General features: G+C 47.1%; 7 protein-coding genes and 1 long non-coding RNA gene across 11 annotated transcripts in view; 5 read left to right on the top strand and 3 right to left on the bottom strand.

Moving 5' to 3' along the window:
• Nucleotides 1-7187: 7187 nt before the first annotated feature.
• On the bottom strand, nt 7188-11931 carry LOC117042006 (zinc finger protein 883-like). Its single transcript, XM_033141443.1, has 2 exons — nt 11850-11931; nt 7188-10391 (listed from the first exon to the last, which is right to left on the bottom strand). Exon 2 carries the CDS (start codon nt 10371-10373, stop codon nt 9351-9353), a length of 1023 nt encoding a protein of 340 aa, XP_032997334.1. The 5' UTR covers nt 10374-10391; nt 11850-11931; the 3' UTR covers nt 7188-9350.
• A 9207-nt stretch (nt 11932-21138) lies between these two features.
• LOC117042005 (zinc finger protein 3 homolog) lies at nt 21139-22215 on the bottom strand. The gene has a single exon (XM_033141442.1). The coding sequence runs from the start codon at nt 22162-22164 to the stop codon at nt 21211-21213; it is 954 nt and encodes a 317-aa protein (XP_032997333.1). The 5' UTR covers nt 22165-22215; the 3' UTR covers nt 21139-21210.
• Nucleotides 22216-27504: 5289 nt separating this feature from the next.
• LOC117042004 lies at nt 27505-31205 on the bottom strand. Its single transcript, XR_004426040.1, has 4 exons — nt 31058-31205; nt 30122-30177; nt 29679-29766; nt 27505-27695 (listed from the first exon to the last, which is right to left on the bottom strand). It is a non-coding gene; the product is annotated as an uncharacterized LOC117042004 (long non-coding RNA).
• Nucleotides 31206-31632: 427 nt separating this feature from the next.
• On the top strand, nt 31633-47675 carry CCDC51 (coiled-coil domain containing 51). Its single transcript, XM_033141441.1, has 4 exons — nt 31633-31737; nt 33248-33600; nt 36063-36227; nt 46779-47675. Exons 2-4 carry the CDS (start codon nt 33331-33333, stop codon nt 47547-47549), a joined length of 1206 nt encoding a protein of 401 aa, XP_032997332.1. The 5' UTR covers nt 31633-31737; nt 33248-33330; the 3' UTR covers nt 47550-47675.
• Nucleotides 47676-88474: 40799 nt separating this feature from the next.
• Nucleotides 88475-220131, top strand: PLXNB1 (plexin B1). The gene is made up of 39 exons (XM_033141439.1): nt 88475-88635; nt 114801-114850; nt 116078-116202; nt 146425-147550; nt 159916-160098; nt 163717-163845; nt 167316-167416; nt 171009-171141; nt 171949-172105; nt 172995-173103; nt 173192-173300; nt 175271-176131; nt 176727-176852; nt 178507-178629; nt 179929-180022; nt 180832-180998; nt 183170-183321; nt 186256-186361; nt 188355-188491; nt 190017-190193; nt 191811-191979; nt 193542-193784; nt 196133-196309; nt 200209-200357; nt 201968-202068; nt 203697-203914; nt 205662-205840; nt 207296-207362; nt 208746-208892; nt 209544-209721; nt 210379-210482; nt 210899-210983; nt 212622-212788; nt 213582-213742; nt 214936-215083; nt 215923-215987; nt 216077-216152; nt 218933-219007; nt 219836-220131. Exons 4-39 carry the CDS (start codon nt 146426-146428, stop codon nt 219938-219940), a joined length of 6603 nt encoding a protein of 2200 aa, XP_032997330.1. The 5' UTR covers nt 88475-88635; nt 114801-114850; nt 116078-116202; nt 146425; the 3' UTR covers nt 219941-220131.
• Nucleotides 220132-228813: 8682 nt separating this feature from the next.
• LOC117042001 (poly [ADP-ribose] polymerase tankyrase-1-like) lies at nt 228814-243366 on the top strand. Of its 2 annotated transcripts, none has more exons than XM_033141438.1 (5): nt 228814-228913; nt 230774-230998; nt 232206-232399; nt 233562-233690; nt 243099-243365. In XM_033141438.1, the coding sequence occupies exons 2-5, from the start codon at nt 230788-230790 to the stop codon at nt 243318-243320; spliced, it is 756 nt and encodes a 251-aa protein (XP_032997329.1). In that variant the 5' UTR covers nt 228814-228913; nt 230774-230787; the 3' UTR covers nt 243321-243365. The 2 variants fall into 2 exon arrangements, with proteins under 2 accessions (XP_032997329.1, XP_032997328.1); XM_033141437.1 differs by lacking the exon at nt 228814-228913 and adding an exon at nt 229233-229269 and having other exon boundaries at nt 243099-243366.
• Nucleotides 243367-249704: 6338 nt separating this feature from the next.
• Nucleotides 249705-266329, top strand: LOC117041999 (SRSF protein kinase 3-like). 2 transcript variants are annotated; one of them, XM_033141435.1, is made up of 12 exons: nt 249705-250141; nt 252442-252548; nt 254389-254497; nt 254787-254874; nt 255477-255564; nt 257067-257173; nt 259298-259460; nt 260516-260601; nt 263236-263343; nt 264511-264580; nt 264681-264773; nt 266104-266329. In XM_033141435.1, the coding sequence occupies exons 2-12, from the start codon at nt 252503-252505 to the stop codon at nt 266286-266288; spliced, it is 1143 nt and encodes a 380-aa protein (XP_032997326.1). In that variant the 5' UTR covers nt 249705-250141; nt 252442-252502; the 3' UTR covers nt 266289-266329. The 2 variants fall into 2 exon arrangements, with proteins under 2 accessions (XP_032997326.1, XP_032997325.1); XM_033141434.1 differs by having other exon boundaries at nt 263236-263346; nt 264514-264580.
• Nucleotides 266330-282525: 16196 nt separating this feature from the next.
• LOC117041998 (probable peptidyl-tRNA hydrolase 2) overlaps nt 282526-285837 on the top strand; it is a 7878-nt gene continuing 4566 nt past the window's right edge. The window contains exons 1-3 of one of the 2 annotated variants that reach the window (XM_033141432.1): nt 282526-282673; nt 282836-282910; nt 285375-285455. In XM_033141432.1, the coding sequence (XP_032997323.1) occupies nt 282578-282673; nt 282836-282910; nt 285375-285455 (252 nt within the window). In that variant the 5' untranslated portion in view covers nt 282526-282577. The remainder of the gene's footprint in view (nt 282674-282835; nt 282911-285374; nt 285456-285837) is intronic. The other variant, XM_033141433.1, reaches the window with a different exon arrangement.

Here is a 285837-nt window from a genome sequence, read left to right as displayed (position 1 = left end):
CAGCGATAGCCAAGGCCCTCTGGTGGCAAATGAGGAATTATTCTCTCCCCTCCCTTTTTTGCGACCACCTCCCCAAAAGTAAATTCAACCTGGGGGGAAACAACAGAAATCTCGGCTGAGCTCTGGATGGAGCCAGGAAACGCTAGAGATTTGTGGCAGAGGCAAGAAGCTACAGCAGCTTAACAGGCCCAAACCAAGAGACAAGGCCCAAATGAGGCCTGGTTTACAACACACGACATCAAGCATGGCCTCTCTGTGTGTTTTTTAAGGCACCTCTTCTGGGATGTACATGCTTCGTATCACATTTAAGCAGGGTCACTGGTTTTCTGTTTGGACAGTATTAGCATGCAGGGGCCTGAATGCTGAGAATACCTTATGCTGGAGCTGCAGCCATATGCGCCGATGAGAACGCAAGGAAGACTTTTTAAAATTTCATTTATTTATTTAAATAAAAAATTAAAAAAAACCATGCCGGAGGTTGCATTGAAAGCAGACCTGAGCTGTGAACTGTAAGGAGCTGCCCTGTTATACAAACTCAGGCTGCGTACATGCCATACATTTAAAGCATGTCACCCCACCCCAAAAATATTCATGGGGACTATGGTTTGTTTAAGGGTCCTGGGAATTGTAGCTCCGTGAGGCGCGAACTACCACTCCCAGGTTTCATGAGGTGGCTGTGCGCTTTAAATACATGGGGTGGGTACACACAACCACTGTCTGGCTCAAAATAAATACCATCCACCTCATTTTTGTTTCCTTCAGAGGCACCTAGACTCCATCCTCAGACTCTGGCCCTCTCCTCTAGTCCTGTTTACTTTCCTGGCCCTCCTAAGATTAGCAGAGGTAACATTAACAGATTAAGTGGATGTTTATGTGTTCCACAGAAGCCTTGGATTGGCCACTGTGAGATACAGGATTCTGGCTGAGGTGAACCTTTGGCCTGATCCGGCAATGATCTCCTTTAGTCCTTAAGATATTCTGACTAGACCAAAACTTTAATAAGGAATGGGGAAAATTTATAGTTTATCTTAAAAACCATTGTAAACAGTTAAACTTGTTAGTGGGGTTGGAATAACACTTGTAGTGTAACGATGAACTTTGGACACAATGGAGATATAAAAAAGCTGGATTATAATAAAAGATGCAGAAGGAAAGGATTAACAATAAGACCCCACAAAGGGGAAGAGGGAAGTCCAAGAGATTCTTTGGAATCTCGCTTTTATATATATTACTGGGTATGTTGTTATGTGAATGTAAATTCTAATCTGGAAAATCAAATTTGTTTATTAAAATAAAATAAAATAGATATTCTGATAAAATGGGGGGGGGGGCCTTAAATCCTTGCGTTGATAGGACATGTTAGCTAGATACCACCCAAACGTAGCAACATTTTCACTTCATTAGAAATGTGCTTGATTTGAAAATCATCTCAAAACATGTGAAAAATCCCATACGTCACAGTTCTTAGATAAGCTATAGTTTTGTTGACACACTTGAGCTCTGTAGGGAACCTGTGGCCTTCCATACATTGCTGGACTTTAACCCCCCCCCCCATCACCACTGACCATTGGCCGTGCTGGGTTGGGCTGATGGGATTTGAAGTCCCAACATCTGGAAGGCCACAGGTTCCCCCCCTGGCTCTATAGTACATGGCCAAACCTGACAGATTCTGGCTCACCTAACTCAGGCAGCTGGAGTGCCAGACCTCTTTGCTCAAGACTGAAACAGCAACCCTTGAGAAAGCTTGCAAAACTTACTATGACCCACACAGCCTGCCAGCCAGCTCCCCAAGCACTCGGCAGGCCACACTACACAGCTGGTGACATGCAAGACACAAGCTGCTCCCATCTGCCTTGGAGGGAACAGGAACTTGTTCCAGCCAAAGACTAGCCACCTCTTGTAAAGGGTTGCATACACAAAGGCCAACCCGTTTGCTGTTGCAGGGGAGCCAAGATTATTATTTTTTTACTGCATATGAGCTGCACAACACACAGGAAGGAGCCATTGTACAGATGCAGACGTGTGCACAAACCATTATGTCTTTGTGATGTCGGTCCTTCTGACAACAGAGGCATTGGGTGCTGAAGCCTATCTTGTTAAGGATCTTGGCAGGAAAGGGATTGGTATACTGTACCTCAGGGGTCAGCAACCTTTTTTCAGCCGTGAGCCGGTCCACTGCTCCTCAGACCATGTAGGGGGCTGGACTATATATTTGGGGGGGGGGGGAATGAACGAATTCCTATGCCCTACAAATAACCCAGAGATGCATTTTAAATAAAAACACATATTCTACTCATGTAAAAACACCAGGCAGGCCCCACAAATAACCCAGATGCATTTTAAATAAAGGGACACATTCTACTCATGTAAAAACATGCCAATTCCCAGACCATCCGAGGGCCATATTGAGGTGATTGTGCCACATTCGGCCCATGGGCCTTAGGTTCTCTACCCCTGGTATACCCGAAGGAGTGTCTCCACCCCCACCATTCAGCCCAGACACTGAGGTCCAGCTCTGAGGGCCTTCTGGCGTTTCCCTCACTGTGAGAAGCAAAGTTACAGGGAACCAGGCAGAGGGCCTTCTCGGTGGCGGCAACCGCCCTGTTGGAACGCCCTCCAATCAGATGTCAAGGAAATAAACAACTGTCTGACTTTCAGAAGACATCTGAAGGCAGCCCTGTTTAGGGAAGTTTTTAATGTTTGATGTTCTATCGTGATTTTAATATTCTGCTGGGAGCCATCCAGAGTGGCTGGGGAAACCCAGCCAGATGGGCAGGGTATAAATAACGCTGTTGTTGTTGTTGTTGTTGTTGTTGTTCAGGCTATGTACACATAACTCTTATTTCCATTTAGCTTCTATTATCATGGATGGGCACCCTCACGGACAAAGGCAAACAATTAAGAGATGCTCCTGCAAAAAGTTATTCAGATGTGTTTCTACTTTATATTCTTCAGCATACGCTTCGTTTACAGGAGAAGCGTCACCTCACATGTTATATGAAAACATAACCCCAAACGCTCATGCAAAAAAGGATCCTTTCTCATCATCACGGTGGAAAGAGATACCTACCTAGGCAGAACTGGTGGCTTGCAAGTGTACAGGCGTTGCTATAAAATGCAGGTGTGTGGAAGCTCTGGCCCTACACAGCTGAATGACAAGCGCTGTCAGCCTCAGCAAGCATGGGATGATGGGAGTTGTAGTCCAGCAACATCTGGAGAGCCACAGGTTCCCCACACCAGATGTAGCAGATGAGGCCACCAGAACACCCTGTTTTCTTGCTTCGTCCTGCTCCTATAGCCATCAGGGCTTCCACCATGCCCCAAAGCAGACATGGAAAGGGAGCAAACAGGAGGACCTAGCAAGAACAGAGGCAGGGAGGCCAATCTCCGATCTGCCGCTGCAGCAAAATTAAATGTAAGGCTAAACAAAACAAAAACAGCCCTCCAGGGAGAAGAAAAAGTGACACCTACATACTCAGGCGAGAAGTGGGATTTCACCGTTCCTCTTTAGGAGACTCGATACTTCCTATTTCAACCATGTTTAAAATAAATGGAGAAGTGAGCCATTAACAACACGACCGACTGAGGGATTCACACACACACACACCAATTACAAAACGGGTACAAAAAAGGCAGATTGCACAATAGCAAACCTTAGTTTATTTTTTAATTAAAAATTCATTCACCAGGGAAATGCTTAGATACTATGTCGATTAAGTTATTAGAATTCTCCACTCACTTCCAACAGCGAGGCTTGCTTTAAAATCATTACACCACATCACCTTTTTTTTAAAAGGGGGGGGGGTTGTGAATTACATCTACACATTGCTGTGCTCTAAAAATAAACTGCTGTAACAGGATGGGTGTGGGGGGTGAGATTTCTCTCTCACACACCCTAATTCAGAGCCCCAGATCCTCCACAAAGCATACTTGTGAGATCCTGTCTGAGCAACATCCCAATTCATTGAGGTGGCGGGTGGGTGGGGGGAGCTTTTTGGTGTGTTGAGCTGTGCCTATCATCAAAAAATGGTGAAATCCTTGCATTTAGAAACAGGGCAGAAGGTGCCCTGTCTATTGGTAAATATACTCTTGATGAAGGTGGGGAGGAGCAGACAGGCAAAGAATAGCAACAAAACATAACGGGAGCCTGGGCAACATATTTCGCCCATATCTGTCACTTAAAAGCTTTGAAAGACCAGGTCTGCACTTTGTGGGAATCCCGGGGAAGCAAATAGTCCACCATCCTCACTTGGCTGAACACAAGAGCATAAAGCAGGCTTCCTCAGCCTTGGCCCTCCAGATGTTTTGGAACTACAATTCCCATGATCCCTAGCTAGCAGGACCATTGGTCAGGGATGATGGGAATTGTAGTCTCAAAACATCTGGAGGGCCGAGGTTGAGGAAGCCCGGCATAAAGGATTGCCTTGTTGGTTTACAGACGGAAAAGCTCATCTAATCCAACACTCCTCTGCCATCATGCCCTCCCAGAGGTCCCCTTTAAGTTCATTATCATAGAATTGTAGAACTGGAAGGGACACCAAGGGTCATCTAGTCCAACCGCCCCTGCGATGCAGGAATCACAACTATAGCATCCAATAGGCGGCCATGGTGGGCGATGGCCATCCTTCAGCTTGTTTGGTGCTCCAAGGTATACAGAACCTCAGTATATGGAAGTTAGTGGCTAATAGCCCTTGACAGAGCTATCCTTCATTAATTTATCTAAACCCCTTAAAAACAAAACAAAACAGAAAGCCATCTACACTTAGTGGCCATGATCAGCCTGAAGAAGTGACTGAATCAGGACTCTTGCACAATCACTGAACTTTTGGGTGAACGCAAGATCAAAACCTTGATAGATGGATTACTGTGGCCCGATTCTGAAATGTGTCATGTACTAACACTGCATGGATTATTTTCGAGAAATACTTTCAATAGGGGAGTTGTGAAACGGCTGGTTATAACCATACAGCCGGGAAAACTGGTGGACAGTATTGTTAAAAGATAAAACTGCCAAGCATATATAGGACAAGTCTTGCTGAAGCACAAGCAGCATGGCTTCTGCAAGGGTAAGCCCTGCCACACGGACTTACATGAATATGCATTGGGGTGATCTAGATGACATTTTACACTTAAGGCTTTGGAAAAGCTTTTGACAAAGCACAGTACCTCACCAAAGACTCCTGGCACCAAGTGAGCTTAGCAGTCATGGGAAAGTGGACGACGACCCCTGGTGAGATCAGTAACAGGTTGGAAAACAGGAAGCGGAGAGCTGGAATAAATGCGAGTTCTCCCAGTGAAAGATGTGTGTTTCCGAGCACAATTAAAAGTGTTGGTGCTGACTTTTAAAGCCCTAAATGGGCCCAGTATACCTGAAGGAGCATCTCCACCCCCATCGTTCTGCCCAGACACTGAGGTCCTCCTCCGAGGGCCTTCTGGCGGTTCCCCCATTGCAAGAAGTGAAGTTACAGGGAACCAGGCAGAGGGCCTTCTTGGTAGTGGCGCCCACCCTGTGCAACGTCCTCCCATCAGATGTCAGATAAATGACTATCTGACTTTTAGAAGACATCTGAAGGCAGCCCTGTACAGGTAAGTGTTTCTTTAACTGTGTTTTCGATATTTTGTTGGGAGCCACCCAGAGTGGCCGGGGCAACCCAGTCAGATGGGTAGCCTATAAATAATAATTAAAAAATTAGAAAAAATTATGCAGAAAGTGAAGTCTCCCAAGGATTGGTACTGGGACCTGTGCTTTTTAACTTGTTGATAGCTTAGTTAGGGATGTGGTAGTTAGGGATGTGGTAGCCAAGCCGGACAGATCTTGAAGTTGAGGCTCCAGTACTTTGGCCACCTCATGAGAAGAGAAGACTCCCTAGAAAAGACCCTGATGTTGGGAAAGATGGAGGGCACAAGGAGAAGGGGACGACAGAGGATGAGATGGTTGGACAGTGTTCTCGAAGCTACTAACATGAGTTTGGTCAAACTGCAGGAGGCAGTGGAGGATAGGGGTGCCTGGCGTGCTCTGGTCCATGGGGTCACGAAGAGTCGGACACGACTGAACGACTGAACAACAACAACAGCCAAGCCGGCTGATAGCATCAGATTCATGGTGAAGAGCTCAGAAAAGATCTCTCCAAGCTGAGTGAGTGGGCAGCAAAATGACAAATGCAATTTGATGTAAACAAGTGATATACATTGGGGCAGCAAGTCTAAATTAAACATAAATCCTCATGGGATCTGAACTGCCAGTGACCGACCAAGACTGAGACTTTGGGGTCGTAGTGGAAAGTTCAATCCAGTGTGTGACAGCTGTGAAAAACGTGAATTCCATGCTAGGGATCACTGCAAAAAGAAAACTGCCGCTATGATGTCATGATATGACTATTCCATCGCACTCAGAATACTGTGTGCAGTTCTGGGCGCCTCGCCTCAAAAAGGATATTGTAGCGTTGGAAAAGGCTCAGAAAACGGAAACCCAAACGATCAAGAGGATGGAGGAAAACTTAACAAAACCTAAGCCTGTTTTAGAGACGAGTAAGAGGAACCATGATAGAAGGCTGTTAAGATTATGCACGGTGCAGAGAAAGTGGGTGGAGAACAGAGTTTCTTTTTTTCTCTCGTGATGCCAGAACTCACGGACATTAAATGAAGCTGATATTGGCAGATTCAGGACAGATGAAAGACACAGCACAGAGTTAACTGATGGACAAATTCATTGCTAAGGCTACTAGCCACTGGCTCCTACCTTTTTCTCCCTGCTCTGTCAGAGGGAGTAAGCTGGGAATCTCAGGTGGTGAAGAGTGAAATTATGCACAGGCCCTGATTCTCATAGGCTACTCATAGACGTCTGGGTTGGCCAATCTGAGATCAGGATGCTGGACTAGAGGAGCCATTGGCCTGATTCAGCAGGGCTCTTCTTATGAATGGACATACACACACACACCCCGCAAAAAAAAAACCCCTACAAATAATAGTGGAAATTTTCTAAATGCCTCTATATTAACCAAGAGTTTTCCCTCTGGAATACCAAAACTCATACAGCAGAAACAAATAATGGATTCAGACAGAATGCAGCACTTACGGGTGATTGAGAAATGCTGACTTTTTTTTTGTTTTTCCCTGTATTTGAGGACACATCGACAACTGTCCCTTCTCCATCTCATTCAGGGTGGCCCCCCCCCCAAAAAAGCGCCAATTGTACAAAGTGTTTAATTAACCTGTAGAATCAACTGCTACAATAGGTCAAAGGTTAGAGGTTTCCTATCAGACACTCGATTAAATAACAAACATTTTCATAAAGGTTCACCTACAGAAAGGATAAAAGCTAACCACAAAAAATTACTTGGATATAGCAAACAGTCTTCTATGGACAGCTAATTCCAAACTTCCCCCTTTGTGTTACTTTTACAGTTTCGTATCAGGCTACCTCCGTCAGATCTAGATTTGACAGCCCCTCCTTCTCTGTAAAGCGCAGGCCGGATCGCGACATTTGCCTTTCTCCTTTGATAGTTAACCGCCGCGACTACCCAGTTTAAGGAGCTTCCCTAAATTCACAAGTTTTGCGTGTTTCATTTTTTCTTTCCTTTTAAAACAGAGGAGGAGCAGAGGTCTCTGCCCACTTGGTCCATGGATGAGCTGAGATTCAAATAACTTCTTCTCCCACCTGGGTAGGGCAAGGGGGGGGACCACTGGCTAGATCTGAACAGGCGGGAACACCGTTCGGGACATGACAAAATGGGGACATACAGGGAGATCAATTCAATGGGGCGACCACTGCAGCCGTCCTGGACCCCTCCATCTCTGTCCGTCGGGCTGCGATACACTAAAACCGAACAGGAGCTGGAATCCGTCAACGAACCTGATTTGAGATTTCTCAGGGCTTGACTAAGGATTACAAGTGGCTAGCTCTCTAAGGAAGCAAGACGGCCTTCCCTTTCATTCGGTGTTGCGCTCATACCTTTCAGTGGTCCACTAATCCGAGCACGTTGAGCTACTTTCAGTCCTCTCCTTGTTTAATTTGGCTTTTCAACTTGTGTGTGCATGTACATGTGTACCTATATAAAATATATAAATATAATATATACATACACACGCACAAAAACACACACAGATAAACACACCGCCTCCACCATTTCCAGCCCACTGTGTGAACCTCCGGTGGTGTCTGCTGCTTAGTAGTAGCAGGCCACAACAAACCACTTAAGTCTCTTAAAGTGCCACAGCACAAATTTGTCTTCCTGTCGCTATAGGGAAAACGTGGCTCTTCTGCCGCCAGATGTCCATTTGTCGCAGCCGCACCGTGGAGAATGAGCAGCAAAGGGCAGGGGGGAAACCCCGAGGCCTGGGGGAAATGTGCCTTGTTACAGAGGCCTCAAGAGAACTTAAAACCCATTTGAGCTTACCAAAGAGTCAACTGTAAAACCGATCCTCTGTAGAAACCTATGCGATTCCTACCTATGCGATTTGGGACATCCTGACTTAGCGGACAAAAATTAGAGTGTGATCCCGTGGCCGGGAGCTACTACCCGAGAAAGTGAAGCCCTGAAGCAAAAGGCTACTGAGGTTAATTTGCGACCAGCATTACCTTCCTAAGGGCAGATTCTCCATCACTCAAAAGAGTCTTTGCATAGAGACTAGGAGTCTTCTCTTCAAAAGGACCTGCGGCCTGGTTTGTGTAGGTAGTTAGAAGAGCCGCAGAAACGAAAGGTTCCGGCCCAGTGAGCCAAAGTAACAAAACCACCTGAAGGTTCACTCGCAGTTACTGGATATCAAATAAATAGTCCTATAGTGCCTTTAATAAAACTAAAGCGCTGGCGTGTCGCCCTCCAGATGTTTTCGGACAGCTTCCAGGCGAGTCTCTCAAAACATCTTGAAGGCACATTAGCAAGGGCTGCAGGAGAGTCACATACAATATTCCTAAGAACTCACAATATTCCTGTTTGTTGATACTGAACAACGTTGACGACCCAATACATTTTCCGACAGCCCGCTAATGCCGACAGTCACATAAATCTGCCTGCTTCTCAACGGTTTATATCCCCAAAGCGGGGATGTTTTCAGAAAAGCACAAAATTTATCTGGGATTATCGACGTCCGCACCGGAGCCAACCAGATTTTAAGCGTTCACTGTAGCCTAAAATCATACGGATCTTACTGAAGATCCTATAGACTATTGATATCCAGTACCTGCCATGAGTGGCAAACCTTGCGGTGGTGTTTGAAGTCAGACTGGCGAAATCTTTTTAAGACGGCTCCTGCGCTGTTCCTTTAAACGACAACAAAAAAAACCCGCTAGTTAAGCTCCCCGAGGCACAGAGTTCCCTATCTACCCGCTCCAGCTGCCAAGAGCAACCCTGTTAAAACAGCGGGATGGGGTAGGCGAACAAGGGGTTCTCTCTGTTGTGGATCTTCTCGTGTCTCTTGTGGTGGGAGCTGTGGCTGAAGCACTTGCCGCAGAAGCGGCAGGCGTAAGGCTTCTCCCCGGTGTGGATGCGGTGGTGCTGCACCAGGGTGGATTTGTCGGTGAAGCAATTCCCGCACTCGGAGCACACGTAGGGCTTCTCGCCCGTGTGGATCCGCTGGTGCCGGAAGAGGTTGGAGCTGACATTGAAGCTCTTCTCGCAGATGTTGCACTTGTAGGGCTTCTCCCCGGTGTGGATGCGCATGTGCTTGATGAGGTCGGCGTTGTGGTTGAAGCTGCGCAGGCACTCGGTGCAGGTGTTCAGTACCTCGGGCTTCTGCTTCGCCTTGGGCTTCTCGCAGGCTGAGTCCGCTCCGTCCGCCTGCGGGGCGCACGGCTCCTCCTCCTGCTGCTGCTGCTCCTCGGCCGAGTCCCGCAAGTGCTTCTTCTTGTGGGAGCTGCGGCTGTAGCTCTTGCCGCAGTCGATGCACTCGTAGGGCTTCTCGCCGGTGTGGATCCTCTGGTGCTGCGTCAGGTTGGACTTGTCGTTGAACCGCTTGCCGCAGTCGAGGCAGATGTAGGGCTTCTCCCCCGTGTGGATCCTCTGGTGCCGGTTCAGGCTGGAGCGGACGGCGAAGCTCTTCCCGCATTCGGAGCACTTGTGGGGTTTGTCGTCGGGCTGGACCGGCCAGGGGTCGATGAGGCTCGAATTCTGGATGAAGACCTTCCCGCACTCGATGCAGATGTCGGGGATCTCCTCGGTCTGGGTGCCCCGGTGCACCAGGAAGACCTTGCGCTTCTTGATCGCATGCACCGGTTTCACCGGCCACGTCATCGAAGGGATTTTCTTCTCCCGCACTTCCGTTCCGCACACTTGGCTGCGCCCGGGACTTAAACTCAGCATTTTAAGGAGCTTACGCTTCGTCACCAGCTGCGACCGAGCCTCCTCGGGGCTGAAGTTCTCCTCCATGTGGCTCATAGCGTCACTTCCTCTCACCTAGCAGAAAACCAAACGGGTTGCTCTTTTAAGGACGGGAGGCAAAGCACCAACCCTTTTGATCCCACCCCCAGTAATCCAAATGTAAACCCAGAGCAGGGGGTTCCAGTATACGTTATACGTATCGTTTGCATTAAGGCCTGTTTCCTCCATCGATTCTTAAAATATGCCATAATCAAAGAGTAATGCAGCAACTGACTCTCAACTGCAGATGGGCAAAAACCTACTTTGGCCAATTGCTGGCGACTTCACGGGGGAAGGCAGACCAGGAATTTAGCAAAGCAGATATGCAACTATAGGACCCCAAAACGGGTTCTGAAGATCATCGCATGCCAACTCCTTGTGTACAGCTGCAGGACACCTGCGTGCCACGATTACACAGAAGTTTGGGAAAGCTGCAGAATTCCTTTGGAATTCTGAATTCCTTTCGAAAGCAGATTTCTAGTCCTTAGGGCCAGGAAGGAGAGGCACGCTAAATTGGAACACTTCCGCCTCCAACCCCCAAGTCATTTGTGCCATTGAAAAGACTCCTGGAAATGGCACACAAATTGGGGTGCTGTGCAAACCAAAACCATTGCATGCCAGCATCACTCAGCATCACTTCTGACCCAGCTGCCTAGCCCAGTGGCAGCACTCCATGCAGTGGAGTTGACTGCAATGGCACAAAGGACTCGGGGCGCATTTCAGTGCTGCACACTCTGCCTTGCTGATCTCTGGACAGAGAGGGGGAGGACAGCGGGCAGAAGCAGCAGACACTGGAGGCAGCTTGGGGAAAGAGGCAGGACACAGCTCCCAGGCTGCCAGCTTCTGAATTCGTCTTTAAGCTAGGCGCCACACTTCCAGAGCCAGCCTTATTTGTGACATTTTTATTTTGGAATCTTGGATAGCCCTTAAAGGGCTTAGCCTGCACTTAGCTCCACAGAGTGATCTTCCACTACCAACCATCATTTGCATTATTTCTCAACCTTTCCCCCCAAGCAGTTAATGTCTCAGGAGATGCCGGCAGCCTTCTCCAAGCCCTCTAATCCCAAACACAGGAAAGAGAGAGAGAGAGGATGGATTTCTCAGGGCCCCTCCATATGCTGCCATCTGTTCTCGGGGAAGAGACCCCTCAGCACAAAATAAACGCAAACAGCATCATTGTTTGTTAAAGTTAAAGCCCTTTATAAACACACACGCTGCCCCTCGCACGTGCATCATGTCATCTTCCAAACTCAAGCCGCAGGCAGGCCTGCCACCCGCAACAATTCCACCGTTTGCCTGTATTTTGCGCGCGGCGGAGCAGGAACCGCCGGTGTCCCTGGGAACACGACGAGCAATGCGTGGCGGAAGCGCACTCTGCACATGCTCAGGCCTACTCTCGCCCCTCGACTCCCCGCTACCACCACCGCCACCCCAGAGATCAGCCGCCCCCACCCCATGCGAATTCGAGCTGCAGCTCATCGGGGATGCGCTCACCGTCCGTGCGCTGGTAGCCAGGCCGGAGGCGGCTGCAGGAGAGCGGGCAGTGGGGGGCTGGTTTCTAGCCCAGCGGTCCGGATCAACCGCTCTGTCCTGCCCGCAGCGGCTGCCGCTCGAGGAAGCGCGAGGCGAGAAGCAGACCCGAGCGACCCGGGAGGGGGCCCTATACACACCGCGCCACCCTACTTTAATTTCTGGGGTTGGGTGGCGGGGTTTGCTCATCCCTACCTTGCGATCAAGGAAGCCAGAGCTCATGCTGGCGGCGGTGGGGGATCGGCAAAGGTGGCGGCGGCGGCGGCGGGACCCCCCCCCCCCCCCCCCCCTGTCCCACGTCGGCCAGAAACGGAGAGGGCGCCTTTTGTGCGGCCAGTTCAATGGGCTCGGGGCGCGATGGCTGAGAGGTCTGCTCCAGATCCTGCCCGCGCCGGGTGCGCCTCGCCTCTCCCCGCTTCGCCTAAGGCGCCTGCAGGAGCATCGCGAACGGGGGTCCCACCCGCGCGCCCCCCAGGAGCGGCTGCAGCCGAGCGCGGGCTCCGCGTCCACAATGGAAGAGCCGGAGGAGGCGGAGAGGAGGAGGCGCGGGAGGGAGCAGGAGCAGGAGGAGGCCGCTTCCAGCAGCAGCAGCAGCAGCAGCACCGCCAGCAGCTACCTCTGACCCAGGAAACTCAATGCTGAAAGGCTGACCCGACCAGACAAAGAAAGGAGCCTGGCGCCGGCGATGCCAGAGCCCCCTAGTGGGCGCAGCCTTGGCAGCGATGGTCCGTGGCGCCTTGGTTTGCTTTTTCCTCGTAGGGGACGCGGCGGCTGTTGCGCAACACGCTCGTTCCCCCCTGCCTCTTTGCTCCCTGCAGACATTCTCCCGCGTGAGCGCCCTGCTGCTTTCGGAGAGGTGAATGCAAGCCTCTCTTTGCGCTCAACTGGCATCGCGTGGCCTGAGGAAGAGAGCCAAAGGCTGACTGGGATGTGAGCATCCTGAAATTCCGGCGTCTGTGTAAGAAGAACATAACGAACAGCCCGGCCGAACCAGGCCAGTGGTCCATCTATAGTCCGGCATCTTGACCTCACAAACCAGATGCCAGAAGGAAACCAAGGAGCTGAACGTGAGCTCAAGGGCGCGGGGGTCCCTCCCGTGGATTCCAGCAACTGGTCTTCAGATGCATGGCAGGGTGCGTTGTTGTTGTTGTTCAGTCGTTCAGTCGTGTCCGACTCTTCGTGACCCCATGGACCAGAGCACGCCAGGCACGCCTATCCTTCACTGCCTCTCGCAGTTTGGCCAAACTCATGTTAGTAGCTTCGAGAACACTGTCCAACCATCTCATCCTCTGTCGTCCCCTTCTCTTTGTGCCCTCCATCTTTCCCAACATCAGGGTCTTTTCCAGGGAGTCTTCCCTTCTTATGAGGTGGCCAAAGTACTGGAGCCTCAACTTCAGGATCTGTCCTTCTAGTGAGCACTCAGGGCTGATTTCTTTAAGAATGGATAGGTTTGATCTTCTTGCAGTCCATGGGACTCTCAAGAGTCTCCTCCAGCACCATAATTCAAAAGCATCAATTCTTCAGCGATCTGCCTTCTTGATGGTCCAGCTCTCACTTCCGTACATTACTACTGGGAAAACCATAGCTTTAACTATACGGACCTTTGTCGGCAAGGTGATGTCTCTGCGTCTTTTAATTTTGTGACTGCTGTCACCATCTGCAGTGATCATGGAGCCAAAGAAAGTAAAATCTCTCACTGCCTCCATTTCTTCCCCTTCTATTTGCCAGGAGGTGATGGGACCAGTGGCCATGATCTTAGTTTTTTTGATGCTGAGCTTCAGACCGTATTTTGCGCTCTCCTCTTTCAGTCAGGGTGCGTGCACAGATGCAAAAGGCAGCAGGACTCCAACACAACTATTAAAAGGTGCAGGCGCCCTGCTGCCTTCTTTTTCACCTAGTCTGCTTTGCACCAGCGATCTCCTTACAGCGCCTTGCATTCCTCCTCTCCTCCTTCCCACCTTCCGTTCAAGACGCCAGAGGCCTCCGGCTCTGGCTGCTTTCATCACTCGTGATGCTGCTATCTGCTCACACATGATAGAAGCTTATAAGATTACACGCGTGGCATGGGGAAACTGGAGAGAGAAATGTTTCTCTCCCTCTCTCATCACACTGGAACTCTTGAACGTCCAGTGGCAGGATAGCTCAGCTGGTTAGTGCATGGTGCTAATAATTCCTTGCAGGTTCGATCCCGTAAGGGACAGCTGGGGGCTGCACTAAGATGATCCTCAGGATCCCTTCCAAGTCTACAAGTCTGTGATTCTAGGTGAGGGGGGCATGCAAAATTGGCTAAAAAAATATGTCTGTAAATAAAAATGATGTTGTTGTTTAATCGCTTAGTCATGTCATGTCTTCGTGACCCTGGAACGTGTCTAGAGGAGGGCAACCAAAATGGTCAAAGGCCTGGAAATAATGCCTTATGAGGAACGGCTTAGGGAGCTGGGTATGTTTAGCCTGGAGAAGAGAAGGTTAAGGGGTGATATGATAGCCATGTTCAAATATATCAAAGGATGTCATATAGAGGAGGGAGAAAGGTTGTTTTCTGCAGCTCCGGAGAAGCGGACACGGGGCAATGGATTCAAACTACAAGAAAGAAGATTCCACCTAAACATTAGGAAGAACTTCCTGACAGTAAGAGCTGTTCCACGGTGGAATTTGCTACCAAGGAGTGTGGTGGAGTCTCCTTCTTTGGAGGTCTTTAAGCGGAGGCTTGACAGCCATCTGTCAGGAATGCTTTGATGGTGTTTCCTGCTTGGCAGGGGGTTGGACTGGATGGCCCTCGTGGTCTCTTCCAACTCTATGATTCTATGACCCCATGGACCAGAGCACGCCAGGCACTCCTGTCTTCCACTTCCTCCCACAGTTTGGTTATTGCCTCATAAAAAAGGTTTTAAATAGAGGGTGAATTTAATGGGTGGAGGGGGGTGCTGCTGCTATGGATGCTGGTCTGTTAGGGCCCTGCCCCACCAACCTCGATCTGCCCTTAGCCAGCCCCCTACTTCCCTGCCTTCTTACTTAACAACCAGCCCAGGGAGAGAGTCTTCATCCTTAGTCTCATCTAGAATCAGTTGACTTTGCCTGTCTTTGGCTCTGGCTCCATCCATCGTTGGCTCTAGCTCCACCTGCTGTTGGCCTCCCACCCTGCATTTCATTCTACTGGTCCCAACAGACTGCAGCTTCCACTGTAGGTTCGGAGTTCTTCACAGGCCGATAATTTCACAAGACATGTAGTTGCAGGTACCTTTTACGTAAAGCTTCTTTTAAAAATCAAACTCATAATGGCTTCCCCCCACACACTCAAAATCATGCTCTCTCATTCCCCTGTGGGGAGAAAAGCAGCTGGATGTGGTTTTGAGTGTAAAACCCTTAACAGCAAATTACAATTTCTAGGTTTATCCAGAAACTTTCTGCTTTCCCTGGGCCAGGAAAAATCCACTCTTGTTTGTTAGATTAAGGACATTGATATGCAGTATCAGAAGGTCAACATAATTGTCAACATAATTATTCAAGTGAGAGATTTTACTTTCTTGGGTTCCATGATCACTGCAGATGGTGACAGCAGTCACGAAATTAGAAGACGCCTGCTTCTTGGGAGAAAAACAATGACAAACCTAGACAGCATCTTAAAAAGCAAAGACATCACCTTGCCGACAAAGGTCCGTATCGTTAAAGCTATGGTTTTCCCAGTAGTAATGTACGGAAGTGAGAGCTGGACCATCAAGAAGGCTGATCGCCGAAGAATTGGTGCTTTTGAATTATGATGCTGGAGGAGACTCTTGAGAGTCCCATGGACTGCAAGAAGATCAAACCTATCCATTCTCAAAGAAATCAGCCCTGAGTGCTCACTAGAAGGACAGATCCTGAAGTTGAGGCTCCAGTACTTTGGCCAACAGATGAGAAGAGAATTCCTGGAAAAGACCCTGATGTTGGGAAAGATGGAGGGCACAAGGAGAAGGGGACGACAGAGGATGAGATGGTTGGACAGTGTTCTCGAAGCTACTAACATGAGTTTGGCCAAACTACGGGAGGCAGTGAAGGATAGGCATGCCTGGCGTGCTCTGGTCCATGGGGTCACAAAGAGTCGGACACGACTGAACGACTGAACAACAACAACAACAACAATCAGAAGATTTGTCCCCCCACTCTGTCCCCAGTAAGCCATGTTAGATACTTGGGAGAATTTAACTATCCCCATAGTTTTCCCCTCACAGAACTACAATTCCCAGCCTTCTTAACAAACTATCAATCCCAGGAACCTTTGGAGGCAAGAATGTGCTTTAAATGTATGGGGAAGAATTCAATATGTAATAATAATAATAATAATAATAATAATAATAATAATAATAATAATAATAATAATAAATTTATACCCCGCCCATCTGGCTGGGTTTCCCCAGCCACTCTGAGCGGCTTCCAATAAAGATTAAAAATACATTAAAACATCAGTCATTAAAAACTTCACTAAACATTCTGATTTATCTTTTTGCCTGTGCATTTCTGCTTGCCTGAGAGGGGCACTCCTCATCTCCTTCATACTGGTCTAATGGTTATCCTGTGTGTCCGCCCCCCCCCCCACAGCATATTTGGTGGAGGTGCAGAGATGCATGGGGGGGGGGGAAGCCCCATTGTCTAATCATTTGCCCATGCATCAGCTTCAACTGGCACACCAAGCTAGCTGAATCCAGGCCATGGTGTGTACGCCAGCCTAGGCCTCATAACTTTGTCAACATAATTATTCAGTCAGTTATTTCAGCAACTGCAACAGGGGTTCCCTGGCACCATGCCTCCTATCAGGAAGTAGCAATACACACAACTTTGCCGGGTTCCTTTCTATTGTCCCCCCCACCCCTCGAGTGGTCCCAGCCTTGTCCTCTGGCAAAACAACAAGGCACAAGTCTTCTCCATCTTCTGCATATACCACCCCCTTCAGATATTTAAAGACAACTGTCAGGTCTCCCCTCAATCTTCTCTTCTCCAAGCTGCACATTCGCAGTTCTTTTGACCCTTCATCTTAGGGCTTGGTCTCCAGACCTCTCTCCTAATTCTAGTCAACCTCTTCTGGACCACACTCTAGCTTGTCAATATCCAGAGCGAAAGATGAATGGAGTTCAACAAGTCGCAAAAAGTATGACAATGACATTCTCCAAGGATCAAAAGATTGTTTATTTTTTTTAAATACCTATTCGATTTATGATGAAACCTAAAGCTCCTTACCTTAGTTTCTTAGAAATCTGAGCTAGATTGGAAAATAAACCAGCTCCATTTTTAGTTGTTTTTGGTTTTTTTGAAGTTTCCACCTTCTAATAAATAAGCACACTCATGGAAAAAACAGCTCAGAGGAAAATTTGTCCGACGCACAGTGTTGGTTACTGAAAGTAAGGGCCCATTTGCAGTATACATTTAAAGCAGTCGTCATAACATCTGCAACAGTCATGGTTTCCCCTAAAGTTCCTGGGAGTGCTAGTTTGTTCCGGGTGCTGAGACCCCCCCCACCCCCTCACAGCGCTACAATTCCCAGAGGTTTACAGGCCAATCCCCCTTCCTAGGGAGCTTTGGAAACTGCAGCTCTGTGAGGGGAATGAGGGGGGGTCTCCTTTTAAAAAAAACAGTTTAATACTTCCTTCAATTTTAGAGAAATTATTTCATTGTGTCGAACGGCTGATTCATAGCAGTCTCTTAATCTAAAATGTACTGCTAAATTTAAAAACGCCAAAGGTTGGCAGGGGGGTGTTGGTCTTCTTGTTGATTTTCTGACAGCTGGTCTAAAACCCAATATGTATCGGGCCATTTTTATTTTTTAATGCTATGTGGAGAATGCCAGCTGCTTGGTTGCTACATATGGGCACAAGGCATGAACCAAAAAAAGGTCAAAGGTAATTTATTGGAAATTTTATGCCACAGAAGGGTCTCTTCTTATAGAAATTCCTATATGAATGCCTGAGTATAACATATAAGCACTGGCTAATTATGGAGGGAGGATAAATGGTTTAAAAAACAAACAAACCATTTATCAGGCCCAGTGGAACAAACCCAAATACATACATGCCTGCCATAGAGTTTACCACGAGCGGCAACTCCATGGAGGCGGCAAAACAACAGAACTGTAGTTTCCCACACAAAAATGGTCAAGCCTCCCTCCACAGCGCCACCTTGTGGTCTCTAGGAGTATACCACTAACACCATCCACTGTTCGTTCACAGCCCTTGTACTTGATGGCAGTGTTTGCACACAAGTGTCTATACTCCAGTACATTAAAACACAAGGTAGGATACAAGTCTTAAGCAACAAAGTAGATTTGTTGACAGGGCAGTAGAATAGTGTTTTTTTTTTTAATTCTTCAAGTTTAAAGCCTATAGACAACATTACTTACTGGCCACTTGTCCTCTGGGGATGCTGAATTGCAAAGCATGGCTGTAGGGACTCTGCTTGCAAGAATCCGGCTTGCTGCAATACTTCCAGCAGGGGTGAGGAAGATGTGGCCGCCCAGATGTTGCTGGGCATCACCTCCCATCACCCCTGACACTTCGCCATGTTGGCTGGGGCTGATGGGAGTCTAACAATAATGGGTGTCAAAACAAAATATATATATATATATATAAATCCTTCCAGTAGCACCTTAGAGACCAAGTAAGTTTGTTCTTGGTATGAGCTTTCATGTGAAGGATTTTTTATTTTTTATTTTGTTTTGACTATGGCAGACCAACACGGCTACCTACCTGTAACTAATACTGGGTGTGTCATCCATGACTCCTGCAGCTTCAGTCAGGCTAAAACAGGGGAAATAATCTGCCATGCATTTTTGCTATTTTCTCACTTTTCACCAAGGCTCACTGTTTCCAGGCTCAGTTCAAAATGCTGGTTTCGACCTCTAAAGCCCATGTCCCCTATATCTTAAGGACCTCCTTCTTTCGATGAGACTGCCCATACCCTGAGATCATAATCTGAGGTCATTTCCACACATCATTTCCAAGGGAGGTCCAGAGGGTGGCTACCTCGGTGCCAACCTTGCCATCGTTCCAGCAGCAGGTAAGAGCATTTTTGTTTCCCCGAACATTTTGGGCAAGCCGATGGTACCACGATGCTCTACTGTTAAATCTGCTTCTAATTACATTTTATCATGCGATCTTATCGCGGCACTTTTTACTTGGTTGTAAATCACTTCGGGACTTTTCATAAGAGGACAGCAACACATAAAACTTAATAAACCTAACGCTAAACCAAGTGGCAATGTAAAAACTGAGACCGCCGCTAACTAATGATTGTCTGCAAAGAATCTCGGAGGCCCGACACCGGAAACTTAATCGGCAGCACAAGGGAAGAAGTGCAATGTCCAGCTAAACCTATTAACGAGCATCCTCTGCTTGTTGTTTTTATGCACGTTATGTTAATTGCATGCAAATTAAATACGCAGAGAGACAAAGTTCCTCCAGCCCTATAATACCCTGCTGGAATGTTCACTGGAGCTGAAAAAACTGTCCAACTACGCTTTTGAAGAAAGGGGTTGGCGAAATAACTGAGGTATGGTAAGTACTTAATGAGTAGAGAGTATTGGTGGAACGGACACTAAAGGGAACCAGAAGACAAGATACTACTAGCCCGTACACTGCAGCGCTCTTTTCTGTGGAGAGCAAAAGGGTCAGCTTCATCACACCTGATAACCTTTGAATGACAAACATTTATAAAACATGACTTACAGAAAGGGGTAAATGCAGAGCACACAATTTCCTGATATAACTAACGATATTCTCCAAAGAACAGGTAGATCAAAACCTTGCCTTTTCAGGGAAGCTTTCCAGAGTACGGTTTCAGGGTCAAAGGGCCCTCTCCCTACTTTGAAAACTACGCTGGAAAAAGTGGCAAGAAAAAATGAGCGCAGCCGTTTCAAAGTCTGAAAAGCAGAATCACGGTCTCTGCAGCGTCACTCTAAGAAGAGTTGTTCTTTTTAATGTATATATAGCAGGGAGCTTTTGAGCTTAGCCAAACGCAGCAAAAGCTTCAGCAGAGATGCTCACTGTAAGAGCTCTGTTTTTTAAGCGAGGCTGTTTCACCGCCAGAACCGGTTCTGGAGGAAAACGTCAAGAGACTCTGCGCTGAGACCAAGTGTTGATCTATGTCCGGCAAACTCATGCCAAACAGTTCTTCACAGACTGGACCACTTCAGACTGCAGGTGGGGGGTGGGTGTCACATTTTTGCATTCCTTTGAAACCCTTCCGTTTGCACATCAGAGGAGAAGGATGTCGCTGATCCTCTTTGGCTACTAGCCAAAATGCCCAGGCTCTACCCCCAGCCTCTGAATACTAGGGGCTGGGGAACCCAGGGTTGGGAGAATGGCTGTTACACTCAAGTCCAGCTTGCTCACAGGCACCTGGGCTGGCCACAGTGAGAACAGGATGCTGGACTAGATGGGCCATTGGCCAGATCCAGGAACCTCGCCTTGTGTTCCTAATGTGCTTTTTTTAATAATAAAAAATGAGCAAGGCATTTGATAAATGTGGAGGTCTTTAAAATATGCAAACCCACTCCCCCTTGCAGTCTGGAGCAGAGCCGTCGAGAAAAACGCTTTTGCCATTTAGGCCAGAATGCCCCCTTTGGGATGGAAGGCTAGACACATCTAGATCTCAAGAAGCGGAATTGATCCAAAAATCGCCAGCTGATGTGCCAGTGAGCTGGCAATCGGTGAGATGTCCAGCGGGCTCCCCTCCCCTCCCGTCCCATTCCCACCCCACCAGGCTTTTTTTGCGCACTAGCTTCCAAAGGGGCTTGTGTGCTTCTGAAAAAAGACTTCCCAGCAGAGAACACCCTTTCCCCCCCTACGACAGAGTTTTCCAAACTTTTCACGTTGGTGACACACTATCCAGACAGGTGTCATTTTGTGACACGGTAATTCAGTTTTACTAGCAAACTGGAGGTTAAACAGACCTGATTTCCATCCCCAGTAGAAGAAGAAGAGTTTGGATCTGATATCCCGCTTTATCACTACCCGAAGGAGTCTCAAAGCGGCTAACGTTCTCCTTTCCCTTCCTCCCCCACAACAAACACTCTGTGAGGTGAGTGGGGCTGAGAGACTTCAAAGAAGTGTGACTAGCCCAAGGTCACCCAGAAGCTGCATATGGAGGAGCGGGGAATCGAACCTGGTTCACCAGATGACGAGACTACCGCTCTTAACCATTACACCACACTGGCTCTCCTACACCACACTGGCTCTTAACCACTACACCACTGGGAGGAGCGTGGGAAGCGTTCGTGGCGACATGCCTGCACACCGTGGCCGACACACTTAACGTGCCGCGACACACGGTTTGGAAAGCTCTGCCCTACAGCAACCTGCTAGCTCAGCGGGGCGGAGTAGGCCAGTATCGGGTAATCCGCCTTGTGGATCTTCTCGTGTCTCTTGTGGTGGGAGCTGTGGCTGAAGCTCTTGCCGCAAAACCGGCAGGCGTAGGGCTTCTCCCCGGTGTGGATCCTCTGGTGCTGCACCAGGGTGGACTTGTCGGTGAACCTCTTCCCACAGCTGGAGCACACGTAGGGCTTCTCGCCCGTGTGGATCCGCTGGTGCCGGAAGAGGTTGGAGCTGACGCTGAAGCTCTTCTCGCAGACGCTGCACTGGTAGGGCTTCTCCCCGGTGTGGATACGCATGTGCTTGATGAGGTCGGCGTTCTGGCTGAAGCTCTGCCAGCACTCGGTGCAGGTGTTCAGCACCTCCACCTTCCTCCTGGGCTTGGGCTTGGCGCTGGCCGCGCAGGCGCCGTCCGCCTGCGGGGCGCCCCCCTTGCCCAGCTTCTTCCCCGGCGGGTGGCGCAGGTGGTGCTTCTTGTGGGAGCTGCGGCTGAAGCTCTTGCCGCAGTCGATGCATTTGTAGGGCTTCTCGCCCGTGTGGATGCGCCGGTGCTGCGTCAGGTTGGACTTGTCGTTGAACCGCTTGCCGCACTCGCCGCACTTGTAGGGCTTCTCCCCCGTGTGGATCCTCTGGTGCCGGTTGAGGCTGGAGCTCACCCCGAAGCTTTTGCCGCAGTCGGGGCATTTGTACGGCTTCTCGTCGGAGTGCGTGCGCCGGTGGTTGACCAGGCTCGAGTTCTGGCTGAAGGTCTTCCCGCACTCGATGCAGATGTTGGGCTTCTCCTCCACCTGAGCGCCCTGCTGGCACACCACGAAGTCCTTGCGTTTGCGGATGCCTTGGGCGGCTTTCGCAGCAGGCCGGATGCGAGGCATCCCCTCTTCCCCCCCTCTAGTCTTGCTGTTGCTCTCGCGGGGCTGGCTGCACTCGGGGCTGGGCGTCAGCATCTCGTGGGGCTTTCAGGGGAATGGGCTTTGTAAGCCACCTTCCATGGCACTGAATCCTCCTCTTCGTAGCTCCCTATACCTGCAGAAGCATCATAATAAAATATCAGTCAGAGTCATTTACGGTGAATGCCCATGTTACGCATATTGACACAGGTTAGAGACCCTCTCTACTCACGCCCAGATCGGTCTGGGGGCTGCTCCACCGAGATGTGATCCCACGCCTCTGCAATGCAGTTACAGGTGGGTAGCCATGTTGGTCTGCCATAGTTGAAACAAAATAGAAAATTCTTTCCAGTAGCACCTTAGAGACCAACTGAGTTTGTTCTTGGTATGAGCTTTCGTGTGTTCGTATCTGAAGAAGTGTGCATGCACACGAAAGCTCATACCAAGAACAAACTCAGTTGGTCTCTAAGGTGCTACTGGAAAGAATTTTTTATGTTGTCTCTGCAATGCAGGAAGAGTCAAACTGGGTGGGGTGGGTTTTCCCACCTGATAATGATTATTATTAATTAAATAAATTTATATACTGCCCTTCACATGAAAGATCTCAAGGTGGTACACAAGATAAAAAATACAAGATAAAAGGATAAAATAAAGACAAAACAGTAAAAAAAAAAACCTCCCAAAAACACATTCGTTCATTTAAAAAAAAAAAAAAAACATTTAAAAGGCTACAGAATATGAATCACCCAAAGGCCTGGTTGAAGAGGAATGTTTCCACCAGGTACCTAAATATCTAAATATGAAGGCATCAGCCGAACCTCCCAGAGAAGAGCATTCCACAAACAGGAAGTCGCTGCAAAAAAGGCTCCTTCTCATGTTGCAACCATCTGGACCTCATGTGGAGGAGGCACATAAAGAAGGTCATCAGATGATGATCACAGAGTCCGGATCGGTTTATATCACAAAATTGGCCTTGGCCTGGTGGTTGCTTTTATCAGCCATATGCTCCCATGGCAGGACATAGCACCACAAGGACACATTCCCCACACTGTGACGCATCTATAACACCAAGGACCAAGTAGGGTTGCGTATACACTATACCTTTAAATTACTGTACGAATGACATTTCCCCTACCGATGAATTCTGGGCACTGTAGTCTGTTAAGGGTCGCTGAGCATTGTAACTCTGGAAGGGGAAAACTACCGCACCCAGAATTCATTGAGGGAAATAATATTCCTTACAAGTAGCGTGTGTGTGTGTGTGTGTGTGTGTGTGTGTGTGTGTACGCAGCTTCATTTCCAAGCAAATGGCACATGTTTTTAGCTTATTGTTAATTTCAGTTTTTAAAAATGTTTCCAATTGTTTGTTTCTAACTGTTTCATACGGGCAATTTTATCGTTTTGTTCTTTGTGCAAACCACGTTGAAGTTTTATTACATTCAGGCGGCGGATAAATAAATGCTCCAATAATAAAACTAAACATACCCAGACTTGCAGCATGAAATGCATACACAAGTTCACTCATATGAAGCCAGATGCACAGCACTTTTCTATTCCTGGTTAACTAAGACAGAATGACTACTGCTCCCTAGTCCTATTCCAGGAGTTAGGCTCACAAATAAGTCCAAGACACAAGCAGCGTGCAGGAGATACTCTGAGTAGCCCAAGTTCTGACACCATGCATGCTGTTTAACCCCAGCATCCATGCACACAGCGCAACATCTGCAGGGCTTTGCCACATGCAGATGTTTGCATACTGCGAATACCAGAAGGTGATGCACACAGCGTCCACGGCAAGGGGGCTATTCTTGTACCTACTTGTGAGTATAATGCCTGAACACGGCTCCAGATTCATTTACCAATTTTTCTATCCTTCCTTTCTCATCCAGTAACAATCCCAGGGTGAGCTGCGTATAAAACCACCGAACAATACAATTCACGAAACAATCAGAGCAAGCGGAAATATCAGTAGAGACACAAACGTGCCACTCACGGTTCCAGAACCGTCTTGAAAGAAACCTGCAGGCAGTACTGTATCACAATTTAACAATTCAGCTTATTGTTTCAGGAAGCTCCCTAATGTTCTCACGTGGGACCAAAATGCAAAGTCAGCCTAATCAGTACCTGGGAGGGGCGGACCTACAAATAAATGGAGGGGGGGCACTCCTCCAGGGAAGGCCACTTGATGCATCTCCTCCCATAATGGGACTAGAGGACTACCCCTGAAGAGGGAGCGAAGAGGGAGGCTGGGATAGGGAGAGTTGCTTCTTCAAGTACTGAACATCAGGAAGAACTTTCTGACAGTGGAACAGTCTCCCTCACGGCCTCTCCTTCCTTGGAGGATTTTAAGCAGAGGTTGGAGGGTCATCCGTCATGGGTGCTTTAGCAGAGTTTCCTGGATGGCAGGGGGGTGCATTAGATGACCCTCGGGGTCCCTTCCAACTTTACAATTCTATGAAACCATCTCGACAGCATGCCCCAAGGGGACACTAGGCTTATCTGCGCCACATCTGCCAAGCCTGTGCAGACAAGCAGAGAACCGCGCTCAAGCAGCTACACCCCATGCACGCTGACCTGGCCGTCGAGTCTCTTCTTTTTAACAGACGACGTGCACAAATTTGCACTGCGACGTTAAAAGCAAGCGTTTACCTGGGCCCTCGGCCCTCGGACGGAGACTGACTTCGGAGTGGACTCCGGCTTTCCGCCCTCGCTGCATCTACTTGCGGCAGTGAGCATCTCCGGCCGCGTTTGTCCCCCTCCTTCTCCCGCCACCGAACCCCCTTTTAACCCACCCGCGCACCCACTGCCGTGGCCGCTAACCTGCCAGTGGGAGATGCTCCCTCCTCCTTGGGTGCCCAAGTTAAAGGGGGTCCAGAGTGGCAGCAACAAAACCGCGTCGCCTTCGGGGGTCACACGCGCGGGAGCCCCCTCGGAGGGAGGCTCCCCGGCTTGCCTCCACCGCACGAACGGGGGTCACCCCCAGCACCCACCAGGCGCGGCTCGGGGGGGGCCCCCCGTGTGGCTTCTCCGAAGCGCCGCGCGCGCAAAAGGCGCCTTCCCTCTCCAAGCGGCGCACCGACTTGCTTCTCCGCTCGCAATGGAGGAAGCAGCTGCAGACCCTGACCTAGGAAGCGCAACCCCAAGCCTGAGCCGACGAGGAGAGCCGCCGCTGCTGTCACCGAGCAGCCTCCGCAAGAGCCCTCTGGCGGCCGCAGATCAAGCAGCCACCTCCGCCCGTTTGTGCGTCCCCGTCGAGCCGCCACCGCCTCCGCTCCGCCCGTTCCTGGTTTCATTTCTAAAATTAGAGGCCTGGAGCTCGGGCTTTCGTAATCCCAGAGGAGAGGGCGCCTAAGGCGGGAAAGGCGCTCTTGGCATGCTCAGGGGAAACGTTTTGCAGGCCCTCCAAGTGTCCCTGTTTTCCAGGGACAGTTCCGTATTTACAGAAGCCATCCTGCTTTCTGATTTGATTCTGGAATGTCCCACTTTTCCTCTGGACGTCCCTATTTTCATCAGAGAAATGTTGGAGGGTACGCGCTTGTTACGCTGCTGCGGGCTCCTGGCTGGAGGAAAAAGCAGGAGCTGCCACTCAGCCCAGAATCTCATGATAGTCTGGCCTTTGAAGAAAATGACAGAAAATTCTCTTCCCATGACATACTTTCACAGATACATTCCCGTCTTCCAATATGCTCTGTCTTGTGTACTCTCTCCCCATCATGCTGGAGAAACAGGGAGGATATCCCGTCCCTTCACCTTTGTCCTTTCTCAGTTTTCGCAAAACATTTTTTTTAAAAAAAAATCTTTATTGTTCATTTATAGTAGTAAATGTTGGTATCGGAACCAAAAACGGATAAATGTTTTTGAAAGCCCTGCTTTGAAACGCTTGCACCTGAGAATACAACCATATTCTGGAAAACAAAACAATATTTTACAAAACAAAGGACAGATCACAAAAAACTGTAGCTGAGAAACTGCAGCATTTCAAGCAGCAAGTTGCTGGGGGGGGGCAGTAAAAAAACAAAAAACCAATTTGGAATAACCAGATTTCCAAAGTTTTTCCCCCTTCACCTCTGCTGAATGCTTCTCTTAAAATGCTGAGCTAAATCGAAATAAGGTGGCATCAATAGAATCTAATGCCCTCTTAAAGGCAGGCGGAAGGGCAAAGGGAGTTGCATTGCTCCAAATATAACCTCATCCACCCACTGCAGCTATCTCTGGCTCAATTTGGAATGTGCATTTTTAGCAAGAACATCACTCCTGCCTCTGCTCACCTAACTATAAACACAGCATACAAATCAGTTGCACACAAATTTTACCCAGTACTGGGGAGCAAGGAAGAACAGAAGAGAAAAAATGAGGCAAATAACAAGAGCACAAATGAATTGATGTTATCTTACGGGAAAGTGTGCATCTACTTGTGTACGTTTCTAGTTATGAACGGACCTCCGGAACGGATTATTGTTGTAAGTAGAGGTTCCACTGTAGTTATAACTATGGAATCGCTTTTGCATGTTTTACAGCGCTGCTATAAATTGTGCCTGCAGACAAGAACAGGGTTCACCGCACAACTCCCCTCCTCCTCCAAGACCCCAAGGAACTTACAGGGCGCGTAGATTGTTAGGGGGTCATCTTGAAGAGGTGGATTGTGTTGAACCAAAGGTGGACTGCTCCGGAAGCTCTGCTTACGCCATGTCGATAGTCAAGATGACCCCATCCCTAATTGGTAGAAGCTGTAGCATTGAGCTCATACACTGCTTGCTTTGAGATCCACCGATTGGCCTGCTTGGGGTGATACCCTTATCTGTGGGTCTGGGAGGTTGGGTGCAGAACCCAGAAAGGGGAAACATCGGTATTTGCCACCTGTGTTCCCATGTGACGTATGCCGTTCTATTGTACTAAGAATATTGTTTCCAGCAGCCTTTGTCCAGTTTTCAGACACATGGCTGCACGTGGCACACAATTTGGCAGCCCCAGGATTTTGCACAGATGCATTCCAACCATTGGTTAACTGCACCAATCCATAATGGAGTGCCGTACAGGAGTTTTGGGGCTACTTTGGCATTAAAGACCTTTAGTCTGAAAGCAGCCCTGTTTAGGGAAGCTTTTAATGTTTAATAGATTATTGTATTTTAACATTCTGTTGGAAGCTGCCCAGAGTGGCTGGGGAAACCCAGACTTGACAGCTCACTCACTTCTAACAAACAGTTAAGGACCTTAATAGATCCTCTCTTTTTCTGTTTTGTGTGCCCCTTTATTCTGCTGCTGAACATAAATACTCTGCACGGTCTCTGAAGCAGAATGATGAGAGCTGTAGTCTATTAATATAATCTGGAGGACTTCTGCTTTATCTCCTGATCATCCACCACAGGAACCAAAGGACACAAGTAAAGAAACTCAGCGGACATTAACAAAAAAAAGCCATTTATTTTGTTTGAACGAAATGTACAAAGGTGCTCAAATTAATGTTTCCCACAACATCAGCCTGGAAATCCATCCTAGTGCCAAGCATCCAGTGAGAGTGAATGCTTTTCTTGCCATGTAGTCTCATCAAATCTGCTACTTTTTACCAGATTTCTTAATCCCACCTCCAGCTGCAAAAGGAAATACATTACTATCAGGCTTAGGAAAGAAAGAGAGTTAAACATGTGGTAATGGAAGCAAAATCCAGAAGTCCCTCTCTCATCCTGGACTTACTAAGGGCCACATCCTCATCCAATGCATATACATAGAAAGAAATTGTTATAAGGCAGTCTAAACTCTGAAAGATCAGGTAGCTGTCCCAGTATGCATGAACTCCCAGAAAAGATTCTAGGAGCTCTGCAAGGCACTTGTCTCATTTACATTTAATTGAAACCCTATCTGTCTAATCAGGACTTGCCAACTACTCTTCATGTCTTGGAACCACAAGGCTAGACCTCCTCAAGAAGTTCGGAGGGTGGCAACACAAAAATGGGCCTTCTCTGCAGTGGCTTCCCATCTGTGGAATGCTCTCCCCAAGGAAGTTCCCTTTTAAACCAGGCCTTTGGTTGATTTGATTGACATCCTGTGCCCTTTTAAAATGTGGGGTTTTTTGGGGGGGGGGAGGTATTGGGTTGTTTTTATTTTGATTATATATTTTGTGGTTTTATATTTTGATTTTGTTCTGGGAACTGCCCCGAGACCTCCAGGTATAGGGCAGTATATAAATTCAACAAATGCCAATAATATTAATAATAATAATAATAGACTACCCCAACACACAGTATATTGAGCAGCCCTTGATGTCTCTCTGGACACTTCAGTGGCCTGCCTCCATATGCTGGGATGGGTCACTGAGTGTGTTTCAATTAATGCTCCAGCGTCTGCAATTTATTTTAAACTGTTTTTAACACTGTGTTTAAATTACACGACAGTGATGACTACTAACATAGTTATTGCGAAGGGAAAGGTATTCTATGGTGGAGGGGTGTGTGTGAGAGAGCAGCAGCTGCGTTTCACCAAGGCTACGATAAATCCACACATTTATTCAGCATCAGCAGGATACAAACTATTAGGCACAAGGTGGTGAATGGCAGCGAGACAGAGTGTATATGCACGTGGTCTTGTCCTTCTGTTTGAACACTGCCACAAAAAGTGTGTTAAAAACATGAGAGGAGCCTGCCGGATGAGGCCAATGGTCTATCTAGCCCAGCATCCTGTCTTCACAGTAGCCAATCAGTTGCCTCTCGAGGCCAAAAAGCAGGACCTGAGCTCAACAGCACTCTCCCAGCCTGCGGTTTCCAACAACTGGTATTCAGAAGCATTCCTGCCTCCGGTCGTGGAGACAGAGTATAACCAACATTGCTAGCATCCATTTACCTCCATGAATTTGTCTAATCTTATTTTAAAGCTGTCCAATCTGGCAGTCATCACTGGACTGAAACCAGTGCTAGCCCTACTGAATACAGACCTATTGAAATTAATGGATTTGAATAAGTTGTGTCCATTAATTTCAATGGTTCTACTCTAAGCAGGACTAGCATTAGATGAAACCCGTTGTTAACTGATACCCCCAAGACTCGAGTTATGAGGCAACCTACATGTTATGCTATTTACTATCAACGACACCTTCAGGCATTTTGGTGTGGAGGGCACGGAAGAGAATGAAATTAAATAGGAAACACTGCCGGTTCCCCAGGCCAGTGTGGTGTAGTGAATAAGAGCGGTAGACTCGTAATCTGGTGAACCGGGTTCGCGTCTCCACTCCTCCACATGCAGCTGCTGGGTGACCTTGGGCTAGTCACACTTCTTTGAAGTCTCTCAGCCCCACTCACCTCACAGAGTGTTTGTTGTGGGGGAGGAAGGGAAAGGAGAATGTTAGCCGCTTTGAGACTCCTTCGGGTAGTGATAAAGCGGGATATCAAATCCAAACTCTTCTTCTTCTAAGCACAAGTTTCTAAAAGTAGTGAACGACCTACCATGTTAGATCTGTTAGACTTGGCACATTATCCCTATTTCCCTAACCTTGAGCTCCTCCCAGTGTCTATGTCTGCCCAGCAGTCAGATCGCTCAAGATAATTCTTCATTTGCAAACAGTTTTAGAGAAAGCCACTTACTAAGTGGGCCCTTGCCAGCCGCTTTCGCCTTCAACTCATCCAGTTTCTTCTGCTCCTCCTTCTGTTTTTGCTTGAACGCTTTGTCTTCCTGTTGGGATATTTGTTAGTAACAGCGTGAAACAGCAACAAACCGGAATTATAAATCCACAATGACAACTGAACGATGTCAAAATGAACTCTGCCTTCTTTCCTTCCGAAAGGGGAGAAGGGCACTCCTTTCAAAAAGCAGCTGTTGGCACAAAACACAGAGTTGCCTAGCCGGCTCATTCCTGAGTGACCACGGATAATGCTATTAGGGATTGGAAGAGCAGTTGTGTGGAGCCCACAATACTCAGTAAGATGCTGCCTCACCAACAATTTCCCCTCTCTGTATTCCCAAATCACAGTTTCTCCACAGCACCACCACCCCTCCATCACTCTACACCCCCTTACATGTTTCTCACCTCATCCATTTCCTTTGCTTGCTTCTTGGGCTGTTTCAAAGGTTTTTTCTTGCCACCTGCGGGAGAAGGGAATGAGAGAGAGAGGAGGTGATAAAGAGACAGACTGTAGGGCAGTGGCAGGCGATTAGAAGAGAGTCTTGTGGCATCTTAAGAAATCAACCTGTTTCATAACCTATGCCATGCTCCCACTGTTCCTTGCTTGGGGCAAGGGGGTCGTGGGGTTTTGGATATTAGTATTTCATATATTGCAGATGCCATTGTGGGGTCTCGGGAAAAGCCACAGAGGCCTGTTCTTGTCCTGTTTTGTTTTTGGTTTTTTTGTTAGCCTAACTGATGTCATTCTGCTTCTGTAAAAAAACTGCCTGCTTTGGATTTAAGGAGGGTGAGCCACAAATATGTTAAGACCTGATAACATTGCTAGGCAATTTTCAGGAAAACCTCCCTCTGCCAGGCAACTCTCCCCTTCAAGACCTGCAGGCAGTTTCGATCAGCACAAGGAACCTCGAAAGAGGGAAAGGGAGAGGGCATGCCTATAAAAAGTACGAACAAAGGCTATTTGGGGAGGCTTCACCATCACAGTGGTGAGTGTGGCTCGCCCGCTCTGTTTTACTCAGCTGAATAAACGAGTGATTATGGCATTTATTGGCTTTTCAGTGACCAAGGCAGCTTGGGCCCGATTAGCGGACCCCCAACACCATCCCCTTGCGGTGTGTGTGTGTCCCTCTGCTGCCAGGAGATGTGGCTGCTGTTATTTATGGCTGGGTTGTTTAAGAAGGCGCGCAGTTGGCAGCGGGACCAGAAGCCACGGTCCCTCCCAACTAGACCTTTTCCCTGCTTAACCCAGCAACCTATGAGGCGCCCCCTCCCACTGCCTTCCCTGCCAACTGCCGCCCGGAGCCTTCCCGCCATCACTGCCCGTTCACCGAGATTCATTACCGTCGCGTCCCGACATGATGCTGCCTCCTCGGTTGCTGCCTTGCTTCTCCCCGACCCTCCGCTCGTTCCGACACCCGAAGGCCCTGACGCCGGGGAGGAAAGGAAAAGGGGCAGCACCAATCAGTCGCCGGTATGACGCAGATAATCACTTCCGCCCGGCCCGGAACCACCACTTCTGCCATAGAGGCTAGAAAGGGCTAGAGAGACCATGGAGATAGAAGGGGAAAGGACGGGGGAAAGTGTAGAGGGACGCCTAAAAAAAATCATACGGCCCGTTCGGAGAGTTGAGCGTCAATAACTGGTTCAGTTTGAAAGATGGAATTCCCCACCGAGAACACCTCTAAAAGATATAGGCCTATCACACGATCCAGTTGCCTGCTTTTCCACACCTTTAACTCTCACCATAGAGATATCGAGGTATAGAATGGCACCGCTCTGCGTCCTTTAGCGAATCACGGCCTATGACGACTTCTTTCGGCCCGCGTGTCACTCTATATTTTTCCTATCTCTACAGACGCAGATCTTCTACGTCTATTTCCAGCGACCCCACCATACATTACATCCGCCAGGACTTGGTCATAGTCTTCTAGCTTCTCTTTGCCCGGGCATTTGCAAGTCCTATGGTAGACTGTGAGTTGGAGTTGGAGGAAGAAGAGGGAAGGAAAGAGAGAGAGTGAGAGGTGCGGGGGGTTGGGGAGCGGGAGCAAAATCCTGCACTGCTGCTGTTGCCATGCAGCAAAAGTGGGGCGAGAATGGAGGGAGGGAGGGGGGAGAGGAGGGGAGCAGCGCCCTCAAGGAAAAGGCGGGGCAGGAGCAGAGCCCTGACCTGCTGGGGGTGCCGAGTGTGCTGGGAATCCGACCATCACCCAAAGGTCCCCTCGCTACTCAAAAGTGGGAACAGGGACGGCCACTTTTTAAAATGCTTGCATTAAATTTCAGGTTTCCAATGTGGCTTACAGCAGTAGTTGTTGGCATGATGTGCCTCGAGAGACAATGGAGTGCGCCTCCAGGGTGAAGTCAGACCGCTGACTTAGAAGCACCAAAGTGACATCCCCCGGGGTACAAGCGGAGGCTTGACAGCCATCTGTCAGGAATGCTTTGATGGTGTTTCCTGCTTGGCAGGGGGTTGGACTGGATGGCCCTTGTGGTCTCTTCCAACTCTATGATTCTATGATTCTAAGCCTGGGCAGTGTGTCTGATGCCCAGGTCCTGGGCTGCCCAGATGACAAAACCACTTGGCCCTACTGATGTGGTCCAAAGGAAAGCAGGGCAATATGTTGGGCAGCAGCTTGGCTGCAGGAGTGGCCAGTAGGGCAGGGCCATGTCAGGGCCATTTCGACGTCGCAATCTGGTGATACATTGCAACGTTGAAAGGGAGGAACAAAACAAGCTGCCTCGTCCCTGGCCCACAAGGTGTCAGAGACAAGGCTGCTTGTTCCTGCCACAGACTCCATTCACAGGGCTCTTCACAGGCGGGGGTGGGTTCACCTCTTTCTCCAAAGGGGAAGAGGTAAAGTGCAAGCAGCTCCTTTAAACCACTGCGCTAAGGGCCACATGGTTGCCTGTACCTTACCGAAGCAGTTTAATGAACCGCCCCCCTCTAAACTGAACATATAAATAAGATCAAAAATAAAGATACAAAAAATTAATATCAATACCAGCAACAAACCCCTCCCCAACAAAACCCTCTAAACTATACCCCGGCCCAATTTATTCAGCATTATTTGCCATTATTAACCAGGAATTGAAGTTTAAATCTTTAGGGCAGGGATGGGGAACCTATCGCTTTCCAGCTGTTGCTGGACTACAATCTGGTCGTTCCTGATCATTGACCTGGATGGCTGGGACTGATATGTGTTGGAGTCCAGTAAACATCTGGAAAACAGCAGGTTCTCCATCCCTTGTTTAGGTGATCATTTGGACAATTGCAAAAGAAAAAATTATGATGCAAGACTCTCTTCGCATTGGTACCTTCAAAGCATGCTGCGGATCCATGTAATTCTCTGTATTCAAGGAAAACATTTGCTCATCCTGGAAGTGAAAGTGACAATTAAATATTGCAAAGTCAATTTAAATAGTTACCTAGATGGGCATTCTGCATCGAAGGGACATTGTTTTAAGAGGTTTGTTTATGGCTCTGAGTGATTGTTTTTCTTCTTCTTCTTCTTCTTTGCACCTGTATCCTTGCAGATATTTTCCCACCATGACTAGAATCTACGGTCAGTTTTGATGACGTGTGTTATGGTGTCTGTTGCCACCCATGAGCCAACAATATGCAACATCACCATTTGATAGCACTGAGGAATCACAAAATGCGCCTACATATAGTGAGAACCTACTGCTCTCCGGCTTCCAAGAGGCCTGAAGCCAACACAGCTGTGGAAGTGGCTACAAATGTTCTTTATCGCTTATCAGAAGCTGGGAAAGTTTTGGGAAGAAACGCCATTCAGAGAATCTCTGCAACCTCCCAGAGCTGGTGGGACAAGTACGAGGAATTTGTTGGACTTAATGAAGTCCGAGAGGCCCAGGGAAACGTGACGGAGGTAATGACAACGTCGTTGGTACATATTGGATAAAATGTATCTGAAGGTCTCCTTTCTGCTGTGCAGACTTGCCTGCTTATTTAGATTCAGCATGTCCTCTGAAATACATCTGGCTGGGACTAAGGAGAGGCCCTTCTCATTACCTGTCCACCCTGCTTTTGCATTCCTTTTTCTAGAATAGTCATCTTGCTACCCACTTAATGGCCTTCTCCCTTCCTTTTTTAGGCTTCTGGTTAAGTTTTTAAATACTTCTAGAAGCTATTTCGGTTGTTTTATTGGGTACCTTTTGATTCCAGTGTTAACCCTGCGCTCTTATTTTTTTTTCTAGCTTTTTATAAATTGCATTTTTATTCTTATTCTGTTGCTTTGATTCAGGAATGGGGAACCTGTAGTCCTTGCAGATGTTGTCGGACCACAGCTCCCACTGACCTCAGCCAGCATGACCAGTGCTCAAGAATGATGGGAGTTGTAGTCCAGCAATATCTGAGAGGTTCCCCCATCCCTGCTTTCGTTGATTGCTTTTTGTTGACTTGACGTATTTAGTGAATACCTCTTTTTACTGCTGTTTAAGCTTACTGCTCTTAATGGTTAAAGTGTTAGCAGACTTTCTGAGAAAAGGTGAGAAGAAAAATGTTTTGTTTTGGGTTTTTTGAAATTATTTTTTTGTTGATTTTACAAATGTAGAATTATACAACTCCAAATACATATTCATATATAGAGATTATTCTGAATCACACAACTTCCCCCAACCCCCTCCATGGGTCTTATTATCAACATTAAGAACTGCATATTATTCCATAATCTATATTTTGTATCAATCCATATTATCCATGGTATTTGTTACGTTACAAGTGGGATTAAAATCCTGCCAATGTTTCCATCAGTTTGCAGTGGTCTCCTAAATAAATTATAAATTTTCCCATTCTTTTTAAAGGTTTTTGTCCTCTTGGTTCCTGAGCTTTCCAATCAGCTTTGCCATTTTGGCATCGTCTATCAGCTTAGCTTGCCATTCCTCTCTGGTAGGGACTTTGTCTTCTTTCCACCTCTGGGCTATTAGCAGGGTGGATTTGATTTAAATCAAATCAGTTTAAATCATGATTTAAATCACTAGTCTGTAAGACTTGATTTAAATCACTAGTCAGCAAGGCTTGATTTAAATCATTTTTTTACAGAAAGGTTCAGCCTTGCTGGCATCCTCTTAATATTTACACCCAGGGGAGGGTTTCATTTTTGGAATAATAAATTTTCAGAGTAGTTTTTACAGTTACATAAAAAATGACTGATTTGGTGATACTATCAGAAATACATAGGCAGATAATTATGAAATTATTGTTTATATTTGGACAACTTTTCTTTCTGTACTTTATTGGAAGGAGAAAAATAATCATTTCCTTAATAACAATTTAAACAATTTTTTTAAACTAAAACAATAACATTATAGCATATGTATCCATGTTTGTCAACCTATGTGGTTAAACAATTTTTTTATTTTAAAAATCTGATTTAAATAAATAAAAATCCGATTAAAATTTTTAAAAAAATCTTTTTTAATTAATTAATTAATTTTTTCAAAATTGATTTTATCCACCCTGGCTAATAGCATCCAAGCAGTAGTTTTCCCGTACATAAAAAGTCTTTTCTGATCTTTTGGGGTGTTGGTACATATAATTCCTAATAAAGATTTAAATAAATAAATTTTATAGCAGTACATACAAAAAGGGCATCAGGACAAGAAGATAAACCCAGAGGTGGGGTTTTTATGTTTTATGTACACAACATAAAATATAAAATCATTTTTAAAAAGACTACTACAGTGGTGCCCCGCTAGACGAATGCCTCGCTAGACGAACGCATTCGTCTAGCAGAAGGCTGCCCCGCAAGACGAATTTGTCTATGGGGCTGCCTCGCAAGACAAAAAAGTTTCCGATTTTTTTTCGTCTAGCGAAAACCGCGGTTTGCATTGCCGCTTCGCTAGACGAAAAAAACGCTAGACGAAAATATTCGCAGAACGAATTATTTTCGTCTAGTGGGGCACCACTGTATAAGGGTACCAACAACTAATCCTAGTTGGACAGCAAAAAAAAAAGAAGGGGGGGAAAAGTCCAAAGGGCACAAGGAAGAGGGAAAAGGCCAAATAAATTGAGTAATCAGATTTGGCTGGAATGAGGCAGTCCATTGTATGAGTGTATAAAGTTTTTTTTAAAAAACGGCCACCATGTGGCCAGAAAAAAATTGTGTTTCATCAGAGACCTCGGAGACTTTAAATAAAGACATTTTAATTAAATAAGAAAGCACGTCCTTCTTTTACCTCATCGACTCCCCTCCTTTTATGACTTTCTCTTACACTCTGGCGCAGAGTGGGTAACGATTGTTTAATGCAAGCACTCCGGCTTCAGTGAGTTAGGCTGCCAAACTTGTAAATGGCAAGCTCATCTTTCTCTTGCCCACCCATCCTATTCTAGGCTGAAAAAAGGTTCATGGTAGCTCGCGGGATTGTACGAGAATCCCGGGAAACCTGGGAGGCCCAGCAGCTCAAACTGAAGGAAATCCGGGACCGTTTAGACAGAGTCTCGCGTGACGACATTCAGTACCTGGAACTGGCAACTCTGGAGCACAAATTACTGCAGGTAAGAGTGTCTCAGAGTCGAAGGTACTTTTTGCCCTTCCTTTTGGAACCCCCTCAACGCAACTTACAGTAAAATGTAAAAGCACTAATGGTTGCTAAAACAGCAGGTGCGACTACTTTTTTTGGTTTTTAAAATAAGGGCGCTGGGCCAAAATCATTTTCTGATGGTGCTGTTTTTTGGAAAGCCTTCCAGAGTTTGGGTGATCCGCAAACCGCCATGGGCATATTAAAACTCTGCATGCAGAATGACAGGAATCTTAACAATAGGATTTTAGAAATATGTCCCGGTGGCGTTATTTTCTTTTTATCTGTTCATTTGCAAGGAAGCATGTTTCAGTTGAACATTGGGTGGAACGTCCCCAGAGCTGTTTGGCAGGGATGCAGGCAGACTCTCCTTCGCTGGAGGCATTTAAGTAGAGGCTAGATGGTGTCATATGTCAGGAATACTGTAGCTACATCCTGCAAAGCAGAGCCTACACTGAGCAGGGGGTTAGAGTAGGCAACCTTTGTTGCTGTTGTTGTTTAGTCGTTCAGTCGTGTCCGACTCTTCGTGACCCCAGGGACCAGAGCACGCCAGGCACTCCTGTCTTCCACTGCCTCCTGCAGTTTGGTCAGACTCATGTTGGTAGCTTCGAGAACACTGTCCAACCATCTCATCCTCTGTTGTCCCCTTCTCCTTGTGCCCTCCATCTTTCCCAACATCAGGGTCTTTTCCAGGGAGTCTTCTCTTCTCATGAGGTGGCCAAAATATTGGAGCCTCAGCTTCAGGATCTGTCCTTCCAGTGAGCACTGAGGCCTGATTTCCTTAAGAATGGACAGGTTTAATAATAATAATAATAATAATAATAATAATAATAATAATACATTAAAAGCTTCCCTGGGCTGCCTTCAGATGTCTTCTAAAAGTCTGGTAGTTGTTCTCTTTTGATATCTGGTGGGAGGGCATTCCATGGGACTTGAGGACCCCCCATTATAGGGGGGCCTTGGACCCCCTACTCTTGAAAATTTTGATAACTATGGTAGTTACCTATGGTTTTTTTTTTCATGGGAGGCAGAGGATGCAACACTCTGTGGCCCTTATTTCCCTGGCCAGTGGTTGAGGCCAAAGCATGCTTCTCTTTTAATTCAGCTCTGCAGCCCCTGGACAGTGAGCCCCTTCGGTTCGCAGGGCACGGAATATTTTGGCAAGGATTGGCATAATTGTTTCATGTTATTATATATGTAGCACCAGCCGTCTGCTTTACAAAGTAGAAGAGGACATCCTTACCGGTACTGGGCCAAAGAACAAAGAATGGCTTTGACCACCAGGAGAGCAGAAGCGTTAACCGTGCAGATCCTAGGCAACCTATTTGACCCATTGGAGGACAATGCACTTCTTTAGAGGAGAGGCCGTGAATGTTAAGAGTGTGGAGGCTCCCTCCAGCTATTTAATGCAGAAACTAGACTGGGATAACTCTGTAACCAGGAAAACCATTTTGTCGGGATTCTGAAAGCCTATTGTGGCTTGCTGGTGTTTCATCTCATTTCATTGGTGAAATGGCAATCCTGAAAACCCCAGCATTCGGTTTCCAGTATGTTTCTAATCTTTAAACCAAGGGTGGGGAACCTGAGGCCAAGGGGCTAAAAGTGACCCTCCATATCTCTCCATCTGACCCATGGGGCTCTCCCCAGACCCCACCCTTCACCAGCACTCCTTTGCACCCTCCATGAGTGTCTTTTTGCCCTGTCCTTGGACTCTGCTATTGCTTCTTTCTTGCCTGGATGGGCAGCAGATAGAGGAATGGACAAATGTGTGAAGAAACGAGCCTCTTGTGCAAAGGTAGCACTTTGTTTGTCTCTGACTCCACTCACCCTTCTTCTTTAAAACTTGCATTATGTCGAGCACTTTCCAGTCCTGGAGGAAGCTGGTTTTAGGGGACTAGCTGCACATTTTTTTTCTCAGGCAATGGGCCCATTTCACACATTTCTGTTAAGAATCCTTGAGCGTATGCCATCACATGCAGCAGAATGTTAATTTGTACCTTGCCAATTTGCCCTAGTACTTCATGTCTTGTCACTTCCATTTGACTTAGTCACTCAGGCTGGGCTGGTGGGGCTGGGCTTCAGGGGGACGAGTATCTTTTCAGCATATTGCACAGCGACTGCTGAAGCAAACGATCAAGCTTCTTCCTTTAGTACAGGCATGGGGGAGCTTTTTGCAGTCCTCCAGGCAGACTCTAGCTCCCTTTAGACCCAGCCAGCCTGGCCATTGGTCAAGGATGATGGGACTTGCAGTCCAGCAACAGCGGCAGGGTCCCTCACCCCTGCTTCAGCAAACCTTTTGCCATCTAATGATCTGCCTGCTTCCTTGACTGGTTTCCTGCTCTGGACATATTTACTGTATATTCTGGTGTATAAGACTACCGTATATACCCAAGTATAAGCCGACCCGAATATAAACCGAGGCACCGAATTTTCCTACAAAACCTGGGAAAGCTTATTGACTCAAGTATAAGCCGGTTCACCTTTGCCGCTGTGGAGGAGGAGGAGGAACGAGCAGCCCGAAAGCAGCCCTTTGGGCTGCTCCTTCCTCTTCCTCCTTTGCCAAGTTTGCATTTATGCGAGCAGTTCAGGAATGGAACAAGCTGCCTGGGGAGAGTAAAGAACCGCCGTTCTTGTACGCTTCTTAAGTAATGGTTGACTGGGGAGAGTGGGTGGCGGCACGAGCGGAGAGAAAGGGCTTCTTTCTTGCCACCCCCACCGCCCGCCTCGCTCGAGTATAAGCCGAGGGCAGCTTTTTCAGCACAAAAAATGTGCTGAAAAACTAGGCTTATACTCAAGTAAATAAGTACTTTTTAATCCAGGAAAATCTTCTCAAAAGTCGGGGGTCGTCTTATACGCCAGGTGGAGAATCTGCGGTCGAGTATATCTCAAACTCTATATTTTAACTGGAAAAGTTGGGGTCGTCTTATACGCCCAGTCGTCTTATACGCCGGAAAATAAGGTAAAATGATTTGTTGCTGGCTTGTCTTAAAAAGCATATTGCTAAAAAACGTGGGTTCCCCCTCTCCCCTGATTCCTGTGCCTTGCCTTCCTGCCATCTCGCCAGCCTTCTGCAACAAAACTCTTCTTCTTTTTTGGAAGAAACGTTTTCAGTGGGCCTGACATTCCATCCCTTCCCGGAGTCTGTTTGTTTTAGCTCTGTTGATGTGCAGGCAGAGGGATAGTTTGAACAAGATCTTTTCATCCCTTTGTGCCCTGCAGCAAGGCAAAAAGAATGCAATACTGTTAAAAAATTCCCTTTCTTCTTTTTTGTGCTCGCATAATTCCAGAATGAGCCTCTCTTTACATCATAGTTGAAGGCTGGCCAGGACTTGCTACACAGGTTGGGTTACATAACCCTTTTCACTATAAATACACACATGCCATAATAACGATTAGGAAATTTAATCTCTCCCTTCTGAAAGAGGATAAACAGCGTGTCTCGGTTTTCTGAAATAAAGCCCTGCTGGATCAGACTAAGGGCTCCGTTGAGACCAGAATCCTGTTTCTTGCCATGTCCGGCTGGGTACTTCCAGGACAAGTAAGACATGAAGGCACCAGAACTCTCCCAGTTTTACCTCTGCCTGCCCCCCACCCCACCCCAGCGACATGGCAATTCCGCTTGGCCATCCTGGCGAACCCTAACCAGCACGAATTGGTCATCGTTCTGAGGCTGCAATCTTCAGTAGGTGTTGAGTCCCTTTGCAGACTGGTCACAGCAAACCCATTGAAATTAATGGGTTACGTAACTTAGTTACGTTAATGAATTCCATTGTGGGTCTCCTCCGAATGCCACCCAGTGTAACTTAACTTCTAGGGAGGAATGGCCTGCCAAGTCATAACTCTTGGTCCATCTAAGCTCAGCCCTGTGTCCACTGACTAGCAGTGGCTCTCCAGGATTTGGGGCAAATGTCTCTCCCAGCCCTGCCTGGGAATGCTAGAGTTCGAACCTGTGCCCTTTAAAGCATATCCAGTAACACTTAACTGGTGCCCCTCCCTAATAAACGTGACCTGGATCTCACAGTTAAAGCTGCCTATAAGCCCACTGGTCATTACCACATCATGTGGCCGTGAGTTCCACAAGCTGGTTCAGAAGAAGGGTTTCTGGAATGGGAAAGGAAAAACGTTTTCCCCAGGAGCAGCTTTTCTCCTTATTGTTTGCAGCATTCACCTCCTTGGCGATGTGGCTGTCCTAGCCTGAGCCAGCGAGCCACCAGGCTATGGGTTTCAGTAAATGGTTTCCTCGTGTCGTGATGTTGCCAGGGGAAACTACAGAGGAAACTGCAAGAGGGCATGGACCACTGGTCTGTCCAGCATTGCAGCCTGCCTTGCTTCTGTGTCGTTTATGTTTGTGGTGGAGCCGTTCCAACCTTTCCTTCGCTTCCATCTGTGCGTTGAGGTTGTTCTTTAAAAAGCCCAGGGCTGTGCTATGCTCCCTGGGGAGAAGAGTGGTCATGAGAAAAGAGGGAAGAGCTAGGATCCCGATAGTCTAGTTGACATTTCTTTCTAGTCAAGCAGATGCGAGTTCCTCCCCAGCTGCGCAGATCTATTTTTTTGCAGGCATTCTGGATTAGTCCCAAATGCAGGGTCTGAAAGTACCAACATGAAGCTGGTTTGTGAAACAGTCGTTGCTCTAACGGGCTGAACTCGGGGTTGGGGGGGGCGGGGAGTGGATGCACCCATTGTTTGGTAATAATTTGTAGCAGAAAAACAGGTTCCTGGGACCCGTCTCTTGCTCACTCTTATGTGTGACCAAGGCATGGGACTACAGGGTAGGGGCTGTGCAGGTAGGGGCAGGTTTCATTGTTGGTGGCTCCCTTTGAACTCTATGGGGCAATGGAACCATTGGGACCTAGTAAGAGGGAGGGCATGACAAAGCCCCCCCCCCCTTCCTGGTTTTGATACGTTTGGGGGGGAAGAGAAGACGATCCCCCAGGCATAACCCAGGAACATTTTCAGCCTGTCTTCCCTCAGGCAGTTCCGAAGCAGTGGCCCCAACGTTTAATGACCCGTGCCTTAGCCTAGACACTAGGCACATTATCCGATACCTTGCAGAGTCAAATAAAAGCGGAATGAGGCAGAGATATGTGCTACTAGCTGTGACGGAATAATGCCTGCTGATGATTCAGGTTCATCATGGGCTAACCTATCACTCCCATTTTAGGTAGGTGTTCCCTGGGAGGCGGAGCTAGTTGGCATTCTAAAAGGAGGGGGAACAACCGTTAAAAGGCAGTTGGGGGTTGGCAGTTGGGGGTGGAGGGTTAGAGAGAGAAAAGGAGAGGTTAGGCTTTGGGGAATGGGAGGAAAGGTCATTACCATTGCTAAAGGGATGCAGGAAATATAACAAAGCTGAATTACATGAGAAGAAGATTTGTACCAGTAATAACCCGAGACATCCATGTTTCCAAGTTACCTAATAAAGTTAAATGTGCTTAAACGTTCGTTGACTCTGGCAGTGTGTCAGTACCTTAAGAGGTGTGACTAAGAGGAGAGAACAAAGCTTTCCTGGGGAAGAGGAAACTGTTTGCTTATTCTCCTGTCATACTGAGGGCTGGACAGTGAAGCCAAGTGCGCCACTTATTTGCCTAAAGGGAAGGCAAACTGCAGTAGTTGGGAACCCTGGTAGGGAGATCCCATAGGTGGCAAAAGGGTTTTCAAACGTAGAGCCCTGAGGTACCCCAGAGACAACTCCCATATGAACACTGAAGGATTCATCCTAGTTGTCAGTGAAACCCAGGGAGTGTCTTTGTTGGGGGAAGTATTGAAGGGGGGGGAATAGGATCCCTCACACTAGCTACTTTTATTACTAACTAAAAAGACAAGAGTAAAGAAAACATGTCTCCTCTCTGTGAGAGAAGTCCGAAGAAGAAAGCACAACAGGAAACAGTTACAGCAACATCTCGTTCCCCGAGATTCCAACAATCTGTGTGGCATGTATAAACACAGTGAGAGGCTATAGAAACCTAACACCTGGTACTATTACAAGGAGTCCCTGAAATCTAGGCAGGTCCTTCCTCTGCCCTTGCCATCACCTCTGCCTTTCATAATAGCCACTTATAATACACAGAGCAGTTTTAGGGTGTTTTTCTCAGCTCCGTGCCCTTCCTCCTTCCCTGCCTGAGCTTGCCCTCCGTGTCTTCATCAAGTTGGGGACAGTCTGCGCGTTCTCTCTCATTTTTTCCATAACCGTTGAGATTATTATCAGGTAGGGGGGAATCCGGTTTGAGAACTGAAGACCAAGCTCTCCGAAATCAACAGCACAACGATTTAACAACTTGGAACTGGTTACAGGTGGGTAGCCGCCGTGTTGGTCTGCCATAGTCGAAACAAAATAGAAAATTGTCGAAACAAACATAGTCGAAACAAAATAGAAAATTGGTCTCTAAGGTGCTACTGGAAAGAATTTTCTATTTTGTTTCAACTTGGAACTGGACAGTTTTATAATTTTTAAGGCTGCCTTGTGCGCTAGTATCGCAAGTCGGAACAGTCGTTTGGCAGGCTGGAAGAAGCGCGGTTGCAATGAGGAGGAAGGCATTCAGGAATGACACTCTGTGCCTTTCCATCACAGCCAAGGGTGTGTGTGTGTGTGAGAGAGAGAGAGAGAGAGAGAGAGAGAGAGAGCACGGCAGAAAGAGACAGAGCAAGGAAAAAACGGCTTTGCCACTCTTGACCACCCACACACCACCACTTCAGGTTGTGTTTTCTACAGATCAGTTACCATTTGGTTTGAGACATTGGTGTTATATGCAGTATAGGGTTGGGAAGAAAAGGGGGGGGGGCGGAAGAGAGGGGGTGGTGGTAAAGCTTTTTTTCCCAAATCATTTTTATTAGCTTTTCCAATCATAAAAATCACATCATATATTTATAAATATCAATTAATCCATATAACCCAATTAATCCAAATAAGTCCAAATAAGTTGCCGAATTATTAGATTTTTCTTTTAAGACTTCCCTTGCTTCAGACAATCAGGATCTTGATCATCCTCTTAATTCGGTAAAGCTTTTGTTCTTTTACTTAGTGTATGTGTGGGGTCTTTGTGTCAGCGGCACTTAGCTAGGTTCTCTTTCTGTTTGCTTGTTGTGTCTCCTTGGTGGTGAGAGAGGTTCTTGGGAGAACCTAGCTAAGTGCCTGGTTCTTGGGAGAAAAGCAATGACAAACCTAGACAGCATCTTAAAAAGCAAAGACATCACTTTACCAACAAAGGTCCGTATAGTTAAAGCTATGGTTTTCCCAGTAGTGATGTAAGGAAGTGAGAGCTGGACCATAAAGAAGGCTGATCGCCGAAGAATTGATTCTTTTGAATTGTGGTGCTGGAGGAGACTCTTGAGAGTCCCGTGGACTGCAAGAAGATCAAACCTGTCCATTCTGAAGGAAATCAGCCCCGAGGGCTCACTGGAAGGACAGATCCTGAAGCTGAGGCTCCAATACTTTGGCCACCTCATGAGAAGAGAAGACTCCCTGGAAAAGACCCTGATGTTGGGAAAGATGGAGGGCACAAGGAGAAGGGGACGACAGAGGACGAGATGGTTGGACAGTGTTCTCGAAGCTACCAACATGAGTCTGACCAAACTGCGGGAGGCAGTGGAAGACAGGAGTGCCTGGCGTGCTCTGGTCCATGGGGTCATGAAGAGTTGGACACGACTAAACAACAACAACAGGGTTGACTTTGGTTGGCTGAAGTGGGGTTTGTTTGTGCGTGGGGTTGTTGTGTTAAGTTAGCCATATTGAATCGTATGCTGCTGGTGGGTTCATGTTGCTGTCTGTGTATGTGGTAAAGGGGAGCCATACCGGAGTAAAGGCATCGTCTTCTATTTCTCCCCATGTCAGTTTCAGTCTATTGGTTAGCTTTTCTAGTAAGGCAGTTTCACATATTACTTGATACCCGTGTTGCATGTTTATTCCTGACAGGTGCCTCCAGTGTCTGGCTATGATGTTTCTGGCCTCTGAGAGTAGGTGGGTTATGAGCACTTTACAGTGTGAGTGGGCATTGTTATCTTGGAAGATGTTCAGTAGGGCCAGTTCTGGGGTGACTTCTAGTACCTGTTTAGCTATTTTGCTTATTTCTTGTATGACTGTTGTCCAGAAGTGTTGGGTTTTGGGGCATTCCCACCACATGTGGAGGTATGTGTCTGTGGAAGTGCAGCCTCTCCAGCATTTTGGTGAGGTTTCTGGGCGTATTAGCGCCAGTTTCCATGGTGTTAGGTACCATCTGTAGGTAAATTTCACAGTGAGTTCCCTTCTTTTGGCTGATATTGACTTAAAGGGAGGTTTAGACCACATTCTAGTCCATTGGGTGGGTTTAATTTCGTAGCCCATGTCGTCCTCCCATTGTTTATTGATTGTGTCAGGCGGGTTTGTGGGGCTTTGGAGCAGTATTTTGTATATTGTGAATCCCACATTCTTTTAATAATAGAACACTGTTTTGCTCTTCCGTTCGCTTATTTCTTCATTTTGGAGCTTCACTGAAATAAAGGGAAGAAGACTCTCCTCTTCACCCTGTTTTTGCTAACATCACGCAGTCTAGCCTAGCCTTATCTTGAGAACATTCCCTTCGAGAATGAAACGGGTGATGCTGAGCCATGTTAATGCTTGTGCAAACAGAGCTCGTGGACTTGAGGATAAAGAGGCAGGGTACAAATGGTGCATTTCATATTGCTACTGCCTGGGATGGTGAAGATGTCATATTCCCTTGTAATCCCCCAGTATTCACTAGAGGAGGATCTTGCTAGCCCCTTTTCTGCCAGAGAGTAAAAAAAAAAAGACTTAAGCCAGCTATTTCCTGTACATGCACATGCAGTTGACCTCCTGTAGCCACAGCTTTGACAGCAGTCTTGATTGGGAGAAAATGACAGGGGAAGCAGTTTGTGGCGTGAAACCAAGAACGCTAAAGGCGCAGAAGCAGGGATTATGCCACATGTGGTCTTCCTTCCTTTTCTTTCTTTTTCTTTTTTCTTTTTTTTGCTTCCATTTAATTTTATTGTCGGTATAAACATCCATCCTTTTACAATCATTTACATAGTTTTGCATATTTTACATATTCTCCATATCATATATTATATAAACAATATAATGAAAGAGAAATTCAAAATATATAACTAAATAGATGAGTAAATTTGTAAATAAATAAAAAGAAAGATTAACATAAACCTAGGTTATATATATAACCTAAACCTAAATTTAATACTTAAATCACTAACAAGTAGACTTCCTATCTTTCCTGATAAGCGTTCCTTTTCTACTTGTGAAAGTACTTAACATTTTTCTTTTATCCTTTATTTATATCCCAAACCTTCTACAATTCCAAACACAGCTTCATTTTCTAACATTCAATGTTTTTCTCCAGGCTCATTCAAAGGCCGCCACAGACTTTATACCATTATTAATGCCTTGCAGGTATTTTCTATATCTCTCCCATTTTTTCACAAATGCCTGTCTATTGTTTCCTCTCAGGCTACTAGTTAACTGAGCCATCTCAACATACTCTTGGAATTTATTTTGCTAGTCTTCTACTTTTGGGGCGGTCTCCCCTTTCCAATTTGATGCTATCAACATTCGGGCAGCAGCTGTTCCATATAAGAAAATATCTTTTAACCTCTCTGGGATATCATTCCCGACAATACTTAGAAGGAAGGCCTCTGGTTTTTTGAGGGTCTTCCTTTATTCATTCATTCATTCATTCATTTAGACAAAGTAATAATCATAAATAAATAAGAATAAAAATGTGCACCCCACCACCGAGACCATTCCATTGTAACTATCCAACCTCCTGAAATTTCAACACCTCTTGCAATGGTTTGACCCCTTTCCATTTTAAACAGTACAAATTCTACAGACAACTTCCATATCTCCTCAAAATCATTTCTCCTGCATATTCCCCATCTTGCTTTAATGGCATGTGTTAATTTATCATTAACAGCTATATCCCACACCTCTTTATACCATTCTTCCATTTTATATTCTGCTTGCCCCTTCCACTTCCTAGCTATTTTAATTCGTGCAGCTGTCAAGAAATTTGTGAGCGATTCCTTCATAGCTTGCAAACCTTCCACCCCGTCATAAATTGATAATAATGCTACCTCTGGACTTTCGGTCGGCTTTAACCTGATGATTTCTGTTATCTCCTTAAACACCCTTTGCAAAAAATAAATAAATTTGTACATATTTACACCTCCACCACATGTGAACATAATTCTCTGTTTCCTGGCATCCCCTCCAGCATAACACTGAATATTCCTTGCTTATTTGATTTACCATAATCTGACTGGTGTTAAATACCATCTCCAAATTAATTTATAATAATTTTCTTTTATTCTCATAGACAACATTTTCAACGTACCTTTCTCCCATATCCCCCCCTCAGCTTTGACTATCTATTTGCCCTGTTGTCTCCTTTTCCCACACCCCTTTTAATTGATCTTCTGGATCCTCCCGTTTCTAATAATATTTTATAAATTTCGCCGGTTTTCCAAGGTGGTTCTGTCACGTAACATGCTGTTCTTTTAACAAGGTGTGTGTGTGTTTTCCTTGCAGGAGGAGAAGAGGTACCGGAGCACCTATCAAACTGCGGAGGAGTCTGAGCGGGAAGCCTTCTCCCTCTTCTCCGCTGCCGTGAGGGAAAGCCACGAGAAGGAGCGGACGAGAGCGGAGAAAACCAAGAACTGGTCTATCATTGGTTCAGTGCTGGGGGCCATTATTGGGGTCCTGGGCTCTACTTACGTCAACCGAGTTAGGCTGCAGGAGCTGAAAGCCTTAGTTTTTGAGGCACAAAAGGGACCTATAAATCTCCAGGAAGCGATCAGGGAGCAGGCCTCCTCCTATAACTCCCAACAAAGGGATCTGAGCGACCTCATCGCCAACCTGAAGGACATCCTACAAGCGGTGGCCGTGACATCGCAGGAAGCGGCTGGGGATTCCTCGCCCAAAAGCGCGCCTCTGAAAACAGACCCTCTCTTAGTTTCCGTCAAGGAGCAGCTGAGCTACTCCAAACAGATGAGCTCCTTCCTCGAGGGTTTGCAGCGGCAGCTTGGCAGCCTGGAAAAAAGTTTAGGGCAAATGGCCGCCGAGGCACAGAACGTGAAAAGGGTACCTCAGCCCGCACCTGGGAGGGAAGCGCTGCTTGGTCCTTCAACGGAGGGGAGCAGCCAGACCTTCGAGGCGGAAGACGTGGTTCTGGAACTGTGCAACACGGAAAGGAGACTGGAAGCACAAATGAAGAGGAACTCGATCTACAGCACGGCCTTCACATGTACTGTCTTTGCTATCACATTCCCCATGCTCTACGTCCTGCTCAAGGGGAATTAACATGCGGCCCAGCAAAGAATAATTTGTTGGAGTAATAAAGAGTAATTCCCCTTCAGTCTTGACAGTTTTGTTCTTGATAATGTGTTGGTTGTTTTTGAAGGCAACTTTCTGAAATTGTACCTCTGACTAGAGCTGCGTGCAAATGTATTGTGGTAAAACAGACAATCTGCGTCTCTTTCTCGTGTGCGTTTCCGGACGGCTTATGAAGTTTGCAGGTTCCTTTTTGTGGGGAGGCGGATGCAGGGTATCACAGCTTCCATATCGTGTTATCCTAATGGGAGAAGCCTTTTTAACGGCTGCTAGCAAAACCTTACTTGATGTACTTTTAAAGAACAAATTAACAAGGATTTGGGTTTTGCAATTACCCAGATTCTGCCTTGCAGTATCTTCTGAAATTTTAACGTGGGTATCTTCTAAAATGAAATGTGCCAGCTGGTTAGTCAGATGTTTTGGGTTTTGCTAGGTGTATGATGCCTCTTTTATTTCTAATCTTCTCTGCAGACATCTTCTGTAACTTGCCTACACATGCTTCCTAGCTGTGCCAGCTGTGCTGTAAAATACTTTTGCACACCACCCCAATCTCCAAGCGGTGCAAGATTCCAGGGGTTGGTTGCAAGCATTTACCCAGGATTCATGTTTCCTTTTGGAAGTGAGGGACAGCGGAAACTGTGGTGTCTTTATGATATATGGTTTATTTACACACATATAGACAGCCTGAGCCTATGATGGAGAAGTTCACAGCATTAACACCCCAAAAGGGTATTGATTATCCCATAGCCGCAGTCCTGGATTCAAACAAAAATCAAACATTGTTCTCAAACATTGCCCTGACTCATTCTCTCTCCAGCTTGCTGCTGTACTTCCTAGGTCGTTGTTGTTGTTCAGTCGTTCAGTCGTGTCCAACTCTTCGTGACCCCATGGACCAGAGCACGCCAGGCACCCCTATCCTCCACTGCCCCCCGCAGTTTGGCCAAACTCATGCTAGTCGCTTCGAGAACACTGTCCAACCATCTCATCCTCTGTTGTCCCCTTCTCCTTATGCCCTCAATCTTTCCCAACATCAGGGTCTTTTCTAGGGAGTCTCATCGCTGCAACTCTCAACTCAAACTTTGTCCTTCTTTCTCTGAGTTGAGGGAGGCATTACAACCTTGGTGGCTCATGCACCTTTCAAAAAAAGAAGTTTCCTCCTCCCCTCCCTTCACAGCAGGCACACAAGCATGATTTTCCAGGTGATTTTCCTGACATGGGAATGCAAGAGATGGAGAAAACCTCACCTGTGGAATATTTTATCACACATCTTTTGAAACCGGAGAGTCATTTGTCATCTTGCACAAAGCCCTCTTAATGGCCCATTCTTTTCTTCTTTGGCAATCACACATAGCCGAGTAAGATTGTCTTCCATGAACACGGTTTTAGCAGTGAGTCCGTAAGTGACTGTGGAGGCCAATTCGGGATCCACACGTCCTTCCACAGTGGGGACATTGGTTTCCGGGCAGGAGCTGATCACAGTGAAGGTTTGCCAAATGTACCTTCCTCTTAGCGCGTTTCTCCCTTTCGTCTTGAGTTCAAGTGTTCTTCAAAGCCCATGATGCCTTTGGTAAAGGCTGTTCTCCAACTGGAGCGCTCACAGGCCAATGTCTCCCAGTTTTCTGTGTTTATACTACATTTTTTAAGATTTGCCGTGAGAGAGTCTTTGAACCTCTTTTGTTGTTACACTTACCATTTTTAAGTTCGGAATAAGAGTACAGTTGTTCATTGGTTGTCAAACGGCTTAGTGTCGAACAAATCGGCTCCCAAACGCCGCAAACCCGGAAGTGAGTGTTCCGGTTTGTGAATGTTTTTCAGAAGCCGAATGTCCGACACAGCTTCCGCTTGAGTGCAGAAAGCTCCTGCAGCCAATCGGAAGCCGCACCTTGGTTTTCGAACAGTTTTGGGAGTCGAACGGATTCCCGGATCGGATTAAGTTCGAGAACCAAGGGTCCACTGTACTTGCTTTGGAAGACGAAATGGCCCATTACCCAGGTGATTGCCTCAAGACAGGAATCTAGCCTAGCTTATATTTTAACACTTGTTGGATTCTGGGGTTAGAAGGATCCAGCATACAGCTTACCTCCCCCCACCCAAACTCATAACAATGCCATTCTGAAGAGTCACCCTGTTGCCTGGGAAAAAGATTTTCAGAGGGCACTAACAAGTACACTCGCGCTAGGCTGTAGTCCTGCCCTAGACACTGCTGTGGGGTTGGGCAACGTTCAGCCCTACAGCTATGAGCTCTTAACCCCCAGGGACTTTCATTTGGCAGCTCAGCCATTTTCTCCCACAATGAGCAGAGGGCTGTGTAACACCCCACTTCCCTTATCCTACCGCAAACAGCTGCAGAAGCTTGGGGTTCCCCCCCCACACACACCTTATAGCAGAGACATAGGGAGACGGGGTTGCTCAGACCATCATCAGCTCTCGCATCTAACCAATTTTTCTTGTGGGTCAACAGAGCTTCATAGCGGGTGTGCTAAGCTCATCCTGTGTCTTTTCCAGGAAATGGGGTTGAGATCGAGGTGCAGAGAGGGCAGGAGGGAGAGAATGAAAGGGCCATTTGCCTGGGTCAGAATGAGCAACTGAGATAATGGAGGCAGGGAAAGCTTGCGCTGTTCGTACCCAGAGATGTGCTGGGATTGAAAGCCCCTTCGCCCATGTCCTGTCTCAGACACAAGTCACCTGGCCTCCCCTTGCTTTTCATAGAATCATAGAGTTGGAAGAGACCACAAGGGCCATCCAGTCCAACCCCCTGCCAAGCAGGAAACACCATCAAAGCATTCCTGACAGGTGGCTGTCAAGCCTCCGCTTAAAGACCTCCAAAGAAGGAGACTCCGCCACACTCCTTGGCAGCAAATTCCACTGTCGAACAGCTCTTACTGTCAGGAAGTTCTTCCTAATGTTTAGGTGGAATCTTCTTTCTTGTAGTTTGAATCCATTGCTCCGTGTCCGCTTCTCTGGAGCAGCAGAAAACAACCTTTCACCCTCCTCTATATGACATCCTTTTGTCCAACTCACACTCGGCTGCTACAGTTCATGGCAGACCAAGGCTTGGCTCTCTGTGTATATGTACAGCTGTGTGCTAAAAGGTTAAACATCTGCACCTGACCTCTGCTGACTTTTGCCGATTTCCTCTCGATAGTCAATAATTGTGCCTCAGGCTTATTTGTCATCCTTCCTCAAGCCCTTGATCCCATCAGCTGCCATTATGCCATTCAGCTCTCTTACCCTGAATGACGGTGTGCATGGATGGGTTCAATTCCCCCACCCCTTTTATTTTCACAACCATTCTGTGGGCTAGGCTAGGTGGAGGGGCCTGGGACCAGCTCTAGCACAGGGAGGCCAGCCCATACACATTTGCAGGGGGATCGTGTGCTGCCGAACCTCCATCCCTGCCTTGCACTCGATCCCCCCACCCCACCTTTTTCACTTCACATGGCACGACCTTTCCTGTGGGGCAGGAGGAGTTGTGCTTGTCTGTACCTGTACAAACCCCTTGCAGGACTCTGTCTGGCTGCATGCAAGTGCAGTGGTGCCTTGGTACTCAAACAACTTGGAACCCAAACATTGCAAACTCAGAAGTACGTGTTCTGGTTTGCAATCCTTTATCGGAAGCCGAACGTGCTCCGTTTTGTGTGCCACGCTTCCGTTTTGAGAGTTACGTTGAGGTCTGCTTGTTTTTTGCTATTTCTTTTACGTTTTTGTTTTTGATGCTTTTTTGTTTTGTTTTCATCGATATGGGGCTATCTGTTTAGCTCCATTCCATTGCGGGTTATGTTTTCCTTTTTTGCTTCAAAGTTCCTTCAGAGGTTTTTTTTAATTCTGTACAAATGTATTTTTTTCTGACTGACGGTCGAATAAAAGAATGTATGTATGTATGTATGTACAGGTGAAACTCGAAAAATTAGAATATCGTAGAAAAGTCCATTTATGTAAGCAGTTGTTTTCATTAGCTACTGGAGTTTAATATACGAGATAGACTCATGACATGCAAAGCGAGATATGTCAAGCCTTTGCTTGTTGTAATTGTGATGATTATGGCGTACAGCTGATGAAAACCCCAAAGTTGAGATTGTTAATTTGGGGTTCTCATCAGCTGTACGCCATAATCACCACAATTATAACAAATAAAGGCTTGATATATCTCGCTTTGCATGTCATGAGTCTATCTCATATATTAGTTTCACCTTTTAAGTTGAATTACTGAAAGAAATGAACCTTTCCACGATATTCTAATTTTTCGAGTTTCACCTGTATGTATTGTTTTAGTGACTGTGTGGAACCCAGTTCAGCTATTGATTGATTGATTGATTGTGTGAATGCAGTACATTGTTTATTGCTTTCATTTTATGGATCCATGGTCTCATTAGATCGAAAAATTCATGTCAAATTGCTGTTTTAGGGGTTGTTTTTAACAGCCTGGAATGGATTACAGTAATCCGTTTTGCATTACTTTCTATGGGAAAGCGCACCTTGGTTTTGGAACGCTTTGGTTTTGGAACGGACTTCCGGAACGGATTAAGTTTGAGAACCAAGTGCTTTGTAATAACTACCGTTTTCCATTTCTGCAACTCAGCAAAATAAATCTATTGTAGCTTAATTGCTTTTTAACTATTATAGTTTACACTTTTTTAGCTTTATCCGTTTTACCTGTACTGCTTTATATGTGTAAGGCGCCTTGAGTCACGATCTGGGGGAGAGGTGGGATAATAATGATAATAATTGTTAATAGTAATAATTACCGTAGGTGTTCTGAGAGGGAATTCCAAGGGAAAACAGGCAGCCTTTTTGCCTCATGGTGGAGCCAGTCCTACACGGGAGTCCCTGTAATGCTCTACAGCAGCAGGAAAAGCTTCGGCCATGTTCTCTCCTGAAAGGCCATCCTCCCTCTTCTCCTAGGATCCAAAGTAAGCAGGATTTTATTCATTCATTCATTCATTCATTCCGCCACTGCAATAGGCAAGAGGGCAAGGTGATTGGAAAGACCAAGGGGAGGAATGGGGCAATAGCCGTAACAGAAGATACAGTACAACAGTTACAGGTAGGTAGCCGTGTTGGTCTGCCATAGTCAAAACAAAATATAAAATCAAAAAATCCTTCCAGTAGCACCTTAGAGACCAACTGCGGCACTTTAGAAGGCTTTAACACATTTATTGCGGCCTAAGCTTCCATGAATTCAGATGCATGAAGTGAAATCTTAGTTGGCAGGCATGCAAAGGAGAAAACTGCAAGGTGGGAGTTGAATGGCAATGAGATGCAAAACATTACAGTTGGTGATCACCGAGGGGAGAGCGGTAGCTCAGTGGCAGAGCATTTGCCTTCCGCACAGAAGGGTCAATCCCCGGTGTCTCCAGGGAGGGCTGAGAAATACTCTCTGCCACAGTCCCTATGGAGCTGCTGCCAGTTAGTGTGGACAGTACCAATCTAGATGGATCAATGCGCCTGACTCTGTATGCGGCAGCTTCCTGTGTTCCTAATCCGAGCTTAAATGTACTTATTTATTTTATTAGATTTCTGTCCATCTACCCTTCCTCTCAAAGGAATGCAGAGCTGCAAAGAATAATCCCATTAAAACACACACACACACACACACACAATATTAAAAGCATTTTAAAACAGCTAAGCATTCTTACAGGTGATCAGTTAATGGTTGCCAGGATCAGTGGGTAGCATCCAGTGTGGCGCCAAGTTAAACTCTCTTAGTGGGATACTTGAAATTTTCTGTGCCAGCTGCAGACCGTTGCTTCACAAGACAGTGCATTAAGCAGGTTGCTAGTAACTTTCATGGAATTGTGGAATGGGAAGGGGCACCAAGGGTCATCTAGACCAACCCCCTGCAATGCAGGAACCACAGCTAAAGAATCCCCGACAGTTGGTCATCCAACTTCTGTTTAAAAACCTCCAATGAAGGTTGTTGGGTTTTTTTTAAAACACATTGATCGTGCAAGGAGTTTATGCTAGCGCAGCTATTGCATCAGATTCCTCTTGGTTGCCCAGCATTAAATCTCAACCACCCATTAACTCAAGAGCCCTTCTGCTAGCAGACAGAGAAAGCTGGATGCAACCCAGTATATTTCGTGTTTTAAAATTCCTCCCGAATGATTCGAGGAAATCATAGGAAGCTGCCTCACACCGTTGGGCCATTGGTCTATCTAGCTTATTATTGTCTACACTGACCAGCAGGAGACTTTCCCCCGCCCCCGCCAGCCCTACTGGGAGGAAGCCAGGGATTGAAGCAGCGACCTTCTGCATGCAAAGCAGGTGCACTGCCTCTGAGCTACGGCTCTTCTATATACTCCATATAGAAGTATATCGCCTTTTGTGGAGCTGGGAGCCATTCAGGAGGAACAGTTACTGATAGCACTGACATCCTGGCTAAGGTGCAGCGTCATAAAAATATTGATTACGTTGTTTACCCTTAATAAATTTTATTACGTGTAGTGCAATAACAATATTTTTAATCTCAGTTTAATTTAAAATTGTTGGCACTGAACTGCTTGGCACAGGACTCTGTGAGGACAGATTCATGCCACCCTGAGCTTTCATATATATCAAACAGAGTTTTGCTTCTGTGCTCACGTTTAATTTCTTTTCCCTCCCTTTTTCCCCTCGTTCCTTTCCTTTCCTTTCCTTTCCTTTTCAGGGTTGATACTATTTTTTCCATCTTAGCAGGGCTCCTGGCAGCTTGAACCGCAATATGACAGGCAGACATCCACAATGATGCTTTCCACCAGCCTTGAATTGACATGCCAGGAAAAGCTGCTCCTGGTGAATTTGCAGCCTGCCATTTACCCTCATCTCTCTCTCTCTCTCTCTCTCTCTCTCTCTCTCTCTCTCTCTCTCTCTCTCTCTCTTTTAAATCCCTTGACTAGCTTGCTGTTCCCTTTTAATTATTTTTTTAATTATTTTTTTGGGGTCACCCACAAACCTTTCAAACTATCTCTCCAAAGGTTGTTTTCGGGAAACCCCTCGGCCATAACCACGGAGAAACTTGGATGACAAAGGACCTATTTAGAAACCCAAGGCCGCTATTACAAAGCAGGCAGGCCCACAAAAGTTTTTTAAGGGTTTGGCTTTTCTAGCGCTCCGTATGCCAATTTCCTGAACGCTTCCTAGAAAGAAATTTTGACATCCCCCTCAAGGGCTCTAATTATTAATTTAATGGTGGCTTTCTTTCGACGCTTGCGAAACTTTGGTCTCGGAAGGAAGCTGGAAACAATCCCCTGTAAAACTCGGCCGGAATTGTGGGGGGGTTTATTTATAAGCTCTTTTTGGAGGGGTTACTGAGCTGTTTCTTTTAGGCTAGCAAAGGTCATAATTGCCTTGTGACTGAGACACCGGCGTTGGCCAAGCCAAAAGAATGCCCTGCTTGTTAGCGCTCGGCTCTGCAATCGGGTCGCACTCTGGCCTCATTCTGGCCTTCCAGCAGAAACCAAAGGCCCGAAAAGAATCCCCCATCGAGCTGTGGGAGAGGGCTGTGGACTCGCCTCTTATTCAGCACAGCAGCGGCTTTGCGGGTGGGGGTGGGGGGGATGGAAGAAACTATAGAAACAATGAAAGCCCTCTCTAGTTCCCAGGTGCCTGTAATGAGGGAACTGACTAATTTCCATGTTTAATTTGGGAGAGGGCAAGCTGGGGGAGGTTTTTTGTGGCTGCTGGAAGGCTGCCTGGAAGATATTCAGTGTATCCTTCTCTTTACCCCCTGATAGAAACCAGTCTTCCCTGGGCTGGCCAAGAGTTCCCGCTACCAGACCACATTCATCTTGCGAACCAGCAGGGGGAAGAACTCTCCAGCACAATAAAACAAGTTCTGAAATGAGGGTACTAATTCCCCTTCCCCCAACCTCACTCCCTGATAGGAGTGATTCTGCAATTCTAATATCTATCTCTTGAGCGAGCAGGTACTGTACTCAACAGGCAAAGCTTTTTCCAAGATCACTTAGCATGGGTTCTAGGCTGTGGGGAGGGGGGCGCAGAACCTCAGATTTGTATTGATTTTTCCTGATTTTTTGGGGGGTGGGACTACCCCCTTCTCCCCCGGCTACACCTATGTTACCTAGGGTTTTGAAATATACTCTGAGTCAAGTGTGGATTTCATGCTCTTTATTCAGCTCATACGTAGTAGTGAGGAATGCAGTTTCCCCAAAACGTTTGCTTTATATACACTATTTATACAATGGGCCCCACGTGATTGGCTAATTCCGGGATACTCCTGTATGCCAATCAGGTTGCGGATTCACTTCCACCTGGAGCTGGATTGGGTGGCTCCTGCGGACCAATCAGACTGCTGCATTCTGAATCCTATTGTTCTAGGACCAATCAGACTGCTGCATTTTGGATCTTATTCAACTCAGTACATAACAGATTTTAAAATATATAATCTGTAACCCAGCTGCTATAGACACAGGAGTCCAGGGGCACATCTCCACCATCCTTTTAAAGCAGTTTTAAGCCCACTTTAAACAGTCAAGGCTTCCCCCCAAGAATTATGGGAGCTGTGGTTTGTTACGGGTGCTGAGAGTTGTTAGGAGACACCGCACCTTCCAATTAACAATATCCAGAGTTGAGCCCTCGTTGTAGCTCAGTGAGTGGGGATAAGTGTCTCCTGACAACTCTTAGCAACCTTTACCAACTACATTTCCCAGGTGCCTTTGAGGGAAACCATGACTGTCGAAAGTGGTGTGTCACGGTCTTTTAAACATATGGTGCGGACATGATCAAAGTGTGTGCGTGCTTTTGTGTTGTGGCGGCAACAATTGCAATCGTAATGGGTACATCATATCTGGAAGTCATGGAAACTGACCTAAAAGGGAGGGGTGGCCCTTTCGCTCTCTGGCAACAGCTTCTCACCTCACAGAGTGTTTGTTGTGGGGAAGGAAGGGAAAGGAGAATGTTAGCCGCTTGGAGACTCCTTCGGGTAGTGATAAAGCGGGATATCAAATCCAAACTCTTCTTCTTCATCATCTCTTGCATTCCCATGTCATAGGGCTGCCATATGAGCATTAGCGGGATTTCAAAGGCGGAATTGACGCCCGATGCTTTGGCAAGTCAATCAAAAAATTGTGGGGTTTGGGGTGTTTTTTTCTTTAAAAAACTCAACAACTTTTGGTGGTTTTTTTTTCTAGGTGGTCTTCCTAAAAAAAGCTCCACAACTTTGGGTGGTTTTAGCAACCCTACCATGTCAGGAAAAGCTGCACCTGGTGAACCCAGGTTGCTACATGCACACAGCCACACGTGGACAGCTTTTAATTTATATTTCTTGTTACATTTACACCCCACCTTTCCTTCATGAGTGCAAAGTAGCTAACCACATCATCATCATCATCATCATCATTTATTATTTATACCCTGCCCATCTGGCTGGTTTTCCCCAGCCACTCTGGGTGGCTTTCAACCAAATATTAAAAGCAATACAGCATCAAGCATTAAGAACTTCCCTAAACAGGGCCGCCTTCAGTTGTCTTTTAAAAGTAAAATAGTTGCTTATTGCCTTGACATCTGCTGGGAGGGCGTTTCACGGGGCAGGCGCCACCACCGAGAAGGCCCTGCCACAGAGGCAGTTTTAGGGTGACTGGACGCTGCGCCGAGGGGGTGCCACAACGATGCTGCAGAACAGTGTGTGAGAGGTGGGGCTGCCGGATTTTAGCGACCCACAGGGCGCCACAGAAACGTGAGAGCCCGGCGTCGGCCGCTGCTCCCCCGCACCTCCATTTTGCCCGCACAACGGCCATGTGAGGTAGGCTCAGGCCTAGTGGGAGCGGCAGGCACCAGACCACCCAGGGAGCTTGAAGGGCCGAGTGCGAATTTGAAGCCGGTCTGAACACGACGCCGCACCGAACCCTTCCCATTCTCCTTTTGGCGGTTCTTCTTCCACACGCGCAAGCAACACCCCATGGCCCATCCTCCATTTTCGGCCTCTCTCTTCTCCTCCACTGCTTTCCCCCACTTCGGCTCCTTTTCTCAGCCTCTCGTGGTCGTCTCCTGAGTTAAGCTGTATTCTGAGCCCGGGGCCTGGCAGGCCGTGAATGGCATTCAGTGTTTGGGAATGAATGCTCTGAGCTGTGACAGACAGGCACTCGCTCTCAGTGAAAGCCCTGTCTTTACGCTGCTCCAAAGACACAGAACATACAAACACAGTTCTCCACTCCAGACTGAGATCGGGACAGGAAGAAAAGACTACTTTTTTCCAACCTTTCCTTTTTAATGTTCTCTCTCTCCCCCCCCCCTTTCCCTGTCCCTCCCTTCCCTTCCCCCCCCCCCCCCGTCCTTTAAATGAAGCTTGCAAGAAAACTCTGTACCCAGCTGAATGGGCTGCAGGCAAGGATTGGCTCCGGAGGAGAGGTACAAAGGGGATTAGTGTTGAAAAGTCATGAATGGATCGTAGCAAGGCAAAAGTGTGTTTTTGGCTCCTGTCTCCTAGTTACCAGTTTGGGATTTGGGTGGGAGAAGGAAGGGGGGAAAGGGGGAAAAAATAAAAAAATAAAAACCCTGCTTGAGTTTTAGAGTGTCTGGGGAGCAGAGAAAATGTTTGCGTGACCGGCGGGCAGGTCCAAAGGCCTTTGCTGTGAGATCAGTATGTGTAACTTGGAACCCTTTGGGCTTATGAGAGGATGGAAAGCAAGCGAAGAAAAAGGGCTTGCCTTTTTCTCCTGCCTTGTTTCGCTGGCATCCCGGGTCGGCCACTTCTGAATTAGCAGCCTCTCTGACACACACACACTGCGAACATGAGATGCGGCCGTATTCAAAATCAAGCCGTGTCTGCTGTGTCTAGGCCACACACACACAAAATACATCTGAAGCAAACCTCTGCCCCAATCCCACCTCCACAAGAATCCTGGGAACCGTAGCTATAACTCCCAGCACCCAAACTACAGTTCCCAGGATTCCCAGGGGTGGGTGGGAATGTGTTGTAAATTTATGGTGTGTATGTGGCAACCATTCTGCAAATGCCTGTTCCGCTCCCATATTTTCAAGGAGGTCAGTCTTAGGCCTGAGGTTTTCAAACCCTCCACCTTCAGGGAACCCTTTTCACACACATTTACTGCTAGTGGCCCCAGGAATCTTTTTCAGCCACAAAAATGGTGCACTGAGGTTACAGGGACCTGCAGGTGTTGCTGGACTACAACTCCCATCACCTCCGACCACTGACCACGTTGGCTGATGGGAACTGTAGCCCAACAATGTCTAGAGGGCCAAAGGGGCCCCACCCCACAAGTTAGGTAATGTTATACGTCCTGACAATGTATTGCTCCCTCCCCCTTTTAGATAATAACATGCATTACCCCTCTTACTTCAAAATGTGGGGTAAGCCAGCCCTACTTATTGTTCTGAGGTGTGGAAACCTGGACTTCTGTACCAACGTCATGCCTTCACACCACCACTGAGCAGCTGCCAGCTGGCAGACATCACTTCACCCAAATCTGCCTCAGAATCTTACTGGGAAGAGGGATTGGGTTTGTTAAACCACTCTGGGAATTATAGTTCCCTTGGCACCCTTAACAAACTACTGTTCCCGAGATTCTTGGGTTTGGGAGCCATGACTGTTCATAGCGCTTCAAGTATGTAATATGGATGTGGTCGGAGTCTGCAAACTGCAGCTTTAGGCAATTGTGTCCCAAAGGAATGAGAAGCATATTCACAGGTTACCTACCAAGCCGACACAAAATCGGCTGCCCCAATGAAATCGGCTGCTGTAATGGCGGGAGTGATTCGACTGCAAAGAGGGGTCATGGTACTTCCTATGCCCTCATTGCACTGCTTATGAACACAGTGTTAAGCACCCAGTTTCTTTAAGATAGGAGCTTTGGCACATAAAGGGGCCGAGAGAAGAATGGAACTCCACGAAATGGGATGTTTTTGCTCTCTTAAAATGCCAGCAATGTGTGTGGGAACAAGTTCCTGGCTCGAGAGACCTTTTATTTTATCCTCACAATGCCACCAGCATTCCTGTGTGTCAGCAGGGCATGGCCAGTCACACCAGACTGTGAGGAAGATGCAGCATTACGTTCCCACATTACGTTTGGCTTGGTCCACGGAAGAAGGAGAGGGAGTAGAGTTGCCTAGCCTTACAAGAAAGGAGATGGCAACTAAAACATCAGGAATAACTTTCCAAGGGTAAGGACTGTCGGACAGTGGAAGGGACTCCCTCTGGAGGTGGTGGACTCTCCTTCCTTGGGAGTTTTTAAGCAGAGGTTGGATGGCCATCTGTCATGGATGCTTTCGTTGAGATTCCTGCATTGCAGGGGGTTGGACTAGATGACCCTTGGGGTCCCATCCAACTCTACAATTCTTTGAAATGTGTATATTTGAGGGGGAAACTGCAGTGAAATGCTGGTGAATTTTTGTGAGGACTTTTTTATTTTTAAGTTACAAATCGATGTGAAAATGTGGAGAACTAAACTTTGGAAAAATGAAAAATAAAAGGGGGAAGGAGCGAAGGAGCACACATTTTTGCAAACCATGGCTTCTAAGGTGCCAAGGCTACATTGTGCACCGGGCCATATTAAAACGATGTCTTTTATTTACCCTTTTTGGTTTTTTTTACCCATATGAAGCATATGGCAGTGGCATTGTACAAATCTCTCTCTCGCGCACCTTGGTGCAAGACTTCTGAGTTTTATTACACGCAGTTACCTGTAATGCCTGGACCAGGAAAGTGTGGCTTCAGTTCTTAACTCCAAGCCCAGGATCAAACTGGTTGCTGCCCCCAAGAGCATGATTATGCCACACAGGAATATTTCTGGATTCTGAAAGACTTTAATATGACAAAGGGGCCAGTTAAAACAAGACAAATTCAAACTGGAAATAGGAGCCCACTGTTTATTAAAGAGGATGAACTTGGACAGTCTGCCAGGAGAGTGATGGATTTTCCAAAGCCTTGCGGCCTTGGAATCAAGGTTGGACATTTTAAGCCAAACACAATGTAATGGGCTTGACAGAGTAAGGAGGAAACAGCAAATGTCTCACATAAGACAGAATGTCAGGCTCAAAGCTCTTATGTTGTTTCATTTTCAAAGAGGTATGAAGTAGGGTAAAAATCATATCTTTTATTGGATCAACTTACAGTAGATAGCGGTTGAGAAGCAGGCATGCAGTTGAGTCCTGTAGGGCTGGTTTCTAGGTAACTCCCATCTACTAAGCTATTAACAAAGAAGCAGCTAATCCTGAAAGCACATCGTTTCAAATAAAAAGATCAGGGGGCCAGATCAGATGAGGCGCATCTGACGCAGTGAGCGCCATTGGCAGCTTTTCTCCCCAATGCAAATAGAAGGAGCAAGTGGGTGGGTGGGAGACAATCCGGATTGGGATCAAGGGGGCAGGGAAAGGTTTAAAGTCCCCTTACCAGTCATGCCAGTAGGGGTTTGTTATTCCCTCTTGGCTTCAGGGAATGCTGGAAACTCTCAGGGTAGAGCCAGGATTTAGACAGTGGCACATAGAATCATAGAATCATAGTGTTGGAAGAGACCACAAGGGCCATCCAGTCCAACCCCCTGCCAAGCAGGAAACACCATCAAAGCATTCCTGACAGATGGCTGTCAAGCCTCTGCTTAAAGACCTCCAAAGAAGGAGACTCCACCACACTCCTTGGTAGCAAATTCCACTGCCGAACAGCTCTCACTGTCAGGAAGTTCTTCCTGATGTTTAGGTGGAATCTTCTTGTAGTTTGAATCCATTGCTCCGTGTCCGCTTCTCTGGAGCAGCAGAAAACAACCTTTCACCCTCCTCTATATGACATCCTTTGATATATTTGAACATGGCTATCATATCACCCCTTAACGTTCTCTTCTCCAGGCTAAACATACCCAGCTCCCTAAGCCATTCCTCATAAGGCATCGTTTCCAGGCCTTTGACCATTTTGGTTGCCCTCCTCTGGACACGTTCCAGCTTGTCAGTATCCTTCTTGAACTGGACCAGAACTGGACACAGTATTCCAGGTGAGGTCTGACCAGGGCGGAATACGGTGGTACTATTACTTCCCTTGATCTAGATGCTATACTCCTATTGATCCAGCCCAGAATTGCATTGTCTTTTTTAGTTGCTGCATCACACTGTTGACTCATGTCAAGTTTATGCTCTACCAAGACTCCTAGATCCTTTTCACATGTACTGCTCTCAAGCCAGGTGTCACCCATCCTGTATTTGTGCCTTTCATTTTTTATTTTTTTTTGCCCAAGTGTAGTACTTTACATTTCTCCCTGTTAAAATTCATTTTGTTTGCTTTGGCCCAGTTCTCTAATCTGTTAAGGTCATTTTGAAGTGTGATCCTGTCCTCTGGGGTATTAGACCCGGACACAATCTGCAATGAAGGTGAATGAAGCAGAATGCGCCACTCTGCAGTGTAGTAGAGGAGCAGGAGCAGGCAGCACTTGGGGATGGCGATGTCATCTCCTGGGGTGCTATTGGCCTCAGTGGCGTTGCAATGGGGGGCAGGGGGGCTGTGCGCCCCAGGTGTCATGTCGGGGGGTGGGTGTTACAAGAAGGTAGCCCACGAGGGGTCATGGCGGCACGAGCAGCCATCGCACTGCCGCATGTGGAGGATTCTCCATTCACGGCTGCAGCCGCGAGCAGAGGATCCCCTCGCCGGTGGCAAACCACTATGTACAGCGCATGTGCGGCGGCGCTATTTTTGGCGCATTCCCTGTATGTAGCGATGCCGCACATGTGCTGTACATAGAGGTTTGCCGCCAGCGCTGCTCGAGCACTGTACGGACGATGGTGGGACCCCTCCATCGCCACTACAGCCGCGAACGGCACCAACCATACGGCGCTCGAGCGGCGGCGGCGGCAAACCGCTATGTACAGTCCTTGAGCGGCGGCGCTACGTACAGGGCATGTGCCGTACGTAGCGAAGCCACACGTGCGCCGTACATAGCGGTTTGCCGCCCCAGGTGTCAAGACGCCTTCGTTCACCCCTGATTGGCCTATCCTCTGCATGCTGTATTTATCTATCCATCTCAGATGGTTAGAGCGTGGTGCTGATGACATTAAGTTTGCAGGTTCGATCCCCATATGGGACAGCTGCATATTCCTTCATTGGGCATTCTCATACCCTACAACATTTTTTTGATGAAAATAGGGATGTCCTATTCTAGCAGCAGCAGCATTTATATCCTGCCCATCTGACTTGGTTGCCTGTGGGGTTAGCCTGCGGATGGGACAGCCGATAATTCTGGAGCCCTGCTCCCACCGCGCCATGAAAAAGGGTCCACTGGCTGGAATCTGAAGGTTAAGCTTGTGAGTTCGTAGTGTTGATGCCTCAGAAGTTTCTGCGAGCGTCTGTGAAAATAAGAATAACTAAACTAAAAGGTGGCCAAAAACTAGACGGCCAAATAAAAGGCTTTAAAGTAAAAACGAAAATGAAATAATACAACGGAGACTGCAATCTGGTGAAGAAGCCTACCGCTACCCTGCGTGGTTGGTTTCAGTTTCTCTTTCTATCTGTGTTTGCCACGCAACGATGTTCTTACTCGGCTTGCCTCGCGCTTTCTCCACACCACAAACAGGGAGTGGCCACTATTTATTAGAAGATCAACCAACGTCATAACAAGCATAACAACCAATTACAGTCCTGTTACCGTGCTAAGTTTAGGCGGGAAGAAGACTAACGACCGTTACCTCATTTAAAGTTGGAGCCTTTTTTTACCCGCGGAGGGATCCATGCAGTGAACTGCCTGTCGGATCCCCTTTTTTACCCTTCCTTCCAAGGCGGAAGGATGTCATCAAGTAAACCTAAACAAGCATAAATAAACATAAATAACCAGGTGCAAGGGCACCTACAAAACACATTCCCACAGTTGCCCCAGCAACTCTGGGTGGCTTCCAACATATGCAAAGACATAATAAAACATTAAACATTCAAACACTTCTAAAGGTTGTATAGTTACATATCTCCTTGGCTCAGAGGGTCACATAACTCCATACCCTCCAACATTTCTCCTATGAAAATAGGGGCATCCTAAGGAAAGATGGAGGGCACAAGGAGAAGGGGACGACAGAGGACGAGATGCTTGGACAGTGTTCTTGAAGCTACTAACATGAATCTGACCAAACTGCGGGAGGCAGTGGAAGACAGGAGTGCCTGCCGTGGTCTGGTCCATGGGGTCACGAAGAGTCGAACACGACTAAACGACTGAACAACAACAAGGAAATGAAGGACATTCCAGGATCAAATCAGAAACCGGGAAGGCTTTCTCTAAATCCAGAACTGTCCCTGGAAAACAGGGATACTTGTGGGGTCTGCAATCTTCCCCAATTGTAGTGCCTTTCAGATTTTTTTAGACTACAACTCCTATCAGCCCCAGTTAGCATGGCCAATGGCCAGGGATGATGGGCGTTGTAGTCCACCAGTGCCTGAAGGCCATCAGATTGGGGAAGGCTGGGTTATGGCTTGAGAACAGATAATCCTTAGCGCTCCCCAAATTTGCGGGAAGCCGCAAAAGGTAAACTCGAGTGCTCATAGTGTAGATGCTATAACATACCTTTCCTTGATAGTGTGGTAAACCAGGAAGAAATAAGGAAACCAATTAGGCTGTGGCAAAGCAATAACATCAATATCCTAGAGAGGCCAGGAGGGGATCCTGAATGGGGTATGGACTGGTATGATTTTTATGCTGTGGACTGGCTGATAAGTGAGGACAGTTACCATGGATACTCTCAGCTGGGACCAGGAGGGGACATGCCTTGCTGCTGCGTCCCTGTGTGACAGCAGCTTGCAAATATGCTCATATAAGACTTAAGTGCCTGAATCATTTGTCGTAATCCCTATGTCTTTGTATGATTTGTCATCTTAATAAAAAAATAAAAGTGTTTGCTTTACGATTATTGCTAGTTATATGGATACTGTGCTGTATTGTACTTGGGTTTTTCTTCTTAAGTTGCTGAGATGGTTTATGTGTTTCTATGTTTTGATGCAAACTGTTTGAGATCTACTGACAGTAAGCCATCTATAAATGCCTTGGGATGCATCCAGACTGTTAGTATTTTGTGGGAGGGATACAGGAACATACCAGAACTTCAGGTTTGTGCCTTTTGTGTGCATTTAAGTGCTTTGTCGCCCCCCAACACAACAAATAATAGAATCATAGAGTTGGAAGGGATCCCAAGGGTCATCTAGTCCAACCCCCTGAAATGCAGGAATCTCAACTTAATCAACTTTTAAAAAAACCCACAAACGACAACACACTGGTTTTTTAATGTGTTGGGGAAATGCTTTGAAAAGTGTAGGTTGAACAAATGATTAACAGATGTGTAAGCAAATAAGGATGAATGCTCATTGTCATCTAGCTATCCTCTAAAACCAGACATGGCCAGACTTGGCCCTCCAGCTGTTTTGGGACTACAACTCCCATCATCCCTAGCTAACAGGACCAGTGGTCAGGGATGGTGGGAATTGTAGTCCCAAAACATCTGGAGGGCCAAGTTTGGCCATGCCTGCTCTAAACGGATCAGAACAAATCCTCAATAAAGGTTGAATAAACTAGTTGTCCAGAGAAATCCCCCCACCATGGCAAATGTGCGTTTGAGCTATAACACATCAGATGACAGATGGGGGCATATGTGACTGAACTTTCCTTTGCGTAAAAAAAAAATATGATCCTTGCCCATGGAAAATTAGCATATCTGGGACATGCCTAGGCATGCCTTGTTCCTGATAGGCTAGCTTTCTGTGTACAGGGAATTCTCTTTTGAGGAGCGCTTAGTCAGTTGTCCTCCCACCCTCCATCTGAAGTGGAATAGATGGGAAATAGAATCACCACCAGGTGGGCTACCTGCAAGAATTAGGCCTAGAATGTATTTGGAACCAATGACAGGTACATCTACATCTGACTATGCTACTCTGGAAGAAGGACTGCCAGCATTTTATTTCAAAGATATTTCCTTTCAGATGGAACAAGGAAGTAGAATGTTGGAGTTAGGGTGGAATAAGGAAGGATCTGGCAAGGAGCGGGAGATACCACAGCAGAGGTCAAGTCAGGTTGAAAGATGGAAGAATGTGTTGCATTGTGGGTAAAAAAAAAAGTTTACTGGCTTTTCAGACCCCAATACAATAGCAGCTCTGGGATTTTATGGGGCTATGGGCAGGGCCTACTAACAGTAGGGTAGCTACCGGTACTTACACATTGCCAAAATTAAGAAAATTCATGACTGGAAAGGAGGGCATACGGAATATTTGCATGATGCTTGCATGTGCTGGTCTATATGCACAGGCAGATGCAAATTTGCAGATATTTACTGTCACCCAAGTGTAGGAAGCTGTGACCAGGTGGCTTGTATGCGCTACCTCAGTGCGCTGTGCCCAGATGTTCCCTGTTGATGGGCAGCATCAAGGCTCTCCCTCCTTTAAACCAGAGTTGGACCGGAGAGGCCTTCGCAGAGAGAGGACTCCTTCAAACACAGGACTGTGTTTTGATGCGGGTCAAAGGAAGTTTCAGAAGTAAGTAGGAGCCGAGGTTTGAGTTTAAAATGTTAGGAGCCAAGAGTGATTATAAGAATATGTTTAAAAAAGATAAGGAGAAAATATATTGAGATTGGGTAAAAATAGATTTGACTAGGATTGGACTATGATTGGAAAACTGGTAAAGAGGATAGACAGTGAATTCAACAGGGGGGGGGGATCTGAGGAGGTCAATATTATACAATGGAATCAAGGAAAGAAATATATCTGGACTATGGAAGGGTCAGACCTAAGCAACGATTATTTGTATGTTTAATAGGTTAAATTTGCAATGTTTAATATTTGCTCCTGTGAGAGAGGCGTTTAGATGACTGCTTTCCTCAGTGGGGGCGGGGGGGGGGGAAGGATGAAAAATTTAACTGACTATGTAATGTGCTTAAAATTGTAAAAACCAATAAAATTTTGGAAAAACAAACACAGGACTGTCCTTTTGTGGCTATCCAATCTTCGAGTGCCTCTCGGGCATTCTCTGCAAAGTGTAGGGCAGTGGTTAGAGTGTCGGTCAAGGACCTGGGAAACCAGGGTTCGAATCCCCCACTCAGCCACAAACCTCGCGGGGTGACCTTGGTCCAGTCACTGCCTCTCAGACTGGCAGGGATTGCTTTGTGTGGATAAAATGTGCTTGTGGTGGCGGCGGCGGCGGCGGGAGGACAGCTACGTATGCCACTATGAGCTCCTTGGAAGAGAGATGGGATAGAAATGTAAAAAATAAAAGCGAAAACGGCAGAATTTATTTGGGTGGTGGGCCCTTTGCCAGTCTTGAAGCCCTGACCTCTCTCCACCACTGTCAGAAAAAAAAGTTTTGTCCTGACCGTTTGGCAGCCCCGACTTGGAACCTTCATCTGATTTCTGACTCTCCGGCAAAGATGCGACGTTCATTTCCTTTCACCTTGAGTTCTAGGCCTGCATTTGCCAAGGCTGGGGGGAGCTGCCTTTGATCTCCATACTCTGAGAGGAGCCAACTTTGCACTTTGACCATATTAAGTAGGGCGAGAACTTCAATACATAACAGACCAGCCGACTGAGAAGGAGCAGAGGGGGTAGGGAACCAGTGCGTCCCCCTCTAAGTCGCATGGGAACAGCTGCTGCTCCCATGCAGCAGCCTCGCAGGGTGGAGGAGATTGTCTGTGGGATAGTCTTAGCGATGCAAAGGAGGGAGGAGAAGAGGGGTTGTTTCCCCATTGAAAAGATTCCACATAAGAAGTGTCAAAATGCATGCGAAGGATTGCAGGGGCTGCTGGGCTTTCCTACCAGGAAGCTGGTGGGGTCTTCTTGGTATGCAGAGGGTGACCATTCCCCTTTTTGTGTGTGATGCCTTCTGGCCACAGCCGCCGGCAGAAACGTTTCCACTGCACACTGGAAGCTGTGATTCCATATTGGTGGCTCGGTTTGGAGGGAGTCTGTGTACTGCCTTCGCCAGTTGCCGGTTGCCTAAGTCCTTGCAAACTCCTTCAGGTATAAGAAGGGAAGAGCTGGCAAGTTTTGGTGGCTGTTCGGTTCAAAGTAATGTGAGGGTGTGCAAGGCACAGTTCCTGGCGGAAGGCAGCCTCTCCGGCTTGTGTGTGTTTCCGTCACCATCTCAGAAAGTCCGTCATACATTTGTCAGCATGAAATGGGGACACACGGATCACACAACCGTAATTATTCACTGCAAGGCTGACAGTAAGCAGTATTGCACGCGTGCCAAGGTCCGGCTGATAGCGGCCGTGTTTCAGTAATTCATTCTAGGACTAAAACTGCATTTCCCAGCTATACAGAAAACACGTATCTGCTGTGCATGATAGGAAAACCTATAATATATTTATTTACTTAGAAAACTTAAACTCTTCTGATAAAAATTCATACAATTCCAGGTGGTGTGCAGATAAAATTATAGGTAAAACATGGCCAAAATCATCAAGCAGTTAAAAGCAGAGGCATGGTAAAAGGTAAAGGGACCCCTGACCGTTAGGTCCAGTCACAAACGACTCTGGGGTTGCGGTGCTCATCTCGCTTTACTGGCCAAGGGAGCCGGCGTTTGTCCGCAGACAGCTTCCAGGTCATGTGGCCAGCATGACTAAGCTGCTTCTGGTGAACCAGAGCAGCGCATGGAAACGCCGTTTACCTTCTCGCCGGAGCGGTACCTATTTACTTGTATCTACTTTCACTATGATGTGCTTTAGAACTGCTAGGTTGGCAAGAGAGCTGGGACCAAGCAACGGGAGCTCACCCCGTCGTGGGGATTCGAACTGCCGACCTTCTGATCGGCAAGCCTTAGGCTCTGTGGTTTAGACCACAGCACCACCCGCAACCTCTCTAGAGTGGGTTGTGATTCAGGCACCACCGTTGCAGTCCTTCTAACACCTAAGTGAAAATGTTTTTGTTCATACAGAGACTATTGCAGTCTGAATCTTTTCTCCTCTCCTCTGTATTGCTGTGAAATCTGAATTGAGATATCTAGGAACAATATGAGTGGCTCTGCCTACATTCATTTACATTAATAACACACTGTGCTATGTCCTTTTTTGGTGTTAGTCTATTATTATTATTATTATTATTATTATTATTATTATTATTACTCCAGGATGGCTGAGGGCTGAGCTTTGGTCCAAATCTGGCGTCTTAAATCGATGAACAACGCAAAAAAATCATGTTCTAGGGCCAGTTTCAATTTCAGGGTTGCTTTTGGACCGCGTTGGGGAGGAAGAATAAAGATAAGCGCAATAAAAACTTAGCAGGGCCTATTCTTAGCAATCAGGCGCAGCCTGTTTTCTGTCTTGGGAGCTGCCAGGCCTCCTCTGGAGATAGCGCATTCATATCTCTGACAGAATCAAGTATGTCATATGCAGGGCAAGAGCCATTTAGATTCTGGCGCCAACTTCCCATGCCTAAGTAGATTTTGTTTCAACAGTCATTAAAATGTGTTCTGGCTTTTTTTGGGGGGGGGTTAACTTGTAAAAATGCAAAATCATCTGTAATCATAAGACAGGGCTAATTTAAAAAGCAAATAAAGCTTGCGATAATGGAATACGTATACCTACTTTGGGCCAATCCAGATTGATGGGTTTTTCTTTGGAGGGGGGGGTGTATTCTACGGAATCGGGTGGCGTTGTTAATATTTTACTTAATGTATGTGTGGGGTCAGAGGAGAGCGCAAAATATGGTCTGAAGCTCAACATCAAAAAAACTAAGATCATGGCCACTGGTCCCATCACCTCCTGGCAAATAGAAGGGGAAGAAATGGAGGCAGTGAGAGATTTCACTTTCTTGGGTTCCATGATCACTGCAGATGGTTCCAGTTACAGGTGGGTAGCCGTGCTGGTCTGCCATAGTTGAAACAAAATAGAAAATTCTTTCCAGTAGCACCTTAGAGACCAACTGAGTTTGTTCTTGGTATGAGCTTTCGTGTGCATGCTTTCTAAGGTGCTACTGGAGCTTTCTAAGGTGCTACTGGAAAGAATTTTCTATTTTGTTTCGACTGCAGATGGTGACAGCACTCACGAAATTAGAAGACACCTGCTTCTTGGAAGAAAAGCAATGACAAACCTAGACAGCATCTTAAAAAGCAAAGACATCACCTTGCCGACAAAGGTCCGTATAGTTAAAGCTATGGTTTTCCCAGTAGTAACGTATGGAAGTGAGAGCTGGACCATCAAGAAGGCTGATCGCTGAAGAATTGATGCTTTTGAATTATGGTGCTGGAGGAGACTCTTGAGAGTCCCATGGACTGCAAGAAGATCAAACCTATCCATTCTCAAAGAAATCAGCCCTGAGTGCTCACTAGAAGGACAGATCCTGAAGTTGAGGCTCCAGTACTTTGGCCACCTCATGAGAAGAGAAGACTCCCTGGAAAAGACCCTGATGTTGGGAAAGATGGAGGGCACAAGGAGAAGGGGACGACAGAGGATGAGATGGTTGGAGAGATTTCTCGAAGCTACTAACATGAGTTTGGCCAAACTGCGAGAGGCAGTGAAGGATAGGCGTGCCTGGCGTGCTCTGGTTCATGGGGTCACGAAGAGTCGGACATGACTGAACGACTGAACAACAACAACAACATGTGTGGGGTTATGTGTCAGCGTCGTTTGTGCCATTCGCTTGTGTTCCTTTGGTGGTGAGAGAAGTTGGGGTTGGCCTAGGGTGGGGTTGCTTGTTTCTGATTGGCTGTGGTGAACTTTGTTTTCGTGTGTGAGTGGGGTGGGTGGGTGTTTTTGAATCAGGTTGGCCATATTGATTCGTATGCTGTTGGTGGATTCTTGTCGTTGTCTGGTTGGGCTGTGTATGTGATAAAGGGGAGCCATACCAGGGTGAAGGTGTCTTCTATTTGTCGCCGTGTCAGTTTCAGTTTATTGGTTAATTTTTTCTAGTAAGGCTGTTTCCCATACTGTTTGGTACCATTGGTCCATGCTTACTCCTGACAGGTCTCTCCAGTGTCTGGTTCTGATGTTTCTGGCTGCTGAGAGTAGGTGGGTTATGAGTTCTTTGTAATGTGACAGTGGGCATTATTGTCTTGGAAGGTGTTTAGTAGGGCCAATTCTGGGGTGATTTCTAATACTTGCTGCCCTATCTCCTTTTTAGCACTGATTCATACCTGAAATAACATCAACATTGGCCAATATTTTTATTTATTTTTTAAAATCCAAACAGCCCTCCCACAGCAGCTGAACCCAGCCTTGCATTTTGGGAGGGATGGAGGAGAGAATGGATTACAATTCACACTCGCCTACCTACCCAAGTGGCACTTTCTGAAACTGGAACACAAGCCAAAATAGAGCCAGCCTTCAAAATCTGCACACCTCAAAACGTTGCGATGCATTTCTCTAGCCAATCCATGTATACAAAAACGTGCAACTAGGATAAATTGCACGTACAAATGCAAACACCAGCAAAAATAACATTAAAAATGTGTCGTATTAGGGGGTGTTACTGTTGCAAAAACATGTCTGTTAAGCAGAATGGTATACAAGTATGTGCATTTGGGGGGAAATTCTCTGAATATTTTTTCCTGAGGGCTTACGCAAAAAAACCCGCAGGCCAGCTCTCCTCTGCTCTTCACACGGAAACCAAACAGGCTGTTAGAAGAGGTGTGAAACCTCCCCCCTTGGCTCCGGCCATAGAAATGCAGTGAGCTGCTTCTGGAGGAGGGCTGAAGCTCTCCATCCTTCCTCTGTCGGCCCCCAGCAGGACTGTAAAAATATTTTGCAGGCCTAGTAACACAACTCCAGCCTCCAAATGCCATCCCCCAACAAAGGATGTTTCAGAGAGATGCTTAGATTCGGGCTTTTGGAAGGAGCACGACATGCCCTAAGTTGTTGCCTGCCCCGAAATGTTTGTCACTTGCGCTAAACTTTGGAATCACAAATAAATAGATCGACAGGAATGACCATTGTCGGCCTATGTAATGGAGTATTGGTGGAAACGTGTGTGTGTGTGTGTGTGTGTGTGTGTGTGTAATAAAGCGTGCTCATTCTACTTCTTTCATAGATCATTGCTACAAAATAATATGCAGTCGCCAGCTCACCTGCCATTTGTAGGGATGAGGGTACAGCAGTGTAGGAAGCTACTTTGATTTTACAACTCCATTCAAATTCATAATCACAAATAATAAAGATAACACAAGATTCTTTCGAATCTCCAGACTTCCCTACTCCCCTCCATGGGTTCTTCTTTTTTTTTAATCTGCATATTATAAGTTCATCTAATTTACAGTCCCCCATTATATACAAAGTCTGTGTATCATTGCAAGTGTTATTTAAAACCTGCCAAAGAGCTCAGGTGTTTAAAATGGTCTTTCAAATACACTGTATAATATAAATTTGTCCCAGTCTTTATTGAAGTTTTGATCCTCCTGGTTTCTGATCTTCGCGATTAGTCTTGCCATCTCTGCATTGTCCAATAGTTTCATCTGGTAAGGGTCTTCTCATTTTTGCAACTCTGGGCAAGAAGCATCCTTATAGCTGTTGTAGTATACAAAAACAGTCTTTTCAGGTCCTTCGGAATCTCTGCACATACAAATCCTAATGAAAAGGCTTCTGTTTTTTTAAACAAAAGTTATTTTACACTTTTTTTTCAATTCATTGTATACCATTTCCCAGAATTCCATAGGAAGCTACCTTGGTCCATCAAGCTCAGTATTAATCTACAGTGGTACAGTACCTTGGTTCCCAAACTTAATCCGTTCCGGAAGTCTATTATTCCAAAACCAAAGCGTTCCAAAACCAAGGCACGCTTACCCATAGGAAGTAATGCAAAATGGATTAATCCATTCCAGACTTTTAAAAACAACCACTAAAACAGCAATTTAACATGAATTTTACTATCAAAGGAGACCATTGATCCATAAAATGAAAGCAATAATCAATGTACTGTACTATAAAATAAATAAGACAGTATTGTAGATGATAAAAATAAATATATTTTTTTCTTACGTGCACTGATAACAGTCATTGTTTGGATGGGAGGCTTCTATCCATTTCCGCAGTCATGCAATCAATCAATCAATCAATCAGTAGTTGAACTGGGTTCCACACAGTCACAAAAACAAGTCACAAAAATGAAGTCACAAGTCACAGTCACAGGAAAAAAACACGAAAAAGCCAAACAAACAAAAATGCAAAAAATATATTTAAAAAATAGCAGAAACAAAAGCGCCAAATATCACCTTTGTGTTGCGTGGGTGCTCGGGACTCAACAGCCAACAGACTCAACAGGAAGCCTCTGATTTGCAGCGGGGGATTCAATTCACAAACAGAACACACTCAACAGGAAGCGGAACAGGTTCAGCTTCCAAGGCAAAGTTCACAAACCGGAACACCTACTTCCGGGTCTGCAGCGTTCTGTTTCCAAGTTGTCCATAAACTAAGCTGTTCTAAAACCGAGGTACCACTGTACTCTGATTGACGGCAGCATTCCAGACAGCGGTCTCTCCCCTCTCTACCTGGAGATGCTAGGTATTGAACCTGCGACTTTCCGGGTGCGAAGCCGATCCTCTACCCCCTTTGCCCTTCCCAGGACATAGCATTCTCCTCCGCTGCCTCTTCTTTGAATGCACTTTCCCCCCACCACCCCAATGTTAATAATTGAAATGCCAGGGCGTTCCAAATGCAACTGAATGATTGATGCGCCTGGCAGGGTCAATACTTCTATACTTTTCCAGTCTGTTCCCCAACTGGCCCACCATATGGCAGATAGTAAAAGGCAATGCTTTTAACGGAAAGAGGGATTGCCCTACCTTGGATCTTGCAGTCAAAAGCCACATGTTTTATGCAGGGAGGGAGGCTGCTGTTCAAGGACTATTCTCTGCGCTCTGGTGTTCCTGCCCGCATTCGGAATGAGCACATCCTGTCATTTTAAAGGCGTGATTTACCGGTGCGAAGTCATGGCAAGGGCACTCCTCCTGAGGCCGTTTGAACAGGTGCTCCTGCTGTCTACTAGCACGACCAGAGATTTGCTTGAAATGCGGGAAGCCGGAGGATGCTTAGCTCACAGTGGAGGGGGGCCGAGATACAGCGCTTGGAGCAGCTCTGCCTTGCCAGGAGGACCCGAGTGCCAGATTGCAGAAGCCTTCTGGGCAAGGACTTCCGTGGTCTGCAATCCATACATTAAACAGGGCTGAGCTGAAAGTGGGTGGATATTTCATGAACACTTTTTTGCTGCATCGAGAAGCACTGGTCAGACCTCACCTGGAATACTGTGTCCAGTTCTGGGCACCACAGTTCAAGAAGGATACTGACAAGCTGGAACGTGTCCAGAAGAGGGCAACCAAAATGGTCAAAGGCCTGGAAACGATGCCTTATGAGGAACGGCTTAGGGAGCTGGGTATGTTTAGCCTGGAGAAGAGAAGGTTAAGGGGTGATATGATAGCCATGTTCAAATATATAAAAGGATGTCATATAGAGGAGGGAGAAAGGTTGTTTTCTGCTGCTCCAGAGAAGCGGACACGGGGCAATGGATTCAAACTACAAGAAAGAAGATTCCACCTAAACATTAGGAAGAACTTCCTGACAGTGAGAGCTGTTCGGCAGTGGAATTTGCTACCAAGGAGTGTGGTGGAGTCTCCTTCTTTGGAGGTCTTTAAGCAGAGGCTTGACAGCCATCTGTCAGGAATGCTTTGATGGTGTTTCCTGCTTGGCAGGGGGTTGGACTGGATGGCCCTTGTGGTCTCTTCCAACTCTATGATTCTATGATTCTAAGCACGCCTCCTTTTAAAGAGAGTTTTGCTCATCCTTTTAACAAGTCATCCGTGACTGGACCTAACGGTCGGGGGTACCTTTACCTTTACCTTTAACAGGTTACTTCCAGGCAACCTGTTAACTGAGCATTCACAAAGTGAGCAAGGACTTTAGACCCCGGCTGTTTATTATTTGTTTGTGGGGAGGTTACATGACATTGTGTCAAGGAAGCGCCACCCCACACTTTCCAGTGCATTTTCCAAGTCCAATTAGGAGGCGGGAGGAGGGTGAGGATGCAGGGAAGTGTATTTGTTGCACACGGGTTCCAAATCGAGTTTGATCATGCAGCCTGAATTTTCCTGGCATGTGATTAAATTCTGCCTGGGAATATCAGCAGTCTGAATTGCCCACGGATAGGAATCCTTTTGATGTCATGGGATTACAACTCCCACCACCCCTCTTGGCATTAGGCAGGTGCTGTCACTACACTTTTCTAGATACCTGCTGAAAACCTTTCAGTTTTCAGGCAGGCCTATCCACTGAGCCTAGGGCTTGCTGATCCGAAGGTCAGTGGTTTGAATCGCTGCGACGTGGTGAGCTCCTGTTGCTCAGTCCCAGCTCCTGTCAACCTAGCAGTTCAAAAGCACATCATAGTGCAAGTAGATAAATAGGTACCCCTCCGGTGGGAAGGTAAACGGCGTTTCCATGCACTGCTCTGGTTCTCCAGGAGCAGCTTAGTCATGCTGGCCACATGACCCGGAAAAACTGTCTGCAGACAAATGCCGGCTCCCCTCAGCCAGTAAAGCGAGATGAGCGCTGCAACCCCAGAGTCGTTCGCAACTGGACTTAACTGTCAGGGTTCCTTTACCTTTACCTTATTTATCCAGACACAAAATCTGGTTATTTCTGTTTTTTTCGAATTTGTTTTAAATGTTTTGTTGTGCTTTAATTGCTTTTAGATGTTTTTAAAATGTTTTCAACATGTTTTTATATTATTTTTGTTTTTGCCTTTTCTAATCACAGAAGTGTTTGCTGCCCTGGGCACTCTTGAGAGGAAGGGTGGGATAAAAATTAAAAATAAATAAATAAATAAATACTTGACCATTGGCCATAGAGATGTAAAATTTCCGGAAATTTTGAAGCTCGGAAAAAAACCCCGTTTTTTTCCGGGACTTCACATCTCTAATTGGCTATGGTGGCTGCTGCTGCTGGAGTCCAACATCTGGAGGGCCACAGGTCCCCAATCTCTGTTTTGAAGTATCCATGTTAAGGGCAGATGTTGGGGAAGAGGGGACAGTAATTTGTCCCCTTTGCCAAAACAAACGGGCTAATGTTATCTTATCTTCCCAAGGACTCTCAGCACCTTGAAGAAGAGTTTGAAGAAGAAGAGTTTGGATTTGATATCCCGCTTTATCACTACCCGAAGGAGTCTCCAAGCGGCTAACATTCTCCTTTCCCTTCCTCCCCCACAACAAACACTCTGTGAGGTGAGTGGGGCTGAGAGACTTCAAAGAAGTGCGACTAGCCCAAGGTCACCCAGCAGCTGCATGTGGAGGAGCGGAGACGCGAACCCGGTGCCCCAGATTACGAGTCTACCGCTCTTAACCACTACACCACACTGGCTCTTGAACAAACTACAATTCCCAGGATCCTTTGGGGGGGGGGAGCCACAATTGTTTGAAGTGGTATAATAGTGTTCTAAACGTACGATGAGATGTGGCCATTGACAACAGGTGTGGCTTGAGAAATTCCGCTTTGGATTTAAACCATGCCAATATTTTCTGTTCTGTACTGGCTACCACCTCATGCTACGTGAGCATGACTGGTGCATGACAGGAGGGGCATAGGACCCTATCAGACAAAATGCTCATCGAAAAATTAAAAAATGAGGGGCTGAGGTATTTCCGTTCTCTGATGTCTGCAGTCAAAAATTCCAATGTGAAAATCTGAGGGCGAATTTCCGCTTGTAGATTTGAGATTCGAAAACCTGCCCCTCCGTTGATTTCAGCATCAACCAGATGTGGAAGAGCTGTTTGTGTCGGCAGACCTGTACCCTGTTACTTGGGAGTAAGCCCTCTTGAACTCAATGGGACTTATTCTGAGCCGACCTATTTAAGGTTGCACCGTAACAATGCAATTCTATATAGCAGGGTTTGGGGGCACCTGTGGACTCCAGGTGCTGCTGCATTGAAATTCCCATTATCCCTGACCATTGGCCATTCTGACTGGGGCTGAAGGAAGCTGGGAAATCCAACCCCCTCTGGAGGGCCACAGGCTCCCCACCTCTACTGCGCACACCTAGACCTGGGAGTGAGTCCCATTAGACACAGTCTAGAATTGCACTTCACGTGCGGTTAGCTCAAAGTCAGAATTTAATTAAAAAGCAGGCTACCTGCTGGGATCATACATGATTCCATTTCCTTTTTCCACAAACATGTGAAGAGAATTAGGTTAATAAAGCAATTGACATAGCAATGACTAATACGATTAAAGGTACTAGAATAATTCTTCTGTGCCTGCCAGCCGGTCAGTGAATTAACTCGTTAGATTCCCACTTTCCCCCATTTCCAGGACGGGTAGCTGTGTTGCAGCAAAGGCGACATAGAGACCTTTAATGACTAAGAAGTTTATTACGGGGCATAAGCTTTTGCAGTCTAAAGTCAGACCATCGGATGCTTGCAGTCTAATCCTTAGTTGCATATCCATTTAATAGGATATAAAAGGGAGCCTACAGTTCTTCCTTCATGACAGACAATTTCCTCCTTGACCCATTTTTATTAGATTCCTGGTTTCGCCTTTCAGGAGGCATATTGATATTTCACAGTGATTCATTTTTAAACACAGCAGATTAGGCATCGTAACTCCTATATCTCTCTCTATTGTCCCTCAATCTTGCATTATGACCATAATAATCTCGATTTATTTATTTTATGGTAGATTTATTTGTGGACAACCAGTGGAAACCGCCGCCCCTCCCCCCAGGTCTGCCCTCTCTTTGCCTTTAGCTCTTATTCTGCTTTGTAACCGGCACTAATTATTAATATTAATATCAATAATATATTTCCTCGGGACAGGACTGCTGAAATGTGACTTACCTCCGAGTAGACTTTCACAGGCTTGGCAGAGAAAGTCTTTTGCGAAGCCGTTTTAATGCTGTGCGATACGTTGCTTAGAGAAAAGTTCAGCCTGGTGTGTGACCTTGGATGGCACAGATGGTTAATAAATTGTTATGTACCGGAGTCTAGCGTTGAAGTTCTGGACCTGTCAGAATTTGACAGATTGCCTCCCCGCCGCCTCCTCCCCGCACCCGCCTGCTTCCCTTCTTCCTTTGGGAAACGCTCGGCCCTGAACTGACATCTACCCTTGATTAATAGGAGAGCATCAAAATGCTAGGAAAAGACACTCATTCAAAGAGGACGGCTCGAGAGGGTGTGCTTTTTTATGCTAAGAAGGAAATCTGTTAATTACCTTGATCAATGCCTAACATGACAGCAATAATAATAAACTATTAACTGGACTGCTGTAAGGGAGCCGGCTTGAAAAAGTCTCCAGAAAACTCAGTTGCTACCCAAAAAGGAGAAAAAGTTGCCACCAGAGTTTTGACTGTGGCTGGAAGAATGAAATATTATTACTACTCGTAGTAGTAGTAGTAGTAGTACTGGAGTACTACTGTATTAGTTACACTGCAGGGGGTTGGACTAGATATCCCTTGGGGGGTCCCTTCCAACAAGTAAATTACAATAATAAAAGCTGTGTTCTTATACATTTGTATTAAAACACTGTATTCTTATCTAATGCTGTATTTATGAACCTCTAACTCATTAACAGTACCAGAGAAATAATGAAAACATCATAAAACCATAAGATACAGAACAAGTGGCTGACATACATGATTTGCAAGGGCTGCCGGTTTGTTTGCAGGACCAAAATTTAAGCCGGTATGGTGCATTTGTTTGGGTGTCAGGCTAGGAGGAGGGAGGCCCGAGTTCAAATCCCCACCTCCCGCAAGTTCATTTAGGCCTGTCACTGTCTCTCAACCTGATCTACCTCTCACAAGGTTGTGAGAATAAGGAGGAGATAAGTGAGGAGAATAAATGAAGAAGAAGAAGAAGAAGAAGAAGAAGAAGAAGAAGAAGAAGAAGAAGAAGAAGAAGAAGAGGAAGAAGAAGAAGAAGAAGTGTTTGGATTTGATATCCCGCTTTATTACTACCCTAAGGAGTCTCCAAGCGGCTAACATTCTCCTTTCCCTTCTTCCCCCATAACAAACACTCTGTGAGGTGAGTGAGGCTGAGAGACTTCAGAGAAGTGTGACTAGCCCAAGGTCACCCAGCAGCTGCATGTGGAGGAGCGGGGAAGCGAACCCGGTTCACCAGATTATGAGTCTACCGCTCTTAACCACTACACCACACTAGCTCCAGGAGGTTCACGTGTGGTGCCTTGTGGTCCTTGGAGGAAGGGTGGAATAAATAAGGAGCAAATACATAAATGAAAATAAGGTGCTGGGCCTGCTCTGAGTCCCTCCACTGGCTGAAATTCTTCAGGTGGCTAGGCAGGGCCTTTTGAATGGTGGCACCTCCAAGGAGGCTCCATCGCTGTTGGCTTTTTATCACTTGGTCAAAACATGGCAGCTTTTGCTAGTGGGTAGTTTCTGTCCTTTTATTTTTAGGCTCCTGTCGTAATTTGTTAGTTTCAGCTAAGGAGGCTGGGTTTGCAGACACTTATTCACCATTGTTAATTTTATTTGTTCTAACAAAGAGTTTCCCTTTTGTTTCTTTCCAGCTCTGTGTTCTGCTGGCACCTCTGGGTTTTGCTGTTGTTATTTGGAAGCAGAGATAGATTTTTTTTTATATAAATTTAAATTAAGCATAAATAAGGAAGGGCTGCTCTGCCCTTTTTGTGGGAAAACGCAGAGAAACATGCAGGGCTGCCTCAGCTCTCCTTAAGGTCTAGAGGTTGTGTGGCTGCTCTGAATTCCAACTGAGCTGACTGCACTTCCTCAAATGGCTGATTGACAGTGATAGATTGACTGCTCTCTCTGTCTCCGCATCCCCACCAGATCCTCCTTTGGCCTCTCTCACTGTGGAAGCTGAAGTGGAGCTATTAATGTGTACATAGATCAAGATTTGCCAGCCGCAGGGAGACAGTGATGCTCTCCCTGGCATAGCTGTTAACTTTCCAGGTCAGCCTTTTTTCCCCTCCCCGGCATGCTCCTGAGAATCTTCCCTCCTTGCAAATAAATAAATAAAAAAAAATCGGTGCGGTGGCAGCAATGGGGAAAGAGATGAAGGAAAGGTTGGATCTCTCTGGGCTTGCATGACTACCAGGCAGCTTAATTGCTTTTGTGTGCGCGCGAAATAAAAAACTCCTTCCTCAAATGGCATGTAAAAGGTCGCCTTTGTCTCTGCCTTAAAAATCGATACCTGGCTAACCCCGGTTTCTAAAAGTGTGCTTGGCTCCCACGAATGTTTTCTAGCATGGCAGGAAAGCTTTGAAACACCTGGAGGAAGGTTTGCCCGTGACCAAGGGGCGTGTGGGAAGGGCAGGTATGCGCTGGTGCTGCTGCAGAGAGAAACTTTCAGAATTCTTATAAGCAAAGCTCTTTTTCCCTCCCCCTTTCCTGCAGAGGACCCCTCCTGCCCATGCCCAGTCGCATCCCAGTCTGCCTCCTGCTCCCCCCCCCCCCGCCGCCCTCCCATTGAGAGAATAGATTGCTGCCAACACGGTTGGGGAAAGAGGCAATCATGCAGTTGTCTCGCGCAGCCGTGCATAAAACTGGGCCGTCTATTTCTCAGGCAAGGGAGCAGATGGGCAGCTGGCAATGCAGAACTTTTCCCTCGCCTTGGACAGGACTCGCCCCCGTTCACTGTGGAGGAAAAGGGAGTGCAGCGAATCTCCATCATTTCTTGGTTTGGGAAGCAAGAAGATCAAAGAGCCACATATCTGCCGCCCTGAATAAGCACCCCCAAAATAGCGGCAGGTTCCCCCCCCCCTGAAAAGTTTCCGTAGAACTGGTTAAAGGAACCCAACAACCTGAAGTAGCACTGATGCCTTGCACAAGATGGTGCACTCTGCACAATAGCAAGCCAGCCAGCGTTTTGACTCGGGAACAAATAATGTTATGGATGGGGTGTGGGTGTGTCATCTTGGATAAAACTCTGGGTCCTCTTCCAGACCTGCGATCCTGTATCTGTGAAGGTAGAATGTAATAGGGGGGAACTTGCCCAGCCGGTTCCTTTGTCAAGGTGATGGCTTTGGCTGCCTAGTAAGCACCACGATTTAGCATATCCAAAGAAGTTGCTCTGTGCCATAGAAGCAAGCAGGGTTGGCCTTGCCTTGCTCCCATGCATGTAGGAGAACAATAGCCAGAGTTGGGTGTATATGAGCTGGAAACGGGAGGTGGAAAGCCGGAAGCTGCAGACATGTCTTGCTCTGTGCTGCTCTTTGGGGTTCCCCTGGAAACCTAATGGAGAGGCAAAATCTGTTGGGGTGTTAATGCCACGAGCCCCTCCACCCTATGCTCGGGTTGTAAATATGTACAGTACAAAGAAAACCATATATACCCTAAAGACACCACAATCTTTGCTGGCCTTCGTTCCAAGGAAACCAAACCTGGATGAGCGCAAGAACTCTGTGAGCCTTTCACTGCTCTGAGATTGGGTTGGGACACTGCAGTATCATAGTGCCCTCTAAGCTGAGTAGAATCATAGAATCATAGAGTTGGAAGAGACCACAAGGGCCATCCAGTCCAACCCCCTGCCAAGCAGGAAACACCATCAAAGCATTCCTGACAGATGGCTATCAAGCCTCTGCTTAAAGACCTCCAAAGAAGGAGACTCCACCACACTCCTTGGCAGCAAATTCCACTGCCGAACAGCTCTTACTGTCAGGAAGTTCTTCCTAATGTTTAGGTGGAATCTTCTTTCTTGTAGTTTGAATCCATTGCTCCGTGTCCGCTTCTCTGGAGCAGCAGAAAACAACCTTTCTCCCTCCTCTATATGACATCCTTTTATATATTTGAACATGGCTATCATATCACCCCTTAACCTTCTCTTCACCAGGCTAAGCATACCCAGCTCCCTAAGCCGTTCCTCATAAGGCATCGTTTCCAGGCCTTTGACTATTTTGGTTGCCCTCTTCTGGACACGTTCCAGCTTGTCAGTATCCTTCTTGAACTGTGGTGCCCAGAACTGGACACAGTATTCCAGGTGAGGTCTGACCAGAGCAGAATATAGCTGGTTAGTGTTTGCAATGGGGATGATTAACCACCAACCTCCTGTGCAGAAGCAAACAGGTCTGCAGTTTAAATGGGAAGCCACGCGCATTTAGGGCTCCTCCAGACATTCATTTTGTTGTGCATTCATGATGGAACCGAGGCCAATTACCCGGTATACACAATCCTGTCTTCAATACAGTTTGCATTTGCAAAAGCTATGGGGCAGCCATACTGCTTCATTTCCAAAATAACATAATAGAGGGGTTGCTGAATCAGGCCAGCGACCCATCTAGTCCAGCAACCTGTTGTCACAGTGGCCAACCAGAAGCCGATCAAATTTTCTGTTCCTTTATTTATTCTTGTTCCACTTTTGGCATCCTATAGTACAAGAGTGTCCCCCTGGGTAGCAATATGTAGCAGCACTGGGGAAGCATCTCGGAACAACTAATACAGTGGCGTGATGTGTGGATGGTCCAGGATAAATCTGCCACCAGTGCGCTATTACTGTGCCAAGAATGTGGTGCAGAACACAGCCGCTAAAAAAAAAAAAAAAGAAGTTGAGGAAAGCGGCATAAACCTCTCCTCTCACCACCCCCAGAGACACAATAAATGTGTGGCATATACCTGTGGTTTCTCCATTTCAGGAGCAAAAAAACACATTTGCAGCTGTCAATAAATGTCCTGAACATAGCAAGAGGTTTTCGAAAAAAAACCGATGACTCCTTGCCTAGGATGTTGTGCAGTCAGCACAGCACCAACCCAGCTTGTGTTCTGACTAAGGAACAAAGTTCAGGAACATCACATATTAATGCAGTTAAGCTGCTCCTTTTCCCACCCCTTGGACACATAGATAAGATGTTTCTCCTTTTTAAAGGAATGGGGAAGCAATGACCACTAACAGTAGGATTCGAACCGTATGAAATAGCACGCGTTGCAGTCGATCGAGGGCAAGCAAGCTGGCATGGCAAAGTCAAAACCCTGCAGCAGGACGGGAAGTTGCCCAGCCAAATAACAACCTTCAGATCTCTGCTTCCACTCCTCCTCCTGACCTCCCTTTTTGAGAAAAGTGGCAGGTTCTTGAAGTGGTTTTTAAGAAGTATGCTTAAGGTAATCAGCGGTTTGGTTCTCAGCAGAGCACAATGTACAATGTGAAAGATTTAAGTTAGTATAAGAAAGATAAAGATTGTTCTTTTTGGGGGGGTGCGGGGGCCAGACAAGACTTGATTCCACCCTTGCAATTAGCAATGGCACAAAAGGCCTTTTTAAGAGCACACTGCAGGAGCAGGGGCGAGTTGACTTGGATCATGGCCATTTTCCTTACATTGATCCGGAGGCCAGAGCTGCCCAGGGTAGGGCATGTTCCCAAGGGGGGGTGGGGCGCGCTCCCAAACGGGGCAGGGCGCGAAGGCTGCCCTCCCAGGTGCGGGATAGCTGCTCGGGTGCCCGGAAGAAGAAGAAGAGTTTGGATTTGATATCCCGCTTTTCACTACCCGAAGGAGTCTCCAAGCGGCTAACATTCTCCTTTCCCTTCCTCCCCCACAACAAACACTCTGTGAGGTGAGTGGGGCTGAGAGACTTCAGAGAAGTGTGACTAGCCCAAGGTCACCCAGCAGCTGCATGTGGAGGAGCGGAGACGCGAACCCGGTTCACCAGATTACGAGTCTACCGCGCTTAACCACTGCACCACACTGGCTCACCGGAGCGGCGCATGTGCCCTGTGGCCGGGGCGGAGCGAGCCACCAATGGCGGACATTCTGCGCACGGCCCACCCACGGCTCCCAAGCCTCCCCCAAGCTGTCAAAATGAAGGGGAAAGGGGGGATGCCGCCGGCAAAGCGGCACAGCTCCCCCCTTCCCCCGACAGCTTGGGGTAGGCTTGGGAGTCATGGGCGTGCCAAATGTCACCCCCCTCAGCGAAGACACCCGGGACAGACCGCCCCCCACCGCCCCCTCTTCCTCCGCCCCTGCCAGAGGCCCCCAATCTGCACCAGTCCCCTTCAATTTTCCCTTAGTGGAATGAATTAGAGCTCTCCCACCCCCAGTGCAAATGGCTGGAGCTGAGACAGCCTGAAGAGGGGTCTCTGCCGGTGGTCCCCCATGACTCAGATGCATGGCTCCTAGATCTTACAAGGAGCCAAGCATTTGGTGGCATGGGCCTAAGCCTGTGCAACTCCCCATGGGCATAGCCAGGATTGATATTGGGGGCGGGGCAGGACCGAGCTACCTGCAATGCAATTGGTCAGTTCATGGAAGCCATGCCTATCGCTCAGTTGCGTTGCCAGCTGCGTCACTAGAATGTGCCACAACATCATCGAAGTGACCTCAGTGAGCATTTCAATTTAAAATATCCTGATTATTTATACTTTTAGTTAAATATTTTTAAGTATTTTTATTTTTAAAGTATTTTTATTTATTTACTTGATTTAAGGGGGCAGTTGCCCCACCCCCATGCCCATACAACTCCCCTCTGCCCCCTGACTTAGACATGTAGACGGGTACTCTCCTTACTGAACTTCAGATGCATGACAAATTTCAGCAAGCATTTTAATGCAATATTTGATTTTATTGCGATTCTTTTTTTTTTTTGGTAAGGTTCATTTATACACACCTACACCACACACCCCCACCCCCCACTTAGACATGTCCATGGTTAAGCAGTATATAAATCCCTTCAAATAATTCCCACCAGCAACACTTCAAACTTTTAGTCTTCCAATATATGATCTTTTATATGCACAAGGATGGAAATAAATACCATTGCCTACAATGGATTACAATGGATACAATGGTTGCTGAAATTACTGCTTAATTAGAGAAACACTGTTGATCTTTATTAATGATGGGAAAATCCTTATGAACCTTTTGCGTGAAAAAGGTATCTGGGTTAGAAGACGAGAAAAATGTTGGTTTATAGAACGTAGAATTGGAGTGAATGATCTGAATATTTTTTTAATATATCGCTGACATAAGAATAATTGTAAGCCCTCCCTTTTCCTCTCTCCTTTACCCTCTTTTTCTTTTCCTCTTTCTTTAATTTTTGTTTATATCCTGATTCCTTTTTTTATCTTTTTGTATTATAAAAATATATTTTGTAGTTGATATTAATCTTTGTATTATCTTCTTTTAAGCTTTGATTAAATCTATTAAAAAAACAAAACCATTTCAAACTTAGGGATAAGGGATGGTTGTGCAAGAAAGTGATGTAGGTGTCTGTTTAGTACAGTAGCTCTTCAGATTACAGGTGTGGGTGGCTCCACATTTGAACACGTGTTGAGGCCATGTGCCAGTTCATGCACTCATCCATCTCCCAAGACTTTAGCATAGCAGAGTAGGCCCATTACTCCCCTGCAACACACACACACACACACAAAGACTTTTGTGGGAAATGTTAGCTGTGTACTTCCCACAGGAAAGCTCACGGTACATTTTCTTTAAATGCCTTGACGTATTAAACCACGCATTGCCTATTTTCCAGCCTCTTCCTTTTTCGAGTCATCTTTCCTTTTATGGAAAATGACAACACCTGTCAACATAATGGTATGCAGGGGCGTCGCTAGGGGGGTGCGGTGGGGGCGGTACGCCCCCGGGCGACAGGGGCCACAAGCGGCGGGTGGGGGCGACAAGCGGCGGGTGGGGGCGACAAGCGGCGCCCCTCCCTCCACTCCCCAGGCAACGCCGGTCACCCCGGGAGCAGCAGCGCTGCACGGATGGGGTGCTCCCTCGGCTGTGCGCTGTTGCTCCCGGGGCGACCGGAGCGAGCGGCGGCGCATGGGGGTGACAAGCGGCAGCCCCTCCCGCCATTCCCAAGCGCTGCCGCTCCCTCCGTCACCCCAGGAGCAACAGCGCACGGCCGAGGGAGCACCCCGTCCGTGCAGCGCTGCTGCTCCCGGGGTGACCGGCAGCGTGGGGAGTGGCAGGAGGGGCCGGCGCTTGTCAGCCCCACGCGCTGCCGCTGGCTCCGTCCCCCCGGGAGCAGCAGCACACGGTGTGTGCGGTGCTGCTGCTCCTGGGGCAACGGAGCGAACGGCGGCACGTGGGGGGACAAGAGACAGCCCCTCCCACCATTCCCACGCGCTGCCGCTCCCTCCGTCACCCTGGGAGCGGCAGCGCACGGCCCGACGACGGAGTGCGCCTGCACGCGCAGGCGCACTCTGTCATCGGATCGCCGCTTCCACAGCCTCCTTTTGAGCCGGAGAGCTTAAAAGCGAGCTCTTCGGCTTAAAAGAGGGCTGCAGAAGCGGTGCCGGCACCCCCGGAAACGCCCTGGGGGCGGAGCGTCATGACGTCACAATGTGATGTCACGACGCCCCGCCCCCGGGGCGTTTCCTTTGCCGCCCCGGGTACCGCGGAGCCTTACTCCGCCACTGATGGTATGGATTTCAGGTGGGGGGGGGCGGTAGCAAAATATATACAGGTGAAACTCGAAAAATTAGAATATCATGGAAAGGTTCATTTCTTTCAGTAATTCAGCTTAAAAGGAAACTAATTTTAACAGGGAGAAATGTAAAGTACTACACTTGGGCAAAAAAAACATGAAAGGCACAAATACAGGATGGGTGACACCTGGCTTGAGAGCAGTACATGTGAAAAGGATCTAGGAGTCTTGGTAGACCATAAACTTGACATGAGTCAACAGTGTGATGCAGCAGCTAAAAAAGCCAATGCAATTCTGGGCTGCATTAATAGGAGCATAGCATCTAGATCAAGGGAAGTAATAGTACCACTGTATTCCGCTCTGGTCAGACCTCACCTGGAATACTGTGTCCAGTTTTGGGCACCACAGTTCAAGAAGGATACTGACAAGCTGGAACATGTCCAGAGGAGGGCAACCAAAATGGTCAAAGGCCTGGAAACGATGCCTTATGAGGAACGGCTTAGGGAGCTGGGTATGTTTAGCCTGGAGAAGAGAAGGTTAAGGGGTGATATGATAGCCATGTTCAAATATATAAAAGGATGTCATATAGAGGAGGGAGAAAGGCTGTTTTCTGCTGCTCCAGAGAAGCGGACACGGGGCAATGGATTCAAACTACAAAAAAGAAGATTCCACCTAAACATTAGGAGGAACTTCCTGACAGTAAGAGCTGTTTGACAGTGGAATTTGCTGCCAAGGAGTATGGTGGAGTCTCCTTCTTTGGAGGTCTTTAAGCAGAGGCTTGACAGCCATCTGTCGGGAATGCTTTGATGGTGTTTCCTGCTTGGCAGGGGGTTGGACTGGATGGCCCTTGTGGTCTCTTCCAACTCTATGATTCTAATATATGAGATAGACTCATGACATGCAAAGCGAGATATGTCAAGCCTTTATTTGTTATAATTGTGATGATTACGGTGTACAGCTGATGAGAACCCCAAATTAACAGTTTCAACTTTGGGGTTTTCATCAGCTGCACGCCATAATCATCACAATTATAACAAGCAAAGGCTTGACATATCTCGCTTTGCATGTCATGAGTCTATCTCATATATTAAACTCCAGTAGCTAATGTAAACAATTGCTTACATAAATGGACTTTTCCACGATATTCTAATTTTTCGAGTTTCACCTGTATATAGAGAGTCTTGCGGCACCTTAAAAGACTAGCCCATTTATTATGGCCCAGACTTTCGTGGACTCAAAGCCCACATCGTCAGATGCATTAAGTGAAATCTTAATTGGCAAGAGTATGAAGGAGAAAATTGTAAAATGCGGGGTGGGATGGCAACGAGATGCAAATAAGTGCAGCCAGTGATCATTAGAGCATTATGCTAAATGGGCACACCTTTTACAATAGCAAATTGGTGATAATTTACTCAGCGTTGCTGAGATGATTGTGGTTAATGATGTTAAGTCTACATATCTATATATTCCATATGCAACATTATGCGTTGTAGAGGTGTTCGTTTCTCCACAGCACCTTGCATAGGAGACTGATATGTACTTAACCTAGTATGAATTCAAGGGCTGAGGGGAGCATGGCACACGGTGGGCACCACCAGGGCAGCTTTTGGGGGGCAAGCATCCAGGTCCCAAGAATGTAGCTGGGCTAGCCTGCTTACCACATTTCAAAGCACGTTTAATAATACACGTTCACATACATAACTTGCAATTTACGCCCATTTGACATACTCACCTTTATATGCCTGGCAATTTTTTTTTAAAGGGGGCGGAGAGGAGCCGTCCATCTGGGGGGAAAATACTCTTGTAACCCCACCCGCCATTGAACCCAATGCGTTTTGGCTATATGCGATGTTGGTGCTTTCCCCAGAACGTAACCCCGTGTAAAACGAGAGTCGCCTGCGCGTCCAGTTAAGCCTGCATCATTTGCATCCGGCACTTGGGGACGGGAGGGGGGCACCTGACCCGATCCTATCCATTGAACGAGGGCCTCATCTTGGGTGGCGACGGGCCCCCTCTTAAACTTACCTACGCGAACAAAACTCATAAACCTGGCTTGGCTGGAGGGCGGGGTGAATGCATGGCTTACCCTTTCTACGGGCCGGGGATTAATAAAGTCCCAGACAGCGCGGCGGTCTCCTGGGTCCGCCTTATGTTGCCAAAGGGATCTCCCCACTTGGGTTCTGCGCTGTGTAACCATTCCAGGCGGGGCGTTGCGGAGTTGTGGGGGTTAGAGAGAAGGAGCAGCTCTGGGGGCTTGGCTTGGCTTTTGTCCGCCCCTCATTCACTCTCTCCTTTTTTTTTTTTTGCAGTAGCCGCTCGCTCTCAGCAGGGGCTCCCTCGCCTCGCCTCCTTGTTTGCTTAGCGGCGGGCCGGCCGCAGAACTACTTTTGCGCACACAGCAGCAGCAGCAACAGCCGCGTCGCCCTCCCGGGTTTTTTGTGCGCGTGTGAGTGTGCGCGCCGCGCTCTCTTCCAAGGAAACCCGACGGATTGATTGGGGCGCCCCGCGGCAGCGTGCCTGGAGGAGCCGTGCCTTTTACGCGCAGCTCGATCGCCCAAGGAAGAGGAGGGATAATAACCGTGGGGGCTTGTTGACACAGGCACGATCCCGGGAGTTGGAATTCCCCCCCGCATACACACACACCACAGAAACACACACACACACAGCGCGAAGGTGACGGGGGACCCTGGCGGCTGCAGCTGGTGCATAAGAGTGCTGTGCGCGGAAGGGGCTCTGCTACTACTTAACTGCTTTAACGTCCCTTATTATTGTCCTGGAGCAAGAAGGGAGAAGACGACTTGATCCAGCACCGCTGCTCTCTTCCGCCTCCTCCCCGGTGCAGTTTCGCCGGAGATGGCATTTTGGGTGAGTTGCTCGCTTGCTTTTCCCACCCACCCCCGCTTAAATTTGCGTTCTCTCTTTTGTTTGCACGCTCCCTCCAAGATCTGGTGCCTTCTGCCCGGGCTGGGAGGAGAAGCAGCAGCAGCAGAAAAGAAGGGAAAGTGGGTTTTTTGTGGTATGTGTGCTTAATATTTTTTGCATTGAGAATGGTGGAAAGGGGGATCGCGCAGAGCCCTCCCCCTCCCCGTCTCCTTTCCCCCCGGTTCTCATTTTCTGCAGCACCTCGCCTTCCCAAGTTTTCCCCATCGGCGCTCATTCATTTCCCCTACCCTCCCTTCCCTTCCCTTTCCCGGCGCAATCGAGGCGGCGCACGCGGCTTTTGAATGGAACTTTTCTACGCCGCGCAAAAGGGCATCGGGTTTGGGCGGCTTATTTGGCCGGGTCCCTAGGAACTTATTTGGGGTGGGGGGGTGGGATGGGGGCCCGGCATCGCCTCCCTCGCCGGGCACTGAGGAGCGCTTGTATACACATCTGTATGTCTGTGTGTGAGTTGGCCGGGCGCTGCGTCCCCGGGAGAGCGAGGTGTGTTTACAAGGAGAGCCTCCGGCCTTCCAGAATGACCCTTTTTATTCTTGCCTGCCCTCTCGCCTCCCCCATTTCGCTTGCAGCCCCACCCCGGCAGCCTAGCAAGAGGGGTGTGTGTATGTGGGAATAAGGGCGCGTTTCTGCCACTTTTAAGCCTTGCCAAGGGAAGATGGGTTTGGCTGGACTTTTCCCTCCAAAGAGACGAGCAGTGTTCCTTGGGAATCTCTCCGTTTCAGCCATCATAGCCCTCTAGAGTGGCCCCCCATCTCCCTGTCCCATTTGTCTGGAGGAGGAAGAGGGGGGGGGAAGGCGAGCCATCCAGCAGTGGGAGCAGCAGCAGCAGCAGCAGCAGCAGAGACCCTTCCCCTCCGAGCACTGGAGGGCTGGACTTGGTCCCACCCCCCTCTGCCTCCTTTGTTCAGATGGAGGTGCTTGTTTGTCCCACTGGGAGCTCAGGAAGAAACATGAAACCTGCTTACCAGAAGGAGGGAGAAGTGGGGTGGATGCGGGGAGAGCCCCATGCTCCTCTCTGAAACCTGCCTATATTATGGGGACTTGGGGGCGTGCAATGGGGGGGGGGGACACACAGAATAGCTGATGTACTTTTTTGCCCATGTGCATGGCTTAGGGGGAGAGGCTGAAGGACAAGTCCTGCTGAAGGGAAGACTGAAGATAGCCCTGCAAAGGTTCCAGCGATTTTTGCTCTTGTGTTTTGAACAGGGAGTGCCCCTCTCTTGTGTAAGTTAGCAACGGAGATTCTCGGAGATGTTCAGTACAAGCAAAGGAGGTCTCAGTTTGCACTCTCATCTCCAACTTTTAGGCTAAGCATGCCCAGATTTGATGGTGTGCAAGAACTTTGTCCACAGAGTTGGCGGTTTCTGAGTAAAAAAACCCAACAATCGTGTGCTTAAAAATCACTTCAATTGTTGGGTATAGTTCCCCATTTGACCATCCTTTTGTGCTCAATCCCAATCAAAGAGGCGAATGGGATGATTCACCCTCTCTCCCCCTCTGGGCATGTTAATGAGGTAGTAAAAAATTTATGTACAGTATCCTGGGCAAACGGTAGTTATTACATGGCAATTAATTCAGAGTCAAGCCTGTGTGTGCTTTGCGAGCATGCTAGAAGTTGTTCATTTAAGACTGATTCATTTAACAAGAGTTTATAATTCACACACAGCAGCTCCCCTTCTGGGTTGATTTTTTGGGTTTTTTTGGTCAGGAATGTGGCTTGGGTTAAACCCCTGTCTTCTGCAGGCTGTGGTCCCAGTCCGGATCAGGTCCCCCAAGAGGCAGATGTTTATGGCTAAAAAAACGGGAAGGACACTTGCAGCGCCAAGCTGAGGGTTAGCATCATGTGTGGTTTGGTCCATGCAAAGCTCAATCCACGAGATCACAAGATGAGCCCAGTTGATTCAGGCCAGTATGGCCCATCTAGTCCAGCATCCTGTTCTCACAGTGGCCGGCCAGATGCCTGTAGGAAACCTCCAAGCAGGACATGAGCACAACAGCACTGCTCACCTGTGATTCCCAGCAACTGGAATTCTGTGTTACGCAAGGCCTTTGTGTTCATTCATCAGATGTCAGAATAAGAATGTGGCTTTATTTTCTTTTTTCGTTTGTTGTTGTAGTATTTGTTAAAGTTTGTTCTCTTTTGTTTATTTGTGATGTTTGTTACACTTGCAGAAAACCCAATAAAAATATTATTATTTTTAAAAAATAAGAAAGTGGCAAAAGCAGACAGGGTCCTACTTTTCCTTCACAACTGAGGCTGCAATCCAAGCACCACTTAACCTGGCAGTAAACCCCATTGGAACATAGGAAGCTGCCTTCTGCTGAGTCAGTCCAGTGGCCAGTTTAGCTCAGTGTTGTCTACAACAAATGGCAGTAGCTCTCCAGCATTTTGGACGCTGGACGGTCCCACTCTGGGGATTGAACCTGTGAGTTCCTGGAGGCTGAACCTGGGACTTTCAGCTGACAGTGCAGATGCCCTGCTACTCAGTAACAGCCCTTCCTCCGATCTGAATCCAGCAGAACTTCTGGGCTAGACGTGGTTGGGATTTCCCAGTAAAGGAGACATTATTACCATCAGCGCACCCAGTGGGCATGTAATCTATCAATACGACATTTCGTTCGAGAATGCTTTCCTTTCAGTTTGGAATAACTGGGCTTGTTTTCAGGGTAGGGGGTTAAGAAAACCAAGTATCCCCTTGCTGGGAGAGTTAGTGAGAACAGCTAGTGGCATTTTGCCTTTCCCACTGGCCCTCTAGCTACTGAATATTACAGAAAACCTGAGATGTGAAACCCTCCCCTCTTTTTTTAAAATAAAAAAACAAACAATTCTTCCCCAAAAGGACCAGTCCTCCCTCCTGTAGCAATGCAGACGTGGGAATCTATCCTGACAATAAATATTACTAGTTGTGGACTCATAGTACAAAAATAATTGCGTTTCTTTGGAAAAGTTGCCAAACTTTGCTGTGGCTGACCTAGGGAGAGGGAATTGGTGCTTTGGGAAGGACAGCATTATTAGCCCAAGTCTGCACTGTGGGTGGGTTGCCAGGAGATTTCCTTTGCAAGTGTGTCAGATGCAAATCAAAAGGGGGGTGGGGGAGCATCAAGACTCTCTTCGCTAACAGCTGTGGCAGACGGCCACTTTCATCACCTTGCGCTGCCTGCAGAGGAGCAAATGTAACACATTGTGGTGTGACCGTTTGCCAGCAGATGTCACCCCCTGCACTGGAGAAAAATGGGAAGAGTCCCTGAAGATTTGGGGAGGAGGGGAGGCTCTCGCTCCCTCTCCTCCGGGCAGAGGCTGGGCTTGGTGCACAGGGCTTTGTTAAGCCACTGCCTTTTCTCATAGGCCAAATCCTACTGTCGCCCCATCGTCTGTTGAGGTCTTTGGGGGCATCTGCGCCCCAAGCCACTTAACTGCATTTCCAATCGAGCTGACAACGCTGCTGGGTCAAAAGTCCAGAAATAATGGACCACTTCCATGGGACGCTGTGCCGGGTTGACTTGGGGGGGAGAGGAAGGGACATTCCTTTAAATGAAGGACATCTGGCAACTCTGCTGCTGGTTGTTGGCTCTTTGATTTACTGGGGTCAAGTGGGTGGTGCCGAGATCTCGTTTCATTCGTTCAGCAGAGGCCAAGTCACCGGGTGCGTGGGTGTGAGAAGAAGAAACAAGGAGCTCCAATATAACCATGTGTACGAATGAATGCTTTGGAACACTATATTTGGTGCTGTGGTCTCCCTGCGTATGTTTGCAGTCGCAGAGGGTTGCCATGTTAGTCTCTTGCAGCAAGAAACAAGGCGTCTGTAAGACTAAGACCAGGTTTTTCTAAGCAAGAGCCTTCATAATCTGATGTGCAACATGGACATTGAAAGTTATGGATGCCCAATGCATCCATCTGTCCAGCTTCTCAACAGTCCTTTGCTAAACCACTGAGCCTCTTGGGCTTGCTGATCAGAAAGTCGGTGGTTCGAATCCCTGCGATGGGCTGAGCTCCCGTTGCTCTGTCCCAGCTCCTGCCAACCTAGCACTTCAAAAGCATGCCAGTGCAAGTAGATAAATAGGTACCGCTGTGGCGGGAAGGTAAACAGCATTTCTGTACACTGGGGGCCTTCTTGGTAGTGGCGCCCGCCCTGTGGAACGGCTTCCCTTCAGATGTCAAGGAAATAAACAACTATCTGACTTTTAGAAGACATCTGAAGGCAGCCCTGTTTAGGGAGGTTTTGAATGTTTGGTTTTTTATTGTGCTTTTAATTCTGTTTGGAGCCACCCAGAGTGACTGGGAAAACCCAACCAGATGGGTGGGGTATAAATAATAAATTATTATTATTACTATTATTATTGTTATTTAATATCCGTCACGGTGTCCCATTGCGCTAGAAACGGTTTAGTCATGCTGGCCACATGACCGGAAAGCTATCTGTGGATAAACGCCGGCTCCCTCGACCTGAAAAGCGAGATGAGCGCCACAACCCCAGAGTCGCCTTTGACTGGACTTAACTGTCCAGGGGTCCTTTACCTTACCTTTTACCTTTTACTCTGTAGTGTGATCAGAGAACACCCAATTGTTGCCTTACGCGTGCTTGTGATTTATTCATTTATTTAAACAATTTATATGCCACTTAACTACAGTAAAAATAAAAAAATTCTTTCCAGTAGCACCTTAGAGACCAACTAAGTTTGTTCTTGGTATGAGCTTTCGTGTGCATGCACACTTCTTCAGATACAGTACAGTAGTACTGTACTGTATCTGAAGAATACACTACAGAATACACTACTTCAGATACACTACAGTAGTCTCTAATACAAACAATACAATAAAAAAATCAGTTAAAATGCCTGCTGGAATAATAATAATAATAATAATAATAATAATAATAATAGTGCTGGAAGTTCAGTAGGGAGGGTACTTGTCTGACCTCAGCTGGAAAGAGTTCCGTAAAATTGGGCCCACAATACTGAGAGCACGACTCCGGTGCATCCGACCAATGGGGGACCGCTAACAGTGTTAGGCCTACTCCCTTGAAGACTTCAGTGTTCAGGGCAGGGATATAAGGGATCAGGCAGTCCTTGAGGTATCCCAGGCCCAAATTGTTAAGAGCCTTGTAAATTGACCCAAGAACCTTGAACCTGGCCCAGTAACGTATGGGTAGCCAGTGCAAACTTTTGAGCACATAGTGGTCCAACTTCTGCTTGAAGATCTCCAGCAAGGGAGAACGCTTTCCCCTCTATCGGTTCCATTGTCATGCTGTTCTTACTGACAGATTGAGAGGGAGGCTGTGCATGTTGCTGGACTACAATTCTCATCATGCCTGACCATTGGCCATGCTGACTGGGGCTGATGGGAGTTGGAGTCCAGCGACAACAGGAGGGCCATGAGATGTGGGGTTTACAATGCATCCATAGTAGAGAGAAGAATTGTTTTCAAAGTTGAGGTTAAAAAGGTGAAATCAGGCAGACACATGCATGATGAGCCCACATGGGTATTTTTGTTGTTGTTCAGTCGTTTTCGACTCTTCGTGACCCCATGGACCAGAGCACGCCAGGCACGTCTATCCTTCACTGCCTCTCGCAGTTTAGCCAAACTCATGTTAGTGGCTTTGAGAACACTGTCCAACCATCTCATCCTCTGTTGTCCCCTTCTCCTTGTGCCCTCCATCTTTCCCAACATCAGGGTCTTTTCTAGGGAGTCTTCTCATGAGGTGGCCAAAGTACTGGAGCCTCAACTTCAGGATCTGTCCTTCTAGTGAGCACTCAGGGCTGATTGCTTTAAGAATGGATAGGTTTGATCTTCTTGCAGTCCATGGGACTCTCAAGAGTCTCCTCCAGCACCATAATTCAAAAGCATCCATTCTTCGGCGATCAGCCTTCTTTATGGTTCAGCTCTCACTTCCGTACATTACTACTGGGAAAACCATGAATCCACAAAGGTTTATTCCACCATAAATTTGTTCCTCTTTAAGCTGCTCCAGGGGTCTTAGTTTAAATGTTTTGGGATACTTGGAAAAAAAAGGATAGCTGAGAGACTGGAGGTATTGGTGTGTGCATTCAAGGCCGACATCTCTGCTTGTCATCCTGAAAAGAAAATTATATAACATCTTTTTTTAAAAAAGCATGGACATTAAAGATTCATGTCACTTCTGGAGCCTTGGCACTGGAAGCAGCAAAGCCTTGTTTGTGCCGGAGAACTTTCACCTTCTGCAGGAAACCCAGGCCAGTTTCCCTTTGCATTGTTGGGTGGCCTTGAATGTGTTGGATGCTCTCAATGTTTGTAAAATAGGCCGCAGGCTACCCAAACACACGGCAGGTACTTGTGGCAGCTATCTGTACTGTTAAAAGTTTTGCATTGCTTTCAAGGTGTACAGATGGCCTTGCAGAAAAGTAAAGCACATGGCAAGTTTGTGTGGGAAGGTTTGCAGTGGTTCTCAAAGGGTGTGGCAAGTGTCGCGGAAAGATTCATGGACAATGAAAGAAACATTTAAACACGTCAGTGCATTGTAACAGAGTAGTACAGCATAGCATAGTATTAAAATATTTGGGGAGGGATATACAACCAGTATCCATGCCTCCCTCCAAGAATATTGGCTATTCTGCTATGGTTCTCCACAACATATTGTTGTGAACAGGGATTTTAAACAAATACAAAAGATCAGAAAAGAGAAAGGTTTCTTTGTGTGAGAAGTTTGTTTGTCTCAAATTAGACCTCACTAATGACCCAGCAAGAACAAGCACACACCTCTCATGGAGTTTTTATACATGCTTCATAGTTAAGAGGCTCGTTTATACTGTAATTATATTTTGGGAATGATTCATGTTCTCATGTAGCTGTGTTGTTTTATAGTTTTCTGGGTGTCCCATGATAATAATACAAAGTTGTTGTGTTCTGTGTTGTAAATCAGGCACGGCTAGGAGTTGCTTCTTTGTGTTTTCCAACGTATGTCTTATCAATAACAAATTCAGTGAGCAAAGTTTTGTTCTGAAAGTGTTGGCCCAGAGGAAAAAAAGTTTGAGAACCACTGGTCTAAATAGAGGGGGAAGCTGAAAGTTCAGAAACACCATTGAGGAAAAACAAAACAAAACAAAAATAAAAAAATTCCTTCCAGTAGCACCTTAGAGACCAACTAAGTTTGTTCTTGGTATGAGCTTTCGTGTGCATGCACACTTCTTCAGATACACATGCATGCACACGAAAGCTCATACCAAGAACAAACTTAGTTGGTCTCTAAGGTGCTACTGGAAGGAATTTTTTTATTTCTTATTTTGTTTTGACTATGGCAGACCAACATGGCTACCTACCTGTAACTGGAACCATTGAGGAAGTTAGACCTTGACGGAGGGCTGAGGCAGATGTGATGTAGCACCCACTTGTATTTTGCTTACCTGTCTGCCTTGCTCACTCATAATAAAGCAGGCAGTGAGGTGGCGGTGTTTATTTATTCATTGTCTGAAATGGGAGAGGCGAGGAAAAGCCCTCCTCTGTACATGAGTGGACCATTTTGGCCATGACTAATTCATGGGAGCATTAAAATAGATAGGGTGTGCTCCCAACCAATGCTCTGGGATAGCTCAGTCGGTAGAGCATGAGACTCTTAATCTCAGGGTTGTGAGTTCAAGCCCCGTGTTGAGGAACAGATTCCTGCATTGCAGAGGGTTGGACCAGATGATCCTCGTGGTCTCTTCCAATTCTACGATTCTATGAAAAGTCCAAGATACTGTTCTGTGATATCTTGGGGAGGAGCTTCACATACTTTGCCTGGGGAAGGCGAGTGTCTGAGGCCCTGGAGAGCCACTGCCAATCAGTGTGGACAAAACCAACCTAGATGGACCCAAGCATCTGACACGTGTCTGGTTCCTGTGTTCATTCTGGTGCTTTTTAGGAAAGACCGACAATGGGACTTTTGTCCATCTCCCACCTGAAACTCACAAGATGATCTCATTATGGCCGAAATAGCTCTCTGACAGCCAGCAACGTTTCTGATTGAATGCCACTGGTATGACATTCGCATATGCCAACAATCCTCAAACTGAGGTTGAAGGATTTCCAGTGGCAAGCAAGGAAGTACCTGCACACGCACAGATTAAGGCTTGCTTAAGTTTCTGGTGTGCCCCAATCACAGGACAGGGAAAGGAATCACAGAAGGCAGCAGATGGAAAGCACCTGCCAGTCTGCAGTAGCCAGAGACGTGATGGGAGGCGTTCTGTTGCACAGTTTGTAATATATTTGCTAAATTCGTCACTCTTATCCCGTCGCTATCATCCTTTATCCCCTTAAGCCTCTGCGCTGGCTCCCTCTCATTTTTCTACATCAGCCACAAGCTCCTGGCACCAGTGACAAAATGAATCACAGTAAGGTGTTTGTGGAGCTGCTAGTTCCAGGTGAAGGAAGCGTGTCAGAGAAGCCAAATGCTTTATATTTGATCTGCAGTACAGATAATGCATGCAGGAGATCTGGGAATGTTTCCTCTTTCTCATCTACTGAATGCTCGCTAGGGGTCTCCCAGATGACTTTAAGGCGAAGGTGTGTTATCTGCATTTGCAGCAATTCCTTGTTGCCAGCGTGGACTTGATCAGTAAAAACAAAATCGAAAATTCTTTCCAGTAGCACCTTAGAGACCAACTGAGTTTGTTCCTGGTATGAGCTTTCGTGTGCATGCACACGAAAGCTCATACCAGGAACAAACTCAGTTGGTCTCTAAGGTGCTACTGGAAAGAATTTTCGATTTTGTTTTGATCAGTAAAGTTAGTTTTGTGTTTGGCGAGAAATCTGTATTAAGTTGTTCTGCCCTGCACCACACTCTCTCTCTCTCTCTCTCTCAATCTGCAAATTAGCCAAACAGGTTAATAATTTACCAGTCCCCCTCTTCCTTCCCTCTACATCTGTTGTAGTTTTGTAAAATCTCATTTGGGAAACAGCTTTGTTAAAGATCGCCCTCCCCTTTTCCCCATAGCACACTGTTAATCTCCTGGGAGAATGTGCTGGCATGGAAATCTTTGCAGGCTCCTTTCTGCTGCTCCTTTTGGCTCTGACTGGAGTTCCGCCTTCTTTCCCTCTCTTATTTTTCTAACAATGACCCGGGGTGCCATATTTTGGAGCCAGACTAGGAGAAAGATGGAACAAAGAAAGTCTAGGTTGGAAAGATGGATGGAAGGTTCAGTTAGCCCCTGTCGGGGGGCAGGTAGGAACTAGACTGAAAAGGCAAATGAAGAAGGCATAAAGGTTATTTATTATCTCAGGAAGCTACCTTATACCTAGTCCAGTTTGTTGGCATCTGTCTGTCTCAGAAGACAATGGGTGAGTGTGCCTTTGACGGGGAAGTCAAACCATTGGAGGGTTACAGCGCATGCTGTGGTTTTAAAGACTGATACGGGAAAGACACACAGTACTGTATTGTCCCTCACAAATCCTCGCGTTTCCCCAACTTCCTTTTGGCAAGGAATAACAATAAGACTTTAATGGTGGTTTAAGTTTGTGATGTTAAGTGTGCATTGAACAACAGTGAGCATATGATGTTTCTTTTGGGTCTTCCAGAATAGTACTGCTATCCGAGAGCCTTGGGGGTGGCTAACCTTTGGTCCAGGGCCATCTTAACCATAGGCGGCAGGGGTGTGGGGCACCCGGGCTCCGGGCTCTCAGGGGCGCCAGGCTGAGAGTCCGGGGCCCTAGAGTTGGAGTCCGCCCATTGGTTGGAGCGCCACGGCGGGCTCTTCTGCTGTGGTCAGCTCTGCGTCGCGAGTTCGGGGGTGAGCGAGCCAGCAAGGTGCTGAGGTGGCTGGCCGGCTCTGCCCTCCTGCACACCTGGGATTAGCATAGGGCCGTGGAGAGGCCTGCCCAGCACACGCTGGTTACACCACGAGACGCCCGGCTTCACTCAGTCGCCAACGCCTTGGGCTGGTTTGTTGCAACTGGGTTCCTTATGCTTCTTGTTTTCTTTTCCTGAGCAGAGGTAAGCGTGGTGACAACTCTGGGGGACCTGTCCTAAAAAAAAAAGGTAAACAACTTTGGGGTCCCCAAACCTGTCCATTCTTAAGGAAATCAGCCCTGAGTGCTCACTAGAAGGACAGATCCTGAAGTTGAGGCTCCAGTACTTTGACCACCTCATGAGAAGAGAAGACTCCCTGGAAAAGACCCTGGTGTTGGGAAAGATGGAGGGCACAAGGAGAAGGGGACGACAGAGGACGAGATGGTTGGACAGTGTTCTCGAAGCTACCAACACCAGTCTGACCAAACTGCGGGAGGCAGTGGAAGACAGGAGTGCCTGGCGTGCTCTGGTCCATGGGGTCATGAAGAGTCGGACACGACTGAACGACTAAACAACAACAACTGTATGGTATTTTGGGGTTGTTGTCGTTCAGTCGTTCAGTCGTGTCCGACTCTTTGTGACCCCATGGACCAGAGCACACCAGGGACCCCTATCTTTCACTGCCTCCCGCAGTTTGGCCAAACTCATGCCAGTTGCTTTGGGGTAGGGTTATTTTATTTGTTTTACTGTGTTGTATTGCATTTATATATATATAGATTACCTTATGGTCAAGGGTGGGTAACTAATAATAATAATAATAATAATAATAATAATCCTAACCCAGAGCCCATACTTGGTAACAAGACACAGATTTACAGATGTCCCCCCAACTCTCCTTTCCTTGATGGGCTTGTGTACTTAGAATTCTATGACTTGAAAAGTTCAAGGTGTCTTTCATGCCAGAGCTGAAAGATGTGCTGCTAATGAGACAATTAAAAGAATAAAACACAGACTCAAGGTCAGATAAAACGTGCATGCATATTCCAGTTTTAAATGTCTTGTGGAGGGGAATGCTCTCATGGATTTTTCAGCTAGCCTGGCCTAGCTAAAGCAAAGTGCTTATGCAGCACAACCCTGTGCGTGTTTACTCAAAAGTAAGTCCCATCTCTTGTTTGGCACCTGGGTAAAGGCCAGCTGAACCTCATGGGCACCAAAAGTGGTCCACCAGAAGGCCCCAGCAATTTGGGTTTTATGATCCCAGGTCATTTAGAGCTTTGTCAGTGAGACCTGCAGCAAAATGCAGCAGGGAGTTCCCCTGTTTAAGCCAGCCATGCCCTTTTGCAGGACACTCCATTCCATTCCCTCACTTTTGCGAAGCTTGGGGTTCCTCAGGCGTGCTAATTCCTTCCTCTTGTGCCATTATCCTGCGTAAGGGATCAGCACTCAGAGAACGATTGTGCCATTATACATGCAACAGGTCAAAATAAGCTCTTTGAGTTGGGACTAGAAAACAAACTGGAAGCCGGTCAATAACTTTTAACGCTGTTGAAAAATGTTCAGAATGGCAGGACCCAGTTAACAACCTGGCTGCTGTTCTGAAGCAGTTGTAGTTTCCAAGTAGTCTTCCAAGAGGCTCAAGTGATTCACAAGTGTTTTCTTGTAAACCTGCCCACTTCCTCAGTCTCTGGTGGGTGAATATATATATTTCAAAAGACGTAAAACCAGCACCTTAAAATGCAATAAAACAGATTTTAAAATGCAGTGCTAAAAGCAGCCCTCGACACCAAAGGGCAGCCCGTCGCAGTGCCCTAATCTACAAAAGACTTGGGCCTTGGAAAGACTCCTGAGGAAGATCCCTCATACTTGTTGCATTGGGCTATCAAACCCAGCTCTCTGCCTCTGATAGCAACCAGCCTGAACCCCCCTGTCCATGTAGTTTGCTCTCAGCATCTGGTGCTCCAGGGATGGGGAACCTGTGGCTCTCCAAATGTTGTTGGACTACAACTCCCATCATCCTTGACCGTTGGCCATAGTGGCTGGGGTTGATAGGAGCTCTGGTCCAACTACATCAGTATAGCCATTTCTTGAGTGGATATCAAATCAAATCAAATATCTTTATTACGGCAAAGACCAGAAAACACAAAATAACAACTTGAATGGATATGTTTATTTCTATTTTATTTATTTATTTAGTTTGTTTATTTTGTCTCTCTCTCTCTCTTCACCAAAGATCTCACAAGATAAAAGCACAAATAAAAACAGTGGTGCCTCGGTTTTTGAGTGTCTCGGAAGCCGAATGTTTCGGTTTTCGAACGCCACAAACCCGGAAGTAATTGCTTCTGTTTTTTAACGCGCCTCAGAAGTCGAATGGCTTCTGCTGTGTGTTTTTCAATTTTTCCAATTGAACTTGAAGCCAGTCTTTTGCGCCTTGGTTTTCGAACGTTTCGGAAGTTGAACGGTCTTCTGGAAAGGATTACGTTCGAGAACCGAGGTACCACTGTTGTTAAAACAGAATCAGTGAAGCAATAACCCCCTCTGCCACAAACACATTTAAAAGGCTGTAGAATATTAATCAGCCAAAGGCCTGGTAGCAGAGGAACTTTTTTTTTGCCTAGTGCCTAAAGATATGTAAGGAAGGTGTCAGACGAAACTCCCTGTTCACACTTAAACTAAGAGACATTGGTAGTACTGTCTTCCCTAAGGCCACGTTCACAGCAAACATTTAAACATTTGATTTTTACTTGTTTTTAGGAGGTAATTTAATCATTGTTTGTTTTTATACTAATGTTATATATTTGATATTAGCCGCCCTGAGCCCAACTTTGGCCGGGGAGGGCGGGATATATATATGTAAGATGATGATGATGATGATTATTATTAATTTATTAAAGTGCTGTGATAAAACTTTAAGCAATCGTGGCTTTTTCCAGATAATTCTGGGAAGTGTAGTTTGTTTAGGGTGCTGATTGTCCTCTTATTCCTCCTGGCAGAACTACAATTCCCAGAGTTCCCTGTGAAGAGGAATTGACAGTTCAGTCACTCTGGGAATTGTAAGGGGGTCTTCTAACAACTCCAAGCACCCTTAACAAACTGCAGCTGAACTGGAGCCACGACTTTTTAAAAGCAGCTTCAAATGTATTGCATGAGTGTGGGCTTAATCCGAACTGTATTTGTGGAGCATGTTTGTGTGCCTGCATTTCATTTTCCTTTAAAGCCAAATAGGTACACTTATCGCTTCTGTGCCCCACTCTCAATAGCAGGCAGAAATTATGCTTGCGAGGAGGGAAAAAGGACACAGAACATAGTTTTCCCACCTGCCAGGAACACCGGCTGGTCATCTGATTCCTGCGATTGGAGGCATTTACAGCTACGGCCTAGTCGCTTTGGCACATGCACCCATGTTAATGTGAGAGGAGAGGTTGCTGGGGCGGAAAGCAAAATAACACAGGATGCATCATGCGGGAAATTGGTGCCTTGGGGGCCTGGAGGAGAAAAGCTGAAGCAGAATAATTCCAGGGGGTGGTTTGAGGGTACTGATGCTGCTGCCTTGTTAAAGATGAGCAAGTTTTAGCTCGACCTGGATGGGAAATGGCAGCGGAGAGCCCCAGGTAAGCTTCTGTGAGCTTACTGAGCGCCGCAAAATGGAAGTGTAACCAAATAGATTAAAAACAAAAAATAAAAATAAAACTTATTACTGGGATTCTGAAATTGGGCAATCAGCCTCTATAATCAGCCGTAGTTATCTGCCGCTAGTAGTAATGCAGTTTCATTACCACTAGTAGATGGTTAATTTGGCCTTTTTAAAAAACATTTATGCGATATATTACTCACCCTTCCTCCAAGGAGTTTGTGGCAGCATGCATGGTTCTTCCCTGCCTTGTTTGGCCTCACGGTAACCCTGCAATATAGGCTATGCCTAGTTAGCTTGATAGCTGAGCAGGGTTTTTGAAGAAGAAGAAGAAGAAGAAGAAGAAGAAGAAGAAGAAGAAGAAGAAGAAGAAGAAGAGGAGGAGGAGGAGGAGGAGTTTGGATTTGATATCCTGCTTTATCACTACCCTAAGGAGTCTCCAAGCGGCTAACATTCTCCTTTCCCATCCTCCCCCACAACAAACACTCTGTGAGGTGAGTGGGGCTGAGAGACTTCAGAGAAGTGTGACTAGCTGCTCCACAAGCAGCTGCATGTGGAGGAGCGGGGAAGCAAACCCGGTTCACCAGATTACGAGTCTACCACTCTTAACCACTACACCATCTGGCTCTATAGACATCCCTAGACATACTGTGTAAGCCTTGCTCTAGACTGCAAGTTGGTTGTGTTTGGTCGTCACTGCATGTGGGCAGGGTTGTGATGGGAACAAACCTATGTGAGCCTTTGGCTGGTGACTCCCCTCTCCGCTGCAAAGGGAACATTGGAAGCATTCCTATGTTTTTCAGATAAATCACCGCCGCTCATGGTGCTGTCCAAACCCTACGCTATGGTTAATCTAAACTGTGCTTTGTTGGACATGAGCCAGCTTCAAACAATGGGTTATAAAGTTTGCTCGATTCAACCAACTCCAGTTAAGATTAACTGCGGTTTGGGGTACTAAACTGCTGCTGGCATCCGTTCTGTCTCGAGAGACAATGGAGTACGTCTCTGGAGGTAAAGTCAGACCTCTGCGTTAGGAGCACCGAAGTGACCTCCCTGGGGCTAAACCCTGGGCAGTGTGTCTGGAGGTCCTGGGCTGCCCAGATGACAACACACACACACTTCTTGGCCTCACTGATTTGGTCCAAGCAGAGCAATATGTTTGACGCCAGCTTGGCTGCAGGAGTTGCTGGAAGGAGGCATCTAAGGTGTCTTAGGGACTCCACTCCGGCTTCATGTAGGGTTTACTCCTTAGCCTTTTCTCCTCCCAAAGATATCCCTCAAGGCAGCATAGGATAGGAGTTTTCTTTTTTCTAGTTGGGCTTCCTAGGTTGGAAAGCCTCACCTGCCCCTTCCTTCCCCCTGCAGCATGTGCAGAAAACGCCTTCTTGACTGTTTGACCCACTATTGGCCATGTCCACTTAATCCACCGGTGCCTGTCTTTGCATACAGGGGAAATCCACTCATCAAGGTTTGAGACCCATTGGCTACCCTCACTGGTCGAAGCCATTCCTGAGGTGTGGCTGCTGTCGCATGCTGACAGCATCTAGGAGCCACAAGGGAGAGCTGAGTGCAGGATGGGGACCAAAGGTGGACAACCCACCCCAGAAGGAGCACAACGTGTCTCCCCCTCCAGTGGTACTAAACGGGCTTAGTGAAGCACTTGGCAAAAGAAAAGGTTATGTATGAAAAAGAAGCAAAACGGCAAGAAGAAAAGATTTGAGAAAATGAAACTGAAGATTATGCAATTAAAAAACAGATTGGGATCTTGCAAGAATTTCGAATGATGATTCCTGATTGCCAACGCAGATTAGAAGCTGCACATGCAGATCTTGCTCAGCTATTAGAAAATGAAAAAGAGTTGGAAGAAGCTGAAGAATACAAAGAAGCACGTTTGGTACTTGAGTCAATAAAGTTAGAAGCCTAGATACGAGTAGTGAAAAATCAATGTACACTTTGGGTCCATTGTTACATTTTACTAATGTTTGACCACTTCTGTATTTCTTAAAGTAGTGTTAGGAATTACGGTATGATGTGCTCGATAATGAGCACTCGTATTGGAGTGTTCTGTAGACTGATAGCTGTGGTCTTATATATACTAGCCTTTTGTGCTCTTTCACTCTTGTCTGATGTTCCTAACCCTTTTTTTAGACTTTCTTAGCTTCTTTTGGATTCTTTTGGACATATATATATATATATATATATATGTGTATATATATATATATATATATATATATATATATATATATATGTATACATACACATACATACTCTGTTTTAACTCCTTTTAGTTTTGTTTTTTTAAAAACCCACAACAAAACGTGGTTTTTGTTTTTGTTTAGATTTTAAATGATTGTACCCCTCTCTCCTTATGCTGGTCCACGACCGTAATAAAAATTTGTTGTTGATGTGCTCAAATGATCTGTACCGTTTTTTGAAAGTTGTATTTTTATTTTTATTACCGGTATGTATTTTGTGGTTTTATATGTTGATTTTATTCTGTGAACCGCCTTGAGACCCCCCCCCCCGTTATAGGGTGGTATATAAATTCAATTAATACTGTAATACAGTGGTACCTCGGGTTACAGACGCTTCAGGTTACAGACGCTTCAGGTTACAGACTCTGCTAACCCAGAAATAGTACCTCGGGTTAAGAACTTTGCTTCAGGATGAGAACAGAAATTGCGTGGCGGCAGCGGGAGGCCCCATTAGCTAAAGTGGTACCTCAGGTTAAGAACAGTTTCAGGTTAAGAACGGACCTCCAGAACAAATTAAGTTCTTAACCCGAGGTACCACTGTAGTAATAATAATAATACTTCTCCCCTAGCACCCCTAATTAACTAAACTGTAGCTACTCGAAAGTGGTGGTGAAAGCTTCTGAACTCACGGCGGCCATGCAGGGTGAGGAGAGTGGGGATTGTGTGAGCCTGAAACATGCACAGGCTCATTCCCACTAAAATAACCCAAGGGTGGGGAACCTCAGACCGGCATCCCAGTCTAGGCCTCTCTCTTATCAGACTCTCCATAGGCCACACCCCTGTATCATGCCCTCCTTTCATACTTTTTCCTGGGTTGGGACATGTCCTTGAATGATGAGAACACCCTTTTGCTTGCTTGCTTGGATGGATGGATGGAAATGTGTGCATGTAGAAACCTCTGACTTTGGTGTGGCTGGAAGGTAGCCTCCTGCGAGGTGAAAGTCGCATCCATCCATCCATCCCTCTTTCCGCTTTTGCCTACGGCTCCACCCATCACTACATCCAGATCCCAGAAGGTCCCCCAGGAAAAAGGTTCCCCAAACCCTGCAAGGAAAAAACCAACCCATGTTTTATTGTGACATCCAGAGGCTGCCCAAAGCTGTAATTTCTCACATCAGAAATGGCATTTCCTTTGACTTCCTAAGGGCCATTCACCATGCAAGGCATTTTCGTTCTCAAAACCGTCCCTGCATTGTTTCTGCTCCTGATGCCTCTTGATTTCCAACCGGAGCATCTGGCGCCTTGTCAGGTGGGGTTTCGCTTGAGTGTGACTTGAGAGGTATATGCCGGGCACTTCCGAGGCTGGAAAGGAAGCCTTAATGCACAAAATGGGCCGGCACTCCTGCGATTGTGGCGATTGGAAACACCTGCCTCATCCACTGATTGTGGAGATGTGCTAGCAGCAAGGCCTGCTGCTGCTGCTGCTGCTGTGTTGTTGTTGTTGTTCAGTCGTTCAGTCGTGTCCGACTCTTCGTGACCCCATGGACCAGAGCACGCCAGGCACGCCTATCCTTCACTGCCTCTCGCAGTTTGGCCAAACTCATGCCAGTCGCTTCGAGAACACTGTCCAGCCATCTCATCCTCTGTCGTCCCCTTCTCCTTGTGCCCTCCATCTTTCCCAACATCAGGGTCTTTTCTAGGGAGTCTTCTCTTCTCATGAGGTGGCCAAAGTACTGGAGCCTCAAATTCAGGATCTGTCCTTCTAGTGAGCACTCAGGGCTGATTTCTTTGAGAATGGATAGGTTTGATCTTCTTGCAGTCCATGGGACTCTCAAGAGTCTCCTCCAGCACCATAATTCAAAAGCATCAATTCTACGGCGATCAGCCTTCTTTATGGTCCAGCTCTCACTTCTGTACATTACTACTGGGAAAACCATAGCTTTAACTATACGGACCTTTGTCGGCAAGGTGATGTCTTTGCTGCTGCTGTGTGTAGTGTAAAAAACTATGGGCAGGAGGGATACCTGTGACAGCAGATGATCTGCCAAGGGCCACCCGGGCAGTGCGGAACTGCTGTCGCTATATGGCCCAAGGCGATGTACAGAGTATAATTTTTTTTAAAAAAAGCTAAAGAACAATCAAAAACATAAAAAGTGGCAGAAAGTGAATTTAAGAACAAAGCAAAGTGACCACCCATGGAAAGCTTTTGTCACACAATCCTCATTTGTGTGACTGGTCACAAATGCCAGATCATCTTGGGTATATACATATGCACTGTGTTTGTGATTCTTAAAGCTCCCGTAGCTATTCTTTTTAATCCCTCCTCCTTTCTTGGCTTTGCCTTTAATGTGTGCCCGTACTTGTCCAATCCTCCCTCCATCTTCCTCTCTGTTTTCTTAATGCAGAATTTTGATGTTAAGAAACTCAGGGCACAGAATTCCAAACAGCCCCGAGCCCTCAAGTTTACAGCTGCAAATCCGCCTCCTTTGCCTGCCCATCACCCATTTCCAGATTGCTGAGGCTATTTTCATTTTTATAATTTCTAAAAATACCTTCATTGTCACTAACACGGGTTTTGTTTATTTTTTTTTTTTAAAAAAGTGCTCCTTTACGTAGCTGTCTAGAAAGTTAGGAAAAGAAAAATAAGGTGCTTTGGATGGTTTTGTTTTGTTTTTAATGTTGGTGGTGGTTTTAAAGTGTTACTTGGCCACTGCTGAGCTGGGTTTGGTGGCGTTGCTGGTTTTAATTTGGTTCTGGGTTGTTGTTTCTTTAATGAACGGAAGCTTCCCAGGGGATGCAAAGATCCCCTCGCAATATAAGCACAACGTGCTGTTAAAACATGTTCTTGCCGTAACTGCCTGCTGTGCAGCCATGCTAGGCTGAGGCCTGAGACAGAGGTGGGGCCTGGGTAATTAAATGCCACGGCATCCTAAGGAACCTCCTTACACAGTCCTGTCTCCCGCCTTTCTCAAAAGTTTTACGTAAACAGGGCACAACCCTGCTATTAGCGGGACTTGTTCTGAGTTGTTCCTGAGGGATGGGTAAATGAATAGCACAGGTTTGGGGACAGGGGGCGTCTTCTGTGGAAAGATGCTGACTGGAGCCAAAACGGAACATTATTATTATTATTATTATTATTATTATTATTATTATTATTATTATTATTTATTCCACTCGCCGGAAGAAGGGATCTGATCTCCCTGGTGGGGAAAGATGGGGAGGGCTCAGTTTTAAGCGCAGCTGGCCCTGGGTGGGAGTTTGGCTTGCTTTCCCTGCAGTTCTTTCCCTCTCTGGCCTGGGTGCCAGGGAGTGACAGTTTACAGGCAGGCAGCCAAGCCCTGAATGGAGGAATGTGTGAGGCCTTCAGCTTTCACATGCTTTTATCAAGAGGGCAAAGAATAGCCTCGCACAGCTCAGGTCAGAAGGAGAGAGGAATGTTTGCGTTAACCCACAAGGTGCCGGCCAGGAAGTGGCCAGCCAGGCCCTGGGAGCTGTGGGGCTGGGAGGGTAGAGGGGGGGACACCTTGGGCCTAAGGAGTTTGCCAGTGAGGGGCATGCGTCTCTGACGTGGCGTTCTGCATTACAGTGGCAGCCAAATACTGTAATGAAATTCAAGGCCCCGTGACCACCGCAGCGCTATAATACCTATTGAACAGTCATGGCTTCTTCCTCCACCCTTCCCCAAAGAATCCTGGGGAATGTAGTCCCCCCCCCCCCCGGGAGCTGAGAGCAGAGCCTAGGGCTTGCCGATCAGAAGGTCGGCGGTTCGAATCCCCACGGTGGGGCGAGCTCCCGTTGCTCGGTCCCTGCTCCTGCCAACCTAGCAGTTTGAAAGCACGTCAGAGTGCAAGTAGATAAATAGGTACCGCTCTGGCGGGAAGGTAAACGGTGTTTCTGTGCGCTTCTCTGGTTCGCCAGAAGCGGCTTAGTCATGCTGGCCATATGACCCGGAAGCCAGTAATGGAGATGAGCACAGCAACCCCAGAGTCGTCCGTGTCGTCCATGACTGGACCTAATGGTCAGGGGTCCCTTTACCTTTACCTTTATTCCCCTCAGAGCTGCTCGGATGGGTGCTTGCTTCCCTCCTCTCCGTCCCTTCCTCCCCCCCTTTTTGTTGCATAGCCAACCATGTTTTGTAACTCTTCCCGCAAGAACTTGCATGTGTTTTTATTTTCTGTGTGGCTGTTTGCTCACCTTAAGTGCAAGGCAAAAGTTTTTTATAAGACAGATCATTGCAAGTGCCTGCAGTCCATTAGGGATTAGGGTAGCTTGTGGCCTTTTTTTTACAAAGATCCACAAGACCACCCAACGATGCTTGCCTCCCTGCAAAAGGAAACTGCCTGTGTCACCTGGATTTCCTAGAGAAGGTGAAAGTTCTCCAGCACAAACAAAACTTTGCTGCTTCCACTGCCAGGGCTTTGACTTGCCACACATCTCCAGCAGTGCTATGAATCTTTAATATCCATGCATATATATATATATATATATATATGGTAAAAGATGTTATATAATTTTCTTTTTAGGACAAGAAACAGAGATGTTGGCCGGCCTCAAACGCACACAGCATTACCTCCGGTCTCTCAGTTATCCTTTTCTTTTTCAAATATCCTAAAATGTTTTAACTAAGACCCATGTGGCACCTTAAAGAGGAAGAAAGTTGTGGTGGAAGGAACTTTTGAGGTTTGAGGCCACAACTCATATATTTTTAATATATGTGCAGCACTTAACCAAGTTTTAGGCGCTTGTGTCAGTGTTAAATAACAGCAGCAGCACAGGAACTTCCAGAGCACTCATGTGCCAATTAATTCTGCTCCCCCAGCCATAAATTTACCCCCAACATGCAAAGAGGAGAAAGGGCATTTTGCCCTCTTTTATATCCAAGCCCCTTCCTCAGTTGGACCCAAACTCTTGGATTTTTGAATGTTTACTGCGGCACAAACAAAACAGACATGGCGGCAGCAGCGGCAGTGGCGCAATATCCCATGGAGAAAAATGTTACGTTGTGTGTGTGGATAAGATGATAGACCTCAGAAAATAACAGGTGCAAGTCAAGCGATGGGGGAAGGGGGGGGGAAATGACAGAATGGTGGAGAATTGATTGGGAGCACGGGATGACACGAGCACAATTTATATCCCTTCTTCCAAGGAACTCATCTCCAGTTTTCCTCCTCTCCTCATAGCTGTCAAACTTCCTTTTTCTTGCATTTGGGAAACGGCCATAGCTGTCAACCTTCCCTTTTTTTTGCAGTGGGAAACTTTTTAAAAAGGATTTTACCCACAGAGGCCAGATTAGGCCCCGGATCAGTCTTTGGAAATGCCTGGTGTAGATAGACACAATGTGTGAAGAAATCGTATGGCCAAACCCAATGAATGGCTCTGAGCTTTAAATATTATGATCAGCTGTTTCTGGTTGTGCTGTATTCTAGCCAGTGCTTGGTTAGTGTGTACATTTTTGTGTGTGTGGGAGTAAGGAGCGGAGTCATTCCCACAAATACCCAATTTTGCAGGCGGGGTGGGGGGTGGGGTGGGCAGAAGTGCCCAGTACTTCAGCCTCTTCAGCTTTGCTCACTGGACTGGGAGAAATTTGAGCTAATGGACACTGGGCAGAGCTTGTTAGGCAAGGTTGGTTTGCATCATTGTTCATTCAGCTGCCTCCTTCATTGAGGTGTTTTGTGAGAAGGCCCTTTGTCTCTTTGGAGGAGGGGTGTAAGCTGCAGAGGAACTTCCTACCCGGAGGCAGGCCGAGAGCAAGCTTAGATGCCAGGGTGTGAAATGCCTGCCTGGGCCTATTGGAACGCAACTCCTTCTCCGCTGGAAATAACTTGCCCATGTTGTCAGTTGGGGAGCTGGCATTTTGCGCTAATTGCTCATATCACAGATGGTTTCGAGGGCTCTGTCGGCCACCTGCCAGGGAGCCGGCATTGGAAGAGGAATGGTTTGCGAGCTAGATCTGCAAGTCACATTCTTCTGGGCATAAAAAGAAGAGGGGAAAATTCAGGTAACGGAGGATCCTCTCCTGGCTGTTGTCTGATTTTCTTTTTCTTTTTTTGCAAAGGTGCCGAGAAAACCAGTTTAATTCAACCCAAAGATACTTGCAGCCTTTCTATGCTACAGAAGAGCACGGGTTTTAATAACGTTTCCCTCTGCCAGAAGCTCCTGGTAGAATTGTTGGGAGACCCCTAACAGAATTCTCAGCACCCTTAACAAATGCCATATTTTATTTTATTTTATTTTAACACTTTGAAATGCAGGCCTTTCGGCTTGGCCCTTCATTCAAGTATGCTGGCAATTCAGGTCAGCTTTCCAAATGCTGAGCTTGCTAGATCAAAGCTGTGTGTGTGTGTGTGTGTGTCACACAACGCAGCTCAGTTCCCCAGAAGCAAATTTAAACAAGCTTTTGCAAAACTTGGCTTTTGAACCACAAATTTCCTTGGAAACTTATCAGAGGAGGAGGAGAAGGAGGAGGGGTTCCACAATTCAAAGGTTATTAATGGTGGATAAGTTTCCTTGAAAAGCAAGTTGCTTGGTGATTTATTTAGTTATTTCGTAACATTTATATGCTGCTTGATCGTAGAAAAAAACCCCTCAAGGCGGTTTACCAAAAAGATTATGATTATGATAAAATTGCTTGCTGCTGCTGATACTTTCGCCAGCAATGTGTAACTGCAATGCGGCTATCTGGGACAGTTTTGCTTGCAGTAGCAGCAGCTGCTGCTGCTGCAAAACTATTTTGTTCCCCTTTCCGCCTCCCTAACCTTTCCCGGCTTCCCTTACCCTCTGCCAATTCTGAGCCCAACAGATAGAAATGCAGAAGACAGTTGTGTGTATTCTAGGGTGCTCTCTCAGTTCCTGCCAGGTGGTTCAATGGGCTGATAGGCCTGGCCACAGTGGCCTGCATGAACACACCGTGCATCCCAGAACATGTTCCTTTGCAACGTGCTGGAGTCAGTGTGGTATACCTGAAAGAGCATCTCCACCCCCATCGTTCAGCCCGGACACTGAGATCCAACGCCAAGGGCCTTCTGGCGGTTCCCTCACTGCGAGAAGCAAAGCTACAGGGAACCAGGCAGAGGGCCTTCTCGGTAGTGGCACCCGTCTTGTGGAACGCCCTCCCATCAGAGGTCAAAGAGATAAGCAACTACTTGACATTCAGAAAATACCTGAAGGCAGCCCTGTTTAGGGAAGTTTTTAATCTGTGACATTTTAATGTATTTTAATATTTGTTGGAAGCCGCCCAGAGTGGCTTGGGGGACCTAGCCAGGTGGGCGGGGTACAACAACAACAACAACAACAACAACAACAACAATAATAATAGACAGAATGGTGTAAAAGGCTTTCCATGACCTGGAAAACTGCAAACCTTGATGGTTGATCAGCCTTATCACAAATAAAAGTTGAAGAATTAACATGCTTGCTCCACCCCACCCCTTCAACCAGTTGTGTGTCTCAATACCCCCTTGGGCACTGAGAAAACACCTGTCTATTCTGGGACCCTAGTACGAAGTGGGGTGGGGCAGTGTGAGCCCCAACCAGGGTGAAACTCCCTCTTCAAGAGTATCTAGAGAGGCTCAGGAGAAAAGTGGCTGAGTGGGTTGGACTGGAAACCCCATCCCAGGCTGCCACAGCTTTCTGGGAGATTAACTCGCAGGCAGAGACGTTACTCACCAATCAGGAATGCAGCTCTCTTTTTCCTTAATGAGAACAAAACATTTTTATTCCTGTTAGTTAAAAAGGAAGCAAGGGCTACTGTCAGTCACCATGCCAACAGAATCTCCCACCCCCTCTGCCCCCAGGGGGTGATGGGTGTCTTCTGTCTCCATCCTTGTTTGGAAAGGTGAAGCAGACGAGCCAAAACTTGACAAACTGGCAAGGGAAGGCGGTTTTCATGCAGCGATTGTCTGGCGCTGTTGCATAGCCCAGCTAGGCTCACCCAGCTTTACAATGCGACCTCCAAGTTTCCCTGCAAAGGACTTGCTCCTGGCCAGCGCCGGAATTGGTGTAAGATCACCAGCATCCTCTTGGGCTATGAGCCTTGAGCCAGTGTGATGTAGTGGTTAAGAGCGACTGACTTGTAATCTGGTGAACCGGGTTCGCGTCTCCGCTCCTCCACATGGCAGCTGCTGGGTGACCTTGGGCTAGTCACACTTCTCTGAAGTCTCTCAGCCCCACTCACCTCACAGAGTGTTTGTTGTGGGGGAGGAAGGGAAAGGAGAATGTTAGCCGCTTGGAGACTCCTTCGGGTTGTGATAAAGCGGGATATCAAATCCAAACTCTTCTTCTAAGAATTGCCTTTGCTGGGTGACATGAATGCAAGAAGAGCTCTGCTGGATCAGGTCAAAGGTCCATCTGGTCCGGCATCCTGTTTCCTGCAGTGGCCAGGCAGATGTTTCTGGGAAGCTTATTGGAAGCAAAGCACAGGAACACGGGCAGCTTATTCTGAGTCAGACCAACTGGTCAGTCCAGCTCAGTATTATGGACACTTGGCTGGCAGTGGCTCTCTGGGGTTCCAACCAAGGGACATTCTTAGTCCTACCTGGGACCTTTCACCTGCAAAGCAGGGGCTGTACCACATGCTGCCCAGCCACCCCGACTTAAGCGGGACATCCCGGAATTACAGAAGTCATCCCGGCTTCTGGTTGGATCCCAGAATGTCCTGTTTTTTGGTCTGGCATTCTGGCGTGTGTCAGCAGATCATCCCAATTTGGATCACCTGGATTTTGGAGAGTATGCTGTCGATGAGCTACACCTGTATAAATACAAACCCAGCATGTCCCCTGCCGTTGGTCCCTAGTATGTGCTGCTCAGAGGCATACTGTCCCTGAACTTGGAGGACCCATTAGCGATGATGACAAATGGTAATACTTTTTGCAGCTGTGTATTTAACAACTGGGGAACCAAGGCAACCAGGAATTCAAGGTAGTTGAGTGGGTGGTAGTGGGGAGACCAGTAAGTCTATCCTCCAGCTCCTCCTCTGTGACAGCCACAGAGCCCATCGCGACCAGCAGAGCTTGCGGAGGAGGGGTAGATCACTCTGTCTCTCTCCTGGGTGGGAAAAAAATGTCTTCCCCTTCCCCTTTCCTCTTTCACAAGCCTGCTAAGGGGCTAGCAGCCTGTATTCTTACTTTGGCTGCTACTCTAACATGGAAATGCAGGCGAGTAAACATCTTTGCAGGCCAGTAACTTGGGTGAGCTTATTTACAAGTTGTAGTAGCATCCACCAGCAGGCCTGTTCTGCATTACTTTGTCTGGCACATTTTAAAGCTATCTGAGTCATCGCCATAACCTGCGGCCATAAATTCTATAAGTTAGTTATATGTTGTGCTCTTCTTCTCTCTTTCTCTTTTTTTTACAGTTAATATTCATGTTCTGGGATCACAACGTTGATCTGGTGTAAGGTGTATGCATGCACCCATGTGCTCATGCATGTGTGTGCATGGGGTCCTTGGTTGGCCATTTATTAATTCATATCGCATCACCCTGATATTTGTTCTTAGCATCCAGCAATTATTAGTGCACTTCCATTAATAATTTGCGGCGGAGGACTGTGGAGTGGCGTTGTGGCGTTCACCCGACCTCTGGTTGCCTGTGTCACTGCTGTGTAACAAAACAGAGAGGGAAAGGGGTGAGGTTGGTGGGATACAAATGCACCAATGGGAACATCAGATTGGCTCTGCTGGTGTGTTTGCACTGTGCCAACCTCCCATTCTCTGCCCTGGCTGCAGTGATGCAGGCAAAGGGAGGTTAGGTCATTGCCACTGCCCCATCTGGCCATCCACTACTGTTCATTTGATTGATGATTGAGAGGTCCATCTTCTGTGAATATGGCTGATCGCTCCTGAAAGCTTAGGTTCCTGTTTTTGAGTCAATATTATGCTGCAGTACTGCATTGACAGAAGGTGTGTGGTCCTTCATTTATTTATTACAGCCCCCTGCCCCCCCACCTTCCCAAGGAACTCAGGTTGTGATGAGTGTTGCCACCACCCCATCACACCCCAAGCACACATATGAAAGAACAAGTTCCTACATTTAGGCCCAACGTTTTTAATTTTATGTCTTATTGAATTCTAAATTATAACAGATATTACAAGTCAAAACTTTACAAAAGAAAAACAAAGCGGAAGAGAGTGCAGAATGAATTCAGGAAGAAGACAATATTGCACCATAAACAAGCATCTTTTGATGAGACATAGAGGACAAAAGAATTATTGTAGAGGGAAGGGCCAGTCTGGTATTAGATCCAGCTACAGCTGACCATTTTTTCCCCTGGTTTGGCAGGGAGCGAGGCAGCTTCCTATTGACACCAGTTGTTGTCATGTGTTGAATAAAAGGATACCAATCAATAATAAAGCAGCCCGCGCTTCTCCGCCCCTGAGCTTTTTTAACACAACTAGTCAACTGTTCAGAGAGTACGGTAGTCCAAACTCTTAATGTACCATGCGTCTAAAGAAATATATAGGCCCAAGGTTACTTGCATTTGCTTTGCTAGGGATGAGACATTCTCATTGTGTGTTTGTTTTGTTTTTTTAACAGCTTGAGGTGCACTGACTGAGAAGAGAAATGAAGCCCAGGCAGTCCAGATGGTAAGTAAAAGGTGTCACAATTCCATGCTGTACTACTGTGGAGCAAGCCATGGACCAGAGGCCAGGGAGGAGAGTGAGACTCTGGATGATGCTCTAGGCCTAGAATGAGAAGCCCCATTTGTAGGCAATCAAAGTGGGGTGTTGGGCAGGGGTGGCTTGTTCCGTTTGGGCTCCTGAGGTGAAATGAGAAGGTACCACCCTCCACTGAAGCCTCATTTGCTGTAAGTCACTGAAGCAGCTTCTCTTCTTCACTTTTTGGGAGGTGGGGTACAGAGGTGCCCCTTGGATTCTGCTTCCTGAGTCTCAGGAACCCTGCCTCAGTCTGCCTCCTGGGCGGGTTGGCCCTGGTGTTGGGCAATGTATTTGGGTTGTTGGGCAGCCCTGTTTAGGGAAGCTTTTAATGTTTCGATGGTCTATTGTATTTTAATATTTTGTTGGAAGCTGCCCAGAGTGACTGGGGAAACCCAGCCAGATGGGCAGGGTAATAATAATAATAATAATAATAATAATAATTATTATTATTATTATTATTATTATTATTTATTAAATATTAGGTCACTTATTTTCCTGATTATAGCCAGGGTCAAGTGCTTTCCTCCAAAAGGGATTCTGCTTCCGTTCAGCTTCTGTCAATATTCAACTCCAAATGCTAACAGTAGGGAGATTTCTTTACCGATTCAACCTCCAAGCTTGATGTTTCAGCCAGGCATCTCCTCACCCCACCCCACCCTGGAGCATATCAAATTTTATTAGTTAGGTTTATAAAGCTTATATATCACTTGACTGTAAAGGTAAATATCAAAGCCCCTCAAACTTAATCCGTTCTGGAAGTCCGTTCCAAAACCAAAGCATTCTAAAACCAAGGCACGCTTTCCCATAGAAAGTAATGCCAAACAGATTAATCTGTTCCAGACTTTTAAAAATAACCCCTAAAACAGTCATTTAACATGAATTTTACTATCTAATGAGACCATTGATCCATAAAATGAAAGAATAATAATAATCCATTATTATTATTGTTATTGTTATTGTTGTTGTTGTTGTTATTATTATTATTATTATTAATTTGGGGTGGCAGGAGCAGCCACGACTGTGTCATGCAAGCTCAGAATTTTTTACATCGCTAGTTTGCAACCTAGCAAACCTAGACACGTGTGCTTTTTGCTTTGTTTGTAGGAGGGAGGCTTATGCACATTGTATACTGACCCCCCGTTTTCTTTCTTAAAGGTTGCCTGAACCCCAGGTATCCCACTCATTTCTGGCTGCAGCCCTAAGCTATTTACCAGCAGACTTTCAACTGCTGGCGTTGCATCGATTGTGGACTCCTGCCAGAACTTGCCTATAGGACTCAGGTAAGTTTGCTCTGAGATGTATAACATGCATGCAGAGGAGAGCAAAAATTGCATGGCCGCATGTCGAGTTTTTGCAGGCGAAGAAAGTTCCTGCTGTTTTGGAGGACAAATCACCACACTTTTGTAATTCTTTGTGACTAATCGGGCACCCACACTCCTCGTTGTACCTTGGCTGCAGAGATCCCAGCGTTCAAAGCCTAATTGGGTGTTTCTGTTTGAACTCTACTGTCCCCTTGATGGTGACATCAACCATATTGGAACTCATTTGTGACATGGTTGTGCTGCTGTTGCGGGCAGCTGTTGAGTAGCAAAAGAAAAGGAATTCTGGTGGCTGCATGCTGGTTATCCTGTAAGCCACGGTTTGGATGACTGAGAATGAGCTCCACGTCTGCACTCCCTGCTTTCTTGTTTTGATTAAACCATGGTTTGCTGTCGTGTTTGAATGTTGCAGACTTTGCTTTGATCAAACCATGGTTGTTTGAGCTAAACAGGAAGTAATACATTAAGCTGTGCATGTGAAGGGGGGGAGAAAGGGGCACGTGGCCTGTGATAATTGCTCCTGATTCTTTTAAACCAGGGTGTGGAGGATCATTTGAACACCACCATTCTGTACAAGTACTGTTAATAAGAGAAGCTGCGCATGGACTGACCACTGTAGTTCATGTGGTGGTAACCTCAAAACTGGATTACTGCAATTCACTCTATGTGGATCTGGCCTTGGGCCTGTTTTGGAAGCTCCAGCTGGTGCACAGTGCTATAGACAGACTGCTGATGGGGGCATCCGGTCGACAACATGTGACACCATTGTTAAAAGATCTGCACTGTCTACCCTTCTAGTACTGTGGTCAGCTAAGGGTTGTTAGGAGACATTCTCATAGTGATTTAACCAGACACCCCAAACTCTGCCCTCCAGATGTTTTGGGACTACAATCCCCATCATCCCTGGCACTGGTCCTGTTAAGTAGGGATGATGGGAGTTGTAGTCCCAAAACATCTGGAGGGCCGAGTTTGGGGGTGCCTGCATTTTACTGTCAGCCCCTCCTCCCAGGGAACTCTGGGAACTGCATCGCTGCAAGGCAGGCACCCCCAAACTCGGCCCTCCAGATCTTTTGGGACTACAACTCCCATCATCCCTAGCTAACTGGCCCAGTGGTCAGGGATGATGGGAATTGTAGTCCCAAAATATCTGGAGGGCGAAGTTTGGGGACGCCTGCTGCAAGGGGAATAGGACTCTCCTAACAACTCTCAGCACCCTTAGCAGACTACAGCTCCCATAATTCCTTGGGGGACGCCATGACGCTTTGAAGGGGCACCACCGTGCTAAAAACGCATTATATGAACGCAGGACCAAGATAAACAAAAGAGCAATTTAAGAAACAGGCAAGAACACAGAGCGGAAGCAACTGCTGACCAGCAGCCTCTTCCTACTTCCTTAAGGAGAGCTGATTGGCAGCTGCGCAGGATGCAGCTGGGTCTTAAATAGCCGTGACTCCGTACCCCCACAGCAGGCTGCCACCCTCACTGTTTTGTTGGAAGTGTCATTCTGGAGTCCTCAGTTGGGCAGCCTGAATAAGGGCAGAGCTCAGCCGCCCCAGGGCTATGGTCCAAAGACACCTGATGCAGGAACCTGGATGGAAAGCCACCTGGGAGCTTCCTGTGGGCTACTGACAGCGCCAATGTGGGAGAAAGGCAGGAAGTAAGTGCTTAGCGTGGCTGAAATTGATTGCCTCTTTCTGAACTATTCATTTCTTAACCTGCTGGGTTCTGATGTCGGCTACGCTATGTTTTATATTTTTATTATGAGCTTCCTTGATTGCATTTTATGCAAGAAAGCTGCAAGTGCAGTAAATGAAATAAAGACAATCACCAGAGGTTAAAACAAGGGTTCCCAAAGTGTTCCATGGACCGGAAGTGGTCCATGAGCTTCATTCAGGGGGTCTGTGGCATGCCTGCATGAAATACTCACGTTAGGTTTTAATAGTATTTTTATTTCTTCTTCTTTTCTTTACCTTGCGTTTTGTTGTATCGCGGATCTGTGGAATGCAAATTGTAAGGCAATATAAAAAATTAAAAAGCAAGACAAATGCAATGACGAATCATACAGCATCTAGCACAGTGAATTAAGGTTGCTGCAGCAGGCAGAAAAATCGTTAAGTGGTCTACCAAGACCCTCAGCCATTTGGATTGAAACTTCTGAACCACACACCACTTACCTGGGACAAAGAGCCGCTGAGCATACAGGAACTTACTTCTGAGTAAACATGTATAGGCTTGCACTCTTTAAGTCCCACTAAAGCCAATGGAGCTTACTTCTGAGTAGACATGCTTCGAATCGTGCTGGGTGTGGACCCTTATAGCAATTGCTTTGAATGCCAGTTTAGTCTACTCCTTTCGCCTTGTGTTTCACTTTCTTTGAATATCACAAATTTATTGTCATTCAACCTTAATTTGGTGCCACTACTGATAAATATGGTATTTTATAATGCTCTTTTGCGAGCCACATTGAACCTCGTCTTGGGGGGAAAGGCAGGAGGCAAATACATTAAATGATAATAATTAATAGTAATTTGCGCTGCTAGTTTTGAGGCAGCAGTGGGAGAGGGACATACCTAAGGCAAGTGAAGTGAAGTGCATGGCTTTGTCTCCTTAGTCTAGGACAAGGTTAGGGGGCCCGGGTTCAAAACAGGAGAGGGCTGCTGCGCCATTTTTTTGTTGCGTGGAAATGGGAATTTCGGCTTGTCGTGCATTAAATGCCGGGACCCAGCTATTAAAGGTGCAGGAGACCTGTTCCCGTGTGTCCACCTTAGTCAGGCCGCCTCCAGCTATCACCCTCTGCTATGACTGGGCTCTTGGTCAGACAGCTGAGCTTAGATAAAAGAGAGGCCTGGAAACTTGGATGAAAAGCTTCTGAGTGGGTGTCTGTATAAAGGGAAGTGAAAGCATCAAGACTGTTTAGTCTGCAATGCAGAAGAGGATGAGATGAGGTAGCAGTGTTGTTCTAATTTTTTTTCCTGTTGTCTGACTATTCACACTTTTGCAGGATACAGGATGTGTCCCTGTATCTTTTACAGATCAGCTGCAGGTTCAGGGGAAGGAGATGATAATTTTTGAGCATACTTCTGCTAGGGTTTAAGCCTTTCCCAGTCTTCTCTTTACCTCTAGCTACCTACTTTAGGGGTGAGTAGAAGGTAGATCAAGAAGTGTGCATGCACACGAAAGCTCATACCAAGAACAAACTTAGTTGGTCTCTAAGGTGCTACTGGAAGGATTTTTATTTTATTTTATATTTTGTTTTGACTATGGCAAACCAACACGGCTACCTACCTGTAACAAGAAGGTAGATCAGTTATCTTAAGTACATTGGCAAGGATTTCTTACGCCCATTTGTTCAACAGTAGCAGCAACAAAAGAGCCCCCCCTAAATAAGCTGGTGATTGGGGGTGGGAAAACGGGTGTGCTTTTATTGTTTGTGGAGGGAGTTTAGTTGGGGTTTGGTACTTGAAACAATTCCTCGGGCTCAGAATTCCTTAATTCTACCTTGTTGTCTTTGGCACCAGCTGGTGGATCTTGGCATTCTGGTAGAAGACAACAACAAAGTAGATCCCACAAGAAGTTCGCCCTCTCTCGTTTCACATGATGAAAGAGAGCCTTCTAGCAAACTCATTGCAGAACCGTGCCTTAAGTTCCACCTTTATTCAAATGATCAGACTAGATATTCCAGAGCACAGAGGCAAGAAAGGAATTGGACTTTGTGGGCCTTTCTAGGCAATGGTTTCCTTTGGTTGTTTTGGCAGCATCTGTACTTCTTCTTCTTCTTCAGGCGATCACCTGTAGCCGAATAAGATTGTCTTCCATAAACACGGTTTTAAAAGTGAGTCCTTAAGTGACTGTGGAGGCCAATTCTGGATCCACACGTCCTTCCACAGTGGGGACATCGGTTTCCTGGTGGGAGTTGATCATGGTGAGGATTTGCCAAGCGTGCCTTCCTCTTAGCACGTTTCTCCCTTGCGTCCTGAGTTCGAGCCTCTTCAAAGCCCATGACCCCTTTGGTAAAGGCTGTTCTCCAATTGGAGCGCTCACAGGCCAGTTTTTCCCAGTTGTTGGTGTTTATACTACAAGCACCTGTACTCCTGCCCTCAACTCCAGCATTCCCCAACTCCAGTGTTTAGAACTGTGAATGAACCTAACTATTGTTCCACCAGAGAATGACATCTGTAGTGATGGTGAATGATTTCTGGAATGTGATTTATACAAGTGTTGTGGAGGTCTGTCCAGAGGCGTAGGAAGGTCAGGTGGTAGCCGGTGCGGAAAATTTCTTGTCACCCCCCCCCATTGATTCCCCCCCCCGCAAAAATGGTTTTACGTTGTTTCATATTTTCTTACAAAGGAATAATAACAAGTAATAATAATAATAATAATAATAAACTTTTATTTATATCCCGCCCTCCCCGGCCGAAGTCGGGCTCAGGGTGGCTAACATCAGATACATAACATTGGTATAAAATCAAACAATAATTAAATTACCTCCTAAAAACATCTCAAAATCAAATTAAAGTCAAATTAGATGGCTTTCCACATGGTTAGGGTTGGGAACAGTAAGTGCTCCACTGAACTGAAATTTCAGCCTTCACGACATAGGAAAACCGCCAAGGGAACAGCTATTTTGGTGGAGGAGGGTCAAGATATTAACCGATATGCATGAAATTTCATATATAGCTATATAATCCCTGGTATAGTAAGATAAGACCTTTGGAGCAGGCATTTTAAAAAAGCAACACGTTTTTTATGAACCGCCCTAGTAGGGCAGTAATTGTTCCTTGATAATTTGTCACTCCTCCATTAAGGAACCTGGGACGGACCGCCCCCCTACGCCCCCCTTGCTACGCCCCTGGGTCTGTTTCCACTCTAGTCTTAATACTAGTTGCTGGGGTTCACAGGTGGGCAGAGTGCTGTTGTGCTCGTGTCCAGCTTTGCAGGCTTTCTGGTTGGGTAAGCGTTAGGAACCTAGGAAGCTGCCTTTCTACTGAGCCGAACCATTACTCCATCCAGCTCAGTATTGCGTACGCAGAATCGGTAGCGTCTCTCCAGGGTTTTAGGCAGAGCTTTCTCCCAGTCCTATCTGGAGATGCTGGGAATGGAGCCCAGTACCTTCTGAGTGCAAAACAGATGCTCTACCACTGAGCTGAATCCTTTCCCCGGTGCCATGTTGTTATGTCTGCTCTGGACCACACGGGTGGAAGGGGAAGCACAGAGCAAAAATGTCAGGCCGCTTGTAGCTCCTCTTCAAGCCAAAAAACAGAAGAAGAAGAAGAAGAAGAAGAAGAAGAAGAAGAAGAAGAAGAAGAAGAAGAAGAAGAAGGGCTGTCCCAGGTTGTGTGGGCTAATTAGTACATCAAAAGCCCAGAGACCAAAAGGAAAACACCCCAGTAAAAAGCAGTTTGATGAGAGGGTTAGGAGAAGAAACACTCTGCCGTTTGCATTTGTTGCGGGACTATAACCCTGCTAAATTAGGCAGTTCTTCATTTCGGTTTGTTGTTCTTTTTCCTTTTCTTTTGCCCTGCCCTGCCGGAGCTCTGCACAGCTCTTGTTTTAGCACAGAATTCAGGGCAGAGGTGGCCGTGGCAGTGGCAGAATTGCAGCAGACTGTCATTATATCCCCAAGGCATGTGTGGTTGCAAAACGTGGGGTGGCAGAGAGTTCAAGTCCAGATGAAGGGACCTTTGTGGTTGGAGGAGTTTGCTGCACAAAAAAATAAAATAAATAAACATAAGAAGAGGCCTGCTGGAATGGACCAAAGGCTCATCTAGCTCAGTAAACCAACTAGATGCCTATGGGAAGCCAGCCAGCAGGGCCTAAATTCAGCAGCACCCTCCCTGTTTGCAATTCCTAGCAACTAGCCTTCTGCCTCCGACACAGGAGGTGTAGCAAAGCCACCGTGCCTTGCAGCCATTGAGAGCCTTACCCTCCATGAATTTGTCTAGTTCCCTTGTAGCGCTGTCCAGCTTCTTTTGGAAGTGAGTTCCATAGTTTAAGGCACTGTGTGCCAAAGTAATGACATCACCTTTTGTTGTGTGTATGTGTGTGGTTGGGTGGGTGGGGGGTGATCCACTCCCCTCAAGCCACTTTTTTTTTAAAGCTACCTTGAAACCATGGCTCCGGACTGGGGAAGGAGGAGGAGGAGGGTGTGAGCCCAAGGCTAGCCTAAACTATGGGTTAGCGTGATGTCTGAGCACAGTTGTGCTGTGGGGATAAAGGAGGGGGAATAAGTCAGTATGCTGCCCTGAGTTCCTTGGAGGGTGGGAGAAAAGTGTGTGTTTATTGTATGCATAGCTGTCAACCTTTCCCTTTTCTTGCGAGGAATCCTATTCGGAATAAGGGAATTTCCCTTTAAAAAAGGGAAAAGTTGACGGCTATGTGTATGCGATTTATATTACAGTGATACCTTGGTTTAAGAACAGCTTAGTTTATGAACAACTTGGATTAAGAACGCTGCAAACCTGTAAGTAGGTGTTTTGGTTTGTGAACTTTGCCTTGGAAGCAGAACATGTTCCACTTCCTGCTGAGTGTGTTCCGTTCGTAAATTGAGTCCCCCCGGTGCTGTGGGAAAGCACGCCTTGGTTTAAGAACGCTTTGGTTTGAGAACAGACTTCCAGAATGGATTAAGTTCGTAAACCAAGGTACCACCTGTTCTCCAATGCAACCTCCTGCTTGACAGTTGCTGGGCCTGAGATGGAGGCCTTTGATTCTTAAACCGTACAGCCTTATTTCATAATGCCAGCTTTCCTTCCCCTTCCCGATTTCCTTCCTTGCATAAAAGTTTCAGTCCAAGCAGCAGCAGGTGATTGCCTTCCTTCGCTTTCCAGGGTCTTTTTCACTGGCAGTGAAAATTCTGCAGGAAGGGCTGGCTGGTTACATGGCCATGGGTTCAATTAAGTTCCACTTCTCCAATCTCTCCTACCCACACCGCCTGAAATATTGTTCTCCCCCCCCCTTGAAGCTGAACTTTGTACGTTGGCAGGGGATTTGCCCCAGAGACAAGCAGATGCTCTGTGCTTTCTAGCCTAAATCCTTTAAGACTGGTAGAATTCAAATCCATTAAAAGTTTTTTTTTTTAATGCACTAGAAAGGCTTCTCTGAAGCCTGCTGAGTATAAGCTTTTGTGTGGCACCAGGCCAGAAATCCAGCCTGCTTCTCCATGTTATTGAGGTCAGGCCTTCTTTTATTTTTTATTTTATGATCCCTGTCCACAGTCTTTACCATCTCCCTCCTCAGTTTCAAACCATTCATGAATCCAGCTAGTGTATTTACCACACAGCCCTTCAAATATCTAATTAAAATGTTGAATACCACTGGACGGCTGCCAGCTCCAGCCCAGAGCCTCCTCCCAGTATGTCACTAGACAATTGATCACTGTCGTTTTCCTGTCAATTTATATCCCTCTCGCATAACAGCACTGTCTGGCCGTGAGCTTTCTGTGGTTTCATTATGGCTGTTATTGTGTGCTCGTTATAGCTGAGGATCCAGAGGTCTTGAGCGGCTGCCACCGAGATGGGCAACGCGAATACTGCCCTTTCACCATTGGCACCTAGGTCTTCAGACTCCTGATTTACATCCATTTCTCTCCCTCGTGATGGAAGGCTATGGAAATGCCTGACAAAAAGTACTGGTTGGCGGTGTGTTTCTGCGGACCAGAAAGAGAATACTGGAAAGGTTATTAGCTGTCTTATTCTAAGTCAGGCTGTTGGCTCATCTAGGCCTCTGCTGTCCAAAGTTTTCCAACTGTATCAGTGGCACAGTTTGCCTGTGACACATGCCACTCAAATAGACACTCACGTTGTTCTCAGTTGGCTCCCAGAACAAAGGGCAGGCATCCTGCTTTGTAAATGAAGGAAACGCCTATGGTTATTGTTAAAATTTGTGTACCACCCTTCTTCTGTAGATCTCAAAAATATATATGAAAGAAACACAAAATACATAATAAAAACCAGAACAGAAACAAACCAACAACCCCTCCTTCCATCCGTTCCCTTTTGCCCAGACTTTGGGGTTTTATTTATTTATGTTGCCTTTATATCCTAAGGCACACAAGATGATGTATGTCAGTGATGGCCAAACTTGACCCTCCAGCTGTTTTGGGACTACAGCTCCCATAAAACCTAGTTAACAGGACCAGTGGTCAGGGATAATGGGAATTGTAGTCCCAAAAGAGCTGGAGGGCCAAGTTTGGCCATCACTGACGTAAGTGGTTCCCCCCACCTCTTTCTATCCTCCCAACAACCCTTTGAGGTAGCTTAAAGAAGGCTGATCGCCGAAGAATTGATGCTTTTGAATTATGGTGCTGGAGGAGACTCTTGAGAGTCCCATGGACTGCAAGAAGATCAAACCTATCCATTCTCAAAGAAATCAGCCCTGAGTGCTCACTAGAAGGACAGATCCTGAAGTTGAGGCTCCAGTACTTTGGCCACCTCATGAGAAGAGAAGACTCCCTAGAAAAGACCCTGATGTTGGGAAAGATGGAGGGCACAAGGAGAAGGGGACGACAGAGGATGAGATGGTTGGACAGTGTTCTCGAAGCTACTAACATGAGTTTGGCCAAACTGCGAGAGGTAGTGAAGGATAGGCGTGCCTGGTGTGCTCTGGTCCATGGGGTCACGAAGAGTCGGACACGACTGAACGACTGAACAACAACAACAACAACAGGCTAAGTGTTGGGTGGGGGTGGTGGGCGAGGCTGGCCTAAATTTACCCAGTGAGCTTCGTGGCTGAATGGGGATTTAAACCCTGGTCTCTTAACCGTTACACTAAACTGGCTCATAGGCTACCCTGGCTTTGATTCTGAGCAATGATGATGCTTTGGGACTTCCCTCACCCTTGTCACCCGCAGTGCAGGCTGTATCGGGGAATCCCAGGGTGTTCCTCAGGATGATGCAACTGGTCATATACTGGCAGTGAGTGACTGAGTGAGTGTGGCGGGGAATGGAGGGATTAGCATTGCCTGTGGCCTGCCCACTCTTGAGGGGCAGAGAGTGTGGCCAGTGTAGTAGCTTAATTTTTCAAGGCATGCTTCAACATCTGTCATGGTTGGTGCATAATCTGCCCCAGCATTCACAGTGGGAATAATTTGGGAATCCCTGGCCAACCTCTTTAATTTGCAGCAGCCATCCAAGGCCTCAGTTTTTGTACTTCAGTGGACACTGTGCCATCACCCACCTGGCCTCAGTTCCTCACTCGATAAATCTGTCCTGGATGCTTTAGTTGAGATTCCTGCATTGCAGGGGGTTGGACTAGATGACCCTTGGGTCCCTTCCAACTCTGTGATTCTAAATGCTGACCCCATCATCATTATCATAGAGTGAATCATGGTCCACTAAGCAAAAGCAGCAGATTATGCAGCTTTCTGGACATCACTGTTTCAGATCTCAAGCATGATTTGTTTGTTGTTTATTTAATTTATACCCCACCTTTCTCCCAAAGGAGTCTGGTGCGGCAAACACACACGCGATAAAATGTCTAAAAGCAATTCCAGCACAGATGCTGTCTGTGAAAGATTGCTGCTATTTAAAAGGCTGGTGGAAAGAGGAAAATTTTCAGACAACAAAGGTGGTGCTGGCCTAGTGTTTAACTGAGGTGACGTGAGGACCCCAAATTCCTATATTGTGTGGCATGGACCGCCTGATAAGATGGTATTTTAAGGAGGCCCTCTCCTGCGGAGCACAGTGATCGATTGGGTATGCAGTCGTACCTCGGAAGTCGAACAGAATCCGTTCCGGAAGTCTGTTCGACTTCCAAAATGTTCAGAAACCAAGGCGCGGCTTCTGATTGGATGCGGGAGGCTCCTGCAGCCAATCGGAAGCCACGTTGGACATTCGGGTTCCAAAAAACGTTCGCGAAACGGAACACTCACTTCTGGGTTTGCGGCGTTTGGGAGCCAAAACGTTAGACTCGCAAGGCGTTTGGGATCCAAGGTACGACTGTATATTGATTAAAGAGAAAGAACCGCTTGTTGTGGGGAAGTCTGCGTTAAAATCCTTCACCCGACCATAGTTTTTTTCTTCGGCTGTTTTGCTTCTTAAATATAGGGGCTTCCTCTGTCATGTGATCTATCCCCCCCACTGCCACCTGGTAGGTACAGTTCAGTAGCAGCTCTCTACCTTGAGACCTGCTGTTTGCGTAGTTTGCAGGATGTATACAAATAATGCAACCGTGAAAGTATTCAATCGTATATATATATATATATATATATATATATATATATATATATATACACACACACACACACACACACACAACCGGAGGGGATATAATCCATAACACGTACAAATGTCTCAAAAGAGGCAATTAAGATTCCAAAAGTGCAATGTTCAATATGCAAAAAGTTCAATGCATTAAAGAGCTCAAGTCTCTTAAGCGTCCACGTTTGTTTTCCGACGGGCGGCTAGCTTGCATTATTCCTGTTTCACTGTTATCGTTTCTTCAAGGTACGGACTTCTTAAACAATAATAATAATAATTGCAGTGTACACAGTGAGCATTTGCATTTTTTGAAATCAATAAACATATTAATGTCTAAAAATTACTCACCGAATATTCGTACGTAGATACTTGACAAGGCTGAAACGCTCACAAACCTCAACGGTTCCTGGTTGGCAAAGCTAAGCTCAACAGAAGGTTACAAGGTTTAATACAATTTTTTCTAAAACCATCAATCATGCGTAGTTTGGGCTTTAAGCGTCGCTGGGTCATGAATCGCACTCTTAATGAAAAAAATAGACTCTTCTCTATATTTAGCCACTGAACGGGGCTTGGCTGTTTTTCTTTTTGGAAAGTATCTTGTAAAAACTTGGCTGCTTCTGAGTAGCCTGAGGTGTGTTTGTGTGTGTGTGTGGAGGTGGAGGGGGGGTTAGAAATAATTTAAAGCTTTGTCTGTTATGAAAGCTGTTTAAACAATAGCTAAATTACACACACATCTCGGGAGCAGCTTACTGGAAGCTGCTTCGCTCTGAACTAGTCCCCCACATCGTGGAGCACAACCTCGCTGTGTTTTGTTTATTTTCAGTGCTTATCCCGAGAGTGGGGGGTGGGATACAGGAGCACAGGCTGTGTGCTGGCCCCGGGGGTTTGTTCGTGAAGCAAGGTCCAAGTCCAGTCCTGGGTCTAGGGGTCCAAAGGAGGTCAGTCCGGCGGGGAGCGAGGCAGGGAGCGGGTCAAGGTCCAAGGTAGGTGCAGGCACGAGGTTGCAGGTCAAGCATACGTTCACAGCTAAGTTGCTCACGCAACTTGGGCTGGGGCTGGCTGGCTTTTATCTGGCCCTATGCTTAGGGCAGCCCCGATCCTCTGGAGACTCGCCTCTCCTCCGGGCCTGGAGGCGAGCACTCCTCCTGTAAGCACTTAGCTCCCTTCGCCTCTCTGCCCTGAGCCTCTGTAGCTCAGGAGAGGCTGGTGGGTTACTGGACCCAGGGGCTGCCTCAGCTTCCTCTGAAGAGGCTGGGAGTGGAGCACCTGCAGGCAATGGGTCCTCCCTCCCACCAGGAGCCAGAGCAGACTCTGCTGATGCCTGCACCTGGGGATCCAGCACAGGTGGGGATCCTTCAGGCTCAAGCCCTGGCCCTGGCTCTGCTGATTGTGGAGGCGGGGAATCCTGTGCAGGCTGGGATCCATCAGGTTCAGCATCTGAGTCTGACTCCCAGGCCATCGCAGGCTGTTTCAGAGACCACCAAGTGGGTGGTAGCTTGAGTGCCATACCTGGGCAAGTGGAGGAACTGGACAGAGTGGGGAGAAAAAAGAAGTCCTCTTTTTCGTTACACCAGACATCTTGCACCTTTGTCCATCTAGACCAGTATTGTTTACTCTGACTGGCAGCAGATCTACAGGATGTCAGGCAGAGGTCCTTCCATGTTTGGGTCACAGTTAAGGACTTGCCTTCCCAGTTCCCAGCTGCCCCCTTACCCATCCCGTCATCAAGCTGGGATGGAGGAGTTTCCAGAGCTCGAACCACAGGGACCTTCACCACTTGAGGCCAAGACTTTAAAAGAGTCATTATTTTAAAAGAGTCATGACTTTCATACAAGAAAGAAGATTCCACCTAAACATTAGGAAGAACTTCCTGACAGTGAGAGCTGTTCGGCAGTGGAATTTGCTACCAAGGAGTGTGGTGGAGTCTCCTTCTTTGGAGGTCTTTAAGCAGAGGCTTGACAGCCATCTGTCAGGAATGCTTTGATGGTGTTTCCTGCTTGGCAGGGGGTTGGACTGGGTGGCCCTTGTGGTCTCTTCCAACTCTATGATTCTATGATTCTCCAAAGAATGCTGGGGGCTGTAGTTTGTTAAGGGAGCCGAAAGAAGTGACAGAAGTTCCTGGGAAGAGGGACTGGTGGTTAAACCATCCTGGGAACGGCCGCTTTGTGGGGGGAATAGGAGTCTCCTAACAACTCTCAGCACCCTTGACGGACTACAGCTCCCATGATTCTTTGGGGGAAGCTATGATAGTGCTTTAAATGCGTGGTGTGTATGTATGTGGCCATAGTCTCGTGAGCTACTGTCCACAGTATTGTCTCAATCCTACTAGAGGAGCAGAAAGGAACAGAAGGGCAGCTTTTGGATCGGCCAGGCCTGGTGTATCTTCCAGGAGCCTGGTCCTTCTGCCTTTGCCTACTCAACAGGGCATTTCCTGCAGTGCCGCACCTCAAGCCACTGAGCTGGAGAACAGCCCCGGAGGCCCATGGCCCCAGCCTGCTCCTAATTTAGCATGCCACTATAAATGGTTTCACAAACACGTTGGTGGTGGATGGCGCAGTAAATCGGGACCTAGGAGACCGGTAGTGGTAGCAGGACTGTTGTTGGATGGGAGATGGATACCAACCGTAGGCCCTGTTCTGCTGCATCTTCTCAGCAGGCAAAAGAACTGGAGGTAGAAATGAACGCAGAAGAGAGGATGTGAGGAGGTCCCCAAACAATGTTAGGAATAAGATAAGGATACTTAAATAAGTGTTTATTTGTCAAGTTTTTCTTTGTTTTTGTATTTTTTTGTAGTTTTGTATTTTGTATTTTGTGTGTGTTTTATTGTTAAAATTTAATAAATTCTCTTTAAAAAAAAGAACTGGAGGGGGCTGTGGAGCAGTATCAGTGAGGGGGCATGGCTTTGTGGGTAGGGTGGGTGGTCAAGAGGGCTAGATAAAGAGGCCCCCGGGGGCCCATATTTGGCCCCCGGGTATGAGGTTCCACACCGTCGTTGTTCGCCATCTTGACACAGGAAAGCCGGAGCGTCTCCAAGAGGGGGCTGTCCAGCGTCTGCTTGAGAGACCTTCCAGCAAGGGTGTGCCCACCACCCTGCTAGGTCATTTGGTTCCATCGTCAAACTGCTCTTACCGACAAGCAGTGGCACTCATGATAAATGATATATAGCTCATAGTTCGTGATAGAATCACGGGCCTGGCTGCAGAATTTCGGCTTCCTTCATGTAGGCGAGCGATGGATCTCCTGGGATTATCATCGTTGCCACACCCCGCAGCAGGGTGGATTTGATTTAAATCAAACTGATTTAAATCACGATTTAAATCACTAGTCAGTAAGAAGAAGAAGAAGAGTTTGGATTTGATATCCCGCTTTTCACTACCCGAAGGAGTCTCCAAGCGGCTAACATTCTCCTTTCCCTTCCTCCCCCACAACAAACACTCTGTGAGGTGAGTGGGGCTGAGAGACTTCAGAGAAGTGTGACTAGCCCAAGGTCACCCAGCAGCTGCATGTGGAGGAGCAGGGAAGCGAACCCGGTTCCCCAGATTACGAGTCTGCCGCTCTTAACCACTACACCACACTGGCTCTCACACTGGCAAGGTGGATTTGATTTAAATCAAACTGATTTAAATCACGATCTAAATCACTAGTCAGTAAGGCTCAGGGTGGATTTAAATTTTTTAAAAAATCCGATTTTTTTATTTAAATCGGATTTTTTTTTATTTAAATCCACCCTGAGTCTTACTGACTAGTGATTTAGATCGTGATTTAATTCAGTTTGATTTAAATCAAATCCACCCTGCCTCACAGCACATCACTTGGCTTGGAGCAGCCGTCTGTTTCACTTGGCGAAACCAACACAATTGATTCCAAATTCCTGTAAAAACATGTACGTATACATAGCAGAGCAAGTTATCGACGCAGTAAAAAAAACAACACCTTTTCTCCCCTCCAGGTAATTTTCATTGTGTAGGATCGGGTTGTTTAACCACACAGAGGTCTTTCTCGGGACTGGTTATTAAGATGGTTAAAAATCCCTGCAAATATATAAAAAGCCTGTATGGGGGATCATGGTATCCAAATGACGTACAAATCCAAAAAGTGTCTTACTCTTAAAACAAAATAAAAATCCGCCCCTGCAATATTCTTCTATGTGATTCTTTTATTATCTCCTAGTTAAAAACCAAACTGGAGCATCTGCAGTGCCATACCTCTGTTGCTTTCTTCTGCCATTTCTATAATTAGCGATTATAATAAATATTTGCTCCGCTGAGCATTAAAAGGGTATGCGCTGCATCTGACATCTCTCAGACATATAATGGGTAGGCACCAAACTGGCAGGAAGCACTTTATTTGCCTGCTATTAATAGCTCTTCAGGATTATAAATGGGAAATAGTTACTCATCTCACGAGTTGTTTTCCAAGTGGGTGAAACCTGCCATTTAAATAGATGGCTGCACATTTGGGCATTAGGAGCAGAGCAAGCAGCAGCTGGGGCCCGTCAGATGGATGGGAGTGTGCGAAGAGAGAGGCACTTCTTCCGTCCCTGGCAATGTTTTATTTGCAGTCGCTGTTAGTTATTTAATGTGAACACGCACAGTACGGCAAGATGCAGAAACGCAGAACAATCATAAAACAACAAATAAGGGCAGGTAGTTGAAAAGCCAGCAGCCAAATGAAAACCGGCAGTCGCCTCACCCTGCCTAACGTTAGAGCCGGCCCTGAAGTCATGCCATGGCTAGGAATGGCTCAGTCTCCTTTGGCTATGCCAGGGCTGGCCAACTTCCAAGAGACTTTGATCTACTCTCAGAGTTAAAAACTGGCAGTGATCGAGTTGTTGAGCTTTTTTTTTTAGAAAGGAAAGTCCTGTTTTTTGGGGTTCATGTAAATGTTGTTGAGCTTCTCTAGGGAGGAGGAAAGTGACACTGAGCTTTTTTTTTAAGAAGGAAAGCCCTGTTTTCGGTGGTTTAGGTCATTTTAGGGGTGCAGGGCAAAGATGTTGAGGGTTTTTTCAGGGGAGACAATGTTTTTTAGCTTCTTTGGGGTGATCTACCACAGACGTCCAGTGATCTACCGGTAGGTCACGATCTACCTGTTGAACATGCCTGGGCTATGCCATGGGTAGGCAACCTAAGCCCATGGGCCAGATGCGGCCCAATTGCCTTCTCAATCCGGCCCATGGACAGTCCGGGAATCAGTGTGTTTTTACATAAGTAGAATGTGTCCTTTTATTTAAAAGACATCTCTAGGTTATTTGTGGGGCCTGCCTGATGTTTTTACATGAGTAGAATGTGTCCTTTTATTTAAAATGCATCTCTGGGTTATTTGTGGGGCATCGGAATTCGTTCATTTCCCCCCCAAAAAATATAGTCCGGCCCACCACATGGTCTGAGGGACGGTAGACCGGCCCACGGCTGAAAAAGGTTGCAGATCCCTGTTACGCCATGCTCTGTGGAAGCACTGGATTAAACATACCCACAACCTCCCCAACACTTTCAGCCTCAGGAATGGAGATGGTTTGATAAATCCTTTTTTTAAAAAATCTATGTTTAGGGGTTCTCCTGAAGCATGTTTGTTGGTTGCACACTAGAGAAAGCAGCATTTGTTAGTGGCTAGGCAAACCCCCGCTTTCGTTTACAAAACTCCGTTGGGATTATTAACTAATAATGTGAAATCTAGCCCGGAAGCAGAAGGCGTTATCCTCCATCACTTGACGCATCCAGGAGGGAGCAAGGAATTGTTATTGAGGTGGATAATAAAAGAGGGTTGGAATCAATCCCTTGAGTTCAGATATGAGATTAAAATTTGCCACTGGTGGCAGGGTGGGTGGGTGGAGAATTCAAAAATGTGCAATCTCTCTTACTTTTTTCCTTTGGAGAAGAAGAAGAGTTTGGATTTGATATCCTGGAGGAGCTCAAAGACCATACCCACAGCAGAGGAGGGCGGTTCAATACCAATTTACGTGCATTTCATTAAAAACAAACAAACAAAAACTCCTTAAAAAGTCACAGGTTTCCTTCGCAGTTCCCACGTAACAGGAGAAATAGGCTTCTCTTGCAGAAGCAATTAATTCTGTATTGCCTTCTGCTGCACTCCAGATTAAATACACTGGACCTGGGAGTGTTATTTCAACAGCGAGGAGTGGGAAATTTCCTTGGGGAGGTATATTAAACAATATGTACTGTGACACCTTCCAGATGAAGGAGAATCGAGAAACTGCTGGAAACCCTGATTTGTGTCTCTCTAAAAAGGGGAGCAGGTAGGAGAGGAGAGGCTCGGGAGCGACGTTTCGTGGCTGTACTAGTATATTTTGGCCAATTCCAACAAAATCTGCAGATGCATATGCAAATTATCCTTCTCCCTTCTGCTAAGGATTATGATGCTGGGATTACTCAAAGCAGTACTAGGAAGTTATCCAGAGCATCAGCGCAGAGCAGGCAGGGTTTTTTGAGTTGTTTTTTTTTTTTTTGCTGCTACAGAAAGCAGGAAGGAAGGAATGGCGCACGTGTATATCCTATTTTTCAGAAGCCGTTGGGGCAGAGGAAAGCAGGGAGGTTCTCGCCAAGGATGTGCAACTCGGTGTGCTTAAAAAGTTTGCCAAGAAAAAGCTGGATTTTCTGATCTGTTCAAATGACGCAATTTATTTCTTTGCTTCGTTTACTAGGGTTTATAGCTGCTTGAGCGATGTCGCACTTGCCTCTTCTTCTCCCTGTGCAACCCCAAATTCTGCTCGGTGTGTGTGTGTCCCCCAACCTCTGTGTGATGCTGCTGGAGGGAAGAGGAGAGGGAAATTCTGTTGCGCAAGACCTCTCCTCCTTGCAGAGGGGAGGAGTTGCGAGCGGGAGCCGTTTCCCGCGCTTGCAGGGGGGCGTGTTTGGCCCCCTGCTTCAGCCCCTCTCTGCTGCTGCGCCAAGCCCCTCGGCCGGCCAATAGGGCTAGCTTGGGGGTGGGGTCTGGCTGCATTTAAGCAGCCGCGACAGCGCCATTCCTTCATTCGGCTTCATTCGAGAGCCAGTGTGGTGTAGTGGTTAAGAGCGGTAGACTCATAATCTGGTGAACCGGGTTTGTGTCTCCGCTCCTCCACATGCAGCTGCTGGGTGACCTTGGGCCAGTCACACTTCTCTGAAGTCTCTCAGCCCCACTCACCTCACAGAGGGGAGGAAGGGAAAGGAGAGTGTTAGCCGCTTGGAGACTCCTTCGGGTAGTGAAAAGCGGGATATCAAATCCAAACTCTTCTTCCTTCTTGCATCGGATCTTCCTCCCTCCCTCTCTTTAGGTTTTGCTATGCTTTTGACCTTGCTATGGACTTTGGTTGGTCGCCTTGGTTGCCCAAAGGGCCTGGTAGGAGTTTTTTTTTTATCCATTTGGCAAATTCGCACCGGCCTCTTGGCTTTTTCGCCTACCACGTAGCAATTCATCACAACTTTATGGCATTGGTGGTTAGGCATTGGAATATTTAATATGTGATGTTATATGACTTGTGGGGCAGGTTGTGGCCATCACCTACCTCCTTTGGGTATCCTGTTAAAGGGATCCGGAGGTCGTGGATCCTGTCCAATGCCCTGCTGGTGGCTAGGGCCATGGCACGACCCCCCAGTGACGTCAGGGGTAAGCTTCCAGTTGTATTTTCATCAACAAACTCCTCCCACTGGTTGTTAACTCTAAAGTGACTCCCCGCCGGGCGGGGGTGGAGTCAAGCGTTGTGCTCTTGTCCAATGCCTAAGCCAATACCACTAACATGCTGTAACCAATAAAGTTGTGGCCTTATTTTGCCCATTAGCCTAAAATCATATGTCCTTGTGTTTTATTTACTCCACGCAGGTGGCGGGTCATTGACTCGCAAGCAGAATAGCAGCCTTGGAGATGACCCATAGTCCACTTTTCACACATCAGCCCTCACAGCACCTATGGAATGTAGAAAAGGATACACAAAAACAGCACACTTAAAAACCAAGTTGGGCCCAGTAGGGCATGGCGTTTTTGCCTGTTTCCTTCTCTTGCAACTCACATGGTAGTGTGGGCAGCGCACGTGCGCTTCCTTATTTTCCAGGTTTGTGCTCCCGTTGGGATTGGGCAGGGAGCCAGAGGCGTAGGATGGTCAGGTGGTACCCGGTGCGGAAAATTTATTGTCAACCCCCCCCCCCATTTATTTTACCCCCCCTGCAAAAATGGTTTTACGTTATTTCATATTTTCTTACAAAGGAATAATAACAAGTAATAATAATAAAAAACTTTTATTTATATTCCGCCCTCCCCGGCCGAAGTCAAGCTCAGGGTGGCTAACATCAGATACGTAACATTGGTATAAAATCAAACAATAATTAAATTACCTCCTAAAAACATCTCAAAATCAAATTAAAGTCTAATTAGATGGCTTTCAAGGGGGTTAGGGTTGGGAACAGTAAGTGCTCCACTGAACTGAAATTTCAGCCTTCACGACATAGGAAAACAGCCAAGTAAACAGCTATTTTGGTGGAGGAGGGTCAATATATTAACCGATATGCATGAAATTTCATATATAGCTATATAATCCCTAGTATAGTAAGATAAGACCTTTGGAGCAGGCATTTTAAAAATAAAAGTTTTTTTATGAACCGCCCTAGTAGGGCAGTAATTGTTCCTTGATAATTTGTCACCCCTCCATCATGGAACCTGGGACGGCTCACCCCCTATGCCCCCCCTTGCTACGCCCCTGCAGGGAGCCATGCAGGGCGATGGGATGCTGCTTCCTGGCCCCTGTAGAAAAGAGCCTAATAGAGCGTGGGTAGAGAAGAAGTTGACTTCCTGGGCTTGAGGCTCATGGAGAGACATTGTAGAGAGAGGGCAGGCTAGAGATCCCAGTAGAAGGCTGGCTGGGACAAGGTAGACTGCGTGTTTTGCAAGCAGAAGCTCCCTTATCCAACAGTTGGCATTTCCAGGTAGAAGAGTGGTGCCAGTGGTCTCTGCAGAGCTAGGCTGACTCACCACAAGGCAGCCTCGGATGTTAATTTCTAGTGCAAGAGAGAAGCCTCATAGACAGTCCACACTTGGGAGCAGTCGGAAGTTTTTCCATTCTGCAAAAATGCAAAGCATGAATGAGAATGTCTGAATACCGGCTGCTGGGAATCACAGGCGAGGAGAGCAGACCCTTCAAATGTCCCTATTTTTCAGGGTTCTGGTTTCTGGTTTGATCCCGGGATGTCCCGCTTTTCCGTAGGACATCCTTATTTTCATCGGAGAAATGTTGGAGGGTATGGAGTTATGTGGCCCCCGAGCCTAAGAGATAAGTAACTATACAACCTTTAGAAGACACCTGAAGGCAGACCTGTATAGGGACCTGTTTAATTATCCTTTTATATATGATGGAAGCTGCCCAGAGTGGCTGGGGCAGGGTATAAATAATACAATTGTCATTATGGAATAAGATGTCCCTGTTTTCATCGGAGAAATGTTGGAGGGTACGGTGTGAGTGCTGCTGTTGCAGCCCATCTTGGACCAGATCGTGACCCAGTCAAAGGCCGGCCCAACCTGCCAACTGAAGATCAGTGGTTTTAAGCTTAGCTGTTTAAAAGAAAAACCCTTATGCTTGTCATTGTGCTCTTAATAATCTGTGGGACGTGCTTGGAGAATGCAAGCTCAATGCCTCCCCGCTACTTCCCCCTGCATTCATATGGTACTTCCTGATACCTGATCTTAATCTGCTCGGCTGTAAGTTGAGCTTGATGCTTCTTGTAAGCAGTGAAGCGTTAACAACGTGGCGCTACATCACCCAAAAGCAGGCGTGGGAAGGTGTCGTCTAGGCTTATCAATGTGCCCGGGTTAGTTTGTCGTAGGAGCTGCGGTGTTGAGTTCTTGCCCAATACCAGAGCAGTCCAGCTGTGCAAGTGGGAGAAGCAACTGTCTACGAATGAAGCAAAAGAGGTCACCAAAATATAGAACAGGCATGGGCAAACTCGGCCCTCTAGATGTTTTTAAGACTACAACTCCCATCATCCCTAGCTAACAGGACCGGTGGTCAGGGATGATGGGAGTTGTAGTCCTAAAACATCTGGAGGGCCGAGTTTGGCCATGCCTGATATAGAAGATCCCATGTACAGAAAGCTGATGACAATGTGCCTTTCATGGGTTTTCCATCCAAATACTAAGGATTGTACCATGGGGTACCCAAACTCTGGTTTCCGGAACACTAGGAGTCCATGAGCTTCATTCAGGTAGCCTGTGGATTTGTGGCTGAAGACAGGAGATAGCACATAACATTGCATTAAATGTCCATATTAACTTCCAATTGTATTTTATTGATTTTTATTTCTTACGTTGTATTATCATTTGAGTTAGGCAGCCTATGTTCTGCTCACCTGCCATGCAGTTGTTCTAAACCCACTAAAGCTGCAGTCCGATACTGTATGCACTTACTTGGGAGTAAATCCCATTGAACTCAGTGGGCCTTCCTTCTGATTAGATGCATGTAGGACTGCATTCTAAGTGTCACATAATAAGGGGGTTTTATCGGGGGGATTTTCCCTTAAAGATGACCTGAAGGCCTTTTAAATAGCAAAGCACATGGTAACACGTTCCTGGACTATATTATATTGGCCATAAGGTTGAAAAGAGTGATGAAAGAATATATCCACAATGATCAAGCAGGTTTTTTTTACCTGGAAGACATATGAATGGCAATATTAGAAACTTAGTGGATATATTAGAAAGGTTGGAGAAGAAAATAAATACAAGCGCTATTTTGATGTTTATTGATGCAGAGAAGGCCTTTGATAATGTTTCTTGGAATTTTATGAAACAAAATTTGGAAAAGATGGAGGTTGGAGAAGACTTTATGAATGGGTGGATGGGAGAGTTAAATGCTGCAATGCTTTCCTGTAAAGATAAAAAAAAATATACCGGTACCGTACTTGAGCCACACACAAAACTTGTCTGTTGTGGTGAAAGTCAGGAACCTCCTCCTAAGATCTAGTTTTCTGTACACAGCACTGAAATCATATCGCCCTCACCTGAAGTATCAAGTGGTCTGGTCTAGAAAAAGTATTTCCACATGATCCGCTGTTTTTTTATAACATCAGATGGTCTCATTCACTTTAAGTGCAGTTCCGTGAGCTTTTGTCTTTTTGTCCAGTGTCTTTTGCTGTGATAGATTCTGCAGAGCTCATGGAAACAAATTCAGCTTCCTGTGGGAATGAGCGGTGGCGTTTGTGACCTTTGGGGCTGCATCTCCTCCCTCCCCCATTCCTCTTTTTCTCCATTTTCCTTCCTGGTCTTTGTCTGTTTGTCTTCTCATCTTGTATTTCCTTCTTGGCAACCCTTTGCACCACATGTCATTCCTTCAATTTTGTTCTGTTTTGCCCTCTGCCAAAGCAAAACATTTAAGGATCTTCTTCCATTCTGCCAAATGCTGGTGATAGCTTTTATTTCCCTTTTGTCTTCTGTTGGTTGTGTAAACATTTGCAAAGTGGTTCTTTTCAGCCTTCATGGGCATCTATAACTGCTGTGAAATTATAAAAGGCAATTGCTTTAAAAAAAAGAAAAAGAAAGGTATGGCACGATGCTCCCATTCCCCATCTGCCTGGGCTTGTTTAACGCTACTTTGAAATAATTGCTAATAATTAACCCTATTGTAATATTGTGATCCACATTTATAGGTGCTGGTGGAGTCAAGGGTTTTAGAAAAACAGAGTGTTAAAAAAATGGGTTGGGGAAGCTGCGCTTGGCATCACTACCTTTAACATTTGTTAGCAAGGCTTTTGAAGATGAATGTAAAATGAATGTTTAGATTGTAAATTGCATTCAAAACCTTAGGTACAGATGTCAAACATTTGTCCAGAGCTGGGTGTGTGTGTGTGTGTTTTTATGCATATATATAACACACACATACAGATTTAAATTTTAGTTTCTGCACTTCATGCACAAATGTACATAACAAAGCCCAGGCAGGTATTTCTCTCAAATGAAAAGTAAGTCTCTCCAGAGGTTGCTATTTTGAGCGAAAGAGTGCTCTGTGTGTTGCTGGGGTGGAGCTGGGGAAAGCGCCTGGTAGCCATCTTAAAAGTAAAAATCACCCCCAATCTGTTCCTCTGCCCAGGTTCCAGATGTGTGTGTGTGTTTAAAAGGGCAATTATACAGCTGGATTCCTGGCACAGGGAGCGACTGCTTTTCATTAAAACAACAGCAGGGTTCCATTTTAAGCATTTCATGTAACGTGTAATTTCCCCCTCCATTTGTACAGTCAACTTAACATTAGAAGAGGCAGCTGGATCAGGCCCAGCACATCCAGAATTCTGTCCTCACTGTGGCCAACTAGGTGCGTAATAGAGGCCCAAAAGCAGGACCTGGGCACAAGAGCTCCTGTGGTTCCCAGCAACTGGTGTTCAGAAGCGTTACTGCCTCTGTCTGGAGGCAGAACAGGATTTGTTACCCCAGGATTGTTAATCCTCCGATTATAATCGCAGCCTGTATGACATTTGAAGGCAGGGTGGGGAGTCAGGGAAAGGTGGGTGGGTGGCCAATCTTGGCCCTCCCTCCAGGGAGTCTAATGTGGCCCACAAGGCCATTTCCCCAAACTATGCCCACCCCGTCAACCAGCTGGTGTCACTGTGATTGGCAGGTGATGTCAGCTGACAGGTGGGGTTCAGTTCTGCACTGGCTATATGCCTTCCAAAGCAGCAGGATTTATCCACACCTGCTCGACAGGTGATGAGCGGAGCGTTCAATCCGGCTGGGTGATGCTACGCCATCAGGGGCAGATTTTGGTAATCTTCCGTAATATGGCGCCCTGTGCGAGGCCAGAATTGGGCGACCCCCAAATGGACCTTCTCAATTATCAATTTCCTCAATTTTGTGCCCCCCTTGGCTCAGCATCCCCACCTCACCCTAAATTCTTTGCCAGCGCCAGCATGTTCCCTGCAAGAAAGGTACCGGCAAAGCAGACCCCTCCATGCAGGTTTATTTTGGAAGGTAGGTGGGGCCCCACCCACCTGTCAGACACCTTAGGTCAAACTTGACCAGTGAGCAGGAGATAAGAATCTGACTCACTGTGCCAAAAGGATTCCTGACCCCATCTCAAGGGGTTGCAACGGCTGTCTTGCACCATTCAAAGGCCACTCTAGTCTTCTGCAGGTACGTCAATTCCCATTAATGAAGCAGGACTGGGATTGCACTAGCCTGTCTATCACTGGCTCCTCCTAGTGCTTTTGCCCATGTGCCTACCAGACACCTAGGCACTATATGCTATGCTCCAACGGTGGCACACATGTGTAGGTGCAATCTGGATAATTGTTCTCTTGTCTCTGAACGATTGCACAAATGGGGGGCCTATAAGTGATAAGATCAATGCATATAGGCTACTCTTCAGAAATGTACTCCATGCTCTGGTAACATCCAGATTGGATTATTGCAATTATCACACCAGGCTCCTCACACCTGGTTTTTAGAGAGTAGTTTTTCCTAAGAAGGAAGGAAATTGAGTCAGCGGTGTCTGCTTTTGCTCTAGATGTTGTCGAGTCTCGCCTGGATCACATCCACTTGCGATTAACATCCTTGAACACGTATGGATGTTAAGAGACAGAAATGGGGGGGGGGGGCGTTAACTGATCCCAGTCACATTAAAAGGCCTCAATTGACCAGAACCAGGCTTCAGGTCAGGGGTAGGCAACCTAAGGCCCGGGGGCCGGATGCGGCCCAATCGCCTTCTCAGTCCAGCCCACAGACGGTCCGGGAATCAGTGTGTTTTTACATGAGTAGAATGTTTCCTTTTATTTAAAATGCATCTCTGGGTTATTTGTGGGGCATAGGAATTCGTTCATATTATTTTTCCAAAATATAGTCCGGTCCACCACATGGTCTGAGGGACGGTGGACTGGCCCACGGCTGAAAAAGGTTGCTGACCTCTGCTTCAGGTGTTACAGCAAGATTTTTTTTTTTTTGCCAGTCTTGGCTTTCAGCTTGTCTTGTGATACTTCTTAGCCTTCATTGACTGCTATAACCATTGCAGCAGATGGGCAGGAATTCATGTATGGCTTCCAGACACTTCTGAATGAGGGTGGGTCTACCCAACAGCTTTTTAGTCACGGGCAGCTAAATGAAATTGCCATATTCAGAAGCAGTACACCTCTGAATTTGGTTGGTGAAGAACAACAACAGAAAGAGGGGGCAATTGCCACCATGCTGTGCTTCAGGCTTACCCTAAGGACATAAGAATCAGGCCTGTGGCCCATCTAGTCCAGCATCCTGTTCTTTCGCAGGCCAACCTGTGTGAAACCCGCAAGCAGGAGCTGGGTGCATGAAGACTCTGCCTGGTATTCTGAAACATTACTGCCTCTGACCATGGATGCAGAGCATAGCCGTTGTGGCCAATAGCCTTTCGGGAGGGCTTCCCAGGGGCGTCTGATTGGCTGCTGCTGTGGGAAGCAGGATGCTGCCGGACTCCACACGTGGGCTTGATCCAGCAGGGCTTAACATTCTTAGGTTAACCCTATTAATGCCTCTCACATGCACCCAATTTTAATCACTCTCTTCTAGGTCCACAGAAAAGCTGATAGGCAGAAGTTGTGTGTGTGTGTGGACATCATTTATTCCCTGCCCTGTAGTGACTTGGAGGGCAGGTGTGTTAGGGGGTCTGTAACCCTTGCCCCAAGCCTCACAAAAGACCGTCCATCTAGTTACACTAAATGCACCTCTATTTCTCTCTCTCTCTTTCCCATCCCTTAGAAGCCTGAAAAAGGGAGAGGAGAGTTGGAAGGGATGATCTCTGCAGCCCAATGCTTGGGAATGCAAGAGAAGTGTCTACAGCGGCTTTGTGGTGGGGGGGGGGAAGGAGGGAGGGAATTCTGAGTGCCCATTATCCCCCAGGAACAAAAGCCCCTCTGTCTGTGCCACCTAAACAGCAGCCAGAGCTGGTGTGATGTGAATCGGCGTATGTGAGCTTCGAGGGCAGCGTGCCAAAGTAGCATCAGTGAGCGCGAGTGTCCCGGCCGTCTTGCTTACTCACCTAAAATAAGCACGGAGAGCTGGACTTTGGAGCTTAACAAAATGCTGGCTGTTATAATCACAAGAGCCATTGTGCTCAATTGCCCTGGCACGAAGGTTACGCACACGGGCGCCTGTATGTGTACGGACCCCTATGTTCCAGGTAGAGCAAACCCTGGACAAGGGGACCATCAACCCACAAGGAAATCTAGGTGATCCTTCCATTCCAACCACTATATTTTGAGAGAAGTGGGCAGAAAGGTACCACGAGGATAACATGCAACAGGCTTTACATCCCAGAGAAAGACGATCTGCTCTCCAGACTCATCTTCCAGTGTTTTGGCCCGTTTTGCGTAGAATTCCTAAACTCTTTCTTTAAGAATCTGTGAATGGCATTAGCAGGTGGAAGTAATGTCATGCGGTGTGCAGGATCCTGTCTTCCAACTGGCCAGGATCAAAAGGACGGTGGGACTGGTTCTGTGACAACAGGGAGACTTCGAGAAAACTGTGTCTGAAGGACAGCCCTTTGGGCTTCTGCTCAAACTGCTTTTGAAAGTGGGGAGCCTTTATAACTATATACAGTGGGCAGGGCGAGAGATCAACTCTTCCACCAAACAGCCCCAGCAGCTCTTGTTGCTTTCGCCATTGCCGTTGCGGATTTTATATGGCAGAAATGGCAGCAGAAGGGCCTAACAGGTCACTTACTTACTGCTATTTCACAATATAGAATTTGAAGGGATGCCAAGCAAGGGTCATTTAATCCAACCCCCTGCAATGCAGGAATCTCAGGTAACGCGTCCATGACATATTGCAATTGGTACATTTTGCTTTGTCGTCTGATCCGATACAGGGGACAAAGCAGCTGCCCCGGAATGATTTTTTAGGATGCTTAAGATTCTTGTCTCTTTGCTGGGGAATTAAATCAAAACAAAAGCAACACTGATTTCAAAGCGATATTGGCAGAGATCTCAAAAGACTTGAGTAGTAACATCCCTGTCAATAATTCCACCCCCCGCCCCGCCCCGTTTTCAACCACTGTCAAGAAACTGCGTTGAAAAGCTTCCGGATTGGAAGCTTTTTCTTTCTTTCCTTCCCCCACAAGGTCAGGCAAAACAGCAGCAGCAACAACAAAGGGAGATTTGGGTCCGCAGGACAGCCTGTTCCTTCCCTCCAGCAGGCCCTGAAAGTCGGGGCCAGTCACACTTCGATAACGCTCGTCCTGCCAGCGAATTGGAGTTCGGCGGGGCAAAGAGCACTCCCAGCGCTGGGATTTCACTGGGGAAAGTATCGCATGGGGCTTTTCTTTCACCACTTTGACCTTTCACGCCTTTATGGGCAGTCTCCATAACAACGGATTAAGAACTGGGAGGATCTGTGGTTTTGTCAATAAGACCCGGCTGGTTTTGCACCCCTCCACTGGCCTAGCGCTGTTGTCTGCTGGGCTCTTGTTTTTTTATTTTATTTTGCAGAGTTGGACAACTAGCACCCACAAGCTCCCCTCCTTTCTGGGAACCATCCTGTGCTCGTCGTTACAACTTCTTCCTCTCATTGTATTTGCACTTCTTCGCTCTGTTGCTGCACCTTGCTTAGAGATGATCCGTGATTTTGACCCGTAACATAAGGCCCTGGTTATAAGAGATAATTCTCCTCTAGCCCTATGGAATCCACTTCCAGGTTGTAAGGATGGTAAACACCCTTTCAGCACCCTTGGGGTCTGTACATAGCAGAAGCATCTGTAAACAGCTGTTGCCGTGAAGTTTATTTTTCTGATGATAGGAATTTGGTGCCCTCCTGTTTTTCACTTGTTTTGCAGATTTTTAAATTTTTTTATTTTACTGGAGGGTTAGCTGTTTGCAGTGCTGATTGGCTGATGGCTGGCTGTCTACAATACTAAGTGGCTGCTGGCTGTGAGCCTTCCTTCCTGGAGCAGTTCATGTTTTTACATGCATTCATCCTTTAATTCAGGTATAGGCAAACTCATAGAATCATAGAATCCTAGAGTTGGAAGAGACCACAAGGGCCATCCAGTCCAACCCCCTGCCAAGCAGGAAACACCATCAAAGCGTTCCTGACAGATGGCTGTCAAGCCTCCGCTTAAAGACCTCCAAAGAAGGAGACTCCACCACACTCCTTGGCAGCAAATTCCACTGTCCTAACAGCTCTTTCTGTCAGGAAGTTCTTTCTAAAGTTTAGGTGGAATCTTCTTTCTTGTAGTTTGAATCCATTGCCCCATGTCCGCTTCTCTGGAGCAGCAGAAAACTCAGCCCTCATCATCTTCTGTTGATGGCCTGGACATAGCATGAGTTCCTCTTTCAATGACTGTGGCATCTGTGTCGGAACTAGCCATGGTTGAGCTAGGGAACATATTGAATGTGCCACCGGTCTCGCGTAGCCGGGAATGTGCTCAAGGTTTTGTTCCAGGTTCAGGGCAGTCTCACAACTGACCCCGGGCAGGATATTTGCCAACAGGGACTACAACTCCCATCATCCCTAGCTAACAGGGCCAGTGGTCAGGGATGATGGGAGTTGTAGTCCCAAAACATATGGAGGGCCTAGTTTGCCTATGCCTGCTTTAATTCGACACCTTAAAAAACAACAGCAAACACTTTTTTGTGAAACTGCTCTGGGGAAGGGGGTTGAGCGACTAGATGGCCCTTATAGTCTCTTCCAGCTCTGTGATTCTAGACCCACAACTATTGGTGAGTTCACACTGTGTACATTGCGCAACCCAGTTGCCAGCTGATCAGTGCTGGGCAAGGAAGTCCTGCTCCAAGCATCATTGAACCAGCTTCCTTCAAGCTCAGATCTGAAGGAGGATAACTATGTCCATCGTAAACATTGTGAATGTATTTCCATTAGTGTGGGGGATAGGGACGGCCTCATATTACATAGTAGACCACACCACTTGCCTGCTTGAGATCTCATCTTCAGTCCCCAGTACAGTGGTACCTCGGGTTAAGAACTTATTTCGTTCTGGAGGTCCGTTCTTAACCTGAAACTGTTCTTAACCTGAAGCACCACTTTAGCTAATGGGACCTCCCGCTGCTGCTGTGCCGCCAGAGCACAATTTCTGTTCTTATCCTGAAGCAAAGTTCTTAACCTGAAGCGTTATTTCTGGATTAGCAGAGTATGTAACCTGAAGCCTATGTAACCTGAAGCCTATGTAACCTGAGGTACCACTGTATCTTCATTGTAATAGATATTGGGTAGCAGAGCTAGGTAAAACTTTAGAGAACCACAACCATTCAGAGGGGGTAATACAGTGGTACTTTGGTTCTCGAACACAATCCGTTCCAGAAGACCATTCGACTTCTGAAACATTCGAAAACCGAGGCGCAAAGGGCTGGCTGCAAGTTCAGTTGGAAAAATTGAAAGACACACAGCGGAAGCCGTTCGAATTCCAAGGCGCGTTTGAAAACGGAAGCAATTACTTCCGGGGGTTTTGGCGTTCAAAAACCGAGACGCTCGAAAAACGAGGTGCCACTGTACTGGGCTAAGTCGTGGGGTGGGGGGGAGAGATCTTTTTCAGTCTGCAGGTCACATTTTCTTCTGGACAACCTTCTGACAGCCACTTCGCAGAGGTGGCCAGGGCCAGGGGCAAAACTGGGCAGAGGAACAAATGTAAATTTTAGCTTTTGTAGAGTAGGCTATTTTCTACACAACTCTGAGATTGAAAGTCTCATGCTCCACCAGCTGAGCTATCCCAACAATCAGAGAAAGTCCTGAAAGTTTGCAGTCAGACTTTGGGGGCTCTGTGTTCACAGGGGGGGCTTCTTACGAACAGAATCAGTTCGCTGGATGAAGCCAGTGTGCTAACTTCCTGGCAGGTGGGTTGCTGTTGTTTTCCAGGAGATGGCAGGGCAGGGCGAGGAGGTCAGTGCAGTGCAAATGTGCCAGCAGGGGAGCGTTTGCACCACACCAACCTCCCTGCTACCTTGCCCCTCCCAACACATGGCTGCAACCCACCTGCCAGTTGGCTGCTATGAGAAGCAGGATTCTGAATTACATGAACCTTTAATTTGATAATACAGCAGGGCTTTTCTTGTCTCCTTATGAAAAGGTGTAGGCAACATGTAATACAATTTTTAAAACTGGAGAGGGAATTATTAGATCATTCCAATGTTTCAGATATGAGGAGCTCCTTTCCCTTCCACATTGCCAGCCGAAGCAAATGGAGAATTATGCAAATACATGCAACTTGCATTATTCAGCTTTTTTAAATGAAGAATTTGGATTGCCTTGATGTAGGATCAGGATTTTCTTTGGCACAAAGCTTTTGCGGGAAAAGTGACATTTGCCCACCAACTCTTAATTTCAGCAGAAGATATGCTAACGAGGTTAATAACATACAAATTTGTTTCAGCTCTTGTTTCTAAGACTCAGTGCTGGTTTAATACTGGACATGCGTAGATGAAGCGTTGGGAATCACTGGAAGGACTAAGCTGATCTTGGCTTTTGTGGGGAGAAATATGACTGATTTGGTTTGACAATTATTCTCTCCCACTTAATCTGTTGATTATGTTGCTCGGATATCTGCGGACGTGGTTCGATTACGAACATGATGGTTTTTTATTTATTTTTTGGAATTTAAATAACTGTAGCAAAAAAAAACACAGCAATTGTGTTGGAACCGTATGGTCATAATCCTCCAGCATTGGGAAAAAAAAATGGGTTTGGGGGACATGGAGTGTAGTCTTAATGGTGAAACTGACTGAATAAGGCCGCTTGAGAGCTTTTATTTATTACATCCATATCCTGCCTTTCCTCTAAGGATCTCAAGACAGATTACATGATCACCCATTTCCCCAATCTACCTACCTTTATTAGGAGATGGCAGATAAGTCATATACAGAAATTTCCTGGTCTCCTTTTTTTTGTTTACAAGAATGCAGAATATAATTTAGATATATGTGAGACCTTTCCAGTGCTGTAACCTCTTTATACCATGTGCAATTTATTTATAATGAAAGAGTAAGGGAAAGAGTTGATAACAGCTAGTTTTTTGAGATGAATTAACCACACTTTCTCTGTGTCTCTCTTGTAGAATGAGTATGATGCCTCTGGGGGCACTCCTTCTTCCTGCTCTGTGTTTCCTGGGGGCAGTAATTCCGCCGGGACTACAGTATGCCACCTTTTCGCACAACGCCACCAAATTCCTCCATCTGATCATGGATCCCAACTCGGGGACTCTCTACCTGGGGGCTACAAACTTCCTCTTCCAGCTGACGTCTGGCCTGGCGCAGGAGGAAGCCGTCTCCACCGGTCCCTCTTTGGACAGCAAAGATTGCCTGCCGCCCGTCACGAAGCAGGAATGCCCCCAAGCGCAGGAGACAGACAACTACAACAAGCTCTTGCTGGTCAACTCGCCGAAGGAGGAGCTCATCGTGTGCGGCAGCGTGTGGCAGGGCATCTGCGAGAAGAGGAGACTCGGCTTCATCGACCGCGTCCTCTTCCAGCCCCAGACGCCGGGGGACACCCAGTACGTGGCAGCCAACGACCCCAACATCTCCACCGTGGGGCTGATCGGATACGCCAAAGACAACACGCCGCTGCTTTTCGTGGGCCGGGGGTACACCAGCCGGGGGGTGGGGGGCAGCATCCCCCCCATTACGACTCGCAATCTCGGGACCCACCCTGGGCAAGACCCGCACTCCATCTTCTCCTACGAGGAAACGGCCAAGCTGGCCGTGGGCCGCCTCTCGGAGTACAACCACCACTTCGTCAAGTCGTTCACGCACGGCTCCAGCGTCTACTTTCTGTTCTACCGGCGGGACCTCAAGTCGCACTCGCGCGAGTACCGCACCTACATTTCCCGCATCTGCCTGGACGACGCACACTATTACTCCTACGTGGAGCTGCCCTTGCTCTGCCGGAGTAAGGGAAAGACGTACAGCCACCTCCAGGCCGCCTACGTCTCCCAGCCGGGAGGAGAAGGCGGCGCAGGCGCAGCCCGGGGAGACGTGCTTTTTGTTGCCTTTTCCGCCTGGCAGGCTTCTTCCGGGAAGCTGAGCGAGGAATCTGCGCTCTGCCTTTATACGATGGACGAGGTGGACCGCCTCGCCACGCGGACCAGGGACCTTTGCTACACCAAGGACGGGAAATCGGAGGAAGGTGTCGAGGTGGCTTATATAGAGTACGACGTCAGCTCCAACTGTGTCCAGCTGTCGGCGGTAAGTTGGGTGTGTGTGTGTGTGTGTGTCCTGCGACGTGCATGTGGGAACCCACACCTTGAAGGGGGCAAGATGGCGTTCATTGTGCCAGAATGCTTTATAGGCAGGAGGTAAATGGACGCGGGTGGCACTGTGGTCTAAACCACTGAGCAACTTGGGCTTGCCGATCAGAAGGTCTGCAGTTCAAATCCCCACGATGGGGTGAACTCCCATCGCTCTGTCTCAGCTTCTGCCAACCTAGCAGTTGGAAAGCATGCCAGTGCAAGTAGATGAATAGGTACCGCTGCGGCGGGAAGGTAAACAGTGTTTCCTTGCGTTCCGGCTTCCGTCACAGTGTTCCGTTGCGCCAGAAGCGGTTTAGTCATGCTGGCCACATGACGCGGAAAGCAGTCTGTGGACAAATGCCGGAAAGCGAGATGAGCGCCGCAACCCCATAGCCGCCTTTGACTGGACTTAATCGTCCAGAGGTCCTTTACTTTTTTTTTTTACCTATAGGCAGAAGGAACTCACCTTTGCGAGTTCCACAGATCGGAGGTAGGTAGAAGATGAGTGGGTGCCTTTCCTGGTTGATTTCTGCACGATTTGAACTATTTCAGCACAAGTTTCTGAATCCCAATTATTAAAAAAAACAAAAAAAAAAAAAACTTTCCTTCCCCCTGTGAAATTCCCTCTGTGGGTGGCGGTGGATGGGTATGTAACTAGGAATGGACTTCTTTGTGGAAAGTGTACAGGAGGTATTCAGCATGGTGCTAGGCTGATGGTTCTGTTGGGATGTGCATTTTTGATGGAATGATCCCTCATCTCCTCCCTGCATGCTGTTCTGGGGGTTCTCAAGCACTGGCAGGAAACTCCATTGTGCAGGTGGAAGTTCTTGCGCAGGGCTTCTGCTGATGAGCCAGTGTAGTGTAGTGGTTGAGAGCGGTAGACTCGTAATCTGGTGAACCGGGTTCGCGTCTCCGCTCCTCCACATGCAGCTGCTGGGTGACCTTGGGCTAGTCACACTTCTCTGAAGTCTCTCAGCCCCACTCACCTCACAGAGTGTTTGTTGTGGGGGAGGAAGGGAAAGGAGAATGTTAGCCGCATGTGCCTTTGTGTTTTAGTTTTAGTTTTTTTTGCACCAGCCTCTGTTTGATGGATCTTGGCGTTCCAGTACAAACAAAACCCTAAGTAGATCTCGAGAGCCTGAAGTCTGCCCACCCCTGCCACCGAACAATTTCCAAGGAAGCAAAAAATTGTTAAATCATCAGCCATGTACAGAAGAAAGGTTGCCGATTAACGTTTTCAGTTGACTCAGGTAGATATTAGCCTCACTTCAACACCTCTTTGCATCTCGGATAAATATGGTGAAGTATAAAAGTAGTAATACTTGAAATACATATAACAATTAAGTGCGTTATATAATGAGCACTGCAAGAATCAAAATCTCTGCAAGAGCTGTTGTCTTTTGTACTCAGGCGTTGAATTTCAAATTACACCTGGTTGTTTAGAGTTCTGTAAACGATGATTTATAATTCAGAAATAATAACTCCAGGGCAAGTCTTTTGAATATATGTTTGTACTGTTTTCCTCTTAGAAGAAAGATGGAGAAGTCGGAGAGGGAGTGGTCAGGGAGGGCAGATTTAATCGCCCATAGCTGAAAAGCTCTTCTTGCTTGCAATTACTGTGGTTAACGTTAAACCTAGTCACCGTAAACCTATACAGTATTACTGTCGCCACAATAGAATGTCTAAGTGCCACCCCAGTTGTTGGTTGATATTTTTATTTCCATACAGCATTATATTTTAAAGAAAAAGCTCTCAAAGTAGGCTATAGCACATTAAAACTTCAAATACAATAATCCAGAACAAAATAAATTCAAGCTTCAAGGAAAATATTTCAGACCCTTCTCTAAGTGACATTTTGCTTTCCCCATATATATTTCCCTACTTAATTTATATAGCAGCCCCATAACAGAAGTACTCTGGGAAGCCAGTGTGGTGTAGTGGTCAGAATGTCAGACTAGGACCTGGGAGATCCGGGTTCAAATCCCCACCCAGTCAATCCCCACTGGGTGAACCTGGGCCAGTCACAGCCTCTTAACCTTGCCTCACTGGGTCATTGTAGCGATTAACTGGAGGAGGGAGCTGAATCATGTACTCCTAAGTTTGGATAAAATGAGCACTTCTGCTTACCTGCTTAAGAATGTGCAAAAACCAACAGACAATCACGGAAATAATAGTAACCCAATATGAAATACACAAACTGTGAAAAACTCTAAAGCATGAATTATGAAAATATATTAATGTATATTATAAGAAGAAGAAGAAGAAGAAGAAGAGTTTGGATTTGATATCCCGCTTTTCACTACCCGAAGGAGTCTCAAAGCGGCTAACATTCTCCTTTCTCTTCCTCCCCCACAACAAACACTCTGTGAGGTGAGTGGGGCTGAGAGACTTCAGAGAAGTGTGACTGGCCCAAGGTCACCCAGCAGCTGCATGTGGAGGAGTGGAGACGCGAACCCGGTTCCCCAGATAACGAGTCTACCGCTCTTAACCACTACACCACACTGGCTCCAATTATACCAACAAATTGACTGAAAGTAACATAACTTAACACATATGTACAAGTATCTCCTCAAAGGCATAGCCTATGGCATACTTTCCAAATGAAGTTGAGGCTCCAGTACTTTGGCCACCTCATGAGAAGAGAAGACTCCCTAGAAAAAAACCCTGAGGTTGGGAAAGATGGAGGGCACAATGAGAAGGGGACGACAGAGGACGAGATGGTTGGACAGTGTTCTCGAAGCGACTGGCATGAGTTTGGCCAAACTGAGGGAGGCAGTGAAGGATAGGCGTGCCTGGTGTGCTCTGGTCCGTGGGGTCACAAAGAGTCGGACATGACTGAACGACTGAACAACAACAACAACAACAACAACAACAACAACAACAACAACAACAACTCAAGTATCTCCTCAAAGGCATAGCCTATGGCATACTTTGCAAATAAAATCAACTCTTAAAGTGCAAATATGCAATATGCAATATTTCAATATGCAATACTATGTGCTGTAGAGTGATTGTACAATGAATGCTCATAGATATTGTGTATACAGCAAAGTCCCACAGACGTCCTCGTCTGTCCTCCAACGGGTGGCTAGCTGGAGGTCTCCCCGTTTCACTGGTACAGTTTCTTCAAAGGAACGGACTTCATCTTTGGTAACAACAATAATACACTCTTATCAACATTTCATAAAACTTACTGGAATATTAATGTGATAATTTAAAATTCTCACCGACAGAAATACAGAATAACAAAGTTTAACCATGGCTAAAAAGCTCCAGCAAATCTAACGTTCATCACTCTGACAAAGGCTAATACAATATGAAGTTTTCTCGGGATTAAATGCAAAAACCCAAGAAATCATTTAAAGGGGCAGTACACTAATACAATACTACTACAACTGGGATATTAAGTACTTAAAGGTATAAATATATCTAGGAAGGCCGATACATATAGAACTCGATTACAAAAAGGAACTATAATCAATATGGAGATTAAGACCTGTAGGAGCTAGAGACCCAAACCTGTAAATCCAATAAGATTCTTTCTGATGTAATTCCTTTTTAAAATATCTGCATTAATCTCAGGAAGGTTATGCTTATAAATGACAAACCATTTAAAATCAGTGGCTTTATGATTTGCTTCAACAAAATGAGAGGTAAGGGGTGTTAAGTTATGTTACTTTCAGTCAATTTGTTGCTATAATATACAGTACATTAATATATTTTCATAGTTCATACTTAAGAGTTTTTCACGGGTTGTGTATTTCATATTGGGTTACCTGCTTAAGAAAGCTGGAGAGGCCAGCCAGATGGAGACATCAGTTGCCAACCTGGCATCCAGAGATCTCCACGCAGTCGCAATTGGAACTGCACCAGTCACAAAAAATGGGAAATTTCTGACACTGCTTGTGTTGAGGGAGCTTACACCCATATTCAGCGCAATGTGTGAACAAGCCTAGTTCCTTGGAGAGTGAGAGGGCACCTTCCCTTTGGGAAAAGGGCACATCATCATCTTCTTCTTCTCTTCTTTGGCGATCACTCGTAGTCAAGTAAGATTGTCTTCCATAAACACAGTTTTAACAGTGAGTCTGTAAGTGACTGTGGAGGCCAACTCTGGATCCACACGTCCTTCCACAGTGGGGACATAGGTTTCCGGGCAGGAGTTGATCACGGTGAGGGTTTGCCAAGCGTGCCTTCCTCTTAGCACATTTCTCCCTTGCGTCCTGAGTCACAGTGAGCGTTTTGCGTTCCCCCACAATGCTTTGCGGCACCTCATTTGTGGGGGAACGCAAAACATTCACTGTGACTTGAAGGGGTGGGGGTGTGTGTGTGACAAAAAATAAATCTGCACCGGGTACCACTTGGACTTGCTATGCCTCTGTCCATTCTTAACCTGAAACTGTTCTTAACCTGAGGTACCACTTTAGCTAATGGGGCCTCCCGCTGCCGCTGCACGATTTCTGTTCTCATCCTGAAGCAAAGTTCTTAACCTGAGGTACTATTTCTGGGTTAGCGGAGTCTGTAACCTGATGTGACTGTAACCTGAAGTGTCTGTAACCCGAGGTACCACTGTAGTTGCTTTGGAAGACATAGGACTGCTTAGAAGTTTGTCTTATAATACCAGTTACAGGTGGGTAGCCGTGTTGGTCTGCCATAGTCAAAACAAAATCGAAAATTCTTTCTAGTAGCACCTTAGAGACCAACTGAGTTTGTTCCTGGTATGAGCTTTCGTGTGTATCTGAAGAAGTGTGCATGCACACGAAAGCTCATACCAGGAACAAACTCAGTTGGTCTCTAAGGTGCTACTAGAAAGAATTTTCGATTTTGTCTTATAATAGTTATCCCCTGGTGTTGTCAATTGATGGGGACGGGGACACAGGAGCCTGGTGTTGTGTCTGTTTCAGCACAACACCCACACTCAAGACTACTCTGGCACATTAAAAACCAATCTATTTGTGGCTCTTACTCTTTAAGGGGACACAAGCCTCTCTTTGTTGTTGTGGACATGCCCTTGTGACTCAGACAGCAGCTTTGGAATGCAGAATTACCAGCCAACACCTGGTGAAAGGCACAGAGATAAGGGCACCGAGATAAGCCCAGTCACCTGCTAATTGCTTCAGATCAAAGAGGCGTTAAAAGCCCGGCTCCAGGGGCCAATTCAAAAGCTGGCAAGCCGTATATCCCTTGTTCTCAAGAGCCTCCTAATCTCTTTCCGCTGCCCAGAGCCATCGATAGGCACCCTTGTAAAGGGAAGGAAGTAAAAAAAAAATACTTTAGAGAGAGAGAGAAATAGCATGCCTGTTGACCTTGGACATTGCTGTAAGACACCCCCCCCAAAAAACAAACAAACACTGGGGAAGTTTTAATTTGCATAGGGAGATCGGTAACAACAACTACAAAATCTTGGGCCAGCTCTGTCTGGAGGGCAACTGGAGAGAGAAGGCCTCTGTCTGTACTTTGTGGTTTCCATTGCAAAGGGAGCACAGAATGTATTTTTATGGGAGAGTTGTAGATCATCTACTGGGGGAAATAAAATGGGAAGTTTGTCCCGAATGGCAGCCCTGTAAAAGTGGGGAGCTTTTCAGCATGGCTTCTTTTCTCAGGGTTGGGGGGAGGGAGATAAGCTTTTGCAGGAGCTTAGGAAGCCGCCTTATTATTTAGGAGGTTTGGTATAGGGGCAGTGTTGTAAGAAAAAATCTGCCCTTATTCCCTTATGGGGTACACAAGAGCCCTTGCAAAGTCCTTTGCAGGTCGCCATTGGTAGGTGTAAAAAACAGAGGCCAACCAGAGAAGATTGAGAAGCAAAGCAGCTAGTAAATTCGATCTTTATTGAAGCTGTTGCAACAGCGGTGATTTTCGGGGGGAAAGACCCAGAACAAAGCAAGCATGTTCTTATAAAGACATTTCAAAATCCCTCCTGGAGTCTAGCCCACCCCCAGAAACAGCATCCAATCACAGAAGAGGTTATCCCAAGACCACCACCACCACCACCCCAGATACATCAGAGCTACATCACAAATTGGGGGGGGCGGGTGTCAGAGGAGGTAACTTGGGAATTTTCCACACCTGTGCCATCTCTCCTTGACCCTCCCAGACGCAAAACAAAAGGTTTCCTCCCTGGCCGGTAGGGCTAATGGCTGTCCTTTGTGAGGGAAATGGCCCATCCTCAGGCAGAGACATCTCACCCACTTCTGCAGATGAAAACACTTGGCCAGCTAGGAGACAAAGTGGAGTGAGGCCTGTCTTTGTCTGTTGTTTTCAGACATGTGGCCTTATTTGCTTGGTACATTACTATTATTATATATATATATATATGAAAGACCTTAAAATTCTTATAACAGGCAGCTTCCTTTGAATTGGACCCCAAAAGAGAGAGAATGCAGAAGCGCAGCATGCTTGTGACAGTCTAGTAGCCTTATTCAGAACCAGCGGCAGCTTCCGAACCATCTTCAGAATTAACATAAGCACATAAGAGGAGACTCCTGGTCCATCGAGTGCAGACTCCCATCCTCAGAGCAGCCAACCAGATGCCTGTGGACAGCCTGCAAAAATGGCCGGGGAGCAGCAGCGCTTTCCGCCCCTGAGGTTTCCGGCAACTGGTATTCAGAAGCATTATGGCCTCTGACAGTGGAGGTAGAACAGATCCACGAGGGTTAGTAGCCACTGATATAACCTGATCCTCCAAGGATTTTTGTCTAATCCTCCTTTAAAGCTGTCCGAGTCGGTGGCCACCCCTGCTCCTTGTGGGAGTGAATTCCACAATTTAAATATACACCGTGCAAAGAAGTACTGGTACTTTCATTTGAATCTTCCAGTGTAACACGTTGACAAATAATGCATTGCTCTGCTATCCTTTGGTCCACATCATGTGCTTGAACCCATATTCCAAGGTGCATCCAGACGGACTCCTGGGACAAGGCTCTGCTTGACACTGCTACATAAAAAAAAAAAAATGCAGCATAAACACCGACAATTGGGAAACACTTGCCTGCGAGCGCTCCAGTTGGAGAACAGCCTTTACCAAAGGTGTCATGGGCTTTGAAAAATAAAAATAAAAAAATTCCTTCCAGTAGCACCTTAGAGACCAACTAAGTTTGTTCTTGGTATGAGCTTTCGTGTGCATGCACACTTCTTCAGATACACTGAAACACTGAAACAGAAGTCACCGGACCATTATATATACTGAGAGGGTGGGGAGGGGTATTACTCAGAAGGGTGGTGGGAATGGATGATTGGCTGATAGTTGTGGTAAACCTCTTGACAACTTAAGGACAGCAATTTCAGTGTATCTGAAGAAGTGTGTGCTATTTTATGTGCTATTTTAATTTTGTTTTGACTGTGGGCCCAGAGTCTAAAAGGAGCCCCCACTGCCAGTTGCTGAGGCAACAATAATGTGTTCCCTCACAAGGATGTGTTCCCTCTCCACCATCATCGCCCTTACGGACGTTTCCATGACTTTCAGCGCCCTCACAAGAATCATATAAAACAGGCGCCTTTTGAAGAACATGGAAACGTTCCTGAAAGTCTGCCCCGTCGGTTTCGCTTCGGCAAAAGTCCCGATTTGTCCTATGCAACCAGTTGGCTGGGATCTTTTTCAGCTTTTTAATTTCACTCGTTTTTCCTGGCCCTGCGGACAAATTCAGAGCAGGTTTGTAGTAGCAACACAGTTGGTCCCATTTAAACCATATTTGGACCTCCAAGTTGCCTACGTGAACTGTCATTTCCCAGTTCCCTCCTCTCAAACTGGAAACAAAAGACAAATCAGCAGATAATCCGAACACCCACATTTCTTAGCATTCCCTTGTGTGTGACCCTTGGACCTTCCTTAACAGAAGCACAAACTCCTCATTTTTGTGTGTGTGTGCAACATGCCGGACTGGGAGGAGGGGTGGGGGTGGGGTGAATGCCATTATAAATGGAATTTAATATCAAAATAAATAGCCGAGCAAGGAGGGGGAAGAAGGACTCTGGGACTGGAGGGCGAACCATGAATCTCCAGAGTTTTCTGGCTCTGCGTTCTGTGGCTCTAGCTGCATAGTTTAGAACGCAAAGGTGGTGTGTGTGGGACACAGACCTTGTTTAATGGTGTGTTTATCCTGTGGCTTGCTATTAAAAAGCTTGTATCGGGCTGTGCATGTTTTGTTGTGCCAGTTCCCAAATCACTCCGTTTCAGCTTACAAAATGAAATGCCTATCGGTTTCTCCCATATATATATATATATATATATATATATATATATATATATATACACACACATACCTCTCCAGAGGCAGTTTGAGCCTGGCTGGTTTCTCACAGTGGCCCGTTCCGCTTGCATTCTTCCGAGGCATATAATGCTAATTCTGTGTTCGCTTTGCAAGCGAGCCTCCCCTCCCGCACAGGTTAGCTCTGGAAACCGGCTCCCCAGCGAATTCCGCAAGCTCGCTTTTGAGTCTATTTTCAACATGCAGGGGGAGGCCAGAAAATCCAGACACTAGACAGAAAGTTCAGCTTGGTCCCACTGGAAAATCGTTTGGCTTGGCTCACCGTGGACGGTTGTGGTGTGAGGTTCTGCAAACACATTGTGTGTGTGTGTGTGTGTGTGTGTGTAATTTGGGCGACAGGGAATCCTTAATGATGCCTGTACGATGCTTTTAAAGCATCCTTTTCTTTAAAAAGAAAAGAAAAGGCATGCATGGCTTTAAAAATCTTCCTGGAACCTGGAAACGGCTGCCACTGTTTGTCCTCGCTTCTCCAGCAGTGGTGGGGGCATCCGGGGCAGCACCCCTTGGATTCCGCTGCCTAAGGCAGCTGCCTCAGTCTGCCTCACCGATGGGTCGGCCCAGCCCTGGATACGTGTTTGGGGAGTGGAGAGAAGTTTCTTCTTCTTCTTCGGCGATCACTTGTAGCCAAGTAAGATTGTCTTCCATAAACACGGTTTTAACAGTGAGTCTGTAAGTGACTGTGGAGGCCAATTCTGGATCCGCATGTCCTTCCACAGTGGGGACATTGATTTCCGAGCAGGAGTTGATCACGGTGTGGATTTGCCAAGCGTGCCTTTCTCTTAGCACGTTTCTCCCTTGCGTCCTGAGTTCGAATGTCTTCAAAGCCCATGACACCTTTGGTAAAAGCTGTTCTCCATTTGGAGCGTTCGCAGGCCAGTTTTTCCCAGTTGTCAGTGTTTATACTACATTTTTAAAGATTTGCCTTGAGACAGTCTTTAAACCTCTTTTGTTGACCACCCGCATTACGCTTTCCATTTTAAAGTTTGGAATAGAGTAGTTGCTTTGGAAGATGATCATCAGGCACCCACACAACATGACCAGTCCAATGAAGCTGATGTTGAAGAATCATTGCTTCAACACTGGTCATCTTTAATTCTTCCAGTACACTGATATTAGTTTGCCTGTCATCCCAAGTGATGTGTAAAATTTTTCAGAGGCACTGTTGATGGAATCTTTTAATGTAACCCTGTGCTCCCTTGCACTGCTTTCTGCCAAAATGTTGTCTCTGCAGCTGTTATTTGCCTCCCCCCAATTCTCTGTGTTTGCAGCAAACAGCACCTCCAGGAGGGAGAGCTTAAAAGGAATAATTTGCATGGCAATTTCCCCTAGCACTAAGTGAAGTGAAACGCACACACATCAAAAGTCACACCTGCCTGAATGTTGCAATGCAGTTCTCCAAACAGTTTTTGCATAAAAATGCATACCTTAATGAAGTGTGCATAAAAATGAAGATACTACATTGGTTTGTGGTTTTTTTAATTATTATATTAAGGAAAAAATTGGCTTGCCAAAATGTGCACATTAGTTAAACTGCATATAAAATTGTGTTCATTAGGAGAAATTTGCACCCAAATGCTGATGAAGTTTCATGAGGATTCTTTTTTTAGAAAACTCTTGTTTTTAGGGGGGGCAAATTGCTGCAAAATGTGGAGGAGTGAATTTAGGATTGGAAAGAGAAGTTGATTGAAAGAGTCCAAATTGACAGATGTGCCCATTCTTAATCTGGAGGTCCACAGCTTGAAAAGTGGTCTCTCTTAAGTGCAAATGATTGGCAATTAGGCAGGCATGTCCTGTTCTAAAGGTGGCCGAATCAGAGCAATGGGTTGGAAGGAGTTGCAAAACGTTTTCCCAAATAGTATTGTCAGCATCAAAGGGTATATTAGTATACAGTGTAAAATTGTTTGGGGGGGAGGGACTGCAGCTCAGTGACTTGCATGCAGAAGGTCCCAGGTTCAATTCCTGGCATCTCTCTCCCCCCCCCCTTGTAAAGGGTTTCTTAGCAAGTGATGTGATAGATCTCTGCCTGAGATCCCCAGAGAGCTGCCGCCAGTCGTAATTTACAATGCTCAGCTAGAAGGCAAAGGAGCCCCATCTGGTCTTAGGAAGCTTCCTATTAACCTCAGTGCTTGAAGCCCAGAGGTAGAATGTCTGTCAGAGCAGGACATAATGTTGGGCACAAGCTGTACTTCTGACACCATGTCGTTGGGTTCCTTGTGCTACAAGCTGGCTTCTCGTCAGAAGAACTGGCTTCTGACAGGTTGCAGGAGGAAACGCACCGCAGCAGCAGCAAACTGAGTCCCGTTGTTGCCCGGAGACCGAGGAACAAAAAAACCTGAACTGGAGCTTTTACCACATGTGGTGGACGTGCCCCAAAGTAAAAGACTTCTGGGAGAAAATTTATAACGAAATGAAAAAAGTGTTGAAGGACACATTTATTAAAAGACCAGAAGCCTTTTTACTGGGAATTGTGGGGAAGGAAACCCCCCAGAATGACATTACATTATTTCTGTATGCCACAACTGCCGCAAGGCTACTACTTGCTAAGAATTGGAAGAGTCAAGAGTTACCAGCAATAGACGAATGGCAAATGAAGATGATAGACTTCGTGGAACTTGCCGAACTGTTTGGAAGACTCCGCGATCAGGGAGAAGAGGTGGTGGAGCAAGATTGGGGGGGGGGGGGAAATTGTATTTGAAAAAATGTTGTAATATTTAGCAGTGCCAATAGAAGTAGTTATAGGCTTTTCGGAATTTATTTAGGATAGGGGTCATGATCCAGCTGCCCTCTTCCCATGTTATTTCATTCCACCATGCAAATTGTTTTGCACCTTTCGAGTTTCATAAAGTCCTGTTTTCCTAGCACCATATTCAATAATGCAGGTGCTGGCAGATTCCTGGCTTGTGGGATCGGTTTTCCTTTTTTTTACTGGAGCTGCATGGTCAGTGTGGTGTAGTGGTTAAGAGCGGTAGACTCGTAATCTGGTGAACCGGGTTTGCGTCTCCGCTCCTCCACATGCAGCTGCTGGGTGACCTTGGGCTAGTCACACTTCTTTGAAGTCTCTCAGCCCCACTCACCTCACAGAGTATTTGTTGTGGGGGAGGAAGGGAAAGGAGATTGTTAGCCGCTTTGAGACTCCTTAGGGTAGTGATAAAGCGGGATATCAAATCCAAACTCTTTTTCTTCAAACAACCAGAGCTAGGGGCAAAGCAGTGACACTCCTGGGTTGGAGCCACTTAACCTTATCAACCCTATCTATACTCACCTGGGCTGAATCTGAAAGGACAAATCTACACCTCAATTACTGCACACCAGGAATTGTACTAGGGCTTTTTGTTATTGCTGTTGTTAAACCATTGGGATTCTAACATTTGCTGATCTAGTGCAAATCTCTCTCTCTCTCAATTCTTTAAATTAAATTTTCTGTTTTACAATTTTAAATACTCATTTTACATCCTTAAGATTTCAATTACTTCCCTTCTTCTCTTTCCATGGTTCATTTTGCATATCATAAATCCCTGCATATTTTACAAAATCTATACCATCCAGTATTCCATTATTGCATCCATCAAAACTTGTTTACAGTGTTGAATTTATATTAATGCTGCCAGCGTTTTCAGCTGTACACAGTTATTTCCCATATATTCAATAAATGTTTTCCAATCTTCTCTAAACATATGCTCTTCTTATTCTCTTATTCCAGGCATAGGCAAACTCGGCCCTCCAGATGTTTTGAGACTACATTTCCCATCATCCCTGACCACTGGTCCTGTTAGCTAGGGGTGATGGGAGTTGTAGTCCCAAAACATCTGGAGGGCCAAGATTGCCTATGCCTGCCTTATTCTGTATGTTAAGTCTGCAAGTTGTGCATATTCTAGTGCAAATCTTCAATCGATCTACCAGTAGATCCCAGCAGATCCTCTGCTGCTCCCAGGTTCTGCTGTTCCAACACTTTACGTATTTGTGGTTTATATCAGATGATTGCAACCAACCTCCCAAATGTTGGCTGGCTTGGAATAGCTTTATTCTCTTCTTCTTCTTTCTCTCCCTCTCCCCCAAAAAGGATACTTTGGATGCCTACCCTTGTGGCTCAGACCACACCCCCAGTCCAATGGCCAGCCGTGTGCCGCTTGAAGCAGAGCCCATCTTGGAAAAGCCGGACGCCCGCCTGACCGCTGTGGCCGTCAGCATTGAAGATGGGCACACTGTCATCTTCCTGGGAGACAGCAAAGGCTGCCTGCACAAGGTAGGAGCAAGGTGGGCCTGGCATGGGAAGGAAGGGTGTCGCCTGCCCTTACGTATCACGGGGCCCGTCACTAATGCTGGGTACCCCATTATTATTAAGCTTGAGTCGTGTGGTGTGTGCTTGAAACAATCAAGGTGAGGTTTGTATCGCATATCTTGTCCCAACAAAGATTGATCCACAGATCAGGAAAAGTGTTTATTACGTAATGTGTGCGTGCCGGTACAGGCAGGGCTATGTGTGCTCAGATGAACTGCAAGTTGGATCGGGGTGGAGGGGAGCTGAATTTTGCAACCTCTACAAATTGTGGAAAGTGCAGCAATATACGGGAATATTATTTGGTTCTTTTATATAGCTGATTGGATGGGTCCCAGCAGGAGGGATGCAGACTCAGGTTCTATATAGGGACGTGGGTGGTGCTGTGGTCTAAACCACTAAGCCTCTTGGTCTTGCTGATTGGAAGGTCAGCAGTTCGAATCCCCGCGACGGAGTGAGCTCCCATTGCTCTGTCACGGCTCCTGCCAACCCAGCAGTTTGAAAGCATGCCAGTGCAAGTAGATAAATAGGTACCACTGTGGTGGGAAGGTAAATGGCATTTCTGTGTGCTCTGGTTTCCGTCACGGTGTCCCGTTGCGCCAGAAGCGGTTTAGTCCTGCTGGCCACATGACCTGGAAAGCTGTCTGTGGACAAACGCCGGCTCCCTTGGCCTTGAAAGCGAGATGAGCACCTCAACGCCAGAGTCGCCTTTGACTGGACTTAACCATCCAGAGGTCCTTACCTTTTTTTTTTGATAGAGAGCCAGTGTGGTGTAGTGGTTAAGAGTGGTAGACTCGTAATCTGGGGAACCGGGTTCGCGTCTCCGCTCCTCCACATGCAGTTGCTGGGTGACCTTGGGCTAGTCACACTTCTCTGAAGTCTCTCAGCCCCACTCACCTCACAGAGTGTTTGTTGTGGGGGAGAAAGGGAAAGGAGAATGTTAGCCGCTTGGAGACTCCTTCAGGTCGTGATAAAGCGGGATATCAATTCCGAACTCTCTTCTGGCTTCCACAACTTCACCAGACTCATACAAGCTCTGTAGCCTTTGGGCTAGATTCAGCTAAACCATTGCACTAGTGGAAGACAGTATAAGGACTCCCACATGCAACGGGGCTTTCCCCCACTCTCCTCCCCCCATATGACCCCCACCTCCACCACATCTGCTCTGGAAGTTTGGAAGAACCCCCAGAACAGTGGGGGGAGAATGGGAGATGGTTCCGTTGGGCAAGCAGAAATGTTTGCATGGATGGGACAATCCCCTTATCGCTATATCGAATCCCACCATTTATGTACAGCACTGAGGGTCCGAAACTTGCTTTTAAGATACATTTTTTTAAAAAAAATTCCTAAGGTTTTGCATCTGGCCCCAGTGTCTGCACTTCAAGAAGATAGGGGGCACGCAGCATGAACAGATCCAGGATGTTGATAGATGTAGTTAGAAGGTTACCCTTGTTCTGCTACACACACTTTACAGAATTCACAAGTTCTTGATGTAAAGGCAAAGGTTCCATATTGGAAAAAGGAACTTCCTTAGCCTCATTCTCCTCTATGTGGGAAGTATCCTGGGGCATCAACCCTGGAACTGAAGTGTGTCCGAATTACTGCAGCAGCAGCATTTTTAGCAAGACTAAGCTCAGAACAGGGGGTTGGACTAGATGGCCCTTGGTGTCCCTTCCAGCTCTACAATTCTGTGGTTCCATGATTATCTTACCGGTATCTCACTGAAAGATTTTGTTGCTGTTGTTTAAAAAAAATAGCATTCTTTGATCTGGAAGGTTAATTTTTTCTTTGCATCTTCAATTTAAGAGGTCCATATTACAGATTTCGGTCCTTAATTTGAAGGCTTTGGTGTCTTCTTTTTTGTGGAGTGGGACATGTAGCCCTGCCTTTTTGTTTAGCCTTTAGGTGTTTATTGTTGTTTTCCATATTTTTTTATTTAAGCTGCTTTGAGTTGTAAGAAAAGCAACTAAGAAATAAAGCAAACCATCACCGTCACTCCTGGCCATGCTGTCTGGGGTTGGTTTGCCCTTCTCGACTTAAACCAACACTCTACCAGTCTCTACCACTTAGCCTGACCTATCAACCCAATGGGCATTGGGGAGCTGCCCTGCGAAAAAGGCAATCTTGGTTGCTCACAACTTTTCCCTGTCAACTGTTGGGCCTCAGTGCCACCTAGTGGCCTTCTTCCAAAGTCAGCGCAGGTGGCAGCTGTGCCCCAGGTCCCGCCAGAAGCAATTGCCGCCTTTTGTACTTTTGCTGGGTGGTGGTCCTGGGTTCCGGCTCCTTGTCTGGGTTTTGTGGCAGTCGCCACAACCAGGAGCTGCTAACTTTCCAGGCAATGTTCCTTCCAGCGTGTGACTGAACGAGATAACCTGAGGGACACTGTCCCCTCTTACTTCCCTACCAACCAGCAACTTCCCTAGGTTTTTCAATTTGCATTTCTATCATATTTTGGAGAAGGTTGCCCATCTCCATTGTGGAACACTCACCCAGCCTTATTCATTTAATGCAGGGCTTCCCTTTTGGGTATCTAGCTGTTTTGGGACTACACTGGTCCTGCTAACTAGTTGTGATTGAAGTTGTAGCCCAAAGGCAGAAGGAGACCCAAGTTTGGGAAACCCGGATTTAATGTGAACTCCAGCAAGACAACCCCTTCCCCTTTCTCTCCTCTCCTCTAATGCAATGGCCTGATACTTTAGAAGCGCCCTACTGTTTTCGTTCCCTTTCTTTGCAAGCTACGCAGTCCCGTCTTCCTCTTGAATATGCTTTTAGAGCACCAGGAGGAGGCAAACAGCAGTCATTCCCCCCCTGTGCGAGACATCAAACTTTCTCTCTCCCTCATCCCAATACTTCACGGAGAAAATACTGTGTTTTGGGAGCTTGTGCGTGGTATTTGCCTAGAAGTAAAAATGGCATTTGGTCCTTGGTTTGACTTGCAATGCAGAAAGGCCTTGTTGTTGTTGTTCAGTCGTTCAGTCGTGTCCGACTCTTCGTGACCCCATGGACCAGAGCACGCCAGGCACGCCTATCCTTCACTGCCTCCCGCAGTTTGGCCAAACTCATGTTAGTAGCTTCGAGAACACTGTCCAACCATCTCATCCTCTGTCGTCCCCTTCTCCTTGTGCCCTCCATCTTTCCCAACATCAGGGTATTTTCCAGGGAATCTTCTCTTCTCATGAGGTGGCCAAAGTACTGGAGCCTCAACTTCAGGATCTGTCCTTCTAGTGAGCACTCAGGGCTGATTTCCTTCAGAATGGATAGGTTTGATCTTCTTGCAGCCCATGGGACTCTCAAGAGTCTCCTCCAGCATCATAATTCAAAAGCACCAATTCTTCGGTGATCAGCCTTCTTGATGGTCCAGCTCTCACTTCCGTACATTACTACTGGTCTTAAGGCCTTAAGAGATAGCAAAGGCGCCCAGTTTCCCTGGTTTATTCTGGACACATTAAATGAGGGTTTCTGCTCACTGACTGTGAGGAATAATAGATTTATTACTGAAAGAGTCTTAGGCTGGCAACAATGGCGTCCTGCTCTCCCTCCCCTGGAATTTTATATCTTTCCGTGTTTTCATTGGCCACCTTGCAGGTGTACCTGGGACCAATGGGAGACGCCAACCTGTACGCTTCTCTGGTGATCCAGCCAAACAGTGCCGTGAGTGGAGACCTCCTCTTCGACCTGCCCAAGAGGCACCTGTATGTCATGACTCAGTCTATGGTGAGAGCAAGTCCCTGCTGTGTATTGCTGCTGTCAGCCATTGTGGACAAGGAACAGAACACCTGGGGGTGGGGTGGGGATTTTGTTTGGTGCTTTTCTCTTCCTGAACCAACAGGTGGACACATATCCTTCAATTTTAAAACCCTCTAATTTTTGTGATGTAGTAAAAATAAATAAATGCATGCATACAGGTGAAACTCAAAAAATTAGAATATAGTGGAAAGGTTCGTTTCTTTCAGTAATTCAACTTAAAAGGTGAAACTAATATATGAGATAGACTCATGACATGCAAAGCGAGATATGTCAAGCCTTTATTTGTTATAATTGTGATGATTATGGCGCACAGCTGATGAGAACCCCAAATTAACAATTTCAACTTTGGGGTTTTCATCAGCTGTACGCCATCTATTCCTCCAACAAATGTATTATTCCTCCAACAATTGTATTATTTGTTGTATACAATACAATACAATACAATACAATACAATACAATACAATACAATAATACCTTTATTGGCATTACAAATTAAAACATTTCAAAACACTAGGATAAATTTAAAAATAAATGTATTATTTCACCTGGAAACCTGGTAATACAAACAAACAAACAAAATCAATCAGTCAGTCAATCAATCAATCAATCTCCAAACAGATTCCTTGAGAGGCTGAGTTAAAAATCTGATGCTCAAAAAAAGTATCCTGACAAAATAATACGGTCATGTAGAACAACTTGGAATTGCTGAGATCCTCACGATACCGCAGTGGTTTTTGTTAGGTTTTCAAGCACGTTTGATGGATTTCTCTCCCTGTGTCCCGCAGAGAATAACTGGGGAGAGCTTTGTGACACTCTTAGAATGTTGTGACCTCCTTTGAACTCGCAGCGCAGAGGAGGATGAAAATCCATATCTATTTATAGATAACAAAAGCTCCGGCAGTCATGCTAATATCCCAGAGGGATCATGAACATCTGAAGGCCGTTGAGTAATGGAAGAGGAAGGCCTTCATTCATTCATTAACAGTTGTAAAATGGTTATGAGGCTTGAGAAGGGGACCCGGTTCCTAAGCGTGCTTTCATTCAATTTATTTTACCTTGTTTGAGCCCTGCCCTATTGTATCCCGAGGGTGCAAGGTCAGTAACAATACTCAAGCCGGATCAGGCCCGTAAGATGGGTGTATTTTTATTTATTATTTTTTTATTATTTATAAATCAATTGGATTTCTACAATCCGTCCTTCCTTCATCATACAATCTCAGGGTGGCTCACAGAGTGGGGTGTAGGTGGAGGAGGCTGGCGTAAGCGCTGACATTCCAAACGTGGCACCTAGAGGGCACTGTGTTGTGCATTTGCGTGCAGGTGAGCGCCACCAAAACAAAGGCAAGGTAATTGGTGTTAGCTTGCCTTCAATAGAGACAATTTATGCTACCCGAGTTAGGAAGAGAGCAGAGAGAATTGTAGCAGATCCTTTACATCCCGGTCATCATCTGCTTGATTTACTTCCATCTGGACGTCGCTACAGGACTTCATATACAAAATCGGCCAGGCACAAGAATAGTTTTTTTTCCCTTGTGCCATTAAATTGTTAAATTCGTAGTTGTATAGCTGAAGGGGAGGTAAAATATGGGTGGGGTTTCTTTGCTTCTTTGTATTGTGAGAGGAACAGTGTCTGTATGTTTACATTGCAATGTAGCCGAAACAAATCCCAAGTATGTTGGAAAGTGTACTTGGCCAATAATAAATTATTCCTATTCCTATTCCTGTAGCGCAGGGATAGCCGACATGTGGCCCTCCGGATGTTGCTGGACTATGACTCCCATCAGCCCCAGCCAGCGTGGTGGTGATGGGAGTTGTAGTACGGCAACACCTAGAGGGCACCGTGTTGTGCATTTGCGCGTGCAGGTGAGTGCCACCAAATCAAAGCACCTCAGTTCCTTCCCTTCGTGTGCGTTTGACTCAACCACATCTTTCCAATCGTAAAAAGTGGTTTGGACGAATAAGAAGGGCTTCCTGACAGAAAGCAGGCAGCGCAGAGGGGAAAAGAAAAACCCAGCAGATGGGAAGTGTCCGTTAAGACAAAGAGGCTGGGCTGGCTGCTCTGCAACCCAGGCTATCTTATGCATCTCCCCCAGCCGGTTGTCATTTATCACTGTCTATTCTTTATGCGCTTTCCACCAGGTTCCCACTCACGTGACCGTGCCCTGTCCAAGTCGATTGGGAATTTCAAACCTTGAGAAGCTCCCTTGGCTGTTCCAAGCCAGAGCTGCCCGCTCCCCTCCATCTCCAACCCCAGAGGCAGCATAATCATCCCTTCCGGGCTTGTCTCATGTTAACTCCTTTGGTAATTTTGCCATCAGAGGCAAGGCAGCCTTGTTCCATATAATTAAAACCAGAAATGCAGCAAATGAAATTTCAGGTTATTTATTACCGATGAAACCTGAAATGCTGCTCCGGAGTTATTTTTAAAACGTTCAGTTCCAGAAATAGAAGCGTTGGCTACTTGGCTTACCTCAGCCGGGGGGGGGGGGGGAATGTTTCGCAAACTGAAAGGGAAACAAAAAGAAATGTTCCAACATCGCTAAGAACGGTGTGGGTTTTGTTTCTTTAATGGGATAAAGAAAAATAATGGGGTATCATAATAATGGCAAATTCAGCATACGGCGTAAGATCATGGGAACGACCACCAGTTAAGTTCTTCTAGTGTTGGGCTTTATTGGTTAAGTTTCGGAACAATTAAGTACCAAGACGCAATACGGCCCTGTAACGTTTTAGCTTTTCTGTCGTTCTGAAATGTGGCGCACAGGAACCTTTCTAATATATTGTACCGGACAATGGTTTTAATGTAAGATGGCGACAAGCAGAGCTGCAACGTTTGGGTCGTGAAAAAATAAAATAAAAAACTGCTCCCCTGGAACACATGAAGATTTACGGAAGGCTGCTTCTATTTAAATGCTGTTAGCGCTGGAGTAATGTTCTGATTTTCTTTACTTCAAGGAGTGTGGCTCTCTTCCTTAGTTCTTGATGTACTTTCTTGTATCTCAGTTTTATCTGGGAAAACAATGAGATGGAAACACTGAGCGGCTAAAAAAGGTGTCGTGATTCTTAACAAGGCAGTGGTGCTGGCGGTGGGGGGTTTTAGTGGTTGTGTATGAGCTGCCAAATCTAAAACCTTTTTGTATTTACACAGGGAAGGTGGGAGGTGGGTAGCTTTCCCTTTTTTAAAAAAAATAGGGAAATCTGTATGCCAGCTTAAGAGCTCACGTACTTACCCCCTCCACCCACCAATCTGGGATCGTTTGGGAAGCCTCGCTGACCCCATCCCAAACTGTTGTCTTCTCTGCTATGGGAATACCAACAGTGGGGAGGATGGACAGCCCCAGAGATTTACACAGCTGCAACAAAGAGGCTTCCATGGGCAGACTTCCCAATCTGCGGGCGCCAGTTGACAGGCCGCTCTGTGGCTCTGCCTTTTCAGGTGACCAAGGTTCCCATATTTGAGTGTTCCCAGTATCCCGACTGCGAGTCCTGCTTGGCTCTGAGGGACCCCTATTGTGGCTGGTGCGTCCTCCAAGGAAGGTAAGACCCGGTTTTAAAATGCTTGCAGGTAAGATGCTTCCTGTGGCAGCAAGAGGGGAGGGCAATAGCTGATTTAGCTATTATTATTATTATTATTATTATTATTATTATTATTATTACCATTTTCTTTAACAGGACTCAGGGCAGCTTACAGATAAAAATAAGAACTGCTGAAAACATAGGAGGGGGTCATTTAAAAACAAACATGGATAGAATTAAAGCTATAGATGTATTTAATCCCAGGGTTGTGGGTTCAAGCCACACATCGGGTTAAGATCTCTGCATTGCAGGGGGTTGGGCTAGATGAGCCTTGTGGACCCTTCCAACTCTACGATTCGATGATAAAATCGATGAAAACCTTGCAAGTGCAGTGGTACCTTGGTTTACGAACTTAATCCGTTCCGGAAGTCCCTTCTTAAACCAAAGCGATCTTAAACCAAGCTGTGCTTTCCCACAGCAGTGGGGGGGACTCAATTTACAAATGGAACACACTCAACAGGAAGCAAAACGTGTTCTTATTCCAAGGCAAAGTTCACAAACCAAAACACCTACTTCCGGGCTTGCAGTGTTCTTAATCCAAGTTGTTGCTAAACTAAACTGTTCTTAAACCAAGGTACCACTGTAATCGCAATAAAAACAGCATGGCACCAGCCCTTTCATTAAAAGCAATCTGTTCCCAAAAGCCTGTTTTCCCCTGCAAAGCATGTGTTCTCTACTCTTCCTACTGCTTTGCCTTTAAATTGTCCTAGTACTGGTGTGTGTGTGTGTGTGAACGGAATCCGTTCCAGAAGTCGGTTCGACTTATAAAAACGTTCGAAAACCAAGGCACGGCTTCCGATTGGCTGCAGGAGCTTCTTGCACTCAATCGGAAGCCACTTTGGAAGTTTGGCTTCCAAAAAACACTCACTTCCGGGTTTGTGGTGGTCGGGAGCCAATACATTCGAGTCAAAGGCGTTCCAGAACCAAGATGTTAATGTGTGTGTACACACACACACACACACACACACACGTATGTACATATGTATATTAACAGCTCTTTCATGTTGTGCAATAGCACAATTGCAATAATTTTGTTAGAAAATCTATTTTATTAAGAGTCTTCAACATACAATATAGTACAATACAAGCCAACAGTATTTTTTTTAAATGTAACAATAGCAAATGGCTGTCCATTTTTTAATGTAACAATAGCAAATGGCTGTCCCAAGGCAGGACAGCACATGTGATTCCTATTCTGCTCTAGCCTCGGCCTCATTGAAACACCGTGCTATACTCAGGCCCTGCTGATGGGTTTCACACAGGCATCTATTTGGTCCCCGTGAGAACAGGATGCTGGACTAGATGGGTCACTGGCCTGACCCAGCCGGGTTCATCTGATAGAACCAGATGAGCCTTTGGCTTGACCCAACTGGGCTCTCTTACGTTCTTAATTCGAAACGGATCACTCCATCAAGAGTTGCTCACGGTCACTGAAAGAAGACTGCAACTTGCACAAATTCCAGGGAGAGACAAGCTCGTTTGGGGAGTTAAAAGTTTCCTTGTTTGCTTCAAACTGGCTAAACTTGCCTCCGAAACCCTGTTTTTTTACGTTTTGGGCGAAGGAGAGAGGAATTGTTTTGGCTTGCCACAGGGGTTAAAAAGGAGGCGGGGAGCACAATTACTTCTTCTGCAGGGAAGGAAGGGAATTGTTTCCTGTCCCCCGGAGGAGGATCACAGCAGAAGCAGCCGCCCTAGGGAGTGCAGGCTGATCCTGATCGGCTCGGATTTCTGCCAGCTGGTGACTGAGGCTGGGCCAACTGGCCAGGGGGCAGAGAGGGCGCTGGAGGAGCAGAGATTGACACTTGGGATTGAACGAGATTTATTTATTATTATTATTATTTTTAAACACGTGCTAGGTGGATTATACCTTTCCGAGACACAGGGCTGCATTTTGCCCGCTAACTTGGACAGAAAATGGCAAGAATGCCCACGCAAAGGGTGCAATCACCCCCACAGAGCAGTCACTGGAATTAGGTGTGCGGTTTATGGCGAAGGAACAACAAATGAATTGTGTTGGGAGTGGTCAGTGTGCAAACACCTTAGGACAGGGATGGGGATCCTGTGGCCCTCAAGATGTTGTTGGCCTACAGTTACCATCAGCCCTGGCCACTGGACATGCTTGCTGGGGCTGGTGGGAGTTGGAGTCCAACAACATCTGGCGAGCCACAGATACCCCATGCAGGCTGTACTCGGAGGAGATTGGGGTGCTACCGGCCAATTGGGGTGGGAGATAACTGTTCTGTGTGACTTGTTTTGGGGCAGAAGAGCTTAGTGGGAGTGGTGGCAGTTGCAGGGTTTTAAAATTGTTGTTTCTCACAGCGTGCGCGCACAGTGTGCCACAGTTGAGGCCACCATCCATTTTGCCAGCAGTGCTTGTGGAATGACTCTGTGTGCCATGAAATAACAGGGCATTGACAGAACCCCAGTTAAAGGAAGCCAGCCACAAACCATGGCATCACACCATTATTTGTTATCAGGAGCCAAGCTACAGCTTTTTTGTTTTGTTTTTAAAGAACAGTTTAATTCAATAAATAATAATAATAATAATAATAATAATAATAATAATAATAATAATTTTTTTTATTTCTTTATTTATTTCCCCAGCCACTCTGGGCGGCTTCCAACAAAAGATTAAAATACAATAAATAATTAAATTGAAATGAAATGAAAATGAAAAGGTCTGTTATATAATTATAAAAGGTAACAATTACATTTCCATATACTGTACAGTCGTACCTTGGTTCTTGAACGTAATCCATTCCAGAAGGCTGTTCAACTTCTGAAATGTTTGAAAACCAAATCATGGCTTCCGATTGGCCGCAGGAGCTTCCTGCACTCAAGCGGAAGCCGTGTCGGATGTTCGGCTTCCAAAAAAAGTTCGAAAACCGGAACACTTACTTTCGGCGTTCAGGAGCCAAAACGTACGAGTACCAAGGCGTTCAAGAAGCAGGATACAAGTGTATACTTATCTAATATTTAAGTAATATTATCCCCCCCCCAAAAAAAATGGAACCAAACCACAGCTAGTCTGCTAGACTGGGCTCAGACGTTCAACCAAGCTACGCCTAGGCCAAGCAAACCATGGCTTAGCATTACGTGGACGTCATTTGGATCATCCTCAGCAAATTCACCACAGCTGTGTGCTTTCTGGGCAGGGAGAACCTGGCCTGACATTCTGGACGCATCCACTTTTGTGCCAGATAATCTTCTCTGTTTGCTTATGGACGAGCACTTCAGAGCCAGTGTGGTGTAGTGGTTAAGAGCGGTAGACTCGTAATCTGGTGAACCGGGTTCGCGTCTCCGCTCCTCCACATGTAGCTGCTGGGTGACCTTGGGCTAGTCACACTTCTCTGAAGTCTCTCAGCCCCACTCACCCCACAGAGTGTTTGTTGTGGGGGAGGAAGGGAAAGGAGAACGTTAGCCGCTTGGAGACTCCTTCGGGTAGTGATAAAGCGGGATATCAAATCTAAACTCTTCTACTGGAGAGGAAAAAAGTTCCTCTCCCTTTTAGGGCAATCTAAGGTCTCCGTTCTGTTTTCCTGTATCTCTGCAGGTGCAGCCGTCGTTCTGAGTGCTCCAGGTTTAAAGTGAGTGAGCAGTGGCTGTGGGGTTTTGAGTCCACCCAGCAATGTCTCTCCGTCCAGTCCCTGAGTCCGGCCAACATCAGCAGAGAAGAACAGAAAAACGTGAGCTGTGACGATGAGTAAAATGTCCCTCTCCGCCCCAGCCCTGCTGTGAAGTCATTTGTGAAGGGCGGGGGTATTTGGGAAGTTGTTTGTGCTTTTCACTGCCTCCACATGTGCAATTAAGTACCGGTTCTCTGGGAATCTGGGAGCCTATGTGGCTGATGGACCATAGCATCTTGTGTACAAGGAGCGGGTTCATCTTGTGCATTTATGAGGTTTCCCAAGCAAGTGCAGAATCTGGCACCTGGGAGAACATTGCATTCCTTTTATTTTGTATTAAACAAAGCACATTCGAACCCCCGTTTACGTAACCCTCTGGTTACATAAACTTCGGGATGCGCGCGCGGCAAACCCGGAAGTATTTTACCGGGTCTCGTCGCATGCGCAGAAGCCTTACTCAGGTTGCTGAAACCTCGGGATCCGACCGGACCTCTGGAACGGATCCCATCCACAACCGGAGGTACCACTGTATACCGTCCTCACAGTTCTAGAAAACACGCCTTGGAAACAAAGCCTTTGATGTTTGCGTTCTCCTTAACGGCGTGATACTTTTAAGTTTGCATATTTTGAGGATGATTTTTTTTAAAAAAAATCTGCAGATAAAAAGAGTTAGTAGAAAGATGTTGCAAGTTCTGGAGAATCGGTACTTAATGTGTCACCTACTTTTTCATGCCCTTGTTCTTTCCATCATGCACCCCCCCCCCCCCGCAATTCTCCTCCAGTTTCAGAAGGTGAGATAATGCTAATTAGAGGAGAATCTTCCTTAGAACGGCAAGGTATTGATCTGTCCGTTCTCTTGATTGGCAGGTATTCCTCACTCTTTCGGATTTGCCGGCCCTGCGGGATGGAGAGTCCTACACGTGTTTCTTTGAAGAGTATGAGAGCCCGGCAGTGCCAATGGGGTCAGGCATCATGTGTCTTTCACCAGATCCCAGCCATGCGCCAGTTTTGAAAGCAGGGACGGGTGAGTGCCAGGATAGATAGATAGATAAATAGATAAGCCACAGTGTGTGCATGGTGTGGGTGTTTCACGAAGGGCAAGTGCGCCATTTCTCAGGGTCTGAAGCTGCCTGCCGTTTATTGAATTTATATTCCTCAGATGCACATTTAAAGCAAAGGCATAGCGGACATTCTAAAACAGATTAAAACATTGACACAACAGATTAAAACATTTGATTAAACATGGCATTTTTATAGGGGGGAGTCATTTGTGAAGCGATCCGAACATTGGTGCTCTTATCAGTTTGTTGCTTTTTAAAATGTCTTTTCCCATCTGGCCACTTGTTGCTTCGTTAGTCTTTCCCCACTTTCTTTTCCCTTCATCCACACCGGGAGAGAGACTGCTTTTCTCTTCCCAGCCGTCTCTCCCTCTCCGTTGACCCCAGTCGCTGATCCCCTGCCAAGATCCCATGTGATCCCTGCCAAAAAATCTCATGAGCCTTGACCCCCCCCTCCTCCTCTGCCAATGCACTATTTTGCGACTGGAGTGCCTGCCCCTAGCCTGAGTCATGAATAAACACCCCCTGCGTCAGAAGATGCTGAGAGACATTTGTTTCTGCAATCTCATCAATCACGCGTCTTTATTTTAGTAAGACGTGCAGGTTTTTTTCTCACGTAAAAAACAAACAAAACAGATCTGAAGAAAACTGCAAAATTTATTCTTCCAAGTGTTGGGTTTGCAGAATGCGGCTTTCTTGCTTAAAACGAAAACAGAAATAGTTATCAGCTAGAATCTTGGACTATGTTCCATTAGAGTAGGTACACATTTCTCTCTCTTTTCTCATCGTCTGAATAGGACGCTGTTTTGCTGCCGAACTGTGTTTGAGGGATGTCTTTTTTATTTCCATTTCCAGACCACGTAACCATTCAGCTGATGGTGCGCTTCAACGACGTCTTCATTACCTCAACGCCTTTCTCCTTCTACGACTGCAGGGCGGTGGCTCTTCTGAGGAAATCGGCACCGTGAGTCCCGCCCGTTTCCACATTATCGCAGCAGGCATCAGATTTGATGGGGCCTACTCAACCTTGTTCTTGTGTCGTCCTTTTTCAGGTGCCAGGGATGCGTGAGCAGCCACTGGGGATGCAATTGGTGCGTCCACCAGCACCTCTGTACACATAAAGATGCCTGTGAAAAAGGAACCGTTATCTACAATGAGAGGGTGTGTGTCTTTCGTAGCTATCGTCTGCTGATTGGTCTGCTGCTAGTTCCTGTCAGATGACGTCCCAGTAGCCAGAGGGCGGCCATTTTGAAGCCCTAGTATTCAGGGCACCAAGAGAGTGGGCCTCTAGAACTTTCCATGCTCTGGAGCAGTGTTCCCCAACCTTGGGCCTCCAGCTGTTTTTGGCCTACAACTCCCATCATCCCTGACCACTGGCCTTGCTGGCTAGGGATGATGGGAGCTGTAGTCCAAAAACAGCTGGAGGCCCAAGGTTGGGGAACACTGCTCTAGAGAACATGCTGGGCAAACCTGTGGTGCTCTAGATGTTGCTGAACTACGACTTCCATTGTCCCTGGACATTGACCATGCTGGCTGGGGCTGATGGGAGTTGTAGTTCAGCAGCATCCAGAGGTTCCTCACATCTGCTCTATAAAGTATGTGGGTGGCACCAACAGAAGGTGCTCATCTAGGATGAAGGTAGCTACCCCAGGACCATGAAAATGAGTAACCCAAGTCCCCTTTGCTCAAGTGAACAATTTATTCCCTGTAGAAAAGGGGGTGGGAAACCTGCCCTGTATAGGGAAGCTTCTTATTATTATTATTTATTTTTTATTTTGACAAAGTAATAATGATAAATAAACAAAAATAAAAATGTGCACCTCCACCCCCGAGACAATTCCGTTGTAACTATCCAACCTCCCAAAATTTCAGCACCTCTTGCGATGGTTTGACCCCTTTCCGTTTTAACAGTACAAATTCTGCAAACACCTTCCATAGCTCCTCAAAATCATTTCTCCGGCATATTCCCCCGTCTCACCTTAATGGCACATGTTCATTTATCCTTAATAGCTGTATCCCACACCGCTCTATATCATTCTTCTATTTTATATTCACCTTGCCCCTTCCACTTCCTAGCTATAATAACTCGTGCAGCTGTCAATAAATTTGTGAGCAAGTCCTTCATAGCCTGCGAATATAGGAAAGCTTCTAATGTTTTACAGTGTTTTTTTGTATTTTGCTGGAAGCCGCCAGAGTGGATGGGGCAACCCAGTCAGATGGGTGGCTAATAATAATAATAATAATAATAATAATCCCTAACCATTAGTGAAGATGGCTAGGGCTGATGGGAGTTCAGCTACACTTGAGGAGCCACAAGTTCCTTGTGCCAACTACATATCCTTTGCCTCAGCTCCTGTTTTGAATTCCTCCGAAAGCAGGGCAATCTGCCAGAGATTGGGCTTTGGGAGGAAAAGGTGAGTGTCTGCAGCAGGGGAAGCAGCACTTTGTGAAAATTCAGCCTGCTGTATTAGCTATTGGTAGCAGACCTGCTCTGAATTTAATCAGATGTGTTCTGACCCACAGAAGCTTAAGCCATGATTTATTTGCTAAATCTGCAGTGAGCCTCTTAGAACGGTAGAGTTGGAAGGGACCACGAGGATCATCTGGTTGAAGCCCCCTGCAACGCAGGAATCTTTTCCCCCAACATGGGACTCGAACCCACGACCCTGAGGTTAAGAGTCTCATGCTCTACTGACTGAGCTACAGGAGACTGTCCTTCTGGAAGCTCTTGCGTGATGGAGAAACCAGAGGAGCTTTGCAGCATAGGGATAACAAATAGACAGATATGCAGTGGGGGAAGGACTGGGCTGTAGTGCAGTGGTGGAGCATGTGTTTTCGTGTACAGGCCCTAGGTTCAATTTCCAGCAATTATAGAGAACCCAGCCTGACACTTTGGGGAGCCTCTGCCAGCCAGTGTAGGTAGGACTATGGTCTGACTTACCATAAGATGCCTTCACTCAGACAGGAAACTTGTGAGGCCTGTTGAGGAAAAGTTGGAAGGGATGTCTGCTTGGCGAGGAGCCACTTTGTTCTCTTCTCGCCCACAAGAGTCCAAAAACGGTTTCCTCCTATTGTTGTCTTCCTCTGGCCCTGACTGACTGCCTCTTCTCTCCCCCTTTCTGCCCCTCCAGGCTCAAATACCAGCCTTTACCCCATGGCCTTCTGCAGCCACCCCAGATGCCGCAGTGTCCCCCTCGTCTCCTCCGACCACGGCCACCGAACCCGCCGTTCTCCCGGCCACTCCTGCGGCCACCACCGCTCCCAGTCCCACCACCATACCTGCCGTCCCCCTCACCACCCCGCCAGCAACTCCTGCCACGACCCCTCTGCCGCCGGAAACCCCCAGCCCCACGCATGCACCAGCCCCGACCACGGACGACCTCACTTCGCTGGGGACGGACGCTCTGACGCTGCCTCCGACCGAAGTGCCTGCTACCGCCAGCCCTACCTCCGAGGCAGTCTCCAGTGCCCAGCCGGAGACCGAAGGCCCCATGACGCACTCTACCTCTGAGCCGGTCCTTGGCCCTGAAGACTGGTCCACGTCCCCTCCTGCCACTGTGGCTGACAGCACCCTGTGGCCTCATGTGGAGGCCCAGACGCCTTCCCCGGATGCCAAAAACTCAACAGTTCCATCGCCTGCCCCTGAGGCCCACACCTCTCCTGTCCCAACTTCGCTTGCCCCCAACCAGACAGGAAGCGCCCCCAACTCTTCGGCTGATTTGAGTCCAGAAGATGTGGAGACGGAGCTCGCGACTTCTGAGGCGCCCCCTGCTACGGGCTTTCCCGACTGGCCTCCGGGGGACAGCTCTGAGCTTGAGGACAGTGCGGAATGGATGGATTCTCTGCCGCCCGAAAACGACACGTCCTCCTTCTCTGCCTCCATCCTCCTCTCGGGCGACGGGGACTCCTCGGAGAGCGACGTCTCTGATACCCCCAGAATCCTCAACCCGGGCCTGGACTACCAGTACGACGCGCCTGGGTTTCTCGACTTGGTGAGTCTCGAGAACCTCAGGCACGAGGACTAGAAACTTGAGAACTGGAACTTTGCAAGGCAGGGAGCAACTTTTTGTTGTTGTTGAGGGGTGTGTTCCCCTGGGGGGGGGGTGTCATCTGCCATGGGCCCCATGCACAATGGTGGGCAGGCATGTTTGGAGGCAAAACCAAAGGTGCATGAAATTAGGCCTTAGGGCCGCAGGTTGCCTCCCCTGTTGGCTGATGGGAGTTGTAGTCCAAAGCCCTTGGAGGACCCTATGTTGGTGAAGGATTATTTAAGGCCCGACAGACACAACTGCAATACACAGTTCCAATCTGCCATGGAAACATATTTTAATGGTTCCCTAATCCACGGCCTTTGCAGCATGTTTTAAAGAGTCGGTCTCCCGATTCATAGAATCATGGAACTGTAGAGTTGGAAGAGACCCAGAGGGTCATCTCATCTAAGCCCCTTCAATTTTCCAACGATGCCGTAACATTTCTGATCCGCTGCCTTTCTTTTTCGGGCCGGAGGTTTTTTTTGGAGTAGCGGCAAGAAAGCTGTGTGGGCAAATCTCTTCCTTTCTACTTTCTGCCTTGCTTGCGTGCTTTCAGAACGAGGAGCTGAGCCAGGGACCGGAAGCCTGTCCCTGTGTGCGGGGCATTCAGGGGTCCTCGCTGATGCCCGTCAATGTGCAGAGGAAGATCACGCTGATAGGGAGCAACTTCCACCTCTACCAGGTAAGCCTAGAGATTCAGCTCAGGCACTCTGGGCGGGAGGCGGTGCAAAACTCTGCTTTATGAAGATGCTTAGCAAAAGCTTTCAAAGGGAAGGATTGCTGTTTCGTTAACTATTTGTGCTTTTTTATTGTGTTTTTATCTTATGAACTGCCCTGAGATCTTTTGATGAAGGGTGGCATATAAATCCAATTATTATTATTATTATTATTATTATTATTATTATTATACCACCCTCTACCCACAGGTATAATAATAATGCTATATTATTAATAGGAATATTAATAATAGGAAACAACCATATCAGAACATCCGGGCAACATCCGGGATAAGAATAGGAAGCTGTGTTTCACCAAGTCTGACCATAGCTGTCAACTTTTCCCTTTTCTTGCGAGGAATCCTATTCGTAATAAGGGAATTTCCCTTTAAAAAAAGGGAAAAGTTGACACCTATGAGTCTAACTGTTGGCCCAACTAGCTCAGTATTGCCAACACTGACTGGCAGCAGCTCTCTATGGTTTCTGGCAGCGGACACTCCCAGGCTTACCTGGAGATGCCAGGAATTGAACTCAGGACCTTCTGTGTGCAAAATATCTATTATTATTATTATTATTATTATTATTATTATTATTATTTGTACACACACACCCCACCCTATACCCGGGGGTATGTTCTCTGCCACTGATCTGTCCTTAAGAGCTGATCCAATGCTGGCACTGATTTTTAACCCTTGGGTCCAAGGTAGAGACGCAATGGCAGCAAATCTCTCTTGTTAAATGCAACTGTGAGCTGCCTGTAGGGATATTTGATACATTCCGTCATCTAGAGAGACATGGCCCCACCTGCTTTTGGCTTTGGCCTCACCCACTCCTGGCATGCAGACCCCTCCCCCAACAAATTATCTTCAGCAGTAATAAAGGGAGCTCACCTGTGCCCTGAGCACCTGTGTGGATGAGCAGGAACAGCCCATCCCATTATAAAATATGCTAGAAGCGGGCTGAGGAGTTCGTGATCTGCAAATGACTCTCTCCCAGAAGCTGCTTGCTCTACTACAGGACCGGGAATAGGGACACTATTGTTGTTTAGTCGTGTCCGACACTTTGTGACCCCATGGACCAGAGCACGCCAGGCACTCCTGTCTTCCACTGCCTCCCGCAGTTTGGTCAGACTCATGTTGGTAGCTTCGAGAACACTGTCCAGCCACCTCGTCCTCTGTCAATAGGGACACTAACATGGGGAAACAAAATGAAAAATAAAAAAATTCCTTCCAGTAGCACCTTAGAGACCACCTAAGTTTGTTCTTGGTATGAGCTTTCGTGTGCATGCACACACTTCTTCAGATACCATGCACACGAAAACTCATACCAAGGACAAACTTAGTTGGTCTCTAAGGTGCTACTTCCATGGGGTCACGAAGACTCGGACACGACTGAACGACTGAACAACAACAAAAAAGGTGCTACTGGAAGGAATTTTTTAAATTTATTTTTTTGTTTTGTCTATGGCAGACCAACATGGCTAACTACCTGTAACTAACATGGGGAATTAGCCATAGATGGTGAAAGTGAACAGGGGACATCCACAGTGTTGTATGGAGCTTAGCACCGCAGTGAAAGTTTGTAGGATTCAGCCCTTGTGCTTCTTCCGTCTTTTAAAAGGATAATCTATGGGAATATGAATGTGTGTTGGTCCTGGAAGGGAAGACCTTGAGCGTGGAGGCGTATATTGAACAGGACGAAAACAATCCATCCCTTTGCTACATCACATGCCAGCTGCACCAGGTAAGGCCTTCACGGAAGAGGAGCCTGTGCTCGAGTTTCCGCGAGTGCTGACCTCATAATCTTTATAAAGGGGAGTAGTTATCACCTTGCGCACAAAAAAACCCCAAGAATAAACCCCAAATACCTGTGCCTGCCCTTCTCAGAAGGAGGAAGGGGAATCCCCAACATAGAACTATACTACAATAGAACTATACTACATAATCCCATACATTCTAGAAAACGAGACGAAGCAATGTGTACACCTAGAAATATATTTTAAAACTGTCCAGTAGCACCTTAGAGACCAACTAAGTTTGTTCTTGGTATGAGCTTTCGTGTGCATGCACACTTCTTCAGATACCATGCACACGAAAGCTCATACCAAGAACGAACTTAGTTGGTCTATAAGGTGCTACTGGACAATTTTTATTTTTATTTTTAAAAAATATATTTCTACTGCGTCAGACCAACATGGCTACCTACCTGAACCTGTACACCTAGAGAGAGACATAATCAAAAATACCCCCACCACAGCATAGCCATTCCTCCAAAACAAACTAAGGAAAATCCCCACAACACTTAACAGGTTCACACAGACCAGGTTTAAAGTATGGAAAGAAGAAGTAGGCAAACTTTCCCCAACCCCATCCCCACTAATCCCCTTGGCTCACCACCCACTATTCCACCACGCAGCACAAAACTTCCAGATAAAAACCAGGCAAGCCAAAGGCCTATATTGCCTAGCGGACTTCTACAAAAAGTAACAAGCCCACATCGACACAATAAATACAGGACAAACTAGGGGACACCCAAATACCCTGGCTAACACACCACCGACTACATGCTTTCTTAAGCAAACCAGTTGTAAAAGCGGCAGAGAAATAGAGGAGAAAATTGGGTTGCAAAATGAATAATTGAATAAGAGGTAAGAAAGTTAAAGTTAAAACCAGCAGGAAAGCAATTTTTTAAAAGCCCACCCAGTAAGTCTTCCTCTGAAGGCCTGTTGAAATGAAGGTTTTATTAAACCCACCCAAAAGCAGGAAGGGGGACCACCAGACCTCTTGCAAGGAGGAGGCTCTCCGTAACTGTACGAGGTCTCCCTCTGCCTGCAAATGCCGCGGCGTCTGGAGGTCCAAGAAAAATAACATTCTCTTATTAAAACCTTCTGAAGGCAAACTTAAGATTTGCGCAGCTGAACTATTCCCCCCTTCCCTTATTTTACTAAGATGAAGTCAGTTGCATGGAGTTGGGCTACGGTGACTCCCCCAACTCTATGTAATACCGATTTATTTACTTATTTGCCTTTGGTCTCTCTTTCAGTACAGCTACTCAGCCCCGCAGCTCGAGTTCAGTGCCGTGATTTTCGTGCAGCGGAAGAGGCGCCTGCGTGTGGACAGCGTCGATGATCTCCACGGTACAGGAAAAGGGGGCACGGGGAGAATCGTGGGGGTTCTGGGGCTGGTAAAAGGGGGAGACAGGGAATCACTGCAGCTTTAGGTCAGTCTTCCCCAACCTGGTGCCCTCCAGATGTTTCGAGCTGCAGCTGCAATCATCTCCACCTAGCACAGCAGCCGTGGCTGCGACCGATGGAAGTTGCACTCTAGTTGCAGATCCAGTTGCTTAGTGCTCTGCCGTTAGGCAAACGGGCAGCCGTCTAAGGCGACAGAAAGCACACACACACACCCCAGTGGCAGCCCCATGTAGAAGCAGTGCCAGTATCTTATGTGATCCTGCCCAAAATTGGCACAATTCCGCTTCTCCACCAGGGGCGGAGGTGGCAAGGAGCGTGGAGAAGCTGTGCCGGCAGTGATAGGTACAGCAGCGGGAGTGGCAGCCAGGACAAGGTGAAACTGGGACATGTTTCCCCTGCCTTACAATGCAGGAATTGCAGCAAAAGCATCCCTGGCAGATGGCCACCCATCCTCTGCTTAAAAACCACCAAGGAAGGAGAGCCCACCACCTCCCGAGGGAGTCCGTTCCACTGTCAAACAGCTTTCCCCGCCAGAAGAGTCTTCCTGGTGTTTACCCAGAATCTCTTGTAATTTGAATCCATTGGTTTGGGTCCTACCTTCTGGGGCGAGTAAAGAGGGAGGGAAGGAATGTGATACCCCCAAACCCGGGCCTCTTTTATGCCCCTTCGTCTGCATTGCCTAATTTCCGCATCCAGAGGGCTGTGCTAGCGGGGGCTCACCCGTGCCTCTCTCTCTCTCTCGTTCTCCGCAGTGACCCTGTACAATTGTTCTGTGGGGCACTTGGACTGCAGCCGCTGCCAGACCGCCGATGCCAAGTACAGCTGTGTGTGGTGCAGTGGGGAGCAGCCCAGCTGCCTGTTCCACGACTCCTGCAAAGAAGAGGTGGCGGACACATGCCCGGCTCCCCTGATTCATGCCGTGAGTAACAGCGCGGTGGGGCGGGAGCCAGGCATCCGGCGGAGAAAACCGGCAGGGAACCAGGATGCTCCGAAATGGCCCGGCGAGGGTAGCCAAGGTTGCGATTGAAGTGGGGGTGGCGGAACTTCACGGGGGCGGGGTGGGGGGGCAGCCCAGATGGAACCCTACTGGGATCGTGCTGCCTGGGGCGCCCCGCCCCCTACGCCCTGCCCTTCCTACGCCAGTGGGAGCAGCTACTTTCTACATGGCAAATTTGATATGCAGGAAAGCAGCTGCCCTCTCCGCAGAGGGAGAATGGCATGAATCCCCGCCCGTTTTGTGCAGCCTGGCATTTAGGATCATTAGGCGGATGCCTCGTTTCAGCCAAACTCTGTCCCACCTAGGTGTTAGGGACTGGCTGGATGCAGAGGAGGGGTGGGAGCCATCAGCTGGGGAAACCCCAAGAGAGGAAGGCTCAGAGTCCGGGGAATGGTGGTGCGACGATGATGAGTGGCCAGGGGGAGAAGAGGGAGCAGACTGGGAGGAGGAGGTGTCAGAAGCTGAAGGGGCGACAGGGTTTAGTGAGCAGGAAGAGGCTGTGGTAGAGAGCAGTTCAGGATCAGAGGCAGAAGCGGAGGCTGGGGAGGAGGAGGGCAGAGATGAGTCAGGCTGATGAAGAAGCCAGGGACTGTCCCCCTCCTGCTCTCCATACCCCTGATCTTCCAGAACCCACAGAGGTATGAAGAGGGTGGAGCAGAGACTGAGAAGGCACCAGAGTCTCAGATTGCTTGGGAGGGACCTGGGGGAGGAGGCGACTTAAGAGATCTGTGGGAAGGCAAGAACCTTCCATCCTCGCAACTACCTCATTGGGGCATGACGTACTGGGAAGAGCTGCTGGGCTCACTAGGCCTCAGGTGTTTTGTTTCTTTGAACAAACCTCATTGACACCTTGCGAGTTATTGCTGACCTGCTTTATAGTTTCCTGGGAATTGTGACTTTTGTGATTCCAACCAATTGGGGATCATGTAGTGAATGAGACGACATCACAACGGCACTACATACGGAATCAGATTGGGGGGCATCGCTCTCACTTAGGGCTAACAAAGCTAATTGTGCGTGATGGTGATGCTTCCTTTCAGAGGGGTGACCCCAGCCAATCAGGGATCACATGCTGAATGGAATTTCATCACAATAGAAAAGTCAGATTTGGCTACCTGATTATGTCACAAGAGTCAAAGGATGCCAGGTTAGAATGGGGGCAATGTTGGCTGAATTAGCAAGCACTTTCCAGTCTTGCCTCATTGGTCACCAAAAGAATTGCTGCTTTAGGAAGCTGTGGAAAACATTCACAAAAGTTCACCTTCTTTTCAGCTCAGCCCAATGCACTGTTTTATGAAGGGGGGTGCTAACTCTTGGGTTCAGCAAGCTGAGTCCAGTGTACAAAGCACATGTGCAAAATATAATTTATGAAGAGCAGCCACATAAGTATTTTTTTTAAATTTTTTTTGGGGGGGGGCTGCAGAATGAATGTGGGGCAGGATAAGAGACCTGCTCATGTGGATTTATCTTGAGATGCATCTCTGAGACCCTGCAATCGGGGAATGGTTTCCCCAGCTCCCTTGTGTGTTTGCAAGGGATTATAGCAGAAGTAACCTTGAAGAGAGGAATCAATACCATTTAAATTTTAAAAGAAGGGCAATCTTTGCAGAGGAAGTAGGTCTTGGAAGATGAACTTCGGCAGAGGCTTAATGAATAGAGGGCAGAGTGGAGGTGGAGGCTCCGGAGAGCAGCACAGAGACAAAACATGGAGAGCGTGGGAGAGGAAGATGAAAGGCAGAGAGGCGCCTGTGTTGGAGATAAGCTCATGCCGATAGCAAGAGATGAGAAGAGCAATCTAGGGCAGAGAAGTGGAGAATTTTAAGCATTAACGCTCGAGTCCTGAAAAGCTGGGGATAGAAATGTTAACACGTGAGCCTTCCTGTAGGCTGGTATCATTTCCCAAGGTCTTGTTATGCACTTCCACTACCAAAAGAGGTTTAGTTAGTGGGAACACGGGGCAGCTCCCTAGTTTTAAGATTCCCTTCCCTATGGAGGTTAATTGGTTTACTTTTTTAAAACCTGGCACCCAAACCATCTGCATTCTCCCTGGCTTTTAATTTGACATGGGTGCTTTTCACTTCTGTCCTTCTCAGGTTTATCCCTTAACTGGACTGGTTGAAGGGGGTACCAGAATCACCATCACCGGATCAAACCTTGGTCAGAAGCACCAAGACATTGCTGGGAGAGTCACCGTGGCCGGAATCCCCTGCGAGGTTGATGCTCTGGTGTATGAGATCTCTAGCAGGTAAGTGCCTTTCCCAGGAGCTCACAGGAGGGAGCTGATACTCGGCTCTCCATCATGACCTAGGCAGCAACAGGTGGAAATTTCCATTCTCCCTCCCCCCTCTTTTAAAAAAGAAGAAGATAGCAGTGCTTTTGGAAAGAAAATTCTCTCTCTTTCAGCCAGACCCTTCTAATTCCACTGCGTTTGCATCGAATGGTAGCTTTGGCACAAGCGGCTTCTTTCCAGTGTGGTGTAGTGGTTAAGAGTGGTAGACTCGTAATCTGGGGAACCGGATTCGCTTCCCCCTTCCTCCACATGCAGCTGCTGGGTGACCTTGGGCTAGTCACACTTCTTTGAAGTCTCTCAGCCCCACTCACCTCACAGAGTGTTTGTTGTGGGGGAGGAGGGGAAAGGAGAATGTTAGCCACTTGGAGACTCCTTCGGGTAGTGATAAAGCGGGATATCAAATCCAAACTCTTCTTCTTCTTCTTCTTCTTCTTCTTCTTCTTCTTCTTCTTCTTCTTTCGAGGATCAGTCCCAGATAGGAAAGGCAGGTAGACAGGGGCAGGCTAAAAGACTGCAGGACAGGTGTTGGGTGGAAAGGAAACAGGAACTGACATGTTCAAAGAAGTGTAAGATATATACCATCAAGAAACCCCAAACCCCACCTTTGGACAAGCTTTTGTGCAGCCTTCTAATGCCTTCTGGCCATTAAGGGGGCAGAACTACCAAATTACTCTCAGCACTCTTGGTTGGGTTGTTGTAAGTTGCTTCGGGTTGCCTTGGGCAAGATAAAACGACTAAAAAATTCAATTATTGTGATGATGATGATGATGATGATTAATAATAAGAGTAATAGTAGCGCTGCCTTGCGCCGTGTTAATCGGGCAAGATTGACACGCGGTTATCCTGCGATTCACTCCCCGTTGATTTGCCTGCCTCCTAATCTCCTGTTCCTGAAGTTGCATTTCGGAGAAAGAAATCTGCAAAAAAATCTTAGCAGAGAAGCCTTGATAGTTAGTTGATGCTGTTTGCTACTAAAGGGACAAAGAGGGAGGGAGGTTTAGCAGGGGTGCCCAAACTTTTTTCAAAGAGGGCCAGATTTGATGAAGTGAACATGCGTGGGGGCCGACCAAAGTTGTTCAGCTTTTTTTTTTTGGATTTCCTCCCAAAGTTGTTCGCCTTTTTTAGTGTTTAAGTTGTTGAGCATTTTACGATTTTACCCCAATAAATAAACTGCCGGGGTGCCGAATCAGGCCCCCTCCCCCAAACGGACTTTGGACATGCCTGGTTTATAGGGTTGCTACAGAAATGTACCTGTGTTGCTGATACATGTAGTAATCTAGTATAATATATGCAACAACGTTAGCGGCGCACAATAATCCCCAAGTCAATCATATATTCTTTATCATATATTGATCATAAAAATTCTGAAGAGTATATATAAAGTCTTATACAAAAGCCACAAGGACTTTTAACCCAACAAGTCTGAAAACAGTCTTACAGGTGTTAAACACAGTCTTTAGATTTCCTTTAGATACCTGAAGATATCAGCGAAGGTAAGTTCACTGAGATTTCCAATAACGTGAGGAGTAGATGATTTTCCAGACAAATGTCAATAAGGATGTAGACAGGGTGCCGGCGTTTTTCACCTGTTTCACCCTGGCAATCCTGTAGTTTAGGAGGTTGTTATTCGCCCCCAATGGGGGCCCTTTATTTGGGGCTTGCATGTGGCACACTCCCACGAAAAGTTTCGGGCTTCTTCAGTGGTTCTCAAGACTCGGATCTATATACACAAATTTTCAAATTCATAAAGTAAACCTTTTCTTGGCTTAAGACTTTATATATACTTTTCAGAATTTTGATGATCAGTATATGATAAAGAATATATTATTGACTTGGGGATTATTGTGCGCCGCTAACGTGTTTGCATATATTATACTGGTTTATAGGGTTGGCAGGTGCGTAACAGTGTGGCATGGTTCTGGTCCATTCTGATCTTGACGCAGCGGAGACACCAGCTCTGATCACACCCGTCTGCCATCGCAGAGTGCAGGGATTCTGTTCTGTGTTGACTCTGAGCCGTCTCCTAAGCTGGTGTCTGTCTGAGGGGCCCGAGAGGAAAGGGGTAAAGGAACTTGCCTGAAGTGGTTCCTCTAGACCAGGCATGTCCAACAGGTAGATCGTGATCTACCAGTAGATCACTGGACGTCTGTGGTAGATCACCGGTAGATCAGTGGCTCCCCCAAAGAAGCAAAAAAACTTTGGCTCCCCTAAAAAAAAACCTCAACGTCTTTGCCCTGCACCCCTAAAATGACCTGAACCACCAAAACAGGGCTTTCCTTCCTTAAAAAAGCTCAATGTTGCTTTCCTCCTCCCTAAAGAAGCTCAACAACTTTTACGTGAACCCCAAAAAAGGGCTTTCCTTCCTAAAGAAAAGCTCAACAACTTTGACCTGAACCCCCCAAAAGAGGGTAGATCACTGCCAATTTTTAACTCTGTGAGTAGATCGCAGTCTCTTGGAAGTTGGCCACCCCTGCTCTAGACTGAAAATGAGGTTGATGAAATGCGGTACGTAGAATGACGGAACTGGTAGGTGCCCAGAGACAAGTTGCTGTGCATCAGGAATGCCACCCCCACCCCCTAAATCCCCATAACCAAACAGCAACCTTGTGCGATCCATACCACCGTCTGTTGGCGCTGCAGAAAAGTGCTTTGCACAGCTCACTCTCTCCCATGTGGCTCATGCCAAGCGGGCCAAGCCACGTGGGGCAGAGGGAGCGGGGGAAATCGTTTGGCATCGCGACTCTGTTCAGGCGGGTGACGTCTCCTCCTTGGCCAGGACGAGAGCTAAAAGTGCCCCCCCCCTCTCATTAACTCAGGTTTAGAGCAGCCCATGTGGTGCACCTTGGTGGGGGATTCTTCTCCATCCTCTCTTCTGCCCTTGTCCTGCAGTATCGTGTGCACCACGGGCGGAAGCGGCGTAGAGAGGTCTGGGCACGTGGTCGTGGAGGTTCCCGGAGGAGGACAGGGAGTCTCTGGACATGTGTTTACTTACCAGGTAAGGGCCCCCCGTCTCTGGACAGCAACTCCCAGGCTAAAGCTGGCTGGTTGCAAGAACACCCGTGGCCTGCCAGATAAAAAGAGGAAGTCCCTCCTCCCCATAATAGCGAAGGAATATACCGTATTTTTTCGCCTACAAGACACCCCTATTTTGGGGGGACTCAGATTTAAGAAAATGGGAGTGGGGAGATGTATCCGTGTATAAAGGTAAAGGGACCCCGGACCATTAGGTCCAGTCGTGTCCGACTCTGGGGTTGTGGCGCTCGTCTCGCGTTACTGGCTGAGGGAGCCAGCGTACAGCTTCCGGGTCATGTGGCCAGCATGACAAAGCCACTTCTGGTGAACCAGAGCAGCGCACGGAGACGGCGTTTACCTTCCCGCCGGAGCCGTACCTATTTATCTACTTGCACTTTGACATGCTTTCAAACTGCTAGGTGGGCAGGAGCTGGGACCGGGCAACGGGAGCTCACCCCATCGCAGGGATTCGAACCGCTGACCTTCTGATCAGCAAGCCCTAGGCTCTGTGGTTTAACCCACAGCGCCACCTGGGTCCTTATCTGTGTATAAGACGCCCTCCAATTTTTGACATTTTAAAGGGGAAAAAACGTAGTCTTATACATGGGAAAATCCAGTATGTTGTGATGCCTACATGCTGCACGTTTCCCCAGCACCGCTTGCAGGAACCAGGAAACTCACAGTGCAGTGAGACATTGTGATCCTATTCATGCATGCTCCACACATACAGTAAACATAATATTCCCAACAGAATATTAAATACACGATAAAACATCAAACATTAAAAGCTTCCCTTAACAGGGCTGTCTTCAGAAGTCTTCTAAAAGTCAGGTACTTGTTTATTTCCTTGACATCTGACATGAGGGCATTCCACAGGGCGGGCGCCACTACCGAGAAGGCCCTCTGCCTGGTTCCCTGTAACCTCACTTCTCGCAGTGAGGGAACCGCCAGAAGGCCCTCGGCGCTAGGCCTCATTGTCAGGGCTGAATGATTGGGGTGGAGACGCTCCTTCAGGTATACTGGGCCGAGGCCGTCTAGGGCTCTAAATGTCAGCACCAACACTTTGAATGTAAATAGGAGTGCCTTTGTGCACAGAACACCCTAGTTGCGTAGAGCAGCCACATCAGGAGCAGGTAGCATTTTTCGGCCCGAGGGCCGCATTCCTTTCCAGGCCGCCGCCCAGGGGCCACATGCCAGCAGTGGGTGGGGCCAGACGCAAAAGCGAGGGGATCAGTAAATATTAGTTTACTCGTGTGCTCCGTCCAGGCAAGCAAGAGACAATCAAGGGCACATTTTAGGCAGGCAAGGAACACTTGAGGAGGGTACAGAGCAAAGGCTAGTGAGGCATGTGGCCTGGGGGGAGAGTCCTGAGTGCTAGATAGAGAGGCCTGGAGGACCACATTAGGCCCATGGCCTGAGGTTCCCCATGGCTTCTTTTTCCCCACCCGTGGCCCTTACAAATGGACGGCTTTGTCACCAGCCCCTGAGAACCTGCTGCTCCGTATTTTCCAAGAAATGGTTGCCAGAAAAGTTTTTGTTTCCTGGGCAGCAAGTGCATATAGCAGCTAAGGAGCTCCAAACACAGCATAGGCCCGAAGTCATCCCTTTTCGGCAGTGTTAAAGAAATGCCACCAGTCTGAAGGGGACAGAGCCTCATCCAGCCGGGCTCCTCTTCATATTTCTATAGGAGAAGGCCCTCCGTGGCTACTAGAAACAGTGGCTATGTTCTGCCTCCGCTGTCAGAGGCCTCTGAACACCTGTTGCTGGGAATCTCTGGTGGGGAGAACCGCTCTTGTGACCAGGTCTTGCTTGCTGGCTTCCGGGTGGCACAAACAGGATGCTGGGCGAGAAGGGCCATTGGGCCTCCTCCTTGCACTCTCCTTGCGATGTGCAGCCCAAGACAGGAGTGTTGTTCCCCGCCTCTTGAATTCCTTTGGCTGAATGTTCCTTCTTTCCTTCCTCTCCCTTTTGCTCAGAACCCGGAGCTGAAATCCATTTACCCAACACGAGGCCCCAAGGCTGGAGGAACCTGCCTCACGCTGACGGGATCCAAGCTGCTGACTGGCAATCCCAGCAAAATCAGCATTCTGGTCGGACGCTTTCCCTGCTATATGTAAGAAATTGCGCCGGGCAGCAGGCTGCTACTCCGCCCCGCCCCCCTGCCCCGATTTGTCCACACCAGGCTATTGGCTCAGGGTGGTCGTTGATTTGGATTATTGGGACATAGCCCCCGACAAGTTTTTCTAGGTTGTAGGGGCATTGTAAGCCATGGGGACCCTCTGTCATAAGCCAGAGTTTGCTTTGGGTTAGTATTTTCAGAATAGAGTTGCGGCCTCCTTAGATGTTGGTTTCCATCGCCTGTACGGGCTGCTTCTGCTGGGAAATCTTAACAGGTTCTGGAAGGGTCACAAGTTCTCCACCCCTGTTTTAAGGTAACGTTGCCCTCTTAACAAGGAAAAACAGGTGTACTTCTACCTGCTCAGGAATGAGGAAGGAAGCAGCAATTTCCCTGTCGTTATTAGCCAGGTGGCGCTGTGGTCTAAACCACTGAGCCTAGGGCTTGCCAATCAGAAGGTCGGCGGTTCGAATTCCCGCGACAGGGTGAGCTCCCGTTGCTCGGTCCCAGCTCCTGCCAACCTAGCAGTTCGAAAGAACGAAGTGAAAGTAGATAAATAGGTACCACTCCGCCGGGAAGGTAAACGGCGTTTCCGTGCGCTGCTCTGGTTCGCCAGAAGCGGCTTAGTCATGCTGGCCACATGACCCGGAAGCTGTCTGCGGACAAACACCGGCTCCCTCTGCCAGTAAAGCGAGATGAGCGCCGCAACCCCAGAGTTGTTCGCGACTGGACCTAACGGTCAGGGGTCCCTTTACCTTTATTAGCCAGATATAGCAACATATTTCTGGAGAAATAAGGAAGAGGCCTTTCACCAAGTCAGATCATTGGATGCTCTCCTCACCTCCTTTGGGTGGGCCCTGATAGTTTGGAGGCCGCTTAGCCTAGGCAAAACAACAACAACAACAACAACAAGCAACTTCCAACAGAACACCAAAATACAATAGTCTATTAAACTATTAAACTAGCAAGGGTGATTGGACTACAACTCCCATCATCCCCAGCCATATGCGGTCAGGAACAATGGTAATTGTAGTGCAACAGTTCTTGGGGACCCAAGGCTGAAGAACACGAGTTTAGAATAGATTTTCTAGGTGAGTGGCTGACTATACCAGTGTTTTTCAACCTTTTTTGGGCAAAGGCACACTTGTTTCATGAAAAAAATCACGAGGCACACCACCATTAGAAAATGTTTAAAAAAATTAACTCTGTGCCTATATTGACTATATAAAAAGTAATTCTCTTGAATAGGAATCAAATAAACACAAAGAAAGTATTTTATAATTACTTTATTATGAAATAGTAAGTAAACAGAAATATGAAAAATTATAAAATACTTTATTCAGTGCGCAACCTGGGTCTGTTTGGCTGAACACAAAGCTGATTTCTATTTTTCCCACGGCACACCAGGCAACATCTCGCGGCACACTAGTGTGCCACGGAACAGTGGTTGAAAAACACTGGACTATACGATATTTAAATTGAAACCAGTCCCTTTTCTCCCTCTCTCTCTCGCCCCCACAAGTCATTCTGAAGTACAAGAGAAGGAGCTGCAGTGCCTGACTAGCGCCAGCAACGCATCTGTGGAACTCAACGTCACAATCAAGTACGGGGATCAGGAACGGAGTTTGGAGCACCCCCGCTTCAAATACACCCTGGACCCCAACATCACATATGCAGAACCAGCCAAGAGTTTCCAGAGGTAAATGACTTGTCCGTCCCCGCCAAGACAAGTTTGTAAGGCGATTTTTAAAAAAATTATTTTTTTTCGAAAATTATTGAGTCTTTTACCGTTTGGTTTCTCGCTCCACCTACTTGGAATGGTCCTCCATCACTTTCGGTATTATCAGACCACCCTTCCTTTGCCTTCGACAGCTACCCCCACCTTGTGAGAGGGGGGAGGAGGAAGAGGGAAATGGGACAAATAAATGCAAAAGCAATCACAGCTTAAAAGACCAGCAAGCTCGGAGATTTGTTTGCCTCTAAGGCAGTGTTTTTCAACCTTTTTTGGGCAAGGGCACACTTGTTTTATGAAAAAAATCACGAGGCACACCACCATTAGAAAATGTTAAAAAATTTAACTCTGTGCCTATATTGACTATATATAAAGTAATTCTCTTGAATAGGAATCAAATAAACACAATTTTTCCCACGGCACACCAGGCAACATCTCGCGGCACACTAGTGTGCCGCGGAACAGTGGTTGAAAAACACTGCTCTAAGGCAGTGGTTCTCAAAGGGTGTGGCGTTTCACAGCCAGGAGAGGGTGGCAATTGTTGTGGGAATATTCAAGGGCGTTCAATATTATATTTTGGGAATGATTCGTGTTCTTATGTAGCTGCGTTATTTTATACTTTTTGGGTGCCCCGTGATCATATTATGAAGAGTTATGTTCTACGCTATGAATCAAACACGGCTAGGAGTTGTTTCCTTTTGTTTTCCAACGTATTTCTTACCAATGCACATATTTGGCGTGGCATGAGCAAATTTTCATTCTGAAAGTGTGCCCCAGAGAACCGCTGCTTAAAGGTGTCGCGAGAACTCTGTTGTTTTGGCTGTAGTGCAGGCTAACGTGGCTGCTGCTCTGGAAATCTGTATTTAGAAAGGATAACTTACAAGAGACGCGGGTGGCGCTGTGGTCCAAACCACTGAGCCTCTTGGGCTTGCTGATCAGAAGGTTGGCAGTTCAAATACATGTGACGGGGTTGAGCTCCTGTTGCTCTGTCCCAGCTCCTGCCAACATAGAAGTTCGAAAGCACACCAGTGCAAGTAGATAAATAGGTACTGCTGTGGTAGGAAGGTAGATAGCGTTTTCGTGCATTCTGGTTTTCACCACAGTGTACCATTACACCAGAAGTGGTTAAGTTATGCTGGCCACATGACCTGGAAAGCTGTCTGTGGACAAACGCCAGCTCCCTCGGCCTGAAAGGGAGATGAGCGCCACAACCCCATAGTCGCCTTTGACTGGACTTAACCATCCAAGGGTCCTTTACCTTTTACCTTACAAGGCCTGTCAGCTTCCCAAAGTTGCCTGACGGCACACTGTGATCAGGAAAGCAATCAGCTGCAGGAAGCTGGTTGGTTTGTAGAGAGAGGTAACACCAATGGGCCATACAGCCCAGTATTGCCTACTCTGGCCAGCTTTTCAGGCAGGAATCTTCCTTTGCCCTACCTGGAGATGCCAGATGTTGAACCTGGGACCTTCTGAATGAAAAGCAGGTGCTTTTCCACTGAGCCGCAGCATTTGCCTTAAAGGGCAAATCTTGAAGCTGCAGGCCCTGGTTGTAGTCACTAACGTGTGTGTGTGTGTGTATTTCAGTGGTGGGAGAGAGATCCGAGTTCGTGGGCACAACCTTGATGTCGTGCAGTGGCCCAAAATCCGCGTCACGGTTTCTCCGCTGGAGCGCCGACGCCGTGGCTTGGGCAGGTGGCGCAGGATTATTCCGGATACAGAATGCCCTGAGAATGCCCTCTGCAGCGTCCAGCAAGTAGGTTTGCCAGTGCAATGTTTGCAAGTGTGTTATTCTGTTCTAAGGGATCTGCGGCTGCCTCAGGTTGCAAATTAAAGGGTAGCAAAAATGGGTCCATTTATTATTATTACAATACACTTCTCATTGCAGGCCCTAGTGGCGTTTTGGATTTCCCCCTTTTAATACCAAAGCGTTTTGGGGACAGGACTTAATCATTTCCTTTAGATTCTACCCTCCTTCTAAGGACCTCGGGGTGGTGAACAGGTTTTCTCCCTGCCTCCGCCCCCCTCAAAAAAAAAAATTGTTTATTCCTACAACAGCCCTGTGAAGAGAGAGAACGTGACTGGCCCTAGTGAACTTGAAGGGTGAACACACAGACAAAAAAACAACAACCCTCTGCTGGATCAGGCCAAAGACCTATCTAGTCCCACATCCTGTTCTGAAAGTGACCAGTCGGGTGATCAAAGGAGGATTTGAATGTCAGTGTTTGAAAAGGAAAAAGGTTCTGACCTCCTTTGCCTCCTCCTCAGACCCTAGTCGGCACAAAAAAGTCCTTGAGAAAAAGTAGTTTGCAGAATGCTGCTTTTATTCTAAAAAAAGTCTTCTCCAATTACGACCGACAGCTTTTATACATATCAAACGCAACCAGCTTTCTGTTGGAGATTCATTCCCCGTGTCTGCAGTCACGGGATTGTTGTTTATCACATGACGGTATATGTTTTCATTCCACGGAGTAGGAAGTGACGGAGACAGGATGTTTGTGTTTCTGTGTTCCGTGAAGTGGGACTATTGTCCTTTGTTCTTTCTCTCTTTGCAGTCTGATGCTAGAGAGAGAGGGAGCCATGTTGCAGTGCTCCATGTGTGTTTATATGTAAATAAAGTAGATTAGCCAAAACGCTGAGTTGCTGGGGTCTGTTTACGCATGCTGCGAAGACTATGCGGATCCCTAAGTGTGCTGATGCTTCTTGGTATCAGTCGCTGTGATGTTTGGGCAGAAGAAAGCTTTTGAAGCTCCTAAAAGACCAACCAGGAGAAAGTGAACATGCCAGCCAGGCATGTGTCTCTGCCAGGGTCCTACACGAGAGTAGGACGCTCCTGCTTTTATTCTAAAAAAGTCTTCTCCAATTACTACCGACAGCTTTTATACATATCAAACGCAACCAGCTTTCTACCATCCAACCAACCCACAGCACACACAATCAGTGACTACTCTATATATACAGGCATATGCAGGTGAAAGGTTACATGAGTCATGCAGTCTTTGCCGATTCATTGTAGGCCGCTGACGCATGCTGACTCAGTTCCTTTTGTATTAAAGAAACAGCAGCTAATTTTTAAGCCGTGACGTTGAGCTTGGGTTTCCTCTAAAGTAGGCTGGCTTTTGGCTTTGGTCTTGAGGAATTGGACAAGGGATGTGCCCAAGGTCTTCTGCAGAGAGTGTCCTGCAGATGTTTTTTTTAGCAAGCTCCACTCCAGGGATTCCCTGTGCTCTGGGGTGTCCTGGAGAATGGGGGTGGGGGTGGGGGTGTCTAGGAGAAAGCGGGTCCCAGCCGTTCACTCTCCTTTATTTCCGATCCTAGTTTGAAGAGCCCTGCGAGGTCAACTCCTCCAGCCTCATCCTGTGCAAAACGCCCGCCATTAAGCAGCTTTCTCCCTCCGTGCAAGTGAAGCTGGAGTTTGTCCTCGATAACCTCAGTTTCGATTTCAATGCCGTGCATCCGAGAGGCTTCTCCTATGAGGTGGATCCCGTCCTGCACCCCCTCAATATGGATGACCACACCAAGCCCTATCGCCACAAGCCTGGAAGCGTCATCTCTGTGGAGGTAATGGAGCAGCCCCACCAGGCAGGGAGCAGCAACACCTGTCCCTTGCTTGTAGATGTTGGTACATACAAGTGAAACTCTAAAAATTAGAATATTGTGGAAAAGTCCATTTATGTAAGCAATTGTTTTCATTAGCTACTGGAGTTTAATATATGAGATAGACTCATGACATGCAAAGCGAGATATGTCAAGCCTTTGTTTGTTATAATTGTGATGATTATGGCGTACAGCTGGTGAAAACACCAAAGTTGAGATTGTTAATTTGGGGTTCTCATCAGCTGTACGCCATAATCATCACAATTATAACAAGCAAAGGCTTGGCATACCTCGCTTTGCATGTCATGAGTCTATCTTATATATTAGTTTCACCTTCTAAGTTGAATTACTGAAAGAAATGAACCTTTCCACGACATTCTAATTTTTCGAGTTTCACCTGTAGACCACAACTCCTCTTCCAAGGTAGCTCAATCCCTTCTAAGAAAGGTCTAATTCTGCATCAGTCTCTGTATACAAAAACTTTGTCTACAGAACCTCATGGAATATGCAGAAATGGGCGAAACTTACCGGAAGAATAAGAAATCAAGGTAGCAAACATTTTTTAAAATAAAAGAATGGAAATGGTTTATTGAATATATACAGATAAATTGTAAATTAAAAGCATTAGCAGGATTATTGTAATAACCTGCAGTTTCACAAGAGTATATAAATTAAATGAGCCAGTGAAATGAATTTGGATATGCAGAAGGTATTAAAATAAAACATTAAAGGAACCGCAGAAGGGGGAGAAGGAAGTCAAATTTTGAAATGCTAAATGGATTGTAAAACTAATGAAATGTATAAACTTGAAAAGCATAAATAAAAACTTAAAAATAATAATAATTCTGCATCCATCTAATCCCCCTATGCAATCTATCCATGACAGCAGCCGCCACTGTGTCTTGTGGCGGTGAGTTCCATAAGTTAATTGTGCATTGTGCAAAGGCAACAGAGCAGAAAGCAGCAGGCGTGGTGTATGAATTCCTTCCTCTGTAATGCCCTACCTAATGTACGCTACCAAAAGGCCCCGCCCAGTTATGCCAGCAGAAGTCATAATCTCTAGACTGTTTTTGGTGGGGGGGGAGGGTCATAGCTAGTGGTAGAGCAGTTGCTTGGCATGCAGAAGGTTCTAGGTTCGATCCACAGCATATCCAGGTAGAATTGTGTGAGACCCCCCCTGCTTGAAACCCTGGAGAACTGCTGCCGGTTAGTGTAGACGTTACTGTGTGACCAATGGACCAGTGTCACACAATATAAACCACTGTCCTATGTAAGTCACAAGACCTTTAAAGCTACATATCTGTGCCTGTAACGACCCATAACGATAGCACTATTTAATTTGGAAAGTGTTACGGGATGCATTGATATAAAGTAAATTGGCTCGGTTTGCATGCAGTGCCAAAACATGTTATAACGCGACGGGTGGTTCCAGGGGTTGAGAATGTGGATGCTTCGCTCCTCCAGCCCTGCTGCTGCTACTGCTGCAAGGTAAACCATGGTTTGGCATAGCGTGTTGTCTAAACCTGGGCTCATAGTTTGTCTCCCCTCATAGTTAGCTGACTTCAGCTTTTTCATATAGCTTTTACCATATGCTTTCATGTCCAATTGTTGTAAATCACTCTGGTATTATTATTATTTTTTTACGAATAGGGGTATATACAGGTGAAACTCGAAAAATTAGAATATCGTGGAAAGGTTCATTTCTTTCAGTAATTCAACTTAAAAGGTGAAACTAATATATGAGATAGACTCATGACATGCAAGGCGAGATATGTCAAGCCTTTATTTCTTACAATTGTGATGATTATGGCGTACAGCTGACGAGAACCCCAAATTAACAATTTCAACTTTGGGGTTTTCATCAGTTGTACGCCATAATCATCACAATTGTAAGAAATAAAGGCTTGACATATCTCACTTGGCATGTCATGAGTCTATCTCATATATTAAACTCCAGTAGCTAATGAAAACAATTGCTTACATAAATGGACTTTTCCACGATACTCTAATTTTTCAAGTTTCACCTGCAAATAATAAACAGACAAAACAAGCCACAAGCTGTGAATGAAGAACAAGCCTTGTTTACAGGCTATGGTTTATCTGGAGCGAGACAAACCACAAGTCTACGTTCAGATAGCACGCTAAGCCGAACCATCATTTCGCTTCTCCAGTCCTGCCACTGTTTTCAGCTAAACGGTGATATATATCAACACTAAACCATGGTTTGCCTTAGCTTTGCGTGAAAACTGGGCCGCTGAGCGACAAAAACAGCTTGACTTAACCCGACTGCCTCGTTCTCTTTCCTCCTCCAGGGGGAGAACCTGGACCTGGCCATCTCCAAAGAGGAGGTGAAAGCCATGATCGGAGTCGGCGTCTGTTCGGTCAAGACCCTGACGAAGAACCACCTCTATTGCGAACCCCCCGCCGAGCAACCAGCCCCTCTGCACCGGGCCAAGCGGGAGGGCACAGACTCTTTGCCAGAGTTCACAGTAAGGGGTGGATATTGGCAGCGGGAAGAACTCGAACCGGGATGAGGGAGCGGGGTGGACCGTGGGGGAAAGGAAAGAGTTGGGTGAGGATGGGGGGGGGGGATGACAGGGAACCCGGTGGGCGAAGGAGGGAATGCCTGGTGGAAGAGTTGCAGGGCTGGGAACTAGAACACAATAGGCCGGGACTGAGGAAAGGAAGGGAAAATAATTTTCTTCAGAGTTCCATCTGTAAGGAACTCTTGCGGGCCCAAAAGAGGGTGCATTGGAAAAAATAGTTGGGTTGTTAGTTGTTGTTTTTTTAATGTTGTTATTAATAGTCCATTTTGGGGCGTTGTGGGCAATTGTTGGGGGTGGAGAAAGCAGGTGTAAATGGTGTTCTTTTGTTCCCTCATGGGATTAAAAGCAGTTGAGGTGGGTGGGAGGGATTTACTTCTGACAGAGGCTGTGGGAAGAAAGGGTGAAACAGGCCCTCTGAGAACAACAGGTCCCTTATCTTCAAAGTGGGCTTTGTGGAGCCGCCAATTAGCAAAACTGGGGGAAAAACAAAACACAGCAGATACCCTTTTTCTCTGCTTCACATCATGTAGCCAAATTTGTTTAAAACCTTTTGTTCGCTTGGATAGATAAAGTTGACATGCCTCTTCATATGTTATTTTATTTTATAAATGTATACCATTTTATTTTAAATCCTGGTTTTATTTATATTTTGCCTTTGGATTTTTTTTTAGGCCAGCTTGTTCTTTTTCCAAGCTTCTGACTTTCCCCCATCATTTTAATGTGTTTATTTTATGTAAACCGCTTTGAGCAGCTTCTTCTTCTTCTTCTTCTTCTTCTTCTTCTTCTTCTTCTTCTTCTTCCAATTAGTGGTACACACATTCTGTAAAATAAAATAATATTGTGGTGGCAGACCCCAGCAAGGATACTCTTCTGTTGTACTTCTTACCTCACAATAGTACTCTATCGCTTTGTGGGCGGCTTCTTCAATTGCAGTTGGAAGCAAAATTTGATGAAGGTTTTAATGCCAAGAGGTTAAAAAGCAGCACAGCTTCTGAGCTGAAAGGGCTATTTTTATCCAGCTCCCTTTCCCCAGTCGCTCCCCTAATATACTGTGGTGGACTGAGGATCTCGTCAGTAAAAAGCAGTTTGCAGGGATATAGCATAAAGCAGTGGTTGCCAAACATTTTTGGGTCACCGCCCCCCTTGGTTCCATAAACTCATCCCTTGTGCCCTTGACCCTACCCTATAAAGTGCATTATTCAGGTTTGCACAGCCCACTAAGGACGGTAAGAGCACAATAAAATTCAAAACAGGAACAATCAATTGCATGTTTACTCGAAATCCAATTAAAATTATTTAGTTTAATTAATTCATCAAAAATGGATGGGCTTGATCCAGTGACTTTTCAAAGTCCGAGACCCATTTACACCTCCAGGGGCCCCCTGCCACACCCTCGCCTCTTGACAGTACCGTCCTCTTTGGAAACGGGTCCTCTTTGGGATGCGGGTGGCGCTGTGGTCTAAACCACTGAGCCTCTTGGGATTGCCGATCCAGAAGGTCGACGGTTTGAATCCCCGCGACGGGGTGAGCTCCCATTGCTCTATCCCAGCTCCTGCCAACCTGACAGTTCAAAAGCACACCAGTTCGAGTAGATAAATAGGTACCGCTGCGGCGGGAAGGTAAACGGCTTTCCATGCGCTCTGGCTTCAGTCACGGTGTCCTGTTACGCCAGAAGTGGTTTAGTCCTGCTGGCCACATGACCCAGAAAGCTGTCTGTGGACAAACGCCAACTCCCTTGGCCTGAAAGCGAAATGAGCGCCACAACAGCATAGTCGCCTTTGACTGGACTTAACCGTCCAGGGGTCCTTTACCTTTTACCTTTACCTCTTTGGAAACCACTGGCATAAAGTAACATAGATAGAGCCGATGGGTACCTCCTTGGGATGATCACGAGAGAAAGTCCTCACTGATGCCGCTAATCAGGCCAGTTTGTGCAGAGCCCTATCCAGCCGTTTGCTGTAGCCGCACTTAAGCAATGGCATGAGAAGGAACAGGCAGGGAGCTTCTTGGCAGTCCCTTCTTTCTTCTGGCGCCTTAACTTTATTCTGTGTACGGCCCATAAGAAGCTTGAGGGTCGAAGGTCTGAAGTGAGGAGCCACTCTCCACTTTCCTCTTGCACCGCAGCGGGTTGGACTACATGACCCTTAGGGTCCCTTCCAACTCTGCAATTCCTACTGCGCAGTCAGTTTTTTGTAATTGTACAGGAATCATGGAGGCTCCCCACTTTGGACCTTTGCCCTTAAGTTTGTGTGGAGGGCGCTGAACTGGGTGGAAAACGATAATAACAGAGGGGGCAGGATTCAGCAATGCACCCTCGCGTCCCCTTGCATGCTTGCTTACATGCACGGAGACTATGCCAGAATAGGGTCACACCAGCAACATCACACCATGGTTTCTCCTTCCAGCACCAAGTTCTGGAGATCTTTGGTCTTCTGAGACACTGGGTCCACCTGGTGGGGGAAAGCAGGAAATACTTAGAAACTGCCACTTTAGAATATTGGTATACAGTCATACCTCGGGTTACGGCCGCTTCAGGTTGTGTGTTTTCGGGTTGCACACCGCGCCGAACCCGGAAGTATTGGAATGGATTACTTCCGGGTTTGGCGCTCGCGCATGCGCAGAATCACTAAATCACACTTTGTGCATGCCCAGAAGTGCCAAATTGCGACCCGTGCGTGCACAGACGCCACGCTGCAGGTTGCGAACGTGCCTCCCGCACAGATCACGTTCGCAACCCGAGCGTCCACTGTAATAGGGTCTGGGTTTTTGTTTTTTGGCTCTATCTGAAAAGCTGGCCCACAAGGTATGCTTATCTGAAGGCATTTGTTGTTGTTGTTCAGTCGTTCAGTCGTGTCCGACTCTTCGTGACCCCATGGACCAGAGCACGCCAGGCACGCCTATCCTTCACTGCCTCCCGCAGTTTGGCCAAACTCATGTTAGTTAGTAGAAGGCATAACAACAAGCATTTTATTTGACATGGGATGATTTTTTTTGTAATGCATTAACGAAGGAACTGAGGTTTCAGTAACTTCAGCTAGGTAAACCACAAAAAGTAAAAAATTGTTATAGCAGTAATATACAGCCCATATCTTAAGCATCTCCAACAGCATCATTTGCTGAACCCCGTGAAAAAGATAAAATGGTCAATGATGATAAATCCTTTTGTTTATTTTTTTCTTCCACGTGTTTTTCTTGTTCAGATTGAACTATGTGCGATATTGAAAGATCGTGTCAACCCACTATTATAATTCCTCCCAAATTTAGTAAATATATGTGTATAGATAGGGACACGGGTGGCGCTGTGGGTTAAACCACTGAGCCTAGGGCTGGCTGATCAGAAGGTCGGCGATTCGAATCCTCGCAATGGGGTGAGCTCCCGTTGCTCAGTCCCTGCTCCTGCCAACCTAGCAGTTCGAAAGCACGTCAAAGTGCAAGTAGATAAATAGTTACCACTCCAGCGGGAAGGTAAACGGCATTTCCGTGTGCTGCTCTGGTTCGCCAGAAGCGGCTTTCTCATCCTGGCCACATGACCTGGAAAAACTGACTGCGGACAAACGTCAACTCCCTCAGCCAGTAAAGCGAGATGAGCTCCGCAACCCTAGAGTCGTTCGCGACTGGACTTAATGGCCAGGGGTCCTTTACCTTTACCTTTTTGGGTGTGTAGATAGATAGATAGATAGATAGATAGATAGATAGATAGATAGATAGATAGATAGATAATGATTTGGACATACTTCAGGGAAATAGTAGTAATAATAGTAATAATAATAATATTAATAATGGAGGCTCCTCCTCCTCATCTTCACGTGAAATCAGTTTTCCATCCTCTTGTCCTCCTGCAGGTTCAAATGGGCAACAACCAATTCCGCTTGGGCCGTGTGCAGTATGACACAGAGAGTCAGCTGACCTTCCCTGTGGAGGCCCAGATTGGCTTGGGGGTTGTCGCCTCCTTTGTTGCTCTGATTGTCCTCATCATCGTCTTCATCTACAGGTGAGAAGGAAGGAGGGTGCTTGCCAGTCTGTCTGAAGGACCATATTCCATAGGCCTAGCCAGGCACTGCAGTCTACTTGGGAGGGAAGCCAGTTGGGTAGTGTGACCTGTTCTGTTTGTGGAAAAAACAACAACACAGATTTACTTTTGGGAATAGAGTATTTTGGCACTGAAGCAGCAACTGCTTTCTGTAGGGACCTGCACAGAGTTGCTTAGAGCAGTGGGAACCTTGTAGGTTTCTTTCTTCCTGTTTCCACACCAGAGATGATACTTAGCAGCTGGCAGGGGCTGATGGGAGTTGTGGTCCAAAATATCTGAAGGGCACCAGGTTCGGGAAAGCTGGTGATGGAGCTTTCAAAGTGCATTATCTAGTTGCATCCCTTACAGCAACCCTGTAAGCGAGGAGGAGCAAGGAAGCTTTTTTGTCTACTAGATCCTTATCTCCCCGACTCCTGGCAGACAAATTTAGACCTGACATTGGAGCCTTATTTGCCCCTACGGGTTCCTACGGTTGTGCCCAATGAGAAAACATGGAAGCAGAAAAGACACCTGAGGTTGCTGGCTTCAGAGAGATAAAGATTTATTTTCTGCATGCAGAGGCACTTGCGGTGTTCAGACATCCAAGCAAGTACAAAAAAGCCAATTATCAGACAGTTCTTATAGATAGTTCCCTGGCTCATCTTCCCACCCCAGGAATCTTCCTCTTGTCCATATAAGGAACATTTCCTGTTGTACGTTTCCTGTTGTACATATAAGGCAAAAGGACATTTAGCCCTGAGTTGGTTCATGCGCACTTCAGCAAGGCCATCCTATCTGTGACCTAGACAACAGTTCCTCTCTGTGCAAGGACAGTTCCTCTCTGTGCAAGGACGGTTACTCTCTGTGCAAGGTCGACATTCTACTGTTATCTCCAGACTCTTAGTCATAGCTTGCCAGAAAGAAGTGCAATGCAGATCAAAGTTCACAGCTTTACGGAGAGGTTTCATAAAGAAAAGCTTTAAAAGTTCTTTTATACTTCTGGACTAACAATACATTCAGGTAAATATATACAGGTTAGCTAATTAACCCCTTCAACATCACTATGACAACAGGTGATGCTGCACTTTGAAGCCTTGATTGTTGGGACGTCAAAGTGCAGCATGGGGGTAGGGTTGCCATACGTCCAGGAAAACCCAGACATGTCCTCTTTTGGGGGACCAACATGCCCATCCGGGTGGATTTTTCATTTTAAAGGAAATGTCTGGTTTTTTTGGACTTGGGCTTCTCTGCGGCTGCTGCTAGCCTGAGCCAGAGAAAGAGGCCTGTGCGCCTCTATCCCCAACTCGGGCTGGCAGCGGCTCGGGCTGTCCTCTTTTTTGTTCTTCAAGATATAGCAACCCTAGCACGGGGGATATTTGAAAGGCTTTTTGCTGCTGCGTCTGAGAATGTCCAAAAAAGGCTTGGATGAAAATATCAGCCTAGCTGTACAGCACTCTGTTTCCTTTTTGCACGGTTGATTTGCTTTTGTGGTTGCAAAACCCGGGGTGATTCTCTTGCACAGAAATAAAGAGCTACACTGTGAGTAGAAGGGATCGACTTTGGCATATGATAGTGATGGTGTTTCTTTCCAGGAGGAAGAGCAAGCAGGCCCTGAGGGATTACAAAAAAGTTCAGATCCAGCTGGAAAATCTGGAGACGAGTGTCCGGGACCGGTGCAAAAAAGAATTCACTGGTAAGAGGAGAGGAAGGAGATTCCCCCTTGATCTGCCCCCTGGAAATGCAGGTTCCCTTCTTCTTTTTTTCTATAATTTTTAATTAAATTTTCTTTTTTACATTTTAGAACATTCATTTAAACAACCTTAAAATATCGATGACTTCCCTTCTTCTCTTTCCATGGTTCATTTTACAAAACATAAATCCCTGCATATTTTATATAAGCTAAACCATTCAGTATTCCACTATTACATCCATCAAAACTTGTTGAATTTATCTTAATGCTGCCCACATTTTCAAATAAACACAATTTCCCTCCCTATCTTCAATAGACATTTTCCAATCTTCTTTTAAACATATGTTCTTCTTGTTCTCTTATTCTATATGTTAGGTCCGCAAGCTGTGCTTATTCCATCAGTTTAAGTTGCCATTTTTCTTTAGTTGGGACTTTGCTCAGTTTCCATTTTCAGGCTAACAAAACACAAGCCGCAGTACATTAATAACCTCTTTTGACACCTGGGAATTTCCATCTGAATTATCCCCAACAAAAAGGACTCTGGTTTGTTTGTTTTTTGAAAAGTACTTTTAAACATTTCCCCCCCCCCCCAATTCATTATGGATTATTTCCCAATGCTCTTTTACCATCTTACAGGTCCACCACATATGATAAAACGTTCCCTCAGTCTCACAACGCAGGTTCCTTTCAAGGCCGATGCTATGAATTGCCTCTTTTGCTGCATCAGGATTGCTGATCTGTTCATTATGATGCTGTTATGTTAGGAAGTCAAACCCAATAAATAGAGAATAATCCCTTCTGCGTAGGCTACTCTCCCTTTTGAACTTTTATGGCCGCGGGGGAATCTCACAGGGCCTTCCCAATGCGAGAAAAAATAGCTGGATCTCCATTAAAATAAAAACAAAGGGGGCATTTTTAGTAGCAGAGGAGGCTTAGTGGTAGAGCAGGGGTCAGCAAACTTTTTTAGCAGGGGGCCGGTCCACTGTCCCTCAGACCTTGTGGGGGGCCGGACTAAAATTTTTTTTGGGGAGGGGAATAAACAAATTCCTATACCCCACAAATAACCCAGAGATGCATTTTAAATAAGAGCACACATTCCACTCATCTAAAAACATGCTAAATCCGCGGGCTGGATTTAGAAGGCGATTGGACCGGATCCTGCCTCCGGGCCTTAGTTTGCCTACCCATGTGGTAGAGTCTATGCAGAATTTCCTGGCATCTCCAGGGAGGGCTTGAAAAGACTCCTGTCTGATACCCTGGAGAGCAGCTTCCAACCAGAAGAGATAATACAGTGGTACCTCTGGTTACGTACTTAATTCATTCCGTAGGTCCGTTCTTAACCTGAAATTGTTCTTAACCTGAAGCACCACTTTAGCTAATGGGGCCTCCCGCTGCCGCCGCACCGCCAGATCATGATTTCTGTTCTTATCCTGAAGCAAAGTTCTTAACCTGAAGCGTTATTTCTGGGTTAGCGGAGTATGTATCCTGAAGCATATGTAACCCAAGGTACCACTGTACTGGGCTGGACAGACCAATAGTCTGAGATTATATAAGGAAGCTTCCTTTCATTTCCTGTTTCCCACACTCTCCTCCTCTTCCTCATCACCTGGGTTTTTTCCCTTCCATTGCAGACCTCATGACAGAGATGATGGACCTCACCAGCGACTTGGTTGGCACCGGGATCCCCTTCTTGGACTACAAGTCCTACGCAGAGCGTGTCTTCTTCCCAGGCCACCGCGAGTCGCCGTTGCAAAGGGACCTGGACGTGCCGGAATGCCGGAGGCAGACGGTCGAACAGGGCTTGGTGCAGCTCTCCAACCTCCTCAACAGCAAGCTCTTCCTCACCAAGGTATGTTTTCAGTAACAGGTGCTTTCGTATTGAAGTAAAGCAAAAATCGAGCCTCTCGTAAAATCTTCCAAGGCGGGTCTCGGGCGGCACTAAGGAGGCTGAAGCCATGCTGCGGAACACAGCGCTTGTCCTTCAGAGCAAAAGCCCACTGTGTGCTGCTCAACCTCAAGCTTCTGCTCCTCACTATTGTGGGGTAAATATGAAAGAAATAATTGAATTGTAAGTCAAAAGGGAGACCAAGGGTCATCTAGTCCAAACCCCTGCAATGCAGGCATCTCGACTAAAGTATCCATAGCAGATGGCCATCCAACCTCTGCTTAAAAACCTCCAAGGAAGGAGAGTCCACCACCTCCCGAGGGAGTCCCTTCCACCACCTCATCTAGTGTTGAACAGCTTTTACCAGGGGTCGGCAAGGTTTACCTCGCCTGGGTGGGCTCACTCCCGTGGAGATCGCTCCGTGGGCTGGATCGCGTCTGCACAGACGCGATTTCCGGCGCTGCAGATGCGAGTCCCTGCTCCGCGCTGTGCCTTTTTAGCGCAGCGCGTGGGGACTTGCCAAGCGGGCGGCTCAGTTTGGGGGTGGCTTGTGGGCCGTTTAAATGACCCCCGTGGGCCGCAGGTTGCCGACCCCTGGCTTTTACCATCAAAACGTTCTTCCTGACGTTTAGTCAGAATCTCCTTTCTTGTAACATGAAGCCATTGGTTCGAGTCCTACCCTCCAGAGCAGGAGAAAACAAACTTCCATGTAACAGTTATAGGTAGGTAGCAGTGTTGGTCTGCCAACACTTCTGTTTCAGTGTATCTGAAGAATTGTGCATGCACACGAAAGCTCATACCAAGAACAAACTTAGTTGGTCTCTAAGGTGCTACTGGAAGGATTTTTTTTTTTATTTTTTAGGAAGGAATTTTTATTTTTATTTTTTATTTTGTTCCATGTAACAGCCCTTGAGATATTGGAAGACGGCTCTCATATCTCCTCTCAGTCTCCTCTTTTCCAGGCTGTTTTGTTCACTGCCCGTGTGATGGAGGTGTTCATTTCAACACTTGAACTATCACTTGGTGTTGCAGGCTGGACTGAGGAGGAATGGTTGCCCCCCCCCCTTCTCCTGAACCTTCCCGAGAACTGGAGGACAGTATAGATTTAGAACAGTGGTTTGCGGAAAGACATAGTTCAGAGACTGCAGAGGGTAAAAGCTGGGAAATATTGGAAGAAGAAACACTGGGGGAGAGACAGCTGACAGGCACAGTGTCTTTGGAGAGCATTCCTGAGCCCCAAGGACCAGGCGTGCAGTGAGAGTAGCCGAACAGAAAGCTCAGAGACAGAAAGACCAGATTAGCCAGCGCAGAGATGACGTATGATAAGAGAGACGAAGGGGGTTGGCCTTTGCTCAGAGCAACGCCATCATGGCATAGAGACTACATTCCTTTCTCTCTCTCTCTGAATACTGAATAGATTATGTGTAAGGACTCTTTGTGTCATCTGCCACTGGGGATTCCCTGAGCCTTGACACAGGAGTAGGGAGCTTCTGATTCAGTTCAGCTCTTGAGCATTTCTGGCCCCTCTTGGCCTTTCTAAATTTAACCCCTTCCAGCTTCTAATCTCCATGGTTGTTGTTTTTATGGGAAAGCGAAGGCCCAACCTCTAAAGGACGACCCTGTCAACCAGCTAAAATATCTCATCCCCATCCAATCAGCTGTTTCCTAACAACAGTTCTGTGGTTTTTGTCCCCTCCCTCGATGTGTCCAGTTTATACACACCTTGGAGATCCAGCGCACTTTCTCCCCGAGGGACCGGGCCTACGTCGCATCTCTTCTCACGGTCTCGTTGCACGGGAAGCTCGAGTACTTCACGGACATCCTCAAGACCCTCCTGAATGACCTGGTGGAGCAGTACGTCGCCAAGAACCCCAAACTGATGCTGCGAAGGTGGGCAGGAGAGAGAGAGAGAGAGAGAATAAAGTCCGCCACTTTTTCGGGTGTTGACATCCCCACCTCCCAACTTCATCATGTTTTAGGGGAGAAACGGAGTGCCCAGCATATCTCTGTGGGGAGCAGACATAGAGAAGCATTACTGCAGGCATGTCCAAAGTCCGTTTCGGGGGCCTAATTTGGCCCGCCGGTCGATTTAATCCAGCCCCCGTGGCAGTACAGGTGAAACTCGAAAAATTTGAATATCGTGGAAAAGTCCATTTATGTAAGCAATTGTTTTCATTAGCTACTGGAGTTTAATATATGAGATAGACACATGACACGCAAAGCGAGATATGTCAAGCCTTTATTTGTTATAATTGTGATGATTATGGCACACAACTGATGAAAACCCCAAAGTTGAAATTGTTAATTTGGGGTTCTCATCAGCTGTACGCCATAATCATCACAATTGTAACAAATAAAGGCTTGACATATCTCGCTTTGCATGTCATGAGTCTATCTCATATATTAGTTTCACCTTTTAAGTTGAATTACTGAAAGAAATGAACCTTTCCACGATATTCTAATTTTTCGAGTTTCACCTGTATATGTCCCAGGGTAAAATCCTTAAAAAGCTCAACAACTTTGGTCGGCCCTCACGTATGTTCACTCCATGAAATCCAGCCCTCTTTGAAAAATGTTTGGGCACCCCTGCGTTACTGTCTCTTTTGAGCTGTGAGATAGAAGCAGGGTGGATTTGATTTAAATGATTGATTCAAATCACGATTTAAATCACTAGTCAGTAAGACTTGATTTCAGTCTTTTCTTTTCTTTTTACAAAAAGACTCATTTTGCTGGTATAATCTTAATATTTACAACCAGATGAAGGTTTCGTTTTTGGAATAATGAATTTTCAGAGTAGTTTTCACAGTTGTATCAAAATTACTGATTCGGTTGGTTGTACTATTAGAAATACATAGGCAGATAATTATGAAATTATGGTGAGGTTTAATAAGTCAGCTCTTTATATTTGGACAACTTTTCTGCTGTACTTTATTGGAAGGAGAAAAATAACCATTTCCTTATTAACAATTTAAACAATTCATTTAACTAAAACAATAACATTCTAGCATATGTTATCCATGTTTGTTAACTGATGTGGTCAAACAATTTTTTTAACACAAACGTAGACTTGAGTTTTACCACACATGAAAAACTTAAAACAAACCCTTATTTCCTGATGAATAGCCTTTGGACTATAATGTAACTTAAATTGAAAACTATATCTAGAAAGATTTTTCCTCCAAAAGCATTTTATTTTAAAAAACCCAATTTAAATAAAAAAAAATCTGTTTTATTTTTTTTATTTAAAAAAAAACCAATTTACATATTTAAGAAAATTCATTTTAAAAAGTCATTGATTTTTATCCACCCTGGACAGAAGCCTAATAAATTTGGTTTCTCTTTCAGGACAGAGACAGTGGTGGAGAAGCTGCTGACAAACTGGATGTCCATCTGCCTATACACATTCGTGAGGGTAAGACATCCTCCTAGTCATCCATGGGGAGAGGTCAAGGTGGAGTTTGTATGTCCTGCTGGAACAGAGCTAGCTAAAATGGCCCCCTCCAGTTGATGTCAGACTACAGTTCCCATCAGCCCTAGCTAGCATGGCCAACGGTCGGGGAATGATGGGAATAAGGCCAACTGCGTCAGGAGAGCACTGAGATCCAGCACCGAGGGCCTTCTGGTGGCTCCCTCACTGCGAGAAGCAAAGCTACAGGGAACCAGGCAGAGGGCCTTCTCGGTGGTGGCACCCGCCCTGTGGAACGCCCTCCCATCAGGGGTCCGAGAGATAAACAACTACCTGTCATTTAGAAAATACCTGAAGGCAGCCCTGTTTAGGGAAGTTTTTAATCTGTGATTTTGTATTTTTTGATATTTGTTGGAAGCTGCCCAGAGTGGCCAGGGAGACCCAGCCAGATGAGCGGGGTATAAATAATAATAAATTATTATTATTATTATTATTATTATTATTATTATGCTGCCAACTTCCTGTGCGGTTGGCCTGCTGTTGTCATCTGAATAACTCAATAAGGCCCATCCCCATGAGGCTGGGGACAGCTGTCAAAATCTCTTGGCCTGCAGGGAGAAGCAAGATCTCCAAGAACCTTTATCCCAAGATAAAGGTGGCCAGAGCAGGGGAACAGGATTCAGAGGTGGCCCCGGTGCAGGAGCCCAACACATTAAAGCCCAGGCCATATAAAGGTTGGCCGTCTTGACACACAAGGAACATTTTCCCTTCAGAACAGTGAAATGTGGATCAACACAACCCCTCCTTTGACTGCACTAGTCTGAAACCAAGATGCGTTCAAGCCAGCTGCTGGCTCAATCGGCTTTTACTCAGACCTGCGAGCCCACCGTGATTATTATTTATTATTATTAATTACATTTGTATAACGCCCTACACCTGCAGGTCTCAGGGCAGTGACAACATAAAATCACAATATAAAAAACACAAAATACATAATAAATAAGAACAAAAACAAGCTCCCCGACACATTTTAAAAGGACATTGGATGTCAAATCAGCCAAAGGACTGGTTAAAGAGGAACATTTTTAACGTTTTAAAAAGGAACCGTGGCTCAGTGCTTTTTCAGACCTATCGCCCACCTTCAGCGCAAACGTGCATTTTGGGATTAATTAATTTTTTTCACCCTGTATTTCAGTGGCGTGATGCTACTGGTGTGACCCACTTTAGGTGAATCTGGGACCCACGGGTTGGTCTCAGCCCACTTGACCTGGCTTGGTTAGATGTTTCCACCTGGCCTGTTTCTGTAGTGAGATGGCCCAGAATGGCAGGTAGAAGCTCCCAGAGCTGCTGTGTTGTGTCTGATGAGGCGTTTCTCCATTTCTCCGCTAGGACTCTGTTGGAGAGCCTCTCTATATGCTCTTCCGGGGCATAAAGCACCAGGTGGATAAGGGGCCAGTGGACTGGGTGACGGGAAAGGCGAAGTACACCCTGAATGACAACCGCCTTCTCAGAGAAGACCTGGAATACCGCACACTGGTGAGAGCGACCAAAGTCCTGCTGGGGAGAAAGGCCCTCCTAGAAACGGTCTCTCATTCAGCTTCTCTGGCCACCCAAATGCATACCTCATCTTCTGGCCCTCTGCCCTTTCCTTCACTGAGAGCCAGTGTGGTGTAGTGGTTAAGAGCGTTAGACTCTTAATCTGGTGAACCGGGTTCACGTCTCCGCTCCTCCACATGCAGCTGCTGGGTGACCTTGGGCTAGTCACACTTCTCTGAAGTCTCTCAGCCTCACTCACCTCACAGAGTGTCTGTTGTGGGGGAGGAAGGGAAAGGAGAATGTGAGCCGCTTTGAGACTCCTTTGGGTAGTGATAAAGCGGGATATCAAATCCAAACTCTTCTTCTTCCTCTTTACAGAGCTAACAGTTCCAAGAGTTCCCTGGGAAGAGGGATGGACTGTTAAATCAGAAAATTGTAACTCTGGAAATTGAATAGGGTGTCTCCTAACAACTCTCAGCACCCTTAACAAACTACTGCTCCCAGAATTCTTTGCAGTGTGTTCCTTTGCACCACAGCAGCACCGCCACTCACCTTTATAGTGCTTATTCAGTGTTTGGGCCTCAAGAAACAGTTGGGCGAGTGGAGTGCCGCTGAGTCAGCTCATCTTTGCTCGCCTTGTTTTTTTTGCAGACCTTGACAGCCTTGGCTCAAACTGGAAGCACGGTGGGAGGACCAGAGGGCTCCCAAGGGGTGTTGGTGAAGGCGCTGGATTGCGACACCATCACCCAAGTGAAGGAGAAGATTCTCGACCAGGTCTACAAAGGGACACCTTACTGCCACCGGCCAGACCCAGACACGCTTGATTTGGGTGAGTAGAATTCCAGGCAATGGAGGAAAGAGCGATTATGGTGGGACTCTGCTCTGCGGTACGGTACCCCAAAGTACCAAGGAGATGGACTATCTGGCTGTAGGACAGGGATGGAGGGAGCCTGTAGCCACCCAACTGATGCTGGACTTCAATTCCCATCATTCCTGACTATTGGCCGTGCTGACTGAAGCTGATGGGAGTTGCAGCCCAGCAGTCTGGAGGGCCACAGGTTTTCCCATCCCTGCTGTGGGGAACATGATACATAGAGGAAGTGTCTCCCGCCCCCGTGCTCATTATGGGTTTGTAGCTGCCGCAGTGAAGTCTGGTCCATTAGGGTGAAGGAGGCACTGCCAGACCAACCTTACTCTCCCTTCTTCCAGCTTCCACCTGCCTGCATTCTTACTAGGGTGGTTCTGCTTGCCAGCTTCCTCCTCCTCAGTCTCAGTGTTGTTCTTGTAAAACTAAGCAGGGAAGAGAAGGTGGGGGACAAAACTGGATCGGGCTGCACCTACTGTTGATCTCCCTGCCTTCCTCTCTCCCCATCTGGACACGAGCCACTTCTAAGCTGCCTGCCTCCGCTCTGTGCTGTTCTCCAACCTGGTTATTGATTTTTGTGTCCCCTCTCTCCCCCCGTCCCCCCGTTTCTGATGGTGCTAGAGTGGAGATCAGGTCTGGCTGGCCACCTCATCCTCTCCGATGAGGACGTGACTTCTGTTGTCCAGGGAACCTGGAAGCGTCTGAACACACTGCAACACTACAAGGTGAGGGAGAATTATCGTTGGCCTTTGGCCTTCCTCTACAGTGGGTGGCTTGGCTCAGTGCATGGGTTGCCTTGAGCTGTTTTTCCCCCAAGGACCTTTTTTTGGAGCGCCCTGGTTCTCCAGATTCGGCCTCTTCTTGACCTCTGGGATCTGGTGAAAGGAAGGTCCTACTCTGTGGCAGGGGGCTGGGCTTCCTGGCCTTTTGGTCCTTTCCCACTTAAGATTCTGTGTTGTGCATCCTGCCATTGCATTTGCTCCCCTATCCCACCCTGAATTTATGAAAATGCAGGATTGTGATGAGCCACTACAGGATCCTCCAGTAGGGGCTGCATGATGACATGATGACATTTTTATTATATAGAGAGAAAAGAGGAATGCGCGGTGCTGCCTAACTCAGTTTCCCCCTTCACTCTCAGGTGACCGATGGAGCCACTGTTGCTCTTGTTCCTCGTATGACCAAGCATCTTCCCAGGGAGAATCAGGACTATATCCCTGGAGAGAGTAAGTCGCTCTAAAACTCTTGTTTAAACGTTGGAGGAAAATCTGGAGAAATGATCAGTGCCAGCTTGGGTGGGCAGAAGGTAAATCTCTGAATGCTTGTCAGTAGATCAGAAAATATTCTGGCTGCCGCTTGTTTTAACAATAGCAACAACAGAAAGCCTCCACATTTCCCCTGTAAATTAGGCTGATGAAATGAAGAAAGCTTCTGGAAGAAACTAGGACTGGATTTTTGTAAGGCAGGACTGTGAGCTCAGCTCTGATAAATGGAACAGAGTCCCTCAGAAGGTGTTTACATATTATTTATACACAAAGCAGCACACGTCGTTTTGGATAGAAATTCCCATCACTTCGCCTAACCAGATGAGGGCATAGGTGGGAAATACCCAAATCAGGCATAGGCAAAACTCCAGCCCTCCAGATGTTTGGGACTACAATCCCCATCATCCCTATTTACAGGACCAGCGGTCAGGGATGATGGGAATTGTAGTCTCAAACATATGGAGGGCCGGAGTTTGCCTATGCCTGACCCAAATCTTACAGACAGCTTCTCTTTCTGGGCTCAGAGCCCAGCACCCCAAGCCCACAGATAAGGATAACATCAAAGAAAGCCAATTAGCTTAATATCAAAGCAAGTGAATATAAACATATATGAGCTCACTGCTGCAATAACTGCCCATTAATTGTGGGGTTATCTTGACTACCAAGATGGCGCTTGCAGAGCTTCCTGAACAGTTCACCTTTGGTTCAACACAATTCTGTAAGCTTGGAAGTCTGCCTGCCCCTGCATCAGAGAGGCGAAATAAGAAATGGTCTGTCATTTGCTTACAAGGATCTACAGTATGTGGTGTGGTAGTCGGAGCATTGAGTGCATTGAGCACACCTGCATTCAAATCCCTGTTTGACCATGAAGCTTTTGGGAGTGGCCGCCGAGACCACATAACACCGGTCCTGAAAGACCTACATTGGCTCCCAGTACGTTTCCGAGCACAATTCAAAGTGTTGGTGCTGACCTTTAAAGCCCTAAATGGCCTTGCCCCATTATACCTGAAGGAGCGTCTCCACCCCCATCGTTCGGCCCGGACACTGAGGTCTAGCTCCAAGGGCCTTCTGGTGGTTCCCTCACTACGAGAAGCAAAGTTACAGGGAACCAGGCAGAGGGCCTTCTCGGTGGTGGCACCGCCCTGTGGAACGCCCTCCCATCAGGTGTGAAGGAAATAAATAACTATCTGACGTTTAGAAGACATCTGAAGGCAGCCCTGTTTAGGGAAGTTTTTAATGTCTGATGTTTTAATGTATTTTTAATCTTTTGTGGGAAGCCACCCAGAGTGGTTGGGGAAACCCAGCCAGATGGGCGAAGTATAAATACATTATTAATAATGTTGTTGTTGTTGTTGTTGTTGTTGTTGTCAGTTTTTGTCTGTCTGTCTGTCTCTCTCTCTCTCTCTCACACACACACACACACACACAGATCTACCTCACAGGATTGTTGTGAGAATGAATGGTAGGCGGGCAGGAGCCATCTATTCCATCTTGGTCCCTTTTGGGAAAAAAGACAGAATGAAAATATTTATAAAGAAAGACAATACCCAGTTCCAAATTCTAAACATTTGTTGGTGTTTACCGCTTTGTGCGTTATAGAGACCCCAATGCTGGAGGATGCTGATGAGGGTGGGATGAAGCTCTGGCACCTGGTGAAACCGACAGAGGAGCCTGAGCTGCCTAAACATCGGCGAGGCAGCGTCCGGGAGAGAGAGAGGGCCAAGGCTATTCCTGAGATCTATCTCACCCGCCTCCTCTCCATGAAGGTAAGAAGGATCTCTCTGCTCGCCTCCTCCCATTCCTGGTATCCTTTCAGGCTGCAACCCTAGGCATGCTTTCCCGGGCATAAGCCCCAGTGAAAAAGCAGAGGAACTTTACCTCTGAGTAAGCATGCACAGAATTGCACTGCTAGCCCTGTGCATTGCGACTTGGCATCGCTGACATTGTTGCATCCTGGGACCTTATCCCACGATGCCCCACTGAACCTACCTGGGGGAAAGGCAGTAATCTGGAAACGAAAAAAAACGCTGCTTTTACATGGCTGCATCTGTCAGTTCTGATGCATTTCACAATTTAGCGTTTGTTTTTCCATGATGCATTGATAATTTATGTTATATATAAGTTATCAGAAATTGCTATTATTCATTGATAATTGCTACTGTCATTGCTTATGGCATGTACATAAAAGCTCTGTCGCTCATAAGCAAAGGCTTAGAGGAGGGGTACATTTTCCACAGAGGGTGCAAGACCCTTAACCTCCACTCCAGCGGTCTTCAGTTTCCGATTACAGTGGTACCTTGGTTTTCAAACGCCTTGGTACTCAAACAACTTGGAACTCAAACACTGCAAACCCGGAAGTAAGTTTGAGAACCAGGGTACCACTGTACAGTCTGAGCAGCCTTTTATGTAAAGAAAAGAAGACCAAAGTACCCCACCCCAAACAACGATGGGAATCCATGTAGCTTGGCAGTTCTTCCTTGCTGGCTCCGTGCTGGAAAAACACCACTGTAGATGTTTCTTAATGGTTTGTCTCTTTCTACCTGGGTTGTTTGCCTGCAGGGGACGATGCAGAAGTTTGTAGACGACCTGTTCCAGGTGATCCTCAGTACCTCCCGTCCCGTCCCGCTGGCTGTGAAGTACTTCTTTGACCTCTTGGATGATCAAGCGCTGAGCCATGGGATCACGGACCCAGAGACCATCCACATCTGGAAGACAAACAGGTGTGCAGCCCAAGCTGCGGCCTAGAGCGGAATATCCCACTGGGGTCTGCCTTCTGCTGCCATGCTCTCCACTTCCCTGTGACGGAGAATACTCTAGCACAGGGGTCAGCAAAGTTTTTCAGCAGGGGGCCGGTCCACTGTCCCTCAGACCTTGTGGGTGGTGGACTATATTTTTTTGGGGGGGGGGGAGAGAAATGAACAAATTCCTATGCCCCACAAATAACCCAGAGATGCATTTTTAATAAAAGGACACATTCTACTCATGTAAAAACACGCTGATTCCCGGACCGTCCGCGGGCCGGATTTAGAAGGCAATTGGGCCGGATCCAGCCCCCGGGCCTTAGTTTGCTTACCCATGCTCTAGCAGAACTTTGACAAAACCCATCTCTGCTGCCCCTAATGGGGCATGGGGTTGTCGCTATGGGCCAGGATTGCAATTGGGTTGTGAGTTTTGGCCCCTGTTCACTGGGCTACCCTAGTTCAGCTCCCGAAGCACTTACTGTATTTTACGCTCCATAAGACGCACCTTTTCCCTCCTAAAAAGGAAGGGAAAATCCCTGTGCGCCTTATGGAGCGAAGGCTTCACTCGCGCGGCCTCCCCCCATCCCCCGCCGCATTCGGCGGGAGGTGGGGAGAGGCAGCGGCGATGTTGCTGGATCGTGCCAGTACCTCCGTTCGCCGAAAGGTGCTGGGCACGATCCAGCAACATCTCCGCTGCCTCCCCCACCTCCCGCCGAACGCGGCGGGGGATGGGGGGAGGCAGCGGGAAGCGAAGGGGATGTTGCTGGGTTGTGCCAGGTGCTGGCATGATCCAGCAACATCCCCTTCGCTTTCTGCTGCCTCTCCCCATCCCCCGCCGCATTCGGTGGGAGGTGGGAGGCAGCTGCAATGCCTGCTTTTGGCATCGGTGGGCGGCAGGGAGGTTGGTGGAGGATTTCCTCCACCACCCCACACACTGCCCTCCGATCCCAAAGGTGTGGGGTGGTGGAGAAAACAACGGGGATGCTGCTGCTTTCTCCACCACCCCGCGCGCTGATGCCAAAAGCAGGCTCATCCCCGCATGCTTTAAAGGGACATGGGGAGGAGGGGAGAAACGGAGCGTGGTCCGGAGCGCCTTATGGACTGAAAAATATGGTGCTCATAGGACTCCCATCGCATGCCAGTGTGTTGACCGTTTCCTCTTCTCTCCTCAGCCTTCCCCTGAGGTTCTGGATCAACATAATCAAGAACCCCCAGTTTGTATTTGACGTGCAGACATCGGACAATGTGGATGCTGTGCTCCTGGTCATCGCTCAGACCTTCATGGACTCCTGCACTCTTGCTGACCACAAACTGGGCCGGGTGAGTTTGGAGAAGGCATGGGCGGTTCCCTTGAGTTTCTGCTTTGACGTCAGTTGGGAAAAAATATGGTAGCCATATGCTTTCCACGCCATCTTTTCCTGGTGCGAGTCAAGTGGGGCTGTTCCCTTTTGTTGCAGAGGATCCAGGCATTCCTCTGCTGTGGGCGTGTTGCCTTTCTCCCGAGCACAACCCACAGTGCTTTATTGCTCAGAAAATGAGCTTCTCTCCAGCACTGACGCAACCTGTCAGAGAATCGTAGGGAAAGGGCCCAAAGGGGACCCATCTCCCTTGCAGTGCAGGAACCGTACGGTTGCACAACTCCTGGCTAGTACCTGCCATGCAAAAGACGCCGAGGGACACGACTCCAGCCCATTTTTGTTGTTGCTGCTGCAATGTCTCCGTTGTCGTTCATTGTAATGTGAGTGCAGAGCTCCTGCCCGCAATTACTGTTTTAAAAAACGGGTGGCGGCAGAATGTGAGGCTTCCTCTCTGCAGCCAGAGTGGCTGCCCAAACCAATTTTTTGCTTTCAGCAGGGAATTTGTCAGTCACTGTGTGCACCTTAGGGCGCTCAGAACAGGCCTTCCGAACCTGGTGGACTCCAGAACTTCTGGGCTATGATTTCCGTCATTCCTGAGCGTTTGGCCATGATGGCAGAGACGGAAGGGAGTTGGGGAGTGCTAACAACATCCTAAACTTACCCAGCTCTTTCAAATTTTCCTCTTTCAAACTTTCCTTGTCCTATTCATCGCTGCCGCCATTTGGATAACCGTTATCATGACACCTAAAAATTTTGCTGGGTGTCGTTACTAATGCCTTGCTCCCTTTGTGGCGTTTCCAGGATTCTCCAATTAACAAGCTTCTCTACGCCCGTGACATTCCACGTTACAAGCAGATGGTGGAAAGGTAAGGAGGAGGGCCAGGGATGTGCCTAGAAAGAAAAGGAAGGAAACAGGGTAAATAAATGAATGGTTATCGTTCTTTATCTCCTGCAGGTACTATGCAGATATCCGCCAAACCATCTCTGCAAGTGACCAGGAAATGAATTCTGCCCTGGCTGAACTCTCACGAGTAAGTTACATCGCAGTCTTTTTTTCCTTTCTCTGTTTTCCTCCTGCTGAGCCAAGACCTCTGTAGGAGCCTTCTTTTGGAACGGAAGAAGAGTCATGCTGGATCAAGGCTGTCAGAGGGCTGCCCTCATCTCAAGGCAAGGAGTTGCCAGGGCTTTATCAGTATCGCGAACCCCCGTCTCCACTGCTGAGCAATTCGTCTTCTTCCAGTGAGGAAGGCAGCGATCCCTCTAGTGGGGAGGGAGAGATGGGACTGGGAAATAGGAGTCAGGGCTCTGACAGGGAGAGCACCAAGCAGAGGCTGGAGGGGGAGGCACCTCCTCCGTCTCCCCACTTGCGCGGGGGGGGAAGGCATAGAGGGGGGAGGCGGGGGTTCCGCATCCCGTGGCTTTTATGCTGGGCAAAGAACCGGAAGGGATCATTCCCGGACTCTGCCGAAGGATGAGCTGGACGTCTTTTATTTAGCTGCACTGTACATATCTGCACAATAAAGAAACCAAGTTTCAGAACCCTCTGCGTCAGGCTGGTTACTCATGAGCAGCCACTGAACACCTTACAAAGGCAATCATAGAATTGTGGAGTTGGAAGGGACCATGAGGGCCGTGTAAATCCAGCCCCCCTGCAATGCAGGAATCTTGTGCCCAACGTGGGGCTCGAACCCGCGGCCTTGAGATTAAGAGTCTCATGCTCTTCCTACCAGCTGAGCTATCCCAGGCGAGAGGATGCTGGCCCATCCGATCCAGCATCCTATTTTCACAGTGGTCACCCAGATGCCTGTAGGATCTGAGCACAAGAGGCCTCTCCCTTCCTGCCGTTTCCAGCAACTAGTATTCAGAAGCATTGCTGCCCTTGTGGCTGGTAGCCAAAAATAGCCTTCTCTTCCATGAATTTTTCCGCCCCTCTAAAGTTACTAGGTCAGGTTGCATAACGGGCACAGAAGCAGCAATGGCATTGGAGTTGCTCTCTGTCGCCCTTGTCTTCCATTGCAGAGATGCATACTTGACATAATTGTACGCCACCTTTCTGTAGTTGAAACCGTGCTCAAGGTGGCTGGCAATGCAAAACAAAAAACACGTAATTACAACATAACAAAAGCAGTCATAAACAATAAATGAAGCATCAAAAAATACGCATAAGATCTAAAATAAGGATGCCCCCCAAAAAATTTACATTGATAACAGGAAACTCTGCCCCCACCAACAAAAAACCCTAAATAATGTAGGAACTTTTATATATAATATAGCAGGGTTAAACGTTTCCTTGTTTAAATTGACACAGCAGCAAGCGGATTGCTGACTTGTTCGAGTCCTTATTAATAGTTATGTCTTCTACCTTCCTGCCTTCTTGGTTGTTAATCACTTTTGGCCCTCTTAAAAGGAAAATACACATGAATGGTAACAAAATAAACTAGTTTACTGTCAGATTCATTGTGTACATACTTAGGATACAAAAGATATAAACTATATAATAGATGTTGTTGTTGTTCAGTCATTCAATTGTGTCCGACTCTTGGTGACCCCATGGACCAGAGCACGCCAGGCACGCCTATCTTTCACTGCCTCCCACAGTTTGACCAAACTCATGCTAGTAGCTTCAAGAACACTGATAATAGATATTAGGTAAAGGTAAAGGGACCCCTGGCCATCAGGTCCAGTCGTGTCCGACTCTGGGGTTGCGGTGCTCATCTCGCTCTATAGGCCGAGGGAGCCGGCGTTTGTCCGCAGACAGCTTCCGGGTCATGTGGCCAGCATGACAAAGCCACTTCTGGCAAACCAGAGCAGCGCACGGAAACGCCGTTTACCTTCCCGCTGGAGCGGTCCCTATTTATCTACTTGCACTTTGACGTGCTTTCGAACTGCTAGGTGGGCAGGAGCTGGGACCAAGCAACGGGAGCTCACCCCGCCGTGGGGATTCGAACCGCCGACCTTCTGATCAGCAAGCCCTAGACTGTGGTTTAACCCACAGCGCCACCTGGGTCCCTGATAATAGATATTAGTGAGTCCTAAAAAGACTCCATCAGAGCATTTACTATGGTACTTAACATTTCTATCAGCAGCAGCCTAACCGACCAACGGACCAAAATGACAGTCACATAGAGGCAGTTAGTCCTCTCTTAGAATGTTGGATTTTACAGATATATCCCACAAATAATACCCCGGACCAAGAGTCTGTTCAGCAGCCTCTGCTTTTGTAGCTGGAGTCAGTCAGGGCCCCGCCCTCCCAGGCCAGGAGGGGAAAAGGTCTGCAAAGGCAAGGAGCAGGTCTCTCAGACAAGATGGAGCCGAGATAACATCGTGGCCCTCCATCCCAGCTTCCTTGCATCTGGGGCTTCCAACTCCCCTGAAGCAACTCTGTTAGGGCAGAGGTTATTGCAATGAAAATAAGTGTTAGCTTGTGGGCTGGGGCTGTACCTTAATGAAAGAGCACAAGTTTGGATGCAGAAGGTTCCCAGGTTCGGACCTTAGCATCTTCCAGTTAAATATATCAGATAGCAGGTGATGGGAAGGACCTCTGCACGAGGCCTTGGAGAACCGTTGCCCGTCGGAGCAGACAGAACTGGGCTAGGTGGTCAAGTTGTCTGTCCTAGTTCTATAAATTTAAGGCATGTTCCATAGATCCATTGAGCGTTTCTTGCCATGAAGTGACTTCACATTATTATTGCCAGCCCTGTTTGCAACTTGGGCCACCACAAAACCAATGAAAGTGACTCAGTGGGGGGGACGCGACGGGACAGGATGTTACTCTCTTGGTGACTGTTAACCTGTCCTCTCTCGGTTACAGAATTACTCAGGTGACCTCAATTCCTTGGTGGCTCTGCATGAACTCTACAAGTACATCAACAAGTACTATGACCAGGTAAACATGGCTCATATTTTAATGTGGTCCCAAAAACTTCCTTGTAAGGGAAAGGAACATTTTTCTGGCCAGGCGCCACATGGCCGTGGTGGGTGGGGCCAGAGGCAAAGGTGGGGAGGGCAGTGGGTGCAGATTTCATCTTTGTACTACATTTAGCCCACAGGGGTTAATGGTTCATAAGACTCATGTTTCTCAGTTCATTTCGTTGCTGTCGTTACTCAGTGGCACAACAAACACGCAACGAGGAAAATTGCAGACTGGGTGTAAATGAGCCCACTGCCCCCACAGAAACTCTGTGGCTCCCCTGGAACTCGAAACTGCTTCCTCCGCCAAATGATTTGTTTTGGTGCTTGTCACTTGGCCGCTGAGAGGATGTGGAAGTGGGGAGATAATTGAGAGCAGGAGGGAGAACGAATCAAGCTGACCCCACACCTCAAAGAGGAAAGCATTCCTTAATCGGGGTGCCTCTACCAAAAAGGCCCTGCTCCTCCTGGATGCCAACAAGGAAGGCACCCAGAGCAGGGGCCCTCCTAAAGATCATCATCATCATCATATATTATTTATACCCCGCCCATCTGGCTGGGTTTCCCCAGCCACTCTGGCCAGCTTCCAGCAGAATACTAAAATACAGTGTAGGTTCGCATTGTAGCTTATTGATGGAGATTCTGGCCTCTAGCAATCCATGCACCGAGCCTTCAGAGGCCTCCCTAGGATGCAGAGCACCCGCTGCTCCCCCCCCCACCAAACAAAACCAAAAATCTGGCTCTAGAGGCGAAGGCGATCGCTACCAGCTAACAGCTAACAGCTCCAGGTTTCCTCTCCCCGCAGATCATCACCGCCTTGGAGGAGGACCCGACGGCGCAGAAGATGCAGCTGGGCTACCGCCTGCAGCAGATCGCCGCCGCCGTAGAGAACAAAGTCACGGACTTGTGATGTGCACAAGGGGACAGTCAGCCAGGCGGGGGGAGGGGGCAGGTGGCACCTGCTGCTGCATCCGGGACCAGGCACGCCACACCGACGACGTGGAAGGAGGGAGGAGCAGCAGCAGACCAGGAAATGCCAAGCGCCGTGGAGGGCCGAGGGTGCCAGAGAACTTTATTCTTCTTTTTTCCTTTTTTTTTTTTGCAACAATAATGATGATGATGATAATGGACTTTAGGGGAGTGTCTCCCTCCTCAGAAGCTGTGGGCTCCTCCCGTTCAGCTTGAGCCAGGAGGCCGGGAGTTACGAATGTGCCAAGAGGGTTAGAGACTAGTGTAGCCACGCAGGCGGCGATTTTTTGCCTCGTCGCCTGAAGCCAAGGCTCGGGCAGCAGCCTCTGGATTTGGGCAAGCTTCCTCCAGGCTCCCTTTCGCCCTGAGAAGAGACAGCATCCCACTGCCTAAGCAATCAGAGAAGCGGGGAAGCATCCCTTCCCTGGCACATCAAAGCAGACTGGGACCAAGCGAAAGGGAAGAGGCTTGAGGATGGAGGGCAGAGGAGCCCTGCCACTAGCTGGGACCCTGCCGAGATTCCTGGAACAGCACAGAGGAGCCTGTGCCAGCCTTGCTCACCCACACCTGGTTGGGAGGTCCTTGCCGCCCCAACCCAGCATGCCTCTCTGCAGCTGCTGCTCCAAGCACAGAGCCCGCCCTGCTCCCCAGAAAGCACAAAGGAGACCTTGCTCCCCTCCGACTGCCTCGTCCCCTCCTGTTTGCTGCTGTTTGGGGGGGAAACGGACCTCTGGATCGCACTGTGGAGAGGGGAAGCCTTTCCTCCCCTCTCCCGCTCCTCTTTTGAGTTAGCACTTCTCCTCAAGCAAACACCCTCTTTCCTCGTGTTCCTGTCTCTCACGCTGTGGCTTCGCTCTGTCCAACACCGCCCCCCTTCCCCACGGGGGGGGGGGGGTCTTTCCAGGGTCTGCCAGAATTTTTGCAGAACCAATTGGCCATGCCTCTGGCTTCCTCCAAGGCCCATTGTGGCGGCTTTTGCTGTTTTCTCTGCCTGCAGTTCGGTTGCCAATATTTCACCGGCTTCTCATTCTGTGTCTTTGAGAGATGCTTGATCTGCAACAGAAATGGCTATCCCTTCGCCCCTCCAAAAGTTGCTAGACGACCACTCCCGTCATCGTCCCTGACCATTGGCCATGCTGGCTCGGGCTGATGGGAGTTGGGTCACTTCCAGACGTTCTGTTTATTTACTTGGGATTTGTTTGCACAAAAATTGTAGGGAAGCTAGACCACCTCAGCTGTTTATTTAGCATTTGGGTTTTTATTTTATTTCGCAATATTATACCACACGCATTTTCCTGTCACTTGCCCTATTACAAAAAAATAAGATTTAGGGGTGGGAATGAGGTTCTCCAGCAAGAGCTCCAAATCATATTTATTTATCCAGCATGAATTTGTCCATATGTGGTTGAATCTCACCCAGAGGTGTTAGTGGTCTTGGATGGTGTGGAGACGAAGTCTTGTTACGATTTCTGCAGCAGCGCCTCTGTCTCCAGGGTCCTTGAAGCCACAGGAAGGGGAAGTCCTTTTAGCTACTTGGAAGAAGTATTCTCACCCTTTGTGCTGATTGGAGCAAATCAGAGGGAAAGGAAGTGAGCCAGCCACTCCCAGGGTCATTCTACAGAAGGCACAGGGGAAGAGCTCAGATGAGTTGTTCTGTATGCTCCAAAGCTAAGCCTTTTAGGAGCACTGAAAACACAAGCTGCTTCGGTTTCGGGAGAATTGCGTGCTTGTTCTGTAACGTACAAATACAACTTAAGGTCGCTCCAGATATTGGAGCACTCCAAATGATTTGCCTGCGTACGAGCACAGTAAAAAGTAGATCTAGCTCAAAGGAAACACATGGAGATCTGCACTTATCGTTGCAATGCATCCCTGATTATTAGTAGTATTGTATAATTATAAGGTTATGCAGCCTTCTTAGAAGCGGGAGTGGCAGTGCCTATGGTGAAGGGGCCCTACACTTCTGAACTTGCCACTGCACTGCTCATCCCATCCCAAAATAGCAGCCGTCTGGAAGCGCCCTTGAGCTCCAGCAACATCTGGAAGGTCGCAGGTTCCCATCCCCAACCTACAGGCATCAGCAGGAAGCAATATTTATCCCCTGCTGGTTTTAACAGACACAGGTGCAAGCCCAGGTGGGGAGTTATTTTCCAGTCAGTTGACAGCTCTACCTTACTTAGGTTAGCTGAGAAGGAACTGTCACTTGAAGCGCTGTTGAATCATTCCATGTCATTCCTCACAGGGGGGGGGGGGAGAAGAAACCCTGGATTGTGATGGTTTCTTTTTTTTCCCTTGCACCTTACTGCCTCTGCAGTTTTAGTTCTGCTTCTCCTTGTATGTTTGCAGCCCACGTAAAACAGCGCTAATGCCACAGTTTCAGGCGAGATCCAGCCACAGTAAACCGTTCCAATCTGCCGCTTTGCATCGTAGGCTCTGGCCCGCTTCCTTTGCAAGCCGTGGGGTAAGGTTTTCCATCTCTTTATTTTGGCAGGGCTCCTGCTCCTTCAACAGCTGCACAGTCAGGCAACAAAACAGAAGAGGTGGCATGTTTTCCTTGGATTAGGCTCTGTTGCAGATAGATGCCCAGCTTTTTTTAGTCCGGCTTCCTAGAACGCTCCAGTGAGCTTTTACGGAGAGTTCTGTGTAATTTTAAAAGAATGCCTATGCCAGCATCAAAATAGGTCAACAAGAGCCATATGAGGCATGTTGTGGGACATCCATGAATACCATATATCTTCAACCCTTGTTGTGATTTAAAAGCAGGCGCAGAGTGGGAGGAGGATTCAGCTTAGAGTCGCAGCGCTTGTTTACCTTTCTCAACTGTGCCATTTTCCTGATTTTAAACCCTGCCCCCCCTCCCGCCAAAGCTGCTACTTGCCCCGTGGCAGGTAGACTTCCAGGTACCATACAGGGTTAAGCTGCAGGACAAATCGAACACCAGCCTCGGGGAGGGGGATATGAATTGAGGAAATGGCGCAAGCACAAAAGGGCTCCCTCCTTCCCATCTCTTAGCACCAAGGTCTGAATTCGAATCGCATTTTTCTCCTCCCTGTCTTTTTAAAATGCGGGCGAGCCTGTTCACGGATCTCCTTGCATCATGCCTTAAGAGATTCAAAGGCTGGTGCCACCTTGGTAGCACAGATTTTAGGAAGAGCACCTGTTGCCAGCTCCGGCACCGCTGGTTCAAATCTCAGCCTAGCCCTAACACTCCCCAGGTGCCTTAAGCCAGCCACTTGAACTCCAACCCTCCGCCTCCTGTTTACAATATGGGGAACGCTGATAATTACACTGGTATGCCTTGCGTAGCTGTTGTAAGGATTACTGAGATTACATGTGCCACACATTTTGGGGAAAGGCCGCATCGGCCTTCTCCAGTCTTGATGCCCTCCAGATCCAGTCAACATGGCCGTCCAGCCATACATATTCCCACCTGTTATCTCAGTCTAGTCATTAATACCTTAGGTGAGAGCACAACCCTGCTTGGAAGCCATGCCCTTTGACCTGGAGCAACCTCCCCCCCTCCCAAATTTCAGGTAGCTGGTTTTACTTCGGGTAGGGAGCTCAGCAGGCCTCTTCCTCCTTTTATTATTCCCCTGTTCCATAGTTAAAACCAGGCTGTGAGACAAAACTCGTAACTTGGAGCCTTAGTCTTGAGCTCCGAATTTGTCCCGTAAAGATTTGTACCACGGAAAGTGTATATCGTGCACAGACAGTTATTGGGCACCCATTTCCTTTTCCAGAATGGGGTGGCCTTTTGTCGTCGTATTACAAGGCAAAATTGCGATTACCTTCCAGTCAACTCTCGTCAACCTACAGCAACTTACCTCTTTAGCCCCGCTGCCAAGGATAAGAATGTAAGAAAGAGCCAAAGGTCCAGTATCCTTCTCTTCCCCCCAGCCCCAAAGTGCCCAACCAGGTGTCTCTGGAAGGCCACAAGCGAGACGCAAAGGGCAATATCCATTTCCCGTTGCTGCTCCCTAGCAGTTGGTACTGACACGCCTCTGAATCCAGAAGCTCCATATTGCAATCCCTCCTGGTGCTGCCCCAATAAAACTGCAAAGCTAAGCAGGGTCCGGTATGGTTTCAGATTGGATTTGGGGGGGGGGGGAACGACCACCCAACTGAGATTCCTGCATTGCAGAGGGTTGGAGTGAAGGACCCTTTCCAACCCTATGGTTCTAATCATGCCCAGGAGCTTGCGGTCCTTGAGAGAGGAAGGCAGCAGAGTCAGTTCTGGGGTGCAGGGGTTGAGACTGCCTTGTGGGGATATCTTCTTAAAAGCATAAGAAGAACCCCCCCCCCAATGGGTCAAGCCAAAAGCCCATCTAGTCTGTTCTCTGAGTGCCTACGGACATGAATACGCAAGCATTCCTCATGAACTGTATCCCAAGCGTGAAGAAGCCCCTCATTTTGTCCTGGATTGTCCAGGTTCTAGTACTGCAACGCTCTCTTTCCAGGTTCTAGTATTAAGAGATGCTTTTCCCGCACCCTCTTGCGTACCTCGGGACATCTCCGGTCCTGGGGGGGGGGTGCTCTGTGCAAAGTGAGAGGGGAGCATTGTTTGAAGTGGTGAGCCCTCTCGGGGGGGGGGGGGTCCCAGTACCCACTGGTGCTTACTCAAACGCCAGGGCTACCTCTGCTTTCAACTCTGCCACCCTGCAGTCCTCCTCTAGTGGCAATGGCCATTCAGAGACTGAAAAGCGGCAGCTGTCCATTGTAGAAAGTGGCCCCTGCACAACTCGGCTTGCCCGGAGGGCCATGTTGTATCTTTAGCACTAACCTAGCATTTCGAAAGCACGTCAAAGTGCAAGTAGATAAATAGGTACCGCTCTGGCGGGAAGGTAAACGGCGTTTCCGTGCACTGCTCTGGTTCGCCAGAAGCGGCTTTGTCATGCTGGCCACATGACCCGGAAGCTGTATGCCGGCTCCCTCGGCCAGTAAAGCGAGATGAGCGCCGCAACCCCAGAGTCGTCCGCGACTGGACCTAACGATCAGGGGTCTCTTTACGTTTTAAGAGAGGTGGAGCTCCTCTGCCTCTCAGCTCTTTGACATGTCTCATATCCTGTAGCCCACCCTTCCTGTCCCACGCACAAGAGTCACGTGTGCTCTTGCAACAAGCAGAAGGAAAACAGAATGCCAACTTCTTCCTTTTTTTAACTGTCTCTGTTGTGGTGTGTTTTTGACACCAGCCCAGTCTTACAAGCACTTGGTAGGTGACCAAGCTTCTTAGAAAAGCAGAAAGAGTGAGGACAGTTCCTCAGGTTATATGTCTTGGCAGCTCAATCCCCCAACAGATTTCCATTGCAGCGTAAATGGCGGTAGGAACTTCTACCATGGGGGAATAAATTCTGTAGGAAGAAACTGCTCTTGGCCCCTTCCACAGCTCAGTGACGGAGCACCTGCTTTGCATGCAGAGGGGTTTGATCCCCGGCATCTCCAGGTGGGCCTGGGAAAATGCTTGCCTGAAATCCTGGACAGCCACTGCCAGTCAGTGTAGAGTCTATTGCCTGCACTGTAGACAATACTGAGCTAGATGGCGCAATGGCCTTTCTCACTGTAAGGTAGCTTCTTATTTTGGGGAAAGAGCTGCCAGAGGTGGGTGGGTTGGACTCTGCCTGTGTTTCTTTCCTAGTTTCTTGCATCCCTGGTGCTCAGCATCTCACTTTCCTTTTTATCCCCCTTCTGGCCCAGCTCCGTAAATGCACTCTCTCGCCCTCTCAACTGATTAATAATAATAATAATAATAAATTCTCCAGTCTGGAAAGCTTGATGGACAAACCAGCCAGCCCGTTTTTGTTGTTGTTCCATAGTATAATAATGTTATTGTAGATACTGTTCTGAGCAAAGTAGGAGTTTTATCATCAAATGAGAAGTTTTGTCTGTAAATAATCAGTTTAGATCCCAGATGACTTTATTACAGAGCAAAATTCTTACACGGTAATTCAATAAACTTTAATATACAACACAGAAGAAGGCTCGAGCGTCCAGTTCCTTAATGATGTGGGAGGTCTGATTGCCTTAAAAAAAAAATCTGCTCTGCTCCTGTGCTTTTAACAGAAGGATACATAAATTGAGAAACTGCATTTTTCCTAGCCTGTATATTCTACTGTGGAAAACCTCACAAGCTTAATTTCTGTGCCACACTGCTGTTAGAAAGCAGAGGATCAAAGCTAGGGATGTGTGTGTGTGTGTGTGAGAGAGAGAGAGAGAGAGAGAGAGAGAGAGAGAGAGAGAGAGAGAGAGAGAGAGAGAGCTTCAGCCAAGTTGTGGGCCTGGAAAAAATATTGCTTTCACTTAACCGGTACTATTAAGAACAGAAGAGCCCTGCTTAGCCTCCTGTTCTCATAGCAGCTAACCAGATGCCAGCAAGCAGGACCCGAACTCACAACAACCACTCTTCCCACCTGCGATTCCCAGCAATTGGTATAGAGAGGATGACCATCTCCCGACAGTGTCAGCATGGCCAACTTGGATGGCTTTTAAGAGAGGCTACAGTTAGGTAGCCGTGTTGGTCTGCCATAGTCAAAACAAAATAAAAAATCCTTCCAGTAGCACCTTAGAGACCAACTGAGTTTGTTCTTGGTATGAGCTTTTGTGTGCATGCACACTTCTTCAGATACACTGAAACAGAAGTCACCAGACACATGTATTGAGGATAAGGCTATCAAGGACTACTAGCCATGCAATTTCTACCTACACTGGTGAAAGAAGATGAACTTCAGCTGCTGGGAATCACAAGTGGGGAAGGTGGTGTTGTTGAGGTCCTCCTATGCACCTGGCAGGCCTATGTGAGAAGAGGCTAATCCAGCAGGGCTTTTATGATGTTCTCACATGCGGTCACGTGGTCCGTGTGTTGGCCAAGGGGCTGGGAGAGACCAGGGTTCAAATCCCCACTCGGCCATGAGGCTCACTGGGTGACCTTGGGTCTGTCGCAGCCTCTCAACCTAACCTACCTCACAGGGGTGTTGTGGGGGATTAAATGAGGAGAACTCTGTAAAACCACATTGAGCTCCTTGAAGAAACAATGGGATAAGAAATAAATTATAGCCTCCTCTACAAATTTGACTAATCCTCTTTTAAAACCATGAACCAATGGTCTGACTCAATATCAAGGCAGCTTCCTATGTTACCTCTGATGTGACCATCTATTATTACTATTATTGCATCTATTATTATTATTATTATTATTATTATTATTATTATTATTATTATTATTATTACCACCATCCACACTTTGGTTTGTCCCATGTGGTTTCTAGTCAGGTGTTTCACAGGGTTTTTTTCTTTTACGCTTTCCCTGGGGTAAACCACTGTTTACTGCTGAATTGGAACCAAGATCAATAGGGTTTTCAGCAAATTGACGTTTGTTCCGATTCAGCAGTAAACCACGGATTTTCCCGAGGAAAGCAGGGGGACCAAAAAACCCAAACAAACCTCTCTGACCCCTGACGAGAAATCATGGGACAAAGGGAAGTGCAAGTGGTCCTTTAGGTCCCAGGGCAGGGTCCAGAAAATTGAAACACAACCTGAACACCATGGGCATAGCTTTTTGTGGGAGACCCCCACCCCAAGTTGTGGAGCTCGGCTTTTGGGGAGAGATCACGGGTCAAATCCCCCCCCCCTCAAAAAAAGGACATGGGGAAGGCTTTTATCACACTCAGTTAATTTATTTTTTTAATAAACTTTATTACATTTTCAGAATTTACAAAGAACAAATAAAAAGAATAATTTGATCCTCAGCTACATATTCTAAGGTAAAAATAGGTGTTACAATATACATGGGAGAAGTATTTAAAGATCTAAGATAAACAGAATAACATTTTTTATACTCCAAAACAAAATAAAACAAAAAATTCCTTCCAGTAGCATACTATAAGGGTCTGTTGACTTCTGTTTCAGTGTATCTGAAGAAGTGTGCATGCACACAAAAGCTCATACCAAGAACAAACTTAGTTGGTCTCTAAGGTGCTACTGGAAGGAATTTGTTTTGTTTTGTTTTTATTTAAAAAAGAAAAGAAAAAGAAGGGGGGTAACACAACAAAACGACAAAAACTAGGAAAAAATATTTTTCTAAGACAAACATTATTTGTCAAGTTCAAACCAAGACAAACATTTTCTAAGACAAACATTATTAAGTTCAAACCAATATCTGAATACAGTATTCTGTACACAAAGTCCTTCCAACTGGTTTGAGTCCCTCATGAGTTTGTTGACTTCCCTCTATCTCTTCGCAGTTTCGACTCAACTTATTACAATTCTTGTCAAATCTCTGTTTTGTTGTTTATCCAAACAATAGGAAGAATTCCCCCCCCTTTTCTGTGAAATTCATCCAAACACAGCCAAGTGTTTTTATTGGAACCGTATTTATTCAGATAATTTTGGAAGCATTCCCATTCTTTTTTTTTTGACCTTATCTACCGAGTGGTGGTAATTGAGTATTTTTAATGCTTTTCAATGATTTTTGAGGGGGCGGCAGCTGCCCACCCCCCCTTGACTACGCCCTTGATTACACGGCATTAAAAACGAATTTAAAATGAAGGGGTGTGGATTGAAGCCGGACACACCCCGGGGTTTCCTGCGTGTTTTATTAAAGGCTTCTCCTCGAGGCCCCGCTCGGCTCTCGCTGCGGCTTTGCACTGCGGAGACAGCGACGCCCCCCTTCTCGCCGCGCGGCGGCCATTGCAGGCGGCGCCTCCTCATCCTCCCTCAGGGCGAGACGGGGAGAGTTCGCCGCCCGCCGGCGCGGAGGCTCGGCCGCCTTTTCCCCCGGGGCCGGGGCCTTGAGGAAAGCCCTGGGAAGCGGCCTCCCGGAGGCGGAGCGGCACCGCCGGCGGGACCCACAACAACTCCCGCCTCTCGCTCCGAGATGCCCGGCCGCGTCTCTCCGAGCCGGCGCCGGGCGTAGCGCAGGCGGGTAAGCGCACCGGGGAGGCGGCCGAAACGGAGAAGGAGGGGGCCGCTGCGGCGGGGAGATGCCGGCCACCCCTTACCACGACCCATCTTGGAGTTCAAGGGACGGGGGGGGGGGGTGAGGGTGGCGAAGCGGGTTTTAATCCGGATCCGCTCGCCGCGCCGCGCCGGATGCGGGGAGGGAATGTTTCAGCTGCGAATCTGTCCAGCGAGCCAGGCGTCGGTTCAGCGGGAGCCTCTCGTTCTGCATCGGGGACACAGACGTCTCTTGCCGGCCCAGATCAGTTTCCCCCCTGTGCTCCCTGCGAAAGTTTGGGATGAATAATCCATTTCGAAAGTCCTTCCCCTGAGCTCCGATGGGTGCGTGGTCTGGTGGTAGTACTAATGGGTCGGTTAGGGCCGCTGCACTCTGCACATGTTCAGAAGTGCGCTCGACACCCAGGGCTGAGCGCGGCGGGTATTAAGCTCCAGCACCCCTGAACTCTTGGGGTCCCCCCAAAAAAATTCACTATTAATATTCTTAATTGTGTTTCAGTTCAACAATTACTTTGATAAAATACATATTTTGTTATGTGCAAATGGCTTTAGATACTTATTAGTTCCATAAATTACCATATAGCACATATTCAACACAAAAAAACAGCAACAATTTGTTGTTGACAAAGGACAGCTGGACATATAAAGGGCCCCATTACCTTCAGTAGCTTAGGGCCTCATCAAACCTAAATCCGGCCTTGCCAAGCACCCACAAAATTTCCCATGAAGGGGCCAGGCACCCACAAATTTTGGTGCCAGGGCCATGCACACTGCATGGCACCCGCAGTCGTGGGGCCAAGCTGGCACTCCTGGTTATGGGGCAGGGCCGTGTTCCTAGTGGTAGTGGGATTGACAGATGACCACAGGGGTGCCAACTTGAATAAAATATGGGGGGGTAAGCCCCACCCTGCATAATCGATCATATGATGGGGCACACCCACGTTATTTGAACGGCAATGCCCATCAACTTGGGGGAGGCAGATTTTATTGGGGTGGGAAGGATGGCTTTTTGTCAGGGGTGCTTTAGCTGAGATTCCTGCATTGCAGGGGGTTGGACTAGATGACCCTTGGGGGTCCCTTCAAACTCTATGATTCTATGAAGGGACCTCGGCCCCTTGGAGTTGGCTCCTGTGGATGACCGTGTCTGCCCACCTCTGTCCCTGAGAAGCTGTGGTATGGCTGAAGTGGGGAAAGAGAGAGGGGGGAACATAGCAGGGAGGAACTCTGTGCATGGCTAGGAGCGCTTTTGCCAATTGCTACAACGGGCAGAAAAATCATAAAGTGGTCCGACAAGACCCTCAGCAGTTTCAAAGTAGTCCTGGGAAACCACTGTGGTAGAGAGAATCTGGCCAGTGGTTCTCATGCGACACGTAAGGGTGCTCAACCTCTCCCCTGTTCTCTTAACACCAACCTAAAGCTCAATGCACCATACAGGGGACATGGGTGGCGTTGTGGTTTAAACCGCTCAGCCTCTTGGGCTTGCCGATTGGAAGGTTGGCGGTTCGAATCCCCTCGACGGGGTGAGCTCCCGTCGCTCTGTCCCAGCTCCTGCCAACCTAGCAGTCCGAAAGCACACCAGTGCAAGTAGATAAATAGGTACCGCTCCAGTGGGAAGATAACACAGCGTTTCTTTGTGCTCTGGCACTCGTCACGGTGTCCCGTTGCGCCAGAAGCGGTTTAGTCCTGCGGGCCACATGACCCGGAAAGCTGTCTGTGGACAAACGCCGGCTCCCTCGGCCTGAAAGCGAGATGAGCGCCGCAACCCCAGAGTCACCTTTGACTGGACTTAACCGTCCAGGGGGTCTTTCACCTTTACCTTACCATACAGGGGAAGCCTTTTGCATGTGGACAGAGGGAGGACGGACGGAGATGGGCTTCTACATCAGCTCCCTCTCCCGAGCGCCCTACGGCAATGGGGCACCGCCAGAGTCGTCGCGCCCCGCTGCCAAGCGCTACCAGGCGGCGCCCAGCTACAACTACAGGTGGACGGAGCTGCACTACGAAGCCAGTCGTGGCAACGTGGAGAAGCTGAAACAACTCCTTCTGACCTCAAGTGTGTGTCCTGTATAATGTTCCCAGGTTGCATGCAGGGCTAAAAATGGAGCAAACCAGACTTTGGGAAGGAGAGGGGCCTGGGGAGCCAGTATGGTGTAGTGGTTAAGAGCGGTAGTCTCGTAATCTGGGGAACCGGGTTCGCTTCCCCCCTCCTCCACATGCAGCTGCTGGGTGACCTTGGGCTAGTCACACTTCTCTGAAGTCTCTCAGCCCCACTCACCTCACAGAGTGTTTGTTGTGGGGGAGGAAGGGAAAGGAGAATGTTAGCCGCTTTGAGACTCCTTCGGGTAGTGAAAAGCAGAATATCAAATCCAAACTCTTCTTCTTCTTCTTCTTCTTCTTCTTCCCCGCACTTAAAACTCCATAAAATAAAATAAAAAATATTGTGCACAGGCAATCCAAATGCTGTACCGCACCAAAAAAAAGAGGGACCGGAGGCAAGGGGGTTGTTGTAGTCAACTCCTAATCCAGGCCATTATGTATGGCAGGGCTCAGCAGACTTTTTCAGCAGGGGGCCGGTCCACTGTCCCTCAGACCTTGTGGGGGGGCCGGACTATATTTTGAAAAAAAATATGAACAAATTCCTATGCCCCACAAATAACCCAGAGATGCATTTTTCTACTCATGTAAAAACACCAGGCAGGCCCCGCAAATAACCCAGAGATGCATTTTAAATAAAAGGACACATTCTACTCATGTAAAAACACTCTTAATTCCCGTACTGTCCGTGCGCTGGATTTAGAAGGTGATTGGGCCGCATCCGGCCCACGGGCCTTAGTTTGGGGACCCCTGATGTTGTTCTCCTCCCTCTCTCCTAACACTGGGGAAACGTGAAGCTGAATGTTGGAAGATTTGGGATGAATAAAAGAATGCCCTTCCACAGTTAAACTGTGGAACTCGCAGCCCCAGGAGGCAGCGATGGCCACCGACTTGGAGGGCTTTAGTCACGGAGGAGAGGGCTATCGAGGGCAACTGGCCGCAATGGCTAGACTCCACCTCCGCAGCAATGCTTCCGGGTACCATTTGCTGGAAAACACAGGTGGGGAGAGGGCTCTTATGCTTGGGTCCTGCTTGGGGGGGGGGCACCTGTGAGAACAGGATGCTGGACTAGATGGGCCTGATCCGGCCGACTTTTCTTACTTTCTCGGTTTGTTTCCATGCTGCACTGTTTTTTTGGAAGGTGCTCATCGCCCCTTTGGTTTCAGGCAGGGAGCTGGTGGACAGGAAAGATTATTACGGCAAGACGGCCCTCTACTGGGCTGCCTACAAGGGGCAGAGGCATTCGGTGGAGCTGCTCCTGCAGCACGGCGCCAACGTCAACACCTGCTGCAAACACGGGGGGACCCCTCTCCACGCAGCCGTCGGCCTCTTCCCCGACTGCACCCTGCTGCTCATCCAGGTAACGTCTTCAAAGGTGCCGCTCCTTGTCAACCCATCCTGCAGCAAGTGGTATTCACGTCCTTCCATGGAAGCCTTAGGGAAGGGGTTAAGTACTGGCCTTGCATGCAGAAGGCCCCGGGTTCTATCCTGGCATCTCTTAAGGCGGGACGGGAGAACCTCCTTGTCTGGAGAGCTGCTGCTGCCAGTCAGTGTTGGTGACACTGAGGTAGGTGGGCCAATGGTGTAAGGCAGATTTCTCTGCTCCTAATCCGCATCCCTGCTGCTTGGATCCAGAGTGGCATGGTGGTCTGTTGACAGGAATAATAATAATAATTAATAATTATTTGTGTATTGATTGTGGTTTGACTTCACTTACTTATTCAGAGGTTTCTCTGCACAAGGCATTTCATCATTATTATTTTTTTAAAAAATAAATTTACTCATTCTACATTTTAATTTTACATTCGAACATAAAATACCATCATAAAATAAAAAATTCTCTTATTTCCTTCTTCCGCTCCGTGGATTCCGCAGATAGTCACTTTCCGCCCGTCTCCTGTCTATCCAATATACTCAATATTAACTGAAGTTCTTTTTCACATTGCAAGTGTTAATTGCAGTCCTAATATTTTTAACTGTTTACAGTGTTCTCTCAGATAAGCTACAAATTCCCCCCAGTCTTTATTGAAATTTTTATCATCCTGGTTTCTGATTTTCCCAGTCATTTTTGCCATTTCGACACAGTCCATCAGTTTTGTTATCCATTCCTCTCTTGTAGGGATCTTCTCTTCCTTCCATCTCCGGGCTAAGAGTATCTGGACTGCCGTTGTTGCATATATTAAAAAGCCTTTTTTTTTTTGCTCCCTTGGTATCTTTTGCTCCACGAGGCATTTCAAGGCAGATTTCTCCATTCTTAGCTGCCATTTCTGAGGGCGGCAGGAGGAAGGGAGGGCAGATTCAATCACTGCAGGAAATTATTTACACAGAAGCTGTTCTGTTTGGCCTGTGGTGGGTGGAGGGGGAATCAGGTACCTGTTGCATCCGATTTGGCCCTAAAGATGCCCAAGATGGACTTCTAGACTTTGCTCACACCATATGGCTTCAGCAAGCCAGGACATGAGGGCGGGTGGGGTGGGGTGGGGTGAGGCCTGTGGTGCTAATGACTTCTTGTTTCTCCTCAGCACGGCGCAGATGTGAATCTGAAGGACAACTGGGGAGTGACCCCCATGTACCTGGCTGCATGCAGTGGACAGACAGAGTGCATCCGGTTGCTGGTGCAGGCTGGGGCCTGCATTTGCTACAGAAACAAGGTAGACCATTACTAAAGACCAATGGGTCAGCAAACGTTTTCAGCAGGGGGCTGGTCCACTGTCCCTCAGACCTTGTGGGGGGCTGGACTATATTTTTTGCGGGGGGGACGAATTCCTATGCCCCACAAATAACCCAGAGATGCATTTTAAATAAAAGCACACATTCTACTCATGTAAAAACACACTGATTCCTGGACTGTCTGTGGGCCGGATTTAGAAGGCGATTGGACTGGATCCAGCCCCCGGGCCTTAGTTTGTCTACCCATGCTAAAGACTGTGGGAATGTCCAGGGAGGCAGGAGAGGATATATTGTTTATTAATATCCTTCCTAACTTGCGCTAGCAATTTCCTTTACTTAGCAGAGTTTCACATTCCCCTTTTAAACGCAGAGCGGGTAGCTGGTTGCAGGCTCGTGTAAGTTTCTCACTATTGGGTTCCCAGCGATTATTTACCACTCTACCTTCTTGACGTGAGAGAGGCCCCACTCTGACTTCCGGTGGAGCTGCGGCCATCGTCGGATCGCGGAATAGCCCCTCTGGGTGTTCCGAGCGTACCTGGGGGAAAAGGGGCCACGCGAAGGCTAAGCGGGACCCGGGCACTTCAAGGGGGGTTACCTTGAAGCTCAGTACACCCGGCGGCGTCATTTGCTGCACCCCAAAGCCCGAGATTTGAATGCAAAATCCGGGAGAAAGGGTGAGAAGCGGACGCAAGACGGGGACATCGCACCCCCCCAGTAGCGCAAAGCCTCAAGATCCGGATAAAAGCAGCCCGCTTCCAAAACAGAAGGGAGAAAACAAATAGAGGCTAGGACAACGAGAAAGACCAAGTTGTCCAGAAATTAGGAATTGGTAACGACAGAAATTCGGACGGGAGTAAGAGACGCAAAAAGGGAGTCCGTCTCTGCTCTGGTGAAAATGGCGCTGGGCATGACTGTGCAAGACGACCTGGGCACAGCGTTCCTGTAAGTGAGTTAACTTTTCTTTGACTGGTCGCCCGGGGGTTGTTGATGGTGGAAGGGGCAGATCAGTGGAACATAAAAATAATAACACAGGATAAGAACTAAGCTGTTCTAAAAACCAAGAAGATCCGGCGGGGGGGAAGAGAAAAGGGAAGAAAGACTCCTAGTTCGGCTGAGTATCGTGCTGGCAAACCAAAGAAAGAAATTGGAAAGGGGTTTTGCGTGGCGATACAGGAAAAGGTTACTTTGCTGATGAGAGACGTTTAAAAGGCTTTATACAGCTGCAGATTGTGGGTGGCCGAAGGGACTGAGAGGGAGTCTTGTCCCCCTGCCCCCCCCCAGCGGGAGAAGACTAAGCCGGCGGGTGGCGAAAGGAAATAAAGGCGCTGATTATATGGACAAAACTTTAGAGGTATCGACCTCTTGGATTACAATCATCGATTGAGCGGAGAAAGAGGAAGCTAGTAGGGGTTGACTGGAAGCGCTGCGGGAGAAAATGGAGATTGATGCAAACGTCGGACTGGGTTTTTGAGTACTGGGTGTGGGGGAGGGAAGAGGGGCTTGCTTTCTAGGTGGGACCTTCGTCGCTGCAGCAGACTTCGTGGATCTCCGGACTTTGTGGTCTTTTCTACGGACACGGACTGATACGGACTGAACAACACCTAGGTGATTTACTGTTTTCCTGAGTTAGAAAGTAACAGAAACGGAGAGGAGCTTGTAACAAAGAAATCGAAAGTAACTTTGGGACTCTGGTGAACAAAGAAATCGAAAGTAAGAGAAGGGACTAAGCAAAAGATAGACACTCTCCAACGCCACCTAAAGGCGAAAAATAGAATACAGGGAAAATTGTATAGAAATCATAATTGTAAAGGGTAGACTGAGCAACGCGCCCTCTGGTGGTTGGAAAAATAATAGCAGAAATTAGATTTAGGGTTAAAATGAAGGGGAATAAAGGGAGTGCAACGCCAGGAGATAGAAGGCCCTCAAAACAGGAGGAGGGAAAGGAATGGGAAGGTTTATTAGCAGAAATAAAAAAAGAAATAAGGCAGAGTGAACAGAATATAGAGAAGAAAATTGTAGATCTGAAAGAATCAATGGATGAGAAATTTGAAAAGGTGGTGGGAGAGTTGACAGAACAGTTGAAAGATCTATCTACTAAGTCTAAGACTTTAGAAAGTTCAGTAAAGAAAGTCCAGAAGGAAGTGAGACAATCAAAGAAAGATACAGAAAAAGTGAAAGAGGAAATAGGGGATTTGAATAGGATCCAAGAAGAGATGTTGGACAATTTAGCCATGTTGGAACTAAGGCAAAAACAGTTGAACCTCAAATTCCGCGGGATACCAGTGGAAGCAAATGAGAACATAAGACAGAAATTGGTGTCTGAACTGGCTAGGTGGCTAGATACAAAACAAGAAATTGTGGAGTATTCCATTCTAAATGCTTTTAGAATAGGAGTAAAATCAGCGAAAGCGAGAGCCAAAAAATTGCCAGGCGATTGCCTGGTAATGTTTAATTCAATGGATATTCGGAACGAAATTTTGAAATTAGGCCATTCACAGAAATTGATAATTGGAGGTAGGGAAATTATCATACATAAAGAAATCCCAGCAAGATTTTTAAAAAAGAGAGAGCCATACCAGACACTGACAGGAATTTTGAGGAGAAAAGGAATAAGTTTTCGATGGGAATTTCCCGAAGGACTAACTTTTTATTTCAAAAACAAGAGATACAAGATCACAAATGTGCAAGAATTAAAGAAGTTCATCAGAAGATACCCGAAGGAGTTGGGATTGGAAGGAGATAAGAAGGAAAAGAATGTGAAAGAATTAGTAGAAGGAAAGACGGAGGAGGGAGCAGTAGGAGGAGTGGAAGAGGAGGAAGAGGAAGAAGAAGAGGGAGAAGGAGAAAGAAGTGAACAGGAAAGTGAAGAAGGAGAAGAGGAAGAGGAACGGGAAAAGGAAGACAGAGAAAACACTAAGTTGTAGAAAGACTCAACAAAGAAACCGGAGTTATGATTTTAAAACTTCAATCTTGGAACATAAATGGTTTGAATAATAAATGTAAAAGGAATAAAGTTGAACATGTTTTAAATAAACAAAAATTAGACGTCGTATGTTTGCAAGAAACCCACATTGCCAAAAAACACAAAAGAATATTAATAAATAAAAGATTGGGCCTGGATTTTGTGTCGGCGGATAAAAAGAAAAAACGTGGGGTGGTTCTTTATGTAAAACAGAAGTTGGAACCCAAATTGATTTATAAAGATGAAGAGGGGAGAATAGTAATCGTACAAATATTATGGCAAGGAGAGAAAATACAATTGGTAGGAATATATGCCCCGAATAATAAAAAAGCCAAGTTCTATAAAAAGCTGGAGGAAATCTTGCTTGAGTTTGCTGACGAAAAACAAATATTAATGGGTGACATGAATGGGGTGGTGAATCCCACAATAGATAGAACATCAAGAAGTTGGGGCTCCGAAGGTAAATTGCCAAAGGCTTTTTTTACATTGACAGAAAATTTGAGTTTAATAGATGCATGGAGGGCAAAACATCCGGAAATAAAACAATACACATACTTTTCGGAACCTAATAAAAGTTCAGGAAGAATAGATCACATTTGGGTTTCAAAAGGAATATTATTAAAAGTAAATAAAGTAGAGATTCAGCCAAGGACCTTATCGGACCACAATGCCGTATATATGGAACTAAAAGGAGAAGGTGTCAAAACCAGGTGGAGAATGAACGAAAGCTTATTTAATGATGAGAAAATAACAGAAAAGGCAAAAAAGGTTTTAAGTGATTATTTTGAACTGAATTTAAATAAAGAAACAGATATAAACGTGGTCTGGGACGCCAGTAAAGCGGTGTTAAGAGGGTTTTTGATATCGCAAGATATTGGAAAAAGGAAAGAAAGAGAGAAGAAGAAAGAAGAAATTTTAAAAGCGTTAGAAGAAAAAGAAAGGCAATTGATCTTAAACCCAAAAAACCAAGATTTAAAGCAGAGCATTAAGGGGCTAAAAAACCAATTTGAAATATTAACCAATCAGGAAATAGAATGGAAGCTAAAATGGTTAAAACAAAAGAATTTTGAGTATGCTAATAAATCGGGGAAGCTTCTTGCGTGGCAGCTGAAGAAGAGAAAGGAACAGAGTATAATAAATAAAATTAGAAGAAATGAAGTATTAATAGAAAACCCAAAGGATATTAAAAATATTTTTCAGGAATTCTATAAGAATTTGTATCAGAAAGATCAAGAGAAAGAAGAAGAAATGGATATATACTTGGATAAGAACAAACCAAAAGGAATACTAAAAGAAGATCAAGAACAATTGAATATTCCAATATCAGAGGAAGAACTTAAGAATGCAATACAAAGGTTGAAAGGAGGGAAGGCACCAGGCCCCGATGGCTTATCAGCAAAATATTATAAGGAATTGGCACCGCAGTTAGTACCGAGAATGTTAGAGGTGATGAACAGAATTTTGATAAATGGGAAAGCTCCGGATTCATGGAAAGAGGCCTTTATTACCTTAATTCCAAAAGAGGGTACGGATTTACTAAATGTAAAAAATTACCGGCCGATCTCATTATTGAACTTGGATTATAAGTTATTTACGGATATTTTGGCAAGAAGATTGAAAAAGGCTTTAAACAAAATAATCCATAGGGATCAGGCTGGGTTTCTCCCAGGACGCCAGATGAAGAACAATATTAGAACAATTGTAGATTTAATTGAATATTTAGACCTGAAAATAGATAAGAAAGCGGCTTTAATTTTCATCGATGCCGAAAAGGCTTTCGACAATGTGTCGTGGTCATTCATGATGAAGATCCTAAAAAAGATGGAGGTGGGGGAACATTTTTTAAATGGGATTAAGGCAGTTTATAAAGAACAATCAGCCAAATTAGTGATCAATAGTATGTTAACAGACAAATTTGAAATCACAAAGGGCACAAGACAAGGTTGCCCGATATCACCATTGTTGTTTATCGCTGTATTGGAAGTTTTAGCGGATAAATTAAGAGCCACAAAGGACATTAAAGGAATTAAGATGGGGAAGAGAGAGTTCAAATTGAAGGCCTTCGCGGACGACATTGTAATGACATTAGAAGAACCAATGCAAGGTATAGAAAAGATGCTGATAGTAATAGAAGAATTCGGAAAGTTAGCAGGGTTAAAGATAAATAAGGAAAAAACGAAAATGCTGGTTAAAAACTTAGATAAAAAAGAAATGGAAGAATTAGAAAATAAATACGGTATTGTGGTGGTAAAAAAGGTAAAATATCTAGGAATTTGGCTGTCACCCAAAAATATAAATTTGTTTAATGATAATTATGAACCTATTTGGAAACAAATCAAAAGAGATTTAGAAATTTGGAGCAAATTAAATTTGTCTTTGTGGGGGAGGATCGCAAGTGTAAAAATGAGTGTACTACCAAAGATCTTGTTTCTTTTCCAAATGTTACCAGTAATCAAGGGAATAAGCCAGTTTAAAGAATGGCAGAAGAATCTGTCAAAATACATCTGGCAAGGCAAACGCCCAAGAATCAAACATAAGTTATTAATAGATAAAAAAGAGAGGGGAGGCTTTGGACTGCCAGATCTAAAAATTTATTATGAAGCATCATGTATGCTCTGGCTTAAAGAGTGGATGGTGCTGAAGGATAAGGAGTTGCTAGATTTGGAAGGTTTCAATAATAGGTACGGCTGGCACTCCTACCTTTGGCAAGAAAAAGTGAAGGTGCATAGGGAATTCCTAACACACGTATTTAGAAAACCTTTATACGAGGTGTGGTTAAGATACAAGGATTTGGTGGAGAGAAGAACACCTAGATGGCTCTCACCCACAGAGATACTAACAATAAAGAAAATTAATACAGAAGAAGAAAATTGGATAACATATGAGGAATTGTTAATTGAGTCAGACAAAGGTTGGAAAATTAAAGCATATGATCAGGTAGCAGGGAAATTGACAGGATGGATTCAATACCATCAGATTTATAATTTATTCAACGAAGATAAAAGAAAGGGTAATTTCGACAGTAAAAAATCAAAATTCCAAATAGAAATTTTAGAAGGTAAAGAGAAATTGTTATCAAAAATGTACGATTATTTATTGGAGTGGCATACCAAAGACGAAGAAGTTAAAGAGGTAATGATAAAATGGGCAGTAGACGTCGGTCACAATATACAATTAGAAATGTGGGAAAACCTCTGGAAGAAACATATGAAATTTACAGCATGTATACTCCTAAAAGAAAACATCATGAAAATGATGTATCGATGGTACCTCACACCAGTAAGATTGGCAAAGATGTATAGAAAGTATGATAAGAAATGCTGGAAGTGTGAGAGAAAGGATGGTGAGTTCCACCACATGTGGTGGACATGTGAAAAAGTTAAGCCTTTTTGGGAAGCAATTTATAATGAATTAAAGAAAATTTTCAGGTATACATTCCCAAAAAAACAGGAAGCGTTTTTGATTGGATTGGTAGGGGAAGAGATTGAAAGGAAAGATCAAAACTTTTTCTTATATGCCACCACGGCAGCAAGAATATTATTGGCGCAAAAATGGAAAGTCAAAGAGGTACCAACGGTAAATGATTGGAGAAGAAAGGTATTGGAATTTTCAGAATTGGCGAAACTAACTGGGAAAATAAGAGAACAAAAGGATCGAAGGTTTCAAACGGAGTGGGGTAAATTTTTGGAATATATAAAAGATTATAAAGAGGTGTAAGCGCTTACGGGGTATAAAGAAATCTTGTAACAGGGAAAAATTAGTAATGAAAATATTAAGATATCAAAATATGCGAAAGAAGAAAAAGAACAGAAGAGAAAGCGTAGGAGTGATGCCTTGATAAACTTGAATCTTCCAGGCCCACTGATGCGGAGCTGAGATTCTCCCGTATAAGATGGACAGCCGGTCAGGATAAGGAAGTCTCAGGGAGGTTATGCTCAGATACATTTCTTTAAAAGAGAGATAGCCTTTTAAATTCCCCATGCCCCAGTACCAGAATAAATCTGTTCCAGGACCTGATTCTACTTTTACAAACTATCTTGACCCCTCAAAAAGAAAAGTGTCGGCCATAGTATTCAAATGAATCTGAGACCTGGTTTGACCAGGAGTGCCTTGCTATGAAGCGCTCTCTGCTTGGGAAATACAGAAAGTACAAACTGGACTATTGGGTTCCTGGTAAGTTCCCTTATATCCCTCTTAAAAGAATGAACACGCCACAATCTTGTGTAAAGTATATAAAAGTACTTTACTCACATTCTGTTCACAGTTGGATCCCTGAAGGCAGACTTAGTTGCAAAGTATATACATGTGGAACTATCCCATATAGGGATAATCCCAGTGTCCTCTGTTGGCTGGAAGCCAACAGAGCATCTCTAGCTAAAAGCTGCTCCAACGGCGGAGGAAGTCAAAGAGAGAGGGAGTGCTGCGTGCCTTGTCCTTTTCGTTACCTGGACAGGAAAGGTCACGCCCACCTCTAGTCACATGCAAAGGAAGTATGTCCCAGCCAGGAGGAAACAGGAAGCTTTTGACTGGCTGGACCAAACATTCCCCCGCATGTCCACTCTAGGAAAACAAGGAATGTTGTACTTGACTGCTACTTACATATCACATCCCACAAAGACCAGGCAGTCCCCAAAATTGGTCTTACCATACATAGGGAGTTGCCTGCCAGGGCCGCCCAACTTTTCATACCAAGTGGGCCGCAAGAGTCCTATGACACATTCCAAGTTCAGTTTCTGTATCGCAAATTAAAGTGGTCGCAACATATTGTAGAATCATAGAATCCTAGAGTTTCATATGTTTTTAATTACATTTTCTAAATTACATTTCAAAACGTTCATTTCAACAACCTTCAATCAGTGACTTCCCTTCTTCTCCTTCCACGGTTCATTTTGCATACCATACATCACTGCATCTTTTACATGAACTAAACCATTCAGCAATCCATTGTTATTACATCCATCAAAATTTATTTACACTTTTGAATTTATCTTTATGCTACCAGGGTTTTTAAGTGTACACAATTTTCACCCATATATTCAGTAAACATTTTCCAGTCTTCTTTAAACGTGCATTCTTCTTGTTCTCTTATTCTGTATGTTAAGTCCTCAAGCTGTGCGTATTCCATCAGATTAAGTTGCTATTCTTCTTTGGTTGGGACCTCGTTTGTTTTCCAATTTTATAGAATCTTAGAGTTGGAAGGGAACCCAAGGGTCATCTAGCCCAGCCCCCTGCGATGCAGGAATCTCTGCGAAAGCATCCACGACAGTCGGCCATCCAGTGGTATTATTAGATATATACAATTAATATAAATGTATAGAATTAAATGCACAATTAATAGATTAAATATATATAATTATTAAACAAATTTAATACACAAAGAGATGTATGCATTTCGTTAACAGTGCATGGCAGAAACATATGTTTTTAAGGCTTTAATGTTGCTGAGGGCTGCCGAAAAATGGCCTTTCAGGCTGCATGTGGCCTGTGGGCTGCAGGCTGGCTCATCTAACTCAATATTGCCCTCTCTGGCTGGCAGCAGCTCTATAGAGTTGTTGTCAGTGTACTCTCCCAACCCTACCTAGAGATTACAGAGTCACAATAAAGTCCTCTTCAGTACTTTTCCCAGCAACGATAAATATTAATAAGTAGTATAGATGATGGCGAAGAAGAAGAAGAAAGAAGAAGTAATAATAATACTTAATACCAAGTGGCAAAGATCCTCTGTTTCCCAGGTTAGCTTCACTGCTACACTGCCATTCTTCCACCTGATCTCTCGCCGCCCAAACCGAAGAATTGCCTCGGGTGCCAGCCCTACTCAGAGTAGACCCTTTGGTGTTAAGGAACGGGGCTGACTCGTGTACAGTGGTACCTTGGTTCTCAAACTTAATCCATTCTAGAAGTCCGTTCCAAAACCAAGACACCCTTTCCCGTAGAAAGTAAAGCAGAATGGATTAATCCGTTCCAGACTTTTAAAAACAACCCCTAAAACGCCACCTTTAACATGAATTTTACTATCTAACGAGGCCATTGATCCATAAAATGAAAGCAATAAACAATGCACTGCAGTCGCACAATCAATCAATCAATCAATAGCTGAACTGGGTTCTTCCACACAGTCACAAAAACTAAAGGGAAAGAGCCACAGAAACAAAAACGCAAAACTAATAGCAAAAACAGACAGACCTCAGCGTAACACTCCAAATGGAAGTGTGGCACTCAAAACGGAGCAAGTTCGGCTTCCGAAGAAAAGTTTGCAAACCAGAACACACACTTCCGGGTTTGCAGCGTTTGGGTTCCAAGTTGTTTTGAGTACCAAGGCGTTTGAGAGCCAAAGTACCACTGTACACTAATTTCAGTGCGCCTACTCCAAGTAGGACTTTGGGGACGAAATGCTGTTGTTGTTGTTTTTTCTCTTTTCCGCCTGCAGAAAACGGGAGCCCCTCCCAAGCGCCTCGTCTCACAGCCGGCGTTGATGTCCTGGATGGATTCCTGCCGCCAGCAGCCCCTTTCCCTCAAGCACCTCAGCCGTCTGTCCATCCGGACTGCCCTGGGCCACAGGAGACTCCAAGCCATCAGGGACTTGAACCTCCCTCCGCTGCTGAAGCAGTACCTTATGTTTGAAGACCTGGCTCTGCTCGACAGGTTGTAGCCTCGCGAGGCGCAGAATCGGCTCCTCCCGGCTGCCGCTGCTTCTTCACCGCGGGAGGGCCTGGCAGCGCCTTTTCCTTGCCCGCCGTATTGTCGCCTTTTAATTTCGATTGGGGTGCCGGCGTCGTCATTGGGAGCCGGGCTCCCCGAGAAGGAGACGAGGGGCTGAGATTGCAACTTTTTTACTTCAGGAGGGAAAGGCGAGCGAAGGGAACGTGCCAGAAAAGCACATAAAGCGATGCGTAGCGCAGATAGGACAAAGACTTTTTTTTTTTCTCCCACAAGGACCTGGTTGTACAAGGAATCTCAGTGCTAGGAGACTCCTTCGCACGGTGCATTGTGACAGCGGTGGGATTTGCTGCCAGAAGATCACCAAACTGGGTGGCTATGAGAGGAGAAGAAGAGTTTGGATTTCATATCCCACTTTATCACTACCCGAAGGAGTCTCCAAGCAGCTAACATTCTCCTTTCCCTTCCTCCCCCACAACAAACACTCTGTGAGGTGAGTGGGGCTGAGAGACTTAAGAGAAGTGTGACTAGCCCAAGGTCACCCAGCAGCTGCAGGTGGAGGAGCGGAGATGCGAACCCGGTTCACCAGATTACAAGTCTACTGCTCTTAACCACTACAGGGGTTTAGATAACTTCGTGGAGGGTAAGGTTCACATGGGATCAGAGGCACGATTCCTCCAAATAGGGGGAGGACGTGTGTTGTGCTCATGCCCTACTTGCAAACTTCTCCGGGGCAACAAGTTGGTCACTTTCTGAATGCAGTTGTTAGCCTAGATGGGTTTGATCTGGGGTGTGGGTGTGCGTGTGTCTTCTTATGGTCTTGCGAATCATAGAATCTTAGAGTTGGAAGAGACCACAAGGGCCATCCAGTCCAACCCCCTGCCAAGCAGGAAACACCATCAAAGCATTCCTGACAGATGGCTGTCAAGCCTCCGCTTAAAGACCTCCAAAGAAGGAGACTCCACCACACTCCTTGGCAGCAAATTCCACTGCTGAACAGCTCTCACTGTCAGGAAGTTCTTCCTAATGTTTAGGTGGAATCTTCTTTCTTGTAGCCTCCTTCCTTATTGGTATCCCTTCGTCTCTTCTGCTTGTCACCTGGGTATCTTGGCATTTGGATGGCCGAATTGCCATCCTGGATTCTCCGTTCCTGACAAAACCTGATATTACTGGGAAGCTTGTAAACTGGGGGCTGGGGGGGGGGCTTTTGGCACAGTAAGTAGGCCAGATCTTTTATCTCTCCACATCCCGACGTTGACAGGTGGACGAGATCGGCTGCCTGTCAACCATCTGACATCATGATGACTGATAGGGGGTTGGTCCCACCCACCTGTCAAATGTTGACCTACCCGCGGTGGTGATGGAGTAGTCCGATTCAAAGCGGCACCAAGCAGGATTGAACTCTCTGCTCGCCAGCCGATGAGCAGAGGGTCCAGTCCTGCGCTCTAGTGAAGCGGCACCCGGCAGGACTCGACCCTGCTCCCCTGCCTATCAGGTGGTGTCATCCAGTGAAGAAGAAGAAGAAGAAGAGTTTGGATTTGATATCCCGCTTTTCACTACCCGAAGGAGTCTCCAAGCGGCTAACATTCTCCTTTCCCTTCCTCCCCCACAACAAACACTCTGTGAGGTGAGTGGGGCTGAGAGACTTCAGAGAAGTGTGACTAGCCCAAGGTCACCCAGCAGCTGCATGTGGAGGAGCGGGGAATCGAACCCGGTTCACCAGATTACAAGTCTACTGCTCTTAACCACTACACCACACTGGCACACTGACATCAGCTGATGGACAGGTGGACATGGTTGTGGGGAAATGGCTACTTGAACCCTTGGCTGGTTGTTCAGGGGGGTGGAGGTTCGTTACCCCTGTTGTAAGCAGAGCTTGAAGGTGATGCCTTAGCTTCTCCTGCTACTTGCCCCTGTTATCTCTAGCTGACTCCCAAGTGCATTTTAAATCAAGGGGAAAGCAGGATTCAAGCGTGCAGGACCTACTTTGAAAAACAAAACAAGCCAGATCCACAAACCAGAGCCCAGGAATTTGTTTTAAGTACCACAGAACTGCACTGGGCTCATAGTCCTTCCATACAAAAACCAACAACAACACACAAATAAAGCAAAGCTACTCCTTTTCCCCCTCCCTTTCCCCCCACTGTTAATCAGCGAGGAGTTAAGAAATTCTTGTAAGAAATCACCCAGAGATCTTCTGGTCCAAGATAGTAAGAAGTGTTAGCTTGGAAATTTCCCAGCCATTTCCATAGGATAACTTAATCCAGTAAGCTACTGTCATCCTATTATTTACTAAAATCTAACATGGGTGGATTAGCTTTGGCTCGTAACCAAGAGGAAGGCATACCATATGGTACCTGTAATGTCCTCGGATCTGTACTTGAATTTAGACACCAATTCTCTATTGCCCCTAAGATGAGAAGCATAGCTGTCAACTTTTCCCTTTTTTTAAGGGAAATTCCCTTATTCTGAATGGGATTCCTCGCAAGAAAAAGGAAAAGTTGACAGCTATGATGAGAAGGTGTACTTTGATGGGCTTCCTTCAGTTCATCCTCTGCAGTGTGCAGTTTTCGGAAGAAGGGTTGGTGGTCACGTCCCAGTTCTGGAAGAACTTGAGAAACTCTTTCACTTACACCACCAGACTGGAGAAGCAGCTATATAATCCATTACATTTGCTCCTTTGTAAGAAAAGTGAATTCTCCCTTCTCAGTCCCTCTTGCACGACCATTCAATTTACGAAGATTAGCTTTGACTAATAAACCAACCAGAACCTCTCAGGATTTGATTTTGGAGTCCCTGGGATTCCTGATCACTCCATTTAATGTTCACTTCTTTTCCCACCAATCCTGGCATTAAAATCCTCTGTAAAGCACTAGGGTTCCTAGGAACTTCTTGCCCCAATTACTCCCCAAAAAATTCTCCACGTTCGGCAATATGTCCCAGTCGGCAAAGGGTGATGAAGTTGCGCCTTGATTACAAGAGAAGCTATAATTTGATACCTTAACTGTCCGAACTACTGCATAAATATCCGGTTTCCCAAGCTGCAATATTCTTGTTCTAAATGATGTTGAAATTAATAAAGCTAATTCATCACTGGGACGACCTCTCTCTTTTTTCTTTCTTGACCCTGCCAACACTGAAATGGCCTTGTATCTGGAGAAATCAGTTTGTATCTCAGTTGCTTGGACCTCCTCTTTCTCTTCACCTGTTCCTTTTGCTTGTATGTTGTCACCTGTCTGTCTCGGGAGACAATGGAGGAATGCGCCTTTGGGGGTGATGTCAAGCTATTGGAAGTTGCAGCGCCTGTTGTGGCTGTAGAGACCGAAGCGGGAGAGACATGTTTTGTTTCAGCTGGGGCAGATGAAGGCGTCCAGTTTTCCTGTTGTTACAGGTACGCCATGGTGTTTCTTCTCTCTGCGCTCCTCCCAGAGGTCATTTCTCTTCTTGTCACTGCTGTGGATACATGACCTAACTGTCTGTCTCCATGATAATACTGTACCTTAATTTGATCTTCTCTTGGCCTCATCTGCTGCTGAAGGTGATTACGTAACGCACATTGTAGTTCCTTACGGAAAATGCAGTTTAAAATACTTTTATATCAAAGGCTTACCACAACCGTTGTTGGGGGGGGGTTGTATTTGCTTTTCCCTGGGTTATTAATGTGTGCACAAAATTTAAAATTTTGCTACCTTGCTGCTTTTATGTTGACTTCGTTCATCTACTCCTTCTTCTTTGGCAATCACTCGTAGTCAAGTAAGATTGTCTTCCATAAACACAGTCTTAACAGTGAGGAGGACAATTCTGGATCCACACGTCCTTCCACTGTGGGGACATAGGTTTCCAGGCGGGAGTTGATCACGGTGAGGGTTTGCCAAGCGCACCTTCCTCTTAGCACGCTATTCCCTTTCGTCCTGAGTTCGAGAGTCTTCAAAGCCCATGACACCTTTGGTAAAGGCTGTTCTCCAATTGGAGCCCTCGCAGGCCAGTGTTTCCCAGTTGTCAGTGTTTATGCTACATTTTTTATAGATTTGCCTTGAGAGAGTCTTTGAACCTCTTTTGTTGACCACCAGCATCACTAGGCTACTATCAAGCTACAGTAGCCAAAGCTTTTGGGGCTATTAACCTTTAAACTAGCCTGGGGAAATGAAAAGGTCAGAAAGGCCACAATGTGATGGATTGGCAGGTGAGCCTCTCTCAAGAAGGCATTCCACAAGCAGGGGACCACAATGAAAACTAGTGGCTAAGAGACTGAGCTGCAAATCAAGACAGACTCTGCATTTGGACCGTGCCTCTTCCATGCTAGGTGGGCTTAGACGATCTGTCACAGAAGTCAAGCATGCTGCCACTCCCCTTGTCTGGAGCAAGGTTTCATTAAACAACACAGTGGAGTGGCCCTTTTTTGATGGGGGGGATTAGTAATCATTTGACTATATTGGGGTGGGAAATTATTTTCATTCTCAGGGCCACATTCCTACTTCTGAACTGGATAAACATGCTAACAACCTGAATTTTAGAAATGTGTTTTTTTTAAAAATAAAATAAAATCAGCTTTGGATTTTAAGCCAGGTTTTGGGTGTTGTCATTGGAAGAATGAAAGTAAGAGGAAGCAAGAGTTCTCCCTGCAGCAGAAAAAAAACATGGAGCGGCTTCTTTTAGTAGGCATGTCTGAATGCACCCTGAGAGTTCACAAGCGCAGTTGCTGAGGCCATTTCTTTAAAAAAAAAAAACACTGCCTTGACATCACTGTTTTGCCATCAGAGTTAATGGTTGCCTTGGTTCTTAATTTTCAAGGCAGAAGCATCCTGGATTTGCCTTCCTCTGGCACATTGTAGGACCCATTGCTAGAGGATGGTCTGCATGTATATTTCAAACAGTGGAGAGTCTTTTGGCACCGTAAAGACCAGCAAATGTATTATTGTGTGATCATCAGACGCAGCAGGCATTGTGGGGATTCTTGCTGACGCCTCCCGTGTGTAGAACGAAGTTGGCCTCACACGGGGCGCCAGTTGCGGGGATAGGCAGCCTGCGGACGGGACGGACGGTAATCCTGGAGCCTGCTCCCACCGCGCCGTGGACGAAGAGATCCGCTGGCTGCAATCTGAGGGTTTGAGTTCTGTGAGTCCGTGAAGATTTTGCCTCGTAGATAATAGCAAGCGTCTGTCTGGTCCAAAAAACTCCGAGGAGGAAAATAAAGCTAAAGGTGGCCAAAACTGAACGGCCTAATAAAAGTCTTTAAAAGCAAAAATGAAAATAAAACTACTGAGACTGCAGTCTGGAGGGAAACGGCTTTGCTGCCCTGTGTGGATGGTTTCGCTTTCGCTTTGCCTAGGCTTGTCACGCAACGTTCTTCTCACTGGGCTTTTCCGCGCGTTCTCCACACCACAAACAGGGAGTGGCAGCTATTTATTGAGTGAATAACCAACGTCATAATCGATACATAAACCTATCACAACTCTGTTGCTGCCCTAAAAAGGGCGGGAAGCAGATCAACTGACCGTTGCCTAATTTAAAGTTTGGAGCCACTAAAACCCCGTGGAGGGATCCCAGCAGTGAATCGCCTGCCGGATCCTGCTGTTACCTTTCCTTCCAGGTGGAAGGATACAGTAAAATCAAGCACAAATAATTACAAATAAACACACCTGCAAGGTACATTCCCACAAGGCATGTATGCACATAGCTTGGGAATGGGCTGGAGTAAAGTGAGGCTGGAGGGAAACGAAAATGCAAAAAGGACAGAGGCAATTGCATAAAAGCAACGGCAAGTGACGAGGCCATGTTGGTGACAGCACAAGTATCATGGCACTGGTAAGCCTAGGGATTCAGGCGCAAGTCCTTCTGAGTTCATTAGGGCTTACACCCAAGGTTGATCTTGGCTAAATTGCTGAGATCGTCCGCAGGAGCGTAGTTTTTCATTCCCCGAGTTGGCGAGGCTCATTTATCAACCAGAAGAAACTGAGCCTTTCGTGGCATTGGCCCAGTCCTGTGGAACACCCTGCCAATTGAGATTCAGCAGGTTCCTTCTGTGCTAACTTTTAAGTGCCTCCAGGAAACATTTCTATTCTGCCAGGCCTATGCAGGCAATTAAGAACACATCTTTCCATAACAGCTGATTTCTGTTTTTAAATGGTTTTTTATTGTATGGTTTCTGTTGCTGTAAGCCTGTGTATGTGTGTGTGTGTGACAGCAGTACACAAATACTTTTATTAGTAAATAAGGTAGCATGTATTGGCAATCTGTAAATTCTTATTTATTTATTTATTTTAAAAAAAACTATGCCTGCTTGCTCAGACACAAGTCTTTCCGAGATCAGTGGGACTTACTCTTCCAGGCACAGATCTGCATTTTGCACAATGCAAAAGTTTGCATTTCCATCTTGGCAATCGGTCACTGCTGATCTATAAATATACACCCTGGAGATTCCGTTTTTTTGCTGGGCAGAGATGGAGCCAGGAAAGTATTGGACAGCATAGCAGGAAGCTATTCCAACAGGTGTAGGGTTGAAAAGGGGGTGGTAAAATGAGACCCTCCCAGCTGTCCGGGGCCCGTGAACTGTTTCGAAGCACCGTGTGTTTCCACAGACTTCAGTGCGATCCAATCCCGACCCTCTATCCTCACCACAGCTATGCTGGGGGACTTGGGACGCCCCCCCTCCCCTCCCGCCTCCTTTCCAGCAACAGGGACTAAAAAGGGAAGGAGTGGGAGCTGGTTGGTCGAGTCTCCCCAGAGCTCAGAAGCCTGGCAAGCCTGCAAGCTGCCTTTCCCCGGGTGAGTCCGGAACGATCTGGGCTGGTTAAGTCCTGAACCGCAACGAAGGTAAGTTTCATGCATTTTTATGTAGGGATTGTATATGTAAGTCACTGTTGTTTGGCTCTGTAAATTTGCGAAGGACACAGAAAGTAGGGGGAGGAAGTCCTGTGAGTGTTCAGAAACTCCCAGCTTGGGCATTGCTCTTGATCCCCAGACTCTTATAACGCTAGCCAATGAAACTTTTAGATTGAATCGTAGAGTTGGAAGGGACCCCAAGAGTCATCTAGTCCAACCCCCAGGGATGCAGGAATCTCAGCTAAAGCATCCATGGCAGATGGCCATCCAACCGCTGCTTAAAAACATCCAAGGAAGAAGAAGAGTTTGGATTTGATATCCCGCTTTATCACTACCCAAAGGAGTCTCCAAGCGGCTAACATTCTCCTTTCCCTTCCTCCCTGTGAGGTGAGTGGGGCTGAGAGACTTCAGAGAAGTGTGACTAGCCCAAGGTCACCCAGTAGCTACATGTGGAGGAGAGGAGACGTGAACCCGGTTCACCAGATTACGAGTCTATTGCTCTTAACTACTACACCACACTGGTCCGCCCTCTCTTGTGGGAGTCTGTTCCACTTCTGGACCATGCTTACTGTCAGAAAGTTCTTCCTGATGTTTAAATACTTGTCTTGAAAGAAAGGAGCACCCACAAACAAGCAGTGTTGGAAGTGTCAACACTTCCAACAGGTTGGTTTTTTTGCAGGGGAAAACAATGCCCGCATGACCATTAATGGGCAAGCTTTTTAGTTCTGCAGAACTCTTCATCAGGCTAGATTGTAAATAAAGCAGGGAAGGGGTGGAGAGGAGGAAGAAAGCTGGCTGCTGGTGTCTTCCGTTTTGTTCCTCACGAACACAAGGTTGACTTGATTGCTGCGCTACCGGACAGCCTGAACTGGAATAATAATTCTAACATTCAACTTGGACCAGATCTGTGCTAACATTGCAAGTGCTAAAAAGGGTTTTCTACATGACAGAACGCACAGGGCTCCATCCTCCCAGAGACTCTGAAACATTTGAACCGTGCAACTTGGACATGTGAAACTGTGAACGTGCGAGAACAGCCTCTCCTCTCTGCCTGCCTGGAGAAGGTGATCTGAGAGCTCTTAGCAGAAGGCCAGGCCAGTCTTTCAGCAGGGAAACCTCTCTGGGCCTTTCCTTCCAATCCTCGCTAATCCCACCTGAAAATCCAAGGAAGGGCAGCCAGGAAGCTGAGCTCTCAGCCTGGCCTTGGTCCAGCTCAGTGCAGTGCGGAAAGCAGAACGGGCATAGCGGCCGTTCGTTTTGAAAAGCCCAGGCCCAGTGCAGCCCCCCTGAAATAATCTCTGCCATGACCCTATCAGAAATGCTAGGAATTCTCCTGCCAGGCCAACTCTCAGAATTCAAGGAAGCAGAAGCCCAGGAGGATTGGGAAGCCATAACAACTGGTGAAGGACGAGGCTCAATACCCTGCTTCTCCAGGTAGGCACCCCCTGCCAGGGACTGCGGAGAGCCACTGCCAGTCAGTGTAGGTAGCATCTCTGGGCTCGATGGGCCAATGGTAAAAAGCGGCAGATACTCCCATCTCCTGTCTTCCTTCCACTTCCAGGTTCTGAACCAGCAAACTCCTGCTCCTCCTCTTGTCCAATACAACCAGTATTTCTATTACGATTACCCAATAAAGGTAAAGGTAAAGGACCCCTGACAGTTAGGTCCAGTTGCAAACGACTCTGGGGTTGCAGCACTCATCACACTTTATTGGCCGAGGGAGCTGACATACAGCTTCCGGGTCATGTGGCCAGCATGCCTAAGCCACTTCTGGCAAACCAGAGCAGCGCACGGAAACGCCATTTACTTTCCCGCCGGAGCGGTACCTATTTACCTACTTGCACTTTGACGTGCTTTCGAACTGCTAGGTGGGCAGGAGCTGGGACCGAGCAACACAAGCTCACCCCGTCGCGGGGATTCGAACCGCCGACCTGTTTGGCAAGCCCTAGGCTCAGTGGTTTAACCCACAGCGCCACCCGCGTCCCTTTCGATTACCCTATAGGCTTGCATTATTTCTGCCAAATCCCGTTTTTACAGATTTTTTTTTAAATGTTAACGAATCAACCGCAAATTAAAACAAATTTAGTACCATTTCCTTAAAAAATCGGTTTCCCGCACTCCGTTCTCGATGTGCCCATAACTTCCTCTTGTTGCTGCATTGTTTTCTGTTATTTCTAATTCACATTCCATTCTGGTCTCAGCAGTGGTGGCTTAAGGCAGAGTTCTGTTCAGTTATCTTGCAGCTTGAGCAGTAACAGTTGACTCTGGAATAAAAATGTTTCTGCCCTTAGATGTGAAGCCTCTTCAACCCCAGAGAATTCTGAGCATCCTTGAGAGAGCTGCACACCTACTATGGATGGGTGTGAGTGGCAGGAGGAGGCCTCGGCCTCCTGCGCAGGTGAGTTGGGTGGCAGGCACGAGTCTCGCACCAAGCCGTCTCATTTCATTTCTTTGTGGCATTTATCAACCCTCAAAGGAGGCTGTGGTCCCGACCCTCGTCTCCGCAGAAGGTAAATTAAGTTGAGATACAGCACCCAGCAAAAGGTTATCCGGAAAGATTTATAGATGAGGGAAGATTTCTAGCTGCTAGTTAGATGGGCAAATGGATCCAGAAAACTCAGGGAACATATGGAAGGGACCCCAATGGTCGTCAAGTCCAACCCACTGTGAATTGCAGCTAAAGAACGCAGGTTAGTCTCCTTCATGGGCAGCTATCCTGTGGCCCTCCCAGATGTCCAGATGTTGTTGGACTCCAACCCCATCATCCTTGACCACTGGCCGTGCTGGCTGTGGATGGTGGGAGAGGAAGTCCATAACATGAAGAGGGCCACAGGAGAGCCACTCCACAATGTCCAAATCGGCCAGTGTGGTGTAGTGGTTAAGAGCGGTAGACTCATAATTTGGTGAACCAGGTTCGCGTCTCCGCTCCTCCACATGGCAGCTGCTGGGTGACCTTGGGCTAGTCACACTTCTTTGAAGTCTCTCAGCCCCACTCACCTCACAGAGTGTTTGTTGTGGGGGAGGAAGGGAAAGGAGATTGTTAGCCACTTTGAGACTCCTTTGGGTAGTGATAAAGCGGGATATCAAATCCAAACTCCTCCTCCTCTTCTTCTTCTTCTACTTCTTCTTCCCCCAAGCTGGTGCCCTCCAGATAGACTGTCTACAGCTCCTATCAGACCCAAACACTTGACTGCACACCAGCTATTGCTCCTAGCGGGGGGCGGGGAGCTGGTCACAGTTTTACAAAAACCAGCTTTTTCCACCAGCAAAGGAGCCAGCATCACCAAACGGATGTTGCAAGTTTTCTTCTTGAACTTTCCCCAGCCCAAGTTGAACTATTAATTAAAAACTAATCTGTTGAAGAAATATAAAGGAGAAATATAAAGGTCTCTTAGAGCCAAAGACACCTTGGTGGATATCCACCAGTTGAGGCATCCATGGTAAAAAGGAAAAACACGGGAGGGAACTGGCCAACATATGAAATATTATTAAAGGAGGAAGAAAATGAATTAAAGCTGAAAGGCTTTGAAGAGATAAGAGAACAGATAGCAGTTTGGTTCCAATATTATCAACTATTTTAAACATTTGAAGCAGATAAAAAGGGGGGGTTGCGACAGAGACCTCCAGATTGGAAACAGACTTGGTCAATTCTAAAACAAAAACTCTTTCTAAAGTATACCGAGTCCTCCTTGACTGTGAGGTCAAGGAGGAGGAGGAGGAGGTGAAAGTGGTCAAGATTAAATGGGCCCAGGATTTTGGGTACAATATAGATCTGAAAGAGTAGGAAAATTTATGGAAAGTAAATTGGAAATTCAAGGCCTGCTACATGATGAGGGAAAACTTAAAAAAATGCAATACCAATGGTATCTGACTCCATCTATACATATCTGGGCTGCTGCCCTATCAGCACCCTATTTTCTGTTTCTGTTTTTGTTTTTTGAGGCGGGGGGAGGAATACAGAAATAGCTGTTTCTTGGTCTTTTCACAAACCAAACCCTGCTGACTAGAACGGGAGAATACGGACGTTATATATAAGATAAGAATGGTTTCGCCAGATTGCACAGTCTGCTATGCCTCTATGAACAGAATTGCAGGGAATCTCTCAAATCCTTGCCATCAGAGGCTTCACACCTTCCGCTGTTCAGCCTTGGAAGATTTATACTATTGCATGACCTGCAAAGCCTAAGTCTCTCGGTATCTTTCATTAACGCCTGTTCATCCTCCCTCACTTTGTGCAGAAGGTTACTACCCCGTGAGGAAAGGAGAGGTGTTCAATGGAAGGTACCACGTAGCACAAAATCTCGGGTGCGGCTACTTCTCAACAGTCTGGCTTTGCCAAGACTTGGGGTGAGTAAACAAGGTAGGAACACATTCTGTTGGCTGAGGAAGGGCTGTGTTTTCATCTGGCCTTTCCTCAAAGGAGCTCAGGGCAGCCAACACGAGGCCCATCCTATCATTTACTCCTCACAACGACCTTGCAAAGTAGGCTGCTATATTGTTGGGGGGGGAGTGCCTGGTCAACGGTCTTCTGCTGACTGGGTGGAGAGGTTGGAACCCATCTTTGAAACAGTTGGAAGAGGGCTGCAAAACAGTTCAGAGGTCAGTTCTCGCTCTCAATCTATGCACCTTCTTTCAGGAAGAAGAGGTGCGTGGCTGTCAAGGTGCCCAAGGGCGGGGAGGATTTTGCTGAGGCAGCCCTGGATGAAGTCATGCTCCTTCGCTGCGTAGGTAACAAACCGCCAGTTAGGGGACTGGTGGAAACATTGGGAGCGGTAGGATGTAAGGCAGGAGGCCAACAGTAGGTGGCGACAGCCGACAGCTGTGTTTCCTGAATCAGCTGTGTTTCATCCTCTCCCCTGCTGAGTGTTACAAGGGGCAACGCTGAGACGAGAGGGAGGGGGGAGCCGTTAGCTGAAACCACCCTCTGGACTGATAAACTAAAGAAGGCTGATAGGTAGGGGCTGGAAGAGTACTGAGCTTCGTGGGATAAGTGCCCTGGGCCAGTCTCCACTGCAAACCACCTCTTTTCTTCAAACCCCCCTGAAGCTTATGACCCTTGTGATGCATATTTTTAGGGCACAACTAAAAAAATATTGCAAGCTGTATTAAACTGTTTTTTAACACTGTGTTTTTAATCATGGTAACCAGCCCTGGGAGCTCAAGATGAAAGGTGTATAATTAATACTGGTACTACTAATGATGCCATTCCTACGTTAATGGGCCATTTCAAACACAGCTGATACCTCCTCTAATCGCAAGCCATCCGGAGACTGTCGAAGGCCTCGTGAAAGTAATTTGTGCACGCTCCTTATTTATATTTATGCAGGTGAACAGCAAGAGGAGGAAAGACCAAGCCAGCGACCGTGTCATCCACTTCCTGGACGATTTCAAAATGATTGGAGACAATGGCTTCCATATCCTTTGGTTGGTAGATAACCACCACAAGGGCACAAAAAGCTGGACAGGGCATTGCTTTTAAACAAGGTTGGACATTTCCACTGATACTGTACTAACCTGCTGTCCTAACAGACCCAGCTGTCCTTAACGGAATTCGCTATCATCATCATCATTACAGTCAAACCTCGGTTCCCAAACACCTCCGTTTTGGAACATTTCGGCTCCCAAACGCCGAAAACCCGGAACTAAGTGTTCCGGTCTTCAAACATTTCTAGGAAGCCAAATGTCCGCTTGAGTACAGGAAGGTCCTGCGGCCAATAGGAAGCCATGCCTCGGTTGTCGAACATTTCGGAAGCCGAACAGCCTTCTGGAATATATTACGTTTGACGACCGAGGTTTGACTGTATTTTATTTTATATGCTGCCCATCTGACTGGGTCTCTCAGTCACTCTGGGCGGCTTCCAACAAATTAAAAACATAAAGCACAGTGAAACATCAAACATTAAAAACTTCCCTATACAGAGCTGCCTTCAGATATCTTCTAGAAGTCAGGTAGTTGTTTATTTCCTTGATATCTGGTGGGAGGGCTTTTCACAGGGTGGGTGCCACTACCAAGAAGGCCCTCTGCCTGGTTCCCTGTAACTTGGCTTCTCACAGTGAGGGAACCACCAGAAGGCCCTCGGCGCAAGACCTCAGTGTCCAGGTAGAACGATGGGGGTGGAGATGCTCCTTCGGGTATACTGGGCCGAGGCCGTTTAGGGCTTTAAAGGTCAGCACCAACACTTTGAATTGTGCTCAGAAACATACTGGGAGCCAACGTAGGTCTTTCAAGACCGGTGTTATATGGCCTCGGCGGCCACTCCCAGTCACCAGTCTAGCTGCCGTATTCTGGATTAGTTGCAGTTTCCGAGTCACCTTCAAAGGTAGCCCCACGTAGAGTGCATTGCAGTAGTCCAAGCGAGAGATAACCAGAGCATGTACCACTCTGGTGAGACAGTCCGCAGGCAGATAGGGTCTCAGCCTGCGTACCAGATGGAGCTGGTAAACAGCTGCCCTGGACACAGAATTGACCTGCGCCTCCATGGATAGCTATGAGTCCAAAATGACTCCCAGGCAGTGCACCTGGTCCTTCAGGGGCACAGTTACCCCATTCAGGACCAGGGAGTCCCCCACACCCGCTTGCCCTCTGTCCACCCCAAAACAGTACTTCTGTCTTGTCAGGATTCAACCTCAGTCTGATATCTGCCATCCATCTTCTAACCGCCTCCAGGCACTCACACAGGACCTTCACTGGTTCCGATTTAAAGGAGAGGTAGAGCTGGGTATCATCTGCATACTGGTGAACACCCAGCCCCAACCCCCTGATGATCTCCCCATTAACTTTCCTTCTGGGACATAGTTCTCAGGAAGCTATTGCTCACATCCTCCCTCTGCATGAGACCTTGTGGAGCTGCCGCAGGAGTGAACCGAATTCCAGCAGTTTCCCAGTTACTGGATCCCTGACAATATCTCCTCCCACATGTGTGCTTAGTGTTTGAGCTGCTGGGGCCTTCTCTGCAGTCCCTGCTGAGCAGCCAAGGAGTCCAGGGCCTCCCGTTACCCTTTGTGAAGAAAGCAACCCAACAGGTAAGTACAGGGTTACCTGGAGAGCTGAGCCAGGGCAGCGTCAGGGCCGGCCAAGATGCACCAAGGCAGTTGCTGTGGGGATGTTTCTCGGGCGACAGTTGCAGCAAAGGATGCATTGGGTGGGTGAAGGGGAGAACTCTTCATGGCCCTGGCCTCACCAAAATCCATGCATGCTCAATATAAATTCATGCGTCTTCCCATTCAGATGTACTGTATGGGCAGCGTTGGCTGGTTCTCATTGGGATTGGTAGGGCAGAAGGCAGGGAGCCTGACAGCAGGTGGCGCCAGAGCCAACAACAGTTGCAGTCATAAAAAGGTAAAGGTAAAGGACCCCTGATGGGACCCAGGTGGCACTGTGGGTTAAACCACAGAGTCTAGGGCTTGCTGATCAGAAGGTCGGCAGTTCGAATCCCTGCCACGGGGTGAGCTCCCGTTGCTCGGTCCCAGCTCCTGCCCACCTAGCAGTTCGAAAGCACGTCAAAGTGCAAGTAGATAAATAGGGACCACTCCAGCGGGAAGGTAAACGATGACCTGGAAGCTGTCTGCGGACAAACGCTGGCTCCCTCGGCCTATAGAGCTCATCTTGCTTTACAGGTCGAGGGAGCCGGGAGGAAAGGATGACACGGGTGGGGCAGTGACCCAATTGTCCCCATGGAGCAGCCTCCACAGATGCTGGGCGAGTTTCTCCCTTTGCATAAAACCCTGGAGGCCTGCAGAAGAGGCTGCTTGAGTCCCTGGCACAACCCCCTCCCGTGTCACATGCAAAGTTGGTAAGCGACCCTGGCACCTAGGTGTTTCTGGGCATGTGCAGAATTATTTTCTCCCGGAATAAGAGACTTAACAAGGCCAGTCCGGAGGTCTCCCATACTTCCTGCCAATCACAGGCAGTCTATGCTAAACCCTCCTCCTCCTTCCTGAGAGTGTGAGCACATCCAGTCCATGGCAGATTTTTTTTTTTTAATGGCAAATGCCTATCCGTAGTGTAGCAGCAAATTCAGAAGTGCAGGGCATCTTCATGACAGCCACACCCCCTTCTAAGATTATACAATAATCTTATAATTATACAATAATAATACTCACAGATGCATTGCAACAATCAATGCAGAGCTCAAGGTGTTGCCTTTTAGCTACTTCTGTTTATTTTCTGTGCACATACATGGCAACTGATGTGGAAATATTATTTTTGGAAGAGTTTGGATTTGATATCCCACTTTATCACTAACCGAAGGAGTCTCCAAGCGGCTAACATTCTCCTTTCCCTTCCTCCCCCACAACAAACACTCTGTGAGGTGAGTGGGGCTGAGAGACTTCAGAGAAGTGTGACTGGCCCAAGGTCACCCAGCAGCTGCCATGTGGAGGAGCGGAGACGCGAACCCGGTTCACCTGATTACAAGTCTACCGCTCTTAACCACTACACCACACTGGCTTTAGGAGTGACTGGTGTTTCGTACATTACAGCAGTGTTTTTCAACCACTGTTCCGTGGCACACTAGTGTGCCGCGAGATGTTGCCTGGTGTGCCGTGGGAAAAATTGAAAAATTACTTTATATATAGTCAATATAGGCACAGAGTTAATTTTTTAACATTTTTTAACATTTTCTAATGGTGGTGTGCCTCGTTATTTTTTTCATGAAACAAGTGTGCCTTTGCCCAAAAAAGGTTGAAAAACACTGCATTACAGAACTTGCACAGCATTCCCTTGAAACGGAAGCCCTTTGTGTTTTCAGTGTTTCTAAATGCTTCGTTTTGGAGCATACAGAGCGACCCCATCCCAGTGTTCTTTACACATGCCTTCTCCAGAGTGACCCCAGGAGCCGATCCTCTTTGGCTGACTCACCTTCCCTTTGACCCTGATGAGCTCCAGTCAGCCCAAAGGGTGAGGAGTCTTCTTCTCAGCTCCCCTTCCATGCTGATTGGACGGCTCTAGGGTGCTGGAGACAGGGACCCTGCTGCAGAAACAGATATGGGTCTTTGATCTCCATACCCCCACAGACCACCACACCTCTGAGCCCCGCTGTCCAACTCTGGAGTTTCTCCTTTATGCTCTTCAATACCAACGCAAAAACATCAACGCAATACACACTGAACAGCTTTGGGCCACTGATTGCCTCTGCTTCGCGGCAGGTTCTCCAAGGCTTGCATTTCTTGCACAAGGAGTGTCGCATCATCCACGCAGACATCAAACCGGAGAACATCCTGCTCTGCGTCGCAGAAGGAAGCCTGCAGACACTTCTCCACAAGGTGGCTTTCCAGGAACACGGCGCAGGAGCCGAGCCCAAAAGGCAAGGTGCGCCATGCAGGAGAAAAGGCCGCAGAGTTTGTTTGGAAGGGGAGAGCACCTCCACCCAGGAACTCAAAGGAATCCCTCTTTGGTCACTTCAGGCCCGGGGTGGGGAACAATTTTTCTTAGATCAAGGGCTGCAGCCCCTTGTGGGTTAACTTCTGGAGCCGCATGCTGGTGGTGGGCAGGGCCTAGGGTTGCCAACCTGGGAGACGGAGGTTAATTGGGAGAGGGTGGCAATGCCTGTGCCATACCCTCCAGCATTTATCTAATGAAACTAGGGACATCCTATTCAATAATAATAATAATTTTATTACTTATACCCCGTCCATCTGATTGGATTGCCTCAGCCACTTTGGGCAGCTTCCGACCTATACAGAAACATAGCAAAATATTAAACATTTTAAAAAAAACCTTCCCTATACAGGGCTGCCTTCTAAAGGTTGTATAGTTACAGTGGTACCTCTGGTTGTGAACGGGATCCGTTCCGGAGCCCCATTTGCAACCTGAAAGGTCAGCAACCTGAAGTGCCGTATCTGCACATGTGCGCGGTGCGATTTAGCGCTTCTGCGCATGCGCCAAAACCCAGGAGTAACCCGTTCCAGTACTTCTGGGTTCGGCCCGTTCGTAACCTGTAGCAAACGCAACCCGCAGTGAATGCAACCCGAGGTATGACTGTACTTATCTCCTTGGCTCAGGGGGTCACGTGACTCCATCCCCTCCAACGTTTCTCCGATGAAAACAGGGAAGTCCTAAGGAAAAGCAAGACATTCTGGGATCAAATCAGAAACCAGGACGGCTACTGTAAATCTGGGACTGTCTCTGGAAAATAGGGACAATTGGGGGGTCTGCTGTGCTATAATTTGCAGCTGACTCCTGCTGGGCTGAAGCTTGCAATATACATTTACAGTCTTCTTTCAGAATTGGTTTCCATTGGGATGAGATCTCACACTGCTGCTGTTGGATCAGGGCAGGTGTGAAATACAGGTGCAATAAGGGATATATAACCTATGGTTTTCTATCGCCTCCGGAGCTTATTTCCTTGTGTTTGTTCTGTCCAGAGGACGACGTGGCTGCTGTCCTGGATTGCTGCGACCTCATGAAATTGGGAGTGAAAATTGCGGACCTGGGAAGCGCATGCTGGATGGTGAGTCTATGACAGCACACCCACCCATCCCTTTTCTGCCATCGTTGCTTGTTAGTACACTGCTCTCCCTTGAAGTGCACCAGGGAGAGCATCACCCCATGGCTGGCTAGTTAATCTTTTTGACAAGACTGCCACAAGTAGTAGGGATGCAGGGGAAATCAGTCGGCTCGCACGTAAAGGTGAACACACCCAATTTGAACGTTCCGCAACAATGCTCAAACCGAAGCAGAGCTTCCAAATCTGCGCTTCTCTGAATCTTGTGCAGTTTTCCAGCCAAGTCATGTGTACCCCCACCAAAAAAATGCATATATTAGTGTCAAGCATGCATAAAGGTTCAGAGAGACAATAATGTACAAAAGTGCATTATATTTCAGGAAATTGCTTGCAAAAAAATTATGTATATCGGGGAATAACTTCACAGAAATGTGTGTGTAGGAGAAACTCGTATAAAAATGCTGATATATATATTTCTATGAGGAGCTTCCTTTTAAACACACACACAAACTACTATGGAAGCTGGAAAAAATAATACATTTTTATTGGATCTTCAATTTAAAAATCCAGTTAAAACTGAAAAAAATGAGAAACTAAAATTTGGCAGAGGCACCTGTCCCCTTGCCACAAGCCAAGAACAAAATACTGTACAAGATCTTTCTGCCCTATGCTGTGCTGCAGGTGGTTTTGCCACTGGTCTTTTAAGCTGGGGGAAAAGGCAGCAGTGAACACCAGGACAGGCAGGTGCGAATATGTAAGAGCCCTGTCAGCTCTGTCTAAATACCCCTCTAGTCCAGCATTCCCAACGCAATTCTGGGCTGCATCAATAGGAGTATAGCGTCCAGATCAAGGGAAGTAATAGTACCACTGTATTCCGCTCTGGTCAGACCTCACCTGGAGTACTGTGTCCAGTTCTGGGCACCACAGTTCAAGAAGGATACTGACAAGCCGGAACGTGTCCAGAGGAGGGCAACCAAAATGGTCAAAGGTCTGGAAACGATGCCTTATGAGGAACGGCTTAGAGAGCTGGGTATGTTTAGCCTAGAGAAGAGAAGGTTAAGGGGTGATATGGTAGCCATGTTCAAATATATAAAAGGATGTCATATAGAGGAGGGAGAAAGGTTGTTTTCTGCTGCTCCTGAAAAGCGGACACGGGGCAATGGATTCAAACTACAAGAAAGAAGATTCCACCTAAACATTAGGAAGAACTTCCTGACAGTAAGAGCTGTTCGACAGTGGAATTTGCTACCAAGGAGTGTGGTGGAGTCTCCTTCTTTGGAGGTCTTTAAGCAGAGGCTTGACAGCCATCTGTCAGGAATGCTTTGATGGTGTTTCCTGCTTGGCAGGGGGTTGGACTGGATGGCCCTCGTGGTCTCTTCCAACTCTATGATTCTATGAGATTTAGGACCAGAGTTTTCCTTCTCTTAGGACAGAGGTTTCCTTCTCCTAGATGGGCTATCATCCCAGGTTGATGATTCTATGATTCCCTTTCCCCCAGTGGACTATCGGATGCCACCAAGTTGAGCAGGAAGGCAGCGCTGTAGCTCAGTCAGCAGAGCATACAACTCTTAATCTCAGGGTTGTGGGTTTGAGTCCAAAGATTCCTGCGTTGCAGGCGGTTGGACGAGATGACCCCCGAGGTCCCTTCCAACCCCACAATTCGATTATTATGATTTTAAGCAGTGCTTTTTTCTGGGGGGGACGCGGGGGGGGGAGGTACGCCTAGCCCTTAAACATTTTGTGAATCTAAGTTTGGCCTCATTGAGGGGCAGCATTTCAATATGAGTAGGAAAATGAGAGCACCCCCATAAATTTTTTTTTGGGGGGAAGCACTGATTCTAAGGCAAACCACCTTTTGTTGCCCCCCCAAACTGCTACATATGGAGGTACACAACCTCTGAAAAGTAAAATCCTAACCTGCTATTGACTGCAGTGAGACTTACTCCCGGGTCTGCATCCTTAATAATAATAAAAATTCTCCTAAACCAAAAAGCCCCGGACACTTCAGTTTTTTCAAAGCCTTGCAGGGAAGATTCTTTGAGCCCCTGATAATTGCAGTTTCTCCCTTTGAATCTCCCGTGGCCACGCTTGCAGGACTCGGTCCTGTATACCTGAAGGAGCGTCTCCACCCCCACCGTTCAGCCCGGACACTGAGATCCAGTGCCGAGGGCCTTCTGGCGGTTCCCTCACTGCGAGAAGCAAAGCTACAGGGAACCAGGCAGAGGGCCTTCTCGGTGGTGGCACCCGCCCTGTGGAACGCCCTCCCATCAGGGGTCCGAGAGATAAACAACTACCTGTCATTTAGAAAATACCTGAAGGCAGCCCTGTTTAGGGAAGTTTTTAATCTGTGACTTTGTATTGTAGACCCAGCCAGATGAGTGAGGTATAAATAAATTATATTTATGGTCTTATGGTTTTATCTGTAAATCACTTTGAGGGTGGTTTTCTTTTCTTCTTCTTCTTCTTCTTTTTTTTTTGCTATCAAGCAGTGTTTAAATCGCATGAAAGGAATAAACGAATAAAATAATCCTGCCCAGTGTTATTCCCTTAAAGATCTGCGGCTGTTTTAGGCTGTCTGCCTACCCAAAGGTGCATTTGGGCCACCCACTCTCACTCAGCCCATTGTCCCTTCTGTTCCAGTACAAGCCTTTCTCCAAGAAGATCCAGACCCAGCCCTACAGAGCCTTGGAGGTCCTCCTCGGATTAGATTACGGCACCCCAGCGGATATCTGGAGCACAGCGTGCCTGGTAAGGAATCTTCCTCCGGCAATGGCACTGCTTCTGCTTCTGCTTCTTGCCTTTAGAATCCCAACCATCTACTGTACTCATAAAGGAGAACATGGAAGATAAGAAATGGGCAGCCGGAGATATGAACTGGTAGCCCTGGGGCTCCTCCCAATGGCCATTTCGCTCAGCGTTCATCCTGATTCGTTTGCACAAATCTTATGCAGTGCTTAGATTACGTCCAGCCTTTATTGAGCATTTGTTCTGGTTTGTTTCTGGAGCGGTTATATGCAGCGGCGTAGGAAGCCTTTTCGCTGCCGGGGGCGGTGGCGTGGAGGCACTCCCCCTGGGGGCGATGCGTCACAGTGTGTGCGTCGTGACACCATGACGCGTCGGATGCACTGCGCATGCCTGGAATTTCCAGGCATGCGTAGTGGATCCGGCCGGCACGGCTGTGAGCCGGCGAGTGAACGGCGGATCAGGCAGCCCTACAATCCGCCACTCTCTCGCCGCGGGAGCAGCAGTGCCGGCTGGGTGCATCCAGGCCGGCGCTGCTGCTCCTGCGGCGAGACAGCGAGCAAGCAGCGGCTCGTGGGGCTGCTCCATCTGGAAGGGGTGCCAGGCAGTGGGGGAGGGGCCGGGAAGTGTCACCCACCTCCCCTGGAACACGGGGCACAGCGCCCCCTACGCCCCACCCTTCCTACGCCACTGGTTATGTGACAATGAGCAGTCAACCTGCCCTCACCCTGATTTGCTTGTGGGGTGTCTGCATGTCTTCCCACTCATTGCTCATTCATTTTTTCATCACTCCGCAAGCTGCAAATAAGCTGCGCTTATCTGTGGATTTGTTGTGCCGAGGCGACAGAGCGCTTCAATCCACTTTAAATGTGCAACCCTAAATTTATGGCGTGCGCTGGAATCCCTCCTGTAAAATAGTCTGGAGGCACCTTTGGGATTGACCATAGCCGAGATTTCACACACATTCCTGCCGGGAGACTCCTGCGCACGCCTCTCCCTCTTTTATCTCTACTTGTTGTGGAAATGGTTCAGAAACACAAGATGGGTATTTTAATATTTATAGTCATCCGGATCAAACTGCTAAGTGTAGTGTAAAAACAAAAATATTTATTGGCTTATACGAACTGGCTCGCAGTGGACTTACTCGGGGTGTGTGTGTGTGTCATCCTGCAGGCTTTTGAACTGGCCACTGGAGACCGTCTCTTTGATCCCCAGGCTGGGCAGTATTTTTCCAGGGATGATGGTAGGTCAGAATCCAGCTTGTCTTCTTAAACTCCATTTGATAGGAGAAACCGTACAGTAAAGCATCTAACTTTGTCCGTCCCCCCCCCGCCACCTTTCAGATCACGTGGTTCGGATCATCGAACTCCTGGGCAGAATCCCACCTAAAGTTGCTTTGTTCTGGAAGCGGGCGACAACATTCTTCAACAGGCAAGGTGAGACTGCAGGAGTTGGAGATAAGAGCAGAGGTCCAGTGGGAGGAGTTGGCAGGGAGTCAAAAGGCCTGTTACTATTTCTGCAGGGAGATTTTCAGAAGTCTTCTCACCTTTAGTGCTTATTGAGCCAATCAGAGTGAGAAGGGGCAAGTCAGCCACAGAGGATCGGCTCCTAGAGTCATTTCGGAAGAACGTGAAGGAGCAATTATTTATCCTCCAAAGCTAGGAAATTTGAAGCACTCAAAACACAAGGTGCTTCAGTTTCCAAAGTGAAAACATGTGGAAGTTATGTTAAGTACAGTGGAACTTCCAAGGAAAAGAACAACCTAAGTAACTCCGAAAGAAGATACTGCAGCACTCCATATAATTTGCCCATAGATGCGCAAAGTGTTGGTGCCGACCTCTTAAGCCCTAAACAGCCTCAGCCCAGTATTCCTGAAGGAGCGTCTCCACCCCCATCGTTCAGCCCGGACACTGAGGTCTAGCTCCGAGGGCCTTCTGGCGGTTCCCTCACTGCGAGAAGCCAGGTTACAGGGAACCAGGCAGAGGGCCTTCTCGGTGGTGTCACCCGCCCTGTGGAACGCCCTCCCATCAGATGTCAAGGAAATAAACAACTGTCTGACTTTTAGAAGACATCTGAAGGCAGCCCTGTTTAGGGAAGTTTTTAATGTTTGATATTTCATTGTGTTTTTAATATTCTGTTGGGAGCTGCCCAGAGTGGCTGGGGAAACAACATATTATTGTTGATAAAATTAATTATTAGTATTATTAATATTATGCACAGAAAATAGTAGATCTAGCTTGAAAGGCAACACATGGCGATCCGCAGTGATGTTTGCAATGCATGCTTAATTTTAAGGTGATTGTATTATCCTCAAAGGTTGTATCATTTTAGAAGGGGCTGTGGCCGTGAGGGGGATTGGCTATGGCTGTCATGAAGACACCTTTCGCTTCTGAATTTTGTCACTACACTATTGCATAGGATTGCAATAGGATTGCCTTTGCATAGTCAGGTCCAGGTCTTGTATGAAATTCTGCACTCATCTAGTGAAATTGCAAAAGACAAATTTGTAAAGGAAAAATGCAACACCCTCATCTATAGGTGGCAGCTCCAGGGGGCCCTGGGCTTAGCACCCACAATGCAGGATTCCAATGCAACCTCCGGTTTCTCGCGAGGCCTCGGAAGCGGCGCTGCACTGCTGACGCGACATGACGTCATGGGCACCCATAACCTTGGCCCAAGGCAGTGCCCCTGCCCTTGTCCCCAGGAGGAATCTAACAAGTTTCCAGAACATGACTGCGGCTACTTTTTCCCTCTCTCCTTTGGCAGGTGCTCTCCTGAGGATGTCCTGGCTCTCTCCCTATGACCTCTACCATATCCTCATGGATAAATACAGCTGGCCCAAGCACCAGGCATCTCCGCTTGCCAGTTTTCTCCTGCCTATGCTGGAATATGCCCCGGAAAGGAGGGCAGCAGCTGACAGATGCCTTCAGCATCCTTGGCTCAATACCTAGTGCAGGCTTGGTCTGATCCTGCTTGCTCTCTCCGCCAGGATGGTTTAGAAGTAGGATATGCTCACAAAGGAATCATAGGGGCAGACTAGGCATGGATTAAATTAAAGTGCATGGTTTTTTTTTTGTTATGTAAGCAAGCAGGGGGGTCGTGGACAAGGGAACACAGGGGAGTACAGCTCTGGGATTTTTCTTGGAGTGGGAGCGATGACCTCATCTACAGGAGAGGCGAGGTGATTGACAGACTCTCCTTGCTCTGGAAAGTGAATGAGGTGATAACGAGGCTTTCAAGTTTCACTATAGCACAGAGGAAGTCAGACGTTGAGAGCAGTTTAAAAAAAACAACAATTCCTTGGGGGTGTGGCTATCTAGGGGCTGTCACAATGAGCTACTGAACTTCAACAGCCCCGGCCTCAAAGAATCCTAAGCAGCCCGGGACCATACAGGGTGCAGAGGGGTAGATCAGCTATTTCACTCCCTGCCAAATCGAACACAAAACAACTCTCCAAAGCTGCTATTTGCATCCCTTGGAATGCAAGCAGATCCTTTGGAGGGGCAAATTTAGCTGGGAGAGCCAGTGTGGTGTAGTGGTTAAGAGCGGTAGGCTTGTAATCTGGTGAACCTGGTTCACGTCCCTGCTCCTCCACATGCAGCTGCTGGGTGACCTTGGGCTAGTCACACTTCTCTGAAGTCTCTCAGCCCCACTCACATCACAGGGAGGAAAGGAAAGGAGAATGTTAGCCGCTTTGAGACTTCTTCAGGTAGTGATAAAGCGGGATGTCAAATCCAAACTCTCCTTCTTCTTCTGAGAGAGAGAGAATTTAATTCTTCCCACCCTCACGAGTCCCGGATCTGCTTATGTAACAAAACACATGCACATTAATTGTACTGATGAAGTCAACGTCATGCCTAGTCTGGCTGCCCTTAGTCTTGGATGGATGAGGCTCCTGAAGCCCATCTCATAGGAGCAAACAGTCATGGTTTAACTCTGGATACGTCTCCTCCTAATCCACCTTGGCAAACCAGTTCTACAGGGTGAAGACGGCATAATGTAAGACAAAAGGCACGTCCCTCCTCTGCCATGGGGCTAGCCTGGCTTCCTCCTGGCTTCACAATTGGAAATGACAGATGTGTGTGCCTGGATATAGGCCACACGCATTTCAGGCAAGCTGTTCACCTTAATTTCTCCACGTTTGCATTTGTGCATCCGTGACTTTTTGCTGCCGTGGTTTTAGAAGAGCAGATTTGCTCTGGGGATTGGGATGCGGCTTCGGAGTGACCTAATGGATGGGCAAGCCAATCAGCATCAGGTACAGGTTAGGAGACCTTCTGCTTCAAACTTGCAGAATATATATAGATATAGGCCTATATAATTGCAGAGCTGCAGCAGAGAGGAAGGAGATGCTTGTGAGGATGCTTCCTAGGGTGGCCGCATGTACATCACCCAAAAAGAGACAGCAGAGATTTGCATTAGATCGGCATGTGCCAATTCATATGTATAGATGCACATTTAGAAAAATAATTGCTATCATTTAAATAGAACTGCAATACACCTTCCCAGCAGAGGAAAAGACTGTGACCAGGTTACCTGTGTTACCTGTGTACCTTCTCAGTCTGTTATCTAGTTGGTGGAGAAACATCAGGGCCTTTGCTCCCTTTTCTTATGGTTCTTTATCACTGAGCCAGACCTGGACTAGACAGACCTTCGTATAGAAGACGCCTTCAAGTAGAGGATTGTCCCCTATAGAGTAGGAGACACAGTTGCCACCGGAGTGCTTTGGAAACGGAGGTTTCCCTGCTATAGAAACATCGTCTGGGCTCACCCAGTCCTTTCTGCGCCTGACGATTTTGCAGGATTTTAAGCAGAAATCTTGAGAGTCTTGCAGACCTCATACCTCGCCCTGAGTTGGTTGGTGCACCAATTCCACCCTCTTAATGTGAAATTGAGTGTCTAATAAGAACAAGCAGTAGTAACCTTTTCATGATGTTCCATCTTCTTATCTAGATGAATGTTTCAGCCCATCCATTTCCCCATGTTACAAAATTCAAAGCTGTTCCCCCCCCTCACCCACTTTTAAGAATTTTGTGAGCATTTGTGCACCCATTCATCACCCCACCCACTCCACTAGACACCTTTGTTGGTTTTTGACTTTTGAGGGATCTGTACTGCCTGAGATCACAGAGATGTCTTAAGGTTCCCCCTACGCCACTTTTGATGTTAACACACCTCATCGGCAAAATTAGTTTTTGCCTGTGTTCGTAGGGGCCCATATATAACTTGATTTTTCATTAAAATACATTTTTTTAAAAAAATACTGCAACCACAGTGAATGGCCTGCTAATCTGAAGAAGACGGAACTGTGTGCATTCGTGCAGGAAACAAGCAAAGAACAGAATGTAAACATGCAGAAAAGATCACCACTGGTTTAGCAAAATAAAATGTATTGAGTTGTAGCAATTGGTGTAAATATATGTGACTCTGGTTCCATACTTTCATTTTTTTGCAAAATTAGCCAAAATTCTTAATTTGAACAGTTGCATGCACAAAACTCCTCATGGTGGAAAGTCAAGAGTCCTCCTTGCTGCTGCTGCTGAAACAGCATGTGGAAATGAGCCTAGGCAGCTGCTTTCTACTGAGTCAGACCCATCTTGCCATTCAGCTCAGGATTGTTGACACCAGTGTTCTTCAAACTCATGTCTCCAGATGTGGTTGGACTCCAGCTCCCATCATTCCTGGCTAGTTTGGGAATGATGGGAGTTGTAGTCCTACAACATCTGGAGACATGAGATTGAAGAACACTGGTCTACACTCTAGACTCTCTCTCCAGAATCTGAGACACGAGTATCTCTTAGTTCCTTCCTTGAAACGCCTGGGATTGAACCTGGGATCTTCTACATGAAAGGCAGACGCTCTGCCATTGAGCCACCACAGCCCCCTCCCTCCCTCACCTGGATCCGTCTTTTAGACGACATCTGAAGGCAGCCCTGTATCGGGAAGCTTTTAATGTTTTCGTATGTGTAAAGATAATAAAGTTATGAGGTGGGCTTGGGGTGGGTGGGTAGAATCTATGCTGCTAGATCAGTTAGTGGCCAGTTCCGTCCATCATCGAGGGCACATTTGGATTCCCCCTGTCTGAAACATCTGGAGGGCACCAGGTTGGGGAAGGCTAGTCTAAAGGATCTGTGGGAATGGGGGTGGGGTGGGGTGAGCCTGGGAGCACTTCCTACCACCGAGAAGCCGGTTGGTCACTCTGTGGGGCGAGAGAAGGAAAATTGAATGGGATTTGGTTAAACAGTGCCCTGCAGCACTGTGATTCTAAGGCCGAAAGTTACAGTGGCGGTGGAGATTTTTGTGCTTCATTTTAACTAATGCATCCTGTTTCCCAGGATGTTCTCAGGTATGGAGGGCTAATCACCACTTCTCCTTCCTGTTCCTGCTCCAACCGGCTCAGTGTGTCATAACCGAAGGCCAGAGCCATTCCCACATCTTATTCCCTTCTAATAGGAAGCTACTGTACCTTATACCAAATCAGATCATTGGGCCGTCTAGCTCACTAATGTCTATTGTGACTGGCAGTGGCTCTCCTGGGCTTTAGGCAGGGGGCATTCCCAGCCCTAATTGCCAATTCCAGGGGTTGACACTGGGACCTTCTGCCTGCAGATGTTCTACTACTGAGCTATTGGCAAACATAATAGGAAATGCCAACCATGTGTCCAATAGACACCTTGATACCAGAGTAGTGATGGGGAACCTGTAGCCCTCCAGATGTTGTTGGATGCCAGCTCCCATCAGCATTGCGGGCATGGCCAATAGTCAAGAGACACTGGATGTCGTAGTCCAGCATCACCTAGAGAGCCACACGTCCCCATCCTACTGCTGTTCGAGAGATATCTGAGCCTTGTTGGAAATCATGCCACATCTGCCTTGATGGCTCAGACATAGCAGATGATCAAACAGGAAACTTAGTTGCCCTTGATCACCCCTGACACCTCCTCTTTCCTTGGTAAACCTTCCTCCTTGCCTTGTTTGAAGTGATAATTCAGTTGCATGTGTAGAATGTAGTTGAGAACCTCTGCAGAAGATCCAGCACAGGCTTGGGGAACCTTTGGTCCTCTGTATGTTGCTGAACTACCGCTCTCATCAACCCCAGCAAGCATGCTCAAAAGCTAGGGGTTATGGGAGTTGTAGTTCAGTAACATCTGTAGAGCCAAAGCGCCCCCCCCCGCGTTTGATCTAGCAGAAGCTGCAGTGCTTAAGGAGAAGAAATCCAAAGAAGCAAGCAAAGGCATGGCTGTCCTGCTCTCCCATTCCAACACTTTAGCCACAACCACTGCAGTGGTGCACATAATCTTAACGTACTGCACAAAATGGGGAGAGCCAACCTGGTGGCCTCCAGCTATTGTGGACTCTTAACTCCCATCAGCCTCAGGCAGCCTGGCCACTGGCCACACCATGGGGGAGTTGTAGCCCAAAACACCCAGATGGCACCTGTGGCGGAATAATGCCTGGTTCATCATGGGTTAACCTATCACTCCCATGTTAGGTAGGTGTTCCCTGGGAGGCGGAGCTAGTTGGCATTCTAAAAGGAGGGGGAACAACCGTTGAAAGGCAGTTGGGGGTTTGGCAGTTGGGGGTGGAGGGTTAGAGAGAGAAAATGCGAGGTTAGGCTTTGGGGAATGGGAGGAAAGGTCATTACCGTTGCTAAAGGGATGCAGGAAATATTATAACAAAGCTGAATTACATGAGAGGAAGATTTGTACCAGTAATAACCCGAGACATCCATGTTTCCAAGTTACCTAATAAAGTTAAATGTGCTTAAACGTTCGCTGACTCTGGCAGTGTGTCAGTACCTTAAGAGGTGTGACTAAGAGGAGAGAACAAAACTTTCCTGGGGAAGAGGAAACTGTTTGCTTATTCTCCTGTCATACAGAGGGCTGGACAGTGAAGCCAAGTGTGCCACTTATTTGCCTAAAGGGGAGGCAAACTGCAGTAGTTGGGAACCCTGGTAAAAAGGTAAAGGTAAAGGGACCCCTGACCATCAGGTCCAGTCGTGTCCGACTCTGGGGTTGCGGCGCTCATCTCGCTCTATAGGCCAAGAGAGCCGGCGTTTGTCCGCAGACAGCTTCCGGGTCATGTGGCCAGCATGACAAAGCCGCTTTCTGGCGAACCAGAGCAGCGCACGGAAACGCCGTTTACCTTCCCGCCGGAGCGGTACCTATTTATCTACTTGCACTTTGATGTGCTTTCAAACTGCTAGGTGGGCAGGAGCTGGGACCAAACAACAGGAGCTCACCCCGTCGCAGGGATTCGAACCGCCGACCTTCTGATCGGCAAGCCCTAGACTCTGTGGTTTAACCCACAGCGCCACCTGGGTAGGTGGCAAAAGGTTTTCAAACTTAGAGCCCTGAGGTACCCCAGAGACAACTCCCATATGAACACTGAAGGATTCATCCTAGTTGTCAGTGAAACCTAGGGAGTGTCTCTGTTGGGGAAGTATTGAAAGGGGAGGGAATAGGATCCCTCACAGCACCAGGTTGGCTAACCCTGGTTTAAAGTAACCCAAGTCCACTTGACCCAGGCTGACCAACTATCAGAGGCGTAGGAAGGAGGGCAGGGGGCGCACCACCCCAGGTGTAATTGCTGAGGGGGGTGACATTTGGTGTGCCATCTGCCCACGACTCCCAAGCCTACCCTGAGCTGTCGATGGGGGGGGGGACAAAAAAATTCCACACTGGGTACCACCTGACCTTGCTACACTGCTGCCAACTATACATAATTGCATCAGGGATGGTACCTTATAAACCACGAGTGGAAAAACTGGCCTTCTAAATGCTTGCACTACGTATTCCATTTCCCCTGACCATTGGGCTCTGCTGCCTAGGGCTGATGGGAGTTAAAATTCAATATTATCAGAATGGCCACAGGCTACTCATGCTGGGTATGAACCAGCCTTCCCCAACCTGGTGCCCTCTGTGTGGACTACATTTTGGGGATGGCTAGAACAAACTCACTGGAAGGGCAGATCCTGAAGCTGAGGCTCCAGTACTTTGGCCACCTCATGAGAAGAGAAGACTCCCTGGAAAAGACCCTGATGTTGGGAAAGATGGAGGGCACAAGGAGAAGGGGACGACAGAGGACGAGATGGTTGGACAGTGTTCTCGAAGCGACTGGCATGAGATTGGCCAAACTGCAGGAGGCAGTGGAGGATAGGGGTGCCTGGCGTGCTCTGGTCCATGGGGTCACGAAGAGTCGGACACGACTGAACGACTGAACAACAACAACAACAACAAGAACAAACAAAAAGGCTCCAATTGAGTAACAAAACAACAGGAGAAGCACTGGTACAAATATTTCCAAGGTACAAACCTCATGATGCTTCTTCACCCATATAGACATACAACACAAATGGCTTTTACAATTTTATTAACAAGTCAGTTTACTACACAGAAACACAAAATGTAACATCAACGAGCTCCGAAAGGGCCTTTCCTAGGATGCACTCACTGCTTTTGAAGTGCCACATGGAGGTTGCTGCTAAAGGAGAGCTGTGCCCAAGACTGAGATGCTTAGGGATCAGTCAAGGTGCAAGGGGGTCCACTTCTACATCCTGTGTGAGACTGGAGAGCTCCTCTGACATTCAGCTTGGTGGGTTCTGTCTCCCACCAAGGCAGAGAGCAAAACAGCAACGTCTGCTTTATATACGTTGGTTCAGGCACATTTTTCAATAATTTTTTTGTTGCTCAGGCGAGGGTCTGCACAAGGGGTGGGGAATCTTTGGCCCTCCAGATGCTGCTGAACTACAAATCTCCCACTGAACCCAGCCAGCAAGTATTCTGAGTCTTGTCCATTCACCTAACAGCACTAGCTTAACAGAACCCTTCCTTGCAGCCTGCCTCCTCTTCTGGACTCAATTGTTCACTGCCTGTAACGTCTCCATGCTCATCACTTGGTTGGTGGCCATGGAGATGGATCCATCAGGGCAAAAGGGGCGCTACTTCAACTGCAGGCTGCTCTCGGCTGGGTCCCCCTGCCCATCCACCTCAGGGTTGTCTTTGGGACTCAGCAGGGAAGCAGCTGGCTTTGCCTAACATTTGCTTTGGCTCTACTGCAGACTTCCCTGCTTCCCACCCTACCAGTCTCACTGGGCATCAGCCACCACTGGTTGGAGGCATTACTTCCCCCAAACAAAACAAGCAAAGTGCTTTCCGATCGTTCTCCAGACTTAATAAAAACAAGGCTGCTGAACTGCAGCTGCCGTAGGCTGTGGGCAGTGAGAGAAGCCCAGCTTCCAGCTGCCCCTTTTCAGGATCAGTGCATAGGACATCTTATGAGAAGGGGCTGGGACAGACCCAAAACTATTGCCCCATTTTGGATAGATTTTTGGGCCAAGCCCAGGGGAATCAGATGCCCCCCAAGAGCATCTTGGATGAGGTGGCTTTCAAAGAGGGTGCGGCAATTGCATGGTGGGGACGTTCATTGCCAGGCAACCCGGTTGGAGGGAGAAATGCTTCCAAAAAGCACTTCCTGGAAGCCACAGGTGGGGAGAGTGTTCCTATGACCCCCCATAATAAGTTCCACAAGGAACCCTTCCTTCCTTCTGTCCTAGTACCTGATGTTCGCCACGTCGCTCCAGGGATTCGGCCAGAACGAAGTACACATTTGGGAAAGGCTCCCTCTCTGCAAAGAAAAACAGAGGAATCAGCAAGCGCCTGGCTCCCAGCCACGCTAAAACCAGTCTGGCGCATGAGGGAGGGGGAACATGGGATGGAAGCATTCCTAAAATATAGGACACTCAATTGGCATTTCCACTTACCTGAAGTGGGAGCCTTTCCCCCCTCGTTCTGGCCGGCCTCTTGCCTAAGGAAGAAACAAGCTCAGTTAGTCTGATTGGTTGGAGGAGCCGATTTTGCGCCCCACCCCTTGCCTGCGCCCCTGGCAGGGGCCCACCTCACCACTCCCTAGCTACGGTCCTGTCTGTAAAGGGACCCCTGACCATTAGATCCAGTCACGGATGACTCTGGGGTTGCGGTGCTCATCTCACTTTACTGGCTGAGGGAACCAGCATACAGCTTCCGGGTCATGTGGCCAGCATGACTAAGCCGCTTCCGGCGAAACCAGAGCAGCACACGGAAACGCCGTTTGCCTTCCCGCCGGAGTGGTACCTATTTATCTACTTGCACTTTGATGTGCTTTCGAACTGCTAGATTTGGCAGGAGCTGGGACTGAGCAACAGGAGCTCACCCCGTCGCGGGTATTCAAACTGCCGACCTTCTGATTGGCAAGCCCTAGGCTCTGTGTCCTGGCCAAGTGGACCAGAGAGAAACCCTCTCCATAAAACCATAGGGATATCTAAATCAGGCCTCCCTCCTCCAGCTAGCAAGATCCCTGGGAAACACTGCCCCTGCCACGGAAGCTCACAGCTTACCTCCGCTTGCTGGTTTGTTTAGTTGCACCGCTGGGCTGCTGCTGGGGTGTTGGTTCCACTGACTTCCCCAACCCACGACCCTGAGAAGGAAGAAGGAAGAAGGGGACAGTGGTCCCGTGGGCCATCCTCAATTATTTCCTTCCCACCTTCTTCCCTCTGCTGCCTCCCCCCAGCCACATCCCTCCTTCTCCTGCATGGCAAAGAGCAGACAAGCATCAGCCCATGGGCAGGCAAGTCAGTGGAGGTAGGGGCCCTCCTGCAGTGGAGACATAGGGCCCCCGGGGGGGAGAAGCCCCCAAACTTCTGTAGGGACAGCCTGAGCGCTGGCGAGGGTGCCTGGCCAGCTGACCTAGGGAAGGAGGGGGACAGAACAAGCACCCCTGCCAGGCTGCCCAGGCCCATGTCACCACTGGCTGCCAATGGTCGCTGCTCCTGTCTGGCCTGACCCCTGGCTTGGAAGGAGGGGGGCGAGGGGCTGGGGCGAGATGGGCCTGCAACCCCCCAACCACTCAGTTCAGCGCCACGACCTCCCTGCACATGTGGGGAACGGATTCCCCATGGAATTAACCTACCTCTACTGTCAGGGGTGCCTCCTGTGGCTGGCGAATAATCCTTTTATGCCCTAGGTCAGGAGATAGAAAGAAAAATAAAAAGGGAGGAAGAGGTTACAGGTGGGAAATGTCCAGTTATCCCAAAGTCTAAACTCAGAGACCCTGGCTTATGCCGCACAGGAGGGCTAAGGATCCACCCTGGACCTCAACCTTTCTCTGTTCCCTCCCTGTGTCATGCTAAAGATTGGAAGCCCCTCGGGGCAGGAACCTTTTGATCAAGCGATGGTGCAAAGAAATAATACAAAAGAAAATTCACCAGGCTCCGGCCCCCGTGAAAACTGATGCCTGCTAGGCTCCTTTCCCTGAATACTCCAAATCGACCACATCCTACCATTTATTAATTTATTTCTAGGGTATTGAGGTGACCGCTACAAATCCAGAACAGTATTCTGCCAATGCATGATAAGAAAGAAAATAAGTTTGGAATAGAGTAGTTGCTTTGGGAGATGATAACCAGGCCTAGCCCAGTTCTGTAAAGCTTGGGGGGGGGGTGTGTGTGTGAGGCACCTGGGCATTAGCAGTACAAGCCAAGCCCTGGGTCTGTGGCTCACCCAAATTCAGGGAATTCTGTTCCCGGGCAGCTGGCAGAGCCCCTCTCCTTTCAGCATTGAATGGCCACATGCTCAGGCCGATGGCCACTGTCCTAAGCCCAGCGCAGCTTGACGTCCTCCTTCTAGAACCCACCGCTCTCAACTGACTCTAACCTGCCTCCCCCAACCCACAACATTCCAGTTCCCTTTCCAAGCTTCCTCCAATCTTCCGTCTCCAGGGGCGTCGCAGGGGGGGGCGGAGGGGGCGGGGGGCCCCGGGCAGCGCCCCTGCTGGGGGTGACACATCGGGGGGCCGCCCCGCCCACTGGGCTTTTTTTCTACTATTTTTAAAAATTATTCTTTTTAGGCTATTTTCGGCACTGCCGGGGTGGAGCCACAGGGGCCGCCAGCGAGTCAGGGTGTCACCCCCCTCGCTGGCCGCCCCTGCGGCTCTGCCCCGGCAGCGCCGAAAATAGCACCCGCCCTCCAGCGGCTTTTCGCGGGCTGCAGAGGCTCCAAAAGCCCCCGCCTGGCATCCCCTGGGGGCAGGGCGTCGCCGTGTGTGCGTGCGTCATGACGCACACGCCGCGATGCCCTGCCCACGGGGGTGCCGGGCGGGGGATTTCGGAGCCTTTTTGGGCTTTTGGAGCCTCTGCAGCCCGCGAAAAGCCGCTGGACAGCCAAGGGCAGCCAAGGGGCTAGGAACGCCCCTGTCCGTCTCCACCAGAATTCCTCTCTCTCTCTTCCCCCCTCCCTCCCTGCTTGACACGCCCTTTGGAATTCTAATAGCATCACCTCAATTTCCATATTGCCAAAACAGGGGAAGAGGGTGCAGATGGGGAAATGTCCGGGAATCCCAAAGTCTAAATTCCGGCTCACGTCTGGCAGGGGGACTCAGGATCCACCCTCGTCCTCAACCTTTCTCTGTTCCCTCCCTGTGTCATACTAAAGATTGTAAGCCCCTCGGGGCAGGAACCTTTTGATCAAGAGTCACGCACAGCGATGGTGGAAAGAAATAGCACAAAAGAAATCTCACTAGGCTCCTGCCCCGTGCAAGCTGAAACCCGGTAGACGCCTTTCCCTTAAAACCAAAGGCTGTGTACACACCATCCCTTTGGGGCTCCTGCAGCATGAAAAGGGGCTAAGTCTGCAGAGCTGCATTGCTGAGAGGCAGGGGCCTGGCAAGCTATCTACAGCTGTCAACAAGTCAAGCCACATGCATAATAATAATAATAATAATAATAATAATAATAATGTAAATGTGTGTTTGTTCAAAACCTGAAATCTCCGAAAGTACTGCACCGATTGCTTTAAAATTTTGACACAACGTTGGGTTCCATTCCTGGAGTGTTTTTACGTAAAAATATTACATAGATGTCAAACCAGTGACAGGTAAAAAGGAAAAAAATCTACTTTTTAAAGATCCTAACCAATCACATAGTGATCAGCATGACATCACAACACTACGGGGCCCCGCCCCGAGTGTCCCCCCCAGGGCGCTACCCGGTTTGGCCCCCCAGGGCGCTACCCGGTTTGGCCCGCCCCCTTGCTCCGCCCCTGGCAACAGCAACGCATGGCTGGGTCAGCTAGTAGTAGTAGTAGTAGTAGTAATAATAATAATGCCACTCATCTCCTCTAGGCCTCCTACCTTCTGCTTCCATTTTGATACACTCCCTCTCCTCTCTCTCTCTCATCTGACAGGCATCCCCCTTGCAGGGCATTATAAGGCTTGCCTAAAAAGCAGCACTTTGTGACATCAGCTGGCAAACAGGGGCCAAGCTGCTGGGTTGTCAGGCAGCTGAATTGAGAAAAATAAAAACGGGTGTGTGTGTGTGTGTGTGTGTCAAAGTGTGCTGGGATGAGGCCACCATGGGTCAGGCCAGAGGGTCTCACAGGCCTACAAATCCCAGAACCCCTAACAAACTACAATTCCCAGGATCCTATGGTGGGAAGACACCTGCTTTTTAGAACAGGGAGGAGAACCTGCAGCTCACTTCTCCCAATTTCCTAGGAACCAGGAACGGGAAGCTCAAGTGCTGCTAACAGGGTGACTTCACAGAGCAGGGTGGATAAAATATTGCTCCAAAAGTTGGGTGCCTCCCCCCGGATGTACATTTCCAAAATGTAAGATAAAAAACAAAATAAAACCTACATAAAGCAAGAGTGTTTTGTATTGTGTAGGCTCCTGTTTGTTATGAGCAAATGGCTTGAGATACCTATTAGGTCCATCAATTACCAAATAGCAGCACAAAAAACAGTGACAATTTGTTGTTGACAAAGGACAGCTGGACATATAAAGGGCCCCATTACCTTCAGTAGCTTAGGGCTTCATCAAACTTACTGTAAATCCGGCTCTGCGTTGGACGTTCAGCTTCCAAAGAATGTTTGCAAACCAGAACACTCACTTCCGGGGTTGTGGTGTTTGGGAGCCAAAACGTTCAGGTCACAAGGCGTTCGAGATCCAAGGTACGACTGTACATTCTTTTAAAAAATTTTTTTAATGATTTCAGCATTAGGTTTTTCTGTGCTGAATGAAATTTTCTTAAATAGATGTTGTGAGCTATCTTGAGCGGTTGTGGAAAGATTTTGAGTATTTCAAATAAACAAATGTCAGTAAGTTAAGCCATCAGCAGGATCAGTGCTCAGACTAAAAGACTCAGCAATACTCCCAAATTTTTGTCAGGATAATAGTACTTGCTAGAGCTGAGCCTTCAAATCTGCTCGCATGTTGCAAATCTGCTAAACACATTGTCAATGAAATGTATTTTTAATAAATTCTAACCCCAAATAATGAGCCCACCTACTTCCACCAGCTGGAACTAAGGACCTGGGTTTTCAGATCAGAGGATATGGCTTCAGGTCTGGTTTTCACTTCTGCTCTTTTCCTTTTTTCTTGTTCAAAACAGCATCTTCAGGTATTCCAGTTCCTGATTGTGGTCCTACCCTGTCTTTTATTCCCCCCCCCCTTTAGCACATATATTCTCAGCGGATGAACCGGCTTTATGAGTCACGGTTATAAGCCGATTTATTACAAAACCAACTAAGAATTTGTTTTTAAAACAAAGATCTCTGCTTGGAATGCAGGGAAAAGTAGAGATGCTTTGAAACTGAAGCAAAACTCAGCAGTTCTCCCAGCACTGAGGCTCATCCACTTGGAGACAAATCCTGTACATAAAATTTATATTGTCTGCTTCATGTTGCATTTTATGTCATTTATTATGTCATGGGACGTAGGTGGTGCTGTGGTCTAAACCACAGAGCCTAGGGCTTGCCGATTAGAAGGTCGGCGGTTCGAATCCCCGTGACAGGGTGAGCTCCCGTTGCTCGGTCCCAGCTCCTGCCCACCTAGCAGTTCGAAAGCACGTCAAAGTGCAAGTAAATAGGTACCGCTCCGGCGGGAAGGTAAACGGTGTTTCCGTGCACTGCTCTGGTTTCGCCAGAAGTGGCTTAGTCATGCTGGCCACATGATCCGGAAGCTGCACGCCGGCTCCCTCGGCCAGTAATGCAAAATGAGTGCCGCAACCCCAGAGTCGGTCATGACTGGACCTAATGGTCAGGGGTCCTTTTACCTTTAATTATGTCATTGTTATTTATTGTTTGTAAGCCGCTTTGCGATTCACGCAAATGAAAAGCAGCATAGAAATATAATTTCTTTTGCTGCAATATATATATAATATATTTATGATTTTCAGTTTTATACATTACAATAATTTTAAAATCATTTTAACATTTCAAAACTCAACTTCCTCCCCCCCTTTCTGCGGTTCCTAAAATATATTTTTAATATTCTCTGCATATCCAAATTAACTTAATTTACTCAATTGTTCAACTACTTTTGTAGCCTTTTTTGGCAGACCTTTTCCGTTAACCTTGGGGTTCGTGTTGCACCACGAGGTGTGGGAGGGAAGGAGTCAGAAACGACACCGATATGAAATAGAGAAAGAATTTATTTCTGACTGCCTAGGACAGCATAAGGCATCCGCGTGATAATTCACAGCGAAAAAATGCAACTGGCGAAAATATACATACAGCTTTTATCCTCTTCAGAATCCCTCTCCCCTCATTCAGCCTCATGAGTTCATGCACGTCACACCATTAGTAACACCCTTGAAAATCCCTGTTCTTACAATCCCATCTTCAAAGCAAAAGGTCACTTTAGCCTCGAGTTCATTCCTGGTGCCTGCCTGTCTTCATGTGCCAGGCCACCTATCTCTGGCTAAGACAGCCCTGAGTTCATTATTGGGTGAAAGTTAAAGCTTTTCACTCTTAAGATATGGGTCAGTCTGCCCTTTGGCTGGCTCTTATAATTAAAGCTTTTCACTCTTATTGGCAAGACCATCCAACAAAGAATCTCCTTCACATCTTTTGCCAGCAATTTTTGTACCTTCCACGGGAAGGGGCTTTCTGACCTACAGCTTTCCATTGATTAATGATATGCCAGCAAACAAAGGTATGCACTAAGAACATGTTTCTCAAAAGGAGCTTACAGAGAAAGCTAATTTTTTATACCAATAACATAGAAATATAAAAAAGCCAGGCAAATAGTATCAAATAAAGGGGCTACAGTTTCACAAACTCAGATAAGCAAATAATTGTAGAAGCTACATGTCAAATAAAAAAACTTAAAAAACATTAGAGAGAGAGAGAAAGAATCTCAGTTTAATAAGGCTTAAAAAGGAGGAGAAGGAAGATCAGTTTAAAAGGCTTAAGAGAAACTTACCGGTACATCAAGCTATCCAGGGAAGATTTCCAATATAGAATCATAGAATAGAATCATAGGGTTGGAAGAGACCACCAGGGCCATCCAGTCCAACCCCCTGCCAAGCAGGAAACGCCATCAAAGCATTCCTGACAGATGGCTGTCAAGCCTCTGCTTAAAGACCTCCAAAGGAGGAGTCTCTCCTTGGTAGCAAATTAAAAGACTGTCTTTCAGAAGAAGAAGAACCTACCTGTATTCAGGGAGAGCGAGGGTCTCCAGGGGAAACTTTCTTTTCCAAAAAAAGGAGAAGTTTTTCAGCCCAGAAAATCCAGCTCAAAACTCTCTCTCTCTCCAGTGAGGCTCAGAGACTGTCCTTCAGAGAAAGCTGAATGCGCAGCTCTGAGCCACACAAAAAAAGACTGACTTTCAGTTCAGAGAAAGTTGAAAGCTCTAGCCAAAAAGAATCCTCCACTGCCAGGCAGTACCAGGAGAAAGAGATAAGAGGAGAAGGAGGGGGAGGAAGCCCCCCCCCTAGCTGCCTGCTATATTGTGTGTCTCTCGGCATGCTGTTAACATACCGAGAGACACACAATATAGAAAGCTTAAAAAAACTTGGTTCACGGAAAGACTTATAAACTCATAAACTAGAAAATAAAAACTCTCTCTCTTCACTTTAAATGTATACACTTTTGAAACTGTGGGTTATTAATCCTGCCAACGTTCTTATCTGTTTACAGTTTGTAAATATTCCATAAACCATTTCCATTCTTTTATAAAAAGCATGTTACCTTGATTTCTTATTTTTCCCATAAGTTTCGCCATTTCTGCATCTTCCATAAGTTTTTCTATCCGTTCTTCTTTTGCTGGGACTTCTTCTTCTTTCCATTTTCACCTATCCATCCTTAAAGAAATCAGCCCTGAGTGCTCACTGGAAGGATGGATCCTGAAGCTGAGGCTCCAATACTTTGAGCACCTCATGAGAAGAGAAGACTCCCTGGAAAAGACCCTGATGTTGGGAAAGATGGGCACAAGGAGAAGGGGACGACAGAGGATGAGATGGTTGGACAGTGTTCTCGAAGCGACTAGCATGAGTTTGGCCAAACTGCGGGAGGCAGTGGAGGATAGGGGTGCCTGACGTGTTCTGGTCCATGGGGTCACGAAGAGTCGGACACGACTGAACAACAACAAAACAGTCTTGCTGCTGTAGCGCATAAATTTATATACACGTCACTTAACCATCCCGGCGTCTTTTATATACATGGGTGGATGTAAAAGAAGCAAGTAATGTAAAGAGTGGGGCTTAAAACAGTAATGCAAAAAGCAGAGTCTGTCACAATTTAATTCAGGGTTTTCAGGCAATCCTATACTTGCCTACCCAGAAGTAAGTCCCACTGTGTTGAATCTGGCCCCTAAGTGTGCACAGGATTGTGCCCTGAATGTGTGCAAGGCCAAGGGGACTCTCTGCTCCACAAAATCGCTCTCTCTTCACCCTGCAATACCAACATTCGTAGTTGAGGTTTATACAGTGTTGTCTTTGGGCCTCCCCCCCCCCCCCAATTGTCGGTTTGTTTTTTTGCGTGGCCATGTTCATTCAAACACACATTCCGCGCTTTGAAATCCATACTTGGTGGTGGGGCGCAGATTTTTACTCTTATTTACGGTATGTATGCTCATAAATATAATAATATATAAAAATATATGCAAGCAAGGCCATCTTTTGCGGCTGCTCCTGCAAGGAAAAGCCCGCCTCCTCCCGCGCCTGCTTCATCTAGCAGGGAGGCTGGAACGCGGCCGCGTCACGCGCGGAAGAAGCGACCAAAGGCGCGCGCAAATTCACGAACCTGGACGGGCCGCGGCGGTCACGAGGGGGAAAGCGCCGCTCGGCGGGCGCTGGCCACTGGCCGCAGCCTCGGGGAGCCGGCGCCGCGATTGGCCAAGACGCGGCGGTGGGCGGTTCCCATTGGCCGGGAGGCGGCAGGGGAGGCCAATAGGAGGGCAGAGCGCCGGCAGCTGCAGCTGTAAAAGAATGGAGTCGCAAGCGCTAGACTCGGACTCGGGCGTGGACGAGTCTCTCGTCGCGCCGCTGCTGGAGCTTGGGATCCCCGAGGTGGCGGCGCGGCGGGTGGGTCGTCCGGCCGGCTGGCTGGCGGATCTCTTTTTATTGTGGGGTGGGGGGAGGGGATGGGGGCCGCTTGCGCGTTGTGGCTCTGGCGGCGCCGGGTGTGGGCCGGGATCCACCCCCTGAAGCCGATCCTCACGGCCGTCTCCCTTTCCCTTCCCGCAGGCTCTAGCGCTCACCGGGGGCCGCTCGGCCGAGGCGGCGGCGCAGCTCTACTTCAGCAGCGGCCTCGATTCCCAGGTAATCCGGCCCGATCTCCCCCGCCCGATCCCGTTTTCCTGCCTCCTGATCCCGCCAGGGATCATTTTCCGGCCTAACCCAACACACTCCTCCCTCTTTGTTCCCTGCTCTGCTGCTGCTGCTACGCTTTTTTTAAATCCTTGACCCGCAAACCTTCCTTTCGGCTGACGCATTTTCTTAGCATGTGAAGAGCGCCTCTTTCTTGCGGCCCGGCACGCTCTGGAATTGGGTACCGGGGACTCCCGCGTCGGAGGGTGTGGCGCCCCGAGGTGATCCTCAAGGGGCGACTGAGCAGCTCGGCGAGATAATTTGACCCCGTGCTGCGACGGTGCACGCGTGCCCCGCAACCGCGTGCACGCATTCTTACTCCCCATCCCTTGAAAGACGGGTTTTTGCTTCCTCCCCGCACGCACCCGCTAGTATGTTTGCGCGCGTGTGGTTTTCCTGGAAAGCGCAGATGAGGATTAACCTCCCCAAGCCTAATTTCAGTGGAAATAATAGGAACCTGTGGGTGTATATGTATGTCTGTGGGTGCCACATTGGTGACATGTGACAATAGAAACTAATCGCTGCTGCCTGTTTCACAGCCATTATTTTTGAGCCCGTCTCTCTGAGTAACTGTGTCTGAAACACCTATGTATAAGCATGTTAAATACTCTCCCCCTCATTCTCCATTTTGCTCTGTTAACCTACTTAATGAAAGATCCCATCCACCACACCTGTCTGGTTGTTAGGATGCAGCTTTGTACAGTGCCGTCTAACTGGTTCATACTGAATGGTTATGGATGACCAGCAACAAGAGTATTTGGCGCCTATAGATTTTTGTGATATGCACCGAAGGCCGTAATGCAGGATTTACATTAAATCAATAGAAGGGGGAGAGTGTTTACAGAAAGCCAACTGATCTTTGGGGGGTACTGGCACATGCAGGAAGACATCCCTCCTGCGAAATGAGAAGCCCTGCTTTATGTAAAAAGCAAGGACCACTTGTGATTTACAGTGTGCACAATCTTATGTGTTGGTAACCTCAGGACTTGATTAGTGCAAAGCCCTTGGGTCTGGAAGCTTTGGTTAGTGCAGAATGCTATGGCTACACAGGACTACCAGCAACACATGGCGTTGTTGCTAAGACCTGCATTGACTTCCCACTTGCTACTGGGCCAAGTTCAAGGTTTTTTGTACCAGACCCGTGCAAAGGACTGAGCCCACCAAATCTGCCATGGCTTCAACCTCCAGCTGCCTGCCAATATTCCGGGTTTCTACAGTCGGTGCGGACTTTGACTGTGTGTTGTGTGCCCCCTCTAAGAAAATGCCTTCAGCACCTCCTTTTCCCACACTGTGTGGGAGACAGCTTCCATGAGGTTTTTAAGCTGAGGTTGGATGGCCATCTGTCATGTATCATCTAGTTGAGATTCCTCCATTGCAGGGGGTTGGACTAGATGACCCTGGGTTTCCCTTCTAACTATATTTCTATCCTCCTATGTACAACACCCTGAATAACTTAGGCCCAGGACTGCTTGAGGATTGGCTTCCTCTGCACAGCCCAAATCAATAACTCAGACAATCCTGGGGGAACACTGTTAGCGGTTCCCTATGGGCCAGAAGCACGACTGGCTTTAAGAAACTAAGCCAGTTGTTGCCCCAACTGAGACAGTGATCTTCTCTTGGCAAGGGGAAGCAGAAAGCTTATAGATGCCCTGCTCTGGAAAGCAATGTTAGATCAGGAAAATACCTTTCCTCTTTCCCCAGCCTTGTGCTGATTAAAACTCCTTTGGGGAAGAATCTGTCCTTTTAATAAAAAAAAAATTGGGAAAAGAAAAAAAAAAACCTGCCCTTTATCTTAGTGGCAGGAAATTATTAGTAGTAATAGTAGTAGTAATGTATCACCCTTTATCCGAAGATCACAGGGCAGTTCACAACATAAAACATAACCTTTGTCCTTGGCCCTTCGGAGTCTTAGTCTGCACATTCAGAATAATCATATAGTTCATTCAGCTCTGCCGCAGAAGGGCTGTCATGTGTAAATAACATAGCTGAGATTTGTGGCCCTGCAACTGTTCCACCCTGTTATTCTGTTAAAGCGATTGCAATACATGAGACCCTCGTAAAGGCTTCCTTAGCACCTCTTTCCATGGTGAAGTAGAACGAACCTAATTCCACAGGTACTAAACAGATATATTTGAGTGTGGGCAGAACCTGGGTGTCAGACCAGGCTTGTGGGAAATGGCGAAGGGCTGTAGCATAGTACAAGGTCCCAGGTTCAATCTTCAGAGGCAGGCCTGGGAGAGACCTCTGGCTGAAACTCTGGAGGACCATTGCTGGCCAATTGTAGACAATACAGAGGTGGCTGGACCAGGGGTCTAACTCAGTATAACAAAACTACCTGTTACCCTGAGCTGTAAACAGGAGAGGCAGGTGACTACGCTGTGACGAAAGGGACTTGACAATCACCATCTCTTTCCAGGAGGAAGAGGATGCACAAGGCAGCGGTTACTATAAGATGGTCTTTGTGGTGAACATGGAGCTCTCCATGGGGACTGGAAAGGTAAAGCTACTCATGGGTTGTTCCGGCCCTTTTAAGTGGCCTTTGGCTTCGCTTGCTGGTTTGCTTACATGTGGGCAGGATGCCTGCATTGCAGAGGGCTGGACTAGATGGTCCTCAGGTTCTCCATATTTGGCTTACACAATCCAGGGCATTTATCCAAGGCTGAAAAGTGAAAGCGAGCAAGAGTCCTTGAGTGATGAGGGGCCCCTGGTTTTGCAATAAATTTGTGGATGGAGGCCCAGTAACAATACTGATGCAGCTGCTTACTGAAATAAGTCAACCTGCTATTGTTGAGCCCTGTCTAGAAGATGATTTGGGTTATGGTTCCTAACTTGCTGCCAGCCTGGGCCTTGCAGGTGATGGGCAAGGTATCTCTGTAGCA

Source organism: Lacerta agilis, chromosome 2 (genome assembly GCF_009819535.1).
Source record: "Lacerta agilis isolate rLacAgi1 chromosome 2, rLacAgi1.pri, whole genome shotgun sequence".
NCBI classification, from domain to species: Eukaryota; Metazoa; Chordata; class Lepidosauria; order Squamata; family Lacertidae; genus Lacerta; species Lacerta agilis.
The sequence above is the reverse complement of the archived record's forward strand: the minus strand, read 5'-3'. Positions and strand labels throughout refer to the sequence as shown.

Coding starts and splice junctions, on each gene's coding strand:
- LOC117042001 (XM_033141437.1), top strand. Junction 230,999..232,205: donor ACAACTCCTTCTGACCTCAA/GTGTGTGTCCTG, acceptor CTTTGGTTTCAG/GCAGGGAGCTGGTGGACAGG. Junction 232,400..233,561: donor GCACCCTGCTGCTCATCCAG/GTAACGTCTTCA, acceptor GTTTCTCCTCAG/CACGGCGCAGATGTGAATCT.
- LOC117042005 (XM_033141442.1), bottom strand. CDS start 22,164: ATGCTGACGCCCAGCCCCGAGTGCAGCCAGCCCCGCGAGAGCAACAGC.
- LOC117041999 (XM_033141435.1), top strand. CDS start 252,503: ATGGATGGGTGTGAGTGGCAGGAGGAGGCCTCGGCCTCCTGCGCAG. Junction 255,565..257,066: donor GATTGGAGACAATGGCTTCC/ATATCCTTTGGT, acceptor ATCTCCTCCCAC/ATGTGTGCTTAGTGTTTGAG. Junction 264,774..266,103: donor AACATTCTTCAACAGGCAAG/GTGAGACTGCAG, acceptor CTCCTTTGGCAG/GTGCTCTCCTGAGGATGTCC.
- CCDC51 (XM_033141441.1), top strand. CDS start 33,331: ATGCAACATCACCATTTGATAGCACTGAGGAATCACAAAATGCGCCTA. Junction 33,601..36,062: donor CCCAGGGAAACGTGACGGAG/GTAATGACAACG, acceptor ATCCTATTCTAG/GCTGAAAAAAGGTTCATGGT. Junction 36,228..46,778: donor TGGAGCACAAATTACTGCAG/GTAAGAGTGTCT, acceptor TTTTCCTTGCAG/GAGGAGAAGAGGTACCGGAG.
- PLXNB1 (XM_033141439.1), top strand. CDS start 146,426: ATGAGTATGATGCCTCTGGGGGCACTCCTTCTTCCTGCTCTGTGTTTC. Junction 186,362..188,354: donor GACATGTGTTTACTTACCAG/GTAAGGGCCCCC, acceptor CCTTTTGCTCAG/AACCCGGAGCTGAAATCCAT. Junction 213,743..214,935: donor CACATCTGGAAGACAAACAG/GTGTGCAGCCCA, acceptor TTCTCTCCTCAG/CCTTCCCCTGAGGTTCTGGA.
- LOC117042006 (XM_033141443.1), bottom strand. CDS start 10,373: ATGAGCCACATGGAGGAGAACTTCAGCCCCGAGGAGGCTCGGTCGCAG.